Below are 246,750 nucleotides of genomic sequence, written 5' to 3'. Positions count from 1 at the left end.
AAGAATATGGTAAAGAAAGGTAGAAAATAACTTTACAGAGGAGAAACCTGTCAAACACCACCTCCACCAGATTATCAAGTTTAACAACAGTGATAAGTCATGTCAATAGCATGTACTCTTGATAGGATGTGATGAGAATAGCATCTGTGGCCTTCCTTTCAGGAATTCCCCCAAGATTTCTTGTCATAATCTAGAGAAGCCTAATGTGTAATGTATCCTGGATAGAATATTGGAACAGAAAAGGTATAGCTGAGGAAATATGAATAAAGTGTGGAGTTTAGTTGATAATAATGTTTAATATTGGTTCATTAGTTATGACAAATGTACCATACCAATATAGGATGTTAGCCATACTGGAAACTGGGTGTAGCATATATGGTAGCACTCTGTTTTATCTTCATAAGTTTTCTGTAAACCTGAAACTATTCTAAAGTTCAAGTTTATACAAATTAAATAAATAAGTTGTAAAAAGTAGCCACCAAATCATTTTTAAAGAGGCATGAATATGATCATATCAAGAAATACAAATGATTTTTATTAGTCGTTTGTCATCTATACAATGAAATGAATTAAATAATGCATCAAAATTTATGTCAACCTAAATAACATAGAGAGGCTTTCTAAAAGAAAATAACATTTATTCGCAAATAGGGCATTGCCATGGGAATAGTCATGTCATAATAAATACGTGTGTATTCAGGGAGGTAAAGGAAGACAAAAGTTTTTAAAGGAAAAATGAAGAGAATTACATAATTTTTGAGGTAATTATTCTTGGCTGCAAGGATCAATAAATAACTAGGGTAGCACCAGTCCAAGACTGAACAGGCAGTTGCTGGGCAGATGTCCTCAAGGAAGAATTTTTTATGTGTGTAAGGTTATTATGGCCTTTTGCAAGGTTGAACTTTTTGCAGTCTTTTGTGATAGTTTTTTTAATCTGGCATTTATGCATGAGAACCCTCCCTTCATGGGCTTCTCTGGCTCTATTTGTCAGGGTTTTTTAAAACCCAAGTGACTCCATTTTGATTCTGACAACTTTCACATTCATAAGTGTATTTTACCCTCGGAATAAAGTCTTACACTTAGAAGACAAAACATCTGAAAGAAATTCCGTCAGTCCTATTGGAAATCAAACTAAAGACACTACATAGCATAAATAAGCATTGGAAATGTGCCCTAAAACAATAATGCTGTTGTTGCTTATGGCCATAGCCACTAAGTCAAAGCTTCAAAAGTATAGCATTAAATTACGAAACATTGGGAGTAGAAGAGATTCATATTTTTTTCAAAAAACTTATCTATTAGTATAATAAATTGCAACTGCTTTAATCAGAAGAGCTTGCTAATGAGGCTGAAGACATTAAAATGTGGATCACTTAGTTTGATTACATTTGATGACAAACTCCAGCTCAATACTAGCTTGTTGCCTAGCAGCTGTTAGTCAATGTGGAACAAGAGTGTGCCTACATCAGCATAAACCCAAACATTCCCACCCAAAATTGCCTAAGCAGAACGCCTTACTGATGGTAGATCAGGTTGTTATTTTCTTATGGAACTTGACTTTATTAACCCAGGCAAGGAATCTTGAGCAGAGCAAAGAAAGTGCTACTCTACATGACTCTGATGGGAAAACTTTGCCGAGATTTGATGGGCAAATTTCAGAAAAATCCTTCCACTCACACTGCAGCTAATCCCATATCTCCCAGTACAGGATTTGCAGTACTATATTTAAGGCATCTCCGCAAATGTCTTTTGCTGTGACTTTTAGTCTGGCCAAAAACCTAAACATCAAGAGTACACAGAAGAAGATTTCTTCCCACTAGGCCTGTAGTTTTTGCCTTAAGGTGGAGTTTCTAAATACAAATATATAATTAACTATTGGAAACATAAGACTCATTCAGTCATCCCCAAAGCCCATTCCCTCATGTTAAATATTTATCTATATGGTGAAACAGAGTATAGATTTAGAAATGCATTTAACAGATGTTGAAACAAAAATTTGGCATAATGCCAATTAATTCAAACTACCAACATTGTTGCTATCATCCTATGTATGTGAAATAATAATAATAACTACATACCAAAATTGAGAAAATAAGATACATAGATACTGAGCAGACACATACTGACTCACAATTTATATTGTATCTCTCCTTTTAATTCAGCCTAAAAAAATCAGTTTGAGTCTTTCTGACTTTAGTTATGTCAAGTGGCTTGCTTAATTCAATCAGCACTTGATAAATAATATTTTAATTTTCATAATCTTACTTTTCATAAATCCAGTCTAGCCAAATATCCTTACCAATATTAAGTAAGATTTGGAACTCTCCTATGGAAAGTTCAGCAATAGCTTTCATCTTTTACTAATCCAAGCTATGGTGATTAAATTCATTGATTTAAGGTTACTCTAAAATTGCTGGAAATACCAAAAATCACTTTCCAAAGTGCTATCTGAAACATTCAAAGAAGCCATGCACAGAAATGATTGTATTCTAAATGAGAGGGGAGTGTAAGAAGTTTTCATCCTACCCTTGGCCTCCACCCCAACCCCATACACACATATCTATTTGATCAGCATTTATTTACTCATAAGTTATTCAATGAATAGTCACTGAAAACTTTCTGTGTGCTGGAGAATAGGGAAATACCATAAAGAGATGGTAACCCTCCAGCTGAATTATAATCAGCAAATGTCTAGAGTTTTCATAGCAATGAAAATAAATAAGATTAATTTTTATCAGAGATGTTGGAATTCTAATACTCAACGTCATGCTTTATCTTTGCTTCTACTATGTTCCTGTTCGTATCTGCCAGAAACAAAAATACTTCATAGCCTAAGATTTCTACCAAATAGCTATTTTATACTTAATGGTTTAAAATCAGTAGAGATATTAGGAGAGTGTGAAAACTAATATTGCCCTCTGCTGGCAGATTCCTCAAGTAAAAAGCATTGTGTTTGTTTTGCTATTTGTAGCTTATTCCTCATTCTTTTGTGGTACATTTTGACATTAAGAGATTAGAATTTGCTTCTTGTAAGTAACATTTGGAATTTCTTCTGAAACAAAGTCCAAAATGTCTGGGAAATGGAGATAAATATCTCATTAGCACCAACCAAAATAAATACTTTAAAAAATGTAGCTCTACCCACATGATGTAAAGGCATTGTCTCATAGCACAGCAGTTTAAAATTCAGGGATATCTTAATATCATTTAATTGAAACTGCATCTAATTCTCCAAGACTCTCCAGGCTCCTACAAACTAGATAGCTCTGAAATTTAAGTAGTCTTTGTCAGAGCATATAATAGACAATTATGCCTCTCTCTCTCTTTTTTTTTTTAAACATTGAGGTATATTAATTCACTCCAGTTAAAATCTCAGATGTGGCATGAAATTTGGGGACATGACTATCCCAGGATATCTGATAAACTCTCAGTTTAAGAGGCTTTATGAATAAAGTTCCTTGCTAATTAAAAAGATGTGAATCATGTTTGGGAATTGCTTCTATCATTATTTAATGAGTTTCTCTTTGCTAGTAAATATAGATGGATAGAAGAAGCTTTGATCTTGAGCTCCTTGACAGTGAGTGCTCTCTTATTCTTTGTATACCAATACTTAGCAGTGCCCTGTATATAATACATATTTAAGGAAGGCTTATTGAGTGGATAAATGAAGTGGTCTTTTCCAGTCACCATGCTTAATTAGATTAAGCCCATTTCCCAATAAAATGCTTAGGGTAGAATGCAGTATGGTACAGTAAGAAGAGCATATGCTTTTGAGTGGGACAGATAGATTTAAATTCTAGCTTTGATACTCAGCTGTGTGAAAGGAAAGCCACCTAATCTCTCTGAACTGCAGCTTTCTTCTTGTGTTGTTGTACAAATTATATAAGATAAAATATGTAAAGTATTTGAGAATGTGCCTGGCACATAATGAGTATTGAAACATTTAATTATCTTCCCTTTCCTTTCAGGTACATTCCTAATTTCTTTCTTTTCAATCAGTACTACAGAACAAAATTGGCTCAGACCCATTTTGAGAAGAAAGAGAATTTGTTGTAGTTACACTATTTGTTCAAATTTTCAAACCTGTTTTTCCCCCACCAGAATAAGAATATGTACGTCCAAGCTCCCATATTTCGCCTGCTTTAGAGCTTCTATTGACTTCAGAAAAGTTTACCAACACTAGGAAAAGACGTAGGGGAATTTACTTTATTTACCGTCATTTTCCAATTAAGTAGAAAATTACAACACTTTCCATTAGATTAATGATTCACAGATTTCAAAACACTGATCTATATTCTCTCACTGCAAGCTCACATTAGCCCCTACTTTCCTTAAAGCTAAGGAAACTGAGGGAGGAAAAAAAGGGAGCTGCCAAATGTAGAGAATAAAACCAGACACCGTGAGTTCTGACTTGTCCAGGGATCATTCCTGACCCCACCCTAGGATGCACTGCATCCCGTGTTCTCCTTGGGAACTGTCATTACATGCTCACTAGTGCTCCCTGCCCTCCACTTTGGACGTTGCATTCTTGGAAGCAAGCCCTCTCCTGTTGCCAACGGGATTGTGGTCTACCAGTTAAAGAAGACAACCAAGTCATGAGTAGTGGAGTTCATTTTTTTGTTTTCTCAGTGACTCACAATAAGACATGTGGTGAGTTGTTCAGAATTAACTACTTTTCCAAGGTTTTACAAAGACTAAATGCCCATGGTGGTATTTTTAACAATTCTGGTAAAGTTCTCAGTTTATTTTCAATATTAAGGATGCTACAGCAAGTGTGATTGGAATGGAAAAATTGAAGCTCTTGTCTATAGGGGTACAGACTGATAGTCTCCATTAGAAACAACTGGGCCTGTAAGTTTTTTTCTGTGATGCATTTATTGACATTCTTGTTGTGTTGCCAGTGCTAGCTGGTGGCCAGCTGTTCCTACCATATTTTAATTAAAGAAACTCCCACACCATCAAGAAATGGTCTGTGCAAAGATGTGCAATACCTATCTGCTGCTTTTCCTGTCTAGACCTTAACTACATGTGTAGACCTTAACAATATAATTCATTCTTACCCTTGCCATCCCACATCCCCCACAAAAGTGTTATTAATTTGGGATCCCTGTACCTTTAAGGGAAATTTATCCCCCTGAAACTGTGTGTAAAATTATAGAGGTATATTCTTATGAAGAGAAGGCTCATACTTTCAACAGATTTTCACATGAATTCACTCAGAAAGGGGGTAAAGAAAATTGACTGTAGACAGGTACCCACTTAGATCAATTTTCAGTGGAAATAAATGAATAATTGTTTCTTATCTTAAAAACCTCAACAATGGAAGACTTCTAGAGGTAAGCTAAAGACTAAATAAAGTAGAAATAAAACATGGGGAAGAGAAGTACAAATAGTAGCAGGCAACAGATGACAAATTGCTTGAAAAAAGAAAGTTATAAAATAGAAAATACACTATTATCATTTTAGTGAACATTTCACATACTAACAATAAGTATATGGATGGACTCCTAGAAGAGGCTTTTAGGGAAGCAATGGTCATCTTTAAGTTTATAAGCTCATGCTGTGTCCAAAAGAAAGTACAGTAGTGATTTAATTTTAATAAATAATAATTTATAAATGAACTGATTATAATTTGCCTTCTCTACTACTTTTCTTACTTCACCTTCCCATTAGCCAATTAAAGCAGCCAGCTGAGAGCCATTGTCCATCTCCCTTCTCTAGCACAGCACAGATAGAGAGAAATAGCGTCACAGAAAGTCTGAATTTGCTTTATCATGCCCAACACCAAAATGGCACATTGTATTGGCCGAAATCACTAATGCTCTTCCCCAAAATTATCTTCAATCACATAATTTAATAAGAAATCTCACTTAAGTCCCTACCCAAGCCTCCCTCTAATTATACAAGGCATCCCACCTCTGCCTTTATCCTTTCCCCTTCTTCAGCACTTCTCCCTCCTCTGCCTGTGTTCCTCACACTTCCCCAAGCTCTTCTCCCACAAAAACAGAGAAAAATAATAATATTAAGAGTGCACCTTTTCTGGAGATAAAGAAGTCAGTCCAGGACTAACTCACATAGTAACTGAAGAAATATTCTTGAATGTGTGGTAATAATTTTTACAACCTCATCATTTCTACCTTCTTTATATGACTTCTGTTTCTTTTTTCTTAAGAATCTCTCTAAGAATTCTCTTCTAAGAAGCCCTAAGGAAAACAACCCTGTCACTCAAACCATCCCAAATCTAATAATGCATCTTGCCCCCTTCAATTTGGCTAATAATAAATTATCTGAGAAAAGAAACAACGGGGCCCAGCATGGTGGCTCACACCTGTAATCCCAGCACTTTGGGATGCCAAGGAGGGCAGATCGCTTGAGCTCAGGAGTTCGAGACCAGCCTGGACAACATGGTGAAATCTCATCTTAAAAAGTGCAAACATTAGCTGGGTGTGGTGGCACACACCTGTGGTCCCAGCTACTCCAGTGACTGAGGTGGAAGGATTGCTTGAGTCTGGGAGGCAGAGGCTACGGTGAGGCGAGATTGTGCCACTACACTCCAGCCTGACTGACAGAGCAAGACCCTGTCTCAAAAGAAAAGAAAAAAGAAACAAAAGAAAACTGAAAAATGTTTATATTTTTCCCCCTTTTCCATCCTGAAAGAAGACAGAAACTGTTAGGCAAGGGGTAAGGGGATGACAAGTAAAGCAGTGGCAGTAAAATGTGCGCGCACACACACACACACATACACACACACACATACAGCATTATGGGCAACATTTTGGTTGAAGAGACTAACAATGGTAAAATGAGGTCCCTCTTAATCATCAAATGACAATTTTAGCAACCTAGTTTTGGAAAAAAAGTTACACTCCGCTTACTTCTAGTAAAATCCCAATTTCTTATGCCTATAGATTTATTAGCACAATAATGGAACACAACTAGGCATTAAAAAGTTACTGCTTTGAAAAAAAAAGGTGGGTTCTACAATAAAATTTGTATACTTTGTCTTTTCAATGCCTGAGGCACTGTTTCCAGCTTTTCTACCCTAGCATTATGTGCACATACAGAATATCAAAATAAAACTTCAAGTGAAAATTTTAGTAAGGTTATTTTTTAAAAAAGAAACTAGTTTTAGTGTGAGTTGCATGCTAATAGTCCTCTCATGCTAAGATTTATTCTAGCAACAGTAAAAATATTCATATTTACTATACAGTTTGGGACAAGTTAATAATTTGTTCTGAATTCTACTATACTTCTGTATATGTCAAATCTAACAAAATTCAGTCAAGATTTAAACAAAATTCATCAAGTGTTCTAAGACATCCTGAAATTCTATCTCCTTCACAAAAACTTTTCTGCGTAAGGTGGTAATTTCCTGCCCTCTCACCGTATCCTCATTTTTTCAATATGACATTCATAAATCTGACCCTTGTCAGCAATTTTATGGAAATAATGGAGCTGTGCCAGAAGGCCAAAGATAGGCAAAGCCGTGATTTTCAAAGGGGTGGAGAACAGGAGAAACAAAAGTAGATCTTTCAAAGACTACATCTTATTCACTTTATGACTAGCAGTACCTAGTATAGGTTCTGTAACAGGAAGGAAGGAAGGAAGGAAGGAAGGAAGGAAGGAAGGAAGGAAGGAAGGAAATCCATTTAAATAGGTTCTAAAAACCCTGGCAAATATAGCATCTACATTCTATTGAAATGAGAAATAAGTTGATAAATTTGGGTCCCTTTAAAAGAGAGCCTGGATTCACTAAAAACAAATCATGTCAGGTTAACCTCACCAGGATTCTGTTCTTTGCCCTGCCCTGATCAACTTAGATCAAAACATAATCAGCATGCTAATCAAATTTGTGAATATTACAAGAGTGGTAAGGACAGTCAATATACTAGATAACAAAATAGAGATTCTAATTTATGTCAAAGTTCAGAAAAATGAACTGAAAATAATCCATTTGAAATTTTACAAGGATAAATGTAAATGACTATATTGAGACTCATGAAAACAATCTGAAAACTTAAGATGAGAAAATTTGGACTCAATGGTATAAAAAATATAGTATGGTATGGCTTGAAAAATAATGCAGGGGTTTTCAACTGACCATAACTCAGTACAAGCCAATAATGTGATATGAGTACTAAAAAGTGAGTATAAATTTTAATATTAAAAGTCATATTATATACAGATTATAAAAGCAAATAGTCCACTGATAGAATGGACGTAATCCATCTTTGCCCTCTGCTGTGATTCTTTAAGAGAACTGCTGGCCAACTGGAGAACTTTGAGAAAAGCAAGACCAAGATGATGAGAGGGTCTAAAGGCCCATTGTATGAAGAACATTTAAGAAAGCTGGGGCATCCAAAGTGAAGGAGATGAATATGAACCTTCAAGTTTCTATTGTACTTCAAGTACACCAACATATAATAATCATAATAGTTGCTTTAAGACACATTCTCATCACTGATCCATGAATGTTTTAACTTATTTTTATATGATTGTTTGATGTCTATTTTCGATAATGCAGTAAGATCCCATGAACCCACCACCCAACAAAAAACCAAAACGTTGACAATAACTTACTTCCGCTTCTGGCAGAGACCACAGAGATAACTCCCATCCCACATGCCCTTCTTACAATGTGACAATGACCGCCTACCCACTGAATGATGGAACTTATGTACCCTCCTCTTGAAACTGAAAGGACCATTGTAACTGACTTTACCAACAGAGTTTGCAAAAGGAACACTATGCAACTAGGTAGATCATAAAGATGCCATGCCCTCTGCCTTTCTCTCCAGGGATACTCACTCTAAAAATCTAGCCATCATTCTGTGAGGAAGCTCAAACTAGCCCACCCTGAAAATCTATGTGGAGAAGCCACATATAGGCATTCCAGCCATCAGCCAGCATCAACTGACATCTCCAGATGATTCTAGCCAGCCTCATGCTTCAAGTCCTCCCAGCTGAGGCAGTGATGTCATGGAGCAAACACAAGTTATCCTCATAGTTCCTTGTCTACATCCCCCAGTGAATCTGTGAAAATAAGTAAATGGTTATTTTATGGCACTAAGTTTTGGTTTGTTTCTTATACAGCAATAATAACTGAAGACCAATACGTGGTCAGCACCACTGCATTTTCCTATCTCACTCAACCTAAAGTAACCACCATCTTGAATCCTGTGATTATCTATTGCTTCCTTTCATTGTGTATAGTTTGATCTCATCTCCATATAAGCTTAAAAGTATGTTTTTCATTTTAATTTTTTCTGGCTTTATTTTAAAAGTATCATATTTAATGTATTCTTTTGGAACTTATTTTTTACTTAATATTATATTTGTAATATCCATCCTTGTTTTTTAATAGTTTTGACTGCTAAATACTATTTCATTGAATTAATATGCAATAGTTGATCATCTACTCTCCTGTCAATGGGCTGTTAGGCTGTCATAGGTTTTTGCTAATGTGAATAGTGCTACTGTGAGCATTCTAACATAGGTCTCCTGGAGTACTTGTATGAATTTATCTTGGGCATGTCAGTGAGAATGGGACTACTAGAAGGTAGGCTATGTAAGTGCTTGGTCAAATGTTTAAAAGAGTGTGGTAAGGAAGAGAACTACAATGCAGGTACAATGTAAAAACCTAGCCCTGGAGTCAGATGACTTTGAGAGGAATTCCAAGTTTCACAGCTCAAAGATTGTAATATCACAGACAATTTATTGCATATCAATTTACAAGAAATTTTTGTTGAGATTTAATCAGATAATGTGAAATCTCTTTGCAATCTAAAGCGCTATAAAAATATGACATTATTATTAAGAATAGATGTGTTGTTTTTGTGTTACTACAAGGAAAAAAAAAACAATTCAGACCAAAGAGCAGAAAGTACAGTGACTCAGATTTTGACCAAAGACAAAAGCAAACTTTAAACAATTTAACATATCCAACAACAGAACAAGCTTCCTGGAGTGGCCGAGTCAAGATGGGTCTGCATTATGGCTGATCTGTGAGGGTCTGAGATCTTCCTGCAAAATGAGGTTGGGCAGATAAAAGTCACAAAGAGAAAACGATGGGCTGGGCTTCAAGCCTGAGAAGATATGGAAGATTCTTAGCCAAAAAGCCAAGAATAAGGGCGTAAGTAATGAAATATATTCAGGCAAATCACTTAGCTCTTTTCTTTAATTTTATTATTATTATACTTTAAGTTTTAGGGTTCATGTGCACATTGTGCAGGTTAGTTACATATGTATACATGTGCCATGCTGGTGTGCTGCAACCATTAACTCGTCATTTAGCATTAGGTATATCTCCTAATGCTATCCCTCCCCCATCCCCCCACCCCACAACAGTCTCCAGAGTGTGATATTCCCCTTCCTGTGTCCATGTGTTCTCATTGTTCAATTCCCTCCTATGAGTGAGAACATGCAGTGTTTGGTTTTTTGTCCTTGCGATAGTTTACTGAGAATGATGATTTCCAATTTCATCCATGTCCCTACAAAGGACATGAACTCATCATTTTTTATGGCTGCATAGTATTCCATGGTGTATATATGCCACATTTTCTTAATCCAGTCTACCATTGTTGGATATTTGGGTTGGTTCCAAGTCTTTGCTACTGTGAATAGTGCTGCAATAAACATATGTGTGCATGTGTCTTTACAGCAGCATGAATTATAGTCCTTTGAGTTTATACCCAGTAATGGGATGGCTGGGTCAAATGGTATTTCTAGTTCTAGATCCCTGAGGAATCGCCACACTGACTTCCACAATGGTTGAACTAGTTTACAGTCCCACCAACAATGTAAAAGTGTCCCTATTTCTCCACATCCTCTCCAGCACCTGTTGTTTCCTGACTTTTTAATGATCGCCATTCTAACTGGTGTGAGATGGTATCCCATTGTGGTTTTGATTTGCATTTCTCTGATGGCCAGTGATGGTGAGCATTTTTTCATGTGTTTTTTGGCTGCATAAATGTCTTCTTTTGAGAAGTGTCTGTTCATGTCCTTTGCCCACTTTTTGATGGGGTTGTTTGTTTTTTTCTTGTAAATTTGTTTGAGTTCATTGTAGATTCTGGATATTAGCCCTTTGTCAGATGAGTAGGTTGCGAAAATTTTCTCCGATTTTGTAGGTTGCCTGTTCACTCTGATGGTAGCTTCTTTTGCTGTGCAGAAGCTCTTTAGTTTAATTAGATCCAATTTGTCTATTTTGGCTTTTGTTGCCATTGCTTTTGGTGTTTTAGACATGAAGTTCTTGCCCATGCCTATGTCCTGAATGGTAATGCCTAGGTTTTCTTCTAGGGTTTTTATGGTTTTAGGTCTAATGTTTAAGTCTTTAATCCATCTTGAATTAATTTTTGTATAAGGTGTAAGGAAGGGATCCAGTTTCAGCTTTCTACATATGGCTAGCCAGTTTTCCCAGCACCATTTATTAAATAGGGAATCCTTTCCCCATTGCTTGTTTTTCACAGGTTTGTCAAAGATCAGATAGTTGTAGATATGCAGCATTATTTCTGAGGGCTCTGTTCTGTTCCATTGATCTATATCTCTGTTTTGGTACCAGTACCACGCTGTTTTGGTTACTGTAGCCTTGTAGTATAGTTTGAAGTCAGGTAGCGTGATGCCTCCAGCTTTGTTCTTTTGTCTTAGGATTGACTTGGCAATGCGGGCTCTTTTTTTGTTCCATATGAACTTTAAAGTAGTTTTTTCCAATTCTGTGAAGAAAGTCATTGGTAGCTTGATGGGGACGGCATTGAATCTATAAATTACCTTGGGCAATGTGGCCATTTTCACAATATTGATTCTTCCTACCCATGAGCATGGAATGTTCTTCCATTTCTTTGTATCCTCTTTTATTTCATTGAGCAGTGGTTTGTAGTTCTCCTTGAAGAGGTCCTTCATGTCCCTTGTAAGTCAGATTCCTAGGTATTTTATTCTCTTTGAAGCAATTGTGAATGGGAGTTCACTCATGATTTGGCTCTCTGTCTGTTATTGGTGTATAAGAATGCTTGTGATTTTTGTACATTGATTTTGTATCCTGAGACTTTGCTGAAGTTGCTTATCAGCTTAAGGAGATTTTGGGCTGAGACAGTGGGGTTTTCTAGATATACAATCATGTCATCTGCAAACAGGGACAATTTGACTTCCTCTTTTCCTAACTGAATACCCTTTATTTCCTTCTCCTGCCTAATTGCCCTGGCCAGAACTTCCAACACTATGTTGAATAGGAGTGGTGAGAGAGGGCATCCCTGTCTTGTGCCAGTTTTCAAAGGGAATGCTTCCAGTTTTTGCCCATTCGGTATGATATTGGCTGTGGGTTTGTCATAGATAGCTCTTATTATTTTGAGATATGTCCCATCAATACCTAACTTATTGAGAGTTTTTAGCATGAATCGTTGTTGAATTTTGTCAAAGGCCTTTTCTGCATCTATTGAGATAATCATGTGGTTTTTGTCTTTGGTTCTGTTTATATGCTGGATTACATTTATTGATTTGCGTAAACTGAACCAGCCGTGCATCCCAGGGATGAAGCCCACTTGATCATGGTGGATAAGCTTTTTGACGTGCTGCTGGATTTGGTTTGCCAGTATTTTATTGAGGATTTTTGCATCAATGTTCATCAAGGATATTGGTCTAAAATGCTCTTTTTTGGTTGTGTCTCTGCCCAGCTTTGGTATCAGGATGATGCTGGCCTCATAAAATGAGTTAGGGAGGTTTCCCTCTTTTTCTATTGATTGGAATAGTTTCAGAAGGAATGGTATCAGTTCCTCCTTGTACCTCTGGTAGAATTCGGCTGTGAATCCATCTGGTCCTGGACTCTTTTTTGTTGGTAAGCTATTGATTATTGCCACAATTTCAGATCCTGTTATTGGTCTATTCAGAGATTCAACTTCATCCTGGTTTAGTCTTGGGAGGGTGTATGTGTCGAGGAATTTATCCATTTCTTCTAGATTTTCTAGTTTATTTGCATAGAGGTGTTTGTAGTATTCTCTGATGGTAGTTTGTATTTCTGTGGGATCGGTGGTGATATCCCCTTTATCATTTTTTATTGCGTCTATTTGATTCTTCTCTCTTTTTTTCTTTATTAGTCTTGCTAGCAGTCTATCAATTTTGTTGATCCTTTCAAAAAACCAGCTCCTGGATTCATTAATTTTTTGAAGGGTTTTTTGTGTCTCTATTTCCTTCAGTTCTGCTCTGATTTTAGTTATTTTTTGCCTTCTGCTAGCTTTTGAATGTGTTTGCTCTTGCTTTTCTAGTTCTTTTAGTTGTGATGTTAGGGTGTCAATTTTGGATCTTTCCTGCTTTCTCTTGTGGGCATTTAGTGCTATAAATTTCCCTCTACACACTGCTTTGAATGTGTCCCAGAGATTCTGGTATGTTGTGTCTTTGTTCTCGTTGGTTTCAAAGAACCTCTTTATTTCTGCCTTCATTTCGTTATGTACCCAGTAGTCATTCAGGAGCAGGTTGTTCAGTTTCCATGTAGTGGAGCAGTTTTGGGTGAGTTTCTTAATCCTGAGTTCTAGTTTCATTGCACTGTGGTCTGACGGACAGTTTGTTATAATTTCTTTCTTTTACATTTGCTGAGGAGAGCTTTACTTCCAACTATGTGGTCAATTTTGGAATAGGTGTAGTGTGGTGCTGAAAAAAAATGTATATTCTGTTGATTTGGGGTGGAGAGTTCTGTAGATGTCTATTAGGTCTGCTTGGTGCAGAGCTGAGTTCAATTCCTGGGTATCCTTGTTGACTTTCTGTCTCGTTGATCTGTCTAATGTTTACAGTGGGGTGTTAAAGTCTCCCATTATTAATGTGTGGGAGTCTAAGTCACTTTGTAGGTCTCTAAGGACTTGCTTTATGAATCTGGGTGCTCATGTATTGGGTGCATATATATTTAGGATAGTTAGCTCTTCTTGTTGAATTGATCCCTTTACCATTATGTAATGGCCTTCTTTGTCTCTTTTGATCTTTGTTGGTTTAAAGTCTGTTTTATCAGAGACTAGGATTGCAACCCCTGCCTTTTTTTGTTTTCCATTTGCTTGGTAGATCTTCCTCCATCCTTTTATTTTGAGCCTATGTGTGCCTCTGCACGTGAGATGGGTTTCCTGAATAAAGCACACTGATGGGTCTTGACTGTTTATCCAATTTGCCAGTCTGTGTCTTTTAATTGGAGCATTTAGTCCATTTACATTTAAAGTTAATATTGTTATGTGTGAATTTGATCCTGTCATTATGATGTTAGCTGGTTATTTTGCTCATTAGTTGATGCAGTTTCTTGCTAGTCTCGATGTTCTTTACATTTTGGCATGATTTTGCAGCGGCTGGTACCGGTTGTTCCTTTCATGTTTAGTGCTTCCTTCAGGAGCTCTTTTAGGGCAGGGCTGGTGGTGACAAAATCTCTCAGCATTTGCTTGTCTGTAAAGTATTTTATTTCTCCTTCACTTATGAAGCTTAGTTTGGCTGGATATGAAATTCTGGGTTGAAAATTCTTTTCTTTAAGAAAGTTGAATATTGGCCCCCACTCTCTTCTGGCTTGTAGAGTTTCTGCTGAGAGATCTGCTGTTAGTCTGATGGGCTTCCCTTTGAGGGTAACCCGACCTTTCTCTCTGGCTTGAAGGAGAAATCCCACCTTTCTCTCTGGCTTGAAATGAAGGAAAACATTTTTTCCTTCATTTCAACTTTGGTGAATCTGACAATTATGTGTCTTGGAGTTGCTCTTCTTGAGGAGTATCTTTGTGGCGTTCTCTGTATTTCCTGAATCTGAATGTTGGCCTGCCTTGCTAGATTGGGGAAGTTCTCCTGGATAATATCCTGCAGAGTGTTTTCCAACTTGGTTCCATTCTCCCCGTCACTTTCAGGTACACCAATCAGATGTAGATTTGGTCTTTTCACATAGTCCCATATTTCTTGGAGGCTTTTTTCATTTCTTTTTATTCTTTTTTCTCTAAACTTCCCTTCTCGCTTCATTTCACTCATTTCATCTTCCATCACTAATACTCTTTCTTCCAGTTTATTGCATCGGCTACTGAGGCTTCTGCATTCTTCACGTAGTTCTCAAGCCTTGGCTTTCAGCTCCATCAGCTCCTTTAAGCACTTCTCTATATTGGTTATTCTAGTTATACATTCATCTAAATTTTTTTCAAAGTTTTTAACTTCTTTGCCTTTGGTTTGAATGTACTCCCGTAGCTCGGAGTAGTTTGATCGTCTGAAGCCTTCTTCTCTCAACTCATCAAAGTCATTCTCCATCCAGGTTTGTTCTGTTCCTGGTGAGGAACTGCGTTCCTTTGGGGGAGGAGAGGTGCTCTGCTTTTTAGAGTTTCCAGTTTTTCTGCTCTGCTTTTTCCCCATCTTTGTGGTTTTATCTACTTTGTGGTCTTTGATGATGGTGATGTACAGATGGGTTTTTGGTGTGGATGTCCTTTCTGTTTGTTACTTTTCCTTCTAACAGACAGGACCCTCAGCTGCAGGTCTGTTGGAGTTTGCTAGAGGTCCACTCCAGACCCTTTTGCCTGGGTATCAGCAGCGGTGGCTGCAGAACAGCGGATTTTTGTGAACCGCGAATGCTGCTGTCTGATCGTTCCTCTGGAAGTTTTGTCTTAGAGGAGTACCCCGCCATGTGAGGTGTCAGTCTGTCCCTACTGGGGGGTGCCTCCCAGTTAGGCTGCTCGGGGGCCAGGGGTCAGGGACCCACTTGAGGAGGCAGTCTGCCGGTTCTCAGATCTCCAGCTGCGTGCTGGGAGAACCACTGCTCTCTTCAAAGCTGTCAGACAGGGACATTTAAGTCTGCAGAGGTTACTGCTGTCTTTTTGTTTGTCTGTGCCCTGGCCCCAGAAGTGGAGCCTACAGAGGCAGGCAGGCCTCCTTGAGCTGTGGTGGGCTCCACCCAGTTCGATCTTCCTGGCTGTTTTGTTTACCTAAGCAAGCCTGGGCAATGGCAGGCACCCCTCCCCCAGCCTCGCTGCCACCTTGCAGTTTGGTCTCAGACTGCTGTGCTAGCAATCAGCGAGGCTCCGTGGGCGTAGGACCCTCCGAGCCATGTGCGGCATATAATCTCCTGGTGCGCCGTTTTTTAAGCCCGTCGGAAAAGCGCAGTATTAGGGTGAGAGTGACCCGATTTTCCAGGTGCCGTCTGTCACCCCTTTCTTTGACTAGGAAAGGGAACTCCCTGACCCCTTGCACTTCCCGAGTGAGGCAATGCCTCGCCCTGTTTCGGCTTGCGCAGGGTACACTGCACCCACTGTCCTGTGCCCACTGTCTGGCACTCCCTAGTGAGATGAACCCGGTAGCTCAGATGGAAATGCAGAAATCACCTGTCTTCTGCATCACTCATGCTGGGAGCTGTAGACTGGAGCTGTTCCTATTTGGCCATCTTTTTTTTTGTTCAGCCTCCCCTTGCCCTGAATCCGAATGATCACAAGGTCCCACAATAGGCCAAGGTAGCCAGTCTGAGTCCCAAAAGCTGAAGAACCTGGAGTCTGATGTTCCAGGGCAGGAAGCATCCAGCATGAGAGAAAGATGTAAGGCTAGGAGGTTAAGCCAGTCTCCACTTAGCTCTTCTGGTTATACTGAGCGTTATGGGTTGAATTGTGACCTCCAAAAGCATATGTTGCAGCCCTAACCTGTGGTTCCTGTAATGTGACCTTATGTGGAAATAAAATCTTTGCAGATGTAAACAAATTAAGAGGAGGTCATTAGGGTGGGCCCTTAATTCAATATGACAGATGTTCTTATGAGAGGAAAAGATGACCATGTGAAGAGGTAGACACACAGGAAGAACGCTCTGTAGAGAGGGAGGCAGAGATTGGAGTTATGCTGCCATAAACTAGGGAAAACCTGGGGCTATCAGAAGTTTGAAGAAGCAAGGAAAGATCCTCCCCTAGAGGCTTTCAAGGTAACGTGGCCCTACCAACACCTTGATTTCAAACTTCTAGCCTCCAGAACTGTGAGATAATAAATTTCTGTTGTTCTAAGTCACCCAGTTTGTGGGAATTTGTTATGGCAGCTCCCGGAAACAAATATACTGTAAGTCATAAAGAGCCCAAGGAGGGATAGCTAGTTCTCTATGACTGAATGGACAACTGTACATCAGCAATGGTGTGAAACAAATATCTTCTTCGAAAAAGCATTTGGATGTGATGATCTCTAAAGATCTCTCCTGACTCTAAGATTCTCCAAATTCCCATACAGTAAAGTTTCCACACCAATAGATACATAAGATAGATATGTAGTTTATAGTTAGTGGGCTAGAAAGGCTAGACAACATATCTAACACATGCATGCATTTAAACCTCACATGCCTTATATCAGACATGCTCAGCTTCCCAGAACACCATAGATGTCTACATATCTTCATCCATTAATTCCAACCTTCCCTCAGAAAAGATATAGGAAGGAGATGGTGATAGATTAACTCCATAATAGTTATTTGGGGATTATCCACTATAGTAAAAATAGAAAATAAAATATGAATAGTATGACAAATTTGTGGTCTTGTGTCCTACCAAAATATCTCCTGCCTAGAGGTTTTTTTAAAAAAATAAAAAACACTGGGGTATATAACTACACTTTCTGAATTTAGGGCTGAGAGTCATAGAGTCCAAATTATTCAACTATTCTCTGCACTATCATAATAAAGCAAGCTCATGATTTCCCAAAAGATAGAAGGTACCATTGATACATTTTTTTTCTATGAAACGTTCACAATGTTTTAGGAAAGCTTTTAATGGTACATGATCTACATCTCTGTTTAATCTATGTTTCTGTTTCATGTTTACATAGTTTTATGTATGTCAATATGTTCTCACTTTTACAGAGTCTCTCTTGAATTGTAAACTATGAGAGAGAAAGAGACTCTCTTTTATAGATACAACATGACACAAGATACTTGGAGAATTTTTAAATATAGTAAATAGTGCTTTAGTTAAATGTTATTGTGTTTTGTCATAACCTGCAACTAATAGTGCTTTTTGATCCCCCTCATGGGGTTGTTGGGATGATTAAATATGACAGCTAGGGCAAGGCACTAGCACGGTGTCTAGCAATCAGTAAATCTCCATTAAATATCAGCTCCAGGTTTGATACTGAAACAAGTATTAGGGGTCAATATTTATGCTTAAAATTAAATATGCAAAATTGTAAGATTCTTACCCCTGTAGTGATATGGTGAGAAGAGGCAGAGCACAGAAGTTAGCACAAGCTTTAGAGCTCAACAGTCAGAGTTTGGGCCATGGCTGTTATACTCAGTAACTGTATGACCTCAGGAAGTTATCTGACTCCCAGCTCTTCAGTTATCATTAAAGAATTATTTTCAAAGTCATTAGAGATAGTGTTTATAAAGCACCTAATGTGACAACCAACACATAGTAAGCATTCAATAAATAGTAGCAGTAAATCCAAGGGGGGCTTCAGTCCATATTACCTCATCTCAAAGGATTCCTCTAAGTACTTGTCATTCTGTATACAACTCTTATTTTTATCTAATAATTTGATTTTCCCCAGATGGTTATTACATATTTATATAATGCCTATGTTCGTAAAAAAGCACATAATTAATTTTTTAAATGTATTAAATGCCCTGATAAGGAAACGCATCCAAAATTGAAAAAAGGAAGAAACAAAAAAGTAGATTGCAAGTTCTTCCAATATTTTATGGGTTTAAGATTTACCCAAGGGATTACCCAAGGGATTTCCCAAGGGATTATCCAGGAGAATATAATTTGATTTACTATATACTACTGATTAAAAGTCTCAAACGTAGTGACATTACCACGAAACTTATAAATTTTTGTCCAGTAAAAATGAAAATAAAGTCTGGCTTGTGGAACAGATTATCCCAAAGGTAATGGTATCCTGTAGGATATTAACCAGAATTTTTTAATGCAGTGTAGCAATCTTATCCTGACATTCCTTTATTAAATTGCTTATAAATGCCTAAGTCCTCAAATGCTTTTGCAACCAGCATAAACATCTTACTGATTCCTTCTTTAATAGATAAGCTGAATAGAATCTTTGACTTGTTTATTTTATATTTGCATGCAACTCATGGTTTTCATTTTCTTAAAATTATGTTAGTAGCTTTGAGAAAGCTTAGTAGAAAAAATAATTACCATAGTTAATATTTTAGAAAGTGAAAAATTATTTAGCAACATGAATGATCACTTTCTAATTAATCTCTTATAGCAGCCTTTTCTATGTGTTTTCTCATACCTGAGCATTCTTGTGTTCAGGCCACTGGCATGAGCAAGTACAACTGCCACTTGCTGCAGCAAGATAAGTCGGCTGAAGTTCTAAAGTCTCTTATACAGCTGTATGAGTAATGAGTTCAAAAATCACTCTAACAATTGCTATTGGCTTCCCTTTCTTTGCTTATTCCAATCCTTATTAATGGTCTGAGAGATAAGGCTCCTGTTACCACATGCACACAATGTCTGGCTAGCATCGCACATACGAGATATGGTTTCATTCCAGTTTTCCTGCCACCAGGGGAAATAAACAACAAAGTTGGACTCTGAAGGAATGGGCTTGTTGGTTTAGCCCATTTTGCACCTTGTTAATGTCTTACTCATCCATATAGTGACCATCTGGCAACACTTGGAGCCAGATTTCTGCTTAATTAAGTCATGTGAATTATCAGAGGCTTACATACCCAAAATTTAGAAGAAACAAAGGTGTGGACAATTCTAATCTGAATTTATTATTGTGTGACTTATTCAAAGTCAGATGATGCATATTTTCATGGACAAAAAAGTTGAGGTATATGATGAATTCTATAGATTCAAAATAGTAAGAACAGAAAAGGTATAAAAGGGAAAGTTATTCTCTTCACAGAAGGATTCTCCATGGTAAAAAATAATTCATAAAAGACCTTTTAAGGAGCAAAACCCCCTAATACTCTAAACTTTTCTTTTTCTCAACACAAATGCTTAAAGCAGTGTGGTACATTAAGCAAGACTTTGGCACAATTAGTAGTGTGCCACCTTAGAGAAACCTATTCATCTCACTCGGATAGGATTTCCTTATCCAAGGAATAAAGAAGCAGACCTAGTAGAACTCTAAGACACCAGCAAGTTCCATTTTATGACTTACAGACAGCTTTTTGAGAGGACACATTACATAAAATAATATATTCCTGAAGTAATGTGAGGAAAACAATTGCCAGAGGATGTCCATAGGGTCAACTCATTTGACTTAAGGAGAAAGGACCATGTCCTGTGATAGATCTACTCATGCTGCTAACTCCTTTTGTCTAACAGACAGAATAGAAAAAGAACACCAAATGAAGCAAGTTTTAAGGGTCTTAATTAGAGCTTTACCAATGACTAGTTGTTTGGTCTTGGGCATGTCACTTTGCCTCTTACAAAATGAAGACTTAAACTAATTCTCTCTTCCAGCACTAATTTTCATTGTCTACTCAATCGAAAGGTATTTAGTTAGTTGCAGGGGTAGCTAGATCTAGCCTATATTTTCCATTTACTGACACTGCTAGTAGGCTTTAGACACATGAATCCCAGCTCTGATGCTTACAAGCCTTATAACTTTGGGCAAATCAATTAAATTTGTAGACCCTCAGCTTCCTCATCTGTAAAATGAGAACAAAGATGCTATCTATAGCATATATTTTAAAGATTAAATGGCTAAGTTATTTAAACTGCCTGATACGGTAACTAGTATGTAGTTTTCACTCAATAAGCAGTAGTTGTTTTCAATGTTACAGCCAAGTTATGGTAAGACTTCTGAGCTGAAGAAAAAATGTTGCATAATTATGTTTTAAACTCTATCTTCAAACTGTTTATACTCTTTTTGATTCAGTGCAACTCGCTTGTAAATTCAAGATACTCTGTCTAGAATTGAAATTAAATTTTGGCTGTCACAATAATTCTGTTTCATGAGTGTACAAAGATTTAATAATACGTTTGTAATATTTTATTAGCTGCAAATGGAAAATACTACATACCTGTCTGTGGCTTTTCATAGTATTTTTTTAAGTCACTAAGCTAAATGTTTTCATTGACAATTATATAGGATGACAATAAGAGAGGATTAGGGTTGAACTGTTGAAGAAGAATGTTCCCTAAGCAAACTGTAAAGTCTCTTCAGTTGAAATAAATGTTTCAAAATAATGTTTGCATAATGTCAGTATTAATATTAATTCAATGATGTATTATTGTTTATAGGCCCTGAAAAATGTGGGTGGTGTGGACTTTTAGAAGCCGATTTGAGTTTCAATTTTTAAAATTTAAGCATTAAGCCTAAGATCTCAAGAAATGTGAAATGCACATTAGCTAAGAATTGTCCAATTTTATAAATTGATTCATAAAAGTTTATTATGACTTTTGTCCAAAGTCCAAAATAAATAACTCTAAGCTTAACATTGGTAACATTTCAGCTTTAGTTACTGTATAGTTATTTTCATTTAAGAGTGTATCAGTAATTTATCACTCTCTAATGCCTGACTCTATTACGGAACTTACTACTGTTGTGAAGGGGAAAAAAAATCCCTCTTAAGTGCATTGTGTCCAAAGAACATTTAGATTTTAAGAATAAAATAAATCTTCAAAATCATAAAAACAGGTGGTGAAAATGACAATACTACAATTTTTTGAATATTTACCTCTTATTGAGCACTCACTATGAGTCAGATATTAAGTACATGAGCATTTATGTTAATATTTCCATACTTGGTGAACAACCATGGAAGATAAAAATTATTTTCCCCATTTATCAGATAAGAAAACAAGACAGGAAGTTTGGTTACTTGCCCACAGCTACAAAGTTTTCAAATGACAAGGCAGAGAGTATTTTTGACCTAAAGTCTATTCTCTCTTTACATTCTTCTTTAATAGATTACGGCAAAGCTCTGGAACCTCTCATCTGCATTTCCACTCTACCCGCATACCTGTCACAAGCTGTATCTTCTGGCTCATCTCTGAGAGAGGAGGGGAAAATGAGAAGAGAGAGAGCTGGGTTGCTCCAGTTCATTTATTCAACTGTGCTAGCATATGGAATGTGATCTTTCCTGTCATCCCACAATACTGTCTAAGTCTTAAGTCCAGAACTGAGGGTAGAAGACACCTCATATGTTCTACATTCCAACTTCCTACCAGCATTTGGCATAATCCCTGTCACCACCAAATTGCAGAGAGTATTGATATCATAATCTTTAAAAATCCATCCCTTTATTCAACTGTCCTGTGTGCCAGACCTTCTTTTGATGGAGTGTCATGGAGGCCCTAAAGGGAATGACTGAGGGCTGGGGAAGGGGAAAGCATAATCCTAGCAGTAGATTTGAAGTTGGGCTTTATTTTAGATTTGGGTAAGGGGAAGTTATTGAAAGGTTTCAGAGCAGGACATAACTGGCATCAACCTATGTAAAATCTTGGGGTGAGACTGCAGTTGGAGAGTCAGGCTGTAGGTGATGCAGAACTGATGACTATGGGGTGGTGGTGGTGATAGTAAGGATTTGAATTTTAGTGAAAGTAGGTTCTGAGCCAGGGGAAGTGGTGGCACTTTGTCATTTGAAACTGGATTGGAGGAAGAAGGGCAGAGCTCACGTCACTTGTATGGAGAGAAAGGAGGAAAAGATCAGTAGGTGAGAGAAGGGGTGATGAGTTATTGCTTCATTCTTGGGGAAGAGGACCAAGGAAGCACCCCTGCCCCTTGGACCCAGTTTTGAGTCCAGGCTGAAGCCAGAGAGAAACAAAGAGAAAAAGGAGGAGCAACAAATGGAAGCAAAGGTCATGGGGTGAGGGCACTGCCAGGTCTTATAAGAAGACTCAGAGAAATCGTCATCTACGGTTTCAAGGAGCAAATGTCTGTGAAAAGAGTGCTATAACCCCACCTTCTACTGGGGAGGTAGTGGGAGATTTTCCTTCCAGAAGGCAAGTGAAAGAAACTCTGAGAAAATCCTTAAAGGTGCCTGCAGGAATGGGCATTATTTTCTGGCAAGATCCACCCTGGGCTGTAGAGACCACAAGTTCACATTCATCCTGGCACAGGAGCCAGGCTTGTTGAGGCCATCCTTGAATAAAGAGCATTCTCAGCAAAAAAGCATGTGGCATGTTTGCCTTTACATTCTGCTTCCCAATCTGGGGAAGAAGGGAGGGTTACTTAACATCTGTTCCTAGATTAAGAGATCCCAGAAGTAGGAAACCACATCTGCAAGGCTTGATGGGATTGTTTTGTGATGTGTCTAGGAAGAAAACAGGGAAAACCCCAACTCCATCCCAGTTTTCCATTGCCCTTGGAGGATATATAACACAGTATCACTCCTCTCATTCCTTTGGCTTCATATGAAGGTGCACAGAGATTAGCAGAAGAGCAGGAACACCAGGGGATGCCCAGACAGCCTGACCCAGAGAAGAGTTTAGAACTTTTCCTCTGGCAGCAATAAAGATATCAAAATGAAGACGAACAGTGACCCCTAAAAGCCACCTATAAGTCTCTATACAGAGACTACTATGTCAGCAAAGGCTAGCAGCATCAGACAGAAACAGGCTAAACCAGAATGAGGAGAGGACTCCTCTATCACTTGCTATTCAAGTCTGACCCTCCAAAACGCAGTATCAGCATCACCTTGGAATTATTGGCAGTGCAGAGTCTCAGGCCCCACCCATCAACCTCCTGAATCAGAATCTGCATTTTGTCAAGACCAGTAGGGGTTTCATATGCATATGAAAGTCTGAGAAACAATGCTGTAAACTACGGCTGTCATCAGTTAGGGGAGCAGAGCTTGCTCTCCGTTTCCACTGAGTTGCCTCCAGCAGGCACTGTGAGGACACATAGGAACCTAGGGTCTGAGGAGAGGTGGGAGGAAAGTTCCAAAGGGAAGAAAAAGAAGAAAGAGCGTATAAAAAAGTGCACATAATCCCATTTATTTACTTTTGCTGTTGTAGCCTAGGCTTTTGGTGTGATATTCAAAAAATCATTGCCAAGGCGAATGTCAAGGAACTTTCCCCTATGTTGTATTCTAGTTTTATGGTTTCAGGTCTTACATGTAGGTCTTTTATCCATTTTGAGTTCATTTTTGTATATAGTGTAAGATAAGGCTCTAATTTCACACTTTTGCTTGTGGAAATCTAGTTTTCCCAGCACCATTTATGGACGGGATTATCCTTTCCCCATTGTGTCCTCTTAGAGGCCTTGTTAAAAATAAATTGACTATATATGTTTAGATTTGTTTCTGGACTCTGTACTCTCCGTTCCATTGGTCTATGTCTCTGTTCTTATGCCAGTACCATATAGTTTTGTAATATAATTTACATTCAGGAAGTGGAGTGGCTTTAAGTTTGTTTTTCTTTCTCAGTATTGTTTTGGTTCTTCAGGATTATTTGTGGTTCCATGCAAATTTTAACATTGTTTTATCTATTTCAGAAGAATGCCATTGGAATTTTGATAGAGACTGTGTTAAATCTATATATATATTTTTTGGGCAGTAGGAAGATTTTAACGATATTAATTCTTTCAATCCATATACACAGGATATTTGTCCATTTAGGTAACAACAACGAAATGGAAAGGCAATCTATGGACTGGGAAAAAAATATTTGCAAACCACGTAGCTGATGAGGGGTTTATACCCAAAGTTTATAGAGAACTCTAACAATTCAATAGCAAAACAACAAATAACCTTATTTAAAAATGGGCAAAGGACCTGAACAGACATTTCTCCAGAGAAGACATACAAACGGCCAACAAGTATATGAAAACGTGGTCAACATCACTAATCACTAGGGAAACATCATTAGGGAATGCAAATTAAAATCACCATGAGATATGATCTCACACTCACTAAGGTGGCTATTATCAAAAAGACAAGAGATAACAAATGTCGATGAGGGTGCAGAGAAAAGGGAGCCCTAGTACAGCGTTATCGGTAATGTAGATTGGTACAGCCATTGTTGAAAACAGTATAGAAGTTCCTAAATAAATTAAAAATGGAACTACCATATAACCCAGCAATCCCTCTTCTGGGTATATATCCAAAGGAGATGAAGTCACCACTTCATAAAGATATCCATGTTTTTTGCAGCATTATTCACAGTAGCCATGATCTGGAAACAACTTAAATGTCTGTCTAAAGAGGAATGGATAAAGAAAATGTACCACATGCCTGTAGTCCCAGCTACTCGGGAGGCTGAAGCAGGAGAATCACTTGAACCCAGAAGGCAGAGGTTGCCGTGAGCCGAGATCGTGCCACCTCACTCCAGCCTGGGCGACAGAGCAAGACTCCATCTCAAAAAAAAAAAAAGAAAAAGAAAAGAAAATGTGCCAAACACACAGACATACACACACACACACACACACACACACACACACACACACACACACACAGAGGAATATCATTCAGCCTTAACAAAGAAGGATATCTTGCTATTTGCCACAACATTGATAGACCTGGATGACATTATGCTAAGTGAAATAAGCCAGACACAGAAAGAAAAATATTGCATGACCTCACTTATATGTGGAATCCTTTTTAAAAAAAAAAAGAAAAAAAGGTCAACTATAAGACAGAATAAAACAGTGGTTACCAAGGACAGCAGTGGGGGATAAAAGAAGATACAGGTTAAAAGACACAAAGTAGTAAATATGTAGGATAAAGCCTAGAAATCTAACATATAACATGAAGACTCTTGTTAATTAAATTGCATGGTATTTGGGATTTTTGCTAAGTAAGTAGATTTTAATTGCTCTTATCACACACAAAATAAACTATGTAAAATGATAGATATGTTCATTTGTTTCACTATAGTAAGCATTTTGCTATTTGTATGTATCCTATAACATGCTATAAACCTCAAATATATATAATAAAATTTATTTTTATAAAAGAGAGAGACAGAAAGGCTAAACACCTGTAATCCCATCATTTTGGGAGACGAAGATGGGAGGATTGCTTGAGCCCAGTAGTTCAAGACCAGCCTGAGTAACATAGGGAGACCCTATCTCTACAAAAAATTTAAAAATAAAAAATAAATTAGCCACAGGTGGCATGCACCTGTGGTACCAGCTACTTGGGAGGCTGAGGTGGAAGGATTGCTTTAGCCTGGGAGGTCAAGGCTGCAGTGAGCCATGATGGTGCCACTGCCCTCCAGCATGGGCAATAGAACACGATCCTGTCTCAAAAAGAAAAAAAAATCTACATACATCAAATTTCAGATCACCAAGTAGAAAGTATTAAGGAAAGGAAAGGGAAGAAGTCTTAGATAATATTTAAGAATGAAGTTTTGGTTGGGCCTGGTGGCTTGTGTCTATAACCCCGGCATTTTGGAAGGCCAAGACAGGAGGATTGTTCACTTGAGGCCAGAAGTTTGAGGCCAGCCTGAGCAACACAGAGAGACTCCATCTTCACAAAACCAAAAACAAAAAAATTAGCCAAGTGTGGTAGCACGTGCCTACAGTACTAGCTACTTGAGAGACTAAGGAGGGGGATCACTTGAGCCCAGGAGTTCAAGGCTGCAGTGAGCTATGATAGCCCCATTGCCACCAGCCTGGGTGACAGAGCAAGACCTCATCAAAAAAGAAAAAGAAAAAGTTTTCAAATGAACAGTCTTAAGTACTCAAATAAGACTGACTCAATAATCAAATCAATAAAAATAACATGAAATGTAGCCAAGATAATTTTACAATTTTTAAATGACAGCACACATATTTAAAATCAGTAAGAATAAATACAATCATCCCATATTTATATTACAATATGTTGACAGTCCTTAAGAGGGTACTTCAACAGTGATTTGTTTAACTGGCAAACATTTATTTAAACTCTTTTAAATGCCAGGCACTATGCTAGGTGCTAGAAATGCAAACAAACAAGACATGGCCCTAAGGGACTTAAAGATGTAATGGGTGAGACAGTCATTCACTTGGCAAATATTTATTTATTGAGCCAGGCACTCTTGTGAGGGCTGAGAAATAAGAGTGAAAAACACAAGCATAATCACTATGTGTGGTGTTTACATGGTAGGGGGGAAGGCAGATGATACATGAAACACATAAGAAAAAGGTATAGTATGTGGGATAAAGCTAAGAAAGTAAAGTAGTGAAGTAGGATTGGAAGTGTAGGAAGAGTGTTGCAATTTTAGATGTGTGGCCAGAAAGAAGTATGAGTTTTGACTAACCCTGAAGGAGGGAGGGAGCACACCATGTGGGTGTATGGAAGGAGAGTACTCCAAGCCGACTGAGCTGTAATTCAAAGGCCTTTCTGTACCAAGACCATTGAGAAGGCCATGTAGCTGCAGCAGAAGGAGGACGGGTGGTAGAGGAGTTGAGGTTGGAGCGGTAACACAGGCCAGTTAGAGCAGGTCTTGATGGCCACCATGAGAACTTAAGCTTTTCCTCTGAGTGACGGAAAATCCCTGTTTTTAAGCAGGGGAATAACAGTAATCTGATTCATGTTCTAATAGGATAAAGCTGGTTGCTATGAAAGGAAATTACAAGTTGTTAGATTCTGAGTCTGTTTGTAAGGTGGAGTCACCAATATTTGCTATTGAATGTAAAAAAAAAAAGATAATATATAAGCAAATGAACATAATAAAATATTATTGTGCTTTGTAACTAAATTCTGTAAATCAAGACTTATATAAATCCAAAGAGCTCTAGAGTTGATTCACACACAGCACACCAGGCCCACTCTTGCAGAACTTCATGCTGGAACTACATGTTCTTTAAGCTACACAGAGCACTGCTGTATACCCAGCGGACATCATATAGCTTTTCTATATTGTGATGAGGAAACTTGGAAAATGAAGTCACAGGATGTTATAGTTGAAAACTGTCTTCTTTTCTTGGACCAAGGTAAACCCCACGTTGGGGTAGTTCTTCTTTTCTTTTTTTAAAAACCACATGATGGTAGGTAAATGTTGGAGTATTTCTTACAGATTTCCCCAGCGTTCTGAAGTTGTAAGTTCTAAACCCATATGTTCCCTTCATTCAAGTTTACTAAAGATACACTAATGAGGTTCCTCCTATTAGCCCCTTCTGTACTAGCACTAACCCAAAAGATGGTCTCTGAAAGTCTCTTCAATCCTTAAGAAACCCAAAACTAATTTTTCAAGGTAGTTGAACAAAAAGTGGTAAACAAGGGTCTCAGAGAGAAAACATTCTGAAGTGCACTGAATCTGAATTATAAATTTCTAAATATCCAATCATAAGTCTCAAGTTATTTTCAGACAATGTTCATCCATTCTACCTTTCTTTTTGAAAGAATCTATAAGCCAGGATCATAAAATCACAAGAATTTACATTTTAAACATGTAACCACAAGGTGGAGATCTAAAGCAAAGATTAGTTTTCACAGCAGGGCTCAATTTAGAATCCAGAACTTCTTATCTAAGGTTAGAGTTGTACCTATCCTCAAGAAATTGACTTATTATTTTAAGCTAGAAGAAAACACAGTGCTTATATATCAGTATTATTTTATATAGATTAGAAACATATATGGCATACAAGTATTTGAGGAAGGTTTAAGCAGTACTATGTCAGACAGCAAAGTGGAGACATCGATCATATTAGAAATGTCAAGTTTTAAATCTAAAGTAGGAAGAACACTATTGTTACCTCACTTGATCATGAGTACATTTAACAAAGGCTAATGTGATTATTTTAGTCCAAATATATGGTTTATATTGAACAACTAATCCTTTAACCTGACAGCACTACCAGACTAGTGGTTCTAAAGATTCTAAACCGAATGAATCTTTTTTTTTTTTACTTCATTGGTATGTGGTAATGGGACTGACTTACCAAGTTAGACCCTGGTGACAGCCGAAAACTCTCACCTTCTTTTTAGATGAGTGGGTTTTATCAGTTTCCCTGATTATACACCAAACACATTTGTTTAATTCACAAACTATCCTCCAGGTTTGCTCATCTAGAAGTTTCATTATTTTAAAAAAATCCATTTCTTTTGCTTTCTTTCACTGTCAATAAGTATTCTTTCCTATAGAAACAAACAACAATCGAAACAGAAAATCTAAGCTAAATAACAGATAGAAAACATGGTACGATCTTTTCTCTCGGCTTCTTCTACTTCCAGGTGCCTTTACTTATCTTAAGAGATCATAAAACAGAAGTTAATTAAATTAACTACCCTCTTCCCCAACCCACAACCTCAGCTGAAATTCCTGGCAGCAAACGAATGCCTTAAAGTTCCTCTGTTATTTTTTATTGTAATGAAAGAACTCATTTGTGGAAACTGTATATCCTCTTAGCTTACTCAGATTCTAAGGCCTTCAATCTTCAATTTATTAAGAATTTTGATCACCTATACCTTAGAAAATTGAAAGGGAAGGCAAGCACAAACTCAAGTATTGTTGCTTTCAGCTATTAGGTGGGAATTTCCCCTCATTCCTCAGCTCTGATTGATCTCATCTCAGTCACCTGCCTGTGTTACAAGTCGTGAAGGAGAGCTCCAAGTTGCTTATTTACATAACGATCAAAGTTTGGGACCTGCACTTAAGAGACCTTTGATCCTGTACACCTTGATTTAGAAATCAAATTGGGACTCTAACAAGAAACATTTGTCCCTTCCGCTGCTTTCTGGTCTCAGCGAGGCCGGAAATACCAAGAGAGGACTTCGCAGTAGTTTAGAACTTCCGCTTCCTGTTCTGGACGAAAGCAGAAGTGGAGAAACATGAAAATGTTAACCAAGAAGCACAATATCCTTTTGCAGACCACCAAAACATTGAAGTTAAATTTAGTTCAAATGTTGCCTGTTTACTTAACCAGTGTAAGTTTATGTGACACCATATTAAACCAAAACAACATCTGTAGAAATAGCCCGGGCGACGTTGAGAGACCCTATCTCTAAAAACAAAGCAAACAAATAAAAATCTATCCTTGAACCGGGTGCAGTGACACAGGCCTGTAGTTTCAGCTACTAGGGGGCTGAGGCGGGAGGATTGGGAGTCCCAGCCCAGCCTGTGCAAAAATAGCAACACCGGCTCAAAACAAAAATGTGTAGGAAGCTTTCAGATCACCATGACTGATTTGCAGAGGAACCTGAGAGAGTGAGAAACATTATCCAGAAGTGATTCCTGGAGTGCAAGTAGGATGGTTGGGCCAGATGATCAGTTACTAGCTTAGATGGCAATAGGGGCTGTTCAATTTTTCATTTTTCTAGGTAGTTGTACTCAAATTTTGTATGCATCAGAATCACACGGAGGGCTCCTTAAAATGCAAATTGCTGTACCCATCCCACCCTCACCCCCCAGTTTCTAATTTTAGTAAATTTGGTGTTGGGTCAGAAAATTAACATTTCTAGTAAATTCCTAGGTGTTGCTGATTCTGCTGATCTGAAGACTACATTTGGAGAACCACTGCTCTAAGTAATTTGCCTGTGAAAATGGGAAAACATCTTAAACTTTATCAAATGTTGGGATCTCATTTTAAAGAGGAAATAAGACAAAAGAGTTAGGAGCATAGGGTTTAGAATCAGCAACACTTGGGATTTGAATCTGGATCTGTCCAAAGCCATGAGTCTGGGCAAATTGCTTAACCTCCCTGAACCACAGTTTCCTTATCTAGAATGTGAAATAATAATCATATCTGTCGCTGAGAACCAAATAAAGTATTCTATGTAGGTGTCTGGCATATGGTACCCCATAAATGATTATTATTTTTAAGATTACAGACAGTATTAGAAAAAATGGTCATATGTAGGCAATACTTTCTGAGATCTAGTGATGGGAGAAAGTTTAGTCAAAATACAATCTGTATTTGTTTTGGATTTAGATTAAATGAAAAGAGATTGATACAGCTTAAAGAACAATCTTTGTCCTTTCAAATAAATAACTCTCATAAGATCCCTGGTTCTTTCTTGAAACCTATCCCTGATTCCCATTTCTTTATTGCCATTTTAAAGTTTATTCTAACATTTATTTCTTTATTCTGTCCCTTGCTGCTTTATTTCTCTATGCTGCTATTTACACCAAAAAAAAAAAAAAAAAAAAAAAACACTAAACTTTTTCTTCTAGCAATTTTCTTCTAGCAAGAAGAAAAAGTAGTGGAGTTAACACTTTCCAGTTACCACCAAATCAGAATTTGAACACAAAGAATAACTAATCAACTGAAAAAAAGAATAAAATTAACAACACCTGTTGTTAACTAAACTGATGATATTTAAATTAATGTATACTGCCCAATTTCATTGTTAATGAGACATCTGTGCATTTTCACCAAAGTAATAGTATATTGCATCCCAAAGCAAAGTCAGAACTAGAAGAAAGTGAACAGCAATTCTCCATCTCTTCTAATGATTAGAAATGGGTTCAACTTAATGCATGAGACATGTTTGCTGATAAAACGGATAGTTCATTCCTGTATCAGGCAAATATTCACTGGGAGCTTACTATGTGCCTCTTTCTGTGACACTGGGGATATACTGGTAAGTAGAAGAGCCCAAAGGCCTTACTTCATGGGGCTTTATAGTCTAGTTGGGAAAACAAACATTAATCAAATAAGCACACAAATATATAAATAAAGAGAAACAGTGATAGGTGCAATGGACCAAAAATACAGGTTAAGTAACACAGGGACAGTGGGGGTTGGAGCAGCACAGATAAAAGTCCCCAGATGCTATGCAAAGGCCATGAAGTGACAGGAGCATGATGGTACATTGGAAGATATTAAAGAAGACCAGACATGCTGGAGGTGACAGTGAGGAGGAAGGATGGCTAAGTCAGGATCACGGAGTGTCCTGTCGACCGTATGAGTCTTCTTCCCAGGAAGGAAGAGAAGCCACCAAAGGATTTGAAGAAGAAAATTGGCATGATCTAATTCACATTTTTAAAAGATCACTTGGGCTTCAGTGTGCCAAATAGGTTGCTGGGTGTAGGGGAGTATAAAAGAAAAGGGGGAAGGAATGGCAAGAATGGTAACAAGAGTCCGTGCAGTTTAGGGCATTACTGTTACAGCCCAGGTGAGAGAGAGATGATGGTACATTGTACTTTGTTGTGATGAAATAGCTTAGTTATTCATTGTAACCTTCTTTAGTGGAAATTTGTGCAAAGAAAAAAATATCATTTTTTCAGATGTCAAAATATTGATGTGCCTGAAAACCTATAGATGGATCATATAATTGTTGAAGTTCCCTTCCATACTTTGACATGATTTAGAGAATTTCAAACGCACATTGTCGCACAACCAGCCTTAAGAGTGATACTTTGTTTTGTTTTGAGGCTACCAAATAGATGGCCCAAAAGATCCATTCACATGGGTGTCTGAACTCACCATTTGATATTTCATTTTTGTGTGATAAAGGCTTATCATTTCTCGGGAACCACTTGAATAAATATTTCCCAGAGGAAAATGTTTTCTAGGTAAGACACCAATGAGGATTAGAAAAGAACTAGCTAAGAACAAACCTTTGGAAAAATAGGACTGAGGATCTTCCCTGGGGAGGAATTTATTATAATCATAATCCTGAAAGATACCATCTCAAATGTCATAATCCCAAATGTTGAAATCCTTAAAAATCAAAATCCCAAAAATATAATTCTGGAAAAAAATTTTAATTCTTTCAAAGATATTTATTTACATTTTTAAAATGGGATTTACTTGAAAAACATATTTAAAAAATAACAGGCCAGGTGCAGTATCTCACGACTGTAATCCCAACACTCTGAGAGGCCAAGGCGGGCAGGTCACTTGAGTTCAGGAGTTTGAGACCAGCCTGGGCAACATAACAAAACCCCATCTCTACAAAAAATACAAAAATTAGCCACACATGATGGCATGTACCTGTTGTCTCAGCTACTTGGGAGGTTGAGGTGGGAGGATCAATTGAACCCTGGAGGTCAAGGTTGCAGTGAGCCATGATCGAGCGAGCCACTGCACTCCAGCCTGGAAGACAGAGTAAGATCCTGTGCCCTGAGAAAATAAAACACTTCATAGGCCACTTTACACAATAAGAGAGGCAATAATAACATAACTATTTTTGCAAGCATGAACACTCAGGTATGCTAACAGTCACATAGATATATCAGTTATGAGCAGACAAATCATATTCATAAAGAAACAGGTCAAAAGAGAAATGTATAAACCATATGACTACGGTTGGTAATTTTGTGCTCCCAGCTTTATAACTGCAGTCATCTGCAATACTGTGACAAACAATGTAAGTTGTTTGATGAGATCAGTCAGAACGTGCAATGGGTCACCACCACATATGCAGTTGCCCAAAGATCAGAGATCTTGAAAAATTTTATCTTTCACAAATGCAGATGTACAAAAAGGACATCTCTTCATGTATTGAGAAAGTTTCAATGTTTTTACATACATGCACAATACTTATCCGCAAAGTGAACATTATAACACACTTTCATGGAGTCAAATTTTTTAAAAAAAAAATGCATGAAATGAATCAGAATCAGAAGTCTCTAAAAAATTCTACACAGTTTATACCTCCAGTATGGGAAATGATATGAACATGAAATACATAGCATATAGAATGATAAAAAATAATACAATTTAAAACAGTAGAAAAAAAAACAAAAAAGAAAAAGAATTTTTTTTCTTTTTTTTTTTCTGAGACAGAGTCTCACTCTGTCACCCAGGCTAGAGTGCAGTCATGCAATCTTGGCTCACTGCAATCTCCACCTCCTGGGTTCAAGGGATTCTCCTGTGTCAGCCTCCTGAGTAGCTGGGATTACAGGTGCCAGCCACCACGCCCTGCTAATTTTTGTATTTTGGGTAGAGACAGGGTTTCACCATGTTGGTCAGGCTGGTCTTGAACTCCTGATCTCAAGAAATCCACCCCCTCTCAGCCTCCCAAAGTGCTGGGATTACAGGTGTGAGCCACCGCACCCAGCCAAGAAAAAGCAATTAAAAACAAAACTTGACATATGAAAAAGTGAATTACAGGAATAGATTATGGGCAATTGCATGGATATAGTCCATAAGAGTTAGCCAACTTTCATGATTATTAACTATATTTTGAAGTCTGGCATCACAATAAATAGCTGCTTTTTTCTTTTAAGGCTCTCCTTGGAGAATACATTTACATTCATTTTCTATATGGTGCTGCTCCTTGGGAAATTCTTCTGTGATTCTACATATACATTGACATGAACATTCCCTATTAAATTTTACCATCTTCTGCTTAGGGATTTTGATCTTTTGGGATTTCAACATTCAGAATTATGCTGTTTGGAATTGTGTTTTTGGGGATTATGATCCAACCCTTCCTTAGTAGGCCTATGTGGCAGAAGAGGGAGGGGTGCAAAATAGAATAGGTAAAGAGAGAACGAGACACTAAAGACAAATTTCACCTCTTTCCTCAAGTTTGCCATCCCTGCGAATGAGGAGTTATGGGAGGTTGCTACAGGAAGTATGCTGTCATTTTTAATTGGTTTTACACGATGCCTTCCCTCTATAGAAGATCAGCCAAGAATGAGAATAAATCCCAGCCATATATATTCTAATTAGACTCTTCATTATTGAAAGCAATCTCAGTAAAAACAGAAGCTAGGCATAGTGGCATACACCTGTAGTCCCACCTACTCAGGAGACTGAGGCAGGAGGATTGCTTGAGCCCAGGAGACAGAGGGAAGGATGTGCTCACGAACATGGACTTCTTCCCCACAACAGTTCAGAAGGTCACTACTCCTCCCTTTCGATTTGTTCCTGTGGTGAGAGGATTCTCATGGTTCATCTCTTTTGAAGGTGATACACAAGTCCCCAAAACTGTGGCCACTCCCAAGGGATCAGGCTGTTTATTTTCTCTCCCTTCAGGTACATCTGAACCCTGACCCACTGTCAAAATACTCTAGGTTGAGAATTAAATTCCTCAGTTTTAATGCCTCTATCATTAATTTGGATACAGATATTTGATTTAAAAAGATAAAAAAAGAATCCTCTCTTTTTCTTATACACTGAGTTTAGTATGTATATTTCTATGTTGTTGAAGAGATTGTACATAGTGCTTGTTTTATTCAAAAGACTTATACCTAAGACAAAACCACTGCTTTACTTCCTCTAATATTTCTCTCAACTTCTACTGAGAACCTTTCTTGTCTTCTGCATGCTGTTATTATAGGGAATTTTATTGCCAGTGGGTCTATAAGAGTTTTCCTGGAGTTAAAAACCTTCTAAGGCAGTGAACAGGGAACAACTTGAACCACTTTTATCTGGAGCGATCCTGTAAAATCACTCCAGATAAATGTGATTCAAATTGTCACCTGTTCACTGGCAGGTAAAAATGCAGGTACTGACCCTGGTCCAAACCTACTGGATTAAAATCTATATTGTGATAAACACTCCAAGCAATTCCTGCTGTATTGTAGCTATGTTACAGCACTATACGGATGCACTGCTCTATTTCATGTTAGTGGGAGGGAAGGGAGTGGGGTGTGTATAACCCTCAGCCGCCTTCATTCATGAAGCAGCCTAAAGTGTTCCATTCATTTGGTTAGTCAAGTAGGTTGGTCCAGAATTTTGTCTTGGTCAAAAAGGTTAAAATAATTTCTCTTAAATTATTTTAGGAGTGAAATTTGAGTAAAGGGAGGCTGATTATCATCTAGTCTCCACATAGATGGAGCTACCGCTGTAGTGGGCATTTGGAAATGTCAGAGGTGAGGGAGAGAGTCACATTGCTGACTGATGGGTGCTGTGGGCACTTGGTGGTCAGGGGTCTAAGATGCTAAACGTCCTGCCTTTGGGTGACCTCTCACATAAAAAAGAATTGTGCTGCCCAAATGTCAATAATACCCTAGGTTGAGAATTAAATTCCTCAGTCTTAATGCCTCTATCATGAATTTGGATACAGATATTTGATATCTGGCACAGAATCCTCTCTTTTTCTTACACACTGAGTTTAGTATGTGTATTTCTATGTTGTTGAAGAGAATGTACATAAAGTTCATAGCATAGTGCTTGTTTTATTCTAGATAGCTCTAGGAGTTTCAGATTTACATTGATTTGATCAATGAAAATAAATGATAGAGGAGGATTAATTATAATGATTATATTTTTCCTGGGGCTTGCCAATTTGAACACAATGTAGAGTGAAAAAAACAATGGAAGAAGTGTGATATCACCTTTCTTAACTTACAAAGTTGGCATGAAACCTCTTGACTTCAGGAAAGTCCAGTATCTGTTAGACCAGAATTCCTCATCAACTTTCCATCATCATCACTAACAACATTAAACTTTTGAAAGAAAGAAAGAAAAAGAAGAGAGACAGAGAAAGAAAGAAAGAAAGAGAGAGAGAGAGAGAGAGGGAGGGAGGGAGGGAGGGAAGGAAGGAAGGAAGGAAGGAAGGAAGGAAGGAAGGAAGGAAGGGAGGGAGGGAGGGAGGGAGAGAAAAGAAAAGGAGGAAGGGAGGGAGGGAAAGAGGGAGAGAGGGAAGGAAGGAAGGAAATAGTAACTACATGAAGTGATTGGTATGTTAATTGGCTTTATTTTCACAATGTAGATGTATATAAAAACATCAAGGTGTACATCTTGAATATACACAATTTATTATTTCTCAATTCAGTAAAGCTGAGAAAAAACTATTCATGAATTACACAAAATTTTACTGAAAGTTGGGAAGATAGAGTGCTTGTCATTGAAACACTGTGCATTAATATTTGGCCTTAGCTTTCATGGCTGTTAACAGTAGTTTTTAAGACAAATTATGCTTTCTATAAAAATAAACCCAGTGTTAGAAATCATAATTTGTACCAGACTTGGGGTAAAAAAATCCTTGCTCCAAAAATGCAGTTGAAATGGTATTCTTGCCAGAAGCTATATGCCATTCTGCAATTTATTTCCTTCTCAATAGAAGAAAGAACTTCAAAGCCATAAGTATACACATATGCTGCAAGCATGTCTAAAATCTAAATGTAGGAAGTCTGAACCCACTTCCACATGATACAATTGGCAATTCTATAATTTATCTTGCAAGATAATATAAAAGTAACAAGAATTAGAGATGGAGAGAAGACATAAATTACACAAGCAAAGAATAGTGAGGTGTAGAAAATAAACTTTCTAAAATACAAATGTGATCAGTAACTCCTATCATCTTTAGGTTAAAATTCAAGTTCCTTGACATGTCCTGCAACTCCTTTCACATTCTGACCTTTTGAAAACTGACAAATCTTAACATATTTTGAGCACTTATTTGAAAAGCATAGCAAAGCATGTGGAAGCATAATATCACAAAAAAGGAAAAGAAAGCACTGCTCTGAGAGATGGAAGGAATGAAGTTCTAGTGTCCACTTTGCCACTGACTTTGTACAAGTTACTTTGGTCATCTGTGAAATTATGAGAGAAACTAGATGGTAGCTGGTGCTAACAATCCATTAATCTGCTAGAATTTTTACTTCATTGATGGAATTGCTCAGTATGTCAACAAGGCTTATCATTGGTCTGTTTCACATCATTTTTTTATGAATTGTGTCCTGGATTAACATAAATTTAAGAAGTAACTGCTAGTAGTTTGAATATTGATATCCTTTTAGAGTGGAAAAGGGAATTTTTGGCAGTGGAAAGCAAGCAGTGAAACTCATGCTCTCTTTTATTTTATGGGAACATAAGTTTTTAAAACTCCTAGTACTTTCCCCATCTGTTTCCTTGAACATTCATTTGAGAAAAGTCTTTTAAATTTCAACTGAGCTGCAAAAAGTTCATTTTAACAATTTATCACATTGAAGCAATTCAAGTTTGTCCTAATTCTAAATATAAAGAAACCCTCCTTCTAGCAATTTATTAGAGGACATTTTTGGTGTCTTTCACAGTGATACTAATACTTTTAGTACATGAGTTCTCCCCAAGGCTTTTTCAAAAGAAGTGTGTTTCTAAATAAACTTTCAAAAGAAATCCAATAAAAGCAAAGATAGTATGACAGCAGCTACTTGGGAGAAAAAAGCCATCATAATTGGTCTATAAAGGTTTCTTTTGGGAAGTCCATGCTGCTTAAATGAAATTCTAAAAGTATCAAGATTTCAATACTTCTATGCAAATTAGTAGACTATAAAATATGTACACAAATCTAAAATGACTGGCTCAGAATGTATAATCACAATACTCCCATTAGCTACTCTAAATTTCACCCAAAGCAATCCAGTCTCCAATTTAATCCCAAGAGGATATACTTTTATGCATTTCTAAAATCTGAATTCTACAAGAAATCAGCTTTCTGCAGTACCCTGGTGGCTTCCAGCCCCACATCTTTTCATATTGCCTCCCCTCCCACCCAGCGGTTTCTTTCACTGAGGACCTATATTCATCAAAAAGCCCCAGAATGCTGCCTACTGTGTATGAAGCACCCAGGCAAAATTCTGAGTCTTAAACAGTGGCATTGGCATTCCAATTAACTGTACACATTGTCAAGGCACTGATGATGGAATTTTGAAGTATGTGGCAGAACTGTGTTCTGGCAGAAAAAGGAGAAAGACCAATTTCAACTGTAATAATTAGGATTTGCACTCTTGGGGAACAGCATTGGGCAGAATCTCACTATCATCCAAATAGATGCTGCAGGACCTATGGAAGTTTGCATCATGTAAGAGTAACAAAGAATGGACATTACTATATAACTTTCTTCCTGCCCCCATGGAACTGAGAAGACTTCCATCTGGCCTGATGGGCCAAGAGGAAATGGAAAAAGCCTGAAGTTTATCTGGATTTATATTACAGGACTACTGGCCAGAAGCAGGAATACAAAATAGATGAGCAAAGGATAAAAGGTGACGAATTCAAGACAGCGTACGTGAATGAAGTTCACATGACAGATTTTGGCAGGAAAGAGATGTCAGGGAGAAAATTTGAAGAGGTTTACTATGACAAGAATGGTGGCTCACCCCTGTAATCCCAGTAGTCTGGGAGGCCGAGGTGGGCAGACCACCTGATATCAGGAGTTTGAGACTAGCCTGGCCGACATGATGAAACCCTGTCTCTACTAAAAATACAAAATTATCTGGTCCTGGTGGTGTGTGCCTGCAGTCCCAGCTACTCAGGAGGCTGAGGCTCAAGAATCACTTGAACCTGGGAGTTGTAGGTTGCAGTGAGCTGAGATCGCACCACTGCACTCCAGCATGGGCGACATAGCAAGGAATTTTCTTGGGACATTGCAATAAACATTTAAACTCCGTTGAATTAATTTTCATTGCCTGATTGGTGTTGTTTTGAATGTGACACCATCTACAAGGGATCTCCTGGTCTCTCAGGCACAACTTGAAACCACTATCTTTCCAAAATGCAAATCTGATCATGTCACTCCTCTCCTGAAAATTCTTCAAAAGTTCCAAATCAGTCTGCTTAGCACTGGATGAGCTGGTCCCTAATTAGGTTCAGTCACATGTCCTACTATCACCTTGATTCTATGCTCCAGCCATACATATAATGGATAGTTCTGCAGATGCATTATGATCTCACAGGTCTTCAGACCTTCACACTCACACTGCTCCCTCAGCTTGAAATGCCTCCCTACCTCATTCTTTTATTCATCCTTTCATACAACAAACATTTTTGAGCACCTATTATGTGTTAAGCACTGTTCTAGGTTATAAGTAACCAAAGCAGTAAACAACCATGACAACAACAATAACGAAACAGTGAATGAAACACAAAATAAGCACCTGCCTACATAAGGCATACACTCCCTTGGATAGTTCTTCATGCTATTCAAAACACACTCTGATATGATAGTAACAAAAGGTAGGGTGTGGGCCTTGTTTAAATCTTGTTTCAAGCACACTACCTTTTAAAAAATCATGAAACAACAGAAGAAATTTGAATCTTACTGGATATTTGAAAATATTAAGAAATTGTTATTAATTTCTAGGTGAGAATAGTATTGTAATTATTTGTAAAAATGAGATGATCTTTTATGGATACATACTAAAATATTTATGGATGAAATAATATGAAATAAGATGAAATTGGATTTAAAATAGTCTATTTAGCTGGGCTCTATGGCAAGCAACTGTGGTCTCAGCTACTCGGAGGCTGCGGCAGGAGGATCATTTGATCCCAGAAGTTCAAGTCCAGGCTGGGCAATGTAGCAAGACTCTGTTTCATGTCATCAAAGAAAAGAAAGAAGGGAGACCTGAGCTAACACAGTAGTATGCTCAGCCCCCTTACCATGTGATACCCCCTTGGACCACCTCAGGACTCTGCAGAGTCCCCACCAGCAAGAAGGCTTTCATTAGATGTGACCCCTTGACCTTGAACTTCTCAGGCTCTAGAACTGTAAGAAATAAATTCCTTTAAATTAATTAATTAAAATAAAGTAGCCTATTGAGGGGTTGTAGGGAGTGAGGAAGTATAGATAAAACAAGATTGGTTATGTGAGGATAGCTGTTAAATTATCTCTCTACTTTGTATATGTTTGAAAATTTCCATTACAAAAGGTTTTTAAAAAGGAAGAAAAGAAAAATGTCAAGATGCATTTGGACTCCTGCCCTCCATCAAGTCTTTTCTGGGGTCCCTACTCCCAGGCCCATTCTCTGGAACTCAAGTGGCCTGCTTGCTTTCCCAGTCACTTGACTCATTCCATCATCACATCATTTTGCCACTGTTGGTCTATATCACCCCAATGAGACAGCCAATTAAGGGCAAGGACTGTGTGTGTCTGTCTAATCATTCTTTCATCAGCTACAATTACAATGCCTGGTGAAAAAATAGACACTGTACATCATCTCTGCAAATGAAAAACCAAAGCCTATGAAAATCAGATTTCAATGAAAGCAACATTAATTTCAGCAGAACAGAAGCTTGGTAGCTGCCTTCTCTACTAAGCAAAATGATCTGACAGATGCAATTCCACTGGTTCAACATATATTTGTTGAGTCCCCCACTGTGTGAGAGACACTGTGCTGGGTACCATATGCTCCCTATTAACAACTGTCTTCATTCTTTGGGGTCTCCATGAAAGACCAGGAGAAAACGCAAGGATGGCTATGCACATGTGCGCACACACATAAAATTATTTTCTTATTATTATTCCCTTTAGGATCCAGTTGAAATAAACAACAAAGTTAGTATCCCTGTAGTAATCTAGCATTTGTGTGTTCATTTTACATACCGTATTCATAAATGAAATTAAATGCATTGATATTTTAAATGGTTGCTAGGCCCATTTAAGTTAAATATTAAGTTAACTGAAGATAAAACAACTTTTGTTTCTTCCCTGGGGCTTATTTCCATTTTTAAAAAGTTAAAAGCAAAATATATATGCATATTATTTGTTCTACTAATGATATGAAAGTTGTAAATTCTGACAGGTTTAAGTAAGTAGTAGGTGACATGGGTCTCTACTCACCTTCTCCCAATCCAAAATTAAGTACAGATAAACAAATCAACCTCATGATAAGGTAAGATGAATAATATGCTCTAGTTTTGTGGCATTTTTCTCTTCGAGGCAGATTACGACCTCAATTTTGAGTAAAATTACATTGTCTGTCAAGAAGAATTCACATCAAATAAAGAGTATTTTCAAAGAATATACACTTAACTCACTTTGCTCTTTTACCATAACTTTGAACTTAATTTTATTGGTGCCACTGCAGTGACAATATTTCAGAACCTATGAAAATCTTGCTCAGTGATGACACAGCCCAATAGCTAGAGCTATCCTTCAACACATTTAATTCCATCAATTTTAAGGTAAAGTATACTTTGCAAAAGCTACTAACAATTCATAGAGCATAACGAAGCAGAAGGGAAGATCACTGTTGCAAATTTTCCAGTATAGCCGCACTAGATAGGCCCAATTTTATATGATCTTCACCATCATGGTATTACACAGGGCCTGCACCTTGAAGAAGCCGAAAACGTTCTTATGAAATGAACACGTGAATAAATCTCATAAGTTTGGACTAATGAAACAGGGTCAAATACTAAAAGCCTATAATATACAAGGGCATCCATATATAGTTTCATTTTTCTAAGAGTACATTAAAGCCAAAATATGTATCTTGATCAATGACTTTGGATGACCACGGAGGTCTACAGAAAAAAAAAAAAACTGGGAAAACTCTTTTAATGGTGGCCAAAATAATATTTTGATCAATTACCTGAATGTAAATGACACTTATAAATATTCAACTATGTGTTCAAAATATTTAAGAATATTTAAGGCTAGTAATTTATAGTATTAGTAGTAATTTCCATTATCTATGAAGTATCATATTAAACCAAGATAAGTACCTACCAACTCTAAACTTGCAGCTTTCTCTAATATGGGGCCGGCACCTAGCTGCTGAAGTCAGAAACCTGGCTTGAACCCTATCTTGGACTCCCTTTTTTCCTGGCTCCATTACCCTAATTACCAAAGTATATTGTCCTATGACCCAACAATCTTTTCCTTTTGTCTACCTGGAAACCTCCCACTTCTCCTTCCAATTCACAATTCTGTATAGCTAACCTGACTCTCCCAGACAGACTTAGGCCTTCCTTATGTGTAATATACCTTAGCCATACTTCTGTTGTATCATATTACTATATCATTATATTATAATTATTCAAACCTCTCCTTGCTTGGGAAGGGGCTGTTCAGAACCAATTCGGCTGAATACATTGGTGGAGCAAACCCAAGCCAATATCCACAAGAGGGAGCCATAAATCAGGAATCAGAGGTCAGAAACAAACACTAGCTCCAAGAGATCAGATTAAAAGGGTAAATGACTAGTTAATGGGTGCAGCACACAAGCATGGCACATGTATACATATGTAACTAAACTGCACATTGTGCACATGTACCCTAAAACTTAAAGTATAATAATAATAAAATAAAATAAAAAAAAAATTTTCAGGAAAAAAAAAGAAAGGGTACCTGGAAGGCTGAGCTAAGTAAGATCTGGGAAGTGAGGGGAAGGATAGAAATGCGAGCAGGTTAGCTAAAGGAAAACAGTTCAGAATAATTGCCACAAACACTGATGGGTCTGAAACTCACATTTACTCAAGGGAGTTCTGTTGCATGGAGATTATTAAGCTATTTTAACACAGCCAACACAAGGAAATCAGTCAGGGTGTTCCATTATTTGCCAGATGAATGGTCAGCTATTTCGGAGGGTAGAGGTCTGATCTCTTCTCCCAGGTAAAGTAAAGCCAGGGCCTTGGCTCAGCTGGGATTCCGGAGCTGAAAGTACATAGGAAGTGAGTCTGTGGGGCACGCTGGTTGCTGTAGGTGACAGCAGAGGGGAAGTGACATCTGTGGCTCAGAGAAAGGGTAGAAGGAGCCAAAGAGGCTCCAAGGCCCTCATTCATTTATTCAATAAACATAGAGTAAGGGCTTAATGTGTGCTAAGCACTGTGCCAGAGCCGTGTGACCTCATGGTGAAAGAGAGCCTTCATAAGTGAGAGAGTGTTAGAGAAGTAAAAAACAGAATTTTGAAGATCATGTTCATCAGGGGTTGCTCAGCTAGTGGTTAAGTTCAAGGAGATGACGAAGACAAGAATGGGACCCAAACCAAGGGTAGGAGCAAAGATTCAGTGAACTGATAAGAAGAGCCAGTGGCATTCAGGAAGCCAGCCTGGGAAGATAGGCAGAGGTAGCAGTGCATGCAGCGAAGTGTGTGCTTCAGGTGTCTGAGCCCAAGGGGGAGGGCAGGTGAGGAGCTGAACCTGTTTATAGAGGAAGGAAAGAGTCATGGACACAAGTTCACCTCTAGGCTGTAGCAAGGACACAGTGGGCGATAAAACATTCATTTGTTGAGTAACTTAACAAATGATGAATGAATGAATGAATGAATGAATATGACTGTCCTCCCTTTCACATTGTTTGATTTAATTAGTTTGATCCTTGAAGAGTATTTGAAGCAGTAAGTCTTAGAAACTTCTGTCCTGATTGCCCAGGTTGTATAAAATCTAGCACCTTTTCTTCTTTTTACTGCTCTATTTCCTGTCCTGTTCCTTCTGACTCTCCTTAACATTCTAGAGCTCTTTGAATCTCATGAGTCAAAGAAAGGAAAGGGAGTGAAGCTGAGCCATCAAGTTGCATATTTGGGGCAAATCATAGCAAAAGACTTGCTGCAGAAACAATCGATTGTTTTAGATTTTCATTTGGCTACATTATCCTTCTATCTATACCACAGGTGTAATAAAAACTGTTATTTTACTTTGCCAGTGGAGAGTGTATCCAAGTGGTTTACAGTTCACAGCTAAATAAAACACTATTTGGGTTCTCATTAAAACCTTGTTAGGATGTTATATAATAGAGGAAGAAGCTTAGAGGGACAGCAAGGCCATTTGATGCTTTGGAGCACGTATTGTCTTCCCACTCATTACCTTGCCAACGTGAGTGTGCACAGTTGGTCCTTCCAGCAAGCTCCGGACCTGCCTCTTCACATCCTTGGCTGCATTACTGAGAATCTGTCAGCTCATTCTCCTCACCCCTGGGGGGAATCACACAAGGAAGTTCAGTCAGGGTCAAGGTGCCTTGTTTCTCTTCCTCTTCAATGGATTTACTCTATAATCCTATTTGTCCTGCCAAATGAAAGGAAATCCTCATTGTCTTTTCACACTTCAGCTTCCCTAACGCAAGAGCTATCTTAAGAGTTATGACTAAGTTACCAACTTGCTTCACGTAGGTATTTGTTTTTTCCTGGAATGGTGATGGGATCAAGGCCCAAATCTATGAAACAGTTTGTGAGAATTTTTGGAACTATAAGGCATTTGTCAGGATGGATAGTGGTGGTTTGATGTTGATCTTACTCATTTTCATTTCTGTTATTCTCTGAGAATTTTAACCATGTTATTTGAAACTTCTTCACAAAAATGACTTAATGATAAAAATTTCAGAAGAGCAAAATGTTAATAAGCCCCAGTTCCTAATCTGGTCTGTGTCTAGTAATAGTTAATGCCTCAAAATTTCAGGATTATTAAAAATAAGTCTTCTTAAAGTTGAAATAAACCTTTTTCTGTTTCTTCAGGTAATTGAAAGGATGCCATATGTTATTTTAAATGCAAAAATATTGTATCTCAAAGGATCAAAGGATCCAATTGGATCTCAGAAAAATGCTATCTAGAGAAAAACTACCATTATAAATCATAGAATTATAAAATAATAAGGTGAAAATGGTCTTAAAGGTCAGTGCAATAATTGATAGTCTTGTCCCTTTGCAGATGAGGAAGCTAAGGCTGCTCAAATGACATGATGTGTACATGATGACAAAACTCATGAATTCATGAATTCAAACACGAATCTTCCATTCCCCAAAGTCCAAGCCCATGTACAGAAAATTCTAGGCCACTGCACATCCTCCCTTTTATAATTGCACATTTAGTAATACAAGCTTCATATTAAATTTCCAAGCTCATATCTGGATTGAAGAATATGTCTCCATGCATATCGTTAAACATTTCCAACAGGTTTTTTTTTTAAATTTATTGCATTTGGCCTTTATTCTCAACTCAAAAGCTTGGTATAAGTGCAAGCCTTTTGGAATTTTTTAAAAGATAAAGATTTCCTTTGTGTCTGAGATCTAGATTTTCCTCAGACCTTATTTCAACTTGGTTAGTTCAATTTTCCTCTTTAAAACTCCTTTATTTTCATTTAACTAAGGAAGTGTGTTCATCATGTACCTTCTTACCTCTTGAAATATTTGTTTTGTTTAGCCATAAAAGTCCAAATGCAATTTAACACCTAAAAAGAGAAGAGGTGCAATTGTAAAACTGTAACAATTTTGCTAAATTGAGCAGTACTTCTTTAAAAATCTTAGGAAATATGAATTCTTCTATTATGAGCTATACACTTGTTATCACTGAAAGATAATTACTACTTTTCTAAACTCAGCCAGTGAGGTATATAATCCTAATGTCCTTTCTCCAAGGTAAGAAATGGTCATCTTTCTGGATATTAAAAGACAATAAATACATCAATTAAATTAAAAAGATGAAGATTATTAAAGTGATTTAACAGATTTAAAGATTATTAGAGTTCATTTGGAGCTGACTACAGCTCCAAAGGATGAATATTAAATGAAACTTATTAAATAATTTTTAATTCAAATCAATTTCATATTCTTGAGTTGTTCATCAAAAATAAATGCTGACATGTTATCATCCAACAAGTTCAAAGCACTTCCTGTTTGGTAAAAAAGGAGACCTAATGTTCTGCATAATCACGTTGTCTTGAGAAAAGACTTCGGTTTTACAGAAATTATTCTCTCTCCCATGCCAGGAATTGAAGGAGGGAAAAGAGAAAAAAAAAAGTTCTTGGGTAGAAAAATAATTCTTGTAGTATCATTATTAAATTTGGCTACAAACAGTATTGGTATGCTTTATGTCTAAAATAGTACCATTGGAATTGCTTTAATGGATGAATAATTATTTTACAATGTAACCATGGATTTTATCAAAATACCTCCCTTACGTAAGGCAAAAGTGAGCAAGTTTAAAAACAGTAACTCATGATCACCTGCTACTGTAAAAATCCAGTGATATGCATACCTTTCATTCAGAAGTTAGTAATGCCCTCTAGATCTCTCTTTTTATTCTGCACCTTTGTCAACCAACCCACTTTATGGCTATTAAGTCCCTAAAGCTTCTGAATCCTCTACAGCTCATCTCAAAACAAAAGCTAACCACCTGACATGCAGGGCTGGTTGTATGAAAATACAACAATCCCTCTCCAAGACCATGATAACCTGAGTCAACAGCGAACACATTAGTGAAATACAATTGTTGGCTTATGGAGTAATTCCAGTTAGCCACTGAGCATGAGGTATCTTCTAATTCTTCCATTGTTTAAAGATTAATTCCATTTGTTTGCCAGTAAGCCAAGTGGACATAAAAGATGAAACAATGAAATCATGAGTTGATCTGGTCCACCTAAAATAACTCCCACTACTTAAAAAAAACTTAAATTAATTCAGTTTTTGCTTTAATAAAACATATTTAAATGGAAACTTCGAGCTATAATAAGCAGTATTCTTCAAACTATAAAAAAGACTAAAATTCTTTATATCAAAGTTTTTCACTGATGTATAGGACAGTCTAGATTTCCTGAAAGAAAACAAATAGACCTCTATAAAGGTAACATAAATGTATACCACCACTACTGCCACCAAAGTAAAAAATACCATACTTTTTTTCAAAACAAAATAGTTAAAGACTAGGATAGCTGATCTAGAAGGAACCCTAGAAGGTATCTCACCTTGCCCCCTGACATTTGATGGAGAAAAAACTGGGAAGCAGATAGTTCACTGATTTAAGTTAGACACAGGTCAGTGGCTAAGCATGTAACTAAACTATAAGTAGACTAATAGTTGCATGAATCTCTTCTCTGCTCTTTTTATGTAGGACAGAGTTCACTGTCATCCTCTTGCCTTCCCTTTTAGGATCCTCTCTGCTATCCACTTGTCACAAGTGCCTAATCTATGCTCTATTCCTAAAGAGTCTGACTTTCCCAGTTAACTATTAAGTTTGGAAAATAATCTCTTAAACTAGAATGTAGTCTTAAACCAAAATGTAACTATGGCATATTAACAGATGTTGTCTAACAACAGTAGTCTCTAGTCAAATTGGTTTGGAAAATTCTAGGTTAAGCAAAGGTTTCTTTTCTGTAGAATAGTTTCAGAACTTTAATATGCTGATGTGCATTGTGAGTCTTCAGGTATGCATATCTCAACCTTATTAGATTATGGCAACTTTTTTTTACAAAGCAGATATCATAGATAGTATAATAAAGTGAAACACAATTTGAAAAACACTGTGACACAGCTAATTCCTAATAAGCTTATCTTGGATGTATACTTTCCAAAAATATAGGTACTTTTAGTAATTATTAATAAAATGAATTGTCATTTTGATCATTTAAAATACATAGTAGAAAATTAAACTGACCTCTATTTATACTAGCTAATGATAAGAAGAGATCCAGAGCCTTTTAAAATTGACTTTTGGAAGATTAAAAAGGCTTTAAGATGTGAAGAAATTAAAACTTAAGATGGCACTTCATATACTGTGAAATGAGATGCTGAGGGTGGATGACAGGAGAACTCTACCAGTTAACATCAGATTACTTCACGTCGGTATCTGCTCCCTTGTGAATAGAGGTACCATTTATTCAGCACTTGCTGCATGCTACACTGTGCTAAGCACTTTATTTACACCAGCTCTAGAAGGGTAGAGCCTATTACAATTCAAACCCAAGCTGGTCAAGTTTCAAAGCCTATGCTATTAATCTGACTATGACACACCTTCCCCAGCCTATCCCAGTTAGCAAAATTCAAATAATTCACATGAACTCTGCTTTTTCTTCCATACTGCAACTCCTGAAAGTGCCAAGATGTAAGCCAGAATTCTGCCCATATTTCAGAACCATTTCCCTCTCCTTCAAGCTGCCTGCTTGTCATTTTGTGTAAGTTTTATGATTTCATTTTAGAACAGCACTTCCCATATATTCTCAGGGTTTATTACTATCATTCCTTACCAAGGTGTGCTTAGGCAGAAGAACGGATACACTCACCAGCACATTGTTCATTTTTAGGTACTTAGTTTTAAATAAAATGTGCAGTTTAAATAAGAATGAAGCAGAAAGTTAAGTAGAGAATAAGAATTTTTATCATTTCGCTCAATGAATGCCTACCATTTAAAAATTTTTAATGCAATCTAATTCTAAATGCATCTACTCAGCACAATGAGAAGAGACAGAGAGAAATAAGTGGACCCTTCTTAAAGTGTTTACCATCTTTCTACAAATCCTACCTGACATGCCTCTAGGAATATTTTCTCAGACAACAGAAACTGAGATGCAATGAATTCAGTTACTTTACATAGAAAAATTGTTGCCTAACATCCTATATAGTTTGAGTGAGTTAACTTTCATAGCCCATTATTTTCACTTATTAAAAGAGAGATAAAAGAAACTTCTTTCATGTTCTGTTCATTCCTCTGTTTTTCAATTTCTCTACAGGAATTTTTGTCCACATCATGCATGAAAGACACAGTAGAGAACAGAGCTATCGTCCAACTGCATCAGATCTTACTGACTGTTGCTTCAATTAACTAAAACTTTCAGAAAAACAATATCTGTCCTCAGGAACCTAAGCAGTTGCCTCCACTTCTCCCATTTATTTTGTAGGAGTCTATACATAATTCCATAATCTTTAAAACTGAGACCCCTTGAGATTGCGTTTTTAAAGTAATGTTGAAAAAGATTCTACTGCTGAACATTTATTTTCGGTCTCTAATGAAGGGAGAGAGTAACCTTCATTCCTGAAGAGTTGTGACAATGTAAACATAAAACATTTATCTAGAATTTGGTCAGAGGAGCATATATGAAAGTCACCAGAATGTGCTAAATCATGACCATGACCATAACAATAGAAACGGGAGAAAAAAAGTTGTCAGAAGCTTAGAGCCATGTTTTCATAGGGGTGGAGGGGCACAGAGAGGATGTATTGCTCTTCGTCTATCTTGAGCAAATGTTTGCTTTGGTCTATTTTTACTTCCTCTCCCACTTCCTACTAAACATGTCGCACTAGAGTCAGTCATGTCAATATTTAAAGGGACTCATTTAGCAGCTGCATTGTCTCCACTTCCCGTCATCACGGAACACTAATGTTAGCTGTTGTCTACTTTCAAAATAAGTTTTAAACATAGTTATCTCCATCCTTATGCCCTCTTCCCACAATTGACTTCCACATTTTCAAATCAAACCACTTCTAATAATAGTTCATCAGTTCTGAAGTTCTACTTTGTGTTTCATATTCAGTGTTCCAAAGAAGCTGAAGGAAAGATACAAAATTAATGTATTAATTCAATTTACTGACCTTCTGAATCAGATCTCTCCAGTAGCAAACCCTGGGCATCTGCATTTTCTTATTTTTTAAATAATTGCCTTTCCTTATTTAAAACTTTTATAATCAGGGGCCGTGCGCAATGGCTCATGCCTGTAATCCCAGCACTTTGGGAGGTGGAGGGAGGTGGATCACCTGATGTCAGGAGTTTGCGACCAGACTGGCCAACATGGTGAAACGTGAAACTCTGTCTCTACTAAAAAATACAGAAATTAGCCAGGTGTAATGACAGGTGCCTGTAATCTCAGCTACTTGGGAGGCTGAAGCAGGAGAATCGCTTGAACCCAGGAAGCAGAGGTTGCGGTGAGCTGAGATTGCGCTATTGCACTCCAGCCTGGGTGACAGGAGCAAAACTGTATCAAAAAAATTAAAATTGAAATTAAAACATTTATTAATCAGATTTAAATATTTTGAACTGACTGTTTTTATTTCTTAGTGTTCTTTGTGTTTTTTTTTTTTTTTTTTGGCCTTTTGTTCTGCTTTCCAGGAAATGCCTCAATTTTGTCTTCCAAACTTTTCACTGAATTTCTTATTTTGCCATCATATTTTTAATTCCCAATGTCTCTTTTCTATTCTCCTAATGTTTATTTCCTCATAGTACCCTGTACTTATTTTCCTCCATAGATACATTATTTTCTCTACAAGGGTGTTGAAATTATAGTTCCTTTGACGTTTTCTCCTTTTCCTTGCATTATCCGTAATGAAATTTGAAAATTTCAGTGGAGAGTTTCTTTGTTCCTTGTTTGTCCTGAGGAAGGAAGAAAGTGGAAGCTTTCTTGAAATATATGATGGACAGTGCAATAAAAACTCTAATTCTCCCCCACTTCCTGTAGTCAACCCATTGTCATGTGACTTTGCAGTTCCCCTAATTGGAGGCAGAATCTGTCTCCCGAACCCTTGAATCTGAGCCAGTCTTAGGACTTCCTTTGGCTAATACAACTTAGCAAACATGACGATGTGCCAATTCTGAACCTAGGCCTCAAGAAACTTTGTATATTTCTGCTTATGCTCTCTCTTGCATCTCTGTCATCCCCATTAACCATGCCCAGGCTAGTCAGCCAGAGGACAAGGAACACATAGAGCAGAGCCAAGTTGCCCCAGTTATTCCAGCTAAGTCTACTCTAGACCAGCCAAGGCCAGCCAACCTCCAGACATAAGAGCAACTCCAGCCAAGATCAAGCAAAGTCCACAGCAGACCAGCCTAGACAAGGGAATAATAAATGTTTCTTAAGTATGTCCTTGAGATTTTGTGGTTGTTGGTTACACAGTGTTATCAGGGCAATAGACAACTGATATAGAGAAGTGGTCAGTAGCCAGATGTAGAGGATCATGTATGATGCATCAAGAAATTTAAATTTATGCTTACAAAAAAAAAAAACACACAACAACAACCCTGAAGTGTCTTAAAAGGGGAAGAACATAGGCTGGGCATGGTGGCTCACACCTCTAATACCAACACATTGGGAGGCCGAGGCGGGCAGATCACCTGAGGTCGGGAGTTTAAGACCAGCCTGGCCAACATGGTGAAACTCCGTCTCTACTAAAAATACAAAAATTAGCCAGGCATGGTGGTGTGTGCCTGTAATCCCAGCTACTTGGGAGGCTAAGGCAGGAGAATCACTTGACAGAATGAGACTCTGTCTCAAAAAAAAAAGAGGGATATGGGGAAGAACGTGATTTGATTTGCATTTAGGAAAAGCAATTCTGGCTACAATGTGTTTGTTCAGTTGAAAGTAGAATCTCTTATAATAGTCCAGGTAAGAGATGAGTGCCTCAATGAGGGCAACAGCAGTGAAGATGGTAACGAGAAGACGAATACCAGAAATGCCAAAAAGGTAAATATTATAGCATATAGTAACCGGTTGGTTGTGGAAGAAGGTAAGGAAAGATTCTGGTATGTTTCCCAGATACGGGGTTTTGAGGCCATGAAATGAACTGGAACTAAATTCAGGGAGAAGATATATTAAGCTCAGTTTTGCTATACTGAATTTGAATCCTTATGGGACATTCAAGTAGATGTTGGGCAGCCCATTTTATGTATAGCTCTGAAGGTCAGGGTACAGCTCAATTTTAAATAGCAATATTAATTTAGGAAACTACAGTGATGGATAGTAAATACAGCCATGAGTTTGGATGAGAACACTCAGAAGGAGGGTATATATTGAGAAGATGGCCAAAGACAGAGGATGGGGGATAAACAATGTTTAAGATGCTTGTTGAGAATGGAGGCACAGCAAAGTGGGGGGAGGTGGGGTGGGGAATCTCAAAGAGGAACACTTTAAAAAGAGAATGATCCGTGGTATCTATTTGGTGTGAACTGTATCTCTCCCGTTAGCAATGCCCATCTAAAATTTTAAAAGGATTTAAAGATCAAGAACTCAACATTGCAATGACCTCTACAGAATTATTTTTCAAACGAAATAAATAATTTTGTATGCATTGGCTCCTATGAATCTGACACCAAAGTGCTAAGTTAAAATATTTCTGGGCCAGACACAGTGGCTCATGCCTGTAATCCCAGCACTTTGGGAGGCCAAGGAGGGTGGATCATTTGAGGTCAGGACTTTGAGACCAACCTTGCCAACACAGTGAAACTTGTCTCTACTAAAAATATAAAAAATTAGCCAGGCATGGTGGTGCATGCCTGTACTCCCAGCTACTCAGGAGGCTGAGAGAGAAGAATCACTTGAACCTAGGAGGTGGAGATTGCAGGGAGCCAAGATCGTGTCACTGCACTCCAGCCTGGGTGACAGAGCGAGACTCCATCTCAAAAATAAATAAATAAAATAAAATATTTCTAAAAATATTTTAAAGAATCACGTCAAAAACTGTAGAATCACCTTTTAAGTCTCATGAAATTTAAGAGAGAGAAGAAGAATTATCCTTAGCATCCATAATGTGTTCTTTTCTTTCTATTACTAATTCCAGGTAACTTTCCCTAGCAAGCACTAGAACAATGGTCAGCAAACATACAGGTCGTCTCTTTCTAGTACAGGGCACTCTGATTGTCTGATTTTTTAAAAATAACTTCTCATTCACATCAGCTGATTTAAAAACGAGCTAGGAAGCATTTAGGCCAAATGTGCAGGGACTTCAAGGAGCCTACATGTTTTGATCTTCTGTGACGTACCTCCATTTTAATCTTGCTATTTTACAAGACAGATTAAACATAGATAAATTAGTCTGCTGTGTTAAGGTTGTTTTGTTCTTATTAATGTATACTCCTGAGAAGCTTATTTTATGAGCTTCCCCTTATAAATGAGGGTGAAAGTAACACTCCCAGAATGTAAGGCAATCCATCCAATATTTAAAAGTCATTCACACTGAGGATTTCTTGAACGATGCGGTTATACAGCTGTCACTGCACTCTAAGTTGTGCAGATTTTACCAAAGCAGTAAATTTCAGAGAACAGTGGGCTTTACAAGCAATAGACTAAGTAAGGTTCATTTTAGGTCTCCCACCTTAAGGAGGAAGGAGACTATAGCAGCTGCTCTAACCACCGGAGGGGGCCATTTCATCAAATTCAAGCCTGCCTATATTTAAGCAAAACTATTTTTTGTTATCGGCAGGCTTCCCATCTAGAAGTGAGAAGTGCTTGCTTACCATTTTCAAATGAGAAGAGCTAGGACCCTCCCTTGGTTGGGGCTTGTATTGAGAGGGTGCCTCAAACCCTTGATCACCCCGTTAGGACTGAAATAGTACTAGCAGGACCACAGGGGATGCACTTGTCCACAAGGAAATAAGTGCTACTTGCTTTCGTATGGACAAACTAACACATTGCTAATCTGCAATAGTAAGCACATTCCTTATGGAAAACGTACCCTTAAAAAAGCTCACGAAACTTGGGGGCAGGTGAAGAGGGATTCCTTTTTAAATTTACTCACATTATTTCACCAGCATTTCTCCAATATCCTTGGAGATATTGGTCGTTAAGAACAGGAGCTTTTTAGTCATATAATGGCTCTGCCTGTTTCAGCAGCCAAGAACAAAAGCCCAACTCAAAGTAGTTTTGTAAAGATAGAGACATATATTGGATCACATAGCTGAAAGGTCCAGATACATACTCTCTTCAGGAACAGCCAGCTTTGGAATTTAATATATTGAGGATGCTATTGCCTTGTCTCCATCTCCTGGCTCTGCTTTCTTGTGTGTTGACTTCAATATCTGGCAGATTTTCTTCTCATGGTACCAGGTGGGCTCAGCCCGCTCCAGATTTAAGTGGCTCTTATACCCAGGGACCTCTTTTCCAATAGCTCCAGCAAAAGTGCAGGCCTCAGTATGGCTCAGACCACTTTAGGACATGTGCCCACCTAAGCCAGGCCTGCGTCCTGTGCTGTCCCATGACTACCACCACTATAAAGCCTGGAGAGAGAGAAGGGTAAAACTGTGAATGCATGGAGTTGACTGCGTAGAGTGAGAATGAGAAACGGCTGGTCTCCTAAAAGCAAAACAAACAAACAAACAAAAAAAGACATTATTTCTGAAAGAAGGAAGGGAGGCTAGACATACAGAAAAGCTTTATGTCTCTTACAGTTTGTAAAGCACTTACCACAGTGCTTGGAACATAAAAAGAACTTTAAAAAATAGTAGCTAAAAGAATTAATAAAGTAATTATAATGATGATGATGTTTTTGAGAACCAAATAGATGATGATATACTCTGAAGATAAGATCATTGCCACTTATTTCAGTATAGAACACACCGTTCTTTGTACAACTTATTAACTGATCTATTTAACTGCAAACTTGGATATAAATGATGTCAGTGCTATATGATTATTATTAAGAAATAATGAAAAGGCAAAGAAAGCATATTCAGTGACTCAAAAAAAATTGGCATTTGAATGCAGATAATTTTGTGTTCTAGCAAATGGCTGGTTGAGTGGGGACCTGAGGAACCTGTTTTGTCTTCCTGCTTCAGTTATTAGGATGTGCCATTGGGTAAATTTGTATCTCATTTGCCTTTGAGGAGAAATCCCTGTTTCAGGCAGAAAGCCCATCAAAATGACTGCCAGCCACTGGGCATTTTTTCAGGGGGTCTTCCCAGACTGAAGTCGATCCCTCCACCTCTCTGGCTATCCAAAGCACTCCGCAATATAAGGCCATCTCTGCTTTGCATACTGCTCCAACTAGGGTTGACCTCCTCTATCTCACAGCCTATAAAGTCACTGACAAAACCAGAAAACTTACTTTAGGGAATTTTGTTTCTATAGCACAATGTTGACCCTTCATCTTGCTCTTTTGTATTGTCCCTGTATATTTTTCATGGTGTACCTTATTCTCCACATCTACCCCCTTGCAGTTTGTGTTTGGTGATTCTGAAGTACCTATGCATCTTTTAAATATGCTATACTTTATCTTCTCTTTGCAAAACCACTTCTTGAATATGGAATGGGATCCTACACTCTGCCAGCCTTTTCCCCACTTTCAATCTTCACCTGATTACATTCTACTTATCCTACTTAGCTTAGATGTCCTCTCCTAAGTCTTCCATGACCCTAAAAGTTAGGACAGGTGCTCCTATACTTTTCCAGAGCCTCTCCAGCAGTTCAGGTATACATTTTCTCTGTGAATATTACCAATGCAAAATCTTCAATAAGGCTTTGATCTACTTAGCAAGTCAAAAATAGATCACAGGAGAAAAATTAGAGAACAATTTAATCCTAAATGTCATTGTACTCACTAAAAGTACATGAGGAGTTCAACAAAAGAGAAAATTAAGGAAGGTTTTAGGGAATGGTGTGTTTTATTCATCACAGTATACTTAGCCCTGGGCTCAGTGCCTAGAACATAGAGATAACACATATCAATACCCAGACAATCAAATAGAATAATGTGGACTTGGAAAAATGCCCAAGGGATGGAGGGAAAAATAGAGGGAGGAATGGAGGGCAGGGACATCTAGTGCAATGCTGAGTGTGAACTGCATTTGAACACACAGGTCTGAGTAGATTATTATTGTATCTGGTTTACATTTGTTATAAAACTAGATGAATTATACCATCTTTGCTCTAAAGCAGAGGTAAAAAACACCTTTTAAAAAGAGGATAGGAAAAAATCAACCACAAAGTGGTATATGCGCCTGTAGTCCCAGCTACTCCAGAAGCTGAGGAGGGAGGATATCGTGAGCCCAGGAGTTCAAGACGAGCCTGGACAAAATAGCAAGACCCAGTCTCTTAAAAAAAAAAAGCGTGTGGAGGTTTACAGCAAAGAGGATAAGGGAAGTAAGAATGATAAGCCACATCTACAGAGTAGTATGTTTTATAGTCTTACTCCTAGAATGTCTAAGAACAAATATCTGAAATTGTCTGCAATGGATTCTGTTTTAAAGAAGAATGGTTTTTAATCAAGTCAAACACTTTAAACTTTGATCGGGAACTGAGAAATCACATAACTCTTATCCTAAACAGCATCTCTCAGACAAATCTGGGATGTATTTCCTATGAAACAGAAAACAATACATTAGCGGTGTGAACCATAATAGAGTTCTGGGTGATCTATTGTTTATCAAGCCATCAGTCTGTATACATCGCTTGTAATGAAATAATCACTCCACAGGAACTTAATACAGTCTGGGAATGATCTTTGAGTGTTGTACCCAGGGAACCTAATAATGAGACTTGAAGCAACTGTGTAAGAGAAACAGAAAAACAACCCAAGCTGTTATCTCTTATTGAGTCTATTTTCTCATAGAGAATCCTGAGAAAACAAAGGACATTTTGTTTGAAGTGTTTTTGCCTTCTTCAAGTCTGAGAAAAAAAATTTTTTTCCTTTGAAGTACTTTCAAATTAAACATTGTGAAGCCTATTTCTTCCTTTACATCTGAAATATTTACTAATTCTGAAATCAGAAAATTTCGCCTTTCAAAATATATTTAATTAGCATCTACTTGTTCATGAACTAGACATTGTGGGGAATACAAGAGAAATAAAATTACAACAGCATCAACTGAGAACTGGTTAAAAATGCAAGTTATTAGGGTCCACCCAGACCTATGAATCAGAATCTGCATTTTAGCAAGATCCCAGGTGATTTGTATGTGCTTTGTAATTTGAGAAGCAATATTATAACTGCATATAGGGTTTTGTTTTTGTTTTTTAATACTGTTACCTGGATCCCAGTCCCAGAAATTTTTATTTAATTTTCATGGGGGTGCAGCCCAGCCATCATGACTCTTCTAAAGTGCAACAGAGTATAAGAACAGCTGCCCTTCAGTCAGTGAAGCTACCCAGCCATTTTGATCCTTGCAGCCTAGGCTCTTGCTAAAATGTGGATTCGGAGTCATTTGATCTGTGCTGGATCCTGAGAATTCGCTTTTCTAACAATGGTGTGATTTTATTACTCTTATATCTTCCACAATGCCTAGCTCCAGGCACAATTAGATGCTCAGTAAATAATTTTTCAAGGCCTACCTACTTTTTTCCTCAATATAATTATATGTTATGGCTACTTTTCACACTTTTTTTTTTTAATGACAGCACAAACTCAAACCTCTAAGGAATCACAAGAAGGAAAATTAATGTTAACATAAATGGTAGCAGGCTGTTACGTGTTGAATTGTGTCCCCTCAAAAGATATGTTGAAGTCCTAACCCCTGGAACCTCAGAATGTGATCTTATTTGAAAATAAATGTAATTGCAGATATAATTAGTTAAGTTAAGATGAGGTCATATTGGAGCAGCGTGGGCCCTTAATCCAAATTACATTTGGATTTCCTTACAAGAAGAGGAGAAGAAACACAGAGACACACACACAGGGCCATGTAACAACAAAGGCAAAGATGGTACTGATGCATCTACAGTCCAAGGAACGTCAGAGGCTAAGGAACCACAAGAAGCTAAGAAGAAGCAAAGAAAGATTCTTCCCTAGAGCCTTCAGAGGAAGCCTGGCCCTGTCAATACCTTGATTTCAAACCGCTAGCCTCAAGAACTGTGAGGGAATAAATTTCGGTTGTTTTAAGCCATGCTGTTTGTAATAATTTGTTATGACAGCCCTAGACAGCCTATCTTCTTATACTTTTACATAGGCTAGGGTTTTTTGGGGGCAGGTTTGTTTTATTTTGATTCATTTTTGCATCCAGGACATGCAGGCCACTGCCTATATATAAAACTAAATTGGTCTAACCACAGCTACCTCAAATTTGGTGCATGGTTTACTATTACAGATAGCAAGGAAAGGAATTATAAAGTAAAAGAAGAAACAAATGAATGAAAAGAGTTCTGAAAAATGAATGAAGGAAAAGAGGGAAACTTAAAACCCCAGAAAAGAAAAGAAAATATACAGACACATAGTTTATTATGAATAATCTCAAATTAGAGGGAAGGCACAGGAGTTTGCAGAAATGAAGTTATTTCTTAACAGAAATACATCACTGTGATCATACTGATCTAAATTTAAATCCCAGTAACATATGTGTGATTTTAAAGAAGTCATATAATGTTCATGAATCTGTAAAATGGAAACACTACTGATAATACTTGCCTACAAAGGTTGGTGTGAGGATTATAAAGAGCTCAGCAACCTGTCAGAAACATTCAGTATATGGTAACTATAATTATTAGAAGACGGCCGGGCACAGTGGCTCACGCCTGTAATTCCAGCACCTTGGGAGGCCAAGGAGGGTGGATCCCCTGAGGTCAGAAGTTTGAGACCAGCCTGGCCAACATAGTGAAACTCCGTCTCTACTGAAAATACAAAAAATTAGCTGGACATGGTGGCTGGTGCCTGTAATCCCAGCTGCTCGGGATGCTGAGGTAGGAGAATCACTTGAACCCAGGAGGTGGAGCTTGCGGTGAGCCGAGATCGCGCCACTGCACTTCAGCCTGGGCAACAGAGCGAGACTCCGCCTCGAAAAAGAAGAAAAGAAAGAAAGGAAGGAAGGAAAGAAAGAAGAAAGAAAGGAAGGAAGGAAGGAAGGAAGGAAGGAAGGAAGGAAGGAAGGAAGGAAGGAAGGAAGGAAGGAAGAAAGAAAGAGCAGCAAACACCACAGAGAAGAGGAGCCCTCGAGCTACCCCAGCCTGCGCCATTGCAGTCAAGCCCAGGACACAGAGCACAAGGGAGTAGCGCCTGGCGGGAGGGAAAGGCTTTCTTTTTCTTTTTGTTTTTTTTTTGAGAAGGAGTCTCGCTCTGTCGCCCAGGCATGTTCTTGGCTCACTGCAAGCTCTGCCTCCCGGGTTCACGCCATTCTCCCGCCTCAGCCTCCTGAGTAGCTGGGACTACAGGCGCCCGCCACCACGCTCGGCTAATTTTTTGTATTTTTAGTAGAGACGGGGTTTCACCGTGTTAGCCAGGATGGTCTCGATCTCCTGACCTCGTGATCCGCCCACCTCGGCCTCCCAAAGTGCTGGGATTACAGGCGTGAGCCACCGCGCCCAGCCAGGAAAGGCTTTTAAAAGCCGGGACAGGGTCCGTGTACAGTGGAACTGAAAACAAACTTCCTTTCACAATTTTCCCATGGGACTTCAGCAACTAAAACGTATTTCCTTTCAGTATATTAAAAACATGTCTGATCTTATTATTTCTAATATATATGTCTGAGCAAAGACCACAATTGAAGAATATTTTATTACGTACATATCTTTGTACAGAAAGAAAGAAAAGAAAAAGTGAAAGTTTACTTTTAACCTTCATTGTTAAATTTCAAGATAAGAATAAAATAAATCCAAATTTATATTTTCAAACCAAGCAAATTCACTACAATCCAGTATTTTCATTTGTTAAATGTTTATTGGACAAGAAGAGAAAAATAATAATGTTTATTCTACCAGGCATGAAAATGAGAAGTTTATTTCCAGTAAGAATACAATGCCTGTTCCTCTAGGGTGTGTGTGTGTGTTTGTGTGTGTGTGTGTGTGTCAGAACTCCTAAACTACTACTAAGCAGACAAATAACTATATAATTTATTTAACCTAGAAAATTATTGTAGAATAATTTAATTTCCTGGGTAACTGGAAGAATATAGTCTATTTACTAGATTAGGGAGGAATTTACTTTCTTGAACCATTGGCTCATATCTGTATTACTACATTCTTTCAGTTTTATTATGATTTATCTCTTTACAGGGCTGAGTATCCGTAAGATCCTGAAGAACAGGAAGTACCTCATTGATGGTTATATTCTCAGAACCCTCTAGCCTCTCAATAAATTTTTGTTGAATGAACTATGTATAAAACCATAAAGTGAAGCTCAGGAAAACTGCAAGACAAGGGACCTGGTATACTGGACATTTATCAATTTTTTTTTTATTTCCAATCATCTAAACCTTCTTCATATGTTTAAAGAATGTCCCTCTGTATAAAGCTAGATACTCACCTCTCTGAGCCCCTTGTAACCTGATCTCCCAATAAGCCACAACTTTCAAATTGGGATATCATGACACTGACCAGCAGAGACACGGGGGAATCCATCATGTTGGTGGCAGAGGCAGACTTGACTGACACATTCATTCTCCAAGAGGGGCAGTGCCACCAGCATCATCTACCCCACAGGGTCCAGAGGTCTGTGAGAGTTACACCAGTGACCTCACAGGACTGGTTGTGAAATGTGGTGCTGTCTGTGGCTCAGCAATCCCTTCTTTCTGATCCTGGCTCTCTAGCCTTCCTGGAGATGTGAGCTGTGAGTTGCCAATCTTTTTTTCTGCCTAAATCACCCAAGATTTATTTCTGTACCCATAACTAGAATCCTTCTGAGTCCAGTTGGGCTTCACCACTTTTCAATAGAATGGCAGGCTCACCTAAGTACTATGAGATTTTAAAAGATTATTTCTTTATAAACATCACCATTTTTGACTATATGTCTAAACTTCCTTCTGGCTCTAAAATTATTTGATTCCATTAGGGCAGTTTCAGTAAAGCATATAAATACCATGTTAATCCAATAGCCGCGTTTCTCATTCATTTGTCAACAAACATGTATGTGTGCCTTCCAGATGAAAAGATCAGACACCACGATTTTTACAGTGCTGCTGTTGTCTTTTAAGAACTTTGGTCAGTAGAGAAGTTCTGGATTTTTTGTGATATAAATTATATTAAGGCCAACCCTGAGAATTGTAAAACATCCATAGACCATCAGCTGACTGCATCACATATACCACTAAATGTGTTACTGAGTTGAGGGAGAAAGATGTTCTTCGAACTTAACTTAATAATGATCTGTAGAGCTATTTGCTAAAGTGCCCTCAAGGGAGTTAAGTGTACCAGAGTGTATTCCCTTCTTATTCATGACTGTCACATGAATGAGAAGTCGTTCTTGTCTAAGAGAGAAAGACACTGGCAATTCAGTTGCACAATTGCCAAGAGTTTTTTGTTTTTTGTTTGTTTGTTTGTTTAGCATTTATGTAAAAGGAAATTTCAAAGAAAGCCAAATTACACAGGGCTGGTTACCTGTCATCAAGCTGGCTATGGTTATTTTGTTTCCCTAGACTTTATGCTAACAAAGGGCTCATGTACTTTGACGCTTATTGAGAAAAGGTGCTAATTTTCTTTTCACTTACACATAAGCTATTTCTTCTAGATGAGATTTAAACACGAGATTAGCATAAAATCCTTGGCCTTTCTTCTATTTCTATGATCTAGAAGCATTCAACGGATCTGATAAGAGCACTTTCTTTGCAATTTGACATTGAGAGAGCACCTTGGAAGGGTTATTATGAAGACCAAGCTGTTCTCTAAGTTTCATGCAGAGTGAGTTATATTCTGTGACCTGTAATTAATTCATAGGAGCGCCAAGAAGACAGAATCATATATTCTAAATAGCATATTTCCCAAACTTTTTTTACATGTAGAGAAGAATATTATTCATTTAAAAAATGTACTTCCCCCTTTTTTCATTTTTGCTCTAAAAAGGGTTAGGAGGAAGTATGTGAACTACAAAATGCTAGTCTATTCAGATTCTCATCCCCAGATTCTAAAGAATAACAAAACAACCAGCTTTGCATGACAGTCAATGACCAGTTAGTGGACATCAAGCAATGTTATGCCCATTTTGTTTCAGCACTAGCTTTAGTGATATGAAGAATAACCTTTACAATTAGGATTTAAAGCCCTCGAAAATCTTGAGTTCAAGCCATAAATGCCTGTAGGAAGAAGAGCCTGGCAGTTGCTACAGCCTGTCTCCTCTGGAGCCCTCTGGGAGTGCAGAAGCAGAGGGACAGAAGAAGAGACAGAAGGGATGGTGATAGGCCCTGTCATTCCCTGTTATCTCCAGTGGTCAGCACCCAAAGACATTTTGTTGTTGTTGTTGTTGTTGTTGTTGTTGTTATTTTGAGTCAGAGTCTCACTCTGTCGCCCAGACTGGAGATCACCGGCATGATCTCGGCTCACTGCAACCTCCGGCTCCCAGGCTCAAGCAGTTCTCCTGCCTCAGCCTCCCAAGTAGATGGGATTACAAGCATGTGCCACCATGCCTGGCTAATTTTTGTATTTTCAGTAGAGACAGGGTTTCACCATATTGGCCAGGCTGGTCTCGAACTCCTGACCTCAGGTGATTGGCCCGCCTCAGCTTCCCAAAGTGTTGGGATTACAGGCATGAGCCACCACGCCCGGCCCAAAGACTTTTTAAATTGACCTTTTTTTCTGCCTGAGTAAAGGCAGAAATCGAACACAGAGAATCTGAACACAGGTTAAAAAAAAAGGTTCTGAATGAATCGAACACAGGTTAAAAGAAAAGGAAGGGGGGAATATGCAAGGGTGACTTTATTATCCATCTGAAAAGTTGGAGTACAGAAAATACAGAATGGACAGCACTCAACAGCTGAACAGAAAAAAATAGAAATAAATGAAATAATCTTAGGTAGGGTGCAGTGGCTCATGCGTGTAATCCCAACACTTTGAGAGGCCAAGGCAGGAAGATCACCTGAGCCCGGGAGTTCGAGACTAGCCTGTGCAATGTAGCGACACCCCATCTCTACACAAATTTTTTAAATTATGTAAAAAAAAGAAAGAAAGAAAGAAATAATCTTAGGCCTGGGAGACTTATTTCTGCACCAAGCAGGAACCTATGGAATTACTAGATACTTGATTACTTAGGCCAATAACCCTGACTACATTTACCATTTATTTGGGTAGAAGCTGTGTCAATCTTCTATGATCCTGCATTAATCATTAGCTATGTCTGTCACTCCCGACACCACCCACCACTCTTAGGTTGCACCCTCTGCATTGTTGCCCATGTTTCTCCCCTATATTGATAATCTAACCCGGTATTTCTTCAGAACAGATGTAGGCCATTATTAAATGAATGGCCTACAAGTTTAGTCTATGGGTATGAAAAATACCTGGTTTTATTTTATGGCATCAATTTGTGATGTTAGAATCATCTTCAACAACAATCATTTTTTGAACATCATAAGACTTCAAAATGCAATAGAAAGAATGAGGGGTCTGGATCTGATGGATTTAGGCTTGAATTCCAGCCTCATCATTAATCAATTTATCTGCACCTCTTTTGTTTTTTTCTGTCCAGGGATGTTGTGGGCAGCCTCTAAGATAGTTCCCAATGCATACCTTCTGGTATTCATGCCCTTGTGTAATTCCCTACCACTGTGGGTTGGTTGGACCTAGTGCATTCCTTCTAATGAATAGAATATGGCAAAAGTGATGAGCTATCACTTGCAAGCTTAGGTCACATAAGTAATGTAACTTCCATCTAGTGCTGCCTCTCTCTCTCTCTCTCTCTCTCTCTCTCTCTCTCTCTCACACACACACACACACACACACACACACACACACACACACTGATGTCTCTGACCAATAGCCAGTAAGGACCTGAGGCCTGCCAACAGCCACATAAGATGGAAATACAATTTACTGAAAGCTTGGAAGTGGACCTTCCCTAGTTGAGCCTTGAGATGGCTGCAGCATCAGCCCACATCTTCGGTGCAGCTTTGTGGGAGACCTTGAAGCAGAGGACCCAGCTAAGCAGGGCCTGCATTTCTGACCCACAGAAGCTGTGAGTTTTAAGAATGTGTGTTGTTTAAGCTGCTAAATTGGAAACTGGGGAGTGGGTGGGTGTTACATAGCAGAAAATAACTTAATACAAATAAAAATAATAACACTTCTATTCCAAGATTGTTGTGAGGGTTGGAGATGATGTATGTATACCTTATGTCTGTCACAGAGCCTCTCCTTAAGAAATGGTAGCTCTCACTATTACCAAGCCTCCTCTATGTGGGGGGGGCTACTCTCTGCATCACTTACATATCTATATTTTTTAATACAGCATAGGTTAGAGAAAAAATGGTCACCTTCAACCTCAAATTAAAAGAAATTTGAAAAGAAGGGAATTGTTTTGTGTGGAAAGGCCAACTGGCAGATATTTGAAAAGTGTAGACTCCATTGAGGCAATAAAGGAAGAAAACAGGGTTGTATGGAAAATGGGAATGTCCAATTGGACTAGTATTTAATGCCTTAAGAATAAGATCCTTGGGGCCAGCCAAGGTGGCTCACACCTGTAATCCCAGCACTTTGGAAGGCCAAGGCGGGCGGATCACGAGGTCAGGAGTTCGAGACCAGACTGTCAACATGGTGAAACCCTGTCTCTACTAAAAATACAAAAATTAGCTGGGCACGGTGGTGGGTGCCTTTAATCCTAGCTACTCGGGAGGCTGAGGCAGGAGAATTGCTTGAACCCTGGAGGCGGGGGTTGCAAGGAGCCAAGATCACGCCACTGCATTCCAGCCTGGGTGACAGCAAGACTCCGTCTTAAAAATAAATAAATAAATAAGACCCTCAAACATCCTTCACTGACTTAACAACCTTTCAGGGCATGGTCATTTTCAAACCGTTAATACAGTAGTTGAAAATATTAATGATAAAAGAGTTAATTATAATTTACTTGAGGTAGTAAAAAATTAAATTTACAAAAGGAAAACTGAAGGAGAGATAGTAAAAATGTGAAAAGGGCTACTCAGAAAGGCAGTATAACATCAGGAAAACATCCCTGAATTTGGAATGAGAAGTTCTGGGATTTGCTTTGCTTTCATTCTTTCAAAAAAGATGTATTGAGTACCTACTGTATGCCAAGCCCTTTTCTAACTCTCTAGTTTCTGGGCCTATCATTGGAAGTCTGTTTTGTTGTGGACAAAACAGACTTAATTGTTGCCTTCATGGAGCTAGTGGAACATGAAACAAAAGCATATTTAATTACAATTATAGTAAGTACCACAAGGAAAATTACAGGGTGTAATTAGAAAATGACAGGAGGTACTTACACTGAATTGGAGGGTTTAAGGAAAGCCTGTCTGAGGAAGTGACATTTAAACTGAAGGATGGACATGAGTTAGCCAGGCAACTGGGTGACGAAGAGCAGCGGGGAGGAATATTCAATCAGAGAAAACAGCATGGCAAAGGCTTTAAAGCCGAAAGAAGCTTGGCACGTTTGAGGAACAGAGAGGTTCATGGGTTAGAACATGGTAGACAGAATGAGGGTGGAGAGTTGAAGAAGTAAACCACACAGACTTTTGAGCATATCAGGCTGTGAGTTATTGTGGCATGGAAGGATTTAAAGTATAACGATGAGATTTATTTTTAGTAAAAGAGCACTCTGGTTGCAGTACAGTAACAATTAAAGGTAAAAAATAAGGAAAACTGCAGAAGAACCTGGTGTCTGGAACTACAGTGGACACAGTGGAGATGGAAAGAAGGAGATGGAGTAGAGATATTATTGTAAAGATAGAATCCAAATGACTTGGTGATAGATTGGATATGGGAAGTAAGAGAGAAGGAAAGGGTAGTCAGGGAATGCTCCCAGGTTTGTGGCATAAGAAACTGAGTAGGAAGTGCTACTTAATAGATGACTAAAAGTTGGAGCAGAAAGAAATTGAGGAGGAGGACAGAGAAAGAGAAAATTTTCCATTTTGTACATTAAATTTGTGATGTCTGCAGGACATTCAGGTAAACACTAGAAAGCTGCTGAGTATGTGTACCTAGAAAGAAAAGTCTGGCTCCTTTTCAGTTGGAAACTTTGGACAAATCACTTATAACTCTAAGCCTCCATTTCATTATCTGCAAAATGAAACCCATCATCTGTCTGCCTCAATAGGATAGAGGGAAAGACAGATGAGGCAGCATCTATGAATGGCCTCTCTAAACTATAATTCAGTATAGACATGCAAGAGCACTTAGTCACAGATAACTTTTCACGTTGATAAAGGAAATGTGAAATAAGGGCATACATTAAGTTTCAGCATTTCCATATGCCCCAATTGGCAAATATACATTCATTTATGGAAGGAAGGGAGGAAGGAAGGAAGGAAGGAAGGAAGGAAGGAAGGAAGGAAGGAGAAAGAGAGAGAGAAAGAGAGAGAGGGATGGAGAGAGAAAAAAGAAAAGAAAAGCAAGGCAGGAAGGAAGGGATGGAGGGAGTGAGGGAGGGAGGAAGGGGAGGGTAGGGGAGGAGAGGAGAGGGGTGGGGAGGGGAGAAGGGGGAAGAGGGGAAAGGGAGAAGGGAAAAGGGGAGAGGGAGAAGAAAGAAAGGCGGTAGGCAGGAGAAATAAGCAAAAAAAAAGTATTAGCAATTTTTATGCTCACATATTTGTTAAAGGTTGACTTTTAAGAAAAAAAGGAAAATTGCTGGGCATGGTGGCACGTGCCTGTAATCTCAGTACTTTAAGAGACCAAGGAGGGAGAATCACTTAAGCCCAAGAGTTCAAGACCAGCCTGGACAACATAGTGAGACCTCTTCTCTACAAAAAATCAAAAAATGAGGGGGGAGGATCACTTGAGCCCACGAGGTCGAGGCTGCAATGAGCCGTGAGTGCACACCACTACCCCCCAGCCTGACCGAGAGTGAGACCCTGCCTCAAAAAAAAAAAACAAACACAAACAAACAAACAAACAAAAACAAAGTAAAATCATGACTCATATGCAAACATAAACGTGTCAAAGATTTATTTTAGCCCATTAATGAGGAACTAGGAAGGCAAAAACAGTAACAGCAATACCCAGTTCAATGGAGAATCCAAAGAACAGACAAATATATGTATATAGGTGTCCAGAAAAAGGTTAACACAGCAGTCTTGGGTTACTCAAACCCTGCACATTCAAAAAAAAAAGGACTGGTCCTTGGCTGACATCCAGGAGGTGACCTCTGAGCTCTCTTGAAATCTCCTGCCTGCCAGGAGTGTTTTTGTCGTCTAAGTTGTTGAACCGCACTGCATCAGTTGTTGAACCACACTGACCTCTGGGGGCTGGAGACTGAGTAGTTAATGTTGTCCCATAGCCGCTGCATGCCTTTGTCACTAACCCCAATAAAAATCCTTGGACACCAAGGCTCAGATGAGATTCATAGGATGCAAAAATTTACATGTGTGTTACATTGTTGCTAAGATAATTAAGTGCTGTTCATGCAACACCTTTGGGAGAAGCCAACTGGAAGCTTGTGTCCTGTTTCTCCTAGACTCTGCCCTACCCACCTTTTCCTTTTGCTGACTCTAATCTGTAGTCTTTCACTCTAATAAACCACAAACATGAGTATGACAGCTTTTTCTGAGTCCTGTGAGTCCTTTTAGTGCATGAAGCCTGAGGGTGGTCTTGCAGACTCCTGATCCGTGAGGCCATCAGAAATGCTGAAAATGAATTTACATCTATTAAAGATGCAAATGAGATGCCTTTTACAGGATGGATGAAGTTCATTTTCATTTCCATTGGACAAAATAATTTGCATTACTATCAGTTTTTTTTTTCAATTTACAGAGTTGTAAAATGGATCCAAAACAATGAAAGATATAGACCTTTATAGACTCAAATAACTCTGGAAAGATATAGACCTTTATAGACACAAATAACCCTTTTTGCTCATTTTAAAGACTTTCATAATTTTTTCTGACACATTTATTTAACCAATATTTCTTAAGGAAGTCCCTGGTCCAGGCAATGAGGACTCTCTCGAGGCTTAAATTAAGTAGAGTAGTTATTTTTTAAAGGTGATTCTCATTGTAATGTATTTGATAAAATCAATGCCATTTGATTTTCCAGTTTATAAACCATACATTTCCTAATGTAAAATAAAAATCTATTCACTGTATTTTTCTTGAAAAGGAGTCAGTTTTAGGTTATTTGAAAAAGAAACGTGTTTCTAAAAGAGTAGCATATATATATATATACACGCACACATATATATACACATATATACACACATATATACACATATATACACACATATATACACATATATACACACATATATACACATATATACACACATATATATACACATATATACACATATATATACACATATATATACACACATATATACACATATATATACATATATACACACATATATATACACATCTATATATACACACACATATATATATACACACACGCACATATATACATATTCAAAACTGAAGAGACTTAGAGACTAAATAGACTTAAGGCTTTACCTTTATTATCAAACAATTATTGAGGTTTAGGAAACTTCTTTAATGGTATAACTTAGAGAAAGTCCTGAATAGAACAAATCATGCTTAATGGAGATGCCACAGTAGGGCATACTAACAAGACTACCAGAGTTTAAGAGACAAGGGAGGGAAGACAGAATCAAAATGTGAAAGCGACTGCAGAAATGAGAGCAAGCCTGCAAATTGCAGGATCATGAACTGTGGGGGCAACACTTGAAGCCTGCTGTTCAATGCTCCCCATGTCAATCCACTTTAAAAACTAACAAAATTATGGCACTTATCTGTCTACCCCAAAGGTTGACCATTACCTACAGGATAAATTTCTTCACTTGATATACAAAGTTTGTCCCAAACCTCATTTTGTGTCATTACTTAATAAATGTCTTCTACTCCAGCTACCAATGGTTCCCAACTTGGAATTACCTGTGGAACTTTTAAAAATTTACTGCCCAGGCCTTCCTTTGGATTGATCAAATCAAGACCTCTAGGAGGTGCAGCCCAGGCATCAGTGTCCTTTTGCAGCTCTCCAGATAATTCCAGTGGGCAGCAAAAGTTGAACACTTCTGAACTAACAGTTTTGAAATCCACATTTTGGAGTGCCAAGAAAATGTAGCTCTACTGATTCTTCTCTCTGAAAAAGAAATGGTAGAGTACAACTAACTTAGGTTAAATTGTTCCTTTTGTAATATTATTTCCAAATTATTTAAAAGGCTTTGCACATAGGATTAAAAGTTAAGAACATAGTTTAACCTCTCATTCAACAACAAATTCCTTTTCAATCAAGTCACATTCTTTCTATCTCCATACCCACATGGACTCGGTAGAGTAGAAATGACAACATTGCTATGCGTCACTCTTGTTTACTTCGGTTCCTATCAGCAAGTACTATACAGAGTTATCAGGTGTCTGTTAAATTTAGGCTTAGGAAAATGACTGCTATTTCCCTGACAAAGACTGGCTAGGAAAATAACAAGGGAAACTGATATTAAGACATGGCATTTAAAATAGTGTTCATGGACATTTTCTTCCTCACATTCTTTATCATTTTTTTAAATAGTACATAGGTGCCCCTAAACCTTCTTTAAATTTTTTTGAGGAAAAAAAAAGGAAAGAGGAGAGAAAGGAAAGAAGGAAAGAAGGAAAGGGAAGGGAAGGGAAGAGAAAAGGATAGGGGTAAGAAGGGAGGAAGGAAAGAAGGGAGGGAAGGAGGGAGGGAGGAGAGAAAGAAAGGAAAGAAAGGAAGGAAAGAAGAAAAGGAGTGAGGGCAAAAAAGAAGGAAGGAAGGAAAAATGGAAGGAATGCGTTGCAATAATTCAAGTGTTAATCTTGGATTTTACTGTGTAAATTATTGCAAAGAAATAGGCCTTGGGCTGGGCACAGTGGCTCATGCCTGTAATCCCAGCAATTTGGGAGGCTGAGGCAGCCTGATCACTTGAGGTCAGGAGTTTAAGACCAGCCTGGCCAACATGGTAAAACCCTGTCTCTACAAAAAATACAAAAAATTAACTGAGTGTGGTGGTGCACACCTGTAACCCCAGCTACCCAGGGGGCTGAGGCAGGAGAAGCACGTGAACCCAGGAGGTGGAGGTTACAGTGAGCTGAGATCATGCCACTGCACTCCAGCCTGGGTAACAGAATAAGACTCTGTTCTGTCTTGAAAGAGGAAGGGAAGGGATGGGAAGGGAAGGGACGGGAAGTGACAGGAAGGGAAGGGAAGGGAAAGGACAGGAAAGGAAGGGAAGGGAAGGGAAGGGAATGGAAGGGAAAGGAAGGGAAGGGAAGGCAAAAAAAAAGAAGAAATAAGTCTTGGGCAGTCTCACAGGAAAGGCTCTCTAGTTTTTTGGCTATCTCCACCTTGATATCTGTCCCTTTTGCTTTTTTTTCCTCTTAAATAACCTTCCTACCTGAGGTCTTCCATAAAATGTTTCATAGGGCAGATAAATTGCAAAAATCATATTATCTATTAGCATGAAGAAATACAGGGTACATATTATGTATAAGTAAGTAAAACAATTGACTAATTTAATTTATTCAAGGCTGAGCTCTTGCAATCTACTTCTACCCTAAGCCAATTTAAGTACCTTCTTTTAGTTCTACTACTGCTAAAGTACTAAGTGTTTATCTAGTCTCTCCAGAATAAACATTGAATTTCAGGCCCAATTTGTACCCTAGTCATCTCAACATGTTCTTCCAGAGGTATTCCTCTCAGTTAGTTCTTTTCCTTTGGGGGTTTGCAGCTCACAGACATTTTTCCTAAACTACTTCAATGGTAGATTTTTAAAAAATATATGTTCTTTTCAGCCTTCAGTAATAGGGTTGAGTCAAATGGCTTCTGCCTTTTCCCATAACACTCCCATCTTTAAACAAAATATCCTACTTGAAGATTTCTGCTTTCACAAACTTTCCATTTGTTCTTTCTCAATCAACTCCTAGATTTTGTCCTGAGGGCCTCTTCATGATTTCAAGTTGTATGTGACAGTAGCTTTATCAAAGCCCACATTTATTAGGTCGGTGCAAAAGTAATTGTGCCTTGTTGCCATTGAAATAGCAAACACCGCAATTACTTTTGCACCAACCTACTACATCAGAAGAGGATCCTGCCTTCTTTGACAATTCTCCCACACTGTGGAGATAGGAATTTTTATTACAGTCTTAAGACGAGTAGAATTGTCTGAATAATTTGAAGGACATAAAATAAAAAATCTAGTGTTGATTTTTAAATTTTTTTAAATGATGGGGAAGAGGATAGAAGAAAGCTTTAATAACATTGGATAAAAGAAAACAGAGGTAAAAAAAGTATTAAAATGAGGGTGATGTCCTTTTGAGATTAGAAAACCTTGGAACAAGAGGAAGAAATCAACTATAGTTCCAATAAGCTTTTTCTTTAAAAAAGCATTATACGGTAGGCAATGTATGAGATTCAAATGGAATAAAACAGACACATAGAATTATTTGTGATTTTTTTTTTTAAAAAAAGCTATTTTAACAAGTAGCTTAAGAGTACTTCAACTTCACCAATGGAGGCAAGTGAGAAGAAAGGCAACCATAAAAGTCAAGCTCAATTCTGCCATCTACTGCCTGGCAGCAAAACCATGCGTGGGGAGACCTGAGTCTATTCCAGTACCCAAGGTCATTGCTAGGGCACTGACACCCATTTAGAGAAAGATGGGATGAAAGCCACTGAGATTATATCCCAGAGATGCAGCAAGGTTTCCATCAACAAATACAGACACTGGGTTTGATTTAACCCTGTTAATAATTAGACCAACTCAGGGTTTCTAATATGGTGTATGTATAACTAATTATAGTCCACCCCTTTTTAAAACTTCAACACTATTGAAGTAAAAGCTCAATTTATATAGCCCTTTTGAATACTCAACAACATTATGGAAACACAGCTGCCCCTATTTTAGTTTTCTCAGTATCTCTTGGACCTGAAAGTGACAAACTATGTCCTCTTTATTCATTCTTCAAGGGAAGATGGATCTTTAGATGTCAGAGTAGGAGGTGAGGAACAGTGTTCCAGCGTTTCTGTGCTCTATTCTTCTTAAACAGTTTTGTCAATAAAGGACAAAATAATAGAGAACATAATTTGAAAGACTGTGTGGTTTTGCCTCCCTAAAAAAAGAAATGAATTTCATATTAAACTATTCCTCAAGTCATATTTTGACAACAAAACTCAGAGCATATTTTATTTGTAGTCAACAATAATAGCTCGTGTTCATATATAAGAAAAAAAAAGGGATCACATTTTCTATCTGTAGATTCCTAGTTCTGATAGAAGGAACATGAGAAACTTCAGCCTAGTAATTCTGCAATGATGATGTGTTGATAATTTCTTGTCAGTTGCCTAAACTTTAAAGTAAAAAACAAGCATTTTGAAAAGATTGATTCAACTTAGGAAGCCGTGGTGGGAAAATCACTTGAGCTCAAGTGTTCAAGACCAGCCTGGGCAACATAGGTAAGACCTATCTATAAAAAAAGAAAAAAAAAATGAAAATAAAAGATTGATTGGAAAAGTAGTGATTATAAGCCCAGGCTTGTAGTCAGCAAAGTATGACTTCTGATTTCTGGCTCTATTGCTTATGAATTGTTCAACCTTGTCAAGCCTTAGTTTCCTTCTCTGTAAAAACCTCCCCTATAGGATTACTATAAGAATTATAAGATCACATATGTAAAGAATTTAGAATAGGGCCAGCACAAAACAAACCTTCAATAAATAATAATCATTATTGGTATTTTTATAATCAGTTAGACTTCTACTTTTGATAGTTATAACCATAACCCCATACTTTTCACAATACTTTATGACATCCAAAAAATGCTTATATTAGCTCATTTAATTTTGTTTAATCCTCACAACCACCTCTGAAACAAATAGATATGATTATATTCCTCATTTTATAGTAGAAGAATTGAGAATCAAAGAAGTGACTTGCCAAAGAGTTCACAGCTGGTGAGGAAGCTTTAAACAGACCCTGGCACTCACATCTGAGTCTTGCTATGCTGCTACAGCTGCCCTGAAGAGAAAAGATCTGACTATTGAAATGTCTAATCTTGCTCAAACTGGTCTTGGTGAGAAACATTCTAAGCCTGATTACTTTTATCCTGCCCTTCCTATGTCCTGAGGCAGAAGGTTTCAGTTACTAAGAACTTTTTCAGTCTCTAAGAAATAATTGGCTCATAATAACCCATTATCCAAGTGTGTAAATCAGTTTATGAATCCACACCTACAACAAGGTTGGTTTACAAGCATTGAACAAACACTTGGATGCCTCACTCGTAAAATTCCAAATGGCACCTGGCTGTGATTATGCTACTTTCTCTGAAGACTCCTATCTACAGAAGGAAGTCCAAAGTTCAAACCTCATGGCCCTTCACTATGTCCACCTCTTTCTCTAGCCACTCTCCCCTGACCACTCCACAGAAGTACCGTGTTCTCGCAGCATCATGCCTTCCTCCTTCCAAACTCCACCTCCCTAACATGTGATTCAAAGCTCTGCTCAGACATCTGTCCTCTCTAAGGCTCACATTTACTAATCTCCATTTCGAGATGAATTGCTTTCTCATCCACGCTCCCATGGCAGCTAAAGGAAATAAAAATATTTCAGCCCCAAATATATTTCTTTGACATATTTTGGGATGGCTGTCAGGGGGTCAGTAAACAGAACTGGTCCTGCAAAGCTGTCTTTTGTGGGGGAAATTTGCATCATTAGCAATCTGCATTAACGCAACCAGGCCTTCCCTAATCCAGATCTAGGAAAGATTAACCAAGAGTCTGACACATTTAAATATCCGAAAGAAACATTGTCCATTTATCCTCTCTGAGGGCTGCTACCTGTGAGGTTTTATCTCCATACCAAGACCACTTTTAATAGCCAAGCCTCCCCTTCTCTCCCTCCCATAACCTGTCTCTTCACTAAAATCTGATTTACCACCATAACCTGGTTTTGGCCATGCTCCAAGCTCCTGTTCTTTCTGTAATCTCAAGGTGATATACAAGCTCCTGTACCCCACTGGGGAGTTGAATCTTCATTCTGAAGGCTCCTGTGTCATGGGAAACTATGATCAAATAAACTATGATCAAGTAAGTTTGGTCAGTTTCTTTTAGTATCCTTTTTCTCCTATTAATCTGCCTTTTGTGAACTGAATTTTTCACGGAACCTTCTGAGAGTGAAGGGGAAGCTTTCCCTTCACCCCTACACAATTTGCCACATTCTTCTTTACTACACTTATATTTCATCATCAATGTTTGTTTGTGCATCTGGATTCTCCACTGGACTGAGGACTCCTTGAGGGCAAAAATCCTAACCACTTAACTTTAGAGCTCCAGCAGCTGGAATGCAAGCATTTGATCTGTGAACTATGCTGGGCTTACAAGCTGCAGGTGGCATGCTAAAATTAATTAATATTCCTCCTCGGACATCTAAGTAAAACAGATCTTTGCAAATCTCCGTGTGTCTACTCAGAGAGTCCCACGAAACTGCCAAGCGCCAATCCAAAGGTAGATGCATGATCAAGAGAGAGAGATGATGCCACACAAGGATAGGGAACTGAAGTGTGAAAGAACTGATTCACTTATAAATTACATAAACCAAAAATAAAATTCTAAGACCCCTCAACCATCTGGATGGACTTCCCCCTCAGTTAGTGAGAGGTGACAACGTGCTAGCAGCCCTCACTTGCTCTCAGCACCTCCTCGGCCTCAGCGTCCGCTCTGGCCATGCTGAGGAGCCCTTCAGCCTACCGCTGCACTGTGGGAGCCCCTCTCTGGGCTGGCCAAGGCCGGAGCTGGCTCCCACTGCTTGCTGGGAGGTGTGGAGGGAGAGGCATGGAAGGGAACCGGAGCTGCACACAGCACTCGCGGGCCAGCGCAAGTTCGGGGTGGGCGCGGGCCCGGCAGGCCCCGCACTCGGAGTGGCTGGCCGGCGCCACCGGCCCTGGGCAGTGAGGGGATTAGCTCCCGGGCCAGCAGCTGCGGAGGGGGCACTGGGTCCCCCAGCACTGCCAGCCCGCCTGCCCCACACTTGAATTCTCGCCGGGCCTCAGCCACCTCCCCGCGGGGCAGGGCTTGGGACCTGCAGCCCGCCATGCCCGAGCCCCCCCACAGTGAGCTCCCTGGCGACCTGAGCCTCCCCGACGGGCACTGCCCCCTGCTGCGTAGCACCCAGGCCCATCGACCACCCAAGAGCTGAGGAGTGCAGGCATGTGGCGCGGGACTGGCGGGCAGCTCCACCCGCAGTCCTGGTATGGGATCCACTAGGCGAAGCCAGCTGGGCTCCTGAGTTGGGTGGGGACTTAGAGAACTTTTATGTCTAGCTGGAGGATTGTATATGCACCAATCAGCACTCTGTATCTAGCTAATCTGGTGGGGACTTGGAGAACTTTTATGTCTAGCTAAAGTATGTAAATACACCAATCAGCACTCTGTATCTAGCTCAAGGTTTGTAAATGCACCAATCAGCACTCTGTGTCTAGCCAGATTGTAAATGTACCAATCAGCACCCTGTCAAAACAGACCAATCAGCTCTCTGTAAAACGGACCAATCAGCTCTCTGTAAAATGGGCCAATCAGCAGAATGTGGATGGGGCCAGATAAGGGAATAAAAGCAGGCTGCCAGAGCCAGCAGGGGCAACCTGCTGGGGTCTCCTTCCACACTGTGGAAGCTTTGTTCTTTTGCTCTTTACAATAAATCTTGCTGCTGCTGACTCCTTGGGTCCGCACTGCCTTTATGAGCTGTAACACTCACGGTGAAGGTCTGCAGCTTCACTCCTGAAGCCAGTAAGACCATGAACCCACCAGGAGGGATGAACAACTCTGGACACACCACCTTTAAGAGCTGTAACACTCACTGCAAAGGTCTGCAGCTTCACTCCTGAGGCCAGTGAGACCATGAACCCACTGGGAGGAATGAACAACTCCAGATGGGAGGAATGAACAACTCCGGACAGGAGGAACGAACAACTCCAGACGTGCCGTCTTAAGAGCTGTAACACTCACCGCAAAGGTCTGCAGCTTCACTCCTGAAGCCAGCGAGACCATGAACCTACCAGAAGGAAGAAACTCCGAGCACGTCCAAACATGAGATGGAACAAACTCCAGACACACCATCTTTAAGAACTGTAACACTCACCGCAAGGGTCTGCGGCTTCATTCTTGAAGTCAGTGAGACCAAGAACCCACCAATTCCGGACACATTAGGACTTTTAAAACTTAACCTGAGAGACTGTTTCAGGCCATGACAGGAAGTGGGGGTTGAACAGGCTTCATTATACCTCTCTGGCATTAACATCAACACAGATTTTAAGTCTGATAAGAAGCATTTTACAATCTATTTTCTCTGATGCTTGCTAGCTAAAAGCTTCATCTGTATAGTAAAACTTTGGTCTCTACGACATGTTATCACAACCCAGACATTCCTTTCTGTTGATCCCAGGTCTTTAAACAAACTCAACCAATTGTCAACCAGAAAATGTTTAAATTTCCCTACAGCCTGGAAGCCCCTATTTTGAATGGCCCTGCCTTTGTAGACCAAACCAATGTATTTCTTAAATGTATTTGATTGATGTCTCATGCCTCCCTAAAATGTATAAAACCAAGCTGCACCCCAGCCACCTTGGGCCCATGTTCTCAGGACCTCCCGGGCCATGGTCACTCACATTTGGCTCAGAATAAATCTCTTCAAATATTTTACAGAGTTTAATTCTTTCCATTGACAATTGCATTACAAAAAAGCAAAATCTTTCCATTCAAGTTTTCAGCAAGTAATAATAAAAATTTAAATAAATCAGGGTGTACAGTATATTTAATATTTTGGTTTTTTTATCATTGTACAGCTTTGAGTGAACTAAAGGAATTAACAAATTTATCTTGTTTGTAAGTCTCAAACATTTGTTGGTGTCTCTGTTAAATACATTTTTGGACAATCATTTTAAATATTACAGTCGTGTGGGTAGTGTAGTTCCAGAATAATTTAGAAAACATGGTATCTAGATTTACAGTATGGACCTCTCAGGTAAGATAATAAAGAAGGAAAATCTTTTTAGATGCCCCTGTTTTTAGGAGCTTAGAATTCTCTCTTTTACTTTCTTCCGACCATGATGAATGGGTAGCTTTTTTTTTATTTTTGTTTAAACCTCTTAATTTTTTGTAAACTTTAAATCTGTTATTCAGCACCTCAAAATTTAAAGTATATATGCTCCTATCTTTGAAACTGCAAGTCTTTTTCTCCATTTTTTTTTTGAATTACTGTTAACCTAGGCTCTCACCAATCTATTTGGCATTTACCCACATATTTTGCTTAAGATTTAATTTTAAAAGTTCTGTAAACTTACTGTATCTCCAAAATAACAGCACATCCATAGCTGTCTATTGAGTCAGTTGTATTTCTAAAAGAAACATGTTATTTCATGGCAGCTTCCTTGGTAAATTTCTGGTAGTCACTACGAAATGAAAGGAAGTGGAAAAGGTCGGGGACGGTTAGAAAATAGTTGGGGAGAAGAATCACAGGTTATCACATACTTGAAAGGAATAATCCTGAAGACTCAAAACTTCACAACTCTTTTTGTCCCTGTGCTCCCTAGTGAAAACAGTCTGTGTTAGTCAGAAGCAAGCTCACAAAGCTCATGAATAACTTGCATTCTTATGCTGGAGAACAGCCAATTACCCTGGGACCAAATTCCTGTTTGCTTTGTAGTGAATGTGGGAGACAAGCTGCCTGCCAGTAGCTGTTAAGGCAGTAAAAACACAGCCAGAGGCTATCACAAGGAGGAAATCACAGAGCAAGTTAATTTGTGAACTTCAAGGACAGAGATTAAATATTGTGCAATGAAGCTAATATGGTGGGCTTGTCTGAAAGTAGAATAATCTGGTCTGAAAAGCACCCTTATGAGTTAGCATGATATTTGCATAATGAGTGACACATCATCGTTTCCAGACTTGCTTTTTTTAATGATTGATATCCTTTAAAATTTTCTTCCAAAAAGATTATTGATTCTCTGTTTGGGAAATGCAAGTTTGTTTTACTCTTGATTCTCTCATTCTGATATATCTGGTACAGAGAGTATTAAAGCCAAAAGGACAGTATTTGGGGTAAAATTTGGAAAATCCCAGACCCAATTTGGAAACCAAGATAGCTCATTATACCCTGTTGTTTTATAGAGCCATGTTCAGTGTTTTGAGTACTTGAGGCTGCTCTGAGATCTCTTATTTGCATTCAGAACTTGAGTAGTTTTTGACCAAGGGGAAAAAATGAGAACTGCCAAATCTATTAGCTTGCCCATAACCCCAAATAGTATACTATAGTGTCATTCTCCACAGAGAAAACAGCTTACCGTTTAAATCCTAGAAATTACACACTGACTACTAGGTCACTGTAACCTCACTATGATACCCTTAGGTCACATGTTGTGAGTTTTACAGTTGTTTGGACATAGAGTTTATAAAAAATTAAAATAAAATAAACCTTTGGATAGAGTATAACGTTGGGGCTCAGAAAGCAATAACCCAAACACTGGTGCTATGACAGGCTAAGAGGCCTTAGACGCAGCCCGCAAATCAAGGTCCCTCTAACTTTGCCTTGTCCCTCAGCCCTTGCCTCAAGCACAGGGAGGGACTCTCTCTGGAATTTCCTTATCTGACCAAGAAATCTTCTTTCTAAGAGAAATACAATTGTTTTCCTCCCTTCTCTGAAATCTCATTATCTGTCTCAGAAAAGAAGACTAAGGAATGCAACTACAGGGAGATGGACTTTTTCACAACATAATTCCAGCCTCTAGGGCTCATTCAAATTCCAAAGAGAATCATTTACAAGTTCACTGTTCTCCCTAATAATCATCTGTGGTCCCTCAAAGGAATTGCCTACATTCCCCATCTCTCCCCTCCCCTATGGAAGAGAGTATATAAGCTTCTGTACCACATTGGGTTATTAGGCAATCTTCCTCCTTAAGTTCCCCAGTGCTAACCATGTTAAAACAAACTTTCGTATGCCTTTTCTCCTACTTATCTGTCTTTTGTCAGTTGATTATTAGTGATCCCTTGGAGGGTGAAGGGGAAGTTTTCCCTTGGTTCCTACAATAAGATGGACCAATATTACACTGATTTTTGATGCCATAGCTAATCATATTATATTGAGGTTTGTAAAACTAATGAAGCCTACCAAGATTAGGATTATGGGAGGGCCCTGAATTCTGCTAAAATGTAGATGCTGTTTCTACAATCCCTTACTGCTCAGGAGTTATGTGGCCAGAGGTCATAAGATTCATTGCTTCCCCAGCTGCACCTATAGGTAACATCACTATTGTAGAACTAAGATTGCTCTTTTGAGATGTTTTTCAGACTTACCCAACCTGGACTAGTCACTGATGACTCATCTGTCCTGTGGGCCCCCACCCACCCCACAACCACCCATCCAGAGACAGACTCAATGCACAAAGACTATTTTCCACACCTCTATAATTGCATCCCCAGCCAATCAGCAGTACCCATTCCCTAGTTCTCTTCCCACCAAACTATGCTTGCAAAACCCTAACCTCTGAACGTTCAGGAAGACTGATTTGAGTGATAACTCCAGTTCTTCTGCATAGCTGGCCTTGTGCTAATTAATTAATTATATACCATAGTACCATGGTCTCAGTAAACTGGTTTTGTTTGTGCAGTGGGCAAGAAGAACAGTCAGGCAACTACAGTTGTAATGCCATGGAAAATTGAAATACATCTTGCACATGTCCCATGATGGAAGAACTTAGAGATGTTTTTCAATGTTTATCAGAGAACATGAAATAGCCTGCCAGGCCCAGAATCCAGAAGTTTTATCCACTAGCACTTTAAATCTAGTCAAATGGAACATAGTCACTGGTGCTGAGAGACCTAGGTGCTCAGGGAAAATGAGCACAGCAATATACTAATAGAAGACAAATATTCAACCAACTATAAAGCTTAAGGCTTTAGAAAGACACAATCTTTTTATGGTTTCATTGTTGGCATCATTTTGCATTCAGATTTATCAATTAAAATATGTGTCATTTTTATGCTTTAGTTCAAATGTTGTTTCCCTTCTTTTTTTTTATTTTATTATTACTATACTTTAAGTTTTAGGGTACATGTGCACAACATGCAGGTTTGTTACATATGTATACATGTGCCATGTTGGTGTGCTGCACCCATTAACTCGTCATTTAGCATTAGGTATATCTCCTAATGCTATCCCTCCCCCCCTCCCCCCACCCCACAACAGTCCCCGGTGTATGATGTTCCCCTTCCTGTGTCCATGTGTTCTCATTGTTGAATTCCCACCTATGACTGAGAAAACGCAGTGTTTGGTTTTTTGTCCTTGCAATAGTTTGCTGAGAATGATGGTTTCCAGCTTCATCCATGTCCCTGCAAAGGACATGAACTCATCACTTCTTATGGCTGCATAGTATTCCATGGTGTATATGTGCCACATTTTCTTAATCCAGTCTATCATTGTTGGACATTTGGGTCAGTTCCAAGTCTTTGCTATTGTGAATAGTGCTGCAGTAAACATACATGTGCATGTGTCTTTATAGCAGCATGATTTATAATCCTTTGGGTATATACCCAGTAATGGAATGGCTGGGTCAAATGGTATTTCTAGTTCTAGATCCCTGAGGAATCACTACACTGATTTCCACAATGGTTGAACTAGTTTACAGTCCCACCAACAGTGTAAAAGTGTTCTTATTTCTCCACATCCTCTCCAGTACCTGTTGTTTCCTGACTTTTTAATGACCGCCATTCTAACTGGTGTGAGATGGTATCTCACTGTGGTTTTGATTTGCATTTCTCTGATGGCCAGTGATGATGAGCATTTTTTCATGTGTTTTTTGACTGCATAAATGTCTTCTTTTGAGAAGTGTCTGTTTATATCCCTTGCCCACTTTTTGATGGGGTTGTTTGTTTCTTGTAAATTTGTTTGAGTTCATTGTAGATTCTGGATATTAGCCCTTTGTCAGATGAGTAGATTGCAAAAATTTTCTCCCATTCTGTAGGTTGCCTGTTCACTCTGATGGTAGTTTCTTTTGCTGTGCAGAAGCTCTTTAGTTTAATTAGATCCCATTTGTTAATTTTGGCTTTTGTTGCCATTGCTTTTGGTATTTTAGACATGAAGTCCTTGCCCATGACTATGTCCTGAATAGTATTGCCTGGGTTTTCTTCCAGGGTTTTTATGGTTTTAGGACTAACATGTAAGTCTTTAATCCATCTTGCATTAATTTTTGTATAAGGTATAAGGAAGGGATCCAGTTTCAGCTTTCTACATATGGCTAGCCAGTTTTCCCAGCACCATTTATTAAATAGGGACTCCTTTCCCCATTGCTTGCTTTTGTCAGGTTTGTCAAAGATCAGATGGTTGTAGATATGCGGCATTATTTCTGAGGCCTCTGTTCTGTTCCATTGGTCTGTATCTCTGTTTTGGTACGAGTACCATGCTGTTTTGGTTACTGTAGCCTTGTAGTATAGTTTGAAGTCAGGTAGTGTGATGCCTCCAGCTTTGTTCTTTTGGCTTAGGATTGACTTGTCAATGTGGGCGGGCTCTTTTTTGGTTCCATATGAACTTAAAGTGGTTTTCTTCCAATTCTGTGAAGAAAGTCATTGGTAGCTTGATGGGGATGGCATTGAATCTATAAATTACCTTGGCCAGTACCTTGGCCATTTTCACGATATTGATTCTTCCTACCCATGAGCATGGAATGTTCTTCCACTTGTTTGTATCCTCTTTTATTTCATTGAGCAGTGGTTTGTAGTTCTCCTTGAAGAGGTCCTTCATGTCCCTTGTAAGTTGGATTCCTAGGTATTTTATTCTCTTTGAAGCAATTGTGAATGGGAGTTCACTCATGATTTGGCTCTCTGTTTGTCTGTTATTGGTGTATAAGAATGCTTGTGATTTTTGCACATTGATTTTGTAACCTGAGACATTGCTGAAGTTGCTTATCAGCTTAAGGAGATTTTGGGCTGAGACGATGGGGTTTTCTAGATATACAATCATGTCATCTGCAAACAGGGACAATTTGACTTCCTCTTTTCCTAACTGAACGCCCTTTATTTCCTTCTCCTGCCTGATTGCCCTGGCCAGAACTTCCAACACTATGTTGAATAGGAGTGGTGAGAGAGGGCATCCCTGTTTTGTGCCACATTTCAAAGGGAATGCTTCCAGTTTTTGTCCATTCAATATGATACGGGCTGTGGGTTTGTCGTAGATAGCTCTTATTATTTTGAGATAAGTCCCACCAATACCCAACTTATTGAGAGTTTTTAGCATGAAGGGCCGTTGAATTTTGTCAAAGGACTTTTCTGCATCTATTGAGATAATCATGTGGTTTTTGTCTTTGGTTCTGTTTATATGCTGGATTACATTTATTGATTTGCGTATGTTGAACCAGCCTTGCATCCCAGGGATGAAGCCCACTTGATCATAGTGGATAAGCTTTTTGATGTGCTGCGGGATTCAGTTTGCCAGTATTTTATTGAGGATTTTTGTATCAATGTTCATCAAGGATATTGGTCTAAAATTCTCTTTTTTTGTTGTGTCTCTGCCAGGCTTTGGTATCAGGATGATGCTGGCTTCATAAAATGAGTTAGGGAGGATTCCATCTTTTTCTATTGACTGGAATAGTTTCAGAAGGAATGGTACCAGCTCCTCCTTGTACCTCTGGTAGAATTCGGCTGTGAATCTGTCTGGTACTGGACTTTTTTTGGTTGGCAAGCTATTAATTATTACCTCAATTTCAGAGCCTGTTATTGGTCTATTCAGAGATTCAACTTCTTCCTGGTTTAGTCTTGGGAGGGTGTATGTGTCAAGGAATGTATCCATTTCTTCTAGATTTTCTAGTTTATTTGCACAGAGGTGTTTATAGTGTTCTCTGATGGTAGTTTGTATTTCTGTGGGATCGGTGGTGATATCCCCTTTGTCATTTTTTATTGCGTCTATTTGATTCTTCTCTCTTTTCTTCTTTATTAGTCTTGCTAGCGGTCTATCAATTTTGTTGATCTTTTCAAAAAACAAGCTCCTGGATTCATTGATTTTTTGAAGGGTTTTTTGTGTCTCTATTTCCTTCAGTTCTGCTCTGATCTTAGTTATTTCTTGCCTTCTGCTAGCTTTTGAATGTGTTTGCTCTTGCTTCTCTAGCTCTTTTAATTGTGATGTTAGGGTGTCAATTTTAGATCTTTCCTGCTTTCTCTTGTGGGCATTTAGTGCTATAAATTTCCCTCTACACACTACTTTGAATGTGTCCCAGAGATTCTGGTATGTTGTGTCTTTGTTCTCATTGGTTTCAAAGAACATCTTTATTTCTGCCTTCATTTCGTTATGTACCCAGTAGTCATTCAGGAGCAGGTTGTTCAGTTTCCATGTAGTTGAGCAGTGTTGAGTGAGTTTCTTAATCCTGAGATCTAGTTTGATTGCACTGCAGTCTGAGAGACAGTTTGTTATAATTTCTGTTCTTCTACATTTGCTGAGGAGTGCTTTACTTCCAATATGTGGTCAGTTTTGGAATAGGTGTGGTGTGGTGCTGAAAAGAATGTATATTCTGTTGATTTGGGGTGGAGAGTTCTGTAGATGTCTATTAGGTTCTCTTGGTACAGAGCTGAGTTCAGTTCCTGGATATCCTTGTTAACTTTCTGTCTCATTGATCTGTCTAATGTTGACAGTGGGGTGTTAAAGTCTCCCATTATTATTGTGTGGGAGTCTAAGTCTCTTTGTAGGTCTCTAAGGACTTGCTTCATGAATTTGGGTGCTCCTGTATTGGGTGCATACATATTTAGGATAGTTAGTTCTTCCTGTTGAATTGATCCCTTTACCATCATGTAATGGCCTTTTTTGTCTCTTTTGATCTTTGTTGGTTTAAAGTCTGTTTTATCAGAGACTAGGATTGCAACCCCTGCCTTTTTTTGTTTTCCATTTGCTTGGTAGATCTTCCTCCATCCCTTTATTTTGAGCCTATGTGTGTCTCTGCACACGAGATGGGTTTCCTGAATACAGCACACTGATGGGTCTTGACTCTTTATCCAATTTGCCAGTCTGCACCTTTTAATTAGAGCATTTAGCCCATTTATATTTAAGGTATTGTTATGTGTGAATTTGATCCTGTCATTATGATGTTAGCTGGTTATTTTGCTCGTTAGTTGATGCAGTTTCTTCCTAGCTTTGATGGTCTTTACAATTTGGCATGTTTTTGCAGTGGCTGGTACCGGTTGTTCCTTTCCATGTTTAGTGCTTCCTTCAGGAGCTCTTTTCGGGCAGGCCTGGTGGTGACAAAATCTCTCAGCATTTGCTTGTCTGTAAAGTATTTTATTTCTCCTTCACTTATGAAGCTTAGTTTGGCTGGATATGAAATTCTGGGTTGAAAATTCTTTTCTTTAAAAATGTTGAATATTGGCCCCCACTCTCTTCTGGCTTGTAGAGTTTCTGCCGAGAGATCCGCTGTTAGTCTGATGGGCTTCCCTTTGTGGGTAACCCGACCTTTCTCTATGGCTGCCCTTAACATTTTTTCCTTCATTTCAACTTTGGTGAATCTGACAATTATGTGTCTTGGAGTTGCTCTTCTCGAGGAGTATCTTTGTAGTATTCTCTGTATTTCCTGAATTTGAATGTTGGCCTGCCTTGCTAGATTGGGGAAGTTCTCCTGGATAATATCCTGCAGAGTGTTTTCCAACTTGGTTCCATTCTCCCCGTCACTTTCAGGTACACCAATCAGATGTAGATTTGGTCTTTTCACATAGTCCCATATTTCTTGGAGGCTCTGTTTGTTTCTTTTTATTCTTTTTTCTCTAAACTTCTCTTTTTTTTTTTTTTTTTTTTTTTTTTTTTTGAGACGGAGTCTCGCTCTGTCGCCCAGGCTGGAGTGCAGTGGCGGGATCTCGGCTCACTGCAAGCTCCGCCTCCCGGGTTCATGCCATTCTCCTGCCTCAGCCTCCCAAGTAGCTGGGACTACAGGCGCCCGCCACTACACCCAGCTAATTTTTTGTATTTTTAGTAGAGACGGGATTTCACAGTTTTAGCCGGGATGGTCTCGATCTCCTGACCTCGTGATCCGCCCGCCTCGGCCTCCCAATCTAAACTTCTCTTCTTGCTTCACTTCATTCATTCCATCTTCCATCGCTGATACCCTTTCTTCCAATTGATCGCATCAGCTACTGAGGCTTGTGCATTCGTTGCATAGTTCTCATGCCATGGTTTTCAGCTCCATCAGGTCCTTTAAGGACTTCTCTGCATTGGTTATTCTAGTTATCCATTCATCTAATTTTTTTTCAAGGTTTTTAACTTCTTTGCCATTTGTTCGAACTTCCTCCTTTAGCTTGGAGTAGTTTGATCTTCTGAAGCCTTCTTCTCTCAACTTGTCAAAGTCATTCTCCCTCCAGCTTTGTTCCATTGCTGGTGAGGAGCTGCGTTCCTTTGGAGGAGGAGAGGTGCTCTGATTTTTAAGAGTTTCCGGTTTTTCTGCTCTGTTTTTTCCGCATCTTTGTGGTTTTATCTACCTTTGGTCTTTGATGATGGTGATGTATAGATGGGTTTTTGGTGTAGATGTCCTTTCTGTTTGTTAGTTTTCCTTCTAACAGTCAGGACCCTCAGCTGCAGGTCTGTTGGAGTTTGCTGGAGGTCCACTCCAGACCCTGTTTTCCTGGGTATCAGCAGCAGTGTCTGCAGAACAGTGGATATTGGTGAACCGCAAATGCTGCTGCCTGATCGTTCTTCTGGAAATTTTGTCTCAGAGGAGTACCCGGCCATGTGAGGTGTCAGTCCACCCCTACTGGGGTGTGCCTCCCAGTTAGGCTACTTGGGGGTCAGGGACCTACTTGAGGAGGCCGTCTGCCTGTTCTCAGATCTCAAGCTGCGTGCTGGGAGAACCACTACTCTCTTCAATGCTGTCAGACAGGGACATTTAAGTCTGCAGAGGTTATTGCTGCCTTTTGTTTGTGCCCTGCCCCCAGAGGTGGAGCCTACAGAGGCAGGCAGGCCTCCTTGAGCTGTGGTGGGCTCCACCCATTTCGAGCTTCCCAGCCTCTTTGTTAACCTAGTCAAGCCTTGGCAATGGCGGGCGCCCCTCCCCCAGCCTTGCTGCTGCCTTGCAGTTTGATCTCAGACTGCTGTGCTAGCCAATGAGGGAGGCTCCGTGGGCATAGGACCCTCCAAGCCAGATGTGGGATATAATCTCCTGGGGTGCTGTTTGTTAAGCCCATTGGAAAAGTGCAGTATTAGGGTGGGAGTGACTGGATTTTCCAGGTGCCGTCTGTCACCCCTTTCTTTGACTAGGAAAGGGAATTCCCTGACCCCTTGCACTTCCCTGGTGAGGCGATGCCTCACCCTGCTTTGGCTCATGCAAGGTGCGCTGCACCCACTCTCCGGCACTCCCCAGTGAGATGAACCCGGTACCTCAGTTGGAAATGCAGAAATCACCTGTCTTCTTCGTCACTCACCCTGGGAGCTGTAGACTGGAGCTGTTCCTATTCGGCCATCTTGGCTCCAACCCTCTATTTCCCTTCTTGAAGGACACTAAAGACTCTAATCAAAAGATTATTCAAGTCTATGCATAGTTCAGATAATAAATAAACCACCCTCCAATTTTTCTCAAAAGTATTCTTTTCCTTTTTGCATAATTTTCTCCCCTAAAAGGAACATTTTTTAAAAATGTCACCATGTCACAACCAGAAAAAAGTCAATTAAGTTTCCTAGTATGGAAGCCCAACCTGATGAAGTACACTTGTTTACATATTTATTTCTCCATTTCTTTCTTTCTCTTGTTACTTTTGAAAAATAAAAGCAAAATCCTAAACTGCCCCCCAACACCCAGCTGACTAAAAGGACCCCCTCTCAACCAAGGGGACAACAGAGAAACCTTAAACACTGAGTTTCCGACCATGATGGGATGAGAGGTCAGACATGCCTTAGCATGCCCCTTCCTTATTGATCTTTAACCAGAATTCTTTTCCAAGGAGTAAGCAGAAACCAGCTCTAGAAAACAAGAAACAGACAACTCATTTCTTTACCATCTTCTGCCAGTTATCTGAGGCTGCTACCAGACTCTACCTGCCTCTTTGCAGTTTCAACATGACAATTCACCAGTTTCACAATGCACCTCTTCCTAAAAACTGACCACCATGTCTAGACCAGTTTTGAGTCACTCACAGAGGATGTGCAGTGTGGGTTTTTGTGTCTTCTGCTTCACCTGTTGACATCAGAGGGCTGAAAACTGCACCCTCAGATCATGCTAACACCACCATTTTTTCAACATGTTACTCATGAAAAAGCATGAAGCTCAATTGCACATTTGCATATTCTCCCTTCATAAATATTCATGACTTCTCCTTTACCTTATTGAGTATGTATGTTTGGCTACCCTATTCAGCATGAATTCCTGTCTTACACTTTCCCTTCTTGAAGGGCCTGTTACCAGTGCTGTCATAGACTACACTTCCAAGCCTGTCAGAATGGCTACCTGTAGGCTACAATCCTTTATAAGAAATAAAGCTCTCCTTTCCTTTTATGAACCTCCTCATTCTTCAATTGACAATCTCAATTTTCCTGGTGACAGTGATTCCAAAGTATCATAGAAAGCCTTGGTTGTTCTTGCCATAACTTTCAGAAGTCAAAGTGTCCTAGTTTTTATTTGGAGCCAACTATGAATATCAGACATGAATTTATCTTAACTCTTTTGTTTTTGTTAAGCTGTTTGTTTATATTTTTAGCTTGTGACATGTCTTGAGATAATGAGTTCCATGTCCCATATAAGAGAAAATCATTTATCTCTTACAGATAGAGTAAATAGGCTGGGAAAGGAAAAGTCCAGGATAAAGTTTTCAGTCTTGGGAATCCAGACCTGGACCTGGCCTTGAAGCCAAAGGACTCTGGGCAGCTGAAGAATATTCTGTAATTTTTGGTTCATTTGCCTTCCCCCTCCAGGGTAGAACCTGTGTCTTCGTACTTTCAGCACACAACAGTACCTACCATATACTAGATCCACAATAACTGTGCTGTGAAAAACAATGAATGAATAGATGGATAAATGGAGGGAGGGAGGGAAGGATGTCTGTTATGAGGAACTGGAGGGAATGTGAGTGGGACAATTTTCCTACTTCATAATTTTGGCAATAGAATATGTTTCTGTACTAAATTCTCAACTCCCGAATTTCCCACAAAGCTCATAATTTTTATATATATATATATACACACACACACACACATATATATTTATACACATATATATACACACACATATATATATTTCATTCCAGAAGTCTGCTCTTCATATTTTACCTATAAAATTTGCTTATTGTTTTTTGTATGTTCCTTTGCTTTAATAATTAAAGTAGAAATATTGTAGCTGAGAATATAAGAAAATGTATGGTTAAAGTGAATTTACAGAAATAACAACTGATTGCAAGAAATACATCATTTTAGCCTGTAATCCCAGCAGTTTGGGAGGCCAAGGTGGAAGGATTACTTGAAGCCAGAAGCTCAAGACCAGCCTGGGCAACAAAGCATTTCTACAAAAAGTTAAAAAATTAGTCAGGCATGATGGTGTGCACCTGTAGTCCTAGCCACTCATGAGGCTGAGATAGGAGAATCACTTGAACCTAGGAATTTGAAACTGCAGTGAGCTATGATTATACAACTGCACTCCAGTCTGGGCAACATGAGACCTCATCTTTATTAATAATAATTATGAATAAAATAAAAAAAATTCTTAAAGAGATATATTATTTTAGTTACTGGGAATAGCTATAAACAGGAATATGCAAGAAAACAATTTAGAGAAAATAAAAAAGAAGCTGAGTGGGTTGGAACAGCAGCAGGGAAGCACTGACAAGGGAAAAATTTCCATCACTAGCTACAATATTGCCTAGCTTGCGGAAATCAGTTAAGTTATAATTTCCAAGTTCCTCATTAACAAAATAATAAAAATAATATCTATTTTGCAAAACACACAAAATTGGAGTAAGGATCCAAATTAGATGATGTTCAAGAATTAATCTATTAGCTTCCCTTTTTCATGTTTCTCAAGAGCAAGAATTCTGTTTCATTTACCTTTCTACCCACAGTTTCCAACACTTGCTATATTAGTCTGTTCTCACACTGCCAATAAAGACATACCCGGGACTGGGTAATTTGTAAAGAAAAAGAGGTTTCGTGGACTCACAATTCCACATGGCTGGAGAGGCCTCACGATCATGGCAGAAGGCAAAGGAGGAGCAAAGGTATGTCTTACATGGCTGCAGGCAAGGGAGCATGTGCACAAGAACCACCCTTTCTAAAACTATCAGATCTCACTATCAGGAGAACGGCACAGGAGAAACCTGCCCCCATGATTCAATTACCTCCCACCAGGTCCCTCCCATGACATGTGGGGATTATGGGAGCTACAATTCAGGATGAGAGTTGGTGGGGGACATAGCCAAACCATATCACATGCCCAGTATGTAAATGCATGAAAGTTGTTTAAGGTGTTTTAATCATTAGGCCATAGATTGTCAAGTTGAGATCAGAGAAGAAATGCCAAAAACGAAAGGCAAATTTTTCCAAGTCAATGTTCGTCTCTTTCTGTGTGTGCATGAGTGTAGTAATAAAAGAGAAAGGAAAAGAGAGGAAATTAGGGCAGTTTCAGTAGGGTGGTCAAAGCATTATCAAAAAGAGATATAGCCAGCCTAAGCAACATGGTAAAACCCAAACTCTACAAAAAATAGAAATATTAGTTGGATGTGGTGGCATGCACCTGTAGTCCCAGCTACTCAGGAGGCTGAAGTGAGAGGATCACCTGAGCCCAGGAGTTCGAGGCTGCAGTGAGCCATGATTCTGCCTCTGTACTCCGGCCTGGGTGACAGAGTGAGACACTGTCTAAAAAAAAAATAGAAGACACATAGTTGCCTGATTTCTTATGACAGTGGCATTAAAGACATTGTGAGGGGAAGACCGATTCCATTTGTAAAGGAGGAAGATCCAGCTGTCTGAAGGTAGTGAGTTATCTCATTTGATTATTCAGTCAGTTACAGATCCAACTCCTTGTTCTACTCTTTCCCCGTTTCTCAGTACTACACTTGACTAATTTTAAAAAAAAGGAAAAGGAAGAAAAACAGAGAAACAAGGGAAAGGCATCCCCTCCCCCACTTGTCATCTTTCTTATCCATTTATCCAATGTATGCTCTTTTGTCCCATCATGTCCCATCTCCTGAGTGATGCTCTTCCCAATGGCTTTATTCCATACCGATTTCTATGTTCTCTCAACTCCTAAATTTTTTTTAATGATTTCCACCTCTCTGTTTGGCACGTACCCCCTGCTATTTTCTCATTGCTTCACCTCTCTGACATTTTTTCAGGGTCTGCTAATTGTCCATCAAACTCCATTTTTCCCTTCTTTTATGGTTCCTATACCCTCTTGCAGTTAGGCACCTAAAAGATTATGTTCTTTACAATGGAAGGAAAGTGGAAGTAATGTATGCCACTGCCAGGCTGGGCCCATAAAACCTCCCAGCAGTATCTTTCCATGTTGTTCCCCCTTCCTGAAAGCTGAATGATGTCAGTGAAGACCTGAGTAACACGTTGAAGATGGTGGCTTTCCAGCAGCTTGCGTTCCTGAATGATTACAATGAGTGAAGGCTTCTACCACCCCAGAATAATCAATAATAACCTTAACAATTACCCAAGGGAGAAATAAACTTCTACTCTTTTTGAGACATAACACTTTGGTTCTATTGGTTACAGTCTACCCTAACTAATAAAGACAGGTATAGCTCTTCTCTCTATCCTCCAAAAGACCACCAGGGTGGCTAAATAGTAGAAAGGAGAGCGTTATTAACAATGTCAGTTTGCAGACCAGAAAGAGATAGTCTCCAGAACGAAGCAAAAATGCTGTCTTCAAAACAGGAACAGGTAAGTCGGGCTTTATGCCTCACAGCATCTGTATTACTCAATAGAGTCATACATACTCAGCAGCTTTAGGGAACAAGATAAACATATTTATTAAAGGAGTCAAGCACATGTGCAATGGGGACACATATATGTAATATACATCCAATGTTCACTTTTGGTGGGGTTTTAGCATTAAAATGAGGTGGAATTTGGCTTTTTGCATCAAAAGGTGAACTATAGGACACAAAGACAGTTTGTTCACAGCCATTATAAATGGACTGAAACTGGCTTAAGTGCTGCAGTTGCTTATTAGAAAAGAATGTTCGCAAGACCAGTCCCCTGTCCAATCAGAGTTGTAGTGGTTTGGGTTGTAAGTGAGAGTTAGGAAAGCTCTGACAATTTGGCTGATATTTCCTATTGTTGGGTAATTTAGCAAGAGTGTGGTTTGTTCTTGTAGCCATAAGAATTTAGGAAGTTGCCATGCCAGCCAAGCCCTGAACTGTCAACCTGTAGACAACTTTTGTTTCTTTAACCTTAGGCTTCATTTCAGTTGATAAAGGGGTGTCTGTTTGGGTCTGTCAGATCACATCTCCAATTAGATAACATTTCTCAATCACACCACCCACTCCAGCACTATGTACATAATAGGTAAATGATAAACACTAAGATTATTGATATTTTAAAAATTAAAAATAAATATTGCCTGTGAACCCAGAAAATCTGAGACAGGTCTCAGTTTATTTAAAAAGTTTATTTTGCCAAGGTTGAGAAAAGTGTGCCTGTGACATAGCCTCACGAGGTCCTGATAACATGTGCTCAAGGTGGTCAGAGCACAGTTTGGTTTTACACATTCTAGGAAGACATAAGACATCAAGCAACATATACAACATGAACATTGGTTTGGTCTGGAAAGGCAGGACAACTGGAAGCAAAGGCAGGAAGACTAGAAGTGGGGAGGGGGTTTCTAGGATAAGTAGATAAGAGACAAATGGTTGTATTCTTTTGAGTTTCTGATTAGCCTCTCCAAGGAGACAATCAGATATACATTTATCTCAGTGAGCAGAGGGGTGACTTTGAATAGAATGGCAGGCAGGTTGGCCCTGAGCAGTTCCCAGCTTGACTTTTCCCTTTAGCTTAGTGATTTGAGGGCCCCAAGATTTATCTTTCTGTCACATGCCAAATTAAAAATCAGTGAAACAGAGAAAAAATAGTATCATAGCTACACATCTAGGATGGAGAATAGCATTGGTGATGAAGCGGAAAATATGGGAGACAGGCATACTGCTCTGGAAAGATAGAATTTAGGAGATGTTAAAAATAACTATTGTTACTATCATTTAAGTAGTATTACTGTGCTTCCTAGAACTGCTAATAGAGATTCAAAAAAATTCAGGTTTTTGGTAAAGCATATGGGTCCTTTAAGAAAAAAATTATACTTCTTCTCTTAAGTTATTTGTTATCAGAATCTTTGAAAATGAAATATTAGACATGTGAAAAACCATAAACAGCCATAAATGTTATAGAAACTACTGAGCTGGATTTTTTTTCAAGTACCATTATATAGGCCAGAGGCCTTTGTGCCTGTTGACTTGTATTATTATATGGATGATCTTAGTTTCCATTAATGTTTATGTCATAATTTAAATTGGGCTTTTACCTGTAAATGTTATTTAATTAAAAATGCCTCTGGGCACAGTGCTGCACACCTCTAGTTCCAGCTACTTAGGAGGCTGAGGCAGGAGCATCACTGGAGACCAGGAATTTAAGCTGTGGTGCACTAAGATTGTGTCTGTGAACAGCCACTGCACTCCAGTCTGGGCAGAATAGCAAGACCCTGTATCTTAAAAAATATAAATTATTGAAGATCTACACATTCTCAAATCCTTGGCAGATATGATGAGATTTCTACAAACAAAATATAAAAATTGCCAGCAGTATCACTGTAAAAATCTACTGAAAAGCAATTGGTAAGAACTCTTCTTAAAGTTGAAACAGATTTAATATTTAAATTGATTTCTAATCTATTTAGTCAAATATCACCCAGCCTAAGAGTTGTATGTTGAGAGGTCTGTAACCTATCTGAAAACAAGCAAAATTGAGCATCCTGTGCAGCTACTATAGGGCTCTTGACAATTCATTGGCTCAAACACAGATCTTCAACTTCTCACTGACGTGCTGGTAAAACAAATTGGCTTGAGTGCCAAGAAAGGGAAAACTAAAAAAACAAAAACAAAACACAACAACAAGCTGAAGTACAAAGAGGTTTGTTTCCTGTCCTTAGTGGAGGCAGAAGGAGGTCTTCTAGATAAAGAGGCAGAAGTGAGATATTAGGGTCCACCGTATTCAGAATATTTCTAGTAAGAGATTGGAAATGGGAAGAGTGGCATTTGTTAGCCAATCACAGAAGAATCCACTTATCCAAAGAATGTTTAAAAGGCTAATGTGGCTCCAATACCTAAATCCAGCAAATTTGATTAATTTGTGAGATTGTTGAAGGTCAATTTCTCCAATGTTGTCAACAGCGTGGAGAAAACATTGTTTGTATTGCAGAATTACCTTCATCATCCCAGCAATCTAATGTTGGAGATTTCTCTGATGATGCATTTCAAGATTACCCACTGCAGTTGATGCTTTTGTGTCCTCATGTTCCCCATCTACACAAATTCAACCAACCATGGATCCAAAATATTGTTTAAAAACTAAAACAATAAAAATTAAGAATACATCAATTAAAAATAATACAAATAGGCTGGCCTGAAAGCAGTGGTGTTTACAACTAACTGATCACAACCAGTACAGAGTTCTTTGTTTTTTCTCCACTCCCACTGCTTCATTTGAGTAGCCTTAAAAAAATAAAATAAAGTAAAAATAATACAACATAACAGCTATTTATACAGCATTTACACTGCATTATGTATTACACGTAATCTAGAGGTGATTTAAAGTACACAGGAAGATGTGCTTAGGTTACATGCAAATATAGCCAAGCCCTGCATGGCAATATTTGGGTCAAGGACAGACCGCATATCGTATGGTGGTCCCATAAGATTATAGTACCATATTTTTACTGTACCTTTTCTATGTTTAGATATGCTTAAGTAGATAAATACTACCTACATTTGTGTAAGTATACTCTATGATGTTCATTCACACAACAACAAAATTGCCTAAGGACGCATCTCAGAACAAATTCCCATAGTTCAGTGACACTATGTACTATGCCATTTTATGTAAGGGATATGAGCATCCTTGGATTGTGGTGTCTTCACGGGTCCTAGGACTAATACGTTGTAGATACCAGGGGATGACTCTATATGGAATTTATATTGGAGCCCTTGTACTTCTCAACTAAATCAAATTTATTCTTTTAGTAGCTCAATAAAATATGCTTTCACCTGAAACTATAACACATCATGGCACAAAACTTAAATTGCTTTCACTATAAATAGTGGGCAAAGTACACATATAAGATGTGTGTTGATAGAAACTAAAAAGCACATCCTTTCTATGTTCTGACCTGCTAGGTTTTTTTTAATTCCAGAAAGTTATTTGATAACCACATAACATCTCAAGAACTAGTTGGGTTTGAATTTCAGCTCTGCCTTATATTAACTCTGGGATCTTAGGTAATTTATTCAACTTTTCCTTACCTCAGTTTCCCATTTATAAGATGATTAATATATATGCAGTACTGCTTTGCATATAATAATAGCTCAGTGAACCACAGAGATGACCCCCCAAATAGATATTCTATTCCATACTTTGTCCTGTTGAGCCAATTGCTCTACCACAACCACAGCAACATTTAAATATTTTGCGGGAATCTTAAACACAGCATGCCCCAAATCACACTTATCATATTCTGACTGAAAACTGGTTCTTCCATTGTCTCCATTTTATTTTCTGAATTTGCTATAATTCTCCAATTTAAGCTAATTGGAAGCTCAAGTTGCTTCCCCAATTTTGGTACAGTTACCACATAGCTTTCTTACTCCATTTTAAGGGTTAAAGGATTTCAAATCTGAAATCTTGCACAGAATTCTGTCTGCAAAGAAAACTGCACAGAAAATTTATAATGGGATATTTGAAGAAAAAAATAGCTTATCCTGAACAGCACCAGAAGTTTCATTTTTTTCTGTACTGTTGTAACTCAGCAGATAATGTTTACATTTGTGTATATGTCCTCCAACACAAATAAGTATGGTTGCTAAATAATATTATGTCATTAAACTTCTTGTTTAATGCTTCTTCATTATGATTCATTATGATTGTTTAATGCTTCTTCATTATGATGTGTTAGAAGTTTTTCAAAAGTTTATACTTTGTCTCTTAGTGGCAATTAAAAAAGAAATAAACATGAACTCCCCAAATGAGCCACAAAAATAAATCAGCATGTCTAAATTTCAGAATGAGAAACAAAGATGCAATTCTCTCCTCAGACCAAACGAAGCAGAGATTTTCAAACTGCAGAGGTGCCACAGAAAAGGCTGAATTCTCAAGCATAGTGAGCTTAGACTTTATAGCTAAAATAGAAATTTCAGCTTTTAGAGCTGAAATAGAAGGTCTGAGCATTAACAAAACATTAGAACCTTGCATTTAAAAATTAGTATGAGAAATTTTTGTTATTGTGCTGAGACCCTTACACACATGATTTCTTCTAGCCAATACAGGCACAGATTCAACAAAGATGGTGCTTTATTGTGAAAATAGAATATTCACCTTGTCTTCTGACATCATAAAGACCACCCACATTTGCACAGATGCTGCTGCTATAGTACTTTCAGGCAAGGCCAAGGCTTCTTGAAAGGCTGGTCATGCCCCAGTGATCAATGAAGAACTCAGGGATATCCCAAAACTCAGGACTATAAGGTAGGAGAAAGACATTAACCCCTGGCCTGAGAATGAGATTAGAAACTTAATATGCCTCCCCTAAGACTTAATTCAAAGCAAGACTGAACCCCAGTGAACCAGTCACTGAATGGAAATTACCATACTTTCCCTTCCCCACTCACCTTTACTACTTTCTGCCAGATATTCAAATGAATTCAATCATAAAGCGATTCTCCCCTTTAACTCTTTTTCTTTTTGGGCTAATTAACATTTAGATTTTTTTTCTCACAATACATAAATTTACTTGTTTCTTGAGGCCCATCTAGAAAAATTAAAATTCAGCCAAGGCATCAACATATCATAGGAACTGTTTCCCAATTTCCATGGCAGAGGATAGAACACAGAAAATTCTTAGGAGCTGTAAGCAATTCAGATAAAAGGCTAAAAAGAGGGAGGCTGGATTCATATATTCCTCTTTGAACCTCAAGGGCACACAGTTGAGTTAATCCTGCTTCTTTGTCATCGCATGCTATCTCCACAGGCTCACAGAAGCTCTCATCCTTGTTTAATATATTTTTTTCTCTTCACCCCCATCCCCATTCCCATTTTCCTTCCTCCTGCAGAGGCACTCATTCCATTTTGTTTAATATATATCAGGTATATATGTATCTCTAAAAAATTGTAATATTTGCTTGCATCTTTATACATTTTAATCCAGACAAATGATACTACGTCATTGCTCAAATTCCATTTCTTATTTTTTTCACTCAGCACTGAATTTTTAGATGTATCCATGTTGCTGCATGTCTATTTAAGTCATTACTTCTGGCTGCAATGGAATATTCTAATGCATTCTTCCAGTGTGTCCTTTATCCATTTTCTAGTAATAAACACTTAGTTGCCGGCTACCAGAAAGATGGATTGAGTATTCTAATATATATGATGGGTTTCTCTGGAGTAAATAAACAGGAGTGTACATTTTGGCTCAAATAGTATATACAGATCAAATTTCCCTCTATGCTGCCAGACTGCTTTTCCAAATAGCTGTGCCAGTCTGGACTCTCTTGGGAAGTGTATTCCTTTTGTTGTTTACTTTTGCTTTTGTTTTTGAGACAAGGTCACACTGTCACCCAGGCTGGAGTACAGTGCTGCAAACGTAGTTCACCCAGCCTCACCATCCCAGGCTCCAGCGATCCCCCACCTCAGCCTCCTGCCTCAGCCTCCCTAGTAACTGTGACCACAGGCATGCACCACCACACCTGGCTAATTTTTTGGTTTTTTTTGTAGAGACAGAGTCTTGTTGTGTTGCCCAGCCTGGTCTTTGACTCCTGGGCTGAGCAATCCTCCTGCCTTGGTCTCCCAAAGTACTGGGATCACAGGCATGAGCCACTATGCCTAGACAAGAATGTATTCTTAACCAGCATTTGTATCATCTAACCTTCTACTTATTGTCAATCTGATCTGTGTAAATTAGGAACTTTAAAATTATCATTTATCTAATTGTAACCATAATAGGTTCATTTGCCCGATGTGCAGTGAGTCAATAAACTGAGACACTTGGGATACAGCAGAGACAGAGTTTAATACCTGTAGGGCAGCTGAATGAGGAGACCAGAGGAAACTTCAACTATGTCTCCCCAAGAGTTTTGGGGTTGTTTTTAAGAGGTATTAACTGGGGTTGAAGTGTGGGAATCACTGATTAGACGAGAAGCTCAGAGTGATACCTTGGGACAGGGAGATGAAGAAACTACATTTTTTGTTCTAAGTCTGTTTCTGGGTGGGTGGGGGATCTTCACACTGGTTGGCCTCAGACCTGCTGGAATTTGAAAACGCCGTAAGCTCTTGAGCAAGAAGCTCCTATCATTCTAACATCAGAAATTCTATCTACAGGCACAATGGGGGAGCAGGTACCAGGTGGCCAGCATCCTAAATGACTCTCAGCAGCTGCAGAGAAGTGAGTCAAAGTGCACCAGTGCACTCTGAATGATGCCTAACTATAATTCTGTCTAAAGCCTGGCTTATAATTCTTGTTAACCCAGTGAGAGTGGTTCCATAACTACTACTGAACTTGACATCTATCTATCTATCTATCTATCTATCTATCTATCTATCTTTTTTTTTTGGAGACAGGGTCTCACTCTGTAACCCAGGCTGGAGTGCAGTGGTGCAGTCTCGGCTCACTGCAACCTCCATCTCCTGGGCTCAAGTGATCCTCCCACCTCAGCCTTCAGAGTAGCTGAGAACACAGGTGTGTGCCACCATGCCCATTTAATTTTTTGTTTTTTGTAGAGATGAGATTTTACCATGTTGCCCAGGCTGGTCTTAAATTCCTGGGCTCAAGTGACCTGCCATTTTGGCGTCCCAAAATGCTGGTATTTCAAGTGTGAGGCACTGTGCCAGGCCCTCATCTCTTTTTACACATGCTAACAATTTGGGTTTCCTCTTCCATGACTTGCCAATTCATATATTTCCCCCATTTTTCTACTTGTTTTCTATCTTGTTCTCATTGATTTACAGGTATTGCTCATGTACTCTAGATCAGGATGTCCAATCTTTTGGCTTCCCTGGGCCACACTGGAAGAATAATTGTTTTGGCTTACACATAAAATACATTAACACCAACAATAGCTGATGAGCTAAAAAAAAAAAAAAATCACAAAAAATCTCATGTTTTAGGAAAGTTTATGAATTTGTGTTGGCCTGCATTCAAATTGTCCTGGGCCACATGCAGCCCATGGACCACAGGTTGGACAAGTTTGCCCTAAATAGTAATAATCCCTTGACTTTCTTAGACATTTGTTGGAGTGCAGAAAATGATTCTTTAAAACATGGTACTTGGGCATGGTGAGTGCTTCTGAAAATTGAAAGGCCTCAGAAATAAGCCTCAGAATCAATTTAAAATTGTCTTGGGTCCCCCGCCCCCAGCACAGGGAAACAGGGAAAGACTCTCTGGAATTTCCTTATCTGACCAAGAAAGCTTCTGAACAACAGCAAAGCAAAACAAGAAATCTCCTCTTTCTGTCTCTCTCTGTTTCTCTCTCTCTCTCTCTCATACACACACACACACACACACACACACACACACACACCCACAAATTGCCTTCTCTCCCCCACCCTCCACCCCACCCTTACCTCCTTACCTATAGTGGAAAAGACAGAAGAATGCAACCACATCTGGATGGATTTTTCCACAAGATAATGCCTGCTTCTCAGGCTCATTCAAATTCCAAAGGGAATTATTTATAAGTTAATTTCTGCCTTGGGTCCATTCATTCTCCCTAATAATTGTTTACTGCCCCTCAGAAGAATTGTCTGTATTTCCCCATCTCCCCCTTCCCCTATGAAAAAGGATATAGAAGCATCTGTACTCCACAGCATGGTGGGTAATTACTCTGTGATTTCCCCCCCGCCCATGCACATTAATACATTTGGATGCCTTTTCTCCTATTAATCTTGGACTTTTGTCAGTTGATTTTCAGGGAACCTTCAGAGAGCAAAGGGAAAGTTTGCTCTTGCCCACTAAAACTTGCAACTGTCCACAGTCTGTCATCTATCTTTTAATTTTATGGTGTCCTCTGTTGAACAGAAATCTAATTGTGCTAGAGTCAAAGCTATGTTTTTCTCCTTTTACAGTGCATTTCGATCCTGTTGAAGTAAGGTATTCCAATCCTAACTCACAAACATATCTTTCCATATTTTCTTTATAAGATTTTAGCTTTACCTCTCACTTTTAGGTCTTCAGTTCATTTAAACTTTATTTTCATATATGGTATGAGCTAGGAATCCAAATTTATTTTTCTCTACCTAGTGATTCTGTTTTCCTCAGTACCATCTACTAATAATCTATTCTTTCCTCATGATGAGATACCACCTCTATCATATGCCAACTTCATATTAATATGTGAGATATTCTGAGTTCCTTTTCTCTTTCATTGGCAGTTTCTATTTCTATGAAAAACCTCACTTTTTATTTTCAATTGCTCATATCTGATAAAGTATCCCTCTTTCTCTTCTTTTGTAAATTTGTCTTTTCATGTACCTTTATTTTTCTGTATAATTTTATAATCAATTTGTCAAAAGCTCCAAAACAATTTTATCAGGAAATTTATTAAAAAGACTTTGAATACATTCCTTAATTCGAAAGCAGCTATCATCTTTAAAATTCTACAGCTCCCCATAAATGAGCATGGTATACGGTACTATTGATAAAGGAGCTAAAAGAAATTATTTAGACAGATAGTGAAGGTAAGAGAGTCCTTGGCAGAGCTTCCCTTTTAACAAAAAGTAGCCCCCAAAATCATTTCTTTTCTAACAAAGAGCAGCCTGAAAAATAGAGCTGTAGACATAGATAAGGAAGCTGGAAGCTTGCACGGGTGGATGTCAGCAGCAGCGCCGATAGAGAAGGGCTACCTGAGGGCCAGGTATGTTCAACATGGAGGCTCCATTTTCCCTTTTCTTTGTCACCACGTGTACAGTAAAGGAAGAGGCAACATGGCACCAGCCAGTTAGAGAACCCATCTGCATAATAAAAGATTAAGGTGGGGTGGCCAGATTTTCACATGCTTTGCAAATGGCACACCTAGTCCGAACCAGTTCTCTAAATGTATCTGATACAGAATCAAATTTTAAATTAAAATGTTTATCTACAATAAAAGAAATTGACTGGTTAACCAGTTTTTCACATGTTATGCAAATGGCACATTTGGTCCAACCAATCTTTCGTGCCCTATGTAAATCAGACACTCCTTCTTAAGCTCATCTATAAAACCCCTTGTATTTCGCCGCAGACCAGAAAACCCACTTGGAGAGAGCTTTTCTCTTTCTTTTGCCTATTGAACCTCCGCTCTTAACCTCACTCCCATTGTGTGTCCACATCCTTGATTTCCTTGGCATGAGACAATGAACCTTGGGTATTACCCCAGACAAATGATGTCACTTCACTATCTTATAATATCTTCTTTTGTATCTTTCAATAAATTTCTCCTAAAATATTCTCCATAAACGTCTTGTGCATTCTTTATCCTATTGTCTCCTAGATCTCTTAGAATTTTTTTGGCTAATATGAATGTGATCTTATTTGCTATTATCTAGTCAATTTCTTTTATTGTAGATAAATATTTTAATTTAAAATTTGATTCTGTATCAAATACATTTGAAGAACTTTATTAATTTGAATAGTTTATGGATTATTTCAGTTTTTTTCTATCAATGAGTATATCATCTATAATCAATGGTATTCTTTTTTCTTTTTTTGAGACAGAGTCTCGCTCTGTCGCCCAGGCTGGAGTACAATGGCCTGGTCTCAGCTCACTGCAACCTCCGCCTCCCAGGTTCAAGCAATTCTCTTGTCTCAGTCTCCCAAGTAACTGGGATTACAGGCATGCACCACCATGCCCTGCTAGTTTTTGTATTTTTAGTAGAGATGGGGTTTCCTCATTTTGGCCAGGCTAGTCTCAAACTCCTGATCTCAGGTGATCCACCCATCTCGGCCTCCCAAAGTGTTGGGATTACAAGTGTGAACCACTGCACCCAGCCATCAATGGTATTTTCAGCTCTTCCATTTACTTCTTATACTTTCATTTCTTTTGTCTTGTTGCACTGTCCAGGACCATAATGGATGGATATATAGGCTGACGTATATCAGTTGGCTTCAGTTGTTTGGTGATATTCACCAGATCTATATTTTGCTATTTTATGGATATTATTTTCAATTTCTGAGGTAAGTATAATAAATTCTCAAACTATAATTGTTAATTTACCTACTTGTCCACACAGTTCTGTCTGTGATTGTTTTCTATATTTTAACTACATGTTGTTTGCTGTATATTCCTACTGGTTCATATCTCCTTAGCCCCTTGTTCCTTTTACCAGTATATATATTTCATACCTTTATGATTTTTCTTTTTATCTTATAAAAATATGAAATTCTTGGAATATTTGAAAGAGCTGAGTTTTAAAATGATCTAGACTGATTTGTGTGTGTAATTTCATTTCTTTGATATTTATAAGACCACTCAGCTGTTCTATATCTTCTTGAGTTAGTTTTGGTCAACTTTTGCTTTTGTTTTTTTAGTAGACTTTATTTTTTAGAGCAGTTTTAGGTTCACAGCAAAGTTGAGCAGAAGGTACAGAGATTTCCCATATACTCCCCATACATGCTGATAATGGTTTGGATACTTAGGCCCTCCAAATCTCATGCTGAAGTGTGACCCCTATGTGGAGATGGACCAAGTGGGAGGTGTTTGGGTCATGGGGGAAGATCCTTCATGAATGACTTAGTACTCTCTTCACAGTAACAAGGGGGTTCTCACTCTATTAGTTTGCAGGAGAACTGGTAGTTAGGGAGTCTTGGCACCTCCTCCTCTCTCTTGCCCCCTCTCTGACCATGTGACACACCTGCTCCCTTTTTGCCTTCTGCCATGAGTAAAAGCTTCCTGAACCTTCACTAGAAGCAGATGCTGGTGCCATGCTTCTTGTATAGTCTGCAGAACAATGAGCCAAATAAACCTCTTTCCTTTATAAATTACTCAGCCTCTGGTATTTCTTTATAGCAATGCACAATGGACTAAGACAGATGCATACGTCCTCTATGACCAACATCCCCCATCAGAGTGACACCATTGTTACAACTGATAAACCTACACTGACACACCATCATCACCTAAAAGTTTGCAGTTTACATTAGGGTTCAGTCACTCTTGGTATTGTGCATTCTGTGGGTTTGGACAAATGTATATACTATTATAGTATCATACAGAATAATTTCACTGATTTTTAAATTCTCTGTTCTCTGCCTGTTCATGCCTTCCTCTCTCCCACTAAGCCCTGGCAACCACTGATCTTTTTACTGTTATCACAGTTTTGTCTTTTCCAGAATGCCGTACAGTTGAAATCATACGGTATATAGACTTTGCAGGTTTTTATGCGGACATGTTTTTTGACTCCTTTGGGCAAATACCAAGGAGCAAGATTGCTGGATCATATGGTAAGACTATGTTTAGTTTTATAAGAGACTGCCAAATTATCTTCCAAAGTGGCTGTACCATTTGACATTCTTAAGAGCAAAGAATGAGAGTTCCTGTTACTCTACATCTTCACTAGTATTTGGTGTTCTCAGTGTTCTAGGTTTTGGCTGTTCTAATAGGTGTATATGGTACCTCATTGTTGGTCTAATTCACATTTTCCTAATACTGTATGATACGGAGCATCTTTTCATATGCTTATTTGCCATCTATTTATCTTCTTTGGTGAAGTGTCTGTTGACAGCTTTGGTATTTTTTTGATCAAGTTTTTGTTTCCTTATTTTTGAGTTTCAAGAGTTCTTTGTATGTGTTGGATAGCACTCCTTTATCAGCTGTTTTTTGCAAATATTTTCTCTCCATCTGTGGCTTGTCTTCCCATTCTCTTGACAGTGTCTTTCACAGTATAGAAATTTTTAATTTTAAGGAAGTCCAGCTTATCAAGTCTTTCTTTCATGGATCATGCCTTTGGTCTTGTATCTAAAAAGTCATCTCCAACCCCAAGGTCATCTAGATTTTCTCCTATGTTATCTTCTAATAGTTTTTTAGTTGTGCATTTTACATTTAGGTCTGTGATTCATTCTGAGTTTTTGTGAAAGGTGTAAAGCTTGTGTCTAGATTCATTTTTCTTGCATGTGGATGTCCAGTTGTTTCAGTGCCATTTGTTGAAAAGACTACGTTTACTCCATTGAATTGCCTTTGCTCTTTTGTCAGAGATCAGTTAACTATATTTACGTTGGTCAGATTCTAGGCTCTCTATTCTATTCCACTGATCTATGTGTCTATTGTTTAGCCAATAGTACATTGTCTTGATTACTCTAGCTTTACAGTAAGTCTTCAAAAATTGTAGAGCCAGTCCTCCACTTTAATTCTTCTTGAATATTAAAGTAGCTCTTTGGCTATTCTGGGCCTTTTCCCTCTTAAAATAAACTTTAAAATCAGTCTGTCAATATTCACAGAATAACATACTGGGATTTTGATTGGGATTGCATTGACTCTATAGATCAAGTTGGGAAGAATTGGAATCTTTATATATACACACATATATGTATATGTATACACACATATATATGTATATGTATACACACATATATATGTATATGTATACACACATATATATGTATATGTATATGTATACACACATATATATGTATATGTATATGTATATGTATACACACATATATATGTGTATATGTTTGGCTAAAGAATAGACACATAGATCAGTGGAACAGAATAGAGAGCCTAGAATTTGACCCACATAAATATAGTTAACTGATCTCTGACAAAAGAGCAAAACACATATATACACACATATATACACACATATGTGTGTGTATATATATATGGAATCTTCATATATGTGTATATATATATATACACATATATGAAGATTCCATATATATATACACACATTTCTTTATAGCAATGCACAATGGACTAAGACAGATGCATACTTCCTCTATGACCAACATCCCCCATCAGAGTAACACAATTGTTACAACTGATGAACCTACACTGACACACCATCATCACCTAAAAGTTTGTAGTTTACATTCGGGTTCACTCACTCTTGGTGTTGTGCATTTTGTGGGTTTGTACAAATGTATATACCATTATAGTATCATACAGAGTATGTGTATGTACTATATGTGTATATATATGAAGATTCCAGTTCTTCCCAACTTGATCTATAGATTCATATATATATGTATGTCTGTGTGTGTGTGTGTGTGTGTGTGTGTGTGTCTGTAATATAGCTTAAGCTATCCTCCTGCCTTAGCCTCCTGAGTAGCTCCAATTACAGGCATGTGCCACCATGCCCAGCTAGTTATTTTATTTTTTGTAGAAATGGAGGCTTGCTATTTGCCCGGGATTGTCTCAAACCCTCTCCTCAAGTGATCCTCCCACTTTGGCTTTGCTTCCCAAAGTGGTGGCATTATAGGCATGAGCACTGAGCCCAGTCTAGAACTGAAATCTTGACAACATTGAATCTTTCTATCAATGAACATGAAATATCCCTCCATCTATTTAGTTCTCTGACTCCTTTCATCAGAGTTTTGTAGTTTTCTACTATAAATCTTGCAAATATTTTGTTAAATTTATATCTAAGTATTTTATTTTGTGGGGTACCAATATAAATGGCATTACATTTTTAATTTCAATTCCATTTGTTCATTGCTAATTTATAAGAAAGTAACTGGCTTTTGTATATCAATCTTATACCCTGCAACCTTGCTATAATTTCTTATTAGTTCCAGAATTTTTTTTTTTGCCTATTCTTGAAGATTTTCTACATAGACAATCACGTCAGCTGCAAACAAAGACAGTTTGATTTCTTCCTTTCTAATCCACATACCTTCTATTTCCTTTTCATGTCTTATTGAATTAGCAAAAACTTACAGCATAATGCTGAAGAGGAGTGCTAAGAGAGAACAGCCCCGCCTTGTTCCCATTCTTAATTGGAGAGTATCTAGTTTCCACCATTAAGTATGATGTTCACTGTAGGGTTCTTTTTCCAGGGGATTGGGGGTATTATTTAACAAGTTGAGAACGTTTCCCTCTATTCCTAGTTTGTCTAGATTTTTTATCACAAATATTAGATTTTGCCAAATGCATTTTCTACATCTATTGATAGAATTATGTGATTTTTCTTTTTTAGTCTATTGACATAATGGATTACATTAATTGATTTGTAAATGTTGAATCATCCTTGCAAACCTGAGATAAATTCCACTTGGTGATGGCGTATAATTCTTTTTATACATTGTTGGATTCAATTTGCTAATATTCTTTTGAGAATTTTTGCATCTATGTTCATGAGAGATATTGGTCAGTAGTTTTCTTGTAATATTTTTCTCTGGTTTTGGTATTAAGTTAATGCTGGCCTCATAAATGAGTTACTAAGTATTCCTTCTGTTTTTGTCTTTTGAAAGAAACTGGTATAATTTATTCCTCAAATGTTTGGTAGAATTCACTTGTGAACCTATCTGAGCTTGGTGCTGTCTGTTTGGAAGGTCATTAATTATTGATTCAGTTTCTTTAATAGATATAGGCCTATTCAGATTGTTTTTATCTTCTATGAGTTTTGGCAGATTGTGTCTTTTAAGAAATTGATCCATTATCAAATTTGTAAGCATAGGGTTGTTCATAGTATTCCTTTATTATCTTTTTGATGTCCATGGGATCTGTAGTGATGTTACCTCTTTCATTTCTGATATGAGTAATTTGTATCCTCTCTATTTTTTTCTTAGTTAGCTTGGATAGGGGCTCATTAATTTTATTTATCTTTTCGAAGAACCACTTATAGTGATTTTCTTTTCTTTCTTTCTTTTTTTTTTTTATTGAGATGGAGTTTTATTCTCGTCGCCCAGGTTGGAAAGCAATGGTGCAATCTTGGCTCACCGCAACCTCTGCATCCTGGGTTCAAGCAATTCTCCTGCCTCAGCCTCCTGAGTAGCTGGGATTACAGGTGCCCACCACCACACTTTTTGTATTTTTAGTAGAGACGGGTTTCATCATGTTGGCCAGGCTGGTCTTGAACCCCTGACCTCAGGTGATCCACTCACCTCGGCCTCCCAAAGTGCTGGGATTACAGGCATCAGCCACTGCAGCCAGCCAGTGGTTTTCTTTATAATTTTCCTTTTTCACATGTTTTGCACAAATTTTTAATTTTACTAATTTCTCTTCTAATTTATATTATTTCTTTTCTTCTGTTTACTTCGAATTTAACTTGCTTTCTTTTTCTAGTTTCCTAAGGTGAAAGTGTAGAGGACTAACTTTAGATCTTTCTTCTTTTGTAATATATTCATTCAGTGCCATAAATTTGCCTCTAAGCACTGCTTTTGCTCCATTCCACAAATTTTAATGTTGCATTTTCATTTGTTTATAAATTTTAAAATTTCTCTTGAGATTTTTTTCTCTGACCCATGTTCTATTTAGAAGTGTGTTGTTTAATCTCCAAGTATTTTGGGATTTTTTAACTATCCTTCCATTATTGATTTCTAGTTTAATTCCATTGTGGTCTTAGAACAGACACTATATTATTTCCATTTTTTTAAGTTTGTTAAGGTGTGTTTTTTTGGCCCAGAGTGTGGTGTGTCTTGGTGGATGTTGAATGTTGCCTTGAGAAGAATGTGTATTCTATTGTTGATGTCAATTATATCTAGTAGATTAGTGGTGCTGTTGAGTTCACCTATGTCCTTGCTGATTTTTTTGCCTACTGGATATGTCCATTTCTGAAAGAAGGGTGTTAGAATTTCCAATCGTAAGAATGCATTCATTTATATCTCCTTGCAGTCTATCAGTCTTGCCTTACATATTTTGATGCTCTATATTTAAGTGCATACACATTGAGGATTGTGATATCTTCTTGGATAATTGACCCCTTTATTATTATGCAATGCTCATCTTTATCCCTGATAACTTTCTTTGCTCTGAACATCTGCTCTGTGTGCAATTAATATAGCTATTCCCACTTTCTTTTGATGAGTGTTAGCATGGTATATCTTTCTCCATCCATTTATTTTTAGTCTATATGTGTCTTTATATTTAAAGTGGCTTCCTTGTAGACAACATATAGTAGGGTCCTATTTTTTTATCCATGCTGACAATCTCTGTATTTTAACTGGTGCATTTAGACCACTGACATTCAAAGTGATTATTGATACAGTTAGATTAATATCTACCATATTTGTTACTGTTTTCAATTGGTTGCACTTGTTCTTTGTTCCTATTCTTGTTTTATAGTCTTTTTCTACTTTTTGTGGTTTTAATTGAGCATTTTATATAATTTCATTTTTTCTTATTTTTTACTTTTTTTAGTGGTTGGCCTAGAATTTACAATACATATTTATGGCAACTAATCTATTTATTCACAGCTAATTCAAGATCACTTTCAAATAACACTATAGTGTTTCACATGTAGAGGAAGTACCTTATAATAATGAAATAATCTTAATTCCTCACTCCCATCCCTTGTATTAATGGTGTTATTCATCTCACTTATACATAATGAATACACTGTTGCTATTACTACTTTGAGCAAACTGTTACATGTCAGATTAATTAAAAATAAGAAAAATGAAAGTTTTTATTTTATTTTTGCCAAGTTATTCTCTGATGCTTTTTTTTTTTTTTTTTTTGAGACAAGTTCTCACTCTCTTGCTCAGGCTGGAGCACAGTGGCTTGATCATGGCTCACTGCAGCTTTGACCACCCCAGGCTCAGATGATCCTCCCACCTCAGCTTCCTGAGTAGCTGGGACTACAGGCATGTGCCACCACACTCAGATAATTTTTTTGTTTTTTGCAGAGACAGGGTTTTACCATATTGCCCAGGCTGGTCTCTAACTCCTAGGCTCAAGCAATCCTCTTACCTAGGCCTTTCAAAATGTTGGGATTAAAGGCATGAGCCATTGTGCCCAGCTTTGAATTTTTTTTTTTTTTTTTTGAGACAGAGTCTTGCTCTGTTGCCCTGGCTGGAGTGCAGTGGCATGATCTCAGTTCACTGCAACCTCCACCTCCCAGGTTCAAATAATTCTCCTGCCTCAGCCTCCCGAGTAGCTGGGATTACAGGCACACACCACCACGCCCACGCCTGGCTAATTTTTGTATTTTTAGTAGGGGTTTCACCATGTTGGCCAGGCTGGTCTCAAACTCCTGATCTCAGGTATCTGCCTGCCTTGGCCTCTCAAAGTGTTGACTTTTTTTTTTTTTTTAATGTAGATTCAAGTTTCTGGCCTAACAATTTTCCTTCTCTCTAAAGAAATTCTTTTAACATTTCTTGCAAAGCAAGTTTACTGGCAATAAATTCCCTCAATTTTTGTTAGTCTGAGAAACTATTTCTCTATCATCTTTGAAGGACAATTTCACAGAATACAGAAATCTAGGTAGATGCAGTTTTCTCTCAGAGGACTTTAAACATTTTACTCAATTCTCATCTTACTTTTCTGTTTCTGAGAAGTTTCATGTAATTCTTATTTTGCTCCTCAATAGGAAAATTTTGCTCCTTATTTTCCTTTGGCTTCTTTCAGGACTTTTTCTTTACTTTTGATTTTCTGTAGTTTTGAGTATGATACACCTTGGTGGAGTTTTCTGGACATTTATCCTGTTTGGTGTTTTCTCAGCTTCCTGGGTCTGTGTTTTTCTGTCTGATTAATTTCAGAAAATTCTCAGCCATTATTGCTTCAAATATTTCTTCTGTTCGATTCTCTCTTTCTTCTCCTTCTGAAATTCCCATTACACATGTTTACATCTCTGTAGTTGTTCCACAGCCCTTGGATATTTTGTCCTGTTTGTTTGTTCTGTCTTTTTTCTATTTGCTTTTCAGTTTTGGAGATTTCTATTGAAAAATCCTCAAGGTCAGAGATTCTTTCCTCAGCTATGTTCAGTCTACTAATAAACACATCACAGAAATTCTTTATTTCTTTAAAAATGTTTTTTAGCTCTAGCATTTATTTCTGTCTCTTTCTCAAGATTTTGGTCTTTTTGCTTACATTGCCTAACAGTTCTTGCATGCTTTTTAATTTGTCCACTAGAGCCCTTAACATGTTAATCATAGTTATTTTTAATTCTCGGTATTATAATTCTAACATCCTGCCATATCTGAGCCTGGTTTTGAGGCTTGCTCTGTCTCCTCAAACTGTTTGTTTTTTCCTTTTAATAGGTCTTGTAATTTTTTTTAAAAGCCAAACATGACGTATTGGGTAAAAAGAATTGCTATAAAGAGGTCAAAAAAAAAAAAAACAATAAAGCATGTCTACAAGATCTAGAAAATAGCCTCAAAAAGGCAAATTTAACAGTTATTTAAATTATGCTGAAGAGGAGGTAGAGAGATCCGGATAGACTATTTATTTAAAGGGATAGTAACAGAATATTTTCCAAACCTGGAGAAAGATATCAATATTCAAGTAAAAGAAGATTATAGAACACCAACCAGATTTAACCCAAAGAAATCTATGTCAAGGCATTTAATAATCAAACTCCCAAAGGTCAAAGATAAAGAAAGGTTCCTAAAAGCAGCATGATAAAGAAACAAATAACATACAAAGGAGCTCCAATATGTTTGGCAGCAGACTTCTCAGTGGAAAATTTTTGGCCAGGAAGGAGTGGCATGACATATTTAAAATGCTGAAGGAATAAAAACTGTATTTTAGGATAGCATATCCAGTGAAAAAATCTTTCAAACATAAAGGTAAAATAAAGACTTTCCCAGACCTGTTTGCTTCACTGCTGAATTTTATCAAATATTTAAAGAACTAGTATCAGTCTACTGAAACTATTCTGAAAAATAGAGGAGGAGAGAATACTCCCAAACTCATTCTATGAGGCTAGTATTACTCTGATACCAAGATCAGAAAAAGACACATTAAAAAAGAAAACTACAGACCAATATCCCTGATGGACATTGGTGCAAAAACCCTCAACAAAATACTAGCAAACCAAATTTAACAACACATTAAAAAAAAGATCATTCATCATGACCAACTGGGATTTATCCCAGAGATGCAAGAATGTTTCAAAATATGCAAATCAGTCAATGTGATACATTATATCAGCAGAATGAAGGACAAACCATATGATCATTTCAATTGATATTGAAAAAGCATTTGATAACATTAAATATCCCTTCATGATAAAAATCCTCCAAAAATGAGTATAGAAAGAACATACTTCAACATAATAAAAGTCATATATGACAGACCCACAACTAGTATTATAATGAATGGGGGAAAACTGAAAGCCTTTTCTCTAAGATCTGGAACATATCAACGATGCCCACTTTCACTACTATTATTTTATGTAGTACTGGAAGTTCTAGCTAAAGCAATCAGACAAGAGAAAGAATTAAAGGGAATCCAAATTGGAAAGGAAGAAGTCAGATTATCTTTGTTTGCAGATGATATAATCTTATATTTGTAAAAACCTAGAGTCTCCAAAAAACCTATTAGAACTGATAAATAAATTCAATAAAGTTGCAGAATACAAAACTCAGTATCATTTCTATATGCCAATAGTGAACAATCTGAAAAAGAAATCAAGAAAGTAATTCCATTTACAATAGCTACAAATAAAATAGTATACTTAGGAATAAACTTAAAGAAGTGAAAGATCTCTACAATGAAAACTATAAAATATTGATGAAAGAAATTGAAGAGGACATACCAAAAAAATGGGAAGATATTCCATGTTCATGGACTAGAAAACTCAATATTGTTAACATGTTTATACTACCCAAAGCAATCTACAGATTCAGTGCAATCACAATAAAAATATCAAGGACATTCATAACAAAAATAGAAAAAATTATCCTAAAACATATACAGAACCACAAAAGACCCTGAATAGCCAAAGTCATCCTGAGCAAAAAGAAAAATAAAACTGGAGAAATCATATTATCTGACTTCAGATTATACTACAGAGCTATAGTAACCAAAAAAGCATGACACTGGCATAAAAACAGACATGTAGACAATGGAACAGAATAGAGAACCCAGAAATAAATCCATACATCTACAATGAACTAATTTTCAACAAAGGTTTCAAGAACACTCATTGGGGAAAGGAGAGTCTCTTCAATAAATGGTGCTGGGAAAACTGGATATTCATATGCAGCAGAATTAAATGAGACCCCTATCTCTTGCTACGAACAAAATAAAATCAAAATGGATTACAGACTTAAATCTAAGACCTAAAACTACACAACAAATTTTGTATTTGTCATATACAAATACAAAAAGAAAGCTTTGAGGAAACTCTCCAGGACATTGGTCAAGGTAAAGATTTCTTGAGTAATACCTCCAAAGCACAGGGAACCAAAGCAAAAATGGACAAATGGGATCATATCAAGTTGAAAAGCTTCTGCACAGCAAAGGAAACAATCAACAAAGTGAAGAGGCAACCCACAGAATGGGAGAACATATCTGTAAACTAGCCATCTGACAAAGAATGCATACCAGAATACATACAGAGCTCAAACAACTCAATAGAAAAAAATCTAATAATCTTATTTTAAATGGGCAAAAGATCTGTATAGACATTTCTAAAAAAAAACACAAACAAACATACAAATGGTAAACGGGTATATAAGAAGATGCTCAACATCATTGATCATCAGAGAAATGCCAATCAAAACTAAAATGAGGTATCATCTCACCCCAGTTAAAACGGCTTATACCCAAAATACAGGCAATAACAAATGTTGGCAAGAATGTGGAGAAAAGGGATCTAAAAATCAAAACAATTGAACACATGGAGATAGAGAGTGGAAGGATGGTAACCAGAGGCTGAGAAGAGTAGATGGTGTGTAGGGGTGGTGGGGAGGGTATGGTTAATGAGTATGAAAATATAGAGAATGAATAAGATTGAGTATTTGATAGCACAACAGGGTGGCTACAGTCAACAGTAATTTGTTGTACTTTTAAAATAACTGAGAGTATAATTGGAATGTTTGTAACACAAATAAATGATAAATGATAAATGCTTGAGGAGATAGATACCTCCTTTACCCTGATGTGATAGTTATGCGTTGTATGACCATGCCAAAATATCTCACGTACCCCCATAAATACATACAACTACTATGTACCCATAAAAATAAATAAATACATGCTATTTCTTATTCTAAAAAAAGACTTTCTGTAACACTACACTAATAAAAACAGTATGATAATGGTATAAGAATAGACATATGTATTGATGGAATTGAATAGAGTCCTAAATAACTTACATACAATCAATTGAAGCCTAAATATTAAGTGTCTTTCAAGAGGGAAATGACAGGACAATGACAAGAGAAGTCCAAATGAGCAAGAAAAATTTCTTTTCAGGTGGGAGAGAAGTGAATACATTTAAATGCTGCAAGAGAAAAGGCAATCGAGAAAGTAAACATATAGAAGAAAACTGGAAAAATCAATGAATAACATTTTAGTGAAAGAGGCAGGATAGGAGGATCAAAGGTGGAGAAATTTTACTTAGACTAAAAAAGAGAATCCCTGCTCTGAAAATGGCTGTAAAAACAGATTAATCTGAGTTGGAGTCAGATAGCCTTGATAATTTTTTTCCAAAGAAGAAGCAGATCTTTTAGATGAGAGAGAAGAGTTGTGTGGTACAAGTTTCTAAAGATAAGGAGTTAACAAGGTGGAGAAGAGAGGAAGAATGTTCCAAATGAAGAGAAGATCATGAACAAAATCAGGAAAGAAGAAAACCTAGCACACAGAAGAGCCACAGCTTAAAACCTCAACTATTGCCATAGAAGCCTGGTGAATGATGCAATATGTCTGTGTCTATAATACACATGTAAATTATTTATATCATGATCAATGGAAGATTAAAAATAGAATGCAGCAGATATTCCAATGAGAAGCTCTAATTTGTGACTCTGAAAGTGTGATTAACATACATCCTTGCTCCATAACTATGCAGTAGGCTTTCCTTTTTTTTTTTTCAATAATCTAACCAATTATTTTTGAAAGATAAATCCCTTAGAAAACTAATGGTTACAAGGGCAGCATGATTTTTTTATTTTTAATTTTTGTGGGTACATAGTAGGTGTCTATATTTATGGGGTACATGAGATGTTTTGATACAGGCATGCAATGCATAATAATCACTTCATGGAAACTTGAGTCTCCATCCCCTCAAGCATTAATCCTTTGTGTTACAAACATTTATCCTTTGTGTTATTTTTAAATGTGCAATTAAATTATTATTGACTATAGTTTCTCTGTTGTGTTATCAAATACTAGGTCTTATTCATTCATTCTAACTATTTTTTTTTAATCCATTAACCATCCTTACCTCTCCCCCACTCACCTTCACTACCCTTCCCTACCTCTGGTAACCATCCTTTTACTCTCTATCTTCATGAGTTCAATTGTTTTGATTTTTAGATCCTATGAATAAGTGAGCACGTGTGATGTTTGAATTTCTGTGCCTGGCTTATTTCACTTAAAAAATGAACTCTAGTTCCATCCATGTTGTTGCAAATGACAGGACCTCATTTGTTTTTATGGTTGAATACTATACACAGTCCATTGTGTATACATACCATATTTTCTTCATCCATCCATCTGTTGATGGACACTTAGGTTGCTTCCAAATCTTGGCTATTGTGAACAGTGCTGCAACAAACATGGGAGTGCAGATATCTCTTCAATATACTGAGTTCCTTTCTTTTGGGTATATACCTAGCAGCGGGATTGCTGGATCATATGGTAGCTCAATTTTTAGTTTTTTGAGGAACCTCCAAACTGTTGTCCAAAGCGATTATATTAGTTTACCTTTCCACCAACAGTGCAAGATGGTTCTCTTTTCTCCACATCCTCAGCAGCATTTGTCGTTGCCTGTCTTTTGAGTATAAGTCATTTTAACTGGAGTGAAATGATACCTCATTGTATTTTTGATTTGCATTTCTCTGATGATCAGTGATGCTGAGCACATTTTCATATGCCTGTTTGGCATTTGTGTGTCTTGTCTGGAGAAATGTCTATACAGATCTTTTGCCCATTTTTTAATTGGATTTATTAGGTATGTGAACTTAAGCAAGTTATCCCTCAGGCCTTCAAAATCTTAATCCATAAAATGTGGATAATAATTCTACTCACTTCATAGGTGTTTTGTGAGGCTTAAATGAGATGATGTATGCAAAGTAAGTGTCATAATGTTAGCCACTCTGACAATTGCTATTTTTATTCTTGTGAAGAGTTTCTCCTAGAATGTCATTACGAAAAACTTTAACTCAGACAGTGAGCTTGTTTGAAAAGTTTTTGCCAAATTTTTTCTGCCTCTTGCTTTGAACAGTAATTGACAATAAATGAGTGTGTTTTCATTATATCTTGACTGAATAACATAACTAACACCAAAGGCTATGCAAGAAATTGTAACTGCCAAAAGCAACCATGAACAGAATGTGGCATTGGAACAGACTGACGAGCTGTGGGAATATTGTAATATAATTTTGAGGTATTTCTTCTTCTGTGGGACAATAACACTCATTAATCTCAGAGACTTTGCCAAACAGATCTACTATTTATAATTTCCACATTGACACTGGACTTTGCAGATAAGCCAATATGTAGTGAGTTAAAGAGTATCTATGCCAAAATATTATATGTTGTGTTGTATAAGTAAGGTTGGCAAAATAACTTCATTCTTTAATAACTCCTACAGCCTGGGCTATATATTAAGTCTCATGCCTTATGTGTAACTGAGTGATAAAATATGTCCTGATTTCTATTGTAAGTAGGGGCTGAAGTGTCTGGGCTTGACTTAGATTTTGAGATGGCTCTGATATCCTACAACTGTATAAAGGACATACAAAGGATTGCAAACATCACTGGCTAATTTGGAAGTCACAGAGAAATAGAAAACTTGAAGCACTTATTACTTAAAAATGTTTAAAATAATTATTGGTTGGATAATGTTCCAAAATCAGTTTTTTTTAAAACTTTTATTTTAGGTTCAGGGATACATGCGAAAGTTTGTTACATAGGTAAACACATGTCACAGGGGTTTGTCTTACAGATTATTTCATCACTCAGGTATTAAGCCCAGTACCCAATAGTTATCTTTTCGGCTCCACTCCCTCCTCCCACCCTCCCCTCTCAAGTAGACACTAGTGTCTGTTGTTTCCTTCTTTGTGTTCAGAAGTTCTTATCATTTAGCTCCCACTTATAAGTGAGAACATGTGATACTTGGTTTTCTGTTCCTGCATTAGTTTGCTAAGGATAATGGCCTCCAGCTCCATCCATGTTCCTGCAAGAGACATGATCTTGTTCTTTTTTATGGCTGCATAGTATTCCATGGTATAAATATATATGTTTTAAATCTAATCTGTCATTGATGAGCATTTAAGTTGATTCTATGACTTTGCTATGAATAGTGCTGCAATGAACATTTGCGTGCATGCGCCTTTATGGTAGAATGATTTATATTCTTCTGGGTATATACTCAGTAATGAGGTTGCCAGATCATATGCTAGTTCTGCTTTTAGCTCTTTGAGGAATCATACTGCTTTCCACGATGGTTGAACTAATTTACATTCCCACCAGCAGTGTATAAGAGTTCCCTTTTCTCTGCGAACTCGCCAGCATCTGTTGTTTTTGACTTTTTAATAATAGCCATTCTGACTCAGGAGATAGTATCTCATTGTGGTTTTGATTTGCATTTCTCTAATGTTCAGTAATATTGAGCTTTCTTTTGTATGCTTGTTGGCTGCATGTATGTCTTCTTTTGAACAAAATCATTTTAATATTGAATTTTTGTTAATTGATGTCTGGAAATTAAAATATATTATGTGCATATACATGCATGCATATACACATTTACATTTCGAATAAAAAGAGGAAACAATGTCTAACTCATATTTATTTTCTTGAATTCTTTAGCTTTTAAGAATTCTTCATTTGTTTTTACTTGCAGATACCATACCAGTCTTTACCTAATAGGTCATGAAATATTGTTTAATATTTAATGAGCACAGATAATTAGAAATTCTGTAGACCACAGAGATTTTACAGGAAATATTGTCAGGCTGTTTTTGCTAACATTTAAATTAGTAGACAGCATGCACCTTGACTTCAGGAATGGTGCCATCTCTGTTTGTATTTTCAGCACCTTGCTCAGTGTCTGGCAAATTGTAGATGAATGTATAGATGACTGAACAAATAAGTGCATGATTACATGAATGAAATGATAATGACAGGAGTGATTAAACAAGATGATAGATTTCTGTGGGTCTAAAAACATTTAATGAAAATAATGGTTGCAATGTATTTAATGAAGAATGTACCTGAGAGATGGAAATGAGAGGTCCCACAGTTCTGGACACCGGAAGGTATAAGGCAGTAGCCACTGGATGATTGAGCAGGTTGCCAGGCTGCATATTCAAACACTTTTATTGAAAGTGAATCTCTATGTGTCTATAAGAAGTCATTAAATTGAAGAGGATATAACATAATATTTGGTCAGGCTGATTTGTTTTTCGTGTATTCATTTGCTATTTTCTTTCTGTGTTTCTTCCTTGTCAGGAAAGAGGCATTACCATATCAAAGCCTTTAGCCTTCTTGCATCACGACAAAAATTCGAACTTGGTGTTTGAAGAACATGAAAAATGAGGAGGAATAAAATAATCATGAGTCTCCTGGTCATTAACTGCATGAAGTTGAGCTGGTCACTTAAGCCATTCCTAATATGTAACTTGAGAGTATAGTATTAGATATTCAGTAAATTCCCTTCAAAATTCATATTTAATGTTTCCTAATTAAATATATATTTGGGGCTAAATATACAAAGCATGGTAGTTAAGTTCTATATTTACTTCCTCCCTCACTAATTTAGCAGTTTTTTTTTTCTTTCTTTCTTCTTTTAATTAGAAATGGGGTCTTGCTCTGTCACTCAGGCTGAAGTGTGCAGCGGCACCATCCTAGCTCACTACAGCCTCAAACTCCTGGGCTCAAGTAATCCTCAGCCTCCTAAGTAGCTGGAACTGCAGGCATGTGCCACCATGCCCAGCTAATTAAAAACAATTTTTTTTTTTTTAGAAATGGGATCTTGCTGGATTGCCCAGGTTGAACAGTAGCTTTTCCAAAATAAATTCGCTTTTTTTTTCTTAATTTGCTGATTTATCAATGTTATCTATGTATCTAATGGGACTGAGAATTATTAACATGTCCATCTGGTCCTCTACCAGAATTGCAGTAAATATGAGAAGTGGTGCAGAGGACAAGAGCCCAAGAGACATCATTTCTCTAAGGAAAATATTTACAGATGACAAATGACATTTCAATTGATCTATGTCTGGTGGGGGAACATTTTGTATTGAGGAAGATGGAATTAGGAAAGGGGTGCAAGCAAGAAAGTGACCAGGGAGGCAGATGAAGATGAGGGATCAATGTGGATTTATTTGAAAGAAAGAGTTCACCAGTGAGTTTCAGAGAGCTGATTTACAGTAGTAAAGGGGATTGTCATAAATTTGCTATCAACTATATGCTTAGATTTCTTCTTCAAGGAAAAGCAAATGATTTACGTTATTTCTAAATTCCATTTGTTTGTTTGAGATGGGGTCTCGCTCTATCCCGCAGGCTGGAGTACAGTGGCACGATCTCCGCTCACTGCAACCTCCACCTCCCAGGTTCAAGCAATTTTCCTGCCTCAGCCTCCTAAGTAGCTGGGACTACAGATACCCACCACCACCCCCAGCTAATTTTTTGTATTTTTAATAGAGATGGGATTTCACTATGTTAGCCAGGCTGGTCTTGAACTCCTGGCCTCAAGTTATCCACCTGCCTCCACCTCCCAAAGTGCTGGGATTATAGGCATGAGCCACTTTTAAAACTTTTAAAATGTTAGAATAGTTTTAGGTTTAGAGAATAGTTGCAAAAGTAGTACAAAGAGTTCATTTATATCTCAAATCTAGTTTCCTAAAAGGAATTTATTTCTTACAGTTCTGGAGCCTGGGAAATCCAAATCAATGTGCCAGGAGATGCAGTGTCTGGTGAGGGCTTTTTCTCCTCTTCAAAGATGATGCCTTGTTGCTGTGTCTCTACATGGTAGAAGGGGCAAAGGGCCTAACTCACTTGCTTGATCCCTTTTTTAGGGGCACAAATTCCTTCCATGATGGCAGAGTCCCCATAAAGTCCCTACTTCTTAATATTATTGCATTGGGGATTAAGTTTCTACATGAATTTTGGAGGGACGCAAACCATAAAAAGAAGCATTGCTCAGGTTTTATAGAATACCCCTCACATTAGTTTTGTCTAATTTTTTTTATTATGATTTGGCTGGGGTGATGGCTTTGGAGAGGAAGATAACAGAGGTGAAGTGCCATTCTTTGATAAGGGTATATCACATCAAGGGTGCATGTTATGTATGAGACTTATCACTGATGGTATTAACTTTGAATACCTGGCTGAGGCAGTGTTTGCTGGGTTTCTCTCTTATAAAGTTATTTTCCCCTTTCCTTTCTGTGTTGTATAGAATCAAGACACTAAGCATAGTCCACATTTGAGAGGTGGAGAGTTATGTGCCACCTCCTTGAGGAGGCAGTATCTATATAAACTATTTAAAGTTTTTTGGTTTTTGTTCTTTTGTATGGGAGGTTTGTCTCTTCTATCCTATTCATTTATTTAGATTAGTATGGACCCATTTAATACTTTGGGTTAAAATCCCAAAGTCACTTATTTTGTTGTCTAATTTCCTTTTTTTGGTTGAATGTATTTTCTTGAACAGAACCTCCTGAAAAGCTCAGAATTCCTCAGGCTGCCTTTGGGGCCTTTTCTAGTAGCCCAGGAGACTGACTTGGAAGAAGTTCTTTGTGTGTTCTTGTTACTTTCTATACTCAGATACATTTTTGTTTGTTCATTTGTTTTGAGGGTCTCACTTCTGTCACCCAGGCTGAAGTGCGGTGGTGCGATCACGGCTCACTGCAGCCTTGACCTCCTAGGCTCAAACAATCCTCTTGCCTCAGCTACCAAGTGGCTGAGACCACAAGTGTGTGCCACCATGCTCAGCTAATTTTTAAATTTTTAGTAGAGACAAGACACTTGCTATGTTGCCCAGGCTGGTCTTGAACTCCTGGGCTCAAGCAATTCTTCCACCTCAGCCTCCCAAAGTGCAGTGAACAGTGTGAGCCACCACACCTAGTGCTAGGTACATACATTATATTTGGATCATAATTCTGAGACCAGGAAGCATCAACTGTCATAGTAAGCCACTGCTTAGACATTGTATCCAGAGAAATCACACACAAATGTCAAGAGTCCTTGATGCTAGGGATTTTTACTATAGGCCCTACCCTGTAGGGTTGCATGGCAGCAAGAAGGCCAGTCGGGAAAAGGCATGTGAGTCTCCTTGACGGGCTGTAACAGAATCAGGACAAGAGCACTAAGTGTATGCATGTACTAACCTTTTGTTCCATTATCTATTATTAGTCTGTTTTACACATAAATTTAAGATTTGGATGCCATTCCAATGATCCTGAAACTTATATCCTTGGTTCAAAAAACAGCAAATAAAATATCTTAAAAGATGCATACTGTTAGGATGGCTGCATTTTTAAAGTGTGTCCACAATGCCAAAAGAACAACTTAAAATCCCCATTTAAAAATATTTTTTCAATGTTATATCAATCAAAATGTGTTAATTTCTATAATAAATAATCTTAACATCTCAGTAGATTAACACAATACAGGCCTACTTCTCCCTCAAGTAAAGTCTGATGTGGATATTACCAGTCAGAAAGTTCTCCTGGCCGGGCGCGGTGGCTCACGCCTGTAATCCCAGCACTTTGGGAGGCCGAGGCGGGCAGATCATGAGGTTAGGAGTTCGAGAACAGCCTGGCCAATATGGTGAAACCCTGTCTCTAGGAGTGGTGGCAGGCGCCTGTAGTCCTAGCTACTCGGGAGGCTGAGGCAGGAGAATTGCTTGAACCCAGGAGATGGAGGTTGAAGTGAGCTGAGATCACGCCACTGTACTCCATCCTGGGTGACAAGAGTGAGACTCCGTATGGCTCCATACAGTCACATGGTGGGAAGGAGAGAACATGTACACACATCACCCACAATGCTGTAGGGGCTTGCTTGGAAGTAGACAACATTACTTCCACCTCTACCTCCTTTCTGTTGCCCAGTGCTTAGTCCCATGGCCCCATCTAGATGCAGTGGAAGACTGGAAAATGTCCTCCTGGTGTCCAGGAGAGAAGAAAAAACAAAAACAGACTATTAAACACAACATTATGTCTGCCACAGCTGCTTAAATTATTTTCCTAAAAGGAAAATAGATCCTAACAGTTCTCTTGTTTCCCTTCATAGCATTTCCATCCTCTCTTACCATTTTCCTTTCTTCCTCCCCACCCCTGAGTCTCTTCTTCTGCCTCATGATTTGATGTTTTCTGTGATTCTATCCTTGTGCAAGAACTCATCTCTTCTCAGCCTCTCTGTTCTCCCTCAGTGATCTTGTTCATTTCCCTGGCTTCAACTACTACCCATCTGCTGGTGATTTCTACTTTCATTTCCCTGCTGATTTGTATTTTCAAGTGCCTACCAGGCATATCCACCCAGATGGCTCAGAGGCTCTTTTTTTTCTTTTTTTTTTTTTTGAGACAAGGTCTCACTCTGCTGCTCAGGCTACAGTGCAGTAATGCCATCTCCGCTCACTGCAATGCAGCCTTTTGGGCTCAAGCGATCCTCCCACCTTAGCCTACAGAGTAGCTGGGACTACGGCACGCACCACCACACCTGGCTAATTTTTGCATTTTTGTAAAGATGGGGTTTTACCATGTTGCCCAGGCTGGTTTTGAACTCCTGAGCTCAAGTGATCCACCGCCTCAGCCTCCCAGAAGTTCTGGGATTACAGATGTGAGCCACCGTGCCTGACCAGAGGCTCTAGAACTGGGCAATCACAAGCTGAATCTACTGTCTCCTCCTAAATTTTACTCTAGTTTATCTCTCTTGCTATTTTAGGGAATGGACCAGCTCACAGTGGTTTCTCATACCATAAACTGGGGGTCATTCTAGATCCTTTGCCTTTCCTTTCACAATACATCTAATCTCTATGTCCTTTCACTGACACCTTCTAAATGGCCCTTTAAATTTCTCCTATTCTCTCTGTCATCACTGCTAAGTGCCTTAACTTAGGCTTTTATCATCTTGCATCCAGACCACCTAATTGTTATTACTCTCTTAAATACCTCCTCCTCAATTCCATCCTTCACATGGCCCCCAAAGTCATATTTTTAGACCCAGATTTTATCAGCTCACTCCCCTATCTAAAATATTTCACTGCCCCCCTTCTGATGAAAGCTGTGTCTTCTTCTCTCAAAGGAAAAAGTGAGACTGTGACAAAATAGCAAACATTCCCCATACTTTCAGCTACTATCCCCAGCTTCCCAGAATGGCTGTTGTGTCTCTTCCATAACCAGGACATTGAGGGAGAAGCTTTGCTCAAGCCAACTCATAATGTGAATGGTAAAAAGTAAAAACAAGGTAAATATCACTTAGGGTAAGCCAAGAGTAAGAAGCCACGAAAAGTAATTATGAACATTCAATTCAAAGGGCCAGTGGCAGCCCTGAAGTTGATGTTACAGCTATAAAGACAGCACTTGAGGCCAGTCAGTCAGAGCATGCTGGGAACAAGGAGAGAGAATCTGAAGAAACTGGCTCAAGCAACTCTGGGGCATCCACAGCTGGCTTTTTTTAGTTGGTTACCAGGCTTATGGCTATTTGAGGCAGAGATCATAGGAAATAAATGGCAGTCCTGGAGAAAGCTTTGAGGTGAGTGAATTTAAATTAAATTATAAGAGAATCCCAGTAAAAGCATTGTCATATCTCCCTAGGACAGAGAAAATTTTAAAGCCTAGATTACTTCAAGAACCACTCCCAACTGAAGTGGTGTGAGGCCGAGGACTACATTAGTCAGGGATCTCCAGAGAGACAGGATCAATAGGATGGATAGATAGATAGATAGATAGATAGATAGATAGATAGATAGATACATAGATAGATACATAGATACATAGATAGATTTATGAGTGGAGAGATTTATTAGCGAATTGGCTCCCATGATTATGGAGTCTAAGTTCCATGACAGGCTGTCTACAAGCCAAAGACCACAGGGTGCCAGTTGAGTGGCTCAGTCTAAGTTCGAAAGCCTCAGACCAGGGAAGCTGATGGTGGACTCTCAGAAGACCCAAGAACCTGGGGAGCTTTTGGTGTGAGGCCTGAAGCCCAAAGGCTAGAGAAGCTGAAGTTCTGATGTCCAAAGGCAGTCAAAGAAGAGTGTCCCATCTCCAGGAAAGAGAGAGAGGAAATCGCCCTTCCTCTGCCTTTTTTGTTCCATTCAGGCCCCCAGTTGATTGAATGGTGCCCGCCCATACTGAGGACAGATCTTCCCCACTCAGTCTGCTGACACACAGACTAATCTCCTTCATAAACACTCTCACAGATGTACCAGAAATAATGCTTTACCAATTCTCTAAGTGGTCCTTAACCCAGACAAGTTGACACCCCAAATGAATCATTATAGGGACAGATATAATTTGAAAGGAAACCCACTTCTGTTTAGAGATGAAAAGTCAAATAATTACCATCACTTTCACATTTGTTTCTCTTTTCTTACACTGTGGATATAGAAACTTAAATAACAGCATTAGAAATTTACCCAATGCTACACACTGACTTTCACTTCAACACTCAATCTGCTAGGATAATCAAGAGGCTTAGATCTTCAAGAAGGAGTCTCAATTTACAGAATTAAGTATAACATCACTTTAAGAGCAGAATACTAACATCAGCCTCCAAATTTCTAATAATTGAGTTCAGTCGGGATTTTTTTTTTGCAAGAAATAAAATAAATAATGGCCTAATCAAATTAAGAGTTTGTTTTTCCTCATATGAAAACCTAGAATTAGATTGTCCAGGGCTAGTCTGGAGTGCCACAGTGCATAAAACTAGGTTTCCATTCGCATATTCACCTCCTTGCCCAAGATGTCTCCAACCTTTGTTAGACAAAGAGAGGAACAAGGACATGACCTCCCCCACCCACCCCATACACACTTTAGGTATACTTGCTGGAAGCTACATGCTTTCATTTACATTCCACTGACCAGAAGCTGGGCATATGGCCACACGTGGCTGCAAATGAGGGTAAGAAGTACAATGTTAATTCTTAGCATAATGTGCTTATCTAAAAATAAGAGGTTCTATTGCTAAGAGAAGGAGAATAAATATTGGAGGACAATTAATAGCAATGCTACATTCAAATGCCTTACTGTCTTCTCCATATCTATCAATTACTGAATTTATTCTTATACTCTACAATTCTTCAAAATTGAAAAGAATAGAAGATAATTTATTTCTGCAATGGAACTATATGAAAATTCTGCTACACCATAGTTTGTTTCATTAACAGAATATGAATTTTTAAAGAGTAGAATATAAACTTTTAAAAACTAAATATTGACAATAAATCCATAGGGGTGCACTTTAACATAATATAAAATAAAATATTTAAAGACAAACAAAACCAAAAAGGAAATCAAAGAACTGAGAACAAAAGACTTCCAAAAAGATATGACAGTAAGCTCAAAATATAAATCAGAATTTCTATATGCACAGCTGAGATATTATTTTTCTTTTGTACCTAGACCTGTCTCCTCAAACCATTTCTCTGTGCATCTTACCACCATAGCAATTATCTCAAACCTTAGCTGCAAAAAAAATTTTTTCTTGAAAAAAATAAATACTATTTATGAAAAAAATGAATTTTCAGAATTTGAAATATTTTCAGTGTTTCTAATTTATTATCTTATTTCATCATTTAATACTTATTTAGTTAATTTAGTTTCTATTTTGCATGAGGGATTCTGCTATACTACAATGGGAGGAAAAAGCCAGGGTTGATATAAAGATAAGTCATGGCCTTCAATGATCAAAATTTGGAGAGATAAGATGTTTGAAAAAATAGTTTTAATATAATAAAAATGATAAATGCCCTAACTATGGAAGTTCAGAGAAAATTATGACTATATTAACATTTTCAAACATATGTTACCGATATGACCTTCTTTATCAGCTCAAAATACAAAGGTGATTATACTGCCATTATACTACTAACTAATTACTTATTAGCAAGTCCAGTATTTTCCTTTAGAAACCACTGCTTGCTGTTAATTATACAAGTATCTTAATGCTTATTCAGCCCCAAGTGATCGTTTCTACTTCCAAACGACCAAGTGGAGAGAACCAGAGGGTCTAATGAGACCGCTAGCATAATTCCTCAGTAGCAACCACATTTACACAGTTACTGAACACTAGAAGCCCAATGGATGCTTGTCCAGCTGCAGTGATTGCCTTGCTGATCCTTGCTGCAGTTGTTTTAAGTCATAATCACATATTCAGTCATTGCAGCTAAACATGATCCCAAGCATATGTCTGGCTTAGTAAAGAATACCTTCTACCATATCCACATATTGTGGATATGTGCCATCAACACGCCAACCCTGGTGTTAAGATTGGGACACTACTTCTACACATTTCTTAGGAGCGAACTTCAGTTAGCTGAAGTTAGTTGAACTCTGTCTACCAATGATGTTCTAATAATGTTAAACTCAAAAGGGATGAGGTCAGTTTCCTGATTCTTCAGTCGTAGGAGTCTCCTTGGCCCTTATGCCATGTTTCCTATGTCCTCCCCGCCAAAACAGCTCTGCCTACCAAGGGCTATTATAAGGGGCTTCCTTTTGCTAGCCATAGAAAGCACCCTTACACATAGTTATTATTTTCTCTAATATTAGAATTTGTTTTAAAATTACTTTGCATTTTTGTTGATTCCCTAGAGAATTTTAACGTGTTTTTGAAAGTTACATTTCAATATTACTTAGATGTTTAACTTAGAGTATATGGTCTAGGTAACACTAGCAATAAACCATATTAGATCATGAATGTGAGGGTCGCTATGGAATGTATTTGATGTACATTTCATTTTACAGGCACCCAGCTGAGCAGTTTGCCAAGGAAAAAGAAAAGTAGCTCAAAATTGTTTTGTTTTGTTTTGTTTTTTTGTCTGTTTGTTTTTTAAAGAAGGGGCAAATGAAGCTAGTAAGTTTATGCATAGTTGAGGGGGGAAAATGTGATTGCTAAGTTGGTATGCTACTACTGAGGAGAAGTACATCACACCTGTAATTTCTCTCCATCAGCAGTAGCTTTGTGAATAAAAATGAATTTTTACCCCATTTAGGAGAAAGTAAGAGACTAGGTACATGGAACTTAGGTTAACAAGAGAACTAAGTACTGATAACTGAGGAAGCTGAAGACAGTCAAAAGATTGCCTCAATAAGGAAGTTAAATCTTGTAACAGAAATGAAGAACTATCTAGAGATGTTATTAAAATTTCAGCATAGTGGAAAAGCCCCAGAAGAGTCTTTGGGCAAGTTAAAGATAAGCAGTTTCTTTCCAGACTAAAAATAGACTAGAGATGCAGTTTGATTGACAACAGCTAAGGATCATCAAGGAAGGTACAAAACGCTACTTAGGTTTTTATTAACATCTTTTAATGTTTTCTTAAGTTTGTTAATTTAAAAATAGTAACCATGTTTCATAATCAATGGTCAATGTTTCTACTTTGCTAAGTTAATAAAAATTACCTTTTTATACATTAATGTTAAAGTATGCAACTCTACAACATAAGGCATAATCCAGCACTCTTTGGCAAAATTTCTACTGGGAGGCAAAGCATACAGGATCACCTTTTGAGAATCAGTCTTTCAAATCCATAATTGAGCCAATGAAGGGGAGGCAAATGTTATGCAGATTAAAAGTAGAAAGAATTCCAAGCCTCATCAAAGGTTTATGTTTGCACTGTGGGTTTTTCTTTTTTTTGTTTTTTATTTTTTTGTTTGTTACATAAATATTGTTACCAGCAGAAAAGCAAACACATAAATAATGCGTAATTTATTTTTAAAAATTGATAACCAGGCAATTTTTTAAGGAATCTATAACAAACTCATATTTTTGAGAAATAAACATGTCTATATGTTTATCATACAGTTATTTCCATCTTTCTTTGCAGTCTTAATTTTTTAAATGCATTTTGCTTTACAATTCAACACTGAATTATTAGACTTTTGTTTGTGACTGCCAGTAATTCTGGTTGGTGTTGATTTAAGTAACAATATCAAAACACATTGCACTACAGCGGAACTAATAGGCCAAGTAGGACTACCCTCAAAATAATGATCTACAGGAATTATTTTTTGCCAAAGTTATTATTGCTTTTTAATGCTGAAAACCAAAACAAAGAAAGCAGGTGAAATAAAACGATAAGGTTTCAGTTATTACGGATAATAACAAAGGATTATTTCTAGGAAATGAATATTTGAGACAGATGAGCCAATTTGATAAGTAGCATTTCAATGTTCCTTTTTTATGAAAAATTTGTAGTAAAAACTCCTTCCACACCAGTCAAGGTGCTTATTTCACAAATTCTCTGGAGAAATATGGGAGTTGATACAAAGGAACTAAAGTACTTAACTGAAGCATTGTCATTAATTAAGAGGAATTGGCCGAAAGTCACACTTTTGCACTAAACAGGTCTTCCAAGCAAATGTATCTTTTAATATAGTACACATGAAAAAAATTATACCTAAGTCTGTGTCTCCTGAGGCACTTAAAAGTAGTATTGGGGACTCCAACAATTATTTTTAATGTTCCAAAATATCAAATGAAAATCACAGTTTTATCTTCGTTAGAATTGCTTGGGATGACTAAAACATCTGTTGCTTGTGGTTGGAATTCAGTCAGCTTGGTGCTTAAACAATGTGTAACTTTTAAGAATATTTTTATTTATAAATACTGAGAAATGATTTATAACATATTGTTTGTGGTTTAAGCAACAAAAATATTTCACGCTATGGGGTAGGGGAAAATAAAAAGGTCTCTGGGTAGAGCTCTGGGTGGTTCCTGCTCAACTTCAACAGCAAATGAAAACCTATAGCAGAAGCTGGGAGGAAAGATATATGTGATTCTCCAAACCCCAGGGGATTTGCAATCAATCACCAAGGAAATGGTAGAAAAGTAGAGATTTTCCCTGGAGTTCACAGATCTGGGATGGCAGGACCCCTTAGGAGCTGAAACCAACCTGTATAATGACCCTCAGTCTCCTTTTCATGAATGTGTATCATAGTTTCCAACAGCTTGAAGGCCAACAGTGAGATCTTACAAATTTTTGTTCTTTTTCAACAATTTTTAAATTAAATAAAATATATATGTGTATATGTCTGTATGTGTGAAAATATCTATCTCTATATAGAGATAGATATAAATATATCTCCAATCAGTGACTGGCATGGCATAAAACTTACAAAAAGATTTCTTCCATGTTTCTGCTTTAGCAAAATAATTCATTTTGATTACTCTCAAAAGAGTTAATGAGTTAATAAAATAATTTTTCTGCAAAGACTTTGAAAGTAATGTATTGCATGTTGAAGGGCAGAAATAAGAGAGTCAAATGCTACCCAAAGCAAGACCATGTCACCCTTCATATCCAGCTATCAATATCCACCTTCTCCATTGTTCTTATTTTTTACCCCTCATATCTTTATTACGTGATACTGGGTCTAGGACTCTGCAAATCAGCTTAACCTGCTGACTCCCTGTCAGCTTCTACCAATAGTGGCCGCTAGAGGGAGGTTAAATGGCAGACTCTTTGCTTTCTTCCTCTTCCTATCATCACCTGAGCAATAATAGCTCTGCATCCTGGGATGGGCAGTTGGCTTCAGTCTCCTCTTTTATTTTAGTATTCTAAGAACTAACCTGAATGTGCCCTCTTAGAGGTACAGGTACCAGCACTAGCTGGGAAGTCTTCCCAGCTCTTCTGAGCTCCTGAGGTACCAGCACGTGCTGGGCAGCAACCAGGCCTGCACCTCCTGTCCTCCACTCCCTGACACATAAGGTTCTGCATTATAGCTCTCTGAGCTGTGAAGATAGGACTTTGTGAGAGACTGGAAGTGAGAGAGAGAGGCAATGCAGACAAAGCTTAAGATTCTGATCTGGAGAGGCAGCAGCTTCTTATAGTCACTCTCTCTTTGTGACCTCAGCATCCCTTCTTTGGGTTTTTATTTCTCCAGTCCTGTTTAACCAACTTCTCATATTAAATTCTCACTGTTGAAATGCCCAATGCAGTTTCTGTTTTCCTGACCAGACTCTTATCGATATACCATATACCCAGAAAACACTTTCTTTTATTGTTTAAAAGAATCAGATGAACCAGCATCCACGTAGACTAAATCATTAATGAGTATAAATAAGCTCCTTAATGTATAGTTACAAGATACTGGGAAAATGACAGACCTAAAATCCAACCTGGCTCCTTTGGAGCTCTCTCTCTTCTCATTCAGCCATCATGCTCCAGCCACACTGGCTGTCTCTGAGGTCCTCAGATTATCCACACTTCCCTCCAGCTCAAAGTCCCCACACATGGTCTTCTCTTTGCCAAGAATACACTTCCTGACATTCAACTTGTTCACACCTATTCCTTTTTAAGATCTAAATTCATTTACCACTTCCTCAGGGGAACCTCCCCAAGACTTTCAGGGAGACACAGACATTTTTATGGCACCCTGTACTTCTGAAAAGATTAGTATTTAAATAAATAATTGGCTAATTAGTTATTAAATCCTAGAATGTAAATTCCCCTGGGGCAAAAACAATTTCTTGCTGTGCTTTAATTGACTCCCTTGCCCTCTGGCTCCCTGCTGGATTTGGCAGAGCAGAAACTATTTCTGTAGACTATTAGCTGTTTCATAACTGTTTCACCAGTTCCTTTAACTACATAGTAGTTAAATTACAAGTGTATAAAATATATTAATTATTGAACACTAACTATGTGCCAGGCATTGTACTAAACACACTGCATGTATTATTTCATTTAATCTTCCCAACAACTCTAAAAGATAGGTACTATGACTACACTGAACAGAGAAGGAGCCTAAGGCACAGCGATGGGAAGTGGCTTGAACAAGGTCGTACAGCTCACAAGTGATGGAGATAGGATTTCAGCCACTCTTACTCCAAGCCTATAAACGAGTGATGGTCTCATTGGGAAAACAAAGCTGATAGTCTCATTGGGAAAACAAAGCTTATACTTCACAGACAGGCAGCATAGGCTAAGTTTGAAAAAGCTAATGCAGACATTCTGTGTTACCAGAGCACAGAGAAAGGGCAAATCTCCAAGGCCAGGGTGATAAGAAAAGTTTCACAGAGTGGCTGGAATTTCAGCTGGACCTTGAAGGTAGGGCTGTACTAGATAAGGAGAAAGAAGGAAGGACATTTAATGCAGAGTAAACAGCCCAATAAAATGTCCTTCAACCCCTTCACCTTCAGGTGACCTTTAAAAGCAAAGAAAGCAATCTGGAAAATATTTAAATGTGTGTGTGTGTGTGTGTGTGTGTGTGTGTGTGTGTGTGTGTGTGTATGTGTTTTAAGGGCTAAGTTTCCTTTTTAAAAGGACTCCCTTTTCAACAGCCAAATAAGCACAGTTACCAATTTATTATAAAGCACTTCTAATCTGAAAGGGACAATCACAAAGAACCGCAAAACAGAGGGATATATGCCAAGGTACAGCTGAGCAAGTGGCAGGCTGCATCAGAGGGCACCAGGACATGATACCTACCATTGGCCACTGCAGATAAGGTGGAACAAAGCCACAGAAAAACTGGCAGAGCAGCATTTGTGCTGCAGAGCTAGGCAGGAAATTTGTCTTCCAAAACTGACACGGGGCTGGGACTCAGGATTCCTGAGCATTCTTAGGATAAAGCCCTGAATAAAAAGAAGGAATCAGGATTTAACTGACAAAATTATTCAAAGGCAGAGCCAAAATAACTTGCTTATAGAAATGGGTTAGGAAGTAGAGTTGTTACTATTAGCAAAGCATAGATGGAAATAGATTATGTTGAAGGATGGGCTTATAGAAAGTGACAAAGTTTAAGGCAGGACCAAAAGACACCTGGATCCAGCCTGATTTCCACCTTCACTTAGGAATAGTAGAAATTTCCTCATTAGCATGGTCCTTTATGGGTCCAGGCTCAAATAAACCAACCTAGGGTTTTCTTCTAGTAAGCCACCTTGATTTTGATATTTATTCCTTTACAAATGATAAAATTTGTCCTACCTTGGAGGAAAACTCATTATCTATTTTTGCATGGTTTTAAAATTTTTTTAATTTAGTTTTACTATTTTATATTAAGTTTAAAGAAACATAATTTCATTTTGATATTTTGTTAAAAAATTCTCCCAGACATTGGTATATGAAATATGATGTATGTACATAGTTCTATAAAAATGAAATTATACATTATATGTTGTTTTTTAAACTCCTTTTTCCACTCAGCAATATGTTTGGACGTCTCTCTATGACAGTAAACACATTTCTTCATCACTTACCATCTATTTTCAGAATGGGAAAATTGAAGCCCAGGGGACTAAAATGACTAATCAAAGCTCCAAAGGAAATCATTTAGAAAAAGCATTCATTAAACATCCATTTTTATGTAACACTACACAAAAAAAGTTAAAACCCATGTAGACCTTAATCAGCATGTATTTACTGTATAAGATAAACACAGAAGACCCACAAAAATTATAAAGCCTAGAAAAATCAGATACCTAAAAATACTCTTAAAGAGGTTTATGGTTTATAGAGCAGTTTTGGAGAAATCATTTGATTTTTCAAAACAATCCAGTGAATTAGCTAAATCTGTTTTTATTAATAAATAACATTGATAAGTGTCTTCCTGTCTATTATATAATTTCTACTTATAAAAATTCCTCATTCCTCTGCTCCCCACTCACAACAAACCTTATTAAGTAATTATTCAAAACATGCTATTTCTACTTCCTTATTCAAATATTCATCCTCCAACCTACCCCAATCTGGATTCCAACCTTATTACTTGACTGACTTCCACTTAGCTAAATCCAATAGCAAATTAGACTTTTCTGTCCTTATCTTTCTAAACCTTTCAGCAGGGTGCATTATCACCTTCTTCTGAAATCTTTCTCTTTCTTCTCTTGGTGTCCATGACACTACTTTCTCCTGGTTTATCTTCAGAATTACCAGCTGCTTTTTCTTACTTTCTTTTTCTAAATTCTACCCAATCTCTCAGTGTTTGAGTGCCTCTGGAATTTTTTCTGCTTTTCTCTATCTGTACTTTTGTCTAGTTATCTCCTCCAATCCAATGGCTTTAAAGGACACCCATATGCTGGTGACTACCAACGTTGTGTATCTAGCTTTAACCAATCTACAACCCAAGCTCCAGACTCATATTTCTGACAGCTGACTGAACAACTCCATTTGAATATCTAATAGAATCTCAAATTTACCAGATCTAAAATATCCTCTCCAACAATAAAATCTGTGTTTCTCTAGTTTTCATCAACACATTTAAAAAATTTTTTTTATTATACTTTAAGTTCTAGGGTACATGTGTACAATGTGCAGGTTTGTTACATATGTGTACATGTGCCATGTTGGTTTGCTGCACCCATCAACTCGTCATTTACATCAGGTACTTCTCCTAATACTATCCTTCCCCCAGTCCCCTACTGATGTTTCCCACCCTGTGTCCAAGGGTTCTATTGTTCAATTCCCACATATGAGTGTGAACATGTGGTGTTCAGTTTTCTGTCCTTGTGATAGTTTGCTGAGAATGATGGTTTCCAGCTTCATCCATGTCCCTGCAAAGGACATGAACTAATCCTTTTTTATGGCTGCATAGTATTCGATGGTATATATGTGCCACATTTTCTTAATCCAGTCTATCATTGATGGATATTTGGGTTGGTTCCAAGTCTTTGCTATTGTGAATAGTGCTGCAATAATCATACGTGTTCATGTGTCTTTATAGTAGCATGATTTATAATCCTTTGGGTATAAACTCAGTAATGGGATCACTGGGTCAAATGGTATTTCTAGTTCTAGATCCTTGAGAAATCGCCACACTGTCTCCCACAATGGTTGAACTAGTTTACACTCCCACCAACAGTGTAAAAGTGTTCCTATTTCTCCACATCCTCTCCAGCATCTGTTGTTTCTGACTTTTTAATGATCTCCATTCTAACTGGTATGAGATGGTATCTCATTGTGGTTTTGCATTTCTCTGATGACCAGTGATGATGAGCATTTTTTCATGTTTCTGTTGGCTGCATAAATGTCTTCTTTTAAGAAGTATCTGTTCATATCTTTGCCCACTTTTTGATGCGGTTTTGTCTTTTAAATTTAAGTTCTTAAGTTCTTTGTAGATTCTGGATGTTAGTCCTTTGTCAGACAGGCAGAGTGCAAAAATTTTCTCCCATTCTGTAGGTTGCCTGTTCACTCTGATGGTAGTTTCTTTTGCTGTGCAGAAGCTCTTTAGTTTACTTAGATCCAATTTGTCTATTTTGGCTTTTGTTGCCCTTGCTTTTGGTGTTTTAGTTATGAAGTCTTTGCCCATGCCTATGTCCTGAATGGTATTGCCTAGGTTTTCTTCTAGGGTTTTTATGGTTTTAGGTCTAACATTTAAGTCTTTAATCCATCTTGAATTAATTTTTGTATAAGGCGTAAAGAAGGAATCCAGTTTCAGCTTTCTACATATGGCTAGCCAGTTTTCCCAGCACCATTTATTAAATATGGAATCCCTTTCCCATTTCTTATTTCTGTCAAGTTTGTCAAAGATCACATGGTTGTAGATGTGTGGTGTTATTTCTGAGGCCTCTGTTCTGTTCCATTGTCTATATCGCTGTTTTGGTACCAGCACCATGCTGTTTTAGCTACTGTAGCCAAGTCAGGTAGCGTGATGCCTCCAGCTTTGTTCTTTTGCCTTAGGATGGTCTTGGCTATGCGGGCACTTTTTTGGTTCCATATGAACTTTAAAGTATTTTTTTCCAATTCTGTGAAGAAAGTCATTGGTAGTTTGATGGGGATGGCATTGAATCTATAAATTACCTTGGGCAGTATGGCCATTTTTATGATATTGATTCCTCCTATCCATGAGCATGGAATGTTCTTCCATTTGTTTGTGTCCTCTTTCACTTCATTGAGCAGTGGTTTGTAGTTCTCCTTGAAGAGGTCCTTCACATCCCTTGTAATTGGATTCCTAGATATTTTATTCTCTTTGAAGCAATTGTGAATGGGAGTTCACTCATGATTTGGCACTCTGTTTGTCTGTTATTGGTATATAGGAATGCTTGTGATTTTTACACATTTATTTTTTATCCTGAGACTTTGCTGAAGTTGCTTATCAGCTTAAGGAGATTTTGGGCTGAGATGATGGGGTTTTCTAAATATACAATCATGTCATCTGCAAACAGGGACAATTTGACTACCTCTTTTCCTAATTGAATATGCTTTATTTCTTTCTCTCACCTGATTGCCCTGGCCAGAACTTCCAACACTATGTTGAATAGGAGTGGTGAGAGAGGGCATCCTTGTCTTGTACGAGTTTTCAAAGGGAATGCTTCCAGTTGTTGCTCATTCAGTATGATATTGGCTGTGGGTCTGTCATAAATAGCTCTTATTATTTTGAGATATGTTCCATGTATACCTAGTTTATTGGGAGTTTTTAGCATGAAGGGCTGTAGAATTTTGTCGAAGGCCTTTTCTGCACCTATTATCATGTGGTTTTTGTCATTGGTTCTATTTATGTGATGGATTACGTTTATTGATTTGCATGTGTTGAACCAGCCTTGCATCCCAGGGATGAAGCTGACTTGATCGTAATGGATAAGCTTTTTGATGTACTGCTGGATTTGGTTTGCCAGTATTTTATTGAGGATTTTCCCATTGATGTTCATTAGGGATATTGGTCTAAAATTCTCTTTTTTTGTTGTGTCTCTGCCTGGCTTTGGTATCAGGATTATGCTGGCCTCATAAAATGAGTTAGGGAGGATTCTCTCTTTTTCTATTGATTGGAATAGTTTCAGAAAGAATGGTACCAGCTCCTCTTTGTACCTCTGGTAGAATTCGGTTGTGAATCCATCTGGTTCTGGACTTTTTTTGGTTGGTAGGCTATTAATTATTGCCTCAATTTCAGAACCTGTTATTGGTCTATTCAGAGATTCAACTTCTTCCTGGTTTAGTCTCCGGAGGATGTATGTCTCCAGGAATTTATCCATTTCTTCTAGATTTTCTAGTTTATTTGCATAGAGGTGTTTATAATATTCTCTGATTGTAGTTTGTATTTCTGTGGGATTGGTGGTGATATCCCCTTTATCATTTTTTATTGCATCTATTTGATTCTTCTCTCTTTTGTTCTTTATTAGTCTTGCTGGAGGTCTATCGATTTTGTTGATCTTTTCAAAAAACCAGCTCCTGGATTCATTGATTTTTGTGAAGGGTTTTTCGTGTCTCTATCTCATTCAGTTCTGCTCTGATCTTAGTTATTTCTTGCTTTCTGCTAGCTTTTGAATTCGTTTGCTCTTGCTTCTCTAGTTCTTTTAATTGTGACGTTACGGTGTAGATTTTAGATCTTTCCTGCTTTCTCTTGTGGGCATTTAGTGCTGTAAATTTCCCTTTACCCACGGCTTTAAATGTGTCCCAGAGATTCTCGTACATTGTGTCTTTGTTCTCATTGGTTTCAAAGAACATCTTTATTTCTGCCTTCATTTCGTTATTTACCCAGTAATCATTCAGGAGTAGGTTGTTCAGTTTCTATGTAGTTGTGCGCTTTTCAGTGAGTTTCTTAACCCTGAGTTCTAATTTGATTGCACTGTGTTCTGAGAGATAGTTTGTGGTGATTTCTCTTCTTTTACTTTTGCCGAGGAGTGCTTCACTTCCAACTATGTGGTCAATTTTAGAATAAGTGCGATGTGGTGCTGATAAGAATGTATATTTTGTTGATTTGGGGTGGAGTGTTCTCTAGATGTCTATTAGGTCCACTTGGTGCAGAGCTGAGTTCAAGTCCTGGATATCCTTGTTAACTCTCTCATTGATCTAATACTGACAGTGGGATGTTAAAGTGTCCCATTATTATTGTGCGGGAGTCTAAGTCTCTTTGTAGGTCTCTAAAGACTTGTTTTATGAATCTGGGTGCTCGTGTATTGGTTGCATATATATTTAGGATAGTTAGCTCTTCTCGTTGACTTGATCCCTTTACCATTATGTAATGGCCTTCTTTGTTTCTTTTGATCTTTGTTGGATTAAAGTCTGTTTTATCAGATACTAGGATTGCAACCCCTGCTTTTTTTTGCCTTCCATTTGCTTGGGAGATCTTCCTCCATCCCTTTATTTTGAGCCTATGTGTGTCTCTGCACATGAGATGGGTCTCCTGAATACAGCACACTGATGGTTCTTGACTCTTTATCCAATTTGCCAGTCTGTGTCTTTTAATTGGAGCATTTAGCCCATTTACATTTAAGGTTAATATTGTTATGTGTGAATTTGATCCTGTCATTATGATGTTAGCTGGTTATTTTGCCCATAATTGATGCAGTTTCTTCCTAGCATCAATGGTCTTTACAATTTGGTATGTTTTTGCAGTGGTTGGTACCAGTTGTTGCTTTCCATGTTTAGTGCTTCCTTCAGGATCTCTTGTAAGGCAGGCCTGGTGGTGACAAAATCTCTCAACATTTGCTTGTCTGTAAAGGATTTTATTTCTCCTTCACTTATGAAGCTTAGTTTGGCTGGATATGAAATTCTGGGTTGAAAATTCTTTTCTTTAAGAATGTTGAATATAGGTTCCCAATCTCTTCTGCCATGTAGGGTTTCTGCTGAGAGATCCGCCATTAGTCTGATGGGCTTCCCTGTGTGGGTAACCCAACCTTTCTTTCTGACTGCCCTTAACATTTTTTCCTTCATTTCAACCTTGGTGAATCTGACAATTATGTGTCTTGGGGTTGCTCTTCTCGAGGAGTCCCTTTGTGGTGCTCTCTCTATTTCCTGAATTTCAATGTTGGCCTGCCTTGCTAGGTTGGGGAAGTTCTCCTGGATAATATCCTAAAGAGTGTTTTTCAACTTGGTTCCATTCTCCCCGTCACTTTCAGGTACACCAATCAAACGTAGATTTGGTCTTTTCTCATAGTCCCATATTTCTTGGAGGCTTTGTTCATTCTTTTTTACTCTTTTTTCTCTAATCTTGTCTTCTTGCTTTATTTCATTAATTTGATCTTCAATTACTGATATCCTTTCTTTCACTTGATCAAATTGGCTATTGAAGCTTGCGTGTGCCTCATGAAGTTCTCGTGCCATGGTTTTCAACTCCGTCAGGTCATTTAAGGTCTTCTATACACATTTATTCTGGTTAGCCATTCATCTAACCATTTTTCAAGGTTTTTAGCTTCAATGGGTTAGAACGTGCTCCTTTAGCTCAGAGAAGTTTGTTATTACCAACCTTCGGAGGCCTACTTCTGTCAACTCGTCAAAGTCATTCTCCATCCAGCTTTGTTCCTTTGCTGGCGAGGAGCTGCAATCCTTTGTAGGAGAAGAGGTACTCTGGTTTTTAGAATTTTCACCTTTTTTGCTCTGGTTTTTACCCATCTTTGTGGTTTTATCTACCTTTGGTCTTTGATGTTGGTGACCTACAGATGGGGTTTTCGTGTGGATGTCCTTTTTGTTGGTGTTGATGCTATTCCTTTCTGTTTGTTAGTTTTCCTTCTAACAGTCAGGAACCTCAGCTGCAGGTCTGTTGGAGTTTGCTGGAGGTCCACTCCAGACCCTGTTGTCCTGGGTATCACCAGCAGAGGCTGCAGAACAGCAATATTACAGAACAGCAAATATTGCTGCCTGATCCTTCCTCTGGAAGCTTCATCCCAGAGGGGCACCTGCCTGTATGAGGTGTCTTTTGGCTCCTACTGAGAGGTGTCTCCCAGTTAGGCTACATGGGAGTCAGGGACCCACTTGAGGAGGCAGTCTGTCCATTATCAGAGGTCAAACCATGCTGGGAGAACCACTGCTCTCTTCAGAGCTGTCAGACAGGGACATTTAAGTCTGCAGAAGTTGTCTGCTGCCTTTCATTCAGCTATGCCCTGCCCACAGAGGTGGAGTCTATAGAGGCAGTAGGCCTTGCTGAGCTGCGGTGGGTTCCACCCAGTTCAAGCTTCCCAGCCACTTTGTTTACCTACTCAAGCCTCAGCAATGGTGGACGCCCCTTGCAGGGCTGCACCCTCGTAGATTGATCTCAGACTGCTGTGCTAGCAGTGAGCAAGACTCTGTGGGTGTGGGACTTGCCAAGTCTGGCATGGGAGAGAATCTCCTAGTCTGCTCGTTGCTAAGACTGTGGGAAAAGCACAGTATTTGAGCCAGAGTATACCGATTTTCCAGGTACAGTCTGTCACGGCTTCCCTTCGCCAGGAAAGGAAAATCCCCTGACCCCTTGTGCTTCCCAGGTGAGGCGATGCCCCACTCTGCTTTGGCTCACCCTCTGTGGGCTCCACTCACTGTCCAACCAGTCCCAATGAGATGAACCAGGTACCTCAGTTGGAAATGCAGAAATCACCCATCCTCTGCATCGATCACGCTGGGAGCTGCAGACTGGAGCTGTTTCTATTCAGCCATCTTGGAACAGATTCTCTTTCATCAACACATTTTATCACCATTTATTCCACTGCTCAAACCCCAAACCTAGAAAGCACTTATATTCTCCCCTTTCCATCACTCCCTCATACCTAATCTCTCCATGTCTTGGAGAAATTGTAATTTCTTCCAGTTTTCACATCTGTCCTCCTGTTTCTGTGTAGGGGATCAGTCAAGGTGGTGGGAAAAATTATAAAGTTATAAGAAATAGACACAAACCTTCTTGGAAGGCCAGGAGGTTTGCATAGCTTCAGTAAAAGATTTGGCTGAAGGCAGCCTAATCCTCTTTATCTTGAGTTGATAGCAGAAGAGCAAATAACAAAGGAATGTGGGGGAGCTTACCTAAATAGCTTGTTTACTTATATGGTTCTAAGACTGACCTTTGATCTTCCACGGGTGCATGACTGCTCTCTCCGGGGGAGGGCGACCAGATTAATTATCCACAGGTGTGTTGACTCAAAGTCTTTGTCATCAAATCTGTGCTGAACAAATGCCCACAGGGCCAGCTAGTTGGGGCACACGGCTGCTACAACTTTTTTCTGTGTACAGCCCAGCCCCCAGCCGCTCTTTCACTGAATATCAGTGTCTGAGTATGTTATTCTTCCATCGTGCAGCCTACGTCTGCGGGTCAGACCCTGGCAGGTGGTGCCCCATGTGAGGAAAACTACAAAGGATCATAATGGAACCCTCAAAAATAGGGGTGAAAAGGACGGCACAGTCAGTGAGTCAGTAAGTCATTGGTGCCCGCTTGGGATTTCCAAGTTGTGGGGGCATTGTTCAGGCTAGGGTTTCACCATGGGACAACAGTTATCAGCTCAACAGAAACAGTATATAAAAGTATTGAAAGAGCTTCTTAAAAGCTAGTGGAGTCTCGGTTTCTCAGGCTCAATTAAGGGACGTAATGCGAACTGTTGTATTCCATAACCCATGGTTCCTGGAAAAAGGTACACTAGATGTAGAGCTCTGGGAACAAGTGGGGAGAAATCTTAAACAACACCATGTGCAAGGGTAACAGGTCCCAGTAACAGCTTTAATGCTACAGGCTTTAGTCAGAGTGGCTGTGGTCTCATTATACACAGAAGAGCCTAAAATGGGGAAGGAGGAGGAACTGTCACTTACCTTACCACCTCTTTGTCCCTCAGCCCCACTATCACTGGGGCCAAAATAACAAAGAGGAAATGGAGGTCTTGGCTGAGCCTCCTCCTCTAATTGATAGGAAAAAAGACAAGGGATATGCTACAGCTATGGGACCCCATCTTAGGCAAGCAACATTAGAAGGGGAGCTCTTAGCCTGTCCAGTAATGCAAGATCAACAAGGCAATCAGGTATAAAAACACATTTCTTTTAACGTTTATAAAAAGATAAGAAAAGGCATTAGAGGCTGGAGCTGCATGGCTAAGTGGGCAATGGGTGGAAGTAAAGGCTCAGCAGCCGGGAAGCTTGTGGTGCCCCGGGCCGACAGGGTCCTCCCGGCCGGCAGCAGCCACACAGCGGTGGGGGAAGGGAGCAGCACAGACAAAAAGTGGCACAGACAAAAAGCGGTGCCTAGGAAAATGCAATGTGGCCACTGCCCCGGGATCCATGCCACTGCTCTTTGGCTCTGTGGGCATCCCACAGCAAAATTCATGTGTTCCTTGTATACAAGCAACATCCCAGATTATAATTCTCTGCTAAAATATAAGTAAAACTTAAGAATTTAAAAGACCTCTTTCTAATAATGGCCACTGTTATGTATCTCCTACCCCTAACGTGGCTCTCTCAAAATCCAATTTAAGTAGAACAGTAACCTTTAAAGGGGGAGAAATTACAAGGAGGCCAAGAATTAGTTGAGGAGCAATTAAAAACAGGTCATATAGAATCATCAAACAGCCCTTGGAATTTGCCCATTTTCATCATTCCCAAAAAGTCTGGTATATGGAGACTTTTGCATGACTTACATGCTATTAATGCTAATTTACAACCTATGGGGCCCCTTCAACAGGGCCTTCCCTCCTCCACAGCAATTCCTCAAGATTGGCCTATAATTGTTATTAATTTAAAAGACTGCTTTTATACTATTTCACTTGCAAAGCAGGACAGAGAAAAATTTGTGTTTACAATACCAGCTATCAATAATGAAACGCCAGCTTGCCAATTTCATTAGCAAGTGCTTCCTCAAGGAACGCTGAATAGTCCTACCATGTGCAGGTATCAAGTAAATCAAGCTTTGCTCCCCAGTAGAAAAGAATTTCCTGATTGCAAGGTTATTCATTTTATAGATGATATTTTACTACCAGCCCCAACAGAGCAAATGTTTTTAAGTCTATATACCTCTGTCGTAAAAAATACACAGTTAAGATGTTTAATCATAGCACCTGAAAAAGTACAGATGTCTTCTCCTTGGAAATTTCTTGGATACATACTAACTTCCTGGTCAGTAAGACCTCAAAAGTTTAAATTAAATACTAGCAACTTATACACCTTAAATGATTATCAGAAATTGCTAGGCGATATTAACTGGCTTCACCCCACCTTGGACATGTCTACAGATAAGTTGCAAAACCTGTTTTCTATCTTAAAGGGCAATACAGCCCTGGATTCTCCCAGGTATTTAACCCCTGCAGCAAAAAGGGAAATTGAAAAAACAGAACAAGCTATCTCTCAAAGGCAACTAGATTGCATTGATCCATGGTATTCAATTCAATTGTTAATTTTTCCCACTAAACACTCTCCTACAGGGTTAATAGGACAGATGACTCCAGGACTGCGCTTTCTAAAATGGGTTTTTTTGCTCACATACTGGAACTAAAACACTTTCTCCCTACATCCAGTTAATCAGTAAAGTAATCTATTCAGGCCACAGACAATGCAATCAGTTGCTAGGTTATGATCCTGATATCATCAGGATTCCTTTAAGTAAGAAGCAATTCAAAGCAGTATTGCCCTTATTGATGGACTTGCAAATAGACATCTCTGATTACACAGGCCAAATAGAGAATACCCTTCCTGCTGATAAACTCCTTCAGTTCTTGTCTCGTACTCCTGTGATTTTACCTACAAAAATAGTTCACTACCCCATACCTAATGCTTTAATGCTGTTTACTAATGGTTCAGGTAAACATGGAAAAGCAGCTGTCTGGTGGAGACCACATAATTCCCTCACTCGATCTGGGTTTACTAGCACTCAAAGAGCTAAGGTGGACCCTTAATTAATATTAGCTTTGGAGACTTTTTCCACTCAGTGCATCAATATTGTGAGTGACTCTGCTTACTCTGTTTATTTATTCCAAAACCTTGAAACAGCACTAATTAAGTCCACTCTGGAGCCCACCCTGTGTGCTCTTTTTCTCCAGCTTCAGCAATTGCTAGATCAATGTTCACATCCTATTTTTATCACACATATTCAACCCCTCAGCTCACTGTCTGGCCCATTAGCTTATGGCAATGATCAAGCAGATCTTCAGGTTATGACATCACTGCTTGACCAAGCCACCCAATCACATCAATTCTTCCACCAAAATTGGAGAAACTTATCTGAACAATTTCCACTTACCAGAGACTAGCTAAATAAATTATCCTGCAATGCCCAAATTGCCAGCTCACAGGCACATCCCCTCCTTCTACAGATGTTAGCCCTAGAGGACTAGAACCTAATCAGTTATGGCAAACAGATGTTACACACATCCCTGAATTTGGAAAATTAGATACGTACATGTATCCGTTGATACCAATTCTCACTTAATTAGTGTATATGCCCTTCCTGGAGAGTCCACCCATATGTCATTAAACATATTCTTTTCACTTTTGCATTTATGGGGTGGCCCACAAAAATTAAAGCTAATAATAGTCCAGCTTATGCCAGCTCACAATTTCAACAATTTTGTCACATGTGGAATGTCCAACATTCCACAGGCATCCCGTATAACCCCCAAAGGCAGGCCATAGTAGAATGTACCCACTCCACCCTTAAAAATATGCTCAAAAAACAAAAAATGGGGAGTATGAGTAAGGACCCTGCAACACTATTAGCACAAGCCTTATTTACCCTTAATTTTTTAAATTTAGATGATAACTTTCAATCATCTATAGAAAAGCACTTTGCTAAAACCTCTCAAGACATAAAACCCTCAGTTTTATGGAAAGATGTAAACAGTCATGCATGGTGTGATCCAAAAGAATTGCTAATGTGGGAAAGAGGATATGCTTGTGTTCACACCCCCTCACATCCTCTTTGGATTCCAGCATGACACATCAAACTTTACCATAGTGTGGCTAGGACCCAACCCAGTACCAAAAATAAAGAAAATGTCCCTGCAGGACCTAGAGCTCCAGATGATGCAGCTTCCTTGGGTGGCACAAGCCCCAGACAGAATCCTGAAGAAGACAACTCAGACTGAGCGAATCCTGCTCCAGACACAAACACCATTCACTGCAGATAATTTGTTCCTTTCTATACTTTATTAACATTTTTATTCTCTCACTTTGCCTGCTACCTGTACCTACAACACTCTATTAAGCCCATCTTCTAAATCCATCTTTTCTCAGCCCAGTTACTTAGGCGAACACCCCCTTCCCAGCTTCTAACAACATGACTGCTTGGCTAAGAGGAATTAATATACCCCCAGTGGGGTTCCTCAGTAACAACCATGTGAAAAGATATGCAAAAACATCTCTCCTGGATAGACCCTGACTCCTGGGGGTCACTCCTTGGTTGGAAAAGAATGTTGCTAATTATACTCATGTTTGTCTTATGTTATTTGCTAATTCTAGAATGCAAAGCCCGAATAAGAGCAATGACCACCTCGCCTAACAGACCTGTTGCTGCACACAACTGTACTCTTCAAACAACCAAGCCTGATGCAAAAAAAAAAAAAAAATACAGAAAAGAGGGAGATGTAGGGGATCAGTCAAGTCAAGGTGGTGGGAAAAATTATGAAGTTATAGGAAATAGACACAAACCTTCTTAGAAGGCCGGGAGGTTTGCATAGCTTCAGTAAAAGATATGGCTGAAGGCAGCCTAATCCTCTTTACCTTGAGCTGATAGCAGAAGAGCAAATAACAAGGGAATGTGGGGAGTTTATCTAAATAGCTTGTTTACTTATGTGGTCCTAAGACTGACCTTTGATCTTCCACAGGTGCATGACTGCTCTCTCTGGGGGAGGGCGACCAGATTAATTACCCACAAGTGTGTTGACTCAAAGCCTTTGTCATTAAATCTGTGCTGAATAAATGCCCACAGGGCCAGCTAGTCAGGGCACATGGCTGCCACAAATCTTTCTGTGCACGGCCAGGCTCCCTAGCTGCTCTTTCACTGAATATCAGTGTCTGAGTATGTTATTCATCCATCATGATGAATAACATGATGAAAAAAAAAGAGGTTATTTGAAACTAATAAGAACAAAGAGACAATGTACCAGAATCTGTAGGATACAGCTAAAGCAGTGTTAAGAGGGAAATTTATAGCACCAAATGCCCACATCGAAAAGCTAGAAAGATCTCAAATCAACAAACTAACATTACAACCAAAAGAACTAGAGAACCAAGCACAAACTCCAAAGCTAGCAGAAGACAAGGAATAACCAAGGTCAGAGCAGAAGTGTAGGAGACAGAGACCAAAAGTCCTTCAAAAATCAATGAATCCAGGAACTGTTTTTTTGAAAAAAAATTAATAAAATAGATAAATTGCTAGCTAGACTAATAAAGAAGAAAAGAGAAGAATCAAATGACACAATCAGAAATGATAAGGGGGATATCACCACTGACCCCACAAAAATAAAAACAACAATTAGAGAATACTATAAACACTTCTATGCACATAAACTAGAAAATTTAGAAGAAATGTATAAATTCCTGGATGCATACACCCTCCCAAGCCTTAACCAGGGAGAAACTGAATTCCTGAATGGACCGATAACAAGTTCTAAAATTGAAGCAGTAATAAATAGCTTACCAACCAAGAAAAGCTCAGGACCAGATGGATTTACAGTTGAATTCTACCAGAGGTGCAAAGAAGAGTTGCTACCATTTGTACAGAAACTATTCCAAACAATTGAAAAGGAGGGACTCCTCCCTACCTCATTCTATGAGAAAAGCATCATCCTGATACCAAAACCTGGCAGAGATACAACAATGACAAAAACACTTCAGACCAATATCCCTGATGAACATCAATGCAAAAATCCTCAATAAAATACTGGCAAACCAAATCCAGCAGCACATTGAAAAGCTTATCCACTACAATCAAGTTGGCTTCATCCCCAGGATGTAAGGTCGGTTCAACATACACAAATTAATAAATGTGATTCATCACATAAATATAACTAAAGACAAAAACCACATGATTATCTCAACAGACACAGAAAAGCCTTCGATAAACTTCAACTTCCTTTCTTGTTAAAAATTCTCAATAAACTAGGTATTGAAGGAACATACCTGAAAATAATAAAAGCCATGTATGACAAACCCACAGCCAATATCATACTGAATAGGCAAAATCTGGAATCAGTCCTCTTGAAGCCTGGCACAAGACAAGGATGCCCTCTTTCAACTACTCCTATTCAACATAGTATTGGAAGTTCTGGCCAGGACAATAATACAAGAGAAAGAAATAAAGGGTATTCAAATAGGAAGATAGGAAGTCAAATTACCTTTGTTTGCAGATGACATGATCCTATATCTAGAAAACCCCATAATCTCAGCCCAAAAGCCTCTTAAGCTGATAAGCAACTTCAGCAAAGTCTCAGGATACAAAATCAATGTGCAAAAATTGCTAGTGTTCCTATCCACCAACAACAGGCAAGCAGAGAGCCAAATCATGAATGAATTCCCATTCACAATTGCTACAAAGACAATAAAATGCCTAGGAATACAACTAACAAGGGAAGTGAAGAACCTCTTCAAGGAGAACTACAAACCACTGTTCAAGGAAATCAGAGAGGACACAAACAAATGGAAAAACATTCCATGCTCATGGATAGGAAGAATCAATATCATGAAAATGGCCACACTGCCCAAAGTAATTAATAGATTCAATAATATTCCCATTAAACTGCCATTGATGTCCTTCACAGAATTAGAGAAAACTATTTTAAAATTCATCTGAAACCAAAAAAAGCCTGAATAGCCAAGAAAATCCTAAGCAAAAAGAACAAAGCTGAAGGCATCATCCACCTGACTTCAAACTGTACTATAAGGCTTCAGTAACCAAAACAGAAGGTGCTGGTACAAAAACAGACACATAGACCAATGGAACAGAATAGAGAACTCAGAAATAAGACTGCACACCTACAACCATATGATCTTTGACAAATCTGACAAAAACAAGCGATGAGGAAAGGATTCCCTATTTAATAAATGGTGCTAGGAGAGCTGGCTAGCCACATACAGAAAATTAAAACTAGACCCCTTCCTTACATTTTATACAAAGATTAACTCTATCGGGGGAACCCACCCCCAATATTTCATCATAGGTTCTTTCTATTTTCCTTAAGTGTTGGCCAGCTGAGAAATAAAGAGAAAGAATACAAAGAGAGGAATTTTACAGCTGGGCCTCCAGGGGTAACATCACATATCAGTAGGACCATGATGCCCACCTGACCTTAAAGCCAGCAAGTTTTATTAAGGATTTCAAAAGGGGAGGGGGTGCAAGAACAAGGAGTAGGTCACAAGATCACATGCTTCAAAGGGCAAAAAGGAGAACAAAGATCACATGCTTCTGAGGAAACAGGACAAGGGCAAATCCAGAACTGCTGATAAGGGTCTATGTTCAGCTGTGCACATATCATCTTGATAAACAACTTAAACAACAGAAAACAGGGTTTGAGAGTAGAGAGCTGGTCTGACCTCAAATTTACTAGGGTGGGGTATTTTCCCCACCCTAATAAGCCTGAGGGTACTGCAGAAGACTAGGGCGTATTTCAGTCCTTATCTCAACCGCATAAGACAGACACTCCCAGAGCAGCTATTTATAGACCTCCCCTGAGGAATGCATTCCTTTCCCAGGGTCTTAATTATTAATATTCCTTGCTAGGAAAAGAATGTAGCAATATCTTCCCTACTTGCACATCATTTATACGCTTTCTGCAAGAAGAAAAACATGGCTCTATTCTGCCTCACCCCACAGGCAGTCAGACCTTATGGTTGTCTTCCCTTGTTCCCTGAAAAGCACTGTTATTCTGTTCTTTTTCAAGGTGCACTGATTTCATATTGTTCAAATACACATGTTTTACAATCAATTTGTACATTTAACACAAGAGTGGTCCTGAGGTGATGTACATTCTCAGTTTATGAAGATAACAGGAATAAGAGATTAAAGACAGGCATAAGAACTTATAAAAGTATTAATTTTGGAATTGATAAATGTCCATATTAAAATGAAATCTTCACAATTTATGTTCAGAGATTGAAGTAAAGACAGGCATAAGAAATTATGAAAGTATTATTTGAGAACTGGTAAATGTCCATGAAATCTTCACAATTTATGTTCAGAGATTGAAATAAAGACAGGTGTAAGAAATTATAAAAGTATTATTTGGGAACTGATATATGTCCATTTTAAAATGAAATCTTCACAATTTATGTTCCTCTGCCGCGGCTCCAGCCGGTCCCTCCGTTCAGGGTCCCTGACTTCCTGCAACATAACTAAAGACAGATTAAAGACTTATATCTAAAACCCAAAAGTATAAAATCCCAGAAGAAAATCTAGGCAATTCCATTCAGGACATAGGCATGGGCAAAGACTGCATGACAAAAATGCCCAAAGCAATTGCAACAAAAGCAAAAATTGACAAACGAGATCTAATTAAACAAAAGAGCTTCTGCACAGCAAAAGAAACTATCATCAGAGTGAACAGACCACCTACAGAATGGGAGAAAATTTTTGCAATCTATCTATCTGACAAAGGTCTGATATCCAGAGTCTACAAGGAACTTAAACAAATTTACAAGAAACAAATGAACAACCCCATTAAAAAGTGGGCAAAGGACATGAACAGACAATTCTCAAAAGAATAAATTCATGTGGCCAAGAAATGCATGAAAAAAGCTCAACATCACTGATTATTAGATAAATGCAAATCAAAAATGCAATGAGATACCATCTCACACCAGTCAGAATGGCGATTATTAAAAAGTCAAGAAACAACAGATGCTGGTGAGGTTGTGGAGAAAAAGGAATGCTTTTACACTGTTGGTGGGAGTGTAAATTAGGTTAATCATTGTGGAAGACAGTGTGGCAATTCCTCAAAGACCTAGAGGCAACAATACTGTTTGACCCAGCAATCTCATTACTGGGTATATACCCAAAGGAATATAAATCATTCTACTATAAAGACACATGCATGCATATGTTCATTGCAGCACTATTCACAATAGCAAAGACATGGAGTCAACCCAAATGCCCATCAATGATAGATTGGATAAAGAAAATGTAGTACATACACCATGGGATATGATGCAGCCATCAGAAGGAATAAAATCATGTTCTTTGCAGGGACATGGATGGAGCTGGAAGCTGCTATCCTTAGCAAACTAACACAGGAACAGAAAATGAAACACTGAATGTTCTTACTTATAAGTGGGAGCTGAATGATGAGAACACATGGACACATGGTGGTGAACAACACACACTGGGGCCTGTTGGTGGGGGTGCAGGGGGAGGGAGAACATCAGCAAGAATAGCTAATGGATGCTGGGCTTAATACCTAGGTAATGGGTTTATTTGTGCAGCAAACCACATGGCACATGTTTACCTGTGTAACAAACCTGCACATCCTGCACATGTACCCCAGAACTTAAAAGTTGAAGAAAAAAAAAAGAAAATGTGATACATATATGTCATGGAATACTACTCAGCCATAGAAAAGAATAAAATGGTTTTTTGCAGCAACACAGTTGGAGCTGGAGGCCATTATCCTAAGTGAAATAACTCAAACAGAAAATCAGATACCACATGTTCTTACTTATAAGTGGAAGCTAAACGATGGATACACATGGGTACAAAGAAACAGAAAAATGTGAACCATATTTGAAAGAAAAGGCAATCAACAGAGACTACAGATCCAGATGTTAAAATTAGCAGACAAGGATTTTAAAGTCACTATTATAACTATGCACAATATAGCAAAGGAAAATATCTTTATTATAAATAAAAGACCAGGAAAATTTGACAGAGTAACATAAACTATAACAAAGAACAAAAATAAATTCTAGAGCTAAAACACAAAACTGAAATTAAAAAAATATATATATCCCTTGGTGAGATTAACAGCAGATTGGAGATGATAGAAGAATGTAAATTTGAAGGTAGATTAATAGATTATCCAAACTGAAGAACAGAGAGAAAAAAGATTCAACAAAATGACAGAGCCTTAGGGACCTGTGGGACAATATGAAAAATTCTCACAAAGTGTCACTGGAGTTCACAAAGGAGAGGAGTAAAACAGCCTGGATCATACTTGAGTGTGTGTATTTGTCAAACTCACTGAATGGTATATGTAAATCTGTGCATTTACAATCATCATTCTCAGTAAACTATCGCAAGGACAAAAAACCAAACACCGCATGTTCTCACTCATAGATGGGAATTGAACAATGAGAACACATGGACACAGGAAGGGGAACATCACACTCTGGGGACTGTTGTGGGGTGGGGGGAGGGGGGAGGGATAGCATTAGGAGATATACCTAATGCTAAATGACGAGTTAATGGGTGCGGCACACCAGCATGGCACATGTATACATATGTAACTAACCTGCACATTATGCACATGTACCCTAAAACTTAAAGTATAATAATAATTAAAAAAGAAAAAAAAACACAATATGTATGTTTGATGACAGAAGAAAAAAAGAGAAATCATAAAAAACATGGATCCCTAGTAAATTGTACTCATGTTGAAGTGTTTAGAAGTGAACTGTATTGATGCCTGCATTTACTTTGAAATTCATTAAAAAATAAGGTGGATTGATAGAGAGATAAGTAGAGGGATACATTTGTGGCAAAGCAAGAATAGTAAAAGGTTGATTGCAGAATCTTGGTGATAGGTACATGGTCTAATACTATGATTATTTCAATATTTCTATATTATGAAAAATTTAAAAATATCATGATGGAAAACTGTAAATTGAGTAATACATTTGTAGTGTTTTTTGTCCAAAACTTGCCTCAAATAAACAATCCATGAAAATTTGCTTACAAGTCTATAAAGAGTTTCTATAAGGCTGGGCGTGGTGGTTTACGGCTGTAATCCCAAGACTTCGGGAGGCCGAGGCGGGTGGATCACCTGAGGTCAGGAGTTCAAGACCAGCCTGGCCAACATGGCAAAACCCTGTCTCTAGAAAAATACAAAAATCAGCCGGGCAGGATAGCAGGCACCTGTAGTCCCAGCTACTTGGGAGGCTGAGGCAGGAGAATCACTTGAACCCAGGAGGTGGGGGTTGCAGTGAGCCGAGATCACACCACTGCACTCCAGCCTAGGTGACAAAGCGAAGTTCCATCTCAAAAAAAAAAAAAAAAGTTTCTATGCATTAACTATTATTATTTAAGACACTTTTATTTTTCTTGGACAACTGCAATAGTCTCCTAGCTAGTCTCTCTCTTGTCACTTTCTCTCTAATTCATGATCTCCATTCAACAGCTAGAATGATATTATGAAAATGTAAATCTGGATCTGTTGTTTCCTTTGCTTAAAATGCATGAATGGCTTCTCTTGCTCTTAGAATAAAACTTAATCTCTTCACAGCCTGGGGTTCCTGTTACTTGGCCCACCACACCCTTTCACACTTGCAGGCTTTGCACTTGCCTGGAATGTTCTTCCCCCAGCTTCTTACTGGCTGACTAATTACCATTCTTTAGCTCTATCTCATCATCCTTTTTTTTATTTCTTTCATGGCATTTATCACAGTTTGTAATTATCCGGTGTTTCTGTATTTCCTTATTGTCTCTCTTCCGAACTAGAGTTTCGTAAAGGTAAAGATTTTTCATTCTCGATCACTGTTGTCTTCCTAGAGCCCAAAATGTAGTGGGCCCTGAATAGACATTAAGTATCTTCCTCATACTGTATCAAAGTTAATAAATTACAGAGCTGACCTTCAAACTCAACTGTTCTGTGGGTTCTTTCACATACAAAATGAGTAGGGAGAAATTAGACTGCAAGATTTCTACCCTTCTGGAGTTTTTAGTCTAGAAAAGTTAGAATACAGAACCAGAGTAAGAACTGGTTCCAAGCTCCAGAAAACCCCAACATTTCATTCTCCCACTATGTCTTTCCTTGAGGATCCATGCTCATCATCAGTTACGACTTATCATGTCCTCTTATCTCCCACACAGAGTCTGTCACTAAACCCTGTGTTATTCTACTTCCTATGTGTATCTCTGTTCTGCACTACTACTGTACCATACCAGGCTTTGCCATTTGTCAAGGCTACCACAACCAGTGGTCACCTTTCCTCCATGTTGCCTCTATTCTCTATGCTGCATTCGATGTAATCCTTGTGAAACACAAATCTTGCTATGTCATTTCCCCACTCCAAACCATATAACTTCCCTAGAATGCAGTCCAGTCTCATTAACATATCTCTCAAGGATCCTTGGGAGGCACCTTCCTCTCAATGCCTCCTTCCGTCTGGAAGCCCATCTCCTGTTACTCTTCTCCCTGAATTTCAACATTTCAGTTCCCCACATGCTCTCTCCCTCTAAAGTATTTCTTCTGCCCAGAACACTACTCCACTAGCTTCTTTGGCTGACTTCCTCCCACTTTGCCTTCCTTCCCCTCCACCTCTTTACCTTCTATGACTCTATATTATTGCACACATACATTTAGGAAAATCTCTTGGCATCTTGGAACCTCACTTTCTTCATCTACAAAATGGAGATAATAGTGGCTATCTCAATGGATTTCTATGCTGCAGAGTACTTACCACGGTGCTTAGCTCAATGGCATGATTGTCAAGTTTTCCCCTCTGCCAGTGTTTTCTTTTTTTCTTGAAGACTGTCCCACTCCTGACTATAATTGGAGATTTCAGCTAAATGCATAAGGACACAACTCACTGAGCACCAGGCACTCATTTGCATTGGGAGAAGGAGGGGAGCAATCAAGAATAAAAGAAAATTCACAAAGCTATGCTAAATGTGGTACTGCAAATGATGAGGTTGATCGGGCCTTTAAGACGTTTCATTTTACAGTCTGAGATTGCAATAACAAGTGTGTACCAAGTTTCATGCTAAACCCTTATCCATGAACTCACCATTCTGCCATTTTGATGGAAGGCTAGACATGTTCCAAATAGAGGAGTGAACTACAGCCCATTTCTGATTAATGAAAGACAGCTGATCTGATCTGGAACTCCTCTGGGGGTTCTCCAAGGCCACATTTCTGTTACATGCACCATTTTAATGTCAGCTTCTCTGCTTCAGAGCTGAGCCTGAAAAGGAGCCATAAATTACTTTTGATCATGCATATGCTGTAAGCTGGCTGGAGGAGATGGGATGCCAATCTGCCTCTTTTTTGGGGGAGCATGGGGAGACCAGATGTAACCCAAAGCATCCTGAGATTCTATTTTTAATCATCAGCTTTTATTTGTCTTCTCATTGCTCTTCCCAGGTTCCCCTTTATCCTCCAGATTATAGCTGAGGAATAGGTAGTGCTGCTAAAGAGGTTTGGGCCTGGATAGAATGAGGGCAGCAGGGACATAACTGTAATTAAGGACTCAGCTTCTACCTGGACCCTGATTTATTTATTCATCCAATCAAGAAGGCATTTCATAAGTACCTACTGTCTTCCCACTTATCCAGAAAGCACTAAACTCAAGAAAACTTTCTTTTATTGGAATAATTTCCAGCCATAGCTGTGTTTCAAAATTTCCTGTGGAGTTTGAAGAAAATGCATATTCTTGGGCCCAACTCTCCAAAGATCCTGATTTGGTATTTCTAGTGGGGTTCTTAGCACTCGTATTCAAATGTACAGCACAATTCCTTCCATTTCATTACCATCTGCCTATCATGAATGTTTTCCTCAAGCCTCACTCTCTCTGGTTGTGATGTCTTTTCATATTAATTAGCTAATTAGGCAAACTAAGTCAGGACCTCTCTTCTACAAGAAATATCCATCCATTTGACAAACACATACAAGGCCTGAGCCAGGTGCTCTGTGTAGACCACATAAAGATGAGCCGTCCCGGCCCTGCCTCAATGTTTTAACAATGGTATTCTAGAGACAATCGTGTGCATGTAGAGTACGCTAGAAGGGATTTTCAGACCAAGTTAAACTAGTGATTTCAGGAAGATTTACAAAGTCAGGCAGTTTAGCTGCCACTTAATCTGACCCAGGGTAGAGCTGGCTTTCACCACGGTCTTGTGATTCAAGGGTCTCAGAGGATTTTTTCCTACTCCCTTTGGAAGTTCTAGAAGCCTGGAACCTGAGCTTCTGTTTAAGCCCAGAAATATGAACATGAGGACAGAACATGACCTTAGGAGACTCCCGGAGAATCTGAAAAACAGATCAGCAACTCCCACATAATCAGGAGTTAGCAGAAAGCGTTGGATAAGTTTAGAAAGATGATTAGTTCATGTCTGACTTCAATGTTCTGCATAATTTTCATTATACAGTTTGAGTTTGAGATTATCCATGTCAAAATTTTTTCTTAGTAAGTCTGGAGTTGGTCATATTTCATCATTTAAAACATGCAATTCTATATTATCCACCTCTAGAATGAACTACTTACTGAGGAAAAAAAAAATCTATGTGATCTTGAGCCCAAGAGGTCTAAGTAAGTATGGGATCTAAGCCTTCCATGAACATAAGGTTTGAAGGTGATATTTTCTCAAGGGCAGTTTCATTCCTACGGAAACAGAAAATCAGCAGAGATGCCAAGTTTGGTATGCAGAGGGTGAACAATAAATGACAGTAGAATTTAACTTAATTCTAAATGAAAAGGAAAAGATGGAGGAGAATTTCCAAAGAGTATAGGCACTTAAATGATCTCAAGACTTGGAAAGGAATATCCAAACAAATGCCTGTTCGACTAAATGGAACGTTTAAATGAGTTGAAGAGAGTTTGAAAACATGTTTTTTTGCTTTGTTTTCCATAGTACTCCATCCCACCTCCAGTCATTCCAAGGCAGTAATGGAATAACTTGATAAAGTAAGCAAGCCTTGCATCACTGGAAAAGAACACATTTCTGGTGAATGAATAACTGGCTAGATTATAAAATCAGAATACAGCCTTTTTTTCCCCTCTTAAGTCAAATGCTTTTGGAAAGTGACCTGAGGCTATTTTTTTATTCCACTGACAGACTTTAGGCTTTACCTGTTTTTCACTTGACTGTGATGCGATGTGATAGCATCACGTGGCTTAGGCGTGTCACAGGTTGCCTGCTGTGTACGTGGAGTCAGACACTCAGACCTCAGAGCCGGGAGTCAAGGTTCATGAGACAAAGCTCACTTCAATGTCTGGTGTTCTGAATGTCAGAACAATTAGAGATTAAATGGAAGGAAATTTGAGGCCAAAAATAAAGGAAAATAAAACTTGTGGTCACAAGTATAGAAGACCAAGTTTTATTTCATGTACATCTCTTATTCCTTCATCTTGATCTCTCTCCCATGATTCTTCTGTGCTCATGCACATATACACTAGATCAATTCCCCAATGTTCTTCCTCTATTAAAATAGTCATACAAAGCCTGCTTATGTAGGAGGAGGCTGAAAAAGTTAGAATAATAAAATCACATTTTGTTGCAGGAGGACTATAGCTCAGGGACATTTATTAGTTGGAAACCAGAAATAACTAGAGGGAGAAGAGCATTACGGTAATGAGAGAAAAGTCTTACATGCCATACTCAGCCAAGAATGTATTTTCCCCCTTCTTAAATCCAAGGTGGTCCATAAAACCACCCTCACTGAAGCTGCAGAGAACACTTTGACTGGAACATTTGGTGCAGGGAGGGAATAGGCATTCAATGAACTGGTTAACAGAAAATATAACATTGGAGGAGCCTCTCATCTCTAACATTTCATGCATTTGCCTGGATTCATAAAATTGGAAATAGGAAAATAAGTAACTAAGTAATCATATAATAGCTAACTATATTTGTGAAGCCAAGCAGAAAGTCTGAACTTTAAACAACTGGAGACTGAAAAATCAAAAGCTCTGAAACTACATATGCACTGCAAATTTAAGAAGAAACCAGTTTGACAGCAAACCAATATGAAACAGAGTTTGATGTGGAAAGAGATGAGGCCCGAGGAGAAAAATAAAACCATGAGAAACTCTAAACTAAGGAAAGATGGTCCCTAGCAAGGAAAGGCTGGTAGTAAGAACCAGAACTGTGGCTTTTCCTCGTGATCTTGCCTGGCTCACTCATTCACGTATGGACGTCCTCTCACATCTCCAGAAGGCAATCCCTTTAGCCCTATGATACCCAGCCCTCTCCTTGGCCTCTCAAAGAACACCTGGTGGATCTGGCTGCAGAACTCCTGCCAAATGGTAGAAATCTGATAGGCTGTAACTTCAATTAAGTCGATCAGGTATTTATTTATTTTCATAACATTGCCTGAGCCAAATCCATTTTCGTTTACATATTTTTCTTCCAACTAGACTATGAGCTTGAGGGGGAAATCACTTTGTCTTATTCATCCAGATATCCTCCACTGCACGTAGTAGATGCTCAAAAAATGTTTATTGAATGAATAGACCAGGCTGCCACTCAAACCAAATGATTTCAAAGTAAATTGTTGAAAGTCACATATTCAGTATGTATTTACTGAGTAACCAGCTATCGTGCTAGCTAACTAGGTATAAAAAATAAGACAACTCATGCCCTCAGGAAGCTCACATTTCAAGGAGACAGGAACTATGATGGAGTGGCAGTAGGATGGAAGGAAGAGGACAGGCTCAAGAGACAGTAAGGGGATCAAATCCATAGGACTTGGTGCCTATTTCACACTTAGGTAGTAAGGAGATTAGGAGAAGAGCTTGGATTAAAGGAAGAGACATGAGAATGTCCAGCCTAAGGGAACGTGCCATTGGAGATAGTTGATGCAGTGAAAATCCTAAAAGGCCCCCTCAAAAAATGGCTAGTTTTCTATGTCTTAAAGCAGCTGAGTCTATTTTTAGCAACTCTGAGGACTTGAATATCTACTATGATATACCTACTGCCCACTGGTCATAGTTGGTTCTATGAAAGTCACACGGAAAAAGTGAAATTCCTTTTCTATGTGGCAGTTCTTCAAATGCATGCTCCCCTTTTCATATAATATGATTTCCAGACTTTTCACCATTTTGGTCATTCTCATGCTTTTAGACTGACTAATTAGAAAATGGAAGCTTTAAGAGACAGAAAGTAAAAAATCTGAAAATTATGATTGCAAGGTCTGGGAGGTAATGGAAGGGGAAAAATTAAACACCTAGATGTGAAGCACTGGGTTAGGTCTTTTTTGTACAGACTAAAATGCCACAGGGATCTGAGGACATTCTGTGATGTCTTGTTCTCCTCCTCTGATTCATTTCCCACTTACTTTCTTACAGCATTCTCATAAAAGAGAATCAGTCATCCTGAGGTCAGTCGTCTTGCCCTTAAAATATATTAATTCTGTTTTGCTTTTGTTATTCTATATTAAAATACTGATGGAATAATGTGAAAGAGGCATTAGGATGAAATAAGCATTTCATGATCTTTAGAAATAAATGATACTTAAGTGTGAGGCAACAGGCAGTAGTGAGTTGGCTCTATCTTTGCACATCATAAGTTGCCCAAACGACATTTCCTTTGTGGTAAATTGTAAAGAAACAAATGTGAAAATTTTACTATGTCATATGCTGCAGTTATGTGTACATATTAAAGAAAAAGGAAGGGAGAAGTACAAAATCAATTTTTCTGCTTACATAAATAATTACCCTAATAGTTTATGAAATAAGAAAAAATTGCTCGAGCAAGAATGAAATCATTTCTTTTAGACATTAGAATCTATTCAGAAATTATGTCTTTTCATTGGACTTTCATCTGGCTTCCAACATGTCAAATCATGTATCTTTTAAACCACATGTTCTTTTTTTGTAGGTTGGATAGTTTCAGACTAGGCTCAATTTACCCCTTTTCTCTATAGAATCATGCACCTTACAGTTCCACTTTTGCCACATCTTTCATACTTTATGTTTCACATTTTATGAATGGGAAACCATATTTTAGAATAAAAATCTGTAATGTCAAACCAACATCATTTTTTCTTCTTTTTTCTTTTCTTTTCTTTCTTTCTTTTTTTTTTTTTTTTTTGAGGCAGAGTCTCACTCTGTTGCCCAGGCTGGAGTGCTGGAGTGCAATGGCACGGTCTCGGCTCACTGAAAACTCCGCCTCCTAGGTTCAAGTGATTCTCCTGCCTCAGCCTCCTGAGTAGCTAGGATTATAGGCATGCACCATCATGCCCAGCTATTTTTTTTTTTAATAGAGACAGGGTTTCACATGTTGTCCAGGCTGGTCTTGAGATCCTGACCTCAAGTGATCTGCTGCCTCAGCCTCCCCAAGTGATGGGATTACAGGCATAAGTCACCATACCCAGCCATCTTTTCCTCCTTGGGGTTTTGCTCTATATGTATAGACCTTGAGAAAGAGCTTTCAAAATAGACTTTATCCATAATCAACATCTTAGGATCTTTTTTCCTCCATAAAGATCTTCAGCATCACTATGCACTACAGTTCATTTCTCTTTTAAAGCAAAACGTAGCATAAACTAGACAAAACCCCCAAATAAGCTCTCCATTTCCTGCAGCTTGTGTAGCTCTAGCAATCTAGTCTATTGCTGGGCAATATATTCAAGCCTCTCACTGATTATGTTATCAAAGCTGTTTAAATTCCATTCCACGAGTTTGTGTATGGCAAAGATGAAGCTGTTTGTTTAATTAAACAATTTCTCTAAAAATGCACACAGTATATTTTGAGAACATAGTGAGACTTTGACCTTGCCTCAACAAGGGCATTTTGCTGCCACCCCCATTCTGCCACACTTTTCAACATGTTATCCCTCTTGAGTTTAATTTCTATGTTGTAAAACATCTCATCAATTGATATCTAGCATTTTGCATCTAATGCATTCTCATAACTTCTAGTTGGCTGTGGCTTATTTCATTGTATGCTTTCTTCTTCATACTTCTGGACAAGCTTTGTTTTTATGGCCTTTAAAAAAACATGGCTGTTATCAAACACTATATACGGAAATGGTTTCCTTGACAACCATAACCACAAGCGAGTCGTCTGCACCTCTTTCTCATTGCATGGTTTGTTTGGTTGCTAAAACACTTCAAAATATTTTTATTCAGAGTCAGGTATTAAGTACCTGAATTTACAGAGTAAGCTGAAATCCAAGCAGGTGATGAACTATCAGAACGGTTGTAAAGTGGCAAACTCTAATCATTTTCAAGTATTAGAGTTCAGCCTCATGACACAGTCTCTAAAAGGACAAATGCTGAAAGCTTGATATTTAAGATCCAAAATGAATGACTACCTCAAGGACACAAATTAAAAAAAAAGACTGGCTAGAAATGCCAAAGAAGTGAAAAATATTGCTTAAATGGAAGGTGACATTGCAGTTTTATTCATTCATATAAAAATTCCAAATGTTAATTCTTTAATGGGAAAGAGGTCAGCTTCAAGGTTATCAACAGAACAGCAGATATTTTGTCAAAAGTGCTCCTAAGACTATGTCTCTTGACAAAATTAAGCACAATATATATGGAGCTTCCATTTAAAATAGTTTTTGAAAATTTTCTTTGGTTAAATGTCTCATAGCTCATAAGATTCAGAAAATCTCTATTTCTGGGAACTTCTCAGGGTAAAAATATTTTCCCAAATATCAATTTTTTACAAGGAAATATACAGCTTGCATGGATTACAAAAAAAATTAGAAAGATCAACATGAGATTCTGTACAATGTGATAAGCATCCCAAGAAAAAATCACTAACAATGTCATCTCACTCCATACTGGTCTAGTCTCCTAATATCTGTCAAAGACAGGATATAATAAAAAACATGGTTTACTGTCCCCCCCACCGCATCATGTCCAAAACCATGGTTAAGTTGGAGATGTCTTCAGATTGGTTGGAATCAGAGTAATTTGACTGAAATAAATCACATAAATAATCCTATTTGTGTTCATGCATGTTTATAAAAAACAATTGTGCAAAAATATGAACCTGAAAATTTAATCAAGAGAGGTAGTGGCAATTCTTATGAGAAATTGGAGCTCTGGGTCACCAGGTAGGTTGAGCAGCAGGTGAAAAAAAATTATACAGAGCGTTTTTACTTATAGAATTTTACTTAACAGCTCTGAAAGAGCCTGTGAGGTTAGGTATGAATTATGGCAGGGGAAAGGCAGGCATAAGAAGGAAGGAAGGAAAGAAGAGAGGGGAGGAGGGAGGGTGGGCCAAAAGAAAGAAAACAAAGAGAGAGATAAAGGGAAAACATAGGCCAAGCTGCTCAGAGCATGGGGGGTGGAGGAGGGGGGTGAGGGAGGTGGGACAGTCATAGAGCAACCAAAGTAGAACCAAGGAGTGAGTTAAACGGAGGTTCCAGGTACCATTCTGAGGTGATTTTGAGAACAGTGTTAAAATGAAGCCAAAGAGATGTATCTGAGGCCCGGTCAAAAAAGAACCTCAGCTCCCCATGGACCAAGAGAACTCAAAAAGAGTTTAACTTTTGTCGCATACTTCAATTCTTACCATAATGTTCTACAGGTATAGAATGCTGGGGCCCTTCCATTACTCCATGCACTGGGGAAGAACTAGAATTGTGAGAAGAGCTTTCACGCTCCCATAACCATTCCTTGGCCCACCTCCAAGAAAAGGCAGGCTGGCCTCTGTTTAGGTGTTGTCTGTGCTTGCATTCCCAACGTTGACATGAGGAATTATCAATGGGTTCCGGACATAATCAGCCACACGGCAGAGTGAATTCCAGGAGGTATGTGTCAGGCAGGATCCCATCAAACTCATTGCTTTCAATACTTCAAAAGCTTGTTTTAGAAACACCATTACGGAGAATTGCCTGAAGGATTGAAAATCCAGACATTCCACTGCATACTCTAAAATCTGTCTTTGGGTGGTTCCAGGCCAGCAGAGATTTTCATACCTAGACTGTCTCATTTAGTTCTTGCCATCTTTTGATGACTTTTAAAAATGTGTATATTCATACCTTACTTTGTTCTGTAAAGAATTTAAGATAGGAATTTTTATTGAATTGAGCTGTGAATTTATGCCATCAGCCTTTATCTGAGGAACATTATAGGAAGCACTTCTATGAAATGCCTGTCAAGATACTATTGAGAATGTGGCTCATTACATTTCGAAGTATCCTCCTTAGGAAAACCCACTGGAAAAACTTCCCTCTTGCCTTCATACAAAGAAGCATTGAGCTTGTCTTCTGGCACTGGCTTGTTGTATCTTATGGACACTGATTCACTTATTGGACCATGTTTTTCTCTAGGCACAAAGCCAACTGGGGGCCCTTGCCCATCCACCATACAGAACCTCTCAGCATGCATTTTGTGGATTCACTTCTAGATTTACCATTCTTTCCCTACCCCTATTTTCTCTGTATTCATAAATCTCCACTTTATACATTTTTAAATTTGTTAACGTATATAGTACACTAAGTAAATATACCACGGTGCAGAGTAGCACCTCTCCTGCCAGAGGATGGAGAGAGGCAATATACCCCGTAGGGGCTGGACACATATTCTACCCATTTAGATCCAGAAGGAAACTTGAGCCTCTCTTCTCATAGAGAAAGAGTAGGGTAAAATCACAGACCACCACTATCCATCAGACCACTCTCATCCATGGGAGGGTAACTTTTAGGGAAAGCATTTTGGAGTGTCATGTAATACCACCCAATTTTCCTATATACTCATAAGATTAAATACTCAGTACTTTTCAAAAATGAAAATAAGAAACAAAAGTTCATTGTTAAACCCCAATGTTTACTTTATCCCTTGCATACGATGAAAATAATCTACTTCCCTGAAGGAAAGTGCTGACTTTCTCTATTGGCTCTGTAAGTCCTGGAGCAGGTGGTCCCTGCAGCAGAGGGAACGGAATGAGAAGACCCTTACAGTAGCCAACTGACTATTCTAGAACTCCTGGGAGAACCATACCTCATTATTCACCTAGAATGGGCCCAGCTTGTTCTAATTTCATTTGGCTCCTTGCAGAAACACTCTTCATTGTCTAAAACTTTGGGTGGCTGTGAACTTCAGCTTTGCCCCTTAACTCTCCTCTGACCCTTTTCTTGACCCACTATTTTGCTCACTATATTTTTGCAATATACACTTGGCTTGGGCCACCAAAAAAACTCACCCCTGCCTGGTCCATGGCTACTCCCTTGAGCTCAGCTGAACAGCTCACCCTGGCTTTAAAACTGGAAGTCCCACATCCCTGGAAACTTCTCAGTCCTAGGCAAAGGAGGGATGGTTGGTCACCCTACTCCCAGCCCACACTGATCATGCAGTAAATCAATGGCAGAACCAGAACCTTATTTATTTTATTCCTTTATATATTATTATAAAGCTCATATAATAATAACATATGAAGGACTATAACAATTATATGTTATATAACATATATTATTAATTATATATAACATATTATTAATTATATATTTTGATATGCATATAATAAAATATACAGGAATATAATAGATAAGTATATTATATATAAAGGAATAAAAATATGTTTACAGAAATATACATAAACAAAATTTACATATGCATATATATTTTACAGTACATAACTTCTTAAAAGACAACACTGTAAGCAAATTTCACAGAATTAAGTTATTTAACTGTGTAAGAACAACATGGCAATATCCATAGCAAAATTTTAATCTCATTCTTTTCCCCCATGATCCTTCATGCTTCAGAAATGCCTCTGCTGCCTTTTACCACTGTGTGTTCAAGTAATAGGAATAAATGTCTAAAATTAGTCCAAAGAAAATGAATTAAGGAAACATATCTGTTATCTAAAAAATAAACTATGAATTCTAACACCCCCCAAATGATTTTAGGATTATCCAATTTTATAAAATCTCTCTCTCTCCTCCTTCCTTTAGTGTAAATAACAAGAGCTGCCTATAAATCTACCTCAGAAGACAAAGGGAAAAGCAAAACTCTGCCCAGGAAGACCTTACTTTACAAACCAGGTGACCAAATTTCTAAAACATCATTCCCGTAATCCCTGATCAACAGAAAGGAAGCTCTGGAAGCATGAATGGTCAGTACACACATCGTCCACAGGACTCACACACCACAAACTAGTCATTGATCCTTTTGACCCAATTTCAGAAAATATGTTTACATAGAGACACATATTTTTGCTATTTACTTTTTGAGCAACCAACAGGAAAACCTATCCACATATGTCCATTATGATCCTCTCTAATGAAGACTATCTCTTTATGTTGTTTAAACAAAAAGAAATTAATGCATGAGAATGTCAAAGTTCTGAGCTTTAAGTTTCTGTACTCAATATATTGAATAAAAGATATATGTAGTATACATTGGAATAGAAAGAGATTAACTCAGTGCGTCATCGAGCACCTAGTTCTGGGGGTGGTATAATCATTCTGTCATGTATGATGGATGCCTGGATAGATCTCAGGATTTTGAAAGTCTCAAGTTAAGCTTCTAGTTTATTCCTCTAAATCTCTAGGGCTTTAAATAAAAACAATCTCGTAAATATCTTCACTACAAGATTCAAGTGTGAAACGCTTCAGTAGGCCTCTGAATTAAATATGTTTGGTAATTGATTATGTGTCCACATTATCTGAATGTAGGAGATGGATGTTGACACTGCTTTAAAATAACAATAGGAAAATAGGTTTCCAGTGAGAAAGCCCCTGTGATGGGAATGTCAATTTATTGCAGACATTTGTGATAAAAAAGTCAGTCATTTTTCTTAAATGAAAACTAGAGTTAAACACAGTAAATCTGTTGGCAATGGAAATTAATAGGATACCAATTTAAAAGGAACTACACATTTTTTTAAAAGGAAGAAATCTTAGTTTTCAGAGCAGTTTTAGGTTGACAGCAAAATTGAGCAGAAGGTACAGAGATTCCCAGAAGGTACAGAGGTACCCCCTTCCCCACATATGCACAGCCTCCCCATTGTCAATATCCCCCACCAGAGTGGTACAGTTGTGACAATTATGAACCTACATTGACACATCATTATCACCGAAAGACTATAGTTTATATTAGGGTTCACTCTTAGAGGTACACATTCTGTGAATTTTTGCTAATGTATAATGACATGTATGCACCATTACAGTATCATACAGAGTAGTTTCACCATCCTAAAAATCCTCTGTGCTCCACCTATTCATCTCTTCTTCCTCCCCCTGGCAACCACTGATCATTTTACTGTCTCCAGAGTTTTGCCATTTCTGGAATGTCATATAGTTGGAAACCTACAGTGTGTAGACTTCGCAAGTGGAGTTCTTTTTGGTGATATGCACTGACGTTTTCTCCAGGTCTTTTTGTGGCTTGATAGCCCATTTCTTTGGAACCACACACGTTTTTAAAAAATTGACATTCTTCTGTGACTTACAACTGTGGTTTCTGTGGTTAGATGTAGAGATTGAGTTTTACATTGTTGGCAAATACATTTTGGAGTAGATAAGCCCTGGGTTTAGAGACAGCAGTCATGAGTTCAAGTTCCAGCTCTGCAATTTACTAGGATGGGAACTAGGAGAAGTCACTTAACCACTGAGGTTAGTGAAGGCTGAACATAAAGAGGCTCAATTGTCCACGAGGTAACCCAGCTTGAGCTTTTGTCCAGTAGGGGTACCCCAGAGGGGGTGTGTGACACACTGAGCCAGTCAAACCCTCTGTCTTACAAAGTTGAACCAGCAGATAAATACATAAGCCACTAAGTTTGAGGGGATTCAGAAGGTAGATCACAGAGGTGCTCTTGAGTCCCAAAATAAATTCAGTTCTATCCATATAGTGAAACAAAAAGTAGTCAATAAAGTTCATTATTTGAGATAGGGAAGATTTTAACAATAGGGGGTCACTCTCATAAGTAATTACATGTGGGAGGGGTAAGATATAAGGTAAGATATAAAGATGTACACACAGAATTAGGCTACATCTCTAACTCATGATTTAATCTGATCCCACAGGATAATAAATAAAGGTAGCTAAGGAGATACTCCAACATGATTACCCATATTTATCTCTAAGTAGGGATTATGATTGGACCATCCTGGGTTTCAGCAGAAAACTGATAAAACTCGTATACTGGGTAATTTGAGGAGAGTGTCTTAAGGGTCTATATGTGAGGTATGAGTGAAGAATGGTACGGGTTCCTAGGGTCAGCCCCATTAGCAGCCTAGGCCAGAAGGGGTTGGAGGAAAGAGTGGTTTCCTGAACCTTTAGAGAGAGGGCTGCTGGACAGAGCTGTGCCCTTCAGTCAAGGCACACAGACAGCCAGCTGCAACCCCACAGGAAGGAAGTCAGGCCCAACTTCACTCACACAGGCAAAACTCCAGCAGAAGTCCGAAGGCAAGGGGGCCTTTGGATGGAGCTCAGCTTCCCCAGGCACTCAGCAAGGTGGAGAAGGATGGGTGCAGAGAGCAATCGGGGTGATCTAACCTTCCTCTTTATTCTTGTCTGAATGTTCCACACTTTCTCCAAGGAACATGTAGATCAAACATGTATTTCATAGCTTTAAGTTATTTTCTCCTTCAGTATTCCATTTTTGTCATTCATTGCAGAGGGTTGGATGAAAAATAAAATAGAGGCGTGGGTCAAAAAAAAGACTGAAAATAAGTAGAAGGGGATGAGAAATTCTGGAAAAAGTAACAGAAGTGATTCTGGGCACAAAAAAAGTCACATTTGGTGGCTAAAGTAAATGGGCCGCCAAGTCTCACTGTCCCAGCTCCACAGTGTTCTGCACATTAAAGACTAACCATAATAGAAATAATAGTCACTTCTAAGGGGATTTTCTCAAATGGACTTTCCTGAATCTGCTTTGACATACAAATTAGCCTTAAATGAAAACACCATTTCAGAGTTGCCAAGGCCTTTTTCAGCATTCTAAAGCCATTTTGTCTTTTCATGTCTCTGATCTAAATGTATCTGCTTTCAAACCCAAAATGGTATTTTCTGTACAAGTGTACCAAATTGAATAGAACCCGCATCTGACAGATCTCACAGATATGACTAGTTTCAGTACAAGCAGATGTCAAACCAAGCAAACCATTGTCACTGGCTAAGTGCATGAGGTGAACTGAGGATAAATTCTGTGGTCGCCACTTCCTCAGAGCTCAAAGGCTAACACCCATTTCATCAGAAGGACCCACTGGGCTTCAAGGACTCCTATGCTGATCCAGTAGAGGGCAGTGATGGTTCCAGGAGCCTGGCTGGCCCTATGCAAGGACTCCCCAATGAAGGCAGGACTGTAAGACTTTATACAAGCCAGACAGGCAGAGTCACCTGAGTTTATTCCTCTCATCACACTGTGGTCTGTGGCTATTCCCTTAGTAACCCTGCAGCTGCTGCCAGCAGTCATGGGAAAAGGCATTATGACCTTCAACTCCATCTGCAACCTTGAAAACAAAACCCACAGCACCTCTAGCCTCCGCAATATCAGATACATAGCAGGATTGTCTGGTTATATATTTCAGGCCCAAACCAGCCTCTGAGTGAGGTAGGCAGGGGGCTACTCCTTTAAAGGAGCAACAAAGGAGCCCATAGTTACCAAAAAGGACATTTAAACCTAATCAAGAAGGGATCTGAAGCAGAAGACAATCAATGCTGATCCTTGAAAGGTCTGGGGCTCTTTAATTAAAGAGCCGCCCCCCCCCCCAAACTTGACATTATAGTTAATGCAGGAGAGATGAGCTTAGTTACGAACAAGCAAAAGTGTGTTTCACTTGCAAATATCAAACAAGCTGTGGAAATTATTTGCATGGATTATCAGTTGGTAGACACCTCAGAAGATTTCAAGTCTCTGAGAATTTCTAAAATAATGTATTTAAGTGATTTAAGTTACAGGTTGGGGAAGCACATTATGCAACAGTTTTCCCAGTGCAACTTAACTTTTCTACTAAGGAAAATAACTTAACTTGCATTGCACCATTTATATGCAATCAGGAGTTAGTCTTTCTTTCAATGGCATATAAAAATAGAAAGCATTATAAATGTTAGAGCTAGAAGAGACTTTAGTATCACTGTTTTAAATTTGTTAAGCAGTGGAACCCTTTTCAAGATAAACCTTATAGGCAACCTCAATATATCCAGAACAGATAAAAATATTCTATTAATATAAGTTTATTTTATAAGTTCACATTTCTGTTAAATATTATAAAGTCAGTCACTGAGAACAAGGAAGTGTTTTTAGATGAATGAGATCTGAGTTTATGGATGACTTATAAACATACATCAGTTTTAGAATATAATTTATTTTGGTGTTGTCTTTGCAATGACTTTTGTCAAGGATGACAGTGATTGCCACAGATAAATCACTGTAAATGGTAACAGATGTTTTTGTAATAGCCTTTCTTTCAACCTTAGGATATTCTTTAACTAAATAAAACAAGAAGCTTAATTCCAAAATCTGCACCAAAACAAGTTATTAACATTGGCAACATAGTAGTAAGCTGTAGTGCCCCAAAAGTTAAAAGATATTTTTAAAAATTGTAGTAGAGACAGATAGCTGTGTCCTTAACAAAAATCAGCTCCTTTTCTCTCTGGGTTCACAGCTCAACCATATTTACCAGCCTTCCTGTGGTCATTTGTCTGAGCTCCAGCTAGTGAAGTATGAGTAGAACGGACATGCACCACTTCCAGACCTGGCACCGGCAAACCCCCCATGGCAACCCTCCAACCCTTTCCTCAACAACTGGACCACGCTGGAAAGGACTGAGGATCTAGAGGAGGACAGGGCTGTAATATGGAAGGAGTTTGGTTTCTGAAGGACCATGTAGCAGGCCACCTGCAGGGCGGGAACATCTTTAATAGGTTTGGAATAGCAAGAAATAAACTGGTCTTGTATTAAACAACTAATTTTGGGGTCTTTGTTACAACAGCTAGCATTATTTACCCCTGCTAATTAATATCGTAGATATCATGGTTAAGATAAATATGAAAACAACATTTGAATCAAATGTTTGCTGAACCCCTAAAGCACCTATCCAGAAACCACAGTTTGTAAAAACAGAGTTTTGTTTGTTTTTGTTTGTTTGAGACAGAGTCTCACTCCGTCGCCCAGGCTGGGATGCAGTGGCGCAATCTCAGCTCACTGCAACCTCCACCTCCTGAGTTCAAGCAATTCTCCTGTCTCAGCCTCCCAAGTAGCTGGGATTACAGGTGTGCACCACCATGCCTGGCTACTTTTTTGTATTTTTAGTAGAGATGGGGTTTCGCCATGTTGGCCAGGCTGGTCTAGAACTCCTAAACTCAGGTGATCTGCCCACCTTGGCCTCCCATAGTGCTGGGATTACAGGCATGAGCCACTGCGCCCGGCGGAAAAACCAGAGTTTTGATCCAAACTTCTATATAGATGCATGACTTCCTTGCTGGAGGGTAAAGTGAACTCTTACTCAAAGCCACCAAAAAGTTAGTAGGGCTTTCAGCAAGTAGTAAGAATAATATGATCAAGATAACTTCTGTTTTGTTTTGTTTTTTGAGACGGAGTCTCGCTCTGTCGCCCAGGCTGGAGTGCAGTGGTGTGATCTCAGCTCACTGCAACCTCCGTCTCCTGGGTTCAAGCAATTCTCCTACCTCAGCCTCCCGAGTAGCTGGGATTACAGGCATCCACCACCACACCCAGCTAATTTTTGCATTTTTAGTAGAGACAGGGTTTCACCACATTGGGCAAGCTAGTCTCAAACTCCTGACCTCAGGCGATCCGCCCGCCTCAGCCTCCCAAAGTGCTGGGATTACAGGTGTGAGGCACTGCTCCCAGCCGATAACTTCTATTTTTATGCAGTAGTGTGAGAGAATTAAGGTGCTGGTCCCTCCCAGCTAAAGCCATTATTTCCCTGGCACACTCATTCTCCATGAGCCTTAGGGGACTCAGATGCTGCACCTGTGGTACCTGAAGGTATGAGACAGAGCATGGCCTTTCTTTTCTTCCAATAAATCCCTACAACAGGAGGCACCTTCTCTGCCATTTTATTCCTAGTGAATTTACCAATTTAAGAGGGGAAGCTGTGGACTAGCAGGAAGACCAGCAAACTCAGAGTTAGAAGTTCCAAATTCAAGCCCCACACCAACTGCTTACTAGTTAAATAAACTTAGGCAAATCTCTAAACTTCATCTGCAAAATTAAGAAGTGAGATCATTGAAAATAGTAAAGAAACTCAAACATATGAAAGTTCTTTAAAAAATGAAAGAGTATATGAAATACAACATATTGCAATTACTGGTGACCCTGAAGAATTTGGCAGATCTATAGTCATTTCACCAAAGAGGCATTGTGATAACATGTTACAATCATGAGATTTAGTATGAGAAGACATAGGTTGGCCTCTTTTTCTGCTTTGAAGTTGTTGAATTCTATTTGGTTGTAAGCGACAGAAAAATATGATGGTGGTTTAGTTCTCTCATGTATAAAGTCCTGGGAGACTTCTTAGGGTGGGTATAGCATTCCATAGTGGGGTTCCATTTAGGGCTGCCAGATAAAACACAGAATACTCAGTAAGATCTGAATTCCACATAAACATTGAGTAACATTTCAACATCAGTATGTCCCATGAAGTATTTATTGGTCATCTTGTGTTTTTATTTGCTAAATCTGGCAACTATAGACCAGCCAGGCTTCTTCTTTTAATTTATTCATTCACTTTCCAAGATGGTAGCATTTATATTCCAAGAGGAAAAAATGAAGAGAAAAACAAAGTATACATAAGCACTAGCTTTTAATCACGGCTCCCCCAGAGCTACCACACTACAATTCTATATGCATCTCAAGGTGCAGAGCTTAGTCACATGGCCATGCCTAGTTGCAATGGAGCATGGAAAATGGAGTCATTATTTCAGGTAGTGGCATGCTCACCTAAAAGTTCCATGACTGTGGAAGTAGGAAGGACTCAATGTTGCAGAACAACTGTTAGATTCTAATACAGGCTGTCTTAGTCCATTCTTGCTATTATGACAAAACACCACAGACTGGGAGCACTCATGACTTAATCGCTTCCCCACGGGCCCTACCTCTTAATACTATCACATTGGATATTAGGTCCTAACACATGAATTTTGGAAGAACATATCTATTCAAACTATAGCATATACCTCTTATCAAAAGTTTCATTTTGTAAAAATCAGTGTACTACTTCTCCAAAACACAGTTCACTTATCAAAGCACTTGACTTTTTGAAGATTAAAAATGGAATAATGTATATAGACTTTTGCTTTATTACTAGGTAAACATTTAACTATGCTTTTATTCCTTCACAGACAGAGTGTACAGGCAATATCAATAAAGTCAGGAAACTGCCACTGTGAGGCTTAGCACAGTAGAGTTAGAGATGGGATGGGTAGGTTAGAGAGGGCTCCTTTATGGAGTAGATAGGACTTGGCCTTGATGATGGGTAGAATTTAGAAAACTGCAGAGTAGTGGGGAGGACATTTGTGGGAGGAGAATGGCTTCAGTAAAGGCACAGAGTTAGAAATAGTCACCACCTGTTCAAGGGGTGAGAAGCTAATTTGACTATAATAAAAGAGCTATTACAGAGATTTCAATATTCCCATATTCCCACTCAGAGCTCTGCCTCTTAACTTAGTAATTACATTTCTTATTTTTTCAAATGGCTGATAAGTTGATTTTTAGTGAGCTAAAAGAACAATTTCTTTTAGTTCTGCAATTTTAGCTGAAATATTTCAGCAAATATTTACTGATCATCTCTGATGAGCTGAGCACTGGGGCTATATAAATCAGTGAGATGTTTGTGCAGAAAGACATGTGAACAATGAAAAGATGATATGGAAGTGCTATAATGGGAATATGTGTAAGTTGCCACCAGAGCTTTGAGGGAGTAAGCATCTAACCTGGGCAAGGCTTCGCAGAGTAAGTGAACTTTCCTTGCATAGTCAAGAAAAAAAATATAGAAAAATGGGTCAGGAAAAAATGAAGAGGTGAGCCAGCCCTCCTGGTAGAAACAATCAAAATGTAAAGGCATAAAATCATCGTAGAACAATGGAAGTTATGGGTGGAATGACAGATCAATGTCAAGGAATGTCAGGAATATAAAGGGAAAAGGTTGACTTTGAAGTATTGTGTGAATACTTCAAGTAATAAACTAAGCCCTGGACATCAAAGCATAAATTTAGAAGACTTAGGCTCAATTTCAGTCTCTGCTAATTACAAAGCTACATGATCTTGAGGACATATCATTTAATCTTCTTTTTTTTCCAAGACAGAGTTTCACTCTATCGCCCGGGCTGAAGTGCAGTGGCGCAATCTCGGCTCACTGCAACCTCTGCCTGCCAGGTTCAAGCCATTCTCCTGCCTCAGCCTCCTGAGTGGCTGGGATTACAGGTGTCCGCCACCATGACAGGCTAATTTTTTGTATTTTTAGTAGAGACAGGTTTCACCATGTTGGTCAGGCTGGTCTTGAACTCTTGGTTTCAAGTGATCCCCCTGCCTCGGCCTCCCAAAGTGCTGGGATTACAGGCGTAAGCCACCATTCCCAGCTCCTCATTTGATCTTTTCTGAACTTTAATTTCCCTATTAGTGAAATGGGAGAGATACCCATGCTAGTTTTGGCTATTATTACTATAACTGTGTGCAACAAAAAACCTTTGGAATTTTTAGGCAGGGGGTGTACATTAGAAAAACATATCTAGAGGCAATGCAGAGCATAAATTGGAAATGCAAACAACTGTAGGAAAGAATAACTCTTATCCTAATGAGAATTTGAACTAAGAACTAACAGGAGTAGGCACAGAAAAGAGAGCTGTCTGAAAGTAGAATCAACAGATTTGCCAGACAAGTACTTGAGAGCAGTGAGGAACACAGTCAAGGATTAACTGAGACTTCCAAGCTTATGAGCATAGAGATATTATAGATGAGGCAGTTACAGAAGAGCAGGCCCTGTGAATGTGACCTTATTTGAAAACAAAAAAAAAGGCTTTGCAGATGTTGTTACATTAAGGATTTTGCCAAGCATGGTGGCTCACACCTGTAATCCCAGCACTTCGAGAGGCCAAGGCAGGCAGATTGCTTGAGTCCAGGAGTTTGAGACTAGCTTGGGCAACATAGTGAAACCCCACAGATGTGGTGGTACACACCTATAGTCTCAGCTACTTGGGAGGCTGAGGTTGGAGAATCACTTCAGCCACTGCAGTAAGCTGAGATCTCACCACTGTACTGTATCCTGGACAACAGAGTGAGACCCTGTCTCAAAAAAAAAAAAATTAAGAAATTTAAGATGAGATCATTCTGGTGGATCCACGTGGGCTCTAAATCTAATGCGAATGTCCTTTTAAACGAAAGGCAGAAGATTTGACCCAGAGAGAAGTGGGGAAGGAAGAGAAGGCCACAGGAAGACAGAGACAGAGATTGTGCCTGTGCTGCTACAAGCCAAGGAACATCTGGAACCACCTCTGGATAAGGCTAGGAAGAATCTTCCTCTAGAGCCTTTGAAGAGAGTGCAGCCCTGCCAACACCTTGGCTTAGAACTTCTGGCCTCCAGAACTGTGAGAGAATGAATTTCTCTTGTTTTAGGCCACTCAGTTTGTGTTAATGTATTATGGCAACCACAGAACACAAATATACTGATCCATACATATGAACTTTTTCACACATTACAATTGTCAAGGTCCTGTTATTATCTCATCTTATAGATGAAGGCAACGAGACACCAAAAATTTGAGAAACTTTCCCCAAGATCACACAGCTAGCTGTTGACAGAGCTGAGATTTGTGCTTCAGCCATCCTGCCCCAGAGCCTGTGCACCTCGGGGTGTGGGGGTGGAAGCACTGAGAGATGTCCACACTGAGGCTGCTAAAACTATAGAAAAGTAGACCTAAGTTTCAGACTTACTGGTGTCTCTCATAGTGAAGAGGCTTTATTTATTTATTTATTTGAGATGGGGGTCTCACTAGGTTGCCCAGGCTGGTCACAAACTCCTAGCCTTAAGTGATCCTGCCACCTTGGCCTCCCAAAGTGTTAGGATTATAGGTGTGAGCCACCACATCTAGCCTAATGAGGAGGGTTTAGATGAGCTAAAACCTGTAAATTATTTACATAGTTGGACAGTGTACAGGAAATGCTCAATAAAACTTAATTACTATTACATGTAATTCAAATACAATATTGATATTGTACTTGAAACTGCAAGAGGGACATTGTTCTTGCCTGATAAGAAGACTTGATTTATTGAAGAGTAGAGAGAGAAAGTTACATCAAAATCAAATCTTAAAATCATAGGAACTATGAAAAATAAAGGAAAAAATGAGTTTAACATTAGTATCCACAGACATAGTTTGAACTCTCTAAAACAGAATACAAAGGTAGTAAGAAGAGAACTAAAGAAAAGTCCCTAACATAAGCAAAAAGAAGGGGTGGTAGGCCGGGCGCAGTGGCTCATGCCTGTAATCCCAGCACTCTGGGAGGCTGAGGCAGGTGGATCACGAGGTCAAGAGATCGAGACCATCCTGGCCAACATGGTGAAACCCCGTCTCTATTAAAAACACACAAAAAATTAGCTAGGCGTGGTGGCGCACACTTGTAGTCCCAGCTACTGGGGAGGCTGAAGTGGGAGAATCGCTTGAACCCAGGAGGCAGAGGCTGCAGTGAGCCGAGATCATGCCACTCCAGCATGGTGGCAGAGTGAGATTCCATCTCAAAAAAACAAAAAACAAAAAACAAAAAAAACAACAAAAAAAAGGAGTGGAGAGAAGATAGATCAAACAACGTGGAAACAAAACAATTATGTAAATTATGTAATTATGTAAGTAGGTAAATAGTGTCTTATCTGCTAAAGCAAAGGTCTTGGCATTTGCACTCTGAACATTAAATAATTGCACTCAAAAGCTATGAAAAAATAAAATGACAACAATTAACTTGGTACTTAATTAGCTTAGTACGACAATTTGCTCAGTTCAATCTGATTGGAAGTCCACAAGATATAGGCAATGGTAAGACCTGAGACAACTTTCTTTTAAATTCTTAGGCCCAGGATGGGTTACACTAGAACACCCTTGATAATAGCCCTTGTCCTAACTCTAAAGTCAAAAGATGCAACTACCTTGTGGGTCATTTCTGTTTACATACTCTTGATCTGTCTTATTCATTACTTAACAAACATTAAGTGCCTATATAGCGCTGTCTAAGCCCTGGGAATACACAAATAACAAATAGCCCCTGCCCTCAAGGAGCTGTGCGAGTAAGAGGCAGGCATTGAAAGATGATATGACAATGTAACAGCACAGTATAGAGTTATGCTCTGGATATTAATGGAAGAAGAAAGAAGAAAATCTGGACACATCTAACAAAGGAGATTCAGAGCAGGTTCCGTCCATTTGGGCTGCTATCACAAAATGCCATAAACTGGATACCTTATAAACAACAGAAATTTATTTCTCATACTCTGTGGGCTAGGAAGTCCAAGAACAAGGCATCAGCAGATTCAGCAATTGGTAAAGGCTTTCTGGTTCATAGATGGTACCTTCTGGCTGTCCTCACAAGGTAGAGGGCAAGTGGTCTCTCTTGGACCTCATTTGTAAGGGCGCTAATCTCATTCATGAGGGCTCCACCCTCCCTCACCTCCCAAAGTCCCAATCTCCTAATACAATAATCTTAGAGGTGTGTGAATTTGGGGGATATGCAAACATCCAGATCACAGCAGGCTCCCTGGAGGGCATGCCCTGGGTTAGCATAAGCAAAGGCACGAAGGTGAAAGACCATAGGACTGTTGCAGAAACTTCACATCTCAGTCCTGTTGGAGTATCAAGAAATCCAACCGAACAGGTAAGTTGAGGTCAGATTACAGACCTTTCATGTCTTAATGCTTTTAGGTTTTACCAACTTCCTCCTAGCCCCTTGACTTGCTTCCTTCACTCCTAGGCTGGTAGATTTCAGCCAAGAAGCATTTATTTTGTTCTTTCTAATGAAGAAGTTTTGTCCTTTAGATCAACCACTGGGAGCCAAGGGCTCTTGCTTCTCCTGCCATGAGCATGCCCCACCCACCTCTGAGGGCACATGCTGGCCCTGATGCAATGAGAACCAGAGCAAGGGGAAACAGCTGGAGGCAGAGGGTCACGAGGAAGCAATTCAGCAGACACACCGGTGACTCCTTCCATACCAGGGATCATCCACAGCCCCTCAGAGCATGGTAGAAAAGGTTCCACTCTAATCTGTGTTTCTGAGATAACTTTAGCTGAGAAAAAAAATCAGAACAATCCTGTTTTTCTCATTTCTCAGATCTCTGTGACATAAAGGGACAGGAGTCTATTTAATTTTGGTCATTGCTGCTTCTTTCCTATAAAATTATAAAAATCTTTATTCAAGACAAATTATATACATTAAATATGTGCAATTTTTTAGGCATACAATTGTACCTCAATAAAGCTGATAAAAAGAGTTGCACGGATATACCACTAGCCATCTCAGCAAGAGATTGTTCCAACTCAAGGCTCTCCTGTGGCCATTTCTTGGATCAGCCTCTGGTTTTCCACTACAGGTTCTGCCTTAACTATTTTTCTCTGGTTAAAACTGTAATGACAGACTGAAGCCCCCACCCCTCCTCCACCACCTCCAAGTCCTATCTGTATTTAAGATTTATGTCTTAAAAAGTGTTTCAGAGGAAAGAAAAGGGAAGAACAACCTATCCACACACATGAACACAACGCTTCTCAGTTATCCCATCTGAGAAATAAAGCATCATTGACGGAGCTCACTTGGGAACGTCCAAATATTTACTGAAAGAAAATGACTGCATATCAAGAGGTGGAAGAAATGCCTAGGAAAGCAGATTCTGATAAGATTTGCTGCTGTGTGCACTGGCAAAAACAACTTAACCAGACAAACACCAGTCTATAAATCATGGCAGTTACTCCCAGGAAAGTGGTGTTCCTGTAGAAGAAGAGGTTTTCTTTTTCGTTTTTTTTTTTTTTTTTTTTTTTTTTTTTTTTGCTACCATTATTTACCAAGAGACTTGGTATTTAAAAAAGAAATGAGAAGGTAGATTGATCAGGGGCCATTATGGGAATAGCTGCTCTGAACCCAGCCTTGAAGACAGGTCCTTGGAATCCAGCACTTCCCCCTGTTAAAACACCATTTCCAGTACCAAAAAGAAAAAAAAAAGTGTGCAATTTTATGCAACAAAAAATATGCTGTTGTGACAGGAAACACTAATTAGATGTCTGGAGTGAGGGGGCTGCAGGGGGATTCTGTTGCAAATTCATAAAGGAATTTTAAATACTCAATGTGTGAGTATACTGTAATACAGAAGGAGGCAAGAAAGTGAAATGAACACTAGACGCCATCAGAAAAATAATTTGTAAATATTTGCTTTTTGATAAAGCTAAATGCTTTTTTTTAATAAAGTTGTTCCTTGGTGGTATAAATAACTAGAACACAAAATAAAGACATCCCCAGAGGACAGACGTTTTAAATGTTAATCAAGAAAGCAATTTCCATATAATACAAAAACTAACATTGAGAAGAAGAGAAAGGACAAAATAAAGATGAAAAGTTTTCCTTGAAATATTGAGGGAAAAGTCTTTTAATGTAGTTTCTGTAAAACACAAATATATTTTAACAATATTTTCCATCACTGATAAAATCATAGGTACGTTTAGAGAACATATTAACATACTGATAGCCAATTTGCATTTGGGAAAGTCTGACTTTCCAAAAGAAGAATCACAACTTGTTTTTTTCCCCCTTTTAACCTCGAATATCCCACTTTACCAACTGAAAACAGACTCTAGGACACAACAGCAATATATCCAGGATCCCAACACAAGGTAATTAAAGGCCTAAGGAAATCAAACTGTGGTCAGCAGCTTTTTGTTATCTTTATCTAATTATCCATCAGTCTGTCTCCATAAATGGCACTTGGTTAATTCAACGAATATTTACTGAGCACTCACTACATGTAAGGTTGTAAGGTGCTCTTCTAGGCACTAAGATTAGGGCAGCAAAGAAAATCTACATGTCCCTTTTCTCCCAGAGTTTACAACCTAGACTAGAGGCAGGACTGCAGAGAAAGGGGAGAAATGTTTCCCAGTTGGAAACACTATTGGCATTTGAGATCAAAATCCTTGATGATCAAAATCTCTCAAGCTGGCTGGGTGCGGTGGCTCATGCCTGTAATTCCACCACTTTGGGAGGCTGAAGCAGTGGATTGCTTGAGTCCAGGAGTTTGAGACCAGCCTGGGCAACATGGCAAAACCATATCTCTACAAAAAATACAAAAATTAGCCAGGCATGGTGGTGTGTGCTTGTAGTCCCAGCTACTTGGGAAGCTAAGGTGGGAGGATCACTTGAGCCCAGGAAGTCGAGGCTGCAGTGAGCCAAGATTGCACCACTGCACTCCAGCCTGGGTGACAGAGACCCTATCTCAACACACACATACACACACACACACACACACACACACACACACACCCCAAAGTCTGAAGTCTAAAATCCTAAAAATCACAATCACATCATATTGCGTCATGTTAGGTGGAACTATTATCTCGTTATTATCTCTTTTAGAAATTAAGTATGGTTTAAGGAGATGTGTATGGGCGCCAAGTTGACAAGGGGTGGGTTTGTGGATTTAATTTTAGCTTGTCAATTTGACTGGATTCAAGAATACTTAGAAACCTGGTAAAGCATTATTTTGGGTATGTCTAGGAGGGTGTTTCCAGCACAGACTAGAGTGTGAGTCTAGTGAATAAAGTAGGGAAGATTGGCCCTCAGTGTTGGTGGGTATCATCCAATAGGCTGAGGGCCTGGAGAGAAAACAGAAGGGGAATTAGTGTCTCTCTGAGAGCTGGCACAGACTTCTCTTCTGCTACCTTGGACATCAGAACTCCAGGCTCCCTGGCCTTTGAATTCCAGGACTAACACCAGTGGCGCCCGGGTTCTGAGTCTGTTAGCTTCAGACTGAGAGTCACACCATCGGCTTCCCTGATTCTGAGGCCCTTGGACTTAGACTGAGCCATGCTACCAGCATCCAAGGGTCTCCAGCTTGCAGATGGCCTGTCATGGCATTCTTCACCTTTCATAATTGCATGAACCAATTCTCCTAATAAATATCCTCTAGTATATCTATATACATACGCTATTAGTTCTGTCTGTTTAGAGAATCCTAACTAATACAGATTTGGTGTTGGGGAAACTAAATATCTTTCCTTCTTACTATATTCCTTATAACACAATGGTAGAGATCTGTGAAATTGTTCCCTTGGAAAAAAAAAAAAAAGCTGTGATAATTATATGAGGCTACTTAATGGTAAAAGATAAAAGTTTAAAAGCTAATTGTTATGGGTGTTTTGAAAGCAGAAAATGGCTTAATTCCAATGGTCAAGCAATAACCATAGTTTCTGATGGACAGCATGTACTTAACAAAATTTGTAGGCCACAACCACTCTCCAAATACAAGCGCAGCAATTGTTTCAAAGATCATAGAGGTGAAAAATACAAGAAATCTCTTCTGCCAAATTATTCAATCATGTATGACTTCTGCCTCTTCACACACAGTGTAATGCTTGCTTTCAAAAACACTCTTATTCAGTGAATAAAAAGAATTTGGCAAGCTCAGTGACCTTCTGAACCAAAGACACTGGGTGATTTTGAGGTTCCTTCAGTGTTACAAAGCATATTAAATGGTGAACTATTCTTGATTAGGCATTTGACTGAAGTAAATAGATTTTTTTTTTACATTTACCACTAAATCTAACATAGAAAAACTAGCACATGCTTCACTTTGGCTAGTGGATGGCACTTTCTTTTTTCTTCTACAACAATTATCTTAGGAAGGATGGCACTTTCAAAACTGTCCCCATTGTTTTTGTTGTTTTTTTTTAAATCAGGTATACACACAATTCATGCCCCTGTTGGATCTGAAATATCCTGAACTTATCTGCTCATTTATGTATTAATGACTGGAAAGAGTGAAGTACTTTATAAATGCTGATTTGAAAACTTTGTGGCTTCCTCCTTGCTTCTTTGTCTTGGATCAGTCACTCTGGAGGAAGCCAGATGACATGTCATGAGGATGCTCTAGCAGTCCTATGGAGAGCCCCACATGGTGAGGAACTGAGGCCACCTGCCAATATGAGCCACCTTGGAGGCAGGTCCTCCAGTCCCAGTCAAGCCTTCAGATGACAGCAGCCTGGGCTAACATCTTCAGTCAAACCTCATGAGACACCCTGAGCCAGAATCCCCTAGCTAAGCCACTCCCAGATTCAGACCCCTAGAAAACATGAGCTAAAAATGTCTGTTGTCTTAAGCTGCTAAATTTGGAGTAATTTGTTTCTCAGCAATGGGTAACTAATATAAGTGTGTAGTTTGATCACCATGGTCTAAATAGAAACCTAATCTTCCAAAGTTATTTTAAACCTTCCATATTGCAAATCAGTGTGGTCCAGGTGTCAGCAGCAGCTCCTGTCTTTAGGACATCTTGACATAATTGTCTCTACTCAGAGCTTAACCAGCTCCACAGCTATGAATTGTGAACTCTATCCTGTGGCATCATCCTGAATACAAAGTACTTCCCTGTCTTCTAGACTTCTGTTTCCACCTAACCAGAGATTATTTGCAAATAAATACAATGTTCTCCTTCATAGGAACTGAGGTAAGTACAACTGTCTCCATCTCATTGTTCAATATCTTATTGGATTGCAATGCATAGATTTATAACCTCTGAATCAAACTACTATCAACATATCCCAAAGTACCAGACCCATTTAATGGAACAACACCCTGTGCCACCAATTGTTAACATGTGTGATGAGCAGCTTCTAGGACAGCTCCCCTGATTCCCAGTTCCTGGTATTCATGTCCCTGTACAATTTCCTCCCTTTAAATGTGGGCTGGGCCTAGGAACTTTCTTCTAACAAACAGACTGTGGTGAATGTGATGGGATGCCACTTCTGAGATGAGATTACAAAAAGACTCGGGCTTCTACCGTGTTAATACTGATGACAGCCAGATGCCGTGTTGTGAGCTGCCCTGTGAAAAGGCCCATGTGCCAATGAACCAAGGGAGACCTGCAGCCAACAGCCACTGAGCTACTGAGGCCCTCAGCCCAACAGTCACAAGGAACTAAATCCTGCCAACAACCACATGAGTGAGCTTAGAAGAGGATCTTCCCCTGATTGGGCTTTGAGGGAACCACTGCCCTGGTCAGCACCTTGGGTGTAGGCTTATGGGAAACCCTGAGCCACAGGACCCAGCTAGGCCGCACCCAGTTTCTGACCCACAAAAAAGTGAGATAGTAAATGTTTGTTGTTTAAGCTGCTACATTTGGGGGTAATTTATTACACAGCAACCTATAAGTAATATACTGTGGGAAAAGAATTAGCTATAAAACATAAATTGTAAAGTGCACTACAGTCAAGTGTTTCTAGAGCATGTTCAGCACTGTTAACACAAAGCACTAAACAATATTTGACCAAGACCTAGTAACACCAAAGCATAGATTATGGGATGCAAATTTATCTTGACATGTGAATTTTCTCTGTGATAAGTTTTCCCAGATTCATCTTTGTTGTCTTCATAATTCATAATAATTGTGCATGGGAATATAAACACAGCTATAGAGTATTAAAATGTTTTTAAAAAGCATTAAGTAGAAATATATCTGGCATTTACATAGCTTCTGATCTCCTTTCTTAGGTTTTATGAATTCACTACCTACCACATGGTGGATGAGCATTTGTCATACTTAAATATGTATGGGAAAGTAAATTTGGAAAGCCATTCATCAGCACCATTTGTTTTAAACCCTTGAATTGAAAAAGGAGAAAAGTAGCTGAGTTTTGAATTTTTCTCTAAATTGGCATTTCTCTAAATATACAAGCTATTTAGGGGTGGTATATATATATATTTTAAAGGTTCCATTGTCAAATAAGTTTGTTAAAAGCTAGGTGAAATTAAATTAAAATAGGCTTATTTTTTACACAACATCTCTAAGCCTTTTTTCAGCAGTGTACCTGCTGTACTAACAGCAGTGTACCTGCTGCTGGGTCACCTAAGCCTTTGCTATGTAAATAAGTATTGTGAATCTCTAAAAGGAGATTGTGTTCTGCAGCGTTTTTTTAAATCTTATTTGGTTGAATGACTGATGCTTCTTCTCCAGGAACATTCCCTGAAATCACAGTTTGGCAAAACTGTTGAAAATTAAGAGCTTAACTGAAAACTGACATCTGAATGTTGCTCTCAGCTCTTTCCTATCAGAAGATTCCATTCCTCAGATGTTATCAAAGTCACCCCCAAACTTCCCTCATGGGTGGAAGCTTTATTAGGTAAGAAGCTGAAGCTACACACTTAAACAGGTTTAATACTTCTCACCAGTAGTGGGTTTAGCTTCATTCACAATTGCAACAGACAACATTAGTAACCATATGTGTTCTTAAAATAGGGTTAATAAATGGTAATAGTAAACCCACAGTAAATGTTAACTATGTGCCAGGCATTATTGTGACCCCCCAAAAAATCTGTACTGACAGATGAAAGAGTTGACATCCAGGAAGGTTAAAGAAAACACTGTTTAAATACCACCACCAATATCTGTGTACCATGTATTCATGCCGGGGGAGTACTGTTATAATATGGACATTGCCTGCATTGGTTCAACAATTCAATGCAAATTATTTAATGAAAGAACAAGCACAAATTAATCTTATACCCTATTAAAATTCATCTCAGTTTGCTACTGAATTTTCCCCTATTGATTATTATGTTGTAACAATAGAAACAATATTGACATACTATTCTCATGACAAATATTAATGCACCAAGGATTATATAGTAAATACCAAGATACAACAAATTAATATTCCATTAGTATTTTTTAACATATTTTGAACTAAATTGGCTATAAAATTCACAAGCTTTACAATTTTAAAGTGAGATTTTTTTTCTAGGAGCTTCTATAATTCTAGTGAATACACATTGAATTTATATATAATACCAACCAGCAAGAGCTCTTACAACTGCCTCCTTTGGCTCTTGTTAATGCCTGTATATCCACATATGTTTTGCACAATGAACATTAATGCACAGAGACTACATGTGTTTTTACAATTATTTGTTGACTTTTAAGAGGAAAAAGTTTTAACTTTTAAAAATTATGCCACTTAGGAAATTTTTCTAGTTGTTAAACTTTTAATTGAATATCATAGTAAAGTTTCTGTAATTGATAGCAAAACAGATCAGATACTCATTGTTTAATCTAGAAGAGACCCAACTGTATCTGAAAGTTTTATCATATGTTGGCCGAGCGCGGTGGCTCACACCTGTAATCCCAGCACTTTGGGAGGGCTGGGCAGGCAGATCACCTAAGGTCAGGAATTCAAGACCAGCCTGGCCAAGATGGCGAAACCCCACCTCTACTAAATATACAAAAATTAGCCAGGCATGGTGGCAGGTGCCTATAATCCCAGCTACTCGGGAGGCTGAAACAGGAGAGCTGGAACCCAGGAGGCGGAGGTTGCAGTGAGCCGAGATTGTGTCACTGCACTCCAGCCTGAACAACAGAGTGAACCTCTGTTTCAAAAAAATAAATAAAAATTTAAAAGTTTTATCATGTGCTATATACTTTATCTTATGAGTAGATTACACACACAAACACAGACACACATGGAAGTAGAATTTCTTTGGCGAGGAGTGGAAAGACGACATGGAACCTGCCCTTTGTCATTAAAGCACAGATGTAGTAAAAAGGATTAGATTTGTGTTCAAATTCCACCTCTAAGTGTTTTATTTTGGACTAGTTACTTAGCCTCTCTGAATTATCTATGAATTGATGGTGAGCAGAGTGATAATACAAGGAGTAGAGACAATATGTATGTACCTAGCACATAGTTCACACTTGACAAAGTCCTGGAAGCACCATCATTATTCGATTTAAAAGGCAAACGCTAAAACTCATATTTTCTAAACCCTCTGTGAATCTGTCTTAATACAAAGAGAAGGAAGTCCCAGCTGGTCAGTGATCATATATATGGAACTTGTTTGATATGACACAGTGAACGTTAAGAGACTTGCCCCCATAGTTTAGGGGAAAATAATTAGCCATTTAGGCATCTAATCCTTAGAGAGGGCATTAGAGGTAGGAGGAGGAGAGAATATCAGCAGGTTTGGGGATGGGGCTGCACAGAGAAGGTAAAGAAAAGAAACCTGAGCGTGGACTGTCTTGTGAACTGGGCTACCACACTGACTTGTCTGTGTCTGTCTCTGCTGCTAGCTCGAGAGCAACATAAGATGCTGGGACTGTGCCTTCTTTATCTTCTGTTGGCCACAGTACCTAACACAGACCTTTACACACTGTGCTCAGTAAAGTGTCAGATGAGTGGGAAGAAAGAATGAAAAGGTAAGGAAGAGAAGCTGGAGAGAAAGGCAGAAGAAAGAAGTGGGCAGATGAGAAGCAAGAAGAGGTAAGGAATTGGTTACTCTCTCAAATGGGAACCAGAAACTTCTACTCTATAAACGTTGCTCACATCTATGTTTTTGTGAATTTTTAAAAACTTTTTTCTCATTTAATTGGTAACAGTTCTTTGGTTCAACAAAACTAAGACCAAGAAAGCTTTACATAGTTGGAAGTATTGGAAGTAGAGTTATTGGATGGTGACGGCAGCTACATCAGTTCCCAAGGGTGGGCTGGGACAGCGAGATGGGGGAACCAGACAGCCATCCCATTAAATGTCCCTCTGTGATGGCTAATCCTTCCCACTAACTCACACCAGCCAATCTAATTACAGCCTGCTTACATGAAGGGCACGACCAAATCTTATCTATTTTTCTATGTAATCCCTCTGAAAGTCATTTCTGAGCTTCAACCTTTTTGGCTATACCCACTGGATTCTGAGATCCTGAGTTCTTTCCTTTCAACTCCATTTCATACATAGCTGTAAAACCTTTTGCTGCTATACTTCCTGCTTCAAAACCTTCATTAAGTCCTTTGTCCTGGCTTCCTTACCTGTCACAGAAAATTTAAGTTGGGGAGATTAGTTTTGATCATAGTACTAAAGAAACTAAGGCCAAAGGTTAAATACCAGAAAAAGCTTATAAATTCCTGAACTCACAAACCTTAGAGCATGAAAAGAATTCTAACAATGATTTAGCACAACGCTCTTATTTTACAGAGGAGACTATTAAGGCCTGGAAAGATCAAGTTTGCATTGAAGGAAAAAAAAAAAAAAAGAATGTATACATGGCCACAGAATGATTTTTAAATCTTAGGCAATCATCTTGAAAATGCCTGTTTTGTATTTCCAGAAGTCAGGCAAGAATGTGGATTACATCATATAACCATCACCCTCCTGGAGGAGGCTGGGAAACCTCAAAGCTCTTGAAATTCTCTTCCCCTAATTGCCAGACCCCTTCCCACTGAAGTATGTGTCCTAATCCTTAGCCCCAATTTGCATTTCTTTTTTTTATTATACTTTAAGTTTTAGGGTACATGTGTACAACGTGCAGGTTTGTTACATATGAATGCATCTGCCATGTTGGTGTGCTGCACCCATTAACTCGTCATTTACATTAGGTATATCCCCTAATGCTATCCCTGCCCCTCTCCCCACCCCATGCATTTCTTTATTTTTGTCAACTGAATGTTGAGGAGAGAAAGACCAGAGAACGATCTCAGATAACATGTGTAGTATAGAAGTGACATACAAGGATTCTGGGGAGAGACGGGGCTGGAGTTCTAGCTCTTAGCTGCCTCCTAACCCTTACTTTGGGCAAGTTTCTTAACCCCTCTAAGCCTAAGTTTTATAGCTGGAAAAATGAGGTCAATACTAAGTCCCACATTGTAGAATTTTTGAAAGGGTGAGTGAGCAACCCTGAACCAGCCTTCTGCTATAACCACATAGACCCTTGTTTGTGACATGTGGCACAGCCTAGTTGTCCCATTTCCCACAGTGAGTTTCTTCCTGGATGGGAGAGATCTGATCTTCTTTCCTAACTAATGACTTCAGCTAGGACTGCCTCAGACCATCAGAGATGTTCTAACAACATTCAACCTCAAAAGGGAAGAAATTAGGATCTCAATCACTTTTATTCCCATAAGCTTCTTAGCACCGTGTGGAAATATGCTTTCACTCTCCCCACCCTACACGCACCAACCAGCAACCTCATATACCAAGGGCATAGAGGGGCTGCCATTGTCCGGCCAAATAAAGTCTTATTCTGCTGCCATAATTCATCTTTATTTCGTGTACTTTCTTCACCTTTATGCCATATTTTCCTATAGCATGGATCGCATTTGATTCTTTCATATTCAGTCACATATTCTTTTTGTTTGTTAAGCATTTGTTTACAAAAGTATTTTTATATTGCTACATAAATAGGCATGCCTGTTAATATACATTCACATTTCTGAAAAGAGCCAAATATTCTCCCCAGAAAAGTATCTGAGTCAAGCTGATCTGATATATCCAGCACCAGAAACACACTTTTAAATAGCAGTTATTCTTTCTATGAGTGTTCCCACATTTCTTCTTATTGGGCAACCAACCCCATCAAAATGATAATATCATTTATTATGTTACTATTATGTCCTAAGCATTTTTTCAAGTGTTACTTTATTTATTCCTCAAATAATCTTAATTTTAATAGATCAGCATGGTTATTCCTATTTTTCAAACAAGGAAACTGAGGTACAATGGGGTAATGTCATCGGCAAAATGTCACTCAGCTAGCAGACCATGGAGCCAGGATTCAAAACAAATCTATATGGAAATGTCAGAGGCATTTGAACCAGAGCAACTCCATCTTGAATAGGAGCTCGGTAAATTAAGACTAAGACTTACTGGGCAGCCGCATTCCCAGATGGCTCGGCATTCTAAGTCACAGGATGAGATAGGAGGTCGGCACAAGATACAGGTCAGAAGACCTTGCTAATACAACAGTTGCAGTAAAGAAGCTGGCTAAAACCTACCAAAATCAAGATGGTGATGAGAGTGACCTCTGGTCCTCCTCACAGCTACACTCCCACCAGCGCCATGACAGTTTACAAATGCCATGGCAAAGTCTGGAAGTTACAGTATATGGCCTAAAAAGGGGAGGCATGAATAATCCACTCCTTGTTTAGCATATCATCAAGAAATAACCATAAAAATGGGCCCAGCAGCCCTCAGGGCTACCCTGTCTATGGAGTAGCCATTCTTTTATTCCTCCACTTTCTTCATAAACTTGCTTTCACTTTACTCTATAGACTCACCCTGAATTCTTGCTTGCATGAGATCCAAGAACCCTCTCTTGGGGCCTGGATCAGGACCATTTTTTGGTAACAATTCTATAACTCATGCCTACATCATCTTAATTTACAGAATTCTCCATAAATGAAATATAAGCCAATGGCTTAAAACGTGTATTAGTCCGTTCTCACACTACTATAAAGAACTAGCTGAGACTGGGTAATTTATGAAGAAAATAGGTTTAATTGACTCACAGTTCCACAAGCTGTACAGGAAGCATGGCTGCGAGGTCTCAGGAAACGTACAGTCATGGTGGAAGGCAAAAGGATAGCAAGCACGTCTTACATGGTGAAGCAGGAGAGACAGAGAGTGAAGGGGGGAATGCCACGCACTTTCAAACCATCAGATCCCATGAGAACTCACTATCACAAGAACAGCAAGGGGGAAATCTACCCCCATGATAGAATCACCTGCCATCAGGCCCTTCCCCAACATTGGGGATTACAATTCAACATGAGATTTGGGTGGGGACACAGAGCCAAACCACATCAAAAGGCAACTATGGCAGAAAGTTTTAGCCTATGACTCAGAAACTCAGTAGCTGTTTGGTGGCAGAGAGGGCGTACAGCAAAAGCCCAAGGAAGTGAGTTATGTGTAGGGGACACACTCTCCGAGGCCCACGGGCTACAGGAGAAACACAGCTGTTTGGCTTCCCACATTGTTAGAGCCCTTACTTGTTCTCTCACTGACAAGTCAGCCCAGTATTCGGAAGACCCACAGAATGGCAGAATCCTTGAAAACTTTCCATGAGACAAGGCATGTTGTAGTATGTGGTAAATTTAGTCACAAGCTGAAAAAACATGTATAAAATACAAATATTATCAAAATGATTTTAACTCAGAGGCTGTAACATTTTAAAGGAAAAATTTTAAAAGAAAATGATAGGTAATATATATATGTACATGTGTGTATGTGGATAGATAGTATTTATATAGATATAAATTATACACTATAAAAATTTACAAATGAGGAATATACATGTGTATACATATATGTATATCGGGGGACCTGCCCCAATAATCACATAGGTTCTTTTCTATTTTCCTAAGCATCGGCTGGCTTGAGAAATAAAGGGACAGAGTACAAAAGAGAGAAATTTTAAAGCTGGGCGTCCGGGGGAGACATCACACGTTGGTAGGATCCGTGATGCCCCACAAGCCACAAAAACCAGCAAGTTTTTATTAGGGAGTTTCAAAAGGGGAGGGAGTATACGAATAGGTGTGGGTGACAGACATCAAGTACTTAACAGGGTAATAGAATATCACAGGGCAAGTGGAGGCAGGGCGGAGATCACAGGACCACAGGATGGAGGCGAAATTAAAATTGCTAATGAAGTTTTGGGCACCATTGTCATTGAAAACATCTTATCAGGAGACAGCGTTTTGAGATCAACCAGTCTGACCAAAGTTTATTAGGCGGGAATTTCCTCTTCCTAATAAGCCTGGGAGCGCTATGGGAGACTGGAGTTTATTTCACCTCTGCAATCTCGACCATAAGAGATATGTACGCCCCAGGGGGGCCAGTTCAGAGACCTACCCCTAGGTGCGCATTCTCTTTCTCAGGGACTTCCCATGCTGAGAAAAGGAATTCAGCGATATTTCTCCCATTTCCTTTTGAAAGAAGAGAAATATGGCTCTGTTCCGCCCGGCTCACTGGCGGTCAGAATTTAAGGTTATCTCTCTTATTCCCTGAACAATTGCTGTTATCCTGTTCTTTTTTCAGGGTGCCCACATTTCATATTGCTCAACTACACATGCTGTAAAATTTTGTAGTTAACGCAATTATTACAGGGTCCTGGAATGATATACATCCTCCTCAACTGACAGGATTAAGAGATTAAAGCAAAGACAGGCATAGGAAATCACAAGGATATTGATTGGGGAAGTGATAAGTGTCCATGAAATCTTTACAATTTATGTTTAGAGATTGCAGTAAAGACAGGCATAAGAAATTACAAAAGTATTAATTTGGGGAACTAATAAGTGTCCATAAAATCTTCACAATCCACGTTCTTCTGTCGTGGCTTCAGCCAGTTCCTCCTTTTGGGGTCCCTGACTTCCCACAACATATGTACATATATCCCCCCCAAATTAAAAACCACCTGTCAAGATTAGATAATCTATCCATGTTAGACATGATAAATGGTAGCATTAGAAGCACTTGAACTTTGTACCGCTTATCTGGGCAGCTACATCAGAGAACTTGTGATCTCAGTAAGCCAGAATTCTTGGGAGAAGGGCCTCATGGCAGTCAGGAGACTCCTTGGTCCAGGCTACAAATACTAGAGCAGTAGTGCTGTCTTGACAAGGATGTTTATCCAGGAATCCATCTGACATTTGGTCAGAAGCTACTGAATTCCTTTAGGGTACTCTGGATATGGACTCCTCTGCACCTGGAGAGTGTGAGCAGTAATAACAGGTGGCTAGAGTTGAAAAGAACATCCCCCACAATTCCACCTGGGCACTGCCCTTCCCTTTTTCCTGTTTACAAAACCGGACTTCCCATTAACTTCAGCCCAACTTCATTCCCTGGCTCCTGTTTCTTGCCTTTGCTTTCTTTAATGAGGCTTTATGCTCAAGTCTGTGTCCAACCTTCAGTTCCATGAGCAAGCTCCATCCCTGGATCTTGGTTCTACCCTGGCCTTGCCTTTGTTCTCAGCTCTGCTCTATACCCTCCTAGCATGCCACCCTCTCCAGTATGCCCACCTTCCATCAACCTCACATCTCCCTTATCCCTTCCCCAGGACTTGGGCTCATGCCTGCCCACATCTGATGTGAGCTCCTAGCTCCTGTTCAACTGGAGCTGGCTCAGCTCCTCACCCAGCTATGTGAAAGCCAGAGGGCTGCCGAGTCTCAAGGTGAGGCCCCAGCAGAGCCAAGGAACCATTCCTCTTCCAAAATTCTTACCAAATACATAAGAGAGTCCCAATAGCCTTGCCAGAGTCAAAGATAATTCCCATCTCTGTGGCAAGCTCTCTATATCTCTGTTCTCCATCCCATATTGTTCACACCCAGAGAAAGGAAGTGTTTCCCTTGGAAATCAAGGCTGGCCATGCACCCGCAATCTTAATCACTAACCTTAAAAGCCATAATGTCTTCAAATTTTTAACTGTACAGGTTCACAATGAATGGAGAGGCTATGGCGTTATACTTAAATGTCAAATAAATGTGTTATATTTCTCTCACTGAGAACTATTGAGGATTGAAGTGATAGAGTTGATTAAAATACCAGAAACAAAACTAGTTTCTGAAAACTTAGTTCTACTGAAAGTAAAAGTATAAGCTTAAAAAAGAAAAAGAAAAGAGGAAAGGAAGGGAGAAAGGAAGGGGGAAGAAAAAGAAAGTGACAGGTCTTGTAGCAGCAAAAACTACTAGGAAAGCTTGGAGATTTTTTCCCCTCATTATACAATTAATACACGGAGACTAATAGAAAACTTTGAAAAAAAAGAAGCAATTTTTAAAACTATTCCACCACCAAAATACATCTGGATTTTATGTGTTTTCTTCATCTTTATGCTATATTTATCTTATAATATAAATCATAAGTATTTCATTTTATTATATACTCAAATGTAAATTTATTATTCGATAAGCATATGATGATGTTACATCATCTTTATAATCATTATTTGAATGGTTGCATAATATTCCACAGATTCCACAGACTGACCAAACTGTTTTACCTAGTTGTTACCAATGTATTACCTGGATAATAAATTGGATATTTAGGTTGTTTCTAATTCTTTCCTGTTTTCAAGTAACACTGCTGCTAGTAATACCTTTACACAATTTTTCAACATTTAGAATATTGTTTTAGGCTAAGTGTCCAGAAGTGGATTAACAAGAAAGGGTATAAACACTTTAATGGTTCCTGATCTATGTTCCTAAATATCTTTCAGAATGAATTTTTACCAATTTACACAAAAAGGTTTGATTTTACTGGACTCATCAAAATTAAACATTGGCATTTTAAAATTATTTTTTATCAATTAACTCATTTTTTACTTTAATTTAGCTTTCTTTGATTCTTATGTATAATTGAATTAGGTATGAATTTTTTTCATTCTCTATACAATTTATATATATAATTTAAATGCTGTTGTAGGCAGAGAGAGTACTAAAGGAATTGCAGACACTTACCAAAGGATTACTTCCCTAAATGTTAAATAGATTTTACCAAAAGTTAAAATTTGTAATGCTCTTTCGAAAACCAGAAGATCTGAATCAGCTTTCTTGCTTCTGCATTTAATTTAGGATCATTTAATAAAGTACTGGTTGATCTTGAAAGTGTTATATTTGTTATTTTTGGTAACAGAAGGAGAAAGAATAATATACTGGAAGCACCACCATTGCAGATTTGTAACAACGGGCTTGTCTTACAGGAGATTGGGTGAAGCCATTTACATCTCATTACTCTGGTCTTATAAGTAATATTCACTTTGAAGCATTTATTTTATTGTATCTTTTGCCTTCCTCTCCATGCATAAAATGTTTACTTATATGGTTTCCTAAAAAAAAAAAAAACTTTGAAAAATTATTCTAAGAATGGGCACTTGCCACCCAAAGTCACTCACTTGGCAATCGTAAAGAACAGGAAATGCTGAGAGAAAGGATTAGAGAGAGGCAGGCTTACCAACAGAGTTACACAGAATTATCAGGACATATGAAAGGTGAGAATATTCATATCTAAAATTTTGGCTTAAAGAATATGAAACATTGATATTAAGGGCTGGAAGTAATCAGCAGTGCACTTGAGCAGGTAAAGAGAAAGGGGGAGCTGTCAAGGAAAATGGAAGGCTTAGACAAACGGTAGACATTCCATGTTCCTGCAATTAATTGCAAGCCAACCAGAATCTCAACCAGGAACCTGGAGCCAAGTAAAGTAACAAAGCGTACTCAATGTCCTAAACCTCCTGTGTACCTCTGGTGAGGCCAGGGCTTAGTGCTTTCCCAAAATGATCTGTAGATTCACAGAAGCAACACCTGTAACCTTCTGTCAACAAACAAAGCCATGAAAATAGCATTGGCCTTTATGTCCACTGGCCCATGTTCTCGAAAAGTCAACGTGGAACTGAAAGCAAACAAGCACTATGCCAAAAAAAATTAAGTAAGAGGCTTTTGGCACATTTTATGACTTCCCGTATTTTGTGTGTTAAGAGAGCGATTTACTCTTGCTCATTAAAAAATGATTCATCGTTTTCCAACAACAAAAGATAAATTTTTAAAAATGTGGTATATTCATTTAATGGAATATTTATAATCTTTAAAATCCATAAGGACATGGGAAGATTTTTGATGTATTTTCAAGTAAAAAAGAACTGTTATAAACCAGTGGAAATTGTTATATTTTAAAAGTGGGTAAAACCATGAGGCTCATACAGATAGAAAATAAACATATGTCAAAATTTCTATGTAACTCATTATTAGTTATTAAATGAGGGAAACAAGCAGATGTTACAACCAATTCAAAGGAGAAATAAATGAACTGGAAATTTACATGGAGCAAATGAATGTTGAAATAAATTTAAAATGAACACAAAACTGGCTTTTTCCTGGGGATGAAGAGGGAGATTGTCTTTCCAACAGACAGAAGTCATTTGAAAGTCTAGAGACAAGAAGTACTTGCATTTTCAATAATTTGTCAGTAATTCATAAATTACAGAATGGGAAAATAACCCAAGGAAAGACAAAGTCCACATCCCTATAGCAGTGATTCTCAATGTTTCCTTCATTATTGCCTTCCTAAGAAGATTTTTTTCGGATATCTTAACCTAATCTCCCCTACTTAGTGCCCTCAAAATTAAACACTAAGATATAAGGATTTTGTTGGATAGAGTTGAACTTTGGAGGGCTACAAACCATTATAATTACTATGATTCTTTTCTGCCCCTCAGATCGAATTTTTGTCCCCTTTGGGGCAATTGAAAATCCATGTTGTTTAGGACAGACAATCCCCAGAGTCTATTGGAAGGAATATCTAGAATCTCTGTAGCCTGTTTCAAAGCTTTAAATTACCTTTACAATATAATACAATGATATCATTCTTTAAAACCACCACATATATGTGTGTCGGGGGTGGGTGTTAAAGTGTATTGCAGGAATCAGCAAACTACAGCTTACAGGCAGACTCTAACCTGCCCATTTTGAAAACACAGCTTTATTGGTGACACACAGCCACACACACAGTTTCTAATCATCTCCTGTCTTCTGTGGCTGCTTCCATGCCCCAACAGCTGACTTGAGTGGTTGCGACAGAGACCTCAGTGTCCACACAGCCTCAAATATTTATTATTTTTGTCCGTTGAAAGAAAACGCTTGCCAATCTCTGGTTTATACTAGGCTGTTGATAGAAATTGTCTCTAGTTAATAAGAAAATAAATTATTTTTCTTTACAAAAAATAACATCTTTATTTTCTATAAATGTTTTACTTATTGATGAGACAAAAACTCAAAATTATTTGTTACACATCAATCGTATGCAAAGCACTTGAAGGATAGAAGTATACACCATGGTTCCTGCTTTTAAAAAAGCTTCTAATCCATGTTGCTGGGATAAAGCGGTATGTTTGCTATCAGAGTTGCAGCAGTTTTGCTGAAGTAAACTAAAAATAGAAGTAGACAGGGACCACTAGAGGGGAAAATAGATAGTAATTGTAAATATGAGCCAGCTCAATATCAACTTCTAGTTTAAACTTTGGCCTTCTGAGCCTTAAAAATAAATGAAAATCAGATTTAATAGTTCATCATGACTGAAGTATTTGTTTCAAATGATTATAAAAATAATAAGAAAGAATATGTGTGTTTTCAACCTCTAGAGAACAGTATTTTCTCTCCATTCAAATTTTATACTCACTGAGGTCATGAAATTCAAAGTTACTCTAAAAACCACTGTGAGAAGATGTCTTCTAGATAGGAAATATTTCAAGACTTAAGCTGTCCTGATTCACATAAATCTCTAATCTTTTCCTGTCCATGTTTCAAGATATCATAGCTTAACAGAGTATCTCAAGGTATGTGTGGCATTCTTTTCAGTTCATTCTCTCCAGTTCATTCTCTCCAGCTTCCAGAAACTTACTTTCCCAGGGACTTTATCCTTGGATGGGTCTCTTTAATACATGAGTGACAATATCTTTGTTCTCATTATAATTCTTATATTATGAAAAAGCTATTTTTTGTAATATAAGACTCTTGTATATAACCATAAAGACCCAGACAAATGATTTTTCTCATTGCTTAATTCTAGAAATTTGAGAACAGCAACCTCCAAACCAGAATATTTATAGAATAAGAATTTTACCTATTGGTAAGATAAAAAGTAAACAGATAAATGAATGAGTCTAGGGGGATCAAAAGAATTAAATTTTTTGGTTGAAAATTCTCCAGGAAAAATAACTATAAAATCACCATTAAATCCAAATCAACTTAATAATTTCGTTGGACCTAAGATATCAGCCTTTTCCAACCATGTTGTCATAAAACACTAAGGTACACCAATCAATTGTGTGGTGTGTCTCCAGTAATCTGTCTCTAATAAAGGCGAAAGTACTGAAGTTTCCAAGTTATTTACTATTTTCAGAAATGAAAACTGATTCAAGGTGACCCCTGTAATAACCATTCTCACTCACTTGCCTTCTAATACATGTTACTGAATGAGCAAGAAAGAAGAAGTTAAGGCCAACGATGTTAAGGCCAACGATACTCCTACAGAAGTGTCTGGCATGTGAACAATATCTGTCATTTATATCATGGTATACAAATGAGGTTCAAACTTGCAGCTGAATGGAAAGAATCAATGGGGAAAGAGAAAATGGTGGAGGAGGGGAAGACAGAAGACGAGGGGGTGAAGAAGCAGGAAAAGAACAACAATTTGGTGAATGAGAAAGGAGGAGAGCCCAAATGGAAACAAAGCAAAAAGAATCAGAAACCAGGAGACAGTGGCTAATGGAAACCACAGGTGCAAAGTCTCTAAAACAAAAAAGGGTGTAGAGGGCAGCATCAATTCCTGCTGAGAAATTAAGCAACCTTGTTGATGTGAGGCAATTAGATGCCCCTAGGCTGGCGTTAAAGCCTGAATCGAAGAAAGAGTTAAAGGAGGGGAAATAGAGCATCTGTAGACTCTTCCTTGCCGAAGCTTGGCCTTGCTGAAAGAGAAAAAGATAGGATAGTGTTTACAGAGAACACTGAGTAAAGGCAATCACTTTTAAGAATTGGAGAGACCTGAGTATGTACAGAGGCTCCAAACAAACAACAAACTAATAAGGTTAGGTTAAAAATATCTTATAGAGAGGAAATACCCAATGGAACAAGGTTCTATTCCCAGAAAGGGCAGAAGGGGATAGGATCATGAACAAGGTTTGGTCTTGAACAAGAAAAGACACACCTCTTCCTCATAAACTGGAAGAGAGGAGATAAGAGGGTATGTATTTGGAGTGCAATTTCTTGTGGATAGAAAGCCATGAGATTCAGATCCTGTAGACCTGAAAAAAGTCATCAACTGAGTGGTAAGAGGACAGGGTAGAAAATGAATAGCTGTTGTAGAACGTGGGAGAGGAAGATGAAGAGAAAGAGCTAAAATTATTGCTCCAGCCCCTCACCCCACCCCCAAGGCCCTGTATATATTTTCCAGAAGAAAGGAAGGAGGAGCTAACAAAGATATTGGAGAGAGAATGGCCACGGTACTGGGAAGAAAGCTGCATTGTCACGGAAGCCATAGTAAGGAACGCTTAAAAGAAAAATAGGAAAATGAAGGAGCTGATCAATAGAATGCAAAACTACCAAGAACTTCGAATGATACATATAGAGGAAACTTCACTACATTTAGCAACAAGGAAGTTATTAGTAACTAAGTGAGATTTTCTATAATGGCAAAGATTAGACCAGATCTCATGGAGTGGTAGTGATGAGTTGAAGACAGTTATGGGAACATTTCACCTTTCCAGGAATTTTAGAAGTGAACAAAGTATGAGATGGGGTAACGGTTTGGGGAGATGGGATATTTTGTATATGAAAGAAAACTGAACATGCATTTGTGTGTTTGTGGCAGGGGTTGAAGGGTATACATTGAGTGCTACTATAACTCAACAACTCAGCTACCTTACAGGATTATTGTCAGAATTAAATAAAACACTTTATAAACTGAAAATTATCATACTAAGTGTTACCATTTTCATGATACACAGATTCTCATTTATTGAATGTACAAAACATGTTTCTTGCCATTCAAAATTCCATTTAGTGTTTTATATGAATGCAGTCATGAATCAATAAACTTTATCATCAGAGTTCTCTCCTTATAGCCACTAAAATCCTTGACAGCTCTGAAAGATGAAATCTCCAGACAAATGAAACCAGCAGTTGCCATCTCAGAACCTGAGCAGAGAAAAATGGAAAAATTACATTAAGCTGATTTCTATGGTCCTCAGACACCTGCAGGTTGTTATGGGGACAAAACACTGACTTTGGGAATTAGCTTGCTTTTTCATTCTGGCTTTCAGATCTGTTGCTAATTTAATGAAACCCATATTTCTGCTGGGCAACACCCAGGTAAGTCTTAGGTCAAGTTTTTAAACCCAAGCCTTTTATCACACTCTGACAGCTGGGAAAATGACGTCTGGAAAATGCCGTTATCAGGAAAAAGCGGTGTGTTTTGCTTTGGGCTCTTCCACCTGAGGTTTTCTGCACATTTGAAAAACTCCAAAGGAGCTAAGCAGTTTGCAGCTAACAGCTAGTAAAGTAATTAAATTGTGTATTTGCCAAAATAAATAAAACTTATTAATTAGTAGGATTGCATTACATTCTAATATTTCGGCCAAAATTTTTTTCTTTTAAGAGTAGGTTCTCAAACTATCAACTCTTGATATGAAATCAGGGGCCTTTGGAACAGAACAATCTTCCTGTTTTTCTGCTATTTTATATATTTGAGAGCAATTAATTTAACCTACCTGAATGTTAATTTTTTCATATAAACTGGAGATAAGAATTATAGTCATGTGCCACTTAACGACAAGGATATGTTCTGGGAAATGCATTGTTAGGCCATTTCATCATTGTGTGAACATCATAGAGTGCATTTTCACAAGCCCAAAGGGTATATATAGCCCACTACACACCTAGTCTAGACGGTCTGTTACCATACAGTTACTGCAGGCAACTGTAACACAATGATAAGTATTTGTGTACCTAAACATATCTAAACATATAAAAGGTATAATAAAATACAGTGTAAAAGATTAAAAGTGGCACACCTGTATAGGGCACTGACTGTGAATGGAGCTTGCAGGAAGTTGCTCTGGGTAAGTGAGTGAGTAGCGAGTGAATGTGAAGGCCTAGGACATTACTGTATACTACTGTAGACTTTATGAAAAGGTATACTTAGCCTACACTCAATTTATTAAAAAAAATCTTTCTTCAATAATAAATTAAACTTAGCTTACTATAACTTTATTTTATAAACATTTAAAATTTTTTAACTTTTTGACTCTGTTTTAATAACACTTAGTTTAAAACACAAACCCATTGTCAGTGGTACAAAAATATTTTCTTTATATTCTCACTCTATACATTTTTTTTCCATATTTAGAACTTTTTAATTTTTATTTGTTACTTTTAAAACTTTTTTTGTTAAAAACTAAGACACAGACACGTACATTAGCCTAGGTTTACAGAGTATTGGGATCATCAAGATGTCACTCGGTGAGAAAAATTTTTCAGCTCTACTATAATCTTATAGGACCACCACCTTATATGCAGTCTGTTGTTGACCGAAATGTCACTATGCAGCCAAATGACTGCTTTGGTAAAGAGGAACATTTGCACCTTCGTTCAGCACAGTAAGCATTGGGCATATCATCCTTGTCTTCACAGAACTTTGGATATTCAAAATGCAATATTACTAAAATAGTATTTCCAGCTCTTAAACATTGAAAACCTGGCTCTCAGAGATTAGCTATGGGTTTTGAAACAGAGAATCTGTGGAAAATTTGGCATTAGAACAGAGGCCACCAAAAGCGAGATGGGATACACAATAGACTCTTAATGTAGGTCTGTCTGGGAGAAGGTGGGGACAAGATGGAATGTGGAATCAAGAAGATTGAATGTTATTTTAGCGCACTTGTTGTCACCCTGAAAATGCACTGGGTTTTGTAGATTTTGAAAGTTTTCATAAATATTTTAACATAGATTTAAATAATCCATGTCTCTTTACTCCTTTTAGTACAAATCAATATATAGTTTGTTAAAGTTGTATCTTCAGAATCATAAATAAAGATAACTTTATTTTAACCCTTATTAATTTAAGTGAGGCAGCTTCAAGTTGGAAGCCTTACATAAAATGATCAAATGTAATACTTGGCTAACTCATATTTCCCCACATCTAGTGAATTTCCTGGGCTGTCAACCAAAAAAAAAAAAAAAAACCTGGTTTGAGCAAAAAGACGCTTAGTAAGGAACGAGGACATTCCTCTATGCCAGTCTTACATAAGAATCATATTGGCAGCAATTCTTCCAAGCCATCATCGTCAAATGCTGCTATCTGCTAAAGACAGGAACAGTGCAGCAAACTGCAGAAGAGCAATGAGTCACAGGCAATACCTGCCACACGCCTTATCCTCAAGGTAAATGCATGTCATGAGGCAAGGCCACAGAGTCCCAAAATAGTCTGAGCCTGTCACTTGGTACCCAAAGTAATTATTCAAGAAATAATTGTTTCTAAAGGGACAAATTACCCCATCAGCATAAAATGACACTGTCATGAGACTGTTGGATAATGTCTTTCTTTTAAATAATTTCATGGTAATCACTCTGACATGAAAATTATAAATTAAAATTACATCAGCTAAAGGGAGTCAGGAATTGTTTCCTAAATATCTCCTCAGTTCCAGTCTAGGTTTGAAATAATTCCCACAGAAGGACCACAGTAGGAGCTGGTCACGAGAATCTATGGGAATCAACTATGAAGAAAACTGAAAAGCAAGTGCCTCAGAAAGACCAGAAAGACTGGAGGCTTCCCATGGGGAGAAGTCAGAAGAAGATGCTCCAGAGCTCGAATTTTCATGCACACGCCTGCTAGAGAGCCACGTCCTGTTACAGAGCACATGAAAGGGGTGTCTGAACACAGAACTTTAAACATGGGTCAGGATCAACTAACCCAAAGTTTGCAAGGTGTATTAGTTTCCTGGGGCTGCCATAACAAATGATCACACACTGGGTAGCTTAAAACAATAGAAATCTATTGTCTTGAAGTTCTGGAAGCTGGAAGTCCAAAATCAAGAGGTCAGCAGATCAAGAGGCTCCTCCTAGAAGTTCTGAGAGAGAATCTGCTCTATGCCTGTCTCCTAGCTTCTAGTGGTTGCTGGCAATTCTTGGTGTTCCTTGACTTGCAGGTGCATCACTGTAATCTCTGCCCCCATTGTCACATAGTGCCCTCTTTGTGTCTGTCCAAATTTCCCTCTTTTTATAAGGATACTGGCCATTGAATTAAGGTCTACCATAATCCAGTATGACCACATCTTAACTTGATTACATCTGAAAAACACTATTTCTAAGTAAGATTACATTCACAGGTACCAGTGGTAAGGATTTGAACATATTTTGTTGGAGTCGGGGGACACAATTCAACCCACAACACTAGGTCTCTCAGAAGCAACCTGGTTGTCCACTACCACAATGATGTGGGACCTTCTGGCACAATGTGAGGAAACCATAGAATGTTAAAGCTAAAAGCAATCTTAGCAATCACCAAACCTAACCATCTTACTTCATAATTAAGAGATCTTTCCAAAGCAGCAGTTTGTAACCAAGCACACTATTGAGACCCAGGGTACACAATCTATGGTAAGGGTTGAGACAAGTAAATGATTATTTTTTAAAAACACTAAGTAGTGAGGATGATTCACTTTCACTATGCACAAGGATAGATGAACAGCTGTGCCCATAAGTCCCTCACTCACACTCACTTGTATTTCTTGTGTTGGAGAGAAAGGAGGGACAATAAAGCCTAAGGTGCTGAGAATTGCCTGTAATCCACATGCATCTTACCTCTGCTTCCAAGAAAGTATATCAAGCATTAGAATGTCAACCAGATGGGTATCCCAGTACAAAAATGGCTAAAAATCCCTATTCTGCAAGAAGTACTTTAGCAGGCAAAGACTGTGAGATGCACACATGCACTACCCAGTTTCTGGACACACACAGAAGAAACAGAAAGGGGAACTTGAGAGAAATATGCAAATGGCATACATAGTAGAGCACAACCTCAAACAAGGTGGCTTAGACAGGGTTGCAATGGAGAGCAAAGAAAGTGTGTAAAACATAGAATCAAAGGAAAATCTTCAGAAGGCCCCACTGAAGACCCCACCCAGACACAAAATGACTGTCTTCAGTCCTCTACCTTCCAGCAGGAAGAAAAGAAAGATAAAGAACAATCTATACAAACTTTGCCCTGCTCACCTGAGAGGCACTATAGCAAAGTGGCTATGACTAAGGTATCCACTCTAGGGATGATATCAGTTCTGCTTCTGGAAGGCTGTGTGACCTCAAGCAAGTTACTTTAACTCTCTGGGCCTTGGTTTCCTCATTTATGAGGACGATAATAGGAACTAAGGTGGTTTGAAGGACAAGGTTAATAGACATAAAATACTTAGAAAAATGTCTGGCACATAGTAGACAATAAATACTAGCTATTATTTTTATAGTGTTGTTTGTGAGGATCCAATGAAACATTTACAATTTCTGAAAGCTATAAAATTGACATTGTTACATCAGTAATAAAGGGAATGATATCTTCTTTAAAACAGATTATTTTATACTTGACAAATATTTATGAGGCTCTTTTGACATATTTTCTTGAATTTAAACTCAGCTATAAAAGATAAACACTACTTTTTGAAATTCACGTAGGCAATTTTTAAATGTTTAAATCATTTAATATCTTACATTGGCCAATGTATAGGTATAGACTCATTATTTTGGAGTCTTGGAGTCTTTCTAAATGCTCTCTAAATTCACCATATTTGGATAAAAATCACATTAGACTGGTAACAAGACTTCAGGTTCAAATTCTAGCCCTGCCATAAACAAACTGAATGTCTTTAGGCAAGTTATTTGGCCTCTCAAAACCACAGTCTCCTCATACATAAAATTTCCAGGTGGGAGCAGATAATCGGTAAGGCCACATGCAATTATAAGATTCCATGAGTTGTAAGTTAGGGCAAACATCATTATCTTTGTTTTCTTTAGGATACATTTTAAAAGACTTGCCTGAAGTCAGACATTTCAAATTTCAAACAAACAGAAAACGCCATTCTCCTGGCTCCCACACTGGAACTTTCAGTTCACTGAATCTCCAACTTTTGAAATCAAGATGCCATAGAACTTTACTATGTAAAAATATTGAAAATAAAGACAATTGAAGAAAAATAAACTCACAATTCTTAGCAAGTTGACACCACCTGAAAAACACTTCTGTTTTAATCTTTCTCAGGCAAAAGGATACCTCTACTAGCCTGGCAGAAGCAAGGTCAAAAAAATTTCCAAAGGTAGACAAAGCCAACTCATCCTATTCATATAGCCTGAAACCAACAAACTAATTTTGCTGCTAGCCTGCATTGGTCTCAACACTGCCCGATTTTAAGAAAACTGCAATGGCCAACAGTACGTCGCTCCACCTGTGCCTCACCAATGTATTTAACACTACCTGACAAAAGTCAGCAGGAGGGACAGTGACATGGTTTGGCTGTGTCCTCACCCAAATCTCATCTTCGGTTATACCTCCCATATTTCCTACATGTCATCGGAGGGCCCTGCTGGGAGGTCATTGAATCACAGGGGCGGGGGGAGGGGTGGTATTTCCCATGCTGTTCTCATGATGGTGAATAGGTCTCACAAGATCTGATGGTTTTATAAAGGGGAGTCCCCCTGCACACACCTGCCTGCCGCCATGTAAGACATGACTTTACTCTTCATCTGCCTTCCGCCATGACTGTGAGGCCTCCCCAGCAATGTGGAACTGTGAGTCAATTAAACCCTTTTCCTTTATAAATTACCCAGTCTTGGGTATGTCTTTATTAGCAGCATGAGAACAGACTAGTACAGTAAATTGGTACCAGAAGTGGGTGCTGCTGTAAAGATACCCGAAAATGTGAAAGTGACTTTGGAACTGGGTAACAGGCAGAGGTTGGAACAGTTTGGAGGGATCAGAAGAAGATAAGAAAATGTGGGTGGGAAAGTTTGGAACTTCCTAGAGACTTATTGAATGGCTATGACCAAAATGCTGATGTGATATGGACCATGGAAGTCCAAGCTGAGGTGGTCTCAGATGGAGATGAGGAACTTCTTGGGAAATAGAGTAAAGGTCACTCTTGCTATGCAAACAGACTGGTGGTATTTTGTCCCTGCACTAGAGATCTGTGGAACTTTGAACTTGAGAGAGATGATTTAGGGTATCTGGAGGAAGAAATTTCTAAGCAGCAAAGGGTTCAAGAGGAAGCAGAGCGTAAAAGTTTGGAAAATTTGCAGCCTGATGACACTGTAGAAAAGAAAAACCCATTTTCTGGGGAGAAATTCTAGCCACCAGCAGAAACCTGCATAAATAACAGGGAGCCAAATGTTAATTGCCAAGACAATGGGGAAAACGTCTCCAGGGCATGTCAGAGGTCTTCACGGCAGCCCCTCCCATCACAGACCCAGAGGCCTAGAAGGAAAAAATGGTTTCATGGGCCAGGCCCAGGTCTCCCCTGCTCTGTGCAGCCTAGGTACTTGGTGCCCTGCATCCCAGCCACTCCAGCTTTGGCAAAAATGGGCCAAGGTACAGCTTGGGCTGTTGCTTCAGAGTATGCAAGCCCCAAGCCTTGGCAGCTTCCACATGGTGTTAAGTCTGCAAATGCACAGAAGACAAGAATTAAAGTTTGGGGACCTCTGCCTAGATTTCAGAGGGTATATGGAAATGCCTGGATGTCCAGGCTTAAATTTGCTGCAGAGGGGGGTCCTCAGGGAGAAGCTCTGCCAGAGCAGTACAGAAGGTAAATGTGGGTTTGGAGCCCCCACACACAGTCCCCACTGGGGCACTGCCTGGTGGAGCTGTGCAAAGAGGGCCACTGTCCTCCAGACCCCAGAATGGTGGATCCACCAACAGCTTACACCTTATGTCTGGAAAAGCTGCACACATTCAATGCCAGCCCATGAAAGTAGCCAGGAGAGAGGCTGTACCCTGCAAAGTCACAGAGGTGGAGCTGCCCAGGACTATGGGAACCTACCTCTTGCATCAACCCAGATGTGAGATATGGAGTCAAAGGAGATCATTTGGAGCTTTAAGATTTGACTGCCCTGTTGGATTTCAGACTTGCATGGCACCTGCAGTCCCTTCATTTTGGCCAATTTCTCCAATTTTAATGGATGTATTTACCCATTGCCTGTACCCCCGTTTTATCTAGGAAGTAACTAACTTGCTTTTTATTTTACAGGCTAATAGGTGGAAAAGACTTGCCTTGTCTCAGAGAAGACTTTGGACTGTGGACTTCTGAGTTAATGCTGAAATGAGTTAAGACTTTGGGGGGCTGTTGGGAAGGCATAATTGGTTTTGGAATGTGAGGACATGAGATTTGGGAGGGGCCAGGGGCAGAATGATATGGTTTGGCTGTGTTCCCACCCAAATCTCATCTTCAATTGCAGCTCCCATAATTCCCAAGTGTTGTGGCAGGGACCCAGTGGGAGGTAATTAAATCATGGGAGCAGGTATTTCCCATGCTCTTCTTGTGGTAGTGGATAAGTCTCACAAGATCTGATGGTTTTATAAATGGGTATTCCCCTGCACATATTCTCTTGCCTGCTGCCATGTAAGATGTGACTTTGCTCTTCATTTGCCTTCAGTCATGATTGTGAGGCCTCCCCAGCCATATGGAACTGTGAATCAATTAAACCTGTTTCCTATATAAATTACCCACTCTCAGGTATGTTTTTATTAGCAGCGTGAGAACCAACTAATACAGACAGTATATTGGCAAATGAGAAAAATAAACAGAAAGCATATTAAAGTCAATTATTTCCTTAGTGGTTATATTAATATCAGACAAAGTAGACTTCTAGACAAGGAATATTAACAGAGATAAAGAGGGACATCCCATGATGATAAAGGGGTCAATTTATTAAGAATATATGGCAATCTTAAATATATTTGCACCTAATAACAGATCTTTAAACTGCATGAAGCAAAAATTCACAGAACTAAAGAGAAAAAGAGACAAATCCATAGAGTTTGAGATTTTTAACCATCCTTCTTTCAGTCATTAATACAATAAATAGAGAAAATCAATAAGAATATTGAAGATTTGCTTAATGCTATCAACCAACTTTATCTATTTGATATTTATATAACAGAACAACCAACACCCTGCATAAAATACTTTTTTCAAAGGCATATGGAACAATTATCTAGCAGGATCATGTGATGAGATATAAATCAAATCTCAAGAATTGGAAGAACTTAATCATACAGAATATTACCACGACTATAACAGAATTAAGATAGAAATCAGTTACCAAAAGATACATGGAAAACCTCAGAATCTGGAAATTAAAAAACCTACTTCTAAATAATCTATTAGTCAAACAAGCAATCTATATAATTCAAGCAAATTGCTTCACTTGAATTATATATATAATTCAAAGCAAAATGAATATATTCAAAAGAATATAATTCAAGCAAAATGCGAATGAAATCAAATTTTGTAGAATGCAGTCAAAATTGCACTTAGAGGGCAATTTCTAGCTTTAAATGCTTATATTAGAAAATAAGAAAGATTTATAAATAACAATCTAAGCCTCTAAATAAAGAAGCTGGGAAAAGAAAAGCTAATTAATTTAAATTAATTAGAAAAAAGAAAACATTAACGAATGGAAAACAATAAAATGAGAAACAGGAAATGGACAAAATAAAAGAGCTAAAAAAATAGATTTTGAAAAAAAATTTTAAGGTGATAAACCCTGTGAAGACTGATCAAGTAAAGAAAGAGAGAAAAAACCCTCACAAATTACCAATATCACGAATAGAATAGGGACATTATGACAGACCCTATAGACCTCAAAAGACTAATAAGGGAATATCATGAAAAACTTTATGCTGATTAAGTTGCCAATTTCAATAAAATAGAGAAAATCCACTAATAATATAAATTGTGAAAAATTATGCAAGAAGTAATAGAACATATGAATAGCCCTATAACTGTTAAGGATGTTTAACTTATTTAAATTTTTCCACAAAGAAACATCAAGGCTAAGATGGTCCCATTCATGACTTCTATCAAACATTTAAAGAAGAATAAATATCAATTTTATACAAACTCTTTGAGAAAATAAAGTAGGAGGAACTTTCCCAATGCATTTTATGGGAACAAGATAAACCTGGTGTTAAAACCGGACAAGGACATTACAAGAAAAGTATATAAAAATAACTCCCTTGAATAAAAATACAAAACTCTTTAACATAATACTAGTAAATCAAATCTAGCATATAGAGAGTATAGTGCATCATGACAAGTAGGCTCTTTCCTCTGAAGGCAAGATTAGTTTAACAATCAAAACTCAATCAATGTGTGTAGGCCAGGTGTGGTGGTTCACACCTGTAATCGCGGTACTTTGGGAGGCAGTGAGGGCAGATCGCTTAAACCCAGGAGTTTGAGACCAGTCTGGGAAACATGGAGAAACCCTGTCTCTACAAAAAATACAAAAATTATCCAGGTGTAGTGGCATGTGCCTGTAATCAAGCTACTTGGGAGGCTGAGGTAGGGGGTTCACCTGAGCCTGGGAAGGTCAAGGGTGCAGTGAGCCATGATTGCACCACTGCACTCCAGCCCAGGTGACAGAGTAAGAGCCAATCTCAAAAAAATAAAAATAAAAAATTTAAAAAATCCAGTTAATGTGTCAATTAAAATTAAGGCTTTTCAGATAAAAATAATTTAATTCAGGTTCCTCCAAAGCCAAATGTGAGGATAAACTTGAGAAAACACACCATCAAAGTTAAGAGTGTTTTGAAGTCTGTTGGAAAACTTTTATAGGAGAGATTAGGAGAAGGGAGGGGGACTCCTCATACTGGATTTTCTTTTCATTGGAGGGTGCAATATAGAGGTTTACAATCACTGGATACAGATTGCAATGTACAGGCTAAAATGTCTGCATGCAAAACAATTAGTAAAACTTTATAATTCAAAAATGAGTCAGCATCCTTTTCAGTGTCAGTAGGCTATGCATTAATCAGTACATCAACAATTTGAGGAACTCAAGACAAGACTCTTTACTCAAGAAGAAGGTGTCATCATGAATCACAAGACTTTCCCAAGGCAGATTAATTTGAAAGCCTGTTTTCTTTTAAACTGTCAAAGTGACGTCTGGTTTTTATTTCCCGTTTTTGATCCAAAATCTTCCCATAGAAGCATTGATGATCAATCTCTGCTTAGGTTACAGTGATAGACTTGCTTCATTCCTTGGTGCTAGGAAAGCTCATTCTCAGAAAGTCATATCCTTCAGTGGGGGCAAAGAACCTTGTTACTGCAGGTAAGGCAGATTGCTAGGAATGTAGGTCATGGACACAAGACTACATGCTATTCTCCTGAATAATGAATCATTGCCAGTTGCTGGGTGACCATGATTTTGGCTTTAGACATTGATCTAAAGCAAGCAGAAATGAAAATAATGAGTAACTTAATAGTCAGGAAAATGACAACTATGTTTATATTTATGGTTATGGTTATAATAATAACAACTTGAAGACCAGTACAAAATAAAGGAGTTAGTCCTGAGTGTAACCAACTAAATAAGATATCAATTTATAGCTGCTCTCACTTGTTGAATCATCTCTAATCTTTAGAATTGCATGATTTTTGTTTTCTTGGAAGAAGTAAAACAATGAGACATACATAGTATTAATAATTTACATAGTGCAAAAAATTCACATAAGGATTAGAATTAAAAGGAGAATTTGTATGCCAGAATGGAAAAAAGAGAGCCTATACCATTAGGGAGCCAACTAAAATCATCAAGAAGAAAATCAACTTCAAGTTCTTCTTTAGAGACATGTTATAACCAGGAGATAATCCAGTATTCAGTCCAAAAAAAGGGCAAATTTTTAAAACTCAAAAACAACAGTCAGGGCTAGAGTCTAATAACAGGTATACTATAGTTATCTTCTGAAACATGATAGTTCTCTCTCCAGTCCCTTTTTCTACCAAAGAAAAATCACAGTGAGACCAATTTGTTCGCCATATAAGTTTTAGTCAGATTGTATTTGCCTTGGTTATTCGTGTAAAGTACAGCAAGAATAGTGATTGGCCATAGAGACTCCTTTTAAATTAGCTTTGCTGTAACTTTTTTTATAACAGATTTTGGGTTGGACTTTTAAAAGCCTCTTGAGCCTAAGTAGCCAACCCAAGGATTCACTATCAGACGGTGCTTGTAATACCAGCACAGATTAGGTGACTTCCCCTCTTCTTGAGGTCCCCAGAATATCTTGAGGTTCCCAAACCTGTCCAAAAGTAACATTCTTTACTTACCACAAGGTCAGAAACCTTGTAAGGAAATTGTGTAGACAAAGTATTAGGCCCATATTTTTCCAAGTCTATTAGCTTCAATCTCAATTCCTTAAAGCAATTTTGTCCTATTTGAAAATATGACGTTCTAGTTAAAGCTTTGGAAAAATAACCAGTGTTTCCACTGTATCCTGTTACCAAAAAAATAAAGATTCTTATTGAACTTATACAAATAACTACATTGTCATAAAACAAGAATGCTTAGGAATAATTTCCAGATTCTGGATAATTCAAGTAGAGAGAGAAAGGTAAATGTTTCAGTTTTGCTTATAGAAGTATATTTTACCCAATTACTGTAAAATATAAATAGCTCAAAAGAAAAAAACTGTTTTTTTGATGCTGGAAAACAAAATATAAAAGGAATCAGCCCTGTTTCAAACAAAAAGTCATAAAAAATCACTTTAGTCCTCCATCAGTTTAGTTCTATATAATTTTTGTTCTGCTTGGTTTTGGGTTAGCAATTTTCATGAATACATCAGTTTTTCATTAGAGTTCTGAAAGTTCTAGTCCATTGATCTTAAAGTTATCAGAAGTCTGTGTTCAAGAGCACTTGTCAGAGTTTTTCAATAAAAAGCATTTTTGTACCTTGGTTGATTACAAATATTTTTAGAGAAGAATTGAAAATATTAACTGTAGGTGACAAAAAGTTAGAATAGCCATGGTTAAAATCTGATGGAAGTTTCTAATTGATAAACGAATGTAGTTATTTCTATTACATGCGGCATTTTAAGAAAACAACCAGAATCATGACTAACAGCATCACACGAGGACCTTTAGACTTTTGTAAATTTCACATGCTCTTTAGAATATTTAGAATATTCACATTAATAACATATTCACACAAATATAATTTTAGAAAAACTTTAACAATCAAAATTATAAACAACATATTAGATTTTTATGAATTTGTATAATTTTTGGAACATTTATATCAATAACATACCCATAAATATAAATGATTTTGATACTGAGGAAATCTGCATGATATCAAAGTTTCAAAACATGTGATCAAAGCATAATCACAGGTCATTGTAAAGTAACAGGTATTCATTTAACCAGAGTCAAGTTGACTTCAAAAGCAATACAGGAAGTTACATGAATGTAAAAACATTAATCCTTTTAAAACTCAGTTTTTCTAAGTAATCAAAGTCCCAATAAAGACAATGTAGAAATTATCTTGATAAAAAGAAGTTTTGAAAAGAAAGATTACAGGATTAAAAATTGAAATCTCTTGCAATTGTATTAAGAGCAAATTAATACTTCAAGAAAGCTTTGTTATTATAACATAGGGAATAAAATTCGTTAAGTTTTACGTTGTGTATTTTTAATGTTAAAGTTTCATCTTCAAAAAGACATCCATAATTTTCATATAATTATAGCCAACTTGATCACACACAAAATTTCTTTCATAAATTTTCTTTTCATAAACCTTATCATGACTTACTCAGACCATTGACAATATGCTTGGACTTTTTAATTTATCCTACATCTCCTCTTTCTTAAATAGCTAGTCATTTTACTTTAGGAAAAAGTAAGTCATCTTCATATCCATACTTTTTTTTTGTTTTTTTGGTTTTTGTTTTGTTTTGTTTTGGTTTTGTTTTTTTGTTTTTGTTTTTTTATTATACTTTAAGTTCTAGGGTACATGTGCATAACATGCAGGTTTGTTACATATGTATACACATTGGTGTGCTGCACCCATTACCTCGTCATTTACATTAAACATTTCTTCTAATGCTATCCCTTCCCCCTCCCTCAACCCCACAACAGGCCCTGGTGTGTGATGTTTCCCACCCTGTGTCCAAATGTTCCATTGTTCAATTCCCACCTATGAGTGAGAGCATGCAGTGTTTGGTTTTCTGTCCTTGTGACAGTTTGCTAAGAATGTTGGTTTCCAGCTTCATCAATGTCCCTACAAAGGACATGAACTCATCATTTTTTCTGGCTGCATAGTATTCCGTGGTGTATATGTGCCACATTTTCTTAATCCAGTCTATCATTGGTGGACATTTGGGTTGGTTCCAAGTCTTTGCTATTGTGAATAGTACTGCAATAAACATACGTGTGCATGTGTCTTTATAGTAGCATGATTCATATCCACAACTTTCTTTATATTTTTTTCTCTCTCCTACTTACTGATTCCTTTTAATCTCATTTGTTTCCTTCCTAAATCCATATTTTGAAGTAATTTTTAGGTAACATCGAAATTGTACAAAATTATTCTTTTCTCAATAAAGAACACATTTTTATACCTTCTGATAATATGTTCTCATCAAAAACACATCTTACTTTTTTGGTCCTTTTTATATAAAGAGTTGTATATATTAATTTGAATTTTAAATCTTACTAATCTTAAATTTTAGTGAGAACCTAAGAAGTAAGAAATCTAGAATTATCTGTCACATATCAATTTTGTATAGATAAGAAGCATTTTATAATTTCTAGAAACATGCTTTCTTATAACACAATTTTTTACCTTAAGTGGAAACGACCCAGACGTTTGATGATTATCTATTATTGAATTTAACATACTTTTGAGATTTCAAATAACACAAAAAATTCATTTATAGAAGTTTATCCCATTTACATTTACTTATTTGATTTTAACAATTTACCTAGTTTACTTATGAGAACTAAGATATTAGACAAAGGTAGTCATCATTTCAAGTTATTATCCTGTTAACCATTTTTATAGCCTGTGAATATCAGCTGCGCACTCAAGAAAGACTATTAAAGTTAAATATTTGGGTGTTTTGCCAATAACTCAGAAAATACAGCTATTTTCATTAAATCAACAATATTAAATTAATCTTATTTACCAAAAGATTTATTCAAGTCCTGTGAACTTGGAAAATATTTGGGCTTACTAATTTATGAGCACTCATTTATTTATAAGTCAATTTAGTACCATGTAGACAACATAGAAATACAGGTATGTAAACATAAAAATACAGATAAATATTTTATAGCTTTGAATTTAAAATTTTAGTCATGAGTCAGAGAAAACTCACTAGTTTAAATGAAGAGTTTAGTTAAATTTTGCCTCTGAGAACAGAACAAGTTAAAGTTTATCTGTCCTGCATGGCCAAAGCCCTTACCATGTGTTAGGGAAAACAGTGTAGCAAATTTATATCTCAAAGCATGGAGAAAGAATTTAAGCCTTCCAAAAGGACGTGAAGTTTTACATCTCCAAATGACTGCAAAGTCCAACAGGGCATTTAAAGAACATTATCTGATATTGGGTAAAAGGTTTAATCAATTTTACTTCCACTTTAATGGGGATGGCTGAATATATTTCACCAATATGAGTGAAAATTGGGACCATAAGTGATCCAGCACAGCTTGCAATAAATTATCAATATCACTCATTAGTTCTGGTTTAGGAAAATTTGTTGGATCTGTATTTTTATAATCTCAGTGGTTTTATTATTCTGAATTATTGCATTTGCTCCTTCTGTTCCAAATTTAAATACATTTTCCCCTTTTGAGAGAAGGAAATGTGTGCATTGTGAAATTCCAAAAAATCTCTGCCTGAGACGTATGGGAGTTGAAGGAACAAGCTGAAAGGAATGATTTCAGATAAGGGAGAATATGAAGGCACAGGATAGAATGGGGAAGAACATTCAGAGGCAACAAGGAGAAAGCGTCTGAAGTCTTGTCTAATTTGGAAATAGTTTCAAATATCCTTTGTTTACCTCTTGAATGGGGAAAACATTTTTTTCAGAATTTGTTTTAGAAGCTTCTAGGTGCTACTGAAAGTAAGTCTCCCATTCAACTTGTCTGATTCTAAAACCAGCTTTTTCCAATTTGTTTTGAGTAAGACAAGCTATGTAGTGGATCAAGTGTGCTAGTTATGAATCATTCTTCCCAGAGGTTTCATGCAATGGGCCTAATAGAGTCTCTTAGGTGTCTCAGATTCCCAAATCACCTCCAAAGAAGTGGCAGGGTGCTCATGGGAAAGAGATGATTAGTCTTTATAAATCCCACCAGTGGAGCAAAAAGTTATGATCATTCTTTACAAATCCCACCAGCTGTGCAAAAGGTTAACAGTGTAGGGGTTTTCCTATGAGACTACTACATATCATGGACAGTTCATCAGACACCTATGTTAGTTTTTGTTTCCCAAGAGTCATTCAACCAGAGGAAGTGTCTTTTACCTTCAGAGCAAGAGTGTCCTCATGAGATCAAAAAAAAAGAAAGAAAGAAAGAGAGAATGCAAAAAAAGAAAAAAAAAGCTAAGGTTGTCTTGCTTCAAACCTCCATGGAGACAATTCACAGAGCTCCTATTTTCCTATTTTACCATGGCCTAGAACTAAAAAAAAAAAAAAACAAAAACAAAAAACCCTTACCTTGAATTCATGGGAGTAACTCTAATTTTGAGAGAGTCTTTGACCTCTTAGCCAAGGAAAAAAACAGCTTCAGTAAACTAGAACTTTCACCAAGACGAGAGGTTTACTGATTTTGGGAGGAGCTCATCTGTAGTACCCAGCAAGGGTATCTGAGTTCAGGAATACAATGGGTCCATTGCTAGTATCGGCACAAATGCTGGAAGCCATGCTGGATGATCTAGGGAGGTCACTGTAAAATCCTACCAGCTATGCCAAAATGTTGACCTAAATTAAGTTTGTTGAGCCAGAAATAATTTGATAAAGTTTTATTGGAAGCCAAATGTGAGGACTGATCTGAGAAGACACACCAACAAAGTTGGGAGCATTCCAAAGTCTGCTACAAATTGGAAAACTTTTATAGGAGACTTTAGAAAGGATGAGAACTCCTCATATCAAACTGTTATTTTTCACTGGAGAGTACAATACAGAGGTTACAATCATTGGACACAGGATGCAATATACATGCTAAAATATCTGCATGCAAGACAATCAATAAAATTTTATAGTACAGAAATAAATCAGCACCCTTTGTAGTGTCAGTAGGTTATACATTAATCAGTACATCAACAATTTGAGGAACTCATGATAAGATTTTTTTTTTTTTTAACTTAGAGACAGTATGTTGCCATGAATCACAAGACCTTATCAAGGCAACCCAATTTGGAAGCCTGTTTTCTCTTAAAGAAAACTGTCAAATGTGAACTGTAGGTCATCAAATGTAATTCACAATAACTGTATCATATTAAAAGCATTAGAAAATGACAAAATTCAAATCAATTAATTCAGAAAACCATAAATAGAAAGAGAATATCTTCAATATGTATGAAAGACATACACAGCTAAAAAAAAAATACATACCTGGCCAGGCGCGGTGGCTTATGCCTATAATCCCACCACTTTGGGAGGCCGAGGCGGGCAGATCACGAGGTCAGGAGATCGAGACCATCCTGGCTAACACGGTGAAAGCTTTCTCTACTAAAAATACAAAAAATTAGCCGGGCATGGTGGCAGGCACCTGTAGTCCCAGCTACTTGAGAGGCTGAGGCAGGAGAATGGCGTGAACCAGGCAGGTGGAACTTGCAGTGAGCCGAGATCACGCCACTGCACTCCAGCCTGGGCAACAGAGTGGAACTCTGTCTCAGAAAAAAAAAAAAAAACATAGCTAACATTATACTTAGTGGTGAAAGACTGACACATTTCTCCAAAGATCAGGTAAGAATGGCTCTTTTCTTTGTCTTTGAACTGGAAGTCTTAATAATAAAGCAAGACTTTATCATTAAATTATTAAATTTTCTTTATTGTAAAGAAAATTTAAAAACAAAGATTAGAAAAAAATTAGCATTGTCTTTGTCAATGACATGATTTTATTCATCCAAAATCCCAAGGATCCATAAAGAATCTAATAAGCCATAAAACAATTCTTAGCAAATTCAAAGAAACCAAAACCATACCAACCACACTCTTGGACCATAGCACAATAAAAACAGAAATCAAGACTAAGAGGATTACCCAAAACCATATAATTATATGGAAATTAAACAACCTGCTCATGAATGACTTTTGGGTAAACAATGAAATTAAAGCAGAATCAGGAAATTCTTCAAAGCTAATGAAAACAAAGATACAACATACCTGAATCTTTGGAACAGAGCTAAGCAGAGTTTAGGTGAACATTTATAGCACTAAATTCCCACATCAAGAAGTTAGAAAGATCTCAAGTTAACAACCTAACATCACACCTAGAGGAACTAGAAAAACAAGAGCAAACCAATCCCAAAACTAGGAGAAGACAAGAAACAATGAAAGTCAGAGCTGAACTGAATGAAATTGAGTAGTGAAAAACCATAAAGAAAGATTAACAAAACCAGAAGTTGTTTCTTTGAAAGAAAAAATAAGATTGATAGACTGCTAACTAGATTAATAAAGAAAAAAGAGAATATCTGAATAAACACAATCAGAAATACAAAGGGGACATTATCATTGACCCCATAAAAATACAGAAGACTTTCAGAGACTTATTATGGACACCTCTATGCACACAAACCAGAAAACCTACCAGAAATGATTAAATTCCTAGAAACATACAACCCTCCAAGACTGAACCAGGAAGAAAATAAAACCCTGACTAGATTAATAACAAGTTCCAAAATTGAATCAGCAATAAAAAGTCTACCAACCAGGAAAAGCCCTGAACCAGACAGCTGAATTCTACCAGATATAAAGAAGAGCTGATACTATTCCTACTGAAACTATTCCAAAAAATTGAGTCAGAGGGACTCCTCTCTAAATCATTCTATGAGGCCAGCATCATCGTGTATATTAGTGCATTCTCATGCTGCTATGAGAACATACCTGAGCCTGTGCAATCTATAAAGGAAAAAGGTTTAATTGACTCACAGCTCCACATGGCTAGGGAGGCCTCAGGAAACCTATAATCATGGCAGAAGAGGAAGCAAACACATCCCCAGAACCACACACAGTGGAAGGAAGGAGAAGAATGAGAGCCGAGCAAAGGGGGAAGCCCCTCATAAAACCATCAGTTCTCACGAGAACTTACTATCACAAGAATAGCATGGGAGAAACCGACCCCATGATTCCATTCCTTCCCACCGGGTGGGACACAGCCAAACCATACCATTCCACCCCAGGCCCCTCCCAAATCTTATGGCCTCACATTTCAAAACACAATCATGCCCTTCCAACAGTCCCCCAAAGTCTTAACTCATTCTAGAATTAACCCTAAAGTCCAAGTCCAAAGTCTCATCTGGGACAAGGCAAATCCCTTCCATCTATGAGCCTGTAAAATCAAAAGCAAGTTAGAGATTGATCATAAAAGTGAAAACTATAAAGCTTCTAGAAGAAAATGTATGATACTATCTTTATGTTCTTGGGATAAGTAAAGATATTGTAGACAAGATTAAAAAGTCTAAGCATAAATGAAACATCAATAAAATTAAAAACTATTGTTCATCAAAAACACATTAAGAACATAAATAAATAATCCACAAACAGAAAATATTTGTGACATCTTTATCTGATGAAAGACTTATATCCAGAATATGTAAAGAACTACATATCACAAACCAATAATAAAAAGATAACTCTATTTTTTTAATGGGAAAAACTTGAAGATATACTGGAGGAAAAAGAGAATACACAAGACAAACGGCCAAGAAGCACATGAAGAGGTGCTCAACATCATCAGTCATCAGTGAAATGCAAATGAGAAGTACATTGAGAAATTACTACACACCCTCTCAAATGGTTAAGATGTTAAAAGTAATAATAGGAATATTGGCACGGATGTGAAACCACTGGAACATTCATACATCACTGGTAGGTGAGGAAAATGCAGCAACCACTTTGGAAAACCATTTTTTGGTTCTTTATAAACTAATATATATACGTATATATATACACATACATATATATACATACATATATACGTATATATATACACACACATATATATACGTATGTACACATACATATATATGTATATATATACACATACATACATATATGTATATATACACACATACATATATACGTATATATACACATACATATATGTGTATATACACACACATACATACACACACACACACACACACACACACATATATATATACCTACTCATTTAATATTTCTACTCCTAGGAATTTACCCAGGACAAATGAAAACACAAAAATTTTTATAAGAATGTTCATAGCAGCTTTATTTATAATAGCTAAAAACTGAAAATAATCAAAATGTCCATCAATAGGAAAATGGTTAAATAGTGATATAATCATATAATGAGATACTGTGCAGTAACAAGAAAGAATGAAATAATGATACCCATAAAAATCTAAATGAACCTCAAAGATTTCAAAAACACTCTGTTGAGCAAAAGAATCCAGGTGTAAAAGATATGCCATTTATAGCCAGTTCAAGAATAGTATAAATTAAACTATAGTAATATAAATAAGAATATCAGTTGGGAGATGGGGAAGGAATTGACTGGAAAGGCACATAAGGAAACTTTACAGATTGATGGGAATATTCTACATCTTTATTGGGATGTTGATCACATAGGCGCATACATTTGTCAAGACCCATCAAACTGTACAGTTAAGATCTGTGCACTTTGTACATTAATAAATAAAAAACTAGCATTTCAAATACCTTATCTGATGTGAAATATAAAGCAGATATGTGTCACTTTTTTTTTTTTTTTTTGAGACGGAGTTTCGCTCTTGTCGCCCAGGCTGGAGTGCAATGGCACGATCTCGGCTCACTGCAACCTCTGCCTCCCGGGTTCAAGTGATTCTCCTGCCTCAGCCTCCTGAGCAGCTGGGATTACAGGTGCCTGCCATCATACCCAGCTAATTTTTGTATTTTTAATAGAGATAGGGTTTCACCATGTTGGCCAGGCTGGTGTCAAACTCCTGACCTCAGGTGATCCACCCACCTCAGTCTCCCAAAGTGCTGGGATTACAGGCATGAGCCAATGTGCCCAGCCATGTGTTGCTTTTAAGAAAAAAAATAAAATAAAATAGCTACATTGGGTTGTTATTAGCAAGAAGATTTTTACTTTAGATACTTGCTCGGGAGTTCCTCTCAACAAGATGATCCTTTAGTACACTGAAAATATGATTAGATTTTCAAGTATATAGTTTAAAACAGCTTTTTAGGAACATAAATCCTGCATAAAGAATCAGCTCAAAAATATCTTAGTTCTTGGTTACAAAGAATCTCTCAGGTATTTAACTTAACAGTCCCAGAAGTAGATAACTTGAGATCATGTTCCAAGAAAACATTCCTCATGGTAGACATGTCACAACTGATGAGCTACCTATGTCAGTTTTTCTTAGCACATAGAAAAAAAAATGTGATTCAATAGGATCAAAAGAGCTATAGGAAGAAGCTTCGGCATATATGACATTTTTCTGCATGGGCAAACATCTTCAGTTTTATCTTGACATATCTATTGCCATCTTTCTAAAAGCTGCTTTTGCACATGAAAAATTGTCACTTCACACATAGTGAAATACTTTAAATCTCCTTCACACATATAAAAAAAGTCATGTAATCTCTGAAAAATTGGTTATATTTTTATCATTACTGAGAACTGATAAAATTAAATTACATAAGTTACATAAGTTTATGTGAAGCTTACATATTACTAACTAGCTGGGGTAGATATGATCTACATATAATATATATACCTTTGTTATCAAAGGTGTTTCTAATTGCCTGTTTTCTCAGTGTCCTAATCACTAACTCTTTAAAGTCTAGTCATACCATGATTTACATAAAGATTGAAAACAAAGGATTGAAAATATATAATCAGGATTCTGCTACTTAGAACAATGCCTTTTCTCCCCAGTAACAGACAGACACTAATACTACCAATGACATCCAATTCCATAAATCAGTGAGGTAAGTGGCACCTCTCCTGGGATTCATTGTAACTAGTCACTGCCATTGGCCCTAACTCTGCTGCCATTGCCAATGTCAGAGTTCATGGCCACTGTTGGGAAAGAAATAGAAGGAACCTTAACAGGAGATCCATGAACCTGCCAATAGTGCTGGCCTAGATTTGGTCAAAGAAAAAGATGTGGTGCAGTGCTACACCCAACAACTTGATTATTCACTTCCTTTCTTAGCTAATACTGGGTGGGGGACAGAAGAAGCAGTTTAACTTATTGAACTGAGACACTACATTGAAAACTATTTGTTAACAGAAGGATTTGGTGTGCATCTGACCCATCTTGGGCTGTATCCAATTTAGTTACTGAAGAACCTGGGGTGCTTTGTAGAAAATGTCACTGTGAAAAGCAGTGTCACCTATTTGGCCCAACTCTAAAGAAGGAGTTATGGAACACTAGAGTAATTCCTAGCATATAGTAGGCTATCGATATATATTTGTTGAGTGAATGAATAGATAAATGAATGAATGAATAAAACAAGGCTGTAGTACATTATTAAGAAGCTTTAATACTTACACATAAAGTTAAGCATAATTTATTGGTTTCACTTGAACAAGTATATATAGATAAAATAACAATACTAGCTACCATTTATCAACTACCTGCTGCACAGCTGAAGGAAAAGAGATAATATTCTGAAAATATTAAGCTAGTAGATATGCCTTACTACTCCCCATCCAGTAAAAACAAGAGCTTTTTAACACTTTCAAGGAACAGATAAAGAAAAATGAAGTTACCATTCAGTTTTAACTTGTATATTATATTTGCTAGTCCCATTTTTAGTTTTGACAACCAGATTTTGTTGAGAGGGGATGGAAATTTCCAAACTCAAAAGGCTTCTCTTGAAAACTAAGAACAAGAGCCTGAAAAGAAAATCAGGGAAATAAAGTCAGAAAGTGCAGTGTATATGTTCATGCAAATGGACACCAAAAGTGAGCAGGAGTAGCTATTCTTATGTCAGACAAAACAAACTTGAAGGCAACAGCAGTTTAGAAAGTCAAAGAGGGACATTATGTAATGATAAAAGGGCTAGTTCAATAGGAAAATATCACAATCCTAAATATATATACACCTAACACTGGAGCTTCCAAATTTATAAAACAATTACTACTAGACCTAAGAAATGAGAAAGATGGCAACACAATAATAGTGGGGGACCTCAATATTCCATGGACAGCACAAGAGAGGGCATCAAGACAGAAAGTCAACAAAGAAACAATACTAAACTATACCCTAGAAAAAATTGACTTAACAGATATTTACACAACATTCAACCCAACAACTGCAGAATATACATTCTATTCATCAGCACATGGAACATTCTCCAAGATAGGCCACATTATAGGCCACAAAACAAGTCTCAATAAATTTAAGAAAATTGAAATTATATCAAGTATTCACTCAGACAACAGTGGAATAAAATTGGAAATCAACTACAAAAGGACACCTCAAAACCATGCAAACACACAGAAATTAAATAACCTGCTCCTGAACGACTATTGGGTCAGCAATGAAATCAAGACGGAAATTAAGAAATTCCTTGAACCAAATGGCAATAGCGACACAACCAATCAAAACTTCTGGGATACAGCAAAGGTGGTGCTAAGAGGAAAGTTCATAGCCTTAAATGCCTATATCAAATAGTCTGAAAGAGCACAAATACACAATCTAAGGTCACACCTCAAGGAGCTAGAGAAACAAGAATAAACGAAACCCAAACTCAGTAGAAGAAAAGAAATAACAAAGATCAGAGCAGAACTAAATGAAATGGAAACAAATAAAAAATACAAAAGCTTTAAAAAAAAATGTAAAAAGCTGGCTCTTTGAAAAGATAAACAAAATTGATAGACAATTAGCAAGATTAACCAAGAGAAGAAAAGAGAAGATCCAAATAAGTTCAATTAAAAACAAAACAGGAGATATTACAACTGATTTCACAGAAATACAAAAGATTACTCAAGGCTACTATGAACACCTTTGCATGCATCAGCTAGAAAACCTAGAGGAGACGGATAAATTCCCGGAAATATGCAACCCTCCAAGATTAAACTATGAAGAAATAGAAACTCTGAACAGACCAATAACAAGCAGCAAGACTGAAATGGTAATTTAAAAAAATGGCCAACGAAAAAAGTCCAGGACCAGATGGATTCACAACTGAATTCTACCAGACATTCAAAGAAGAATTGGTACCAATTCTATTGACACTATTCCAAAAGATAGAGAAAGAGGGACTCCTCCCTAAATCACTCTTTGAAGCCAGTATCACCCTAATACCAAAACCACGAAAGGACATAACAAAAAAAGACAACTACAGATATCCCTGATGAATATACATGTAAAAATCCTTAACAAAATACTAGCTAATGGAATCCAACTGCATATCAAAAATATAATCCACCATGATCAAGTGAGTTTCATACTGGAGATGTGGGGCTAGTTTAACATATGCAACTCAATAAATGTGATACACCACATAAACAGAATTAAAAACAAAAATAATATGATAATCTCAATAGATGCAGAAAAAAACATTTGACAAAATTCAGCATTGCTTTATGATTAAAAACCTTAGCAAAATCGGCATAGAAGGGACATAACTTAATGTAATAAAAGCCATCTATGACAAATCCACAGCCAACATAATACTGAATGGGGAAAAGTTGAAAGCATTTCCCCTGAGAACTGGAACAAGACAAGGATGCCCACTCTCACTACTTCTATTTAACATGGTACTGGAAGTCTAGCCAGAGCAATCAGACAAGAGAAAGAAATGAAGGGCATTCGAATTGGTAAAGAGGAAGTCAAACCGTCGTTGCTTGCCAATGATATAATCATATATCTAGAAAACCCTACAAACTCCTCCAGAAAGCTCCTAGAACTGATAAATGAATTCAGCAATATTTCAGGATACAAAATTAATGTACACAAATCAGTAGCCCTGCTATATTCAAACAGTGATCAAGCTGAGAATCAAATCAAGAACTCAACCCCTTTTACAATAGCTGCCAAAATAAATAAATAAACGAAACACTTAGGAATATACCTAACCAAGGAGGCAAAAGACGTCTACAAGGAACACTATAAAACACTGCTGAAAGAAATCATAGACAACACAAACAAATGGAAATACATCCATGCTCATGAATGGGCAGAATCAATATTTTGAAAACAAGCATACTGCCCAAAGTGCTCTACAAATTCAATGCAATTCCCATCAAAATACCACCGTCCTTCTTCACAGAACTAGAAAAAACAATTCTATAACTCATATGGAACCAAAAAAGAGCCCGCATAGCCAAAGCAAGACTAAGCAAAAAGAACAAATCTGGAGGGATCACATTACCTGACTTCAAACTATACTATAAGGCTATAGTCACCAAAACAGCATGGTACTAGTATAAAAATAGGTACATAGACCAATGGAATAGATTAGATAACACAGAAATAAGGCCAAGTACTTACTGCCAACTGTCTTCAACACAGTAAACAAAAACAAAGTGGGGAAAGGACACCCTATTCAACAAATGGTTCTGGGATAATTGGCAAGCCACGTCAAGCCACATGTAGAAGAGTGAAACTGGATCCTCATCTCTCACCTTATAAAAAAATCAACTCCAGATGGACAAAGGACTTAAATCTAAGACCTGAAACCATTAAAATTCTAGAAGATAACATCAGAAAAACCCTTCTAGACACTGGCTTAGGCAAAGACTTCATGACTACGAGCCCAAAAGCAAACACAACAAAACCAAAGATAAATATATGGGACTTAATTAAACTGAAAAGCTTCTGCACAGCCAAAGAAATAATCAGCAGAGTAAACAGACAACCCACAGAGTAGGAGGATATCTTCACAATCTATACATCTGACAAAGGACTAATATCCAGAATCTACAAGGAACTCAAAAAAATTAGTAATAACAAACAATCCCATCAAAAATTGGACTAAGGACATGAATAGATAATTCTCAAAAGAAGATATACAAATGGCCAACAAACATGAAAAAATGCCAATATCACTACTGATCAGCGAAGTGCAAATCAAAACCACAATGTGATACCACCTTACTCCTGTAAGAATGACCATAATCGAAAAATAAAAGAATAATAGATGCTGGCGTGGATGTGGTTTAAAAGGAACACTTTTACACTGCTGGTGGGAATGTAAACTAGTACAACTACTGTGGAAAACAGTGTGGGGATTTCTTAAAGAACTAAAAGTAGAACTACCATTTGATCCAGCAATCCCACTACTGGGTAACTACCCAGAGGAAAAGAAGTCATTATACAAAAAAGATACTTGTACACGCATGTTTTTAGCAGCACAATTCGCAAATGCAAAACTATGGAACCAGCCTGAATGCCCATCAGTCAACAAGTGGATAAAGAAAATGTATATATATATATATATATATATATATATATATATATATATATATACACACACACACACACACACACACCATGGAATACTATTCAAGCATAAAAAGGAATGAAATAATGGCATTTGCAGCAACCTGGATGGAATTGGAGACCATTATTCTAAGTGACATAGCTCAGGAATCAAAAACCAAACATCGTATATTCTCACTCATAAGTGGGAGCTAAGCTATGAGGATCCAAAGGCATAAGAATGATAAAATGGACTTTGGGGACTTGGGGGAAAAGGGTGGGGGCAGGGCTGCAGGATAAAAGACTACACATTGGGTACAGTTTACACTGCTCGGGCAGTGGGTGCAACAAAATCTCAGAAATCACTGCTAAAGAACTTATTCATGTAACCAAATACCACCTGTTCTCCAAAAACCCACTGAAATGAAAACAAACAAAAAAACAAATAAACTACAGCTCTTATAACCCATACCCTATTCCAGCTAGAGTCTGGAAAAAGCAATATACATTTAATAGGTCTAATTTCTCACCTTTTAAATTAAAATTTTATCAAACTGATATATGCAAAGGGCTAAAACAATAAAAATTAAATAAATGGGAAAATAATGATGTATTATATACCAGACAATATACTAAACTCATTACAGTTATTAATTCATGTATTAATCACAACTATTCTACGAAGCAGATACTATTTTTTAACCTACATTTCTTTTTTTGTAATGTCAAATTTTATTTTAGATATGGGGGTACATCTGCAGTTTTATTACAAGGGTATATTGCAACCAGGCAGTGAGCATAATACCCAATAGGTAGTTTTTCAATTCATGTGCCCCCTCTAGTAGACCACAGTGTCTCTTGTTCCCATGTTTATGACTATGCATGCTCAATGTTTAGCTCCCACTTATAAGTAACAACTTATAGTATTTGGTTTTCTATTCTTGTGTTAGTTTGCTTCCCCCTCCATCCATATTGCTGAAAGGACATGATTTCATTCTTTTTTATGGTTCCGTATTCTATGATGTGTATGTTCCGCATTTTCTTTAGCTAATCCACCATTGATGGGCAATAGGTACTGTTTTCATACCCATTTTACAAATGAGGAAAATCCCACAGCTAGGAAGTGACAGAACCTGGACATACACTAGGCAATCTGGCACCAGAGCCAGTACTCTTAACTCCTCTGGTAAACAAAAGCTGTATTTGTTTTCTTGCTTTTGTTTTGGTTTTGTTTGTTTTGTTTCTTGTTTTTTTGAGACAGGGTCTCTGTCGCCCAGGTTGAAGTGCAGTTGCGTGATCACGGCTCACTACAACCTCAACTTCCTGGGCTCAGGAGATTCTCCCACCTCAGCCTCCCAAGTAGGTGAGACCATTGGAGCATGCCACTATGCCAGGCTAATTTTTAAATTATTTATTATTATTATTATATTTTGTAGAGATGGGGTTTCACCATGTTGCCCAGGCTGGTCTCGAATTCCTGAGCTCAAGCAATCCTCCCACCTTAGCCTCCCAAAGTTCTGGGATTATAGGCATGAGCCACTGCACCTGGCCTAAAGCTGTATTTGAATAAAATTAACTTTGCAAACTAGGAAAGAGCCTATCTAGGATTTAATACAGTCATGTGCTGCATAACACCATTTCAGTCAATGATGGGCTATACATATGACTGTGGTCTCATAAAATTATAATGGAACTGAAAAATTCTTAAGGCCTAGTGACATTGTAGCCATGGTAACCTCCTTTTCATAGCATTACCTGTTCGATGTTTAGATAGTTTAGGTACACAAGTATTTACCATAGTGTTACAACTGCCTACAGAACTCAGTACTGTAACATGCTGTACAGGTTGGCACCCTACCAGCAATAGGCCACACCATATGCCCTAGGTGTATAGTAGGGCATCTAGTACACCATCTAGATTTGTGTAAGGACATTCTATGATGTTAACGTAATGACAAAATCACCTAATGACACGTTTCTCAGAACATATTCCCATTGTTAAGTGACACCTGACTATACATCCATGGGTCTAGATGCAGTAAGATCCACAGTCTAATGCTTCTGATAACAGAACCACTTTTGTTTTGGTACTTACACCTTTCCATAAAGGGCTATCAGTCGAGGATCCCCACCCAAACCAGCCAGTCAGTGAACCCTACTAACCTTAAGCATTAATTGGTTACAGGGCCAGCAAAGGATCCAAGCAAGACCAGTCAGAGTCCTTTTCAGAGATTGAAACAGACCAATCCTGGGAGAAAGAAAGAATCTCTCCTCTTCTGGGACTGTAAGCGTTGTGGTAGACAGTTATTCTCAGTAACCCAGAATCTAAACCACCATCAGGTTTCAGGAATTCACCACCTTAAAGGCAGAGAATGAATCCCATTAAAGAAGCCAAATGTGCCAGATATTCACCTTTTCAATCCCGCTTGTGGCTATTGTACAAGCATAAACCCCAAGCCAATGCAATCAGATATACAGACTCTAGGTTTTGATAGAAGTGGAGACTGCACAAAATCAATCTTTGGAGACGGTGATATATGATAGCATCTACATCCATTTTCCAGAAAGAACCGAGAGAAGATGCACTTCTAGCAACAGTGTTTGATGCCCAGTGTCCAGAGTTGGCATCAGCAGGGCAAGCCACAAGAAGGCTGCAGTAGGCCAGTGATGTCTGCAGAAGATGGTGGTGCAGCTTACCCTGCTGATACCAACACTGGACACTGAGCATCAGACACTGTTTCTACTTAAAATAGTCATTTAGTTCTTGTACTTGCAAGTAGGAACCTGTTTTAGTTTTTTATTGATGCTGTGGTGACAAATTAACACAAAGTTTGTGGCTATAAAGAATTCAGCTGGGCATGGTGGTTCACACCTGTAATCCTAGCACTTTGGGAGGCCAAGATCAGAGGATCATTTTAGCTCAGGAGTTTGAAATCAGACTGGGCAAGATAGTGAGACTCCATCTCTACAAAAAATAAAATTAAAAAAATTATTTTAAAGAACACAAATATTCCCTCACAGTTCTAGGAGTCAGAGTCCTAAAATCAAGGTGTCAGTAGGGCTGTGTTTCTTTCTGGAGGATCTAGAGAATAATTCATTTCCTTGCCTTTTCCATATGTTAGAGTTCTCTTTTCTCCATATTTAAAACCAGTAATGTTGCATCTCTGACCATTCTTCCACTGTCACATCTTCCTCTGACTTCCACCTTCCTCTTCTACTTTTAGGAGCTCTTGGCCTGGTGTGGTGGTTCATGCCTATACTCCTAGCACTTTGGGAGTCAGGAGGCCCCTAAGATTGAAATAGTGATCATCCACTAAGGTCATATTTGATTTCTATGACTAAAAAACTCTAGGTCTGGGAAACAAAGGGCTGGTTTGAGCCACTATGATAGGAAGCCACTCTCCTTATCCACTTCTCTGATCTGAATCACTTCATAGGAAATAAAGGAATGGCACCTTTGAGGAAGAAACCTGCAATGACATGAAAGCAAGTACTGTACATCCTCCTGCTAGCTTTTCCTATGGAAACTTTGGAAACTATAGCTATTTGCCAAGACAACTATGCATTGGAGAAATGGGAATATTCAGTCCTTTGAGTCTTATTGACATTGGCTCTACACCATGCTAATTCCTGGAGACCCATTTTGTGGTACGCCATTCACAGTTAAGGATTACAGTATCAGATAAGTTCACCTACTCATATGCCTAGGGTCACCCTAAACCTATCATATCTTTATATCACCAGGTCTGAGTATATAGTTGAAATAGGTATGCCCAGAATTTCTCAGAATCTGCACATTAGTTCCCTGGACTGTGGTGGACAAGTAAAAATTCTTTGAACTCCTACTGCTAAGACAAACACTACTTCCACCATCAAAGACTTGTAAATGCAGGGGTGGTGCATCTGTCATCCTCATTTCCTTTACCTCTTTGATCAGTGCAGCAGGCAGATGGAACTTACAGAATACAAGTAGATGATTATAAATTTAATCAAGCGGCGACTCTGATTGTACCTGCTATTCTAGATGTAGTCACTTTGCTTAAGTAAACCAAAATAGTCCTTAGTTCCTGATATGTAGCTACTCATCAGGAAAATGCGTTTTTCTTTTTATCAGTATGCAGATACCAAAATCTCTTCTGGGAGGGGTATCAATACATCTTCATCATCTTTCTCGCTTATGCCAACCTCCTGGCTCTGTGCTAAAATTTAGTCCATGCATCCCTCGATGACCATTCATATCTGACTGACCCCCTGTATGACAAAAAGAAGTGTATTATTCTATATTCTTTGGTAATACAATGTATATAAGAAGAAGAACAAGAATTGTAAGATAATATCATGATTTGTAACTTCAGTTTCTGGGAGCTTAATGATCTGGGACAAGTTGAGGTAGCATCCCCAAAGTGAGGGTAGAGTTGCTAACTTTGAACGTTTTCTCACTGAAAAAGAAGCCAACAATTTTATGGATCTATTTGGATTTGGGAGGCAACATTCCTATGTATGTGCTGGCTTCTCTGGTCCATTTACTGGATGACCTAAAAAATGGCTAACTTTGAATAGAGCTACCGCTAATCAATCAAGGGCTTTCTCTCTGGTTTGAACCGTAGCTCAAGCAGCTCTGCTACTTAACCTTTATGACCCATCAGGAGAGATAGTGCTTAAAATATAAAATGAAACAATAAGGATGCTAAATAGAGCTCATAGCAGGTCATGTGAAAGCCCCTAGGGCTTTGCATAGAAGCCATGCCCTTTTCAGCAAGTAATTATTCTTCTTGTGAGTAACACCTTGCTACTGGACTCTGACAGAGACTAAAAACCAGGTCATGGGACACCAGCTGACCATCATGAATGGGTTATCTCAGATGCCTCACCATTAACTAAGTACACCCTGTAGCATATGATTATCAAATGGAGGTGTTTTTCTACAGGCCAAAGCACAAACACAAACTTTTGCTTATTCTGAAAGCATAAGTTTCACGAGCAAGTGGTTCATACTTCTGGCATGTCTGCTTCTGACCTAATACCACCCCTCCTCAGCCCACACTTATGACTTCAGGAAAGTGGTCTATGAGTCATGGACTACAATGGAAAAGTTTTGAACAGCATCTAGAGAAGGCTCTGTGTGATATTCTGGCACCATCCGAAAGATTTGCTGAAATGTTTAGCAGCCATTTAGGCATGCTTCTGAGGGACTATGAAAAAGAGAAACCTCCCTGTGAGTAGAAACTTGAGAGCTCTTTTGTCCAATTTGCCTGTAATTATCAATGGCTTGAAGTTAAATCTATACAGGTTCACAGGAATGTGCTAACGGTTTGGTCAGATATTCAGATATTTGGAAGGAATGAGATTGAAGGATTGGAGATAAGGTTTGGAGAAATGTATATAACTCTCCAAATGGACCCAGGTTGTGAGGATACCTATCGCCTACAGGAGTACTCACCGAAAGACCTAAGAAACAAGGATATTCCCCAACCCTGTGTGACCCACGTATTGTCCTGCCTTCTCCTTCTTGCAGTTATTTCCTAACGCTAGATGGTTGCCTCTCACATGTGTACTGATCATTACTTAAAGACTCAAGGGGATCCCTCTAGAGATCTCTGAAGTGCTCTCTTTGTGGAGTCCTTCTTCTTTAGTACTCCACTCTGAAAATTTTAGAAGCCATGACTTCCCCCAAACTCCGGTCTCCATCTCTTACACTCAGCAAGATGACCAGAGACCATCCCTACCCTCACTATCAAACCTCTTGCAGATAGGAATCTAATACAATCTTAGCACTTGTCTTATTTTCTTTCTCTCAAAGATCACAGTCCTGCACTGTCTGTTGTCCAACATTTGAAACCATTAATTTGTATCATTTCTCTGGTGCTTTGTTGTTTCAGGAAGAATGGTAAATCCAAACTCTGTTACTCCATCTTGGCTGGAAGAAGGGTGCAGCTTCATTTTTAATGGGTGCCTAGAATTCCATTAATGGATGTACTCTGCTGGACTATATGTATTTGGTAGGACAAACCATGCCTTGTTGACTCTTATACCCAAAGTCTGAGGTATGATGGAATTTGACATATAGAAACATTCAATAAATAATTAACAGAATAAATTAATATTGAAGCTGTTTCTATCTCTTAGTATAAGAACATTAATAAATAGATATTTTTGTACAAATCTTTATCAGAGTTCTATAGTATTCATCATTTCTTTAGGATACATTTTGGTAAGCATAAATACTGGCTCAAAGAGAAGGCACATTTTAAGGCATTAATGTTTACTTCCAAATTGACCAAATGCAATCAATTTACATCTTCATTAGCTAATAAGCTTTTCATGAATGCTTATTTCTTTATATCCCTGACTCAACTGGATAATACACTTAAAAATATTTCTTAATTTCATAGGTTTTAAAGAAGCTATATTATATTAGTTGTTACTTTGATTTCTTCGACTACTATTGAAGTTTATCATATTTGTGTTTTTGTTTTCATTTGTAGTCCTTAAGCAATTCTATTGTTCAAATATTTTGTGAATTGTCTCCTAATCAAGTAGATAATGGGAACTTTTAACCTCTACAACATTCATCTTATATTCAGCACTACATCCAAAGCTTAGAGAGATATTTGGTTTTTAATCACCCCTTTTCTACTGTCATGTTTAAAACAGCTCAAAGCCAGAGAGCTCATTTGCTACTACAAAGAATGGACAGTATGTTCAAAGGATCCAGCAGTTTGGTAGAATCAAAAAGCAAAGAGGCAAAGAAAAGAACTGTAATTAAAAGCACTTTCACAGATCAAAAGTGTAAGCTCATTAAAGTTTTACTGAGCAGATGGCATTAATGAGTAGCCAAAGATGCATGCTCATTATTATTGTCCCCGTCATTGTTCCTTTGACATAAATGGCTCAGTAGATGTGAGACGCTTACCCAGATGATGAGATTCAATAATTAACATGGTACCTGGTCTCTTTTCCTACAGAAACACTCAATAGGGTCAATAAAGGAAAATGCATAAAATTAGAATAAGAAACATTCTCACCTTATTAAAGGGATAACTTACCTCAGCATTATTTATAGTTACAAAAACATTGGAAATTTCTAATAATATAGTAAATGATTAACTAAATTATGGGACTACCTCTAACTAAAGATATATGCTGCTATTAAACACTATTTTTCTGTAAAATTGTTAACATGGGAAAATGTTCATGACATGTTAATTTTGTTTAAAAAAGCCAAATGTGTATGCATTACAATCTCAATTACATAAAATACATACAATTATAAATATATGTGTATGTAAAGGACTACAGATTGTAGAAAACACACTAAAATATTAACTTTATCTTTGTGTGGGATGATAATAAGTGTTCGATTTTGTTTTCTGCCTTTTACTGTTATAATAACCACATATTACTTTTCTAACCAGAGAAAAACCACCACCACAGACTACTTTTTTAAAGAGAGAATTATATATCAAACGGTAGTTTGATCACAGTAGTTACCTCTATGAAGGGTGGCAAGACAGGGAACTTGCTTTGTCTGTACTATCAGAATACTTTAAAGCAAGAATATACTCATCTATTATTTATATAATGAAAATCATTTATTTTTTAACAAGGAGAATTGTGGATTATATTTTGGATATTTTCTTTATTCTGTTCCTTCATATTTAATATTCAAGTGTAAGGTTCCATTGTAACATTAGATTTAATATAGTGAAAAGCAGTCACCTTAGTATTAGAGACAAACCTTGATTTTTAGCCCAGGTCTACCACTTACTAACTGTGTGACCTTGGGCTAGTAACTTAACCTCTCTGTGCCCCAAAATTGGGGCATATGTAAAACATTAAATTGATATTTTTCTGCCCATCAACATGATTCTGATAATTCTTATAATTTATAGGAATGCTTGTGAGCTGTAAAAATGCTCCCCCAATGCAAGGTGTCATTTGGCAGTAACAAAAATGCACTGCCACTGAACAGAAAGGACACTTTTCAAAAGTTGTTTAACTTTACCTTCTGAACAAGGGAAATTCAAAAAGCGAGGGAGCAGAGAATTTAAAGAAGCAGGATGAGGGAAGCATAAAATTGGGAAGAAGTAAACTCCCCTCACCAGAAAAAAAAAAAAAAAAAAAAAAAAGGAAAAAGAAAAGCTAATCTCTCTCTCTCTCAATCTGAAGAAACTAAAGTTCAGAAAAGTAACTTGTGGGAAATTCTCATGGAACTAGATAAGACCCCAGACTTCCAATGTCTGACACACTGAAAGTACCAAACTCATGTTAATATACTAGATTTCAGCAAGTCTTCTTGGAAATTCTATACAGGACATGCAGCTCAACACCACTAGGCAGACATTAACTCGCTGGAGGAATAACCACGCTCATGCTCAGAACAAAGTGGGGACTCCAGCTTCTCTTCTCATCAGCCCCTATATCTACTTACTGACATATGCTCCTGTTACTACAGATGAACTGCCCAAGTTCCTGGGCAGTCCTGGTTAACACGTTGCCCTGGCATAATTATCAATGGTACCCTCATTTTATGCTCAAATACTCCCTGGTCTGGATCACAAAGCACATGTGATTTATAGGTATATATCTTATATATTTTAACCTATCAATAAGCAGTAGCGGGGACAGGTGGGTACTGAGACAGGTCATCCTGCTCACGGTCAGCACCAAGTCCTGAATGCGATGAGCACTGTGTCAATAACTGTCAGCTCCCTTCAGCTGCCAAGGAATCATTTTAACTCTGGGAGATGAACTAAAAAATGCCCCAGTGGAAGGAGCCAGTAGCTCATGGTCCATGTTTCACCTTAGAGTTCTCACACCCTCTCTCTCCTCTCACTAGCCAGGGCTCACAAAGATGATTCCCCATCTCCACCATTACCTCGCTCTTAGCCCCCAGACCTTCACTTCCACTGATGGATATTTTGAGTCCAATTTGCTGCAACATCTTGATATATCTAAAATCAATTATCACCTTGCCTCCAAACCAGCACTCTCCTCAGATTTCCTCCATCCTATGAATGAAGCCATCTGTCACCCAGACCCAGGCTGCAGAGTCATCTTCCACCTCCTCTGTGGTTCACCCCACCACCTTCATCTCAGCCAGCTGCTCAGGTGTGTCAGTCACCAACCAACTTCAGATCTATGTGACTGGGAGACTCTAGAGACCTCTGCCCCTGGTCCCTGCAGAAGCTTTATTTGGAAAATCTTCTACAAGTACTGCTATAATTACACCACTCCCTTTCCAGCACGTGCATCCTCTAGAGTCCAGCCCAACTCACACCTCCTCAGAAAAGCCTTCCCAACTCTTGCAGAAAGGCATTCTTTTCTCCTCTGGATAGCCATCAAACCTCTTAACTGTAGCATGAGTTCAGCATTTTTACCACAGCCTACTGTTGTCTCTTCTCTTAGTTAGAGTATGGAATTTCTGAGGGCTAGGGTCCTATCTCAGATATTTTTTTAAATCTCCCTCAAGTCTAATACAGAGCTTGATGTTAAATGCTTCCCTGTTTGGTGGCATAAGCTGAAGCACAACCAAATTAGATGATGTGTCCACTGAGGGAGCTTCAATTACAAAACTAGGATCAAAATGCAGGCCTCTGAGAACACCTCTTCAATCTTCCTTATAAAAGCTGTAGAAATATTCACTAGGTTAGTCACATACTCTAATTAATTTCATTAAGCCCCTCTGTGAAGAAAAGATTCTCTGTAATCAATACGTCGGAACAAATAGTTTCAAAGATGAAAAAAAGTGATTCATTTGCCCTAGGCAACACAGCTAGACTTTTTGATCTTCTGGAGTATATTTTTTATTTAAATACATCTTCATTCTGGAAATATTATCTGAATTTGTAATTTTTAAAGGACAAATGGGTATAAGTTGCCTGAAAGAAAAGAAGTTAACATTTTTGACATTCAATATATCCATGAATACTATGTCATTCAGTTCCTCTATTATTTTGAAACAGTCATTCAGGAAGTCTTTTGGTAAAGCAGGAAGAGAACTGGTCACTGAATATAATGTATTCCAGTCTCTCTAACACTTAGCACTGTCTAAATCTAATACTTTTGTCCTTCAAGCATTTGTGTTTTGCTTTTTCCATGTCCCCTTCAAACTAAAGTGTGATCTTCATGAGAGCAGGAATATTGCCTATCTGCTTCTTCAACAACAATGCTTGGTGCTTGGGTGGTGAAATTCATTTAGTTTCACTGGGTATTGGTTTCCTCACCGGTAAATTTAAAACATTGATGAACTCCAAGTTTTCTCTTAGATTCAAAAATCCTATTATTTAGGTAATTTAATAAGAAGCATAAAAAAGGAGGTTAGGCGGTGGCTCATGCCTGTAATCAATCCCAGCACTTTGCAGGCCAAGGTGGGTGGATCATTTGAGGTCAAGAATTTGAGACCAGCCTGGCCAACATGGTAAAACCCCATCTCTACCAAAAACACAAAAATTAGCCAGGCGGTAGTGGTGTGCACCTGTAATCCCAGCTACTCAGGAGGCTGAGGCAGGAGAATCGCTTGACCCTGGGAGGCAGAGGTTTCAGTGAGCCAAGATCGGGCCGCTGCACTCCAGTCTGGGCAAGACAGTGAGACCCTGTCTCAAAAAAAAAAAAAAAAAAAAAGGAAGGCTAATTTGGGGTTCATAGTAACCAAAAATATCCTCAGTCAATTAGGGCAGCAGCTGTTCTAGTTAATTGGTTATATTCCAGGAAATCTTTAATTTTCATGCTTAAATCACAAAGCAATATAACCAAGCAACCTTACCCATATTTAGCTATTTACGTTATTACTTCTAGACTTCTCAAGGATAGACCAGATTCTTTTAATGCCTAAGATACTTTAAAAGTGTCAGCTACTCAGGAGGCTGAGGTGGGAGGATCCCTTGAGGCCAGGAGTTTGAGGCCACAGTTTGCTATGATTGTACCTGTGAAAAGCCACTGCACTCCAGCCTGGACACTTAATAAGACCCTATCTCTTTAAAAAAAAAAAAGTTATTTTCTACCTCTTCAAGTTCATTGAGGTCTTATTTAACAGACCAAGGTAATTTTATTAAATGGTCTACAGTAGTTTGTAGTTTTGAATTATCTCCTTTTATAAAATCCTTCTTACCATCCAATTCTCAATCATTCTTCCCATTTGCAAAAGTAAAACTTTAAAGTTAGAGATAATAAATGATTATTTGCATTGTAAAAGACTTCATAATTCCCCTCCTCCAAGAAAAGTACTTGTAAAATTCAGCTAACTAGCAAGCTATCTTAAAATCTTTAGAAGAATTCCATTTATAAAAAAGATAATCAATTTTAAACATAGCAATTCAATGAAATGAAAAAACCAATCTAACCATACTTTTGTTTCAAGCAAGAAGCTGCAAATGCTGTCCTACATTTATAAAATGGATGATATATCATTAGGAAAAATGTAAGAACAAGTTGTCAAAAGGGTGATTTTTGAGCTCATACAGAAGGAACAAATGATTAACAGGAGCCGTCTGGCTTCACAAAGAAGGCCAACTTAAACCTATTCATTTTTTTGATAGGAGTATCAACTAAACTGAAAGATTAAAAGAACACTATAGTCATGAAAGGATCTAAATTTCAGTATTTCCGGATAACCTTACTGAAAGCATAGTGAAATGTGAGCTGATAATCACACAGTTAGCTGACTTCAGCATTGAATGCCAAGAATGCCAATCAATACACTGATGCCAATTTAAAGAGGCTTGATACCATGTTCTGTCTTTATCCTTGTATTATGGGGGCTTGGGGATAAATGACATATAAAGAAATGAGTGTGTAACAAGAAGCTATGTGGAATAGCAAAGTCATAAGATAATGAATTAACTATCCAAAATGAATTCAATAGAGCCAAACCAGGCAGTTAATTTTACATGAAAATTATGTGGGTAACCAGTCATCAGAAAACTGCAAATTAAAGCAATGAGATAATAACACTATACACATCTTTAAAATGTCTAAAATTGAAAGGACTTAACTAGTACTGGAGATACGGAAAAATAGAACTCTATACATTGCTAGTAAGCATATAAATGGTACAACCACTTTGAAAAATTATTTGGCAGTATGGTCTAAGCAAAACATATAGTTACCCCATGACCCAGCAATTCCACCCCTGAGTATACAACCACCAGATATGAGTGCCTGTTTCCAAAAGACATGTACTAGAATAGTCTTGGTAGCTTTATATTTAAAAGTCAAAGAGTTGAATGAATAAATAAATTGTGGTATAATTCATACTATGGAATGCTACATAGTAATAAAAAAGTGAGTTTCAGCCTCACTCAGCTATATGAACAAATGTCAGACGCACACATGAGAATTGGAATTGCACAATTTTATTTATATGAAGTTCAAAACAGGCAAAATTAATCTGCAGTGATAGAGATCAGAACAGTGGTTACATTTGTGGGATACTGGCTATGAAGGAACCTGAAACCACCTTTTAGGGTAGTAGAAAAATTCTCTATATTGATCTGGGTGGTGGTCAAATGGATGTTTACATATGTAGAAATTCTCTGAGCAGTGCACTTTAGATTAGTGCCTGTTACTCTATGTAAATTATTCCTCATCAAGGAGATTATATATACACATATGTATGTATGTAAATATGCATATATGTATATATGAATAAGTTAAAAACTGCATTTACATTCAAATAGGCAATTCTATTGGAGAGAGAAGAACCTAAACTGCTATACAAATGAAAATATTAATGGGTTTCTGTTGTCTACATATATGATATGAGTAAATGGCAAGGATAATTAGCTAATAAGATCTTAGTATTCATAAAAATGTGGTGTCAAGAACAATTCTATTGGGCCTTCTCTGTAGTATTTAGACCACACCTTGGGTATTATGGTTATTTCTTTCTGCAAAGCTTTAACATCACAAATTGGTATGCTTCTAGAGAAAAATAACCATATGTTGAACATCTGAGGCAAGTCTGAAAGAGCTAACTAAGGCTTTTCAGCCTGGGGAGGAAAAAAAAGATTCAGAGGGGAACCAGATTTATTCTATATATACTCAGAAGGCTGAAGTAGAATTAATAAGTAGAAGTTACAAGCAGGTTGATTTTGTTTTACTATAAGGAAGAAATTTCTAAATTATAAAGCTTCCATCAAATTGCTGCAAGAGGTAATAAGTTGATCAAACAATGACCAGACATATGCCTATGTATTTTGAGAAGGTACCTTTCTCAGCTAGTCGGTTAAATAAGAAGCCCTCTAATATTCCTCTTAATTCTGTTATTCCATTATTTTCCCAGTCAACATCAGTTTGTGTAACAGGAACATTTGGCAGGAATAAAGGAAATCCACAAGCAGCTTATTCTGTGCAGAAAGTCACTGATCATATCTTTCCACTCAAACAAGAGAGGCCTCTGTCCTACGGCTATAGACTTAATCACCATTCAAAGCCTTCATTACTTAGAAGAGCTTTCCAAAGTAGATAAAGCACATTTCTGAGGATGATAAAATAGAAGGGGAGTCTCTTGACAATGATTTACCTGACTGCCCATAATTTAAACTATAACCATCTTTATATAAATTGTTTTCTTTTTTGGTTTATTTCCTCAATCTATATACCATAATGTAGATTATAACTGAAAGGGCAAGAAATGTTTTATTGCTCTCATCATAATTGGGAAGAATGTACTCCAGAATCATTGGAACAATTTAAATGTCACTAGCAACATATAAATATATGTATTTTTCTCATACCTCCATTAACACTGGGTTTTGTCATTGTCATTATTTTTCTTCTAATTTAATAAGCAATAGTAGAGCTCTGAGTTGTTTCAACTAACATTTATTTAATTATTAGTGAGGCCACACACTTGAAAGTATTGAAAAACTGGAAAAAATACAATAAGCAATCCCATAGTAATCCCATAATGTTCATTTTTCATTGCACAGATCGCATCTGTTTGAGCCAAATTGTTTACTGCCGGGACAGGGATTTCCTCTGTCCTCACAAGCCAAGTGGTTCTACAGGATGGGAAACCATCTTTCCTTGACATTAGGTGAACATGATACTGTGGTCTTACCACTTCCTCATTATGCCGCTGTACTTTGTCGCAGGACCATTTTTTCCAGCCATGGTTATAGTAACAGCAAATTTCATTACATAGGTCCACAGTGGACAGCACTCCCATAAAGACTTCAGAGAATGCTGGTGTGCCAATGCATACCAAAGAGAACATTGCTACAAACCAAATTATTAACAGTGGTCACGTCCATTGATAGGATTGGGGGTAACTTTTTTCTTTTGTTAGTCTGTATTTTCTAATTTTTCAACAGTGAACATGGAGTACTTGTACAAATTTGTTTAAGTTCTCTGATGGGAACAGTGACAAGTAGGAGGAATATAAATAGAAAAAAGAGAAAAAAAGATTTTATCTTTAAACTATATTCCCTTTGTTGTTTTTTTAAAGGAAAGAAACAATTCCCATAATAGGCTCCATTGATGCATAAACTGTTACAAGCCATAGATCAAGGTGACGCAAAAAGTGCGGAAGTGGAGTTCCACAAAGACTTTGGGTTGTATTACTGTAAAGGCACCTGCTTTTCTCAGGCAAGAGTAGGGAAGAGAAGGAGAAGACATATCTCTAATAAACCACTTCAAAGCCAATGAATATTGGATTTTACGCAAACATTTTTCTATTTCTGTCCTGAAAGGCTTGAACACCAGGTTCATTGTCTATTACCAGGAAATATTCACATGTACTGGGACAAAAAGCAGGCGGAGAACCATGAGCAATTTGACCTCATTGTAGGCCACTTAATAATCTTTCTCTATTTACATGTTCATATATAATTAAGCTTCAAGGAAAGCTATAACTGGAAAAAAAAAATCCAAAAATGGTCAGTGGGTTATCCTCCCTAAGTTTTGACAAGGCATTATAGCTCCCAAAGCCCCAGCAAGATCCAAGGAATATGTGTGCTTCCCCTTGTGAAACACACAAGGTACAGACCCTTCCTCACTTCCTTAATCCTTCCTCATGTACTTGCAACCAAGCCAGAATGCTGGGTGAGGGGGCAATTCCAATGAACTTTTGTTCTATAATAGCAGAAATATCATTTTTTTACTAATGCACACAAGGGCATAATTATTAGGGTGTACCTCTTTTAAAAAATAGAGCTAAAATTACTTTTAACTGTAATTGCTTCAGTAAAAAATCTGACACCTCAATTCAAAGTTCAAAATGTACATTTAAAAATATTCACAGTGCTTTTTATAAAGCCATTTAACCTTAAATGTAGCACAAAATACTCTTTAAGGAAAACAGTAGATATTGGAAACATAGACTAATGAAATCAGGGGGTTTCAGGTACCACTTAGAAAATTATACACAGAGGGAGAAAATTTGAAAACAAAAATACCTTTTAGAAAAACTTTAAAAGAAACCTAATTAATAAAATTCCACAAAGATGACCTTCAATTGAGATGCATTTTCAAAATCTATTCAAGTTGTAAAGCTTATCATATAGACGCTTTGGGACATCATGTGAGACATTCATCAGATCCCAAGGCTCAAGATGTAAAAAATAAAAAAAGGGAAGTGTGCCAACCTGTGTCTGGAAGGTTAGGTGGTGAAGTCTTATAAAGAGAGATGAGGTTCAGGCCGGGTGCTGTGGCTCACACCCATAATCCCAGCACTTTGGGAGGTGGAGGCGAGTGGATCACCTAAAGTCAGGAGTTCAAGGAGTTCAAGACCAGCCTGGCCAGTGTGGGGAAACTCCATCTCTACTAAAAATACAAAAATTAGCTGGGCGTGGTGGTGCATACCTATAATGCCAGCTACTCAGGAGGCTGAGGTGGGAGAATCACTTGAACCCAGGAGGCGGAGGCTGCAGTGAGCCAAGATCATGCCACTACACTCCAGCCTGAGTGTCAGAGTGAGACTCTGTCTCAGAAACAATAAAAACAAAGAGACAAGGTTCAACAGAGAGCCAGCAGACTAGAATAGACTAGAAATTCAGAGCTTTGATAGAGGAGAGAAATGTGAAGGCAGAGCCAAGGTCTCTGCTGAGCACAGCAGGGCAGGGCGCCTGTGCCTGCGGCAAAGACAAAGTGAGCCAGCAAAGTCCAAGGGCAAAAGCTGGAGATTGCTAACTGGCTGGTTTTAGGGCAGCTTCAAGGAAAACCACCCCAGCTGCTAAAAGGACACGTCTGGGCCCACACCTCAATAGACTTTGCTTCTCCAGAAATCTCTAGAGCAGAAGGAAAGAAACAGGTTAGCAGAACCAGTGCAGTCCAGCTCTGGAGAGTGGGAGTCAGGAGGAAACAGAGAGGAAGAGCTGGGGTATGCAGAGGCTTGGGGTTACCAGAGTACATCCTGGCTTCCCTCAGCGAGGCAGAGGGGAAAAAGCAGGGGCTTCTTAATCATTAACTGACTCCAAACTAAGGAAGATAAGAAGGAGTGCATGTAATCTGTTCCCTGAAATTTCCTTTCAGTAATAAAGGAATTTTTGCACTAAAAATTCCTTTATTAGGAAGACTATTTGTCTGTTTCTCCTCTGCAGGGTAAACTGCATGAGGGCACAGTGCACCCATGCCTCACAGAGCCCCTGGCCAACAGGAGAGTAGATGCTGATCCACTGAATGAAGGGAGAGGGACCCAGGGGTGGAGTAAGTCAGTCTCAGTAGGGAGTGAAAGGGTAGACTTCAAATCCCAGGTAGTTTTTCTGGAGGCAAATCCCCTTCAATGCCTGTTAAGGGTAAGCGTTACCCTAAAGAAGCAGTATTGGGAAACCTGCAAGACAGCCTTCTGTTTCCATGAATCTTCTGCTTTGGTGAGTCTATTCAGCCCACAGCTGACATGCACTAGTCCCCTAAACATGTCAGACTTGACATTTATCATCACATTTTCAAGTTTTGCAAACCTGCTCCTAAACATGGGTTCCCTTTAAACAAAACTACAAAGAACCCTTTATATTACATATTTTCTTTGATTCTGCCTGCATTAGCAAGCCAGCAAGAAACGTGGGCAGTGAAAACTCCTGACTATAGTGCTATCTGGCTCCTTTCATGTCTCTGTGAGTTGTTTCTGTGCACTGTCACTTGGGAATCAAGCCTTGCACCAGCTACGTGGCCAGAATTAGAATGGGAAGTTCACTCTCTCTGTAGACCTGCTATTGCTATACCCCACAACAGCAAAAGGAAGATTACAAAAACACAAATCAGATCTTGTAAACACTTCACTGTATAAAACATTTCCCCAGGTTCTTATCACGCTTAGAATAAAATTCAAATTCCTTGTCATGACCTCCAAAGCCTTAAACGATCTAGTCCCATCCACCTTTCCAACCTCTGTTTCCACCTCTCTTTTCTCTCTCCCTCCCCATCCAAACAAGCCTAAATATGCTGTCATCCAGGAGAATGGCCTACAACAAAAGACCTTATCATATTTTCTCTTATTTTAGTAATTTTTTAAAAAGTTTTCATTGTTTCAAAAACTTTTAACACAGCTCTCAATCACTGTGTAATGAACATAACAAAATGTAGACATGCAGTTATTTTGACAAGCCTGGATGAAAAGTTATGCTTCCAGTCTTGGTTTATGATTAGTCTGTCACTTACATCACTCCCCCTTATTATCCATGCACCTATCATTCTCAGTTCCTAATGATCACAGGGGCGGAGATGGTCAGAGCTAAGACTTACAGAGTAGACATCAACAATTCCACAAATACCACTGAGCAAATGTCTGCCCTTAAAAACCAGGATCACCCCACAACAGAACATCATCTCATTATTTTAACACAGCACAGCTTTTCCTTGCTAAAATGCGTTTGGTCTGTAGGATGGATTGGTTTGGTTTGGTTTTGAATTGCAATATTTGCAGTTGGTGCCCAGCTCACAACTGGGTCTTCAAGCAGGCTCACTGCCCATCTCACCAACTGCTGCATTCTCTCATGGCTGCCAAGAGAAGAACATTTTGCTGTTTCAGCATTCCAGGAGAGCGTGCAGAAAACACAAACTCCAGGGCCTTATAAGTCAGGCTTCTTCACATGCTCTCAGTATGGACACAGCAAGCTTTAAATGCCTCACAATGGAGTTCAAGCTTTAAAATTTCTGGTTGGTGGCCAGAGGCCTGGTGAGCTAGAGATGCCTATGCTTCTCCTGGTGGTAGGTAGAGGAGACACTTCACCATTTGAAAAGTGAACTTCAGTTATCACCACCGTCTCTTTAGGATTTGCTAAGAGCAGCAGACACCTTGTTTGCCAGAATGTAAGAGCATGAGAGGTAACAGCCAGGGCAGGCTGTTCTCAGGACCCAGACAAGTCGGCTTTCTCTCCAGCCTTAGAGGCATTCTGTTGTTCTTCGAGATATCAGCCCATTTTCCATGGCCTCTCTCTCTTCAGTCCCTGGGTTGTTTCCTCTGAAACTGCCAGTGTGTAGAGGAGGCTGATAAAATGAGTTGTTTAAAGTGTCTACTAGACTCTTTGCTTTTACTTTAAACCTGGCTCACCTACCACCGACCACCCACCATGCGGCCAGCAGTCGACTAAAGGAAGCCACTGTTCACCAATCACCTTTGACCTGCTGGCCTTAATCCCCGCTCCATTCCACTTCTCCAGGCTCTGACCACTTAGTCTTAAACTTCCCTTCCTTTTCCTGTTGGCCCCAAGATTTCATCACTGAGTTTAATCTCTTCCTCATGACCTGTCACCTTCTCTAGCACACGGTTTATGTTCTCCATCTCTCTCCTCCTCTCCTGATCTATTTGACTCTCCCATCTCTTTCCCATAGTGGTTTCCAGCCCACCTAATGAGTGACCCTTGAAGATAAATTCAGACATAAAGATGTTAAAAGATTTAACTTGCCAGCTCCATCAACCCTGAAAACTACATCTCCAGCCCTTCCTCCCTCCCATTTTCCTATATCTTTTGTGCCTGAAAGCCATATTAAAATCAAAGTTATCTTTCCTCTAAAACCAGATTTATTCTGGATGATTTCTCTCTTTCTGTTCTTAGTACCATCATTCTTCTGCTCACAGAAGAATGTGAGCTGTTCATCCATTCTCACAAAGGTCAGCATACCAGCCTCCTTTTCACTCGTTTTCAACCCAAGGACTTCACAAAAGCTGTTCCCTTTGCCTGGACAGTTCTTACTTTCCTTCATTCCTGCCTCACTCCAACTCATCCCTCAAGTTTCACTGTCAGTATCCCCAAAACCCTTCCTAATTGCTTATTACGCCAGTTTCCATTTCTCTGATAGCACGTATTACCATTATAACCTAAATCAAGCTTGTCCAACCCACGGCCCAGGATGGCTTTGAATGCGGCCTAACACAAATTTGTGAACTTTGTTTAAACATTATGAGGTGGTTTTTTTTCTTTTTTTTGTTTTTTTGCTCACTAGCTATCATTAGTGTATTTTATGTATGGCCCAAGACAATTCTTATTCTCCCAGTGTGGCCCAGGGAAGCCAAAAGATTGAACATCCGGATCTAAATATTGACTTGTGGAATTACATGTAGGATGTTGGTAAACCACACCTCCCAGTACAGTAGGCACGAGCCACATGACACTGTTGAGCACTTAACATGTAGCGAATCCAAACTGAGATGTATTATAAGTGCAAAACACATACAAAATTTTGAAGACTTAGTACAATAAAAAGAATGTAAACTATCTCAATAACTTTTACACTGATTACATGTCATAATACTTTAGCTATATTGTTAAATAAAATATGTTATTAAAATTAATTTTACCTGCTTCTTTTCGCTTTTAAAAATGTATTTCTAGAACATTTTAAGTTATAATATGCACTCCCATTATATTTCTACTGGACAGGGCTGTTGTAGACCTTAAGCCCCACGAGGACAAAGCCATTTTGTTCATGACTGTAATCACAGCTACATTAGCACAGGGCCTGGCACATAGTAACTGGATTGGGGACTATATTTTGAAAGAATAAGTTTTTCTAGACACCTGGGATTTAAATCTAGGATTCTCAGGCCAGGGATGGTGGCGAACACCTGTAACCCCAGCACTTTGTGAGGCCCGGGAGTTTGAGACCAGCCTGGACAACATGGCAAAACCCTATCTCTACAAAAAATTAAAAAATCAGCCAGGCATGGTGGCACACATCTGTAGTCCCAGCTACTTGGGAGGCTGAGGTGGGAGTATGACTTGAGCCTAGGAGGCGGAGGTTGCAGTAAGCCAAGATCACACCACTGCTCTCCAGCCTGGGCAACAGCGAGACCCTGTCTCAAAAAAGTAAAAGTAAATGAATAAATAAGTCTAGGATTCTACTTTTTAGAAAAAGAGTAACCAAGGATAAACCATTAAGATGAGGGAGTCAGCAGCTCCCCTCTCCAGCAGTTCGTGCTGTCTGCTTGCCATGGGCATCAGAGCTTCTCTCAGCCTGGGAGACTTCGTTGTGGGACAAGGTCTAAACAGGCTCAGACAGTTTGTCACTGGCTTACATTGATAGCATATCCATCTGAAAGTACTCAACAACTAGGTTTACCTTTCAAATTATGGACAATGCTGGAACAGAAAATAATAAAAGAATCTACATAGCAAGAAAGGATTTAAGGGCAATTCATTTGATCTAAGTCATTTTCACAAATATGATCTCATGAGTAATAGCTCATTTGCTTTTCTCAACCCTTAGTATCAGAAAATTCCTAACCTGAATTCATCATAAGGCAAAACATTTAACATGTGGGAAAACATTTAAATGTGGGAAAGAATAGAGTGTCTAAGAAGTCTAGTGATGTCCTGAAAGACCATTCTTCTTCCACATTATTTGGCTCACTCACATTCACAGACATGACCATCACTGTGAAGTGACTCAGCAATTTCAAGTATCTGTATTGCATTACACCAAGTTCCCATGGTTGGCATTAATAGCACATTGCTTGAGGAAGGAAGAAGCCAAGCTGTCCTGTGATCCTGAAGACTAATCCCACAAGAGAAGCACTGGTTAGTCACAGACAAGAGCACAGGGAATAGAAGCTGTTCAACCACATGTATCAGGTGACAACTGGAAGAGAGTTGCTGAGAGCTGGGATGCCGAGAAGGCAATCTAACACAAAGACTCTTAACACAAACATCCATTTCATCTGAAGCATCAACCACTCCTTACTTGGCAGTATCACTGCCTTCCCCAATGACAATAGGAACAAAAAACATCACTTTAATGAGGTTTACAGAGGCAGAGAAAGCTACCACTCCCTCTTTCTTTCCTCATGTTTCAAAATCCACAGAGCTGAGAGACAACCAGATGGTATAGCCTCAGAAGTGTCACAGTCAGCCTTAAGCTTTCTCAAGAACACAGAAATAGTACTGGGCTAGAAATGAGAAGTTGGGATTCCTATCCCTCCTATTAGGTATTAGTTTGAAAATCACTGAGTTGACATGCGTTAGGCCTGTTGTTCCCAGTGTTGCCTTGTGACTCTGCTCACAGCAAATGACTTAAACAGCAACAGCCATATGACAGGATACTCAGCTTCCCTGTGGCTGAGGCTCCTTTTGTTACAAGAAAGTCTTGGAGGAACACAAGATCCAACAGGATGCCTTCATGTCCATGAGATCTCACCAACCCTACATCTATCTTTCCCCACTTACCCAATAAGGATTCAAATATTTTAGAGTAAAATTAGAGAAAGGAAAAAAAAACTCAGGTTTTTTTTTTGTTTTTGTTTATTTTTTTAAAGATAGGGACATGTAAAAAGGGTACACGAGTCAAAGGCCCTAAGCAGGAACAGATTGAGCAACAAAACAAATAGTAGTATTGGATTTTAACCCATAGACTAAAATAAATACCCATAAGTCCACACTGAATAAGTAAATGAGTGAATAAATAAATTAGGGAGAAGAGACAGCTTTTCCTTACAGAAAAATTTCAGTTAATGAAAATAGAAGAAATAGGGAAATAGAAAACAGCAATTAGAATACCACAATAATAATTACTGCAGGCAAGATCCACAGTTAGATGCTAAAATTAATGGTCAGAAGGTTGAGGAGGAACAGATATTTTTAAAGTCTCAAAATATCTCTCCCAAGATATTTATAAATTTTAAAAGGGAAAATAGTAACCTTACAGAATAGAAACTCAAGAGATACCACCCTAACCAAGAGATCATGGCTAACAGCACCAGTAATAAGATACACTGACGGCCAGGCACAGTGGCTCAGCCTGTAATCCCAGCACTTTGGGAGACTGAGGTGGGCAGATCACGAGTTCAGGAGATCGAGACCATCCTGGCCAACATGGTGAAACCCTGTCTCTACTAAAATACAAAAAATTAGCCAGGTGTGGTGGTGAGCGCCTGTAGTCCCAGCTACTGGGGAGGCTGAGGCAGGGGAATCTCTTGAACTCAGTAGGTGGAGATTGCGGTGAGCCAAGATTGCACCATTGCACTCCAGCCTGGTGACAGAGCAAGACTCCATCTCAAAAAAAAAAAAGATATACTGACATCAAGAATCTCACGTTAGATGCACTGAGATCACTGATATTACTTCAGCTACAATGTAATTTTTTTTACCAAAAATATGGAACCTCAATCTCCTCACAAGAAAACATCAGACAAACCAAATAGAGGGACATTCTACAAAATATTTGACCAGTACTTTTCAGAAGTGTCAAGGTCATGAAAGAGAAGGAAGGACTGAGGAGCTGTCATGCATCACAGGAGATTAAGGAGATGACAAGTAAACAAGACGTGGGCTCCTGAACTGGATCACAGAACAGAAACAGAGCACTAGTGGAAAACTGGCGAAATCCAAAGAGTCAGTAGCTTAGCTGATATTATTGTATTGATATTAATTTTTTAGCATTGAAAATTGTACTATGGTTTTCTAGGATAGTAACAGAGAATCTGGGTGAAGAGTATACAGGAACTCTATATATCGGCAACTTTTATGCAAATCAAAAATCATTCCAATTAAAAAGTTTAAAAATGGAAATTAAAAATTTGAAGAGGCCAGGCGCGGTGGCTCACGCCTGTAATCTCAGCACTTTGGGAGGCCGAGGCAGGTGGATCACGAGGTCAGGAGATCGAGACCATCCTGGCTAACACGGTGAAACCCCATCTCTACTAAAAATACAAAAAATTAGCCAGGCGTGGTGGTGGGCGCCTGTAGTCCCAGCTACTCAGGAGGCTGAGGCAGGAGAATGGCGTGAACCCAGGAGGCGAAGCTTGCAGTGAGCTGAGATCGCACCACTGCACTCCAGCCTGGGCGACAGTGCAAGACTCCATCTCAAAAAAAAAAAAATTTTTTTTGAAGGAAGGTTGAATCCTAAAATTAAAAGTGGCAGAAGATATTAAAAATGTAAAAGACCAACATATTCAACTAAATAAAATTTCAAGGAAATAAGGAGTTCACAACAGAAAATAAATCAATGCACTGCTTCCTTCATTGAGAAAGTCTTGAATGAACAAAACATCAGGCAAATTAAACAGCATGTCTAGTGACCTAGTTGATTTACATTTTGACACAAACTTCTAATCGCCTCATAGACTAGTAACAGCTTGCAGACAGTCACAGGTCCATAGACCATACTTGAGTAGCACCATTGTAGACCATTATAAGGGCTTTGACTTGTATGTAGTGGGATAGGGAGTCTATTGGAGAGTTTTGAACCAAAGAATAATTTGATCTGACTTATATTTTAACAGAATCATTCTAACTCCTACTTTGAAAAACGCTGATGCTCCTGAGGTGGCAGGCGTATAAAAACAAAAACAAAAAAAGAAAAACGCTGATGAGTTGATGACTTGGACTACAGTTGGATACAGTGAAGATGGTGTGAGGTGGTTGGATTCTAGAAATATTTTGAAGCTAGAGTCAATAGAATATCCTGACAGGTTGAACAGGTAAGCGACGGAAAAAAAGGCGACGACAACATCAACATTTTGGCCATTGCAACTGGAAGGATGGATAAAGTTACTGTCGAGATGGAAAGACTTGGAGCAGGTATGGGGAGAAAGATAAGGAACTTGGTTCTGAATATGTAAAGTCTGAAATGCATATTAGACACCTGAGAGGAGATATCAAGTAGATAGTTGGACATAAGGGTCTGGAGTTCAGGAACTTATTCTAACACCCTTCCTTCTTCCCGATCCTCCAGCCTCTTCAGACCAGACCTAGATCTGCCCAAGTTATTTCTTGTAATTACTTATACCATGGAAAATCTTAAAACTATTGCTAGATGGAAATCACTAGGAGTCACTTTACGTTGATTATTCCTTTTAATCCTCACCATTTGGCCAAAGGTTAGACACTATTATCCCATTAAGGTAAGGAAACCAAGGCTTAGGGAAGACAAATAATTTTCTCAAGATCACATAGCCAGGAAGTAATAGAATGATTATTTAAAAACAATTCTGTCTACCCCAAGTTCCTGTCCTGTAGAATGCCTTGCTGTTCAACTGCTGGACAGTCTCCCTTGGGAATGTGGTCATGAAGACTCTTGTTCACACGGGCAGTTTGGCTGGGTTAGACCAGATGACTCTGAGAAGCTTCCTGGCTCTACAATTCTGGGTTTCTATAAAATCTGTTTTAAAGTGAGAATACGTTTTGAAATGTTTTATGTCTTCTTTTTCCCCCTGAAAAATCTCTATAGGAAGGAACCAGTTTCCAGTTCAAGAAAGGGAGTAGGTACTTCAAAATGATTAGAGCAATGGACAATTTCCCTTCCCAACCCAGCTCCAATCCATGGGCCTTTAAAATAAATTTAAAAAAAAATTCAGTGGTAAACCTATGGATTATATTTTTTTAAAAAATCCAATGATGTTATTACCACTACCTTCAGTAAACATATACAAACATCCTCAATTTTATCAGAAAGCAAAGACAAACATCCTCAATTTTATCAGAAAACAAAGACAAAAAGTGAAGACAGCTGCTATTTGAATAAAAATCATGAATTGCTGCAGGCACGTTCTTTAAAGCACTGTTTCCATATTCTTCTTCCCCCATGACCCTCCCAACAAGTAGCCCTTAATGACAGTTTCACTGTTTTTCACACCAAAAATGGCTTTCAAGTGTAGGAAAGTATCAGAAGGTCCCTGCTGGGCTGCCAGCTGGGCAAGTGTCACAGGCCACTGAACTCTAAAATGAGCTGTCTCTGTAACAAAGGGTCCCTTTCTCTTGGAACAACTTCAAGGAGATGGCACACTGCAGCCCTCCTCGCCCGTTTTGTATTCCAGTTTGATTAAACTGGGAATTGTTCTGTGCTCACCGCTGTTGAGAACACCAGGTGGTGGATTCTAGAGATAAAGGATTATATAGATCCTTTGTTAGAAACAGACGTCTCTATTGTCTGGCTTACAATATTTCAGCACAAATGCCAGGAGCTTCCCAGACTGCCTAACGGTTATGCACAGGAGACAATCAATAAATCCTATTCCCCACTCACGCAAGGCAAATGGGGGCTGCTGGTGGCTAAACATGGTCTAGCCACTGGCTAAAAATGAAAGAAAGTGAAAAATGAGTATTTACAATGAAAGAAGTGAAATGTGTCCAAGATGTAGCAACAGTTGATCTTCATAGAACCTGGATGTCAGGAAAAATGAGATGATTTCTCGTCTTAACCAGAAACTCCTTGTGGGACTGGCACCACGCTGGGTCAGCATTGTCTCCCCAGTCCCTCATGCAGGACATATTTGCTGAAGAGGTCTAATAATAAATGGAACAATGATAGCTAATGTTTATTAGAATCGTTATTTCTCACTATATTAGTTTTCTTTTGTTATTGTTGTGTTTTTGAGATGGGGTCTTGCTCTATTGCCCAATCTAGGGTTCAGTGGTCCAATCATAGCTCACTGTAACCCCAAACTCCTGGGCTCAGGCCATCCTCCTGCCTCAGCCTCCCGAGTGGCTGAAACTGCAGGTGTGTGCCACCACATCGGGCTAATTTATTTTTTAGTAGAGACAAGGGCTCACTATGTTGTTCAGGCTGGTCTCAAACTCCTGGCTTGAAGCATTCTGCCTTCCTCAGCCTCCCAAAATGCTAGGATTATAGGCGTGAGCTGCTGTGCCTGGCCCTTTTATTACTTTTCTATTGCTGTATAACCAATTACCACAAGCCTAGTGACTCAAAACAACACACAGTCATATCTCACCATTCTGTAGTTCTGAAGTCCAAGAAGACTTGACTGGATTTTCTGCTCAGAATCTCACAAGGCTGAAGTCAATGTGTCAGCCAGCTGGGCTCTTATGGGGAGGTTCTGAGAAGAATCGACTTCTAAGCTCATTCGCATTGTTAGCTGAATTTACTTCCTTGAGGCTGTAGAACTGAGTCTCCATTTCCTTGCTGGCTGTCAGCCGGGGTGTCTATCAGCTCCGAAGGTGTCTATTCCTTCTCACTTGGTGCCCTCTCCTCAAAGCCAGCAATGGCACATCAAGTCCTTCTCACACTTGGAAACTCCCGGACTTCCTCCTCTACCAGCCCCTGAAGAAAGCACTCTGCTTTTAAAGGGGCTCGTATGATTAGATTGGGCCCACCCAGAGAATCTCCTATTTTAACTCAATTGTGCCTGCATAACAAGGGGGAGTGATGTTTCATCATATTCCCAGGTTCTGGGGATTAGGGGAGAACATCTTTGAGGGGCATTTAAGGAATCTTGCATACTACAGTGGCAGACATTGTTCCAAGTGTTTCACATTTAATAATCCATCAATCCTCATAACAACCCTGTGCGGTAGGCTCTATTATCTTCCCCATTTTATAGATGAAGCACAGAGAGACCTTACTTGCCAAGGTCTCCCAGGCAGGGCCTGGATTTCGACTCAGGCAGGCTGGCTTCAGAGCCTTACCTCTTATCCACCATTGTACATTGCTATTCAATTAACTGTTTCTGGAATTATTGAATACATGAATAATTGAATTTGGTATGGGACTTGGAGACAGTGCTAAGGATGAGTAAATTCCTTAATTTGTATGGAAAATTTTGTGCATAAATTTTCTGCTAATTGTGAAGGGAGTCTGCAGAATCTCAAAGGCATAGGTCTTAGAGAAGTGCCTATACCTGAGAAATTCCTCCAATAAAATGCCTTCCCTTTTCAGACTTCAGCTGTTAGTGAGCAACAACACTAAACACAGAATTGCAAACATCTGAGACCAATGTGGAACTGTTGCAACTGCTTTTGACACTAGATAGTCTCTGCCCTCTGTCACTTTCCTCCTTGGCCATGGCCCAGGACAAATATTGACAGTCATGAGAACAAAGCCAATATGCTAATTTGGATTCTAGGAAAACAAGAAGAAAAATTAAAAGGGTCAAAAATTGAGCCAAAACAAATGCAAGAAAGGAGAATCACCAAAAACTGAAGTCATTTCGCAAGCCTGAAATTTATTTTACGTGCTGCTGTCTCTTTCTGTGAGTCCTGTTGTCTATTGCAGGGGTGTCCAATCTTTTGGCTTCCCTGGGCCACAGTAGAAGAAGAATTGTCTTGGGCCAAACACAAAATACACTAATGATAGCTGATGAACTAAAAAATAAAAATTGCAACAAAAATCTCAAAACGTTTTAGGAAAGTTTACGAATTTGTGTTGGGCCTCATTGAAAGCTGTCCTGGGCTGCCTGAGGCCCGTGGGCCACAGGCTGGACAAGCTTGTCCTATTGCTTATCTGGGGTATAGAAGAAACAACACTGGATTGAAACTCAGAAGACTTGAGTTCCAGGCCTGGCTCTGTTTCTTATGTGATCTTAAACAAGTCACTTAATTTTCTGGATCTTATTCATCCCATTTGTAAAATACAAATAATGCCTACCTCACAGAATTTTGGAAATAATTAAATATGATAGTGAATAGGTTGTGTTCCCTTTACAAATTGTAAAGTACAATACAAATGTTACATGACATTATTGCACCAGGTGACCAAGGGACTGATGGAAGGAAGGGATAGTGCATGCAGAGCCACCTGACAAAGAGGATACTTCTCCCAGTGTGATGATCTAAAATGAACATGGGCTTAGGAAGAAAGAGAGTAACATCAAGAAGCTATAGACTACCCGCTAGTCTTCTGAACATGCATTTTGCAAAATAAAATACACTTAAAGAGTAAAAAATAGTATTGATATCTTTATGGGAAAAAATGGAGGCAAAGAAAAATCATTTGCACAAGTTGCAGAGCTGAAAGTCCATTTTGGATATGCTGACTCTCAATACAGTGCTTGAAGCCAAACTTAA

General features: G+C 38.3%; 3 long non-coding RNA genes across 5 annotated transcripts, besides 8 other annotated features; 1 reads left to right on the top strand and 2 right to left on the bottom strand.

Moving 5' to 3' along the window:
- Window positions 23,288-23,949: an enhancer, noted in NCBI's record as "OCT4-NANOG hESC enhancer chr1:185668941-185669602 (GRCh37/hg19 assembly coordinates)". NCBI's record gives its function as "activates a minimal SCP1, AML or CMV promoter by ChIP-STARR-seq in primed H9 embryonic stem cells {active_cell/tissue: H9 hESC(primed)}" and the evidence as "EXISTENCE:reporter gene assay evidence [ECO:0000049][PMID:30033119]".
- Window positions 29,109-29,610: an enhancer, noted in NCBI's record as "NANOG hESC enhancer chr1:185663280-185663781 (GRCh37/hg19 assembly coordinates)". NCBI's record gives its function as "activates a minimal SCP1, AML or CMV promoter by ChIP-STARR-seq in primed H9 embryonic stem cells {active_cell/tissue: H9 hESC(primed)}" and the evidence as "EXISTENCE:reporter gene assay evidence [ECO:0000049][PMID:30033119]".
- LOC107985239 (uncharacterized) lies at window positions 42,853-245,745 on the bottom strand. Of its 2 annotated transcripts, none has more exons than XR_001738340.2 (3): window positions 244,680-245,745; window positions 44,203-44,309; window positions 42,853-43,054 (listed from the first exon to the last, which is right to left on the bottom strand). It is a non-coding gene; the product is annotated as an uncharacterized LOC107985239 (long non-coding RNA). The 2 variants fall into 2 exon arrangements; XR_001738339.2 differs by lacking the exon at window positions 244,680-245,745 and adding an exon at window positions 45,507-45,561.
- GS1-204I12.4 (uncharacterized) lies at window positions 66,590-77,249 on the bottom strand. 2 transcript variants are annotated; one of them, NR_188649.1, is made up of 3 exons: window positions 76,960-77,249; window positions 68,548-68,755; window positions 66,590-67,281 (listed from the first exon to the last, which is right to left on the bottom strand). It is a non-coding gene; the product is annotated as an uncharacterized GS1-204I12.4 (long non-coding RNA). The 2 variants fall into 2 exon arrangements; NR_188650.1 differs by lacking the exon at window positions 76,960-77,249 and adding an exon at window positions 75,759-75,989.
- Window positions 76,872-77,785: an enhancer, noted in NCBI's record as "OCT4-NANOG-H3K27ac hESC enhancer chr1:185615105-185616018 (GRCh37/hg19 assembly coordinates)". NCBI's record gives its function as "activates a minimal SCP1, AML or CMV promoter by ChIP-STARR-seq in naive H9 embryonic stem cells {active_cell/tissue: H9 hESC(naive)}" and the evidence as "EXISTENCE:reporter gene assay evidence [ECO:0000049][PMID:30033119]".
- Window positions 86,526-86,575: an enhancer, noted in NCBI's record as "active region_2245". NCBI's record gives its function as "activates an Ori minimal core promoter by ATAC-STARR-seq in GM12878 lymphoblastoid cells {active_cell/tissue: GM12878}" and the evidence as "EXISTENCE:reporter gene assay evidence [ECO:0000049][PMID:35858748]".
- LINC01350 (long intergenic non-protein coding RNA 1350) lies at window positions 95,270-165,379 on the top strand. Its single transcript, NR_110793.1, has 4 exons — window positions 95,270-95,351; window positions 97,203-97,266; window positions 160,430-160,590; window positions 165,083-165,379. It is a non-coding gene; the product is annotated as a long intergenic non-protein coding RNA 1350 (long non-coding RNA).
- Window positions 137,068-138,267: an enhancer, noted in NCBI's record as "CDK7 strongly-dependent group 2 enhancer chr1:185554623-185555822 (GRCh37/hg19 assembly coordinates)". NCBI's record gives its function as "activates an origin of replication core promoter dependent on BRD2, BRD4, P300/CBP, MED14 and CDK7 cofactors, with strong dependence on CDK7, by STARR-seq in HCT116 cells {active_cell/tissue: HCT116}" and the evidence as "EXISTENCE:reporter gene assay evidence [ECO:0000049][PMID:35650434]".
- Window positions 157,935-158,135: a silencer, noted in NCBI's record as "peak505 fragment used in MPRA reporter construct". NCBI's record gives its function as "represses an SCP1 promoter by STARR-seq MPRAs in K562 erythroleukemia cells {active_cell/tissue: K562}" and the evidence as "EXISTENCE:reporter gene assay evidence [ECO:0000049][PMID:32103011]".
- Window positions 184,770-185,420: an enhancer, noted in NCBI's record as "OCT4-NANOG hESC enhancer chr1:185507470-185508120 (GRCh37/hg19 assembly coordinates)". NCBI's record gives its function as "activates a minimal SCP1, AML or CMV promoter by ChIP-STARR-seq in naive H9 embryonic stem cells {active_cell/tissue: H9 hESC(naive)}" and the evidence as "EXISTENCE:reporter gene assay evidence [ECO:0000049][PMID:30033119]".
- Window positions 191,413-192,072: an enhancer, noted in NCBI's record as "OCT4-NANOG hESC enhancer chr1:185500818-185501477 (GRCh37/hg19 assembly coordinates)". NCBI's record gives its function as "activates a minimal SCP1, AML or CMV promoter by ChIP-STARR-seq in primed H9 embryonic stem cells {active_cell/tissue: H9 hESC(primed)}" and the evidence as "EXISTENCE:reporter gene assay evidence [ECO:0000049][PMID:30033119]".
- Window positions 245,746-246,750: the final 1,005 nt, after the last annotated feature.

The sequence above is a fragment of the Homo sapiens genome, chromosome 1, assembly GCF_000001405.40.
Source record: "Homo sapiens chromosome 1, GRCh38.p14 Primary Assembly".
In the NCBI taxonomy this organism is placed as follows: Eukaryota; Metazoa; Chordata; class Mammalia; order Primates; family Hominidae; genus Homo; species Homo sapiens.
This window is presented reverse-complemented; position numbering and strand designations above follow the sequence as displayed.